Source organism: Budorcas taxicolor, chromosome 13 (assembly GCF_023091745.1).
Source record: "Budorcas taxicolor isolate Tak-1 chromosome 13, Takin1.1, whole genome shotgun sequence".
Taxonomy (NCBI): domain Eukaryota; kingdom Metazoa; phylum Chordata; class Mammalia; order Artiodactyla; family Bovidae; genus Budorcas; species Budorcas taxicolor.
Window position 1 is genome coordinate 29,767,315 of NC_068922.1, and position 287,048 is coordinate 30,054,362.

Here is a 287,048-nt window from a genome sequence, read left to right on the forward strand (position 1 = left end):
GTTTTGTTGCTAATTCATGACCCACTCTTGTGACCCCATGGACTGTCGCCTGCCAGGCTCCTCTGTCCATGGAATTCTCCAGGCAAGAATATTGCAGTGAGTTGCCATTTCCTTCTCCAGGGGATCTTCCCTACCCAGGGATCAGATTTGTGTCTTATCACTGTATATTCAGTGCCTAAACAATGCTTTGCTTATGGTAGCTACTCAATGCCTATTTGTTAATGAATGAGTGAATGAATTCACCAACAGTGGCTTAGCAAAAAGGACTCTGAAGAATGAAGAAATCCTGAACAGATAGTGTAGAGTTAGATCACCTTGAGATTGCCAAAGATAATTCAGTTTGGACTTCAGGATAGATAAAATATCCCCCTCTCTGCAAAGATGTCCATGTTCAAATCCGTGGAAGCTATGAATATACCATGTTACATGCCAATGGATAATAAGGTTTCAGATGAAACTAAGGATGCTAATTAAGTGATTTTTTTAAAAACAGTAATTACAGTTTAACTTTAATCTTCATTTCCTTGTTCATTGGCCATGGGATAACGAAATCGCTGTTTTAAACAGTCAGATTCTAAGTAAGGAGATAATCCTGGGTTTTCTGAATGGGCCCAAGTGTAATCACAAGTGTCCTTTAAAGTGACAAAGGGAGGTAGAAGAGGAGGTCAGAGTCAGAGAGATTTGAATATGCTGTGCTGCTGACTTTGAAGATGAAGAAAGGGGCCATGGTTCAAGGGGCACAGGCCACCTCCAGCAGTTGGAACATACAGGGTAACAGGTTTTCCTGTGGAGCTTCTAGAGGAATACAACCCTTCTAACACTGATTTTAACCCAGTGAGACCCCTTTCAGACTTCTGACCTGCAGAACTTGGAGATGTCTTCCTTTATATTGGATATGAGCATGTGATTCAGATCTGGCCAACTAGACCATTGTATTTGTCTGGTCATCATTATTAGTGAAGGGTGGGACTTACCTGAGTCGATTAAAAGGAAAAGACTTTTTCTGGGACCTTTGGGAGAGAGGCTTATGGGCTTGAACCCTAAAGATGTGGGGAGCCATCTTATCACCATGGAGAGCCAGAAACTGAAGGCAACATGAGGAGCTCAGAGCCAAGAAAGGGAGACAGATTGGATATACAGGTCAAGCTGCTCCTAACTTTTTCCATGACATGAGCCAAGAAATATTTTTTGCATAAGCCAGAATTGGGTTCTGGCTTTAAATTTGGTTTTCCAATTCTGTTAGTGAGTTTTTAGTAAAGAGGCAGAGCAAAGTGAGAGAAACAAATTCAGTCTTTTATAGTTTTTATATATACTTACATATATTCTCATCATAGAGTGTATGTTCAGCCAGTCCCAACCAGTCCCTTTTTCATTTTTATAAAGATCTGAGCTTTTTTGTTGTTGTTGTTCAGTTGCTAAGTTACATCTGACTCTTTGTGACCCCATGGACCACAGCGTGCCAGGCTCCCCTGTCCTTCACAATCTCCCAGAGTTTGCTCAGATGTATGTACACTGAATTGGTGATGCTATTTAACCATCTCATCCTCTGCTGTCCCCTTCTCATTTTGCCTTAAATCTTTCCCAGCATTAGGGCCTTTTCCATGGGTTAGCTCTTTGCATCAGGTGGCCAAAGTATTGGAGTTTCAGTTTCACCATCGGTCCTTCCAATGAATACTCAAGGTTGATTTCCTTTAGAATTGATTGGTTTGACTTAAGGCACCCCTTTTCCAAGCACCTCTGATTGTAGCTCTTTGTAGACAGGCAGTCAGCCTGAATCTGTGTGACCCTTAGTGTCAAGATTGTATCAGGAAGGCAGGACTATAGAGATGTTGGGATATTTGTTACAACTTTGCTGTAACAAATCTTTCATCTTTGTGTGTTCCTCATGATCCTATTGATTAGCATAATTAAACTCTTCATTATTTGAAAACATTAGCTAATAAACACTTTAAATATTACCAGGAGGTCATTTTTAAAGTGCAATACTTTTTAAAAAATGATTTGTCTTCACTAAGTAATTTTGCTTGGTTTTCTTATGGTTCATCCATATTTAACTAACATATTTCTTAAAAACTTGTGAACATGATCTTATACATTGTTGTTCAGTCACTAAGTCATATCCAACTCTGCAAGCCGTTGGTGTTTGAAAGGGCCCTGCTGCTAAAGACCAGCTGCTTGTTACTGCAGGATGTAGACACAGTTGCTGATCTTCTAGCTTTTCAAGAGGCCATAAATCTTGATATTTTTGTGCAGCTCCAAAACTTTGCATATAGAAATCAGATTACGATGTAAAAAAATACTTTATGGGCTGAATCAATCCCCAACAAGAGAAGTCAAGTCCATAGGCTACACTGTGTCTCCCAGACCACAAGCTTGTCCTTCCAGAATACACTGATTCGTCTCCTGCATCAAGAGATAGCATCGGCTTCAGTTTGATCATCAATCCAATTGTGTTCACTGTGCTGGTATTTCATTTTCACATGCTTTGGGATATTATTAACCCTGACATGGCCAATAAGTACGAAGATTATGACACTGTTAAAAACATTGCTGCTGCTACTGCTAAGTCGCTTCAGTCGTTTCCGACTCTGTGACCCCATAAATGGCAGCCCACCAGGCTCTGCCATCCCTGGGATTCTCCAGGCAAGAACACTGGAGTGGGTTGCCATTTCCTTCTCCAATGCATGAAAGTGAAAAGTGAAAGTGAAATCGCTCAGTTGGGTCCGACTCTTACAAACCCCGTGGACTGCAGCCTACCAGGCTCCTCCATCCATGGGGTTTTCCAGGCAAGAGTACTGGAGTGGGATATTGCCAAAACACTAGTAATTGCTGAAACTCTGGGTAATCACTGTTGTTGTTGTTCAGTCCCTAGGTTGTGTCCAACTCTTTGTGACTCCATGGACTACAGCATGCCAGGCTTCCCTGTCCCTCACCATCTCCCAGAATTCTTCCAAATTCATGTCCATTAAATCAGTGATGTCATCCAACCATTTCGTCCTCTGCCACCCTCTTCTCCTTTTGCCTTCAATCTTTCCCAGCACCAGTCTCTTCCAATGAGTCAGCTCTTCACATCTGGTGGCCAAAGCATAGGAGTTTCAGCTTCAGCTTTAGTCCTTTCAGTGAATATTCAGAGTTTGTTTTCCTTAGGATTGACTGGTTTGATCTCCTTGCCATTCAAGGGACTCTCAAGAATCTTCTCTAGCACCACAATTCAAAAGCATCAGTTATTCAGCATTCAGCCTTCTTTATGGTCCAACTTTCACATCTGTACGTGACTACTGGAAAAACCATAGATTTGACGATACGGACCTTTGTCGGCAAAGTGATGTCTTTGATTTTTAATACACTGTCTAGGTTTGTCATATCCTTCCTTCCAAGAAATAAGCATCTTCTAAATTCACGGGTGCAGTCACCATCTACAGTGATTTTGGAGCCCAAGAAGAGAAAAGTCTGTCACTGCTTCCACTTTTCCCCCATTTATTTGCCATGAAGTGATGAGACCAGATGCCATGATCTTGGTTTTTTAAATGTTGAGTTTTAAGCCAGCTTTGTCACTCTCCTCCTTCACCTTCATCAAGAGGCTCTTTAGTTCCTCTTCACTTTCTGCCAGTGGAGTGGTATCATCTGCATATCAGAGATTGTTGGTATTTCCCTGGCAGCCTTAATTCCAGCTTGTATCTCATCCAGCCTCGTATTTCACATGATGTACTCTGGATACAAGTTAAATAAACAGGGTGACAATATACAGCCTTGTCATACTTCTTTTCTGATTTTGAACCAGTCAGTTGTTCAATGTAAGGTTCTAACTGTTGCTTTTTGACCTGCATATACATTTCTCAGGAGATGGGTAATATGGTCTGGTATTCCCATGTCTTTAAGAATTTCCCACAATTTGTTGTGATCCACACAGTCAAACACTTTTGAGTAGTCAATGAAACAGAAGTAGATGTTTTGCTGGAATTCCCATGCTTTTGCTATGATCCAGTGAATGTTGGCAGTTTGATCTCTGGTTCCTCTGCCTTTTCTAAACCCAGGTTGTACATCTGGAAGTTCTTGATTCAAGTACTCCTGAAGCCTAACTTGAAGGATTTTGAGCATAACCTTACTAACAAGGGAAGTGAGTGCAATTGTCTGGTATTTTGAACATTCTTTAGCACGGATAATTGTTAGTCAAATCCATTTCACCTACCTCCAGTAATCAAGGTCGTTTAAGATTCCCGTGTCCTCCAAGCAGCATGTAGCCTATACAGTAAGGCGTTTGCCTGAGGTGTTGTCTAGAAACTTGGAGTCAGCTGCGTATCATTGGAGCTGAGCTGGTTAATACTGATTGGGACCGCTAACCCTCCACCTGGGCCTGTGTGAGCATCATTTTGTTCTCAGAGGGCTGAAAACTCCACCCTCAAATCATGCTAAGCACCACCATTTTTAAGATTCAAGTATAGCTGGTTTACAGTGTTGCGTTGATTTCTGCTGTGCAACAAAGCGATTCAGTCATATGCATACGCATTCTTTTCATATTCTTTTCCATTATGGTTTGTCACAGGGTATAGAATATAGTTCCCTGTGCCATTTAGTAGGATTTTGTTGTTTATCCATCCTGTATATAATAGTTTGCATTTACTAATTGCAAACTCCAGTTTTGAACGTGCAGAGACCTGTAGCTTAGTTACACCTCCACAGAACCATGATGATGACCACACCTTCTCCCAGTCACTTTTCCCCACATTTCCCACACCTCAGACTTCTCTGCTGCCTTATCCGAAGGATACCCTGAACCTCTGGTCTTCAGGGAGGTAGACCTAAGACCTGTTTTTTCTTGACTGCCTAATGAACAAACCCTCAGTGCAAACCTTAGCATCTCAGCATTTTGCTCACTGCACATCTAGCTGAATGAACCTGGTCCGGTAGTGCTTTTTTTTCTTTAATTTTTAAAATTAATTAATTTATTTTAATTGGAAGATAATTATTTTACAGAGTGAAGTCAGAAAGACAAATATTGTGTATGAATGCATATAAATGGCATTTAGAAAGATGGTACCAACAATCCTACGTGCAGGGCAGCAAAGGAGACGCAGATGTAAAGAACAGACTTTTGGACTCGGGGAGAAGGTGAGGGTGAAATGATTTGAGACAATAGCATTGAAACATATACATTACCGCATGTAAAGTAGATGACCAGTGTGAGTTCAACATATGAAGCAGAACACCCAAAGCTGGTAATGTTGTGATGGGAGGATATTAGAGAAAAGACAACACAAGGAAATGGGGAGAAAAGAACAAAAATCGCACCTATGTTGTGGATGAATTATTTGGGAGTAAATATGGTTCTGAAGGAGTAAGACTCCTAAAATGTGAAAAGTCTATGATATACAACCTTCAACATTAGCAAAATAAAAAAATAGATAAAATAGGAAAATTTTGAGTGTTGGCTGTAGGATTCAACCTACAAAATAGATATCTATTAACCTAAAACTTTCCAGGAGAAAGCTAGCAATTTGTTGAACTTAAAGATTATACATTTAGTCCGTTTGTTTTCCTCTAAGCAACCTGGGAAGTAAATTGGATAGTAGATCATGTTTTAGCCCAGTTAAGATACTGTTTTATACTCAAGTTGAAACTTTTCCATTTCAAAATGACTTTACGTGCCAGAATAATTCTTCATCATTAATCAAACAGTGCAGGTAGACAGATAAGAGAGAAAGAGAAGGGATGACAAATCCTCTGATGATTCCAGCAAAGGTTTGGCTATTTGAGGAGCGTTAATGCTGGCCACACTCACAGCCATGAGCCACCATCCCTGGATGACCTCAGCTTGGATTATCAGGCTGCTGGTCCCTGAAGTTATTAAAGCAAGAGGAGCACAGGCATCAAAGAGGAACAGACAAAAAGACCAGATGTTTTTGAACCATTTAAAAAAGGCACACCACAAAATCTTATCAGAAGCTCTAATAGTGTCCAATAGTTAACTGCTGTGCAACATTTAGTGTCTCCAAGATCTTCCAATTTTAGTTAACAGCATCTTCCTGGTCAATAAATTTAGGGCAAAAAGTTTTAAGAGCATGAATCAGCCATTGAATTTCCTCTCTGAAAACACCCAGGATTCTTCCTTTCCAAATAAAACCCACACCATCCGAAAACCCACGCATTTTCAAACAGCACAATGGCTGCATGATGGAAGCGGCTATGTTACATAGTCCCAGCTGCTTCTCCAGCCACGGAACTTAACTCTCTCCAGATGTAACCCTTCACTCCTTCTCCCTCCTCATAATTTTTGTCTCGACTAAAACACAACTAAAACAGAGGTTTTTTTTTTTCCCTCATGTGACCTCAGAAGCAGGAGACACTGAATTTCAGCTGCAGGGATAGCACACTTGTTGAGTGTAGTTTCTCTTCTGCTCCTTGGAGAGATACATAAGGGGAAGAAAGTATTATGATGGAAAAAGAAGACTTGCAGTCCTCAAAAACACAAGATCAAAAAAACTTGCAATAACTTTTATCACAGGAAAGTCTTGGTCAAAACAAAACACAAGATGTCATTGTGTCTCTTTGTGGAACGTATCTTATAAATAGACATGTTTCTTTGACTGGAGGAGGGTCTGAAGTCCAAAGAAGGAGTTTCTTTTACAGTTAACCGAGCAACTTCAGTCTTGTAATACTGTCGTTATAGTAACAGTTCTGAAAGAAAGGGCCTCTGAAGATGACAACATTTTAAAGAATGGAAAAGGTTACTTTTATGCTGAAGGTGAAAGTGAAAGTTGCTTAGTCATGTCCGACTCTTTGCGACCCTGTTGTCTATACAGTCTTTGGAATTCTCTAGGCCAGAATCGGAGAAGGCAATGGCACCCCACTCCAGTACTCTTGTCTGGAAAATCCCATGGATGGAGGAGCCTGGTAGGCTGCAGTCCATGGGATCGCGAAGAGTTGGACACGACTGAGTGACTTCACTTTCACTTTTCATTTTCATGCGTTGGAGAAGGAAATGGCAACCCACTCCAGTGTTCTCGCCTGGAGAATCCCAGGGACGGGGGAGCCTGGTGGGCTGCCGTCTATGGGGTCGCACAGAGCCGGACACGACTGAAGCGACTTAGCAGTAGCAGCAGGCCAGAATACTGGAGTGGGTAGCTTTTCCCTTCTCCAGCAGATCTTCCCAAGCCAGGGATCAAACCCAGTCTCCCACATTGCAGATGGATTCTTTACCAGCTGAGCCACAAGGGAAGCCTAAGAATACTGGAGTGGGTAGCCTATCCCTTCTCCAGTGGATCTTCCTGACCCAGGAATTGAACGGGGGTCTCCTGCATTGCAGGTGGATTCTTTACCAGCTGAGCCACAAGGGAAGCACAAGTATATTGGAGTGGGTAGCCTATCCCTTCTCCAGTGGATCTTCCTGACCCAGGAATTGAACCGGGGTCTCCTGCATTGCAGGTGGATTCTTTACCAACTGAGCTATCAGGGAACCCCACTTTTATGCTAGCTTCCTTGTTTATAGTCCTATTCATATATATTCCTGATACTTGCCCATACAAATTTCCAAAAAAAAATGCTCAATACATTTATGTGTGTACGTGTACATTCGCGCATGCTCAGTTGCTTCAGTTGTGTCTGACTTTTTGCGACCTTATGGACCGTAGCCTGCCAGTCTCCTCTGTCCATTGGATTCTCTGGGCAAGAATACTGGAAAGGGTTGCCATGCCCTCCTCCAGGGGATCTTCCCCACCCAGGGATTGAACCTGCATTTCCTGCAGCTCCTGCATTGAGGAATGATTCTTTTACCACTGAGCCGCTGGGGAAGCCTGTGTGTGTGTGTGCATGTGTGTATATATATGTGATACTTCGTTATACTTAAGTCATATTGTGTAGCCCGAGGGGTATTTTTCCCTCTTCTGCCTGGAACCCTTCTCTAGTATATATGTATATTATAGAGAATTATCCTAGGATTTTCTCCAGATCTGGCACATAACTGGCAGTGGGGGGCGGGGGGCGGGTGGGGAATGAAGAGAATCTCTTCCCTGCTCTGCCTCCAGGTGACTGTGGCCCCTCCTATCCCAGGGGATTCCTGGCCAGGCCCCCTCCGTGGGACACTGCTCCTTTCTCACAAGCTGTAGTGGGGTTGGGTGTCAGGGCATGTCCCGCCTCTCTTTTTTGGCCCTGCACCTTCATCCTCCAGGGGAACTGCATAGAATTGAGGCTGAGAGTGGACTCTGGTTTCCTGCAAGCTTGTCCTGCTCTCAGATGAGCTACTTACATTATTATATATATTACTGACTTGGCCAAAAATTTTGTTTGAGTCTTAACATCTCATGGAAAAATACTGGTCAACCCAGTATTTCTCGTGAATCTACAGGTTGGCAGGAGATAAGTTGATTCACACTGGACTTGGGTGGGTCATCTCTCCCCTCCTCCTGGGATGGGGAGGTTAACTCTGGCATGTCTTTCTCATGGGAATGGCTGAGTTAATGGAAAGCAAATCTTATTATGCATGGGGTATTTTTCAGGCCTCTGCTATCTGCCTATCTGGTAACATCCCAGGGCCCAAGGCATGGGATGGTGAACTCAGAATCACACATAGAGAAGGATAGGGGGCCTTAAAGCTATGTGTCAAAGAGCACAGGTAGAAGGCAGAGTGAAGAACTGGGACCATTTGTGCAGTCTGTCCTTGAAGGGCAGGTTAAGTGGATTAAGACAAGTTCCTCATAGGGATTCCTGTTTCCTTCCTCACTCCCTCGTCCTCAGTTCTATCCCAACACAAAGCTTCCCTGTTCTAATCTCCATGTTGCCAGTCTCAGCTACCTCACTGGAACCTTTGACCTCCCCACGGTGCCCATCCTGCTCCAGAGCACATTTCTCAAGTCTGAGCATCCACACTGGAAGAATGCACCTCAGGAGGGTGTGAGGTACCTTCTGGGTCTCCACGTGTGGTTCCCTTCCATGTTGTCTACCAGCATTCATTGTAGACTCTCCTCTGTACACACACACACACACACACACACATCCCTTCCTATTCCTAAGGATAGATAGACAGTGTGATCCAAACACTCAAGGAGAAAGTAAAATACCTTCTATATCTATTTCTTCTGCAAGAGATGTGGATTTGATCCTTGAATCGGGAAGGTCCCCTGGAGGAGGGAATGGCAACCCACTCCAGTATTCTTGCCTGGAGAATCCCATGGACAGAGGGGCCTGGTGGGCTACAGTCCATGGAGCCGCAAGAGTTGGTCATGACAGCACCTAAACCATCACCACCACCAGTCCTTCATTAGCTCTAGTTTCCAAAAGTAAAAACAAAATATCAGATTAGTCTCCCAAGTAGTAAGATTGGTAGACAGCTATTGTTTGAAGCCTTGGGAGAATATTATATGAGGTCACAGTCTTCTGAAATAAAACCAAAAAATTGGATCTGGAAACTTAAGTGTCATTTAGGTTTCTAACCAATAGCTTTTTGGTGTGAAGAGAACTATTTAAGATACACTGTTCTCAAACTCTAAAATCCCTTAGACTTTGCAAGTTAGCTTCAATCTTGGCAAATGACCTAAAGAATGAGTTTCTCTGTCAACTTATTCTAATAATTAAAATCAGTTAGTCACTCATTAAAACTAGTCTCTAGTCATTAAAACTAGTCACTCAGTTGTGTCTGACTCTTTGCGACCCCATGGACTGCAGCACATCAGGCCTCCCTGACCGTCACCAACTCCTGGAGCTTGCTCAAACTCATGGCCATCAGGTCAGTGGTGCCATCGCCATCTCATCCTCTGTTGTCAAACAGCCTGTATATAACTGTAGGGGTTGAAAAATGTTGAGAATATTTCATCACATGCATGAATATAAATAGAATTCAGAAAGTAAAAGGGGACAAAAGTTCTGTGGTTCTGATTCCTGTCTCTCTGTAAACTAGATGAATGATTCTGCTTTGTACTTTTATACTAAAGCCCTCATATTTTAAATTTTCTGGCTCTGGGAGAATCTGAAAGGGATCATCAAGCTTATGGAAAACTATTTTAACCTCATTTTCTTAAATGGTTCCTTCTCTACATTCAACATGGAATAGAGTAGCTACTTTCAACTTCTTGAAAATGGCAGGTTGTACAGTCCTGGCCTCTAGAATCAGGCAGACCTTGGTTTGAATGTCAGTTCTGCCATCAGCTATGGTGTAAACCGTCAAACCACTTACTCTGTTGACCTCAATTCATCTATAAAATAGGGATAATCCTTGAATCTGCTCTCATACAGTGGTTGTGAGGATTAAATGAAAACTGCATGTAAAGCACTTAGCTGAGGACTAACACAGTGAATGCTTTCATACATTTCATTTTTATTATGATTATTTGTATTATTCCATCCTCAACCCCTTCTACTTCGTCTTCCTCATAATAATCCTTCAGATAGTTAGAGTCAGGTGATATGCACCCTCCAGACATTGTCTTCTCCAAGTTTAACAACCCCAGGTCCCTCAACCATTCCTCACACAGAAAGCTGGAGGCACCTATTCTTGTGGATTTTCTTTCAGTAATGAAATACAGACAGTGCAGCTGATGCCTGGAGGTTGTCAGCTTGGATAAACTCCTGAAGCTGAATGGGGTGAAAGGCCACCGGCCAAAAGGAAATATTCAATGTCCTCCATCCTGATCAGAAGTCATCCCACTTGTCAACGGGTGGGATTCCTGGATAAGGACTGGGAAAGAAGATGGTGGAAAGAGCAGAAATGGTGGAGAGGAAGAAAGAGAAAAGGCTGGCTTCCTGGGCTAAATCTCCCTATTGGCCAAGCCTGTGAGACCAATGTCCACTGTGAACGCATCATCCATCTGTGCACTGAGGGGCTTTCTTTTGGGGGGTAAACTCCTTCCTACCAGCAAGTGTGTGGTCCAGGGTAGGCTAGTCATCCTTGTTTTGTTTTCTTGGTTCTGTCTTCCATTATGATAGCTGTTTTCTTAGCTCTGGGTCATTGCAGATCTAAGCCACACTTTCCCTGTGCTGAGCAGTAGGGATGGGGAGCAAACCTTACAGCCCCGAGATAAGGACTTCCTTCAGCTCCCCACTTACTCAGTGACCAGTGGCCTTTAATTTCCAACTGGTGAGGAATCTCCTCTCTCATATCACAAAATGCACATTTATCCATAGAATCCATGAGAATAAGATGGTTATTTCAAGGGAGAAGAAAACAGAATGAGAGTGTGAGTGCTGGTAGAAAGAAATGGAAGAGTAGAGCAGATAAGTGAATTACATAAAAACGCAGTTGTTGGACTTCCCTGAAGGTCCAGTAGTTAAGAGTCCACCTGCCAATCCAGGGGATGTGGGTTCAATCTCTGGTTCAGGATTGAACCTCCAGCAACTAGACCCATGGGTCACAACTACGGAACCTGTGCTCTAAAGCCCATGCTCCACAACAAGAGTAGCCATCATAGTTAGAAGTTAGAAACCATCATAGTTAGAAGTCCATGCACTGCAGCTAGAGAGTAGCCCCCACTTGCTGCAACTAGAGAAAGCTCATGCATAACAATGAAGACTCGGTGCAGCCAAAAATAAACAAATATATAAAATTTTTAAAAATGGAGTTGTCTTCATCTTCTAGTATGTGTGTGAAGGCAGTAAGTGAGGGAAAGACATCCAAATATTTATGATTTTATTATATACTCAGCAATACCAGTACATTACCTGAGTGAGGAGAAATCAAAAGACTGATAGAAAGATACTTTCTTTAAATTCCTCAGGCTTTCCCTTAATTCAGATGTGCTTCGTCCTCTTGGGTTCACTTGTCAAACTGTTCTATGCAACAGAAACTTTTGAAGGAGGATGTGATTGTATCCTCCTTTGAAGACATGATGAGGTTCTAACTTGACTCAGAATGTGACCGGATTGGAGATAGGGTCTTTAAACAGAGGTGAGCAAGTTAAATGAGGTCATTAGGTTGGACCCTAATCCAATATGCCTGATGTCCTTATAAGAAGGGGATACATGCACAGCAGGGAAAGGAGAGGGTGGGACAAACTGAGAAAGTCGCACTGACGTATATACACTACCATGTGTAAACAGATAGCTGGTGGGAAGCTGCTGTGTAGCGCGGGCAGATCAGCTCGGTGCTCTGTGATGACCTGGAGGGGTGAGATGTGGGGGCAGTGGGGAGTGGTGAGAGGGAGGCAGGCTCAACAGGGAGGGATCTATATCTATATAGGTATATAGATAGATAGGTACATATAGATATCTATCTATCTATATGTGTATATACACTTAAGGCTGATTCACGTTGTTGTACAGAAGAAACCAACCCAACATTGTAAAGCAATTATCCTCCAATTTAAAATAAATAAAATAAAAATATATGCATAAAAAAGAATGCTGACTCAGTAGTTATGCTGTGTGGGCTTATGTGCCCCGAGACATGTGGGATCTTAGTTCTCTGACCAGGGATTGAACCTGCATCCCCTGCATTGGAAGGTGACTTCTTAACCACTGAACCACCAGAGAAGTCCCTAAACTCATTTTGGAGCTAAGTAAAACCCAAAGGCTGCCTTCCTAGTGATGCTTAGATAGGGAAAATAAAACAAATTTTTATGAAGAAGAAAACAAAGCATATCAGACTGGTACAGAATAATTGCCCTTATGATGTCTGCATTCTAGCTGGGGGAATATAAAGTGTAATAGTGTTCACTATTCTCAAGAAGCATAAAAATCAGTTTTTTCATTAGAACAAAACATGAAAACAAGAAAAAAGTGGAGGGACACATGGACACAGATGCAGAGGGAAGATGACGCGAGACAGGCAGGGAGGGAGAAGGAATACCAGATGAGGAGGGAGGAGTGGAGTGATGCCTTCACAATGCAAGGAGTGCTTGAAATTAGCAGAAGCTACAGGAGAGGCATGAAAGCAATCTCTTCCCTGTCCCCTTAGGAGGGAGCGTGGCCCTGCTACAGCCTGGCTTGGACTTCTGACCTGGAGAACTCTGTGACAACAAATTTCTATTGCTTTTAACCCACCCAATGTATGGCACTTTATAATGGCAGCCCTAGGAAACTAAGAGGAGACATATATATATTCAAAAATTAAAAATTCTTATAGAAATAAAAGGGCTTCCAGGTGGCTCAGTGGGGAAGATATCCTGGAGGAGGGTATAGCAATCCACTTCACTATTCTTGCTGGGAAAATCCCATGGACAGAAGAGCTTGGTGGGCTGAGCCAAGAGTCAGACATGACTGACTAAAGTGACTATGCACATAGAAATAAAAATTGTTAAACTTGCTCATATCCTAAAGTTGACTCAGTGAATGAAAGCTGTAATCTAAAAACTGAAAACCAGGAAGGCCCATTGTTACTGCTTAAGAAAACATCTGGCCTAAAAGTTGGACAGCAGGACAACCTGCTGAAGACTTGGTGGTTCCTGCAAAATAGTACATGGTCGCATTGAGCAGCAGCACGGAGATATTGAGAACATTCCTATTGTGTCATGTGGTGGCACATACAGAAGTTAAAGTCAAGACTTTTTAGTGTCAAGAGGCACTAGTATCAGGTTACATTTTCATGTGGATTTTGGCCAACAACCCTAAATAACAGAGAACTTATAAACAATTCCAAAAGGCAGAGTGTCAGGCAGATGGTATTTGTGGGGTGCACTGAAGGGGAGAGCTTAACATGACAATCAGAATTGTGCCACATGTACTCTGGCCATTCTCAACTTGCCATTGACTTAAGCATCACTAGGAGGGCAGCCTTTGGATTTTACTTAGCTCCAAAATGAGTTAGGGACTTCTCTGGTGGTTCAATGGTTAAGAAGTTGCCTTCCAATGCAGGGGGTGCAGGTTCAATCCCTGGTCAGGGAACTAAGATCCCGCATGTCTTGGGGCATATAAGCCCACACATCACAACTACTGAGTCAGCATACCACAGAAAAGACCCAGAACAGCCAAAAAAAAAAAAAGTCCAGAATTTGTTTAAAAAATGTTTAAAAGCAATCAACCTTTTAGTGTCAACAGAGTTGTGAAGGAGAAAACCTGCTATACATGCAGAAAAGAACATTAGATTCTAGAGAGGTGCTGTCTTGGCATTCATGGATAGCAACAGAAGGTTTCCATGTTTGGGCTCTTCCTGAGGTCACCAGGATGCTGTGTCTAATAGAAGTAATCTAGGAGGAGGGTGCAACTTTCACAGAGGAAGTGTGCAACTCCAGAGGGACTTCTACTTTGTCTCAGAATTCTGGAAGGAGCGATCTTGATCTTGTTTTGCTCACTCTAGGTACCCAAACATCAACTCAACCTTTAGAAAGTATTGATGCAGCTCAGTGTCTACATATAAAATGCTATCAACAGAATTTGGTGCAAAGACTGAGCTCTAGCTGCATACATCCAATTACAAAGCACTTATGGCATCCGGTCCCATCACTCCATGGGAAATAGATGGGAAACAGTGGAAACACTGTCAGACTTTATTTCTTTGGGCTCCAAAATCACTGCCGATGGTGATTGCAGCCATGAAATTAAAAGACACTTACTCCTTGGAAGAAAAGTTATGACCAACCTAGATAGCATATTCAAAAGCAGAGACATTACTTTGCCGACTAAGGTCCGTCTAGTCAAGGCTATGGTTTTTCCAGTGGTCATGTATGGATGTGAGAGTTGGACTGTGAAGAAGGCTGAGTGCTGAAGAATTGATGCTTTTGAACTGTGGTGTTGGAGAAGACTCTTGAGAGTCCCTTGGACTGCAAGGAGATTCAGTCCATTCTGAAGATCAGCCCTGGGATTTCTTTGGAAGGAATGATGCTAAAGCTGAAACTCCAGTACTTTGGCCACCTGAGGTGAAGAGTTGACTCATTGGAAAAGACTGTGATGCTGGGAGGGATTGGGGGCAGGAGGAGAAGGGGACGACAGAGGATGAGATGGCTGGATGGCATCACTGACTCGATGGACGCGAGTCTGAGTGAACTCTGGGAGTTGGTGGTGGACAGGGAGGCCTGGCGTGCTGTGATTCATGGGGTCGCCAAGAGTCGGACACGACTGAGCAACTGAACTGAACTGAACTGAACTGACTACTCTATAAGACATTGTAAGAGTTCTTTTATTTACCGACTATGAGCATGCACAGGCTGTAACGGGTGGGCTCGCCCATGATAGGCCATTCTGAGTGTGCGCCAGGAGGTCTTGCACCTCTCAGATAGTTTCTACTAGGAAGATGCATTGATCTTCAGCACCAATGTTCCTAAATCTTAGATTTGGTTTTGTATCTTCTTACCTTGGACACATAAGTGCCTCTGGACCATCCTGAGCTTTTTGATATGTGTAGGCTTTAAAGTGTGAGTAATATATAGTGTGAAGTGAAGGGTTCATCTTACTTCTTGTTTTCAGTGATAAGGAAAGCATCCAGGCACTGGGATTTTTTTCACTGGGATTCATGAATACCAACCAGAGAAGTGGCAAGTATTTAAATATACAACCAATAAATTGGTCTATATTGAATATTCAATAATATTAGAAATCAAAATTAAGTGTATACATTAAATGTACTGAATTCAACAGGACAAGAAGGTTGGATGGCATCATTAACTCAATGGATATAAGTTTGAGCAAACTTCAGGAGATAGTGAAGGACAGGGAAGCCTGATGTGCTGCAGTCCATGGAGTTGCAAAGAGTTGGACATGACTGAGTGACTGTGATCAACAATAACCAGTGAAACACAAATTAAAGTAATATTTGAAAATCATTACCAAAATTTTTAGGATACTGACGGAGTTGTGAAGGAAATGGTGTATTTAATGCAAATGTATCTAGTTCTCTTAAGAAACAATATATTATCAAGAAGTACAAAAATATTCATCTACTTTAACCAAACTACCTCACTCTTGTGAAGTCCACTTATTGAAATAACCAAAAAGAGCCTCATGTATGAAAGTATTCATGCTATTCTTAATAAATGAATTTATGAAGAAATATTTCCAATAAGAAGTATTGTTAGATAAATGATGATCTGCTAATTGGATAAAACATTGGGTAACTATTATAACAATATTATATGAACACTATAAATAGGATATAAAAAGGTGTGTACCTCCAGGCTTTGTAATAGGAGCAAAGATTACAAAAGTACATATCACATGATTATTACTGTGCACATATATTCATTCGTTCACTTTAGAATGGTTTTTGAGCACTGACTATGTAACAGATGGTGGGGCTTAATGTAGGGAACACAAAGGTGAAAAGATATTCCTGCTTGCACAGAGGATTGGCCCAGCTGGAAAATAGTCATGAGAACAACTGGAAAAGTGTAGTAATTCACAAAATGCCATTGGAAACTAGGAGCAGCTTTTGAATTGGTCAATGACCCAAAGGAAGGCCTCATTAAAACGTGAAGTTTTCATATGGACACAATTGGGAAGACAATGTAGGGACTTTCCTGGTGGTCCAGTGGTTAAGAATTTTCCTTGCAATGCAGGGGGACTTGGGTTTGATCCCTGGTTGGGGAACTAAGATCCCACATGCCACAGAACAACTAAGTCCGTGTGTTGCAACTATTGAGCCTACATGTTCCAGATTACATGCCACACCTAGAGAGTCCTGACTGCTGTGACAAAGATCCTGCATGCTGCAGCTAAGACGCAACATAGCCAAACAAGTGAATAAATATTTTAAAAAGGAAAGGAAATGCAAAGGAAAAAATACCAATTATATGAAAGTGTAGGTATCAGAAATGACTCACATTTTTAAACATATGTATTGAGATTTAATTCCCATAAAACTCATCCGTTTAATGCATACAGTCCAGTCCTTCTTAGTGTATTCACGCAAACATCACCACAATCTAAATTTAGAACATGTTCATTATTCCAAAGAAGTGTTGTGTCCTTGCTCTTTCAAATTTCTTTCAATGTTAAATGTTTTGGTGGTAAAGAATCAAAGTGTGAAGATGCAAAGCTTTGACACCTGCCATCATGGAAAAATTTTACATTGCTTGCAAAAAAACCCACAAATATGTCATCAGGTCTTTAGTTTTTAATTTTATTAGTGACAAGGTAAATAGGTACATGAAAATCTTCACAGATTCTACACATATATTTAAATAAAACAAGAAAAGGGTTGAGTTCAAAGAAGTGGGGTTTCAGTGGGCAATTGGTCCATGTTGTTTATTTACTGTATAAAAATCTCCAAGTTTATAAAACTTGATTTGTCCATTTTTTCCCATGTTTTGAAAATCAGCTGCAAGTATTTCAAAAGATATATCTGAAATATATAGATAGATTCTAAGAGAAGCAACAGCATATTATAAATGATGAAAGTGATTGGCTTTATATGATGAGAAGCAGATTTGCTCAGTGCATTTTTAGAATATTTTCCACATGGAGGGACACTCAAGGACTGAGGTGTGGAGGGTTCACCTGACCTCAGTGTGCATTGATGGCCCTCTTCAAACTGCCTATAGATAGCAGTGCCTGTCCTTCTAGACGGGGATCACTTTGGGCTGAGACTGTGAGGATGCTGTAGTTTGCCTTTGAAGTGCTCACACCTTGCTCTGTTCTGGATCCCAGCCTTGCTCCTGGCATCTCGCGCTTCCTCCAGGTGTCTGTCTGTATGACCTGACTTTGACTGTCCCAGCCCTGAGTTCCGAGTTCCATTTTGAAGGTTAGCTTGAAAGACAACAGGTGTGTTTTCTCAGGGCTCTTTTGTGACCCCAAATCTTGAGGAGCTATTCTCTCTTGGCCAAAAGTCAGGCATGATGACAGGAGTTGGGGTGTCACTTTGGAGGCAGAGAGCCCTCCTTCCACTCATCTCAGAGATAGCCACTGCCTATAGAACAACTTCCACCCAGACAACGACCACCTAAGACCCCCCAAGGCTGACATGAGACCCTCAAACTCTTTGAAACATGTGCAGTTCTCACCCCCAAGTCAGCCACACACGCTGGGAGCCAGACTTCAGTTCCTGACAGCCTTGAAACTGCTACCATGACAGGATTTAATTCATGAGCAGGCAGAGTATGAACCGTTCAGTGTATTCACCCATGTGCCTTTGATTTGGTTTCCAAAGAAATTCTGCAGCTGGAGCCAGATGGCTGGTCTCCAGGTTAAGGCATGACCAAAAATGTAGTGTCTGTGAGTTTGGCTCATCTTTCGAATCAAGTGTGATTGTTGAAATTGGGACATAAATTTTTCAGCTGCTTAGAAAACTGAAGGATTGGGGTCTACTGGTTTTATCATACTTAATATTCAGGATATTAATTTAAAAAATAACTAATGCCAGTGTAAACATGCTTTTTGGTACATAGGTCTATAAAATATTGCACATAAATATAAAATTTGTTCAGCACTTCTTCATAATAATTTTTCATTATTATAAAAAGGATACAGAGTTGTGCAGACTATATAAATTTGGCTGGTCTATTTTACTTAAAACGATACTGTTACATATGATTATGGATTATTTACAAGAGTTTTAAACATCAAGTTTCTGTGATGGTTAAATTCAAGATGATGGGAAAATAGCTTAAGTAAAAATTATTTTCCAAAGTCACGAACTATAACGATTAGCAGGAAAAATGAAAAGTAAAGTTGGAACAGGCAGTTCTAAATAAAATCCATAGGAATCTGTTTTCTAGGTTCATCACACATATGCCTAACTTTATGCTTCTTCTTATTTATGTTTAACGTGTCTTTTCTGTGAATGTAAGTTTGACGTATAGTAAAAAAGGTATTTAATCCCAAATTAAAATATTGCTATTCCCTCATAGATATTAAAAATAATATGCCTGCCCAAATTATTAAATTGCTTTTTTGTGAATGGACTCTAGAAATTTTACCATTATTTTTAAGTACCACTCAGGGTTGAGAGTCCCTTGAAATTTGTATATTGCTAATTAAGTTAATGGAAAGATGATTTTTTTTTTTTTTTGGTAAAAGTAGATATCAATGCAACTTTTTGCAAGGCTAAATTAAGCAGATGTGAGTCCCTGAAAGCATGAATAAAAGTAATTTCAGGTAGAAGTCATGAAAGTGAAACAGTCTTCTAATAACAATTCACTTTTCCTTAACCCTATCTAAATCCTAAGTCCTGTTAAGTTATGTATTCTGCACAAAACAGACATCTCAGAGGGAAATTTGGTGAGTGATTTCAAAAACCAGTGAACCAAATCTTTAATTTCCAGATCCTCTAGAGTGTCAGCCTAGAGTCATGGAAAATAAATAAATAAATCGTTATCCTCGCTCACAAAGATGATCTCTGCCATTTCCAAGGCCCTTTCACAGTCCCAGCAGCATAGGCTGGTCTCCCTGAGCTGCAACGTCACTAGAAATGTGTCTTTTCCAGAGGGAGGTGTCAAATATTCCATTGTATACAGTAGTGTTGGAAGGTTTGGTCCGAGTTCACCTTCTAAAGTCCATCCTAACTCAGACACTGCATTTTCGAGACTTCAGAAGGATTTACCTGGAAAGTAATCTCACATTCCCATACCCATTTCAAAGTGTCGGCCAAATACACAAGGACTCAAGCCAAAGATATCTTCCACGGCTGCCCAGCGTTTCTGCAGTGTTGAGGAGGCTTCCTTTCCCCACAGGATCACCAGGACCCGTGGAAACTTCTCCAGAGTACAGTATAGATGAGGTGATGACATGGCCCTCCCATGTCTAAGGACACTGGCAGGTGCAGGACAACCTGGGTTGAACCCTCATGATCCTTCTTTGCTTTGAACTGGAGTAGTATTGAAGTTATTTTTGTCTTTGGCTTTCCTATTCATGCCTCAGGGGTTTTCTCATTGGTCAGCTGTTCCCGGTCATTCATATCATCCTGGGGTGGTCTTGCTCGGTCAAAGAATCCGCACTAGGGAAGACAGAAATGGGCCAGCCAGTCAGGTCATCCTGAGAATTCATGAAACCCCTCATTCTAAGAGTGTTCTCTTTGTCAGGACTTCCCTAGTGGTCCAGTGGTAAGACTTCACCTTCCAGTGCAGGGGGTGCAGGTTTGATCCCTGGTCGGGGAGCTGAGATTCCACATGCCTCACGGCCAAAAAAACCAAAACATAAAACAGAGGCAACATTGTAACAAATTCAATAAAGATTTTTTAAATGGTCCACATAAAATATCTTAAAAAAAAAAAACACTTTCCCCCTTTTATATGTTGTCTAAGGAATCTGGTGCTCTGAGACTATAATCTGCTCAATTCTCCAAATTAGGAGGTGAGAGCAGTGTGTTGTTTACCTGCAGAGAGGAATTCATTGCCTATGCAGAGTGTCCACATTCTTCCTTCCCTGCCTGTGGTGGTGGGAGAATGTTCTTTCTCTTTGAAAGATTTTTTGTTTTTTTTTGATGTAGACCATTTTTTAAAGTCTTTTCTGAATTTATTACGATATTGTTTCTGTCTTATATTTTGGTTTTCTGTCTTCAAGGTATGTGAGATCTTAGCTCCCCGATCAGTGTTCCAGGCTGCACCCCCTGCATTGAAAGGGGAAATCTTAACCACTAGACCACCAGGGAAGTCCCAAGAATGTTCATTGTGTATAAACCACTTATAGACCTTGTATATTTTTCTGGGCTTACAGCAACCTGGCCCAAGGATTTTTTCTCTGCTTTTTTCTGCATGTTTCTGGAGCCGGCAGCAATGTGAATTCCTGACCAGGGGAAGCAGATTCCTGAAGCATACTATGGGCTACGTAAAGATGGACTAAAGGAGGAGGTGGAGAGATGCTTGTCTCTCTCTCTGCACTTGGTGGAATATCTAGTACACGGAGGACAATTAGATGGGTCTTTTATTTCCATCTCAACAGCTTCATGAGCTGTCTCAACTTTCCAGAGATCAATCAGCAACTCGGGGAAGAGGTGATTCTTGAATCTTCACTCTCCTGAGTTTCAAATGAGGATTTGGTTTTGGAGAGTACAACTTTCCCTAGAAACCTAAAATCTTAATTCTTACTGTTTCTTAGGTTGGAAGCCCAATTCATTAGCTTTCACTTATAGCCATTGAGTCATCTTTCTCTCGTAGGACTAGTGCATTACTCTATCAGTTGCTGCATGCCATCGCACCATTTATGGATATAAAGTTACTATGAGTAACAGGCTAACACAGAAGTCTATTGCTAAAGATGGACTATGCGTTAGACCTGTGTGGGCTCAGGATGGCACAAAACTGCTGATGAAGATCAGAAAAGCCATTACTTAACTCAGTTTGTTTTCCTTAACTCAGGTTTTCTCAGTTTGTTAAGCATGTCTCATTTTGTTTAAAAATAAAAATACATTATGATTTTGGAGAATGACAACAATAGTACTAAACTAAGATGTACACTTCGGGAGTTGGTGATGGACAGGGAGGCCTGGTGTGCTGCAGTCCATGGGGTCGCAAAGAGTCAGACAGGACTGAGTGACTGAACTGAACTGAACTGAAGATGTGTCTGGATTAATTGCTCTTATGACCATGTCACTGTGACATTGTTTCCATTTTGGAATGTAAAGCTCTGTGAAACTTGGCAGTCCTATTGGTTTGGGGACCAGAAATTAATTCCCATTGCAGACTTTCAGCAGAAACTTAAGCAAAACACATGAAAGAGGAAGTTAAGGCTTCTTAATGGAGATGGACTAGTTGGAAAGATAAAAAAAAAACAAGTCCAAGAATATTAGAACATGCATAATCTATGTGGTGTCATTGAAAGCCCACATATCAACTAATTACTATATTAATTGCATCTGTGTAGTGCTTACAAAACTCTCAAGTATTGCTGATAGAATTGTGTCAACAAAAAGCTTAAGATCCTGATTAATTAAACAAGAAAGAGAAGTCTTCATCATAACATGATCACTCTAAGCATATTGGAAAGAAGATCATAGGTCTTTGTTAATAAATTCTAACTCTATATTTATTTATAAGAAATTGCAAGATAAAAGCAGCATTAAACACCCTCAATCTTCTTAAATGTCAGTTACACAAGCATATTAAGTTTGCCAAAGCAAACAAGATCCAGCTTTCCCTTCAGGTCCCTGTGTTGGAAATTCCCAGATCATGCCTCTAGCTTTGGCTCTTTGAAATCCAAGGTATATCCTTTTAAATCCTCCCAGTGGCCTCTCTACTCAAAAAGGAAAAGAAAGCAAATACACTTACCTTCCATAAAGCCAAGGTTAAAATGGCCAGAACCAATAATCCAAGAAGTATTGCTAGTATTATTACCCATAATGGAATTGAGAAGGAAACATTTGGGGTGGCCCAAATAACCGATGTTTTAATCTGGAATGGAAAATAAAAGAAATGAGTTCAAATTTAAAAACTATTCAGTGAAATAAAGCAGTTAAGTTCAGTTCAGTCGCTCAGTCATGTTTGATTCTTTGCGAGTCCATGAACCGCAGCATGCCAGGCCTCCCTGTCCATCACCAACTCTCAGAGTCCACCCAAACCCATGTCCATTGAGTCAGTGATGCCATCCAACCATCTCATCCTCTGTTGTCCCCTTCTCCTCCTGCCCTCAATCTTTCCCAGCATCAGGGTCTTTTCAAATGAGTCAGCTCTTCACATCAGGTAGCCAAAGTATTGGAGTTTCAGCTAGTATAGTAAATACTAGTATATATATATAATATAGCATAATAAAAAATAAAGCAGTAACTACCAATATAACATTGGGGGCAGTGGGTACTTCTGAAAGGATCCATACATTAGCTGGTCACCCTGGGGGAAGATTTGAGAGTTTACAGCACTTGAACTTGGAATCTTAACCATTAACACATTCTCAGGCTTCTCAAGTTGGATGTAAGTCCAACTACAGACACTTGGTGGGTGTTTGGTTTACACCAACCCAGAAAGCCTAGAATAGAATTGAGGTGGAGCACAAAGCAACAGGGTGGAAAGGAATGACCTTGAATTGGGATGAACCTTTTTATGGCAAAGTAAACCCAACAAAAAGCCAAGTCCGTCCACACATTTCTCCACAGAACTGAGCTCACCTCACTGAGAAGTGAACTTGCAAACAACCTACTGGACATGCAGGTGGGTAGACATCACCTAAGTCCCGATTTTACAGATGAGAAAATTGAGTCTCAGGGGGCTAAGTGATCCACAGATCTAATCAGTGTCACCACCTCTTTAGCCCTAGGCTCTGTCTCTGTGTCCTATCAAGGAAGAGACCATTGTTGCTCTACTAATACAGTCATGTAAGACTAACCATCTCCCATTTCATGAAAGTAACTGTAGTCATTGACGCGAGCATTAATTGTCTCAGTGTGCTGAGGCTGCTTTCGGTCTTAAATCCCATTTTCAGTTGCTGTTGGACCTCACTGAATGCCCCACTGTTGCAAGGAAACTTGGAGGAGAAAAGAGACCTTTCCAGCAGGACTGCACGCTCTGTATGTGTGAACCACCCCTGCCTCCCATGTAGGCAGGAGAAGCTCTCCTATCACTTGCAGGCATAGCCTCTGGAAACATCCAAACAAAAAAAAAAAAACAAAACAAGCAGAGACCCAGCCCTGCCGCTCACCCCCTCTGTCAAAGAAAAGAGATAGAAAAATATTCTTGAATCTAGAATGTTATTCACCAAAGCAGGATTATTTGGTTTTAGAGAGAAGTAAGCATCACCCTTACTTCTGGGGGTTTCCCAGTGGCTCAGTGGGTAAAGAATCTGCCTTTAATGCATTAGATGCAGGAGATGCTGGTTCAGTCCCTGTGTTGGGAAGATCTCTGGAGGAGGGCATGGCAACTCACTCCAATATTCTTGCCTGGGAAATCCCATGGACAGAGGAGCCTGACGGGCTATAGTCCATAGGGCTGCAAAGAGTCAGACATGACTGAAGAGATTGAGCATGCACACACACAAGCATCACCTCGGTTAAGCTGGTCCACATGTTCCTTGTTTTAACTGTGCTGGTTGAAAGAATCCTGAGCCCCTCCTGACTCCCATACAGAAACTCTGGGCCACGCTTCTCTAACCCACCAGGAGTTGAGGGTGAACTCAGGGTGGGTTGGTGGCTCTGGTGTTCCCATGGCTGGAAACCTTGGTGTTTTCATAGCCTGTGCCCTAGTGCTGGGTCCTTCCTCTGCTCACATCTTTCCTTCTGCCTTCTTAACTAGATCTGAGCATCCTGCATGTGCTGTTCCTAACCGGCTAAGGTTTTTATAACTCCTTCATTTTGGTCCACGTCCCCTGTGCAGCAGACATCCTGATGACTTAATTCACTTGATCCTCCAGCCCCAAATATCACTTACATCCAGGTTACACAATGACGTTGATGATAGTGAAGCTGTTAGTGATTCCGCGTGGTCAGGAATGCCAGGGACCTGACCAAAGCTTTCAGTGAGAGAAAGGCCGGTGTAACCTACTTGCCCTTTTACCTTCCTCCTTGCTTCCCTTGCTGGCACTGCCCTTATTCGTCCAGCATATAGAAGAGAAGTGCAACATTCCATGACCACGATGGGGTCACACTCTCTGTACTTGCCACAGTTTAAAAACAGAACACACGGTACATGCTCTGATGAAATGCACTGGAAAGACTCAAAGCATAATTATGCCAGTTGGATTCTGCCACCCAAGTAATTCCCTCTGAAGTGATCCTCTGCACAATATGGCCACATGAGTCAGTGGAGGACGAAATCACTTCTGGATCATTTCTCTTCATATCTCTCTCCCTTGGTGAATTACACTGGATAACGTGTGAAATCAGTGCTCAATCCTGCATCTTATGGTGCTCACAGAAAGAGCATGAAGTGATCATTTTAAATGACCCAAGGGACTTCCTTGGTGGTCCAGTGGCTAGGACTTTGTGCTCCCAGTGTAAGGGGCCTGGGTTTGATTTCTGGTCAGGGAACTAGCTCCCTTATGCTGCAACTAAGAGCTCTTATGATTCAACAAAGGCTTGGCACAGCCAAATAAATAAAAATAAAATGACCCTAATATTACTGGAAGCAGACCAGTACAGTTTTAATAATGAGAATTTCAGAATTTTGGAACTGTCAAGGGTAGTAGTGGTCGCGCACTCATAAGCCAGATACAATGACCTAGAAAAGAGAAAATCTGAAGCCACGGGCAATTCTGAGGTTTCTTGTAACTGTTTCTTCCCCTGAAGCTCTAAGTTCACTGAAGAAACAACGTAGTTTGGGTCTGTATTTTGTGCATGTGTTAGAGACAACCAAAATTGACTAATATATAATTTAGGAAGACAGACAACAATACTTTTCCATGTTCCCTCTTCTAGTTGACCTAATTAATATCTGAAGGTACCTCCCTATGTTTTATTATAACATAGGAAACAGTTCTAGTTTTGTAAGCTTAAAAAAGCTAAACTAAAGGAGTTGAAATAAGGGCCATAGACCATAGACTGTTCAAATTGTTGGTTTAATAAAAAGAAATGGAAGAACAGCTACTGAGTTTTTCCTGGGTTTTTTTGCCACTTGGATATTACAGTTTTTTTTTTCCAAACAGGGACAGTTTTATATCTTCATTTCCAATTTGTGTGTCTTTTAAATCTTTTTAAAAAATGGGAATATATCTACCTAAAGAAACTAAAGACCTATATATAGAAAACTATAAAACACTGATGAAAGAAATCAAAGAGGACAGTAATAGATGGAGAAATATACCATGTTCATGGATCAGAAGAATCAATATAGTGAAAATGAGTATACTACCCAAAGCAATCTCCAAAGCAATCTACAGATTCAATGCAATCCCTATCAAGCTACCAGCAGTATTTTTCACAGAACTAGAACAAATAATTTCAAGATTTGTATGGAAATACAAAAAACCTTGAATAGCCAAAGCAATCTTGACAAAGAAGAATGGAACTGGAGGAATAAACTTGCCTGACTTCAGGCTCTACTACAAAGCCACAGTCATCAAGATAGTATGGTACTGACACAAAGACAGAAATATAGATCAATGAAACAAAATAGAAAGCCCTGAGATAAATCCACACACATATGGACACCTTATCTTTGACAAAGGAGGCAAGAATATACAATGGAGTAAAGACAATCTCTTTAACAAGTGGTGCTGGGAAAACTAGTCAACCACTTGTAAAAGAATGAAACTAGATCACTTTCTAACACCATACACAAAAATAAGCTCAAAATGGATTAAAGATCTAAACATAAGACCAGAAACTATAAAACTCCTAGAGGAGAACAGAGGCAAAACACTCTCCAACATAAATCACAGCAGGATCCTCTATGACCCACCTCCCAGAATACTGGAAATAAAAGCAAAAATAAACAAATAGGATCTAATTAAAATTAAGAGCTTCTGCACAACAAAGGAAAATATAAGCAAGGTGAAAAGACAGCCTTCTGAATGGGAGAAAATAATAGCAAATGAAGCAACTGAGAAACAACTAATCTCAAAAATATACAAGCAACTTATGCAGCTCAATTCCAGAAAAATAAATGACCCAATCAAAAAATGGACCAAAGAACTAAACAGACATTTCTCCGAAGAAGACATACAGATGGCTAACAAACACATGAAAAGATGCTCAATGTCACTCATTATTAGAGAAATGCAAATCAAGACCACAATGAGGTACCATTTCACACCAGTCAGAATGGCTGCGATCCAAAAGTCTGCAAGCAATAAATGCTGGAGAGGGAGTGGAGAAAAGGGAACCCTCTTACACTGTTGGTGGGAATGCAAACTAGTCCAGCCACTATGGAGAACAGTGTGTAGATTCCTTAAAAAATTGCAAATAGAATTGCCTTATGACCCACCAGCAATCCCACTGCTGGACATACACACTGAGGAAACCAGAATAGAAAGAGACACATGTGCCCCAATGTTCACTGCAGCACTGTTTACAATAGCCAGGACATGGAAACAACCTAGATGTCCATCAGCAGATGAATGGATAAGAAAGCTGTGGTATATATACACAATGGAGTGTTACTCAGCTATTAAAAAGAATACATTTGAATCAGTTCTAATGAGATGGATGAAACTGGAGCTGATTATACAGAGTGAAGTAAGCCAGAAAGAAAAACACCAATACAGTATACTAACACATATATATGGGATTTACAAAGATGGTAATGATGACCCTGTATGCAAGACAGCAAAAGAGACACAGATGTGTAGAGCAGACTTTTGGACTCTGAGGGAGAGGGAGAGGGTGGGATGATTTGGGAGAATGGCATTGAAACATGTATACTATCATGTAAGAAACGAATCACCAGTCTATGTTCGATGCAGGATGCAGGATGCTTGGGGCTGGTGCATGGGGATGATCCGGAGGGATGATGTGGGGTGGGAGGTGGGAGGGGGGTTCATGTTTGGGAGCTCATGTACACCCGTGGTGGATTCATGTCCATGTATGCCAAAACCAATACAGTATTGTAAAGTAAAATAAAGTAAAAATAAAAATTTAAATTTAAAAAATTTTAAAAAATTAAAAAAAAAAAAGCCCACTTCTTAATAAATGGATTGTAGGGGACAACTGATTTTTGGATATACGAACTGGGTGGAGAGTGGTACTGCAGGTTTTGATGTATCATCTATGAAACTGGTCCATCTGTAGAAACAAGCAGTAGAAGTCACTCATAAAGATCTAATAATGATATCTGAAGGATTTTTCACAGCAGTGATGGAAAAGTACCAATAAAACATGAAACTGGACAGGATATGCTTATTAGGGTCTCTAGAAGCAGAAAACAGCTTTATCAGGTATAATTACAAAACCTACTGGCTTTTTGTCTGCATTCAGTTCCAAAGATTCTGACAAAAGTCTTTAAACAGTCTCAGAGTAGATAGATGATCACTGCTATCCTCATCCATTCCAAAATCTGAAATTTTCATCACCAAAACTGTTGTCAGTTTGCTCCTGGCAACATTATTTTTATTTGAAAAATGCCATTTCGCATCCTTTCTGTGAGCACTTTCAATGGAAGGATTAAGCATGTCATATATATTCACTGCCTGTAACTAAGAGGAAGGGACTTCAGTTTTAGAGGAAGACAAGCTCAGTGACTTTGCTCCCTCACCTGCATCCCACTCTCCTAACCTGCTGCCTTTAAGGTGACTACATGGCACAGAGGCTGCCCGATCTTCTTGATCTTAACTGGGGCTCCTCTGTCCATGGAGTTCTCCAGGCAAGAATACTGGAGTGGGTTGTCATTCTCTTCTCCAGGGGAATCTTCCCCACCAAGGGACTGAACCTGGGTTTCCTGCATTGCAGGCAGATTCTTTACCATGTGAACCACCAGGGAAGCCCCTAAACCAGGGAAGCTGCAGAGAACTTCTGTTGCCCCTGGTGGCTTCCAGGTTTTTCACTACATAGTTGAGAAGCCGCTAGACTAGGGACAGTAAAAATACAAACAACAATGGTGCCCTGAAGCATTTCTTCAGATTTCCAGGCCTAAGGAGCTAGATGGCTGTTGCTAGAAAAGGGTGGATGTATCACATCATTGCAAGAGTCATCCAGGTCTTGAAAAGAGAGGTCTTTCTGAGAACACATTGGTTAGGAAGTCAGGAGACATGTTCAGGTCTGTAAATGGAAACGGGGCATTTCCTCTGCAAGTGGAAACAGATAAAGCCAAGCTTTTCCTGAAACTCAGTACTCTGTATAGACAAGAAACTTGAACCCTACAAGCAGGTTTAAGAGAACAGACTTAATTGATCACTTTTATAAGGCCAATGTTTATTTGAATTTGTTTTAGTCCTGTAGAAACCGTAGGATGGTTTAGGGGAAGCTTGGCCAAGAGATAACATGTTGAAAAATACCCAAACTCTGTTATTTCTAATGTTTATATTTGTCTGGCAGCTCATTTTGACAAACCCACAAGCAGCTTATCTATTGGATAATAAATATGAGAAAAACAGGTCTTAATTTATACAGTTTCTAATTACTAAACATTGAGTTGTAAGAAATTTTCATTCATTTCAAATAAGATTTATTAAACATCCATATTCTCTGAAGTTCTATAGGTATTACCAACAGCTCCAAAAGGGAACCTTCTATGACTCTGCTATAGATCAGTGTTATCCAACAGAAATATAAGGCAAGTGACACACATCATTTAAAGTTTTGACATAGTCAAATTAAAAAGAGTAAAAAGAAACATGGGGCATAAATTTTAACAATATATTTTATTTAACACTAAACATCAAAATTATTATTCAAAGTATAACTGATATAAAAATATTATTCCTCTTTTCTTTTTACTAAGTCTCCAAAGTCCAGTGTTTATTTTACACTTGTAGCAAGTGACAACCATGAGATTTTCAATGATTAAAGTGAAATGTTGTCTTACCCAAAAAATAAAACTGCATTAAAGAAAAAAAATACCTTATACTGCTATAGTTTTAAGTTTACATTTAAGTAAGTTAAAATGAAGTAAAACAACTTCAGTTCTTCAGTCACTCCACCCACATCTCAGGTCCTCACCATCCATGGTAATGTGGCGAGTGGGTACCATATTGAATTGCACAGCTTGACAACTTTTGTATAATTTCACACAGTAGTGTGATAAGCCAAATTACCCAAGACCCTCTTTATTCATTCATCAAGAAGGTGGTCCCAAGGCCAATAATGAGGTGTATTTAAGACTAAAGCTTTACTTTAAGAACTTGGGTTTTGGCTACATATTTCAACTGCTTTAAGAAAGGTTCATATTGAGCAACTTAAGTACTTAAAACATAGGGAGAAAAATTCAATTACATGCAAACTAATCAACAAAATGTTTTTCATTTTTTAATGTACCAAGAACCTGTAGCTATTTTTAAAAATAGTATTAACTTTTAACACTCCACTTATATAACTATCTGTAATTTTAGGAAGTAGGGTGCATGAATCATAAGCAGTTCAGATGTTCTTAAAGTGATGTTAAGTAGGGAACATTTAATCTTACCTTCATGTCGTAAATCTTGTTCTTTATTATGGTGGAAAGACCATAAATAAATCTTTAATATGCCTACATTTTATCACTGACATTTATGATATGTTTTTGTATATTTTGAAAAAATACCAAGGTAGAAGAAAAAACTCCCTCGGATTTGCAATGGTAATTAATGTTGACATCTGTATTTATGCATCTCAAAATCTTGTGTAAACATACTTCAGTGGGGTCACGAGAATGTTTTATATGAATGTACCAAGACACTCTACCGACAGTGCCATTTAGAATAAAATAATAACATGAAGCGGACCAGCTGAACATACATTTTAACAAAATTCAAACAGCCCTTATGAGATAAGAAGTTCCTGTGATAGGTTTGAACGCCAGATAATTGTTTAATATCACAGTTCCATTTTAAGATCCTAAAGTTTTGCTAACAATTCAAAAAAGTCAAACGGACTCCAAATTTGCATGTGATTTCTTAATTAAGGATTACTGAAATATTTTATAATAACTGTCTTTGTTGAACTATGGTGTTGGAGAAGACTCTTGAGAGTACCTTGGACTGGAAAGAGATCAAACTGGTCAATCCTGAAGGAAATCAGTCCTGAACTGGAAGGACTGATGCTGAAGCTCCAATACTTCGGCCACCTGATGAGAAGAACTGACTCATTGGAAAAGACCCTGACGCTGGGAAAGATTGAAGGCAGGAGGAGAAGGGGATGATAGAGGATGAGATGGTTGGATGGCATCACTAACTCGATGGACATGAGTTTGAGCAAGCTCCGGGAATTGGTGATGGACAGGGAAGCCTGGCGTGCTGCAGTCCATGGGGTCACAAAGAGTCAGACATGACTGAGTCACTGAACTGAACTGAACTTCGAGTTACATGAGACAGTCAGAAGCTCTTCTAGATGTAAATTATGGAATTTGGCTTTAGTCACATAATACAAACACCAAAGTTTATGAATAGGCAAAAAAAGTGTTCCAAAAACTGAATAATTTTTTCTGCTGTAATGATACTGCATTTAGGCATAGCCCCTCTCATCATGCAACCTTTCCCTTGCTTCTGAACATGAAAAGTGTCACGTGGCATGGAGAGTTCATTTGTTACAAACCCAGACACTATTCAAGTAGCAGCTGGGGATTACTATTTTTTTCAATATGGAAAACTTATCTAGGGCTCAAGAAATGGCTGCGTTATGACCACGCTGAGAAGGAAGCACAAGCAGACTCCTCATCACCTACAAGGAACTAGGAAAACAAGCAAATATTCTTGTCTTATTACCAAGGAAGGAACCGAGACCCTTTCCCCAATGGCAGACTGCGGACTGGAGCTCTGAAGATCCTCCAACACCTCATCCAACTGATTCTGCTATCTAGAAGTACTTCTCTCCTGCTGGGTCCATTTCAAGATAAGGATGAGAACTCACTCTAAAACACATCTGCTGGTTCCAAGCACAGTCCTCTCAAACCAAGCCTGTAGGGCATAGCTGACTACCTACTGGCCACATCTCCTTCAGGCAGTTAGAGACTCGGAGACCTAAAAGGTTTTCCCATAACCTCTCCACAAATGATGCAGTAAATCATCTACATCAGATAACAAGACTTTTTCAAAGCTGCAGGAACAAGGGTGGTGGGGAGGAGGCAAGCCTGTATCTCATCATCCTGTGAATCTTTTGAGATGAGCTGAGAACAGCAGGCTAGCACCTGTGGCCAGGACAGAAAGACACAATCCTGTGGATGCAACCAACTATCACATATGTTTCTGTTATGGAGCATGTGCTCAGATAAAACAAAGGACCCACATTTATCTCCCTTGGAGTTACAAGCCTTTGAACCTCCTTGGATGAATATTCTATATTAAAAATCCAAAGCCTCTGTCTTCTAGGTTGAACATAAATTCAGACTCTGGCAGACATCTCGTGAGAGAAAGAGGCGTGCTAAGCGGAGAAAGATGTGTAGTGCTTGCTTTAAACACCACCAAAGTCTACTGAGATATTTTGAATCTATGGGTGCTTCTAATTGGGCTTATTGAACTTTGCCAGAGAGGGCAGGACATTTTGGGAAGGTTACTGTTATCAACACCTAAGACTTATCTCGTTTTAGGTAAAATACTGAAGCTTTTTGTATATAATGTAAATACTCTTCTTAACAATGCTTTCAGGTAAATGTGGTTAAGGGCATCAGCAAGGTACACAGAGTGATCTCCTGAAGGTTTCCACTTAGAGCCAAATGGAGCCAGGGTGAAGCCTGCAATGAACCTGTTCTGGAATCTGCGGATTTTCTTTTACACTGCTTGCCTGGGTCAGAGGTGCCCAATGCCAGTTTCACTGCAGAAGCATCACTTGTAGAGCCTCTAAAGCACAGTGCCAGGGGCCCATGCCAGACTCACTCAATCCTGATATTTTGGATAGGGTCTTAACGTGTATGGAGCTTCTTAGATGGCTCAGTTGTAAAGAATACACTTGTCAATGCAGGAGACGTAAGAGACTCGGGTTCAATCCCTGGGATGGGAAGATCCTCTGGAGGAGGAAATGGCAATCCACCTCCATATTCTTGCTGGGAAATCCCATGGACAGAGGAGCCTGGCGGGCTAGTGTCCGAGGGGTTGCAAAGAGTTGGATACAATTTAGCAACTGAGCACACAGCATGTATAAACCTTTAAAGTCATATGAATGGTGATTCTTTGCATGCTCAGGGTTGGAAATCACTAATCAATGGATGAATTTCAATTACTAAAAGTAGATTAGGCTGGAAAGAGTAATAGCTCCATTTTAAGACCTAGGCTGATGAGAAATTATGAGAGTGGTGACCTCTACACGATGCAAAGCAACCCTCCTCAAAGATGACAGTGTACCTGCTACCCTGATGATTCTGCCTCAGCAGGTCTGGGGTGAGGTCTGTTTCTGAATTTTGAACAATTTCTGAGGTGTTACTGATGCTGCTGGTCTGAAAAAACATATTTTGAGTGACAAAGACCTGGGGACCAGAATCCAAGTCGAGGTTGTAAATATCTATGAAGAGACCAAGAGATGAAGGTTGAAATCTCAGTATTTGAATCCTGACCTAGAGTTCTGGCTGTGGTCATATTCACTGTAAAGGCGGCATTTCGGTGATGGGGCCTGTTCATCCCCTGTTACTCACCCTCCTCTCTGCTCTGCATGGCCTTGCCAGGTTGCTGAGGATGCCAGCAGTTGTGCTGTGACAGATATCTGGGTATCAGTAATGTTCCTTAGTGACTCAGTGGTACAGAATCTGCCTGCCAATGCAGGAGACATGGGTTCAATCCCTGGGTCTGGAAGATCTGCTGGAGAAGGAAATGGCAACCACTCCAGTATAATCCCTGGATAGAGGAGCCTGGCAGGCTACAGTCCATGGGGTCTCAAGAGTCAGACATGACCTTGTGATTGATTTAACGTTTAATAGCTTCAATTCAGATGATGCTCCTGGTGTACTTTTCTTCCAGGTAATACTGGTCTTTGCTGTGTGGGTATGGGTGTGTGTGTGTGTGCATGTGTTAGTCACTCAGTCATGTCCAACTCTTGCAACTCCTGGTCTGTGGCCCGCCAGGCTGCTCTGTCCCCATGGATTTTTCCAGGCAAGAATACTGGAACGGATAGCCATTCCCTTTTCCAGGGGATCTTCCCAACCCAGGGAATGAACCCAGGTCTCCCTCAATGTAGGTAAATTCTTTACAGTCTCAGCCACCAGGGAAGCCTGGTCTTTGTTTAGAAAGGAGAAATCACTGTCCATACAGCTGGTCTGTGGCAACTGTCCCTAAAGAAGACAGTCTTCTCTTCTCACCTTACTCACCAGGCTGTCTTTAAAATTAACAATAAGTATGATTTCATTATGATCATAATTAGTATCTGAACTTCTTTCAAACAAAAGAGACTAATTAAAAAATGGTATTAGTCCTGCCCTGTGATTTTTTTTTTTTTAGTGGGGTGGAGTAGAAATTTACATTGAATGTTTAAAAATATGATCAAAGGACACTGAAGAATTTCCAGATTGAAATAAGAAAACAGTAGTCTTAAGAGGGAAAGTTTTCTCAAGTCAATGTAATAGGCACTTGACCTAACACAAGCAAAACAGGGTTTTACAAAATAATTTCAGTGAAATTATCTGTACCTATATATTTTAAGATACTTACTGCTATGTTGCCTTCTGGGAGTTTTGCTGGCTGATCTTTATAAGGCATCTTCTTAACTTCAAAGGACACCAGGGATGCAAGAGAATAGGGATCATTTTTCCTCTGAAATTAAAAATATTTGTTTAAAATATATTCCATGTAAAACTTTTAAGTTATATTGGCAGTCATCCAGTTGTTTTCAGTGTTTTCCATTTCCAAAGAAAAATTTCCTCCTTCTTTCTTCCTTTTCTCTCTCTTACTTTTTTTGCTATCCATCTATCCGTTCATGATCCATTCACTTATTTATCCATCCATCCATCTGTTCATCATCCATTCATCATTCATCCATCCATCCAGTTATCTATCCATTATCCACTATCTATCCATCATTCATTCATCCATTCATTAATCATCCATCCCTCCATCATCATCCATCTATTATCCATCATCCATTCATCCATCACCCATCCATTATCTGTCTAGACATCCATCCAACTGTCCATCCAATCATTCATCTTATTTCTAAAGATAATCTATCTCATTACCAAAAGACTTGGCACAATTAAAATAAAACAGAAAATCAGACATCCTTAAAGGAGTAAGCACAAGTGCTCTTACTGAAAAACATAGTGGGGAGACATCGTGAGTACAAATTCTTGTTGTCTAATAGAACAAAATATTTTAGGAGAGAGACTGCTGCTAAGTTACAAAGAAATTAATCATATTACCTCTTATAGACAACAAAGGTCCATCTAGTCAAAGCTATGGTTTTTCCAGTAGTCATGTATGGATGTGAGAGTTGGACTATAAAGAAAGCTGAGCACCGAAGAACTGATGCTTTTGAACTGTGGTGCTGGAGAAGACTCTTGAGAGTCCCTTGGACTGCAAGAAGATGCAACCAGTCCCTCCTAAAGGAGATCAGTCCTGGATATTCACTGGAAGGACTGATGCTGAAACTCTAGTACTTTGGCCACCTGATGTAAAGAACTGACTCACTGGAAAAGACCCTGATGCTGGGAAAGATTGGAGGCAGGAGGAGAAGTGGACGACAGAGGATGAGATGAGATGGTTGGACGGCATCACTAACTTGATGGACGTGAGTTTGAGCAAGCTCCAAGAGTTGGAGATAGACAGGGAAGCCTGGCATGCTGCAGTCCATGGGGTCACAAAGAGTCAGACATGACTGAGCAACTGAACTGAACTGAACTTCCTCTTATACAGAAGGCTCAGAGTAGGAGTAAGTTTGGTTAAGGAACTGTCCTATGCATTGTAGAATGTTTAGCAGCATCCCTGGCAGCTACCCACTAGATGCCAGTAGCACGCCTCACACAGTTGTTACAATCAAAAATGTCTCAATTAACTGCCAAGGTCTTCTGGGGAGCAAAATTCCCCTAGTTAAGAACCACTGACCTAGAGCTGTATGGTGTTTTTGACAGAACATTTCAGCAAGTTCTTTTGTTTAATCGGTTCTCATTAACTGTTGATTAAGGTCAATGCCGAAGAATGATCAAACTACCGCACAATTGCACTCATCTCACACGCTAGCAAAGTAATGCTCAAAATTCTCCAAGCCAGGCTTCAACAGTACGTGAACCGTGAACTTCCAGATGTTCAAGCTGGTTTTAGAAAAGGCAGAGAAACCAGAGATCAAATTGTCAACATCCATTGGCTCATCGAAAAAACAAGAGAGTTCCAGAAAAACATCTACTTCTGCTTTATTGACTATGCCAAAGCCTTTGACTGTGTGGATCACCATGAACTGTGGAAAATTCTGAAAGAGATGGGAATACCAGACCAGCTGACTTGCCTCCTGAGAAATCTGTATGCAGGTCAAGAAGCAACAGTTAGAACTGGACATGGAACAACAGACTGGTTTCAAATTGGGAAAGAAGTACATCAAGGCTGTATATTGTCACCCTGCTTATTTAACTTATATGCAGAGTGCATCATGAGAAATGCTGGATTGGATGAAGCACAAGCTGGAATCAAGATGCTGGGAGAAATATCAATAACCTCAGACATGCAGATGAGACCACTCTTATGGCAGAAAGCAAAGAAGAACTAAAGAGCCTCTTGTTGAAAGTGAAAGAGGAGTGCGAAAAAGCTGGCTTAGAGCTCAACATTCAGAAAACTAAGATCATGGCATCTGGCCGCATCACTTCATGGCAAATAGATGGGGAAACAGTGAAAACAGTGAGAGACTTTATTTTGGGGGGCTCCAAAATCAGTGCAGATGGTGACTGCAGCCATGAAATTAAAAGATGCTTGCTTCTTGGAAGAAAGTGAAAGTGAAAGTGAAGTCCTGTCCAACTCTTTGCCACCCCATGGACTGTAGCCTTCCAGGCTCCTCTGTCCATGGGATTTTCCAGGCAATAGTATTGGAGTGGGTTGCCATTTCCTTCGAAGAAAAGCTATGGTCAAATAGACAGCATATTAAAAAGCAGAGACATTACTTTGCCAACAAAGGTCTGTCTAGTCAAAGCTATGCTTTTTCCAGTAGTCGGGTATGGATATGAGAGTTGGACTGGAAAGAAAGCTGAGCACTAAAGAATTGATGCTTTTGAACTGTGGTGTTGGAGAAGACTCTCAAGAGTCCCTTGGACAGCAAGGAGATCAAACCAGTCCAGCCTAAAGGAAATCAGTCCTGAATATTCATTGGAAGGCCTGATGCTGGAGCTGAATCTCCAGTACTTTGGCCACCTGATGTGAAGAACTGACTCATTCGAAAAGACCTGGATGCTGGGAAAGATTGAAGGTGGGAGGAGAAGGGGACGACAGAGGATGAGATGGTTGGATGGCATCACCAACTCAATGGACCTGAGTTTGAGTAAACTCCAAGAGTTGGTGATGGACAGGAAGGCCTGGTGGGCTGCAGTCCATGGGGTCGCAAAGAGTCAGACATGACTGAGCGGTTGAACTAACTGAAGGTCAAAGGAGAGTATGTAAGAGTAAATCAAGGAAAACCACTCTGAGAACTTAAGCTTCTGTGATTTTCCTCCGCTTAGCTTGAGACAGTGATGCGATCTAACCAGTGGTGGGATGCAGCTGGCTCACAGTGGCTCTTGTGAACACAACACTAAAACTTGAAGACCTTTGAGTACCCATTGTTAAAGAGAGCCATTATTGAGACAAATTATAGATACATGTAAATGTAAGTAAATTATATTTCTAAAAAGATAATAAACACTCAAACCTCAGTTCTGAGTAATAATTTTATTGCATTTTATGCTCTTGATGGTCTTCCCAGGTGGCTCTAGTGCAGGAGACACAAGAGATGCAGGTTCAATCCCTGAGCCAGGAAGATCCCTGGAAAACGCCATGACAACCCACTCCAGTATTTTTGCCTGGAGAATCCCATGGACAGAGGAGCCTGGAGGACTACAATCCGTGGGGTTGCACAGAGTCGGACGCCACTGAACAACTTAGCACACATGCACACACATGCACACACATGCCCTTGGTAGTATTTAGCTCTGCTGCATCTGTAGGGAAATCACTGTAGGATGCTGTGCTGCTCTGCGTCTCTGGCCAACTCTGTCCTCTGTGACATCATGTTGCAGCTTGAAGTTGACCATAGTGGGGATAGTTACATCACAGGAATCAGCAAGTGCTATGTATCAAAGTTTTACTAATATTTTCACCATCTAGAATCCAATGTTGGGTTTCTTGAGGCCAATTCGTTAGGTTGTATTGTAATAAGTTACATATTTTTACAAGGTATTTTTGCCCCTGTGGTTGACTTTTTCCTCCCTTCAATAAACCCCATTTCTTCTATGTGATAGCAACAAGCTCAGTTAAGTTCAGTTCATTTCAGTCACTCAGTTGTGTCCGACTCTTTGCGACCCCATGAATCACAGCACACCAGGCCTCCCTGTCCATCACCAACTCCCAGAGTTCACTCAGACTCATGTCCATCGAGTCAGTGATGCCATCCAGCCATCTCATCCTCTGTCGTCCCCTTTTCCTCCTGCCTCCAGTCCCTCCCAGCATCAGAGTCTTTTCCAATGAGTCAACTCTTTGCATGAGGTGGCCAAAGTTTTGGAGTTTCAGCTTTAGCATCATTCCTTCCAAAGAAATCCCAGGGCTGATCTCCTTCAGAATGGACTGGTTGGATCTCCTTGCAGTCCAAGGGACTCTCAAGAGTCTTCTCCAACACCCCAGTTCAAAAGCATCAATTCTTCGGCGCTCAGCCTTCTTCACACTCCAACTCTCACATCCATACATGACCACTGGAAAAACCATAGCCTTGACTAGACGGACCTTAGTCGGCAAAGTAATGTCTCTGCTTTTGAATATACTATCTAGGTTGGTCATAACCTTTCTTCCAAGGAGTAAGTGTCTTTTAATTTCATGCCTGCAGTCAGCATCTGCAGTGATTTTGGAGCCCAAAAACAACAAGTTAGAACAAAACTTCTATGTATACTTAAAGTCACTATATCTTTGGCCTTTTTGTTTTCTTTTCCTATCCTGACATTCGAGGGTAAGGAACTTTGTTCATTTGGAAAAATTCTTTTTTGATTGCTATTTTTTCTATGTTCTCTTGTCTCCTGGCATTTCCACTTTAACTGAAAGCTGGACTTTTGTTTGTGTGAGAAGTGTTTTTTAAAATTTAAAAATGCTCGCTCATAAAATCTTGTGGATACTTGGTGTTTTAAATCTACTTTTGTTACTATCCTGGCTGGTAAACACAGAAGAAACATGACAAACGCCAGTAATGAGATTCTGTGCACAAGAGTTATAATCACACACTCCAGTGTGAATCCAGGCTCCCAAATCTTCAAAGAGTAAATTTTCTTTTGTCTCCAAATTACATATTAAAAAACACTGATAGAAAATAATCCCTTGTTCTTGAAGTAATATCTTTGGGAAACAAATCATGGGAGAACTTATCTCTGAATCAACTCTAGATGGAAAGTTTTTCTCCAACATGATTCTGCATTTATGAACATGGAAATTTCTTAATGAATAACAAATGTACTTATTAACAAAACAGAAATAGAGTCACACATGTAGAACAAACATAGTTGTCAGGAAGTAAAGGGGTATTGTTGCCATTGCTGTTTAGTTGCTAAGTTTTAACAACAAATGTAAATGGGTGGGCAAGGGATAAATTGGAAGACTGGGAGTGACATACACACATTACTATATATAAAATAGATAACTAATAAGGACAAGGAACACTACTCCATACTCTGTAATGACCGATATGGGGAAAGAATCTGAAAAAGAGTAAATATATGTGTTTGTATAACTGATTCACTTTGCTGTGCAGTAGAAACTAGCACATTATTACACATCGGCTACCTCCAATAGAAATTTAAAAAGAGAGGTGGGATTTGAAGTCTAGAATGTGGTGAAACATGTTTCTCTGTGGCGGTCTTCTCTCCTCCCTTTACCTTCTTTGCTCTTGACCAGCCTGACTCCTCCTCACATTTCCACTCATCACCACCATTTCTGATGGCTCACAAGCCACTTGGCTTTGTGCTTTGCTGAACCTCAGAAACATCTGGGGTCGGGCCTAGAGATTGTGATTCAGTATGTCTGGAATGAGACTATAGATGCCCTATATTGTTTGGAATTTCCACACTGTTGTTTAACTTTTATCTTTCTTGATTACTTTCTCTCCACCAAGATTATAGAAAACTCGAAGGCATAGAGCATGGAATATGAAGCTTACACCTTCCATAGCACCTAGAACAGCGTGCCCAGGAGGGTTTCATCAATCCTTCTTGACTGACAGTGTGAACGGATGGTGAACAAACACATCCAATAGTTGGGTTATTCAGTGGTTATCCCATATCCACCAATTTGACTATTGCTGTTGCTGTTCAGTCAGTAAGTCATGTCTGACTCTGCGATCCATGGACTGCAGCACACCAGGCTTCCCTGTCCTTCACTATCTCTTGGAGTTTGCTTAAACTTATGTCCTTTGAGTTGACGATGCTATTGAACTATCTCATCCTCTGTTGCCAGATTCTCCTCTTGCCTTCAATCTTTCCCAGCATCAGGGTCTTTTCCAATGAGTCAGCTCTTCACATCAGTGGCCAAAGTATTGGAGCGTCAGCATCAGTCCTTCCAATGAATATTCAGGGTGAATTTCCTTTAAGAATGATTGGTTTGATCTCCTTGCTGTCCAAGGGACTCTTGAGAGTCTTCTCCAGCATTACAATTCAAAAGCATTAATTCTTAGTGCTCAGCCTTTTTTATGCCCCAACTCTTATATCCATACACAACTACTGGAAAAACTATAGCTTTGACTATAAGGACCTTTGCTGGCAAAGTGATGTCTCTGCTTTTAATATGCTGTCTAGGTTTGTCATAACTTTTCTTTCAAGGAGCAAGCATCTTTTAATTTCCTGGCTGCAGTCACCATCCACAGTGATTCTGAAGCCCAAGAAAATAAAATCTGTCACCCATTTGATAGCACCTTATAAAAAGTTTAATTCTTTCAATTATTGAGTTGGACCTCCGCTCCTATCGATGAGATTAGGAAATTCAGGAAGTTGTAAGAGAAGGCTGTAACATAAGATGAAGGCTGTTGTTCATGACAAGGGGCTGTGGACATGCTTTCACCTCTGCTACCTAATTCACTGATGCAAAAGGGCACCATCTGGGACCTGAACAGACTTAGTGGTAGGCAACAGCCTGTAAACAATGCAATTCATTGTTCTTTATTTTAAATATTCTCCAAATGCAGCATTTCTTCCAGTTTCAGTAGAAAAAAATTTTTCTCATTTTTCCAAGATGCTCTGGAGCCCTTGGGAAATGTGAAACATGAGTTATTATGCTGTGATTGGTGGGATTGGCACCAAAGGTACAGAAGTCCTCTGTCTGCAAGTCAAAAACCTGGCACAGGTAAGTATTTAATTTATGAAAAACATGAGCAGAGTCCTTTTATTGATTTCATGTTCAAAGTTGAATGCTTTCAGCCATGATCTTTACATAACAATGATGTTATTCTTACATTAAAAATTTGTCTCTTCTTTTTTTGTGGCAATCTACTCCTGTAAGAGCCATCATTGCCATATTGTAGCCAAGTTTGGATTGAAAAAGCAGCTGGTTAATACCCATTGACAATATGTTGAACTTTTAACCTGCCCCAGGTAGCTACTATACCTTAAAGAATGCCCTATCCTTCTGTCATTGCCATGACATTAATTTTTTTTATTTATTTTTATCTATGTATTTATTTGGCTGCACTGGGTCTTAGTTGTGGTATGTGGGATCTTTTTTTTTTTTTTTTGCTTAGGCATGAGAACTCTTAGCTGCATCATGTGTGATCTAATTCCTCGACCAGGGATCGAATCCAGGCCTCCTGCGTTAGGAGTGAGGAGTCTTAGCCACTGGGCCATCAGGGAATTCCCTGCCACATCATTTAAATTGTGGTTTGCAGCCCACCAGCTGCCTCAGTTATGTACTAGTGCAAAATGATTGGCTTATGGCCATGGTACTAGTAAAAAATACAGAGTTGGGAACAAAGAGAATGGGGAGTGAGGCTTTTGAGTTGAGTTGAATGGAGAGTGAGGGTGGCCAGGACCATCAAGAATTTCCCCCACTCCCACCTTCCCTGCTGCTTAATTCCTTCTCAAGAATTATTTTTAACCACACATTCATTTTATAAAGCCTTTGTTTAAATACTCAATATCTCCCAGAAACAAAGCCGTGTGGGACAACAAAATCTAAATAATTACTGGTCAAACTTTAAGCTCTTAAAGAGGTCTCTCTTTCAAGTAACAATCACAGCACAGGGCATCATTTAGAACTGAAGAAAAAATTTTTCTGACCAGTATGCATGTTTATTCTTGGGCTTCCCTGGTGGCTCAGATAGTAAAGAATCTGTCTGTAATGTGGGAGACCTGGGTTCAATCCCTGGGTTCGGAAGATCCCCTGAAGAAGGGAATGGCAACCCACTCCAGTATTTTTGCCTGAAGAATCCCCATGGACAGAGGAGCCTGGTGGGCTACAGTCCGTGGGGTCGCAAAGAGATGGACATGACTGAGTGACTAAGCACGTGCATGTTTCAGTTCAGTTCAGTCGCTCAGTCATGTCCGACTCTTTGCGACCCCGTGAATCACAGCACGCCAGGCCTTCCTGTCCATCACCAACTCCCGGAGTTCACTCAGACTCATGTCCATCGAGTCAGTGATGCCATCCAGCCATCCCATCCTTGGTCGTCCCCTTCTCCTCCTGCCCCCAATCCCTCCCAGCATCAGAGTCTTTTCCAATGAGTCAACTCTTCGCATGAGGTGGCCAAAGTACTGGAGTTTCAGCTTCAACATCATTCCCTCCAAAGAAATCCCAGGGCTGATCTCCTTCAGAATGGACTGGTTGGATCTCCTTGCAGTCCAAGGGACTCTCAGGAGTCTTGGGCAAACTAAAAATAATGCAGCAAATCATATCAGCTAAGAATTGTCAACTTTCTCCCTGGGGTTAAGTGAAGTGAAGTCACTCAGTCGTGTCCGACTCTTTGCGATCCCATGGACACCAGGCTCCTCCGTCCATGGGATTTTCTAGGCAAGAGTACTGGAGTGGGTTGCCTTTTCCTTCTCCAGGGAACTTCCCGACCCAGGGATCGAACCCAGGTCTCCTGAATTGTAGTCAGATGCTTTACCGTCTGAACCACCAGGGAACTGTGGCACTAAATAGCATGGTGGTGGTGGTGGTTGAATCACTAAGTCGTGTTCGACTCTTGCAACCTCATGGACTGTAGCCCACCAGGCTCCTCTGTCCATGGGATTCTCCAGGCAAGAATACTGGAGTGGGTTGCCATGCCCTTCTCCAGGGGATCTTCCCAACCCAGGAATCGAACCCGGGTCTCCTGCATTGCAGGCAATTTCTTAACTGACTGAGCTATGAGGAAAGCTGTATGAGGGAACCCCTGGGTTAGGAGGGCAGAAAATGTTTGCCTTCTCCTGGGTGGTGGGATAAGACTGTTAGACTTCCACGACCTAGTATGTTCTTTGACCAGCAGGTGGGGGGCAGTTTGCAGTAATGCTCTCCTCTTAGCCATCAGCCTCTGAGACTGGAGTAAGCAAAAGCTGTGGAAGTACAGAAGTCTGGGCTCCAGCTGTAAGAAGACATGAAGTGACTTGTGTCAGGCTTTCCAGGATCTTTGGAAGTGTTAACTTTGATCTGGCAACACCTCAGAATGTCCCTGAAGGTTGTTCTGGTCTGACTCTACTTGGGCTAAATAGTTATTGTTTAGAAAATCCCTCAGTTGCTATTGATTTCTTCCACATCCACTGGGTCTTCAACAGGTAGATAAAGATGCAGTTTTCTTTTCTTTTTTAACTTCTATATATGGTGGAAGTACTTTGTATACAAATTTTTTATCATTTATTTTTGGCTGCGCTGGTTCTTTGTTGCTGTCTGTGGGCTTTCGCCAGTTGTGGTGAGCAAGGTCTCCTCTTTCTCTGCGGTATTAGGCTTCTCATTGCAGTGGCTTCAGTGGCTTCCCTTGTTGTACAGCACAGACTCTAGGGCATTCAGGGTTCAGTAGTTGTGGTGCATAGGCTTAGTGGCCCTACAGCATGTGGGATCTTCCTGGACCAGGGATCAAACCCATGTCCACTGTATGGGCAGGTGCATTCATAACCACTGAACCATCAGGGAAGTCCTTAAATTTTTTTCAAAGATTTATTTTATTGAAGTATAGTTGAGTTACAATTTTGAGTTAATTTCTGCTATACAGCAAAGTGATTCAGTTATATTATATATGTTCTTTTTTCATACTCTTTTCCATTATGGTTTGTCACAGGATATTGAATATAGTTCCCTGTGCTACACAGTAGGACCTTGATGTTTATTCATCCTATATATACTAGTTTGCATCTGCTAACCCCAAACTCCCAGTCTATCCCTCCCCCACCTCCTACTCCCCGCTGGCAACCACCAGGATGTTCTCTGTGTCTGTGAGTCTGTTTCTGTTTTGTACATAAGTTCATTTGTGTCATATTTCAGATTCCACATGTAAGGGACATATGGTATTTGTCTTCCTTAGAGAGGCAATTTTCACTCCATAGGTCTTCTACTGGAATAGTGTGTCATGCCCAGAACTGATGGATGTCATCTAGGATAGTCATTCCCCCCTTGACCACAGGGTCGGAATGATTTTAGTCCTGCTTTATTAAAGAGTTATGCTTCTTCATTTCAGTAGGATGTGATGCTCAAAGTAATCCTAGGGATAGACAGTTATCATTCACATTGTGTGGGCTTGGGAATTCAGTAACACCCATGTTTCCCAACTCTAAAGTAAAAGTAACAGCCAAAAGGCAGAATGGCAATGAGCAAATTGTTCGCATCCCAGTGGTACCTGAAGCAGTGCTTGGCACATAGTTGGAAGTCGGCACTTCATAAATATTTGTTGAGTAAATGAATAAATAATGGCTTAACAACAACAGCAGAAAGACACAGTACACTGGTCTTTTCTTTAGGTCACTTGTTCAAAGCTGGAGATGATTTTGCCTCCAGGGGACATTGGCAATGTCTGGAGACATTTTTTGTTGTCACAACTGGGCTGAAGGTTTTTACTGGAATGTAGAGGGCAGGGGCCTGGGATGCTGATAAACATCCTGCATTGCCCAGGACCACACCTCACAACAAAAAATTATCTGAATCAGAATATTGATAGTGCTGAGTTTGAGTTTGAATAATCCTGCCTTGGGTTTGTTTTTTTTTTTAAAAGGTTTCATAAAAACATTTTTAAAAATACCTTTAATTTTCTTCCTGTTTATTATAGAAAAAGTTATATAAGATTTGTAAGACTATAGAAATATTCTGAATCATAGAAAACATAAGAATCTGGAGCTACAAAATTCTGTATTTTTAACTAGATTCAAAAGGATTTACCACTGGATTTTTCTATGGTACAATGAGCCAAATGAATTTTTGAGTAGTTAAAATAGGGGCAAGATTGCATAGATTTGGTAGGGGTTTTAATTTAGCCCTGCCTCCCCACCCCGCAGATCTTCCCCAGACAACAAGGTCACAACACGGTATCATTTAAATAAATAGCTCCTTCCACAGGGAAAAGATTAATCTGCTTAGTGTAAAAGAGATTTTAAACCTTAAAAATTCACATAATCAATCAGTCATCTCTAGAAGTGTGGGATGCTATAGTCCAGACAAGCCAAAGCAGTGAGAAGTCTGAAAATCAATGTCCCTGACACTGTACTGAGAAGCTCATCTTGCTGAAGCCCAGGATGTGGTATCACCAGACAAGAAAGAGTTAGGACAAGAAAGACTTAGGACTGAAGACTTTCCCCTTCTAAGTTGATTATATTTTAATTTTTCTGGGCATATGGCTTGAATTATGTAATTATACTCAGCATCATTTCATTAACTACTATCTAGGGAACTACTAGACAGTGGTGAGTTAAATAGATCTGTTTAAATCTAAGTCACCATCTGAAGGACTCAGGGACTCAGGATATAAACTATATTCACCCAACATACCACACATGCACACACACACAATGGTATCGTTTAGCCATAAAAAAGAAAGAAATCTTGCCTTTTGCAACACCAAGAATGGACCCTGAGAACATTATGCTAAGTGAGATAAGTCAGACAAAAAAAATAGGGTATGATCCCACTTATGTGTGGAATCTAAAAAAAAGCCAAACTTATAGAAATAGAGAACAGTGGTTATCAGGGTCTGTGGGTCAGGGAAATGGAGAGATGATGTTTAAGGTACAAACTTGCAATTAGTGCATGGATTAGTCCTGGAGATCTAATGCGCAACATAGAAATTCTAGTCAACAACATTGTAGAACAGACCAAAGCTGTTGAGAGATTAGATCATAAAAGTTCTCAACATACACACACACAAGGTAATTATGTGAGGGGACAGAAGTATTAGCTAACCTTACTGTGATAAACATTTCACAATATATAGGATCAAATCATCATGTTGTGTACCTTAAGCTTACATAGTTCACATGTCAATAAGATCTCAATAAATCTGGAAAAGTATCAACTTCATGTAGTGGGAAAGATGACCAGCTGTCCTTGGCTCAATTCCTCCACAGAAATTTATTTTAAATTTTTTAAAAATTAAAGAAGTAAATTTAAAAAAATTTTTTTAAATTAATCTAAAAATTAAAAAATAAAAAATTTAATGGAAAAAATTTGAAAATTAAAACATTGAAAAATCCTTTTAAAAAACACTTCCCTCTGAGCTTTTGAGAAGAGGTTTCCTGTGAGTGGCACGTCAGTGCTTCAGGGTCTTCTTACCTGGAGAAATGTCTTGGCCCATAGCCGTGACCTGACTTTCAGGACGGCGCTTTCTCCTCCTCCTAGTTGTCCCACTGCACAGGAGATTTGTAGGCACTCAATGTTTGTACAATTCTGCAAAAAACAACAGCAGTGGTGGTGAATCAGTATCTTTAAATCTCGGTAGAGAATCAACACTAGACTCAGTTTATTTACATTCTGTTTCCTCAGAAGTCGTTGCTTAATCCATGAACTTTAAATAAAGAACAAATGCATTGAAACGATTAAGAAAAAACACAGTTTGGTAGGCAAGACATATCCACATTGGTGGTACTGTAGAGCTAAAATGGATCATAAAATACAATGTGAAATTTAAGCTCTGTTTTAAGGACTTCAAAACAATCTTTCCACAACAGCAACTGAACTGCTCCATTTCATTTTCTCAGAACTCAGGAAGATATTACTTATAGACAGTCACAGCCCCTGACCCTGAACTAAGCAAATCCTGAAACAGCTTCAGAGGAAGGTCCATGAGTCCGTATTATCTCAGAGACCCAGTGATATTAACCCATTGACAAGTATTTGTTCCATAACATTCTTCTGGCTAAATTACTTTCTAGTTATAAAGCAGAATCTTCTGCAAGTTCCAGCCATTAAACTGGTATTTATTTTTAATAATTTTTATTGGAGTATAGTTGACTTACAATGTTGTGTTAGTTTCTGCTGTACATTAAAGTGAATGGGGAATTGGTTCTTCTGTATAAGTTGTGTGCATGTTCGGAAGAGTGGAGAGAAGGGTGTTTGGGAGTGGGGTGGGCAGATGGAAAGGAGGTAAAGAAAGGTGGTAAAGAATCGTCCTATTTGTGCTAAGAAGTTTCCATTTGATTCAGAAGGTCCTGAGGAAGCCTCTGAAGCATTTTAAGCAATGGGTCTGATCATGTGTGTATTTCAGAAGAGAGGTGGTAGGTGAGGAAGAATAGAAGGAGGAGGGTGGGATGCAGGGAGGTTGATAAAGGCCAAATAAGAGATGATGGGACCCTGATACAATGGGAATGGAGAGAAGATGAATTTTAGAGAAGTTTAGGAAGTAGAATAGATCCATGGTAGCCAACTTAAAATTGGCACAGGGGAGAGAGAGAAATGGGAGAGCTCTTTGGGCTTGGTGATAGAGTGAATAGGTAACTGGCGTTACTGAGATTGGGAATTCTAATGGTGGGGGGCGGGGGCATTCATGGAGACAGAGAGTTGTGCACATGTTGGGTCTGGTGTGTTGATCAGACAACCAGAAAGATGACACAGTTTAAAGCAGCGGTCCCCAACCTTTTTGGTACCTGGGACCAGTTTCATGGAAGACAGCTTTTCCATGGATGAGGGGGTGTGTGTGTGTGTAGTGACGGTTTCCAGACGATTCAAGCACATTGCATTTATTGTGCACTTTATTTCTATTATTATTACATCAGCTCCACCTCAGATCATCAGGAATTAGATCCTGGAGTTGGGGATCCCTGGTCTAGGGTATAGGCAGGCTGGGGGCTGAGATGGCAGGAGGCACTTAGGCATGACTGGACTTAGGGTCAGGTAAGAATTTCTCTGAAAGAGCAGACTCAATGGGAGAGAAGAGGAGGGGCTGAGGATGGAATCCTGAGGTAAAGGAACATCTGGGGATGGGAAGAAAGGTCTGTGCAAAAGGCTAAGAAGGGGCAGTCCAAAAAGTAGGAAGAGAACCAGGGGAGAATGTTTTGGGGATGGCAAGGGATATGATGATTTCAAGAAGTGATCAAGAGTATCACACTTGAGGAGGGTTAGAAAGATAAGGTTTCTGTAAGCTGAGTTACAAAAGGGAGAATAGAGCTTAGGCAGATGCGATGATAACTATTACACAAAACCAGCAGGGGCCAAGATGAGAAAGGCTAGGATGTTCTCAGGCAGAGGAGAGATTATAGCTCTGTGTTAACAGATACAAATTTTTTCCTATGCAAATTGGAAATTATGATCCCAATACAGGATGCTGGCATTCTGCACTTTCAAATTCCTAATCAGAAATGGGATTCAGTAAGTTGTTTTTAACTAAACAAAAACTGTAGGAGGTCTTATTTAGCTTTTGATTTCAGAATAAACTTTGCATAATCACTCCCTATCCAGAACTGCTTTGACTTGAGGACATGGGGAGGTGGATGATTTGCAATTGTTGAACCAATAAGAGAGAAAGGGAATAAAACATGAGTTTCAGATATGGAAATCAAAGATTATCTTGCTCTCATCTGTAAGTAATAATTTTCTATGATGTTCAGAAGTTAAAAACCGTCTTGAAATAAAAATCTTTAGTGAGAAAAAATAGGAGGGAAAAATCTGACCCTACAGATTTTGACTTTACTGAGATTGGGTAAAGGCTCTTTACTGAGATTGGTCAAAATCTGACCCAACAGAAATGCATATAATTTTCAAATGAATTTTAGTTTATCTCTGTTGCCTTGGTGTACTTGTGAAAAATATGCTAAAGTGGAAAATGTAAAATATATTCAAATCTCAATTTTCTAAATTGTTGATCCTCATAGTTTGGGACATTGGTTTGCCAGAGGGCTTTCTTACTGCTACTGAATATGAGAATTCTATAGCTGTCAATCCTTGTTTTCTTGCTTTAAAGAGGAATTATTTATTAAAATTTAAATTGAGTTATAATTAATATATATAGTTGGGCTTCCCTGGTGGCTCAGAGAGTAAAGAATCTGCCTGCAATGTAGGAGACCTGGGCTTGATCCCTGGGTCAGGAAGATACCTTGGAGAAAGGAATGGCTACCCACTCTAGTATTCTTGCCTGGAGAATTCCATGGACAGAGGAACCTGGTGGGCTACAGTGCATGGGGTCACAAAGAATGGGGCATGACTGAGCAACTAACACAATTGATACATACCATTATTACTTCCAGGTATACAATGTCTTGATTTGATATTTGTATGTATTATGAAATGAGCACCACAGTCAGTCTAGTTAACATCCATCACCACGCATAGTTACAAAATTTTTTCTTATGATGAGAGCTTTTAAGATCTACACTCTTAGCAACTTTCAAATATGCAATGTGGTATTGTTAATTGTAGTCACCATGCTGTGTGTTATACCCTCATAACTTAAATCACTGTTTTCTGTTCTTTCATTCTTCCTGGAAGCTTTTTGAAAATAATCATACCATACTAATTCCATTATTTTAATCTAAACTGAATAGCATATAGATTCCCTACTCTTATATTTTGAAAAACATCACAGTGCCATAAAGATTTACAGAAACTTGAGTTGTATCTGCCAGCTGCTATAGTTTTTTGCCCTGTAACTTCAGGTACTTCTTTTTTATTTTTATTTTTATTTTATTTTATTCTTTACTTTTAAAATCTTTAATTCTTACATGTGTTCCCAAACATGAACCCCCTTCCCACCGCCCTCCCCATAACATCTCTGTGGGTCATCCCCATGCACCAGCCCCAAGCATGCTGTATCCTGCGTCAGACATAGACTGGTACTTCTTTTATAATGATGTTCCTCTCTTCATTTAACTGATTACATCAGACTCACTCCTTGCACTTTTGTGTCAATGGACATGAAACAAAAAGGCTTCATGTTTGAAACCTTTTATGTGGTTGGGATAAAATAAATGAATATGAAAGTATGTCCAAGACACACATTTTAACTAATTAAATGTTTATTGTCTTTTCAGTGGGATCTGGGGGAGAAAATAAGGCAAATATAAGTGTTCAGTCTGTTACCCTGACTTGAAAAATTCTGTTTTATACTGTTCTTTTTCTATATATTTGGTTACTTTTTGCCCTACCCATCCCTATGTGTCTCAACTTCTGAAGTGTTAGATTATGTAGGTTTTATCATCATTTGTTGCAGTGATCAAAGATACTTGGGGCAGCACCCTCATTATCTGTCAGGCCTGGCATATATTTTTAAAAACACATACATTTAGGTCCCTGGTGGTCCAGTGGTTAAGATTCTACTTCTATTGCAGAGGGCATGGGTTCAATCTCTCATTTGTGAACTAAGATCCCACATGCTGTATGGCATAGGCAAAAAATTTTTTTTAATTAAAAATAAAAATTTAAAAACACATGTATCAAACAAAACAAAACAATATTTTAACCCTTTTAAAGCATACAGCTGGGCTTCCCAGGTGGCACTAGTCGTAAAGAACTCGCCTGCCAATGCAGGAGACGTAAGAAACACAGGTGCAGTCCCTGCGTCGGGAAGATCCCCTGGAGGAGGGCACGGCAACCCACTTCAGCATTCTTGTCTGGAGAATCCCACAGACAGAGCAGCTTAGTGGGCTACAGTCCATGGGGTCAAAAAGAGTCAGACACAACTGAAGCATGCACGCACGCAAGCATACAGCTAATGGCATTAATATTCACAGTAGGCTGAGTGGGCAACTGAATCGAAAATGCTGAGCATGGAATTCCCTGGTAGTACAGTGGTAAGAATCTGCCTGCCAGTGCAGAGGACACTGGTTTGACCCCTGGTCCAGGAAGATTCCATATGCTGCAAAGCACCTAGGCCCATGTGCTGCAACAAGAGAAGTCACAGCTATGAGAAGCTCATGTACCACAACCATGAGTAGCCCCTGTTTGCCACAAATGGAGAAAGCCCAAGCAGCAGCAAAGACTCAGGGCAGCCAAAAATAAATAATTTTTTTTTAAAGAAAGTGCTGTGTCATGAATGCCATCCACAGTTTTACAAAGGGCTGACTAAGCTCAGGATAGATCCACCTCAGACCCCAATGCTTTGGGCCCAGAACATTTGCAAACACCATTCTTGACTCCTCCAGTGGAGCAGAGGACTATGAGATCCAGGGATGGGGTGAGACACTTCAAGACCCACTGCATGGGCAGTGTTTCTCCAGGCTCACTCCAACTCTCACCAGCTCAGTATCTGGGGACCAGATGATGACTGAATCTTTGTCTTCTTGAAAGGTATGAAAGGTCATGTTTTATGTTTCCATTATTAATTCTCCCATGTAGCCTCCAGGGCAGGTTCAGAAGAGTGAAAAAATTATATTCCAAAAAAAAAGAGTCTCTTTTGCATCTGAAATACATACTGCCAAAAAAATTGGTCATATCTGAGTTTGGGAGGTGACTGAAAAATGGTACTTAAAGTTGAAAATTGAAACCTCCTGCCTTTGGGAATTCTGTCTGGTCCAACCTCCTCTCTCAGATCTCCACGCTCTGAGACAACTCACCAGGATCTTTGCGGGGCTCTGTCTGTGAGGCTCCAATTGAGGCACGTCTCTCCTCCTGACCAGATGAGGGATGGTGGAGTTTCGCAAAAATGCACTCAGCTCAGGGGTGTCCTCCCGGGGGGCAGCCGGCTGCACAGAGAGCCAGAGACATTACACCAGGTACAAGAACACTTGTTAAACACTTGTTACCTTTTTCATTAGCCTTGAGCACCAGGTGATTTCTTTTATTGACTATGATTCACCTAAGAATTCAGACACATTCTCATTAATCAGCAGCATCCCCATCAGCAAGATGAACTACACTGGGCTTCCCTGGTAGTCCAGGAAATAGCAACTCACTCCAGTAATCTTGCCTGGAAAATCCCATGGATGGAGGAGCCCGGCAGGCTACAGTCCACGGGGCCGCAAAGAGTCGGACATGACTTAGCAACTTTTCTTTCTTTCCCTGGCAGTCCAGTGGTTAAGACTCTGTGCTTCCACTGCAGGGGGCGAAGGTTCGATCCCTGGTCAAGGAACTAAGATCCCACATGCCACGTGGCAGCCAAAACAAAACAAACAAAAGATGAACTACACTGGCGAGAAACAAGCCTCAACATTGTCCAGTAATAGGAATTCCTAAATCCTGGGGAATGCACTGCTGGAACATTTATCTTACAAGGATAAAATTTTAAGTGGGAGTTATTTCCCTGTAAGGACAGAGAGAATGTGGAAGTGACTTTCTAAGTGTGAGCCAGCAGTTTCTCACTACTTTCCTCTTGCAGTCTGTCAGGGAACTGAGGAGCATTCTGTATGGTGAGATGGATTCTGAGGTGGCAGAAAAGAGAGGTGCTGATGGTGGGAAAACAGCTGGATGTGGTCAAGGACCGACTTGGGCATGTCTGAGCCCCACACCCTGTAACTGTAAGACGTGCTCCCTCAGGAGAGAACCATATTCGGTTTTTTGAAATTAATTTTTCTTGGAGTATAGTTGCTTTACAATGTTGTATTAATTTCTACCGCACAGCAAAGTGAATGAACTATATGTATGTATGTATGTGTACATATATATACATATACACACACAGCCCTTTTTAAGATTTCCTTCCCATTTAGGTCACCACAGACCATTGAGTAGAGTTCCCTATGCTATACAGTAGGTTCTCATTAGTTATCTATTTTATGTGTTAGTTCCTCAGTCATGTCCAGCTCTGTGCAACCCCATGGCTGAAGCCCAGCAGGCTCTTCTGTCCATGGGACTGTCCAGGCAAGCATGCTGGAGTGGGTTGCCATTCCCTTCTCACATATTATCAATAGCGTATGGGCTTCCCAGGTGGCTCAGTGGTAAAGAATCCACCTACTAAGCAGGAGATGCAGGTTTGATCCCTGGGTCGGGAAGATCCCCTGGAGAAGGAAATGGAAAACCACTCCAGTGTTCTTGTCTGGGAAATTCCATAGACAGAGGAGCCTGTCTGAGATACAGTCCACTGGGTCACAAAGAGGTGGACTGGACTTAGCAACTGAGCATGTGCATGATCAATAGTGTCTATATGTCAATCCCAATCTCCCAGTTCTTCCTACCCTTCTTCCCCCTCTGATGAACCATATTCTAATGAAAATGACTCTTCTGTAACACCCCATGTGTACACTGTGTTGTAATGGAGCTTGTTTTCAGCCCTGAGTTTGTTTGGCAAGTGGTCTAGACCTTACGATGTTATCTCAGGCTCCATCCCAGTCATATCTGCTCACCAAAGAAACATTTTGAGAATCCCAATAAATCACAAATACTATCCCATTAAAATATTTTATTTTACACTGACTGAGTATAAAGCCTGAATTTTTGGCTTCCTGCTACCCCTCCCCACAAGCACATCTTTTGCTACCTGGTCTCTTTTTGTAGTCACAGAAGCAATCCTAGTATGCTCATCTCTGTGGGAAGAAAACAAGCTACACTGCAGCTGAAATGATAGTGCTCAATGCAGCCTAAGAACCTAGAAAAATCTCCTGGATAAACAGAAAGAGAGAGTTCAGGCTTCTTAGTAAGACTGCTCAGCCATGTGTGTGCTGACCTCCACCTGTGCTCCAGTGTCCTTTCTCACCAAGGGCCCAGAGCATCCTGCCTCCCAGCAAGTAGAACCATGTCCCACTCCTGCCCTGCAGCAGGCTGATTCCCTGAGGCTGTTTGATATTCCAGGTGATGGCTGTGTTCTCCATCAGCACCTGTCAAGCTGCACAGTCATTGCCTGCCAACTGATCTGAGTTGCCCCATGAGGAAAATGTCAAATGAAGAGCATAGAATAATACATCTCAGCAAACATAAAAAAAGAAACCAAAACTCCAGACCAACCAACCAACCAAACAATAACAAAAAACCAGAGAGGAAGACTGGCAGGGAAAAGTTGGGGTGGGGGGCGGATATCAGATGTAGGAGACAACCCAGGAGAAGTGTGATTCTATAGAAACCTAAGTAAAAGAAAGTTGCCAAAATAAGTGACGATTCCTTCTTTGCTATTCCTCCCAAGGAGAGGTGGACTCTAATCACCGCCCCCCACCCCACCCTTAATTCTTGGTTGGTCTCAGGGACTTTCTTGACTGAAAGAGTGTAGCAGAACAGAAAAACAAATAAAAATATGTGACTAAGAATGGAAAGCCTGCAGAGGAATAAAGAAAGGTTAGGACTAAAAGGATTCATTGAATCTGTCACCTAAGAAATTATGGAATATGATCCAGCAACTCCACTTCTGGGTAGTTACCTGAAGAAAACAAAAATGCTAACTAGAAAAGCTATCTGCATTCACATTCACTGCAGCATTATATCCAATTGCCAAACCTGGAAGTAACCTCTGTGTCCACAGATGAATGGACAAAGAGAGTGTGGTATACATATACAATGATATACAATGCAGCATTATTCACTCATAAAAAAGGAGGAAACTCTGCCATTTGTGACAAAATGGGTGGACCTTGAGGGCATTATGCTAACTGAAATAAATCAGAGATAGACCTTATGATCTTACATACATGTGAAATCTTAAACTAACAAACAACCACCCCCCGCCCCCAAATCTATGAAACAAACATATCTATACAGAGAATGGGAGAAGGAAATGGCAACCTACTCCAGTATTTTCGCCTGGAGAATCCCGGGGATGGAGGAGTCTGTGGGCTGCCGTCTATGGGGTTGCACATAGTCGGACACAGCTGAAGCGACTTAGCAGCAGCAGCAGCAGCAGCATATAGAGACTAGATTGGTGGTTGCAAATTGGTGGGTACAAATTTCAGTTATAAAATAAGTAAGTTCTGCGGATTATAGATGGAGAGTACAGGTAATAATACTGTATTGTATATTTGAAACTTGCTAACTGTGGAAAATTCTGAAAGAGATGGGAATACCAGACCACCCAACTTGCCTCTTGAGAAATCTGTATGCAGGTCAGGAAGCAACAGTTAGAACTGGACATGGAACAACAGACTGGTTCCAAATAGGAAAAGGAGTACGTCAAGGCTGTATATTGTCACCCTGCTTATTTAACTTCTATGCAGAGTACATCATGAGAAACGCTGGACTGGAAGAAGCACAAGCTGGACTCAAGATTGCCGGGAGAAATATCAATAACCTCAGATATGCAGATGACACCACCCTTATGGCAGAAAGTGAAGAGGAGCTAAAAAGCCTCTTGATGAAAGTGAAAGAGGAGAGTGAAAAAGTTGGCGTAAAGCTCAACATTCAGAAAATGAAGATCATGGCATCCGGTCCCATCACTCCATGGGAAATAGATGGGGAAACAGTGGAAACAGTGTCAGACTTTATTTTTTGGGCTCTAAAATCACCACAGATGGTGACTGCAGCCATGAAATTAAAAGACGCTTACTCCTTGGAAGGAAAGTTATGACCAACCTAGACAGCATATTCAAAAGCAGAGACATTACTTTGCCGACTAAAGTCTGTCTAGTCAAGGCTATGGTTTTTCCTGTGCTCATGTATGGATGTGACAGTTGGACTGTGAAGTAAGGCTGAGCACCGAAGAATTGATGCTTTTGAACTGTAGTGTTGGAGAAGACTCTTGAAAGTCCCTTGGACTGCAAGGAGATCCAACCAGTCCATTCTGAAGGAGATCAAACCTGGGATTTCTCTGGAGGGAATGATGCTAAAGCTGAAACTCCAGTACTTTGGGCACCTCATGCGAAGAGTTGACTCATTGGAAAAGACTCTGATGCTGGGAGGGATTGGGGGCAGGAGGAGAAGGGGACGACCAAGGATGGGATGGCTGGATGGCATCACGGACTCGATGGACATGAGTCTGAGTGAACTCCGGGAGATGGTGATGGACAGGGAGGCCTGGCATGCTGCGATTCATGGGGTCGCAAAGAGTCGGACACGATTGAGCGACTGAACTGAACTGAACTGAACTGAAGAGAGTGGATCTAAAAGTTCTCATTCCAAGGAAAAAGAAATTTGTAACAATGTAAAGTGATGGATGTTAACTAGACATTGTGATCATTTTGCAATATATCTAGATATTGACTACATTGTACATCTGAATCCAATAAAATGTTACATGTCAATTAAGTCTCAACTAAAGAACAATAATAACAAGTTATGGAGGCCCTCTCCTGAGCAGAAGATTGGAAGAGATGGAAACTGAATCACAAAACTAAAGAATGAATTGATTTAGAGAAATGGATAATTATTTCAAGAAGTATGAAATTAAATCTCAGTCTTCTTCTCATATGAACTAATGCCTAATGGTGAAGAGATGAGATACATCTTCATCCCCCGCCCCCCAAATATGAAAGCAACAAAACAAAGCATGAATATTCTTAGTAGCTGCTTGTAAGGAGACAAAAGATAGTAGCAAAACTTCATGGGCATATAGGGGAGAAGGCAATGGCACCCCACTCCAGTCCTCTTGCCTGGAAAATCCCATGGATGGAGGAGCCTGGTAGGCTGCAGTCCATGGGGTCACAAAGAGTCGGACATGACTGAGCGACTTCACTTTTGCTTTTCACTTTCATGCCTTGGAGAAGGAAATGGCAACCCACTCCAGTGTTCTTGCCTGGAGAATACCAGGGACGGGGGAGCCTGGTGGGCTGCCATCTATGGGGTCGCACAGAGTCAGACATGACTGAAGTGACTTAGCAGCAGCAGAGGATACTGGTGAAAACAGTTATGACCATTATAGAAAAGATTATTGACAGCTTTTTAAAATGAGGGAGAGCTACACAATAATTTAGAAAGATACATGATCTTATGATCTACAAGATCAAGATACCATGATCTTATATGCAGATTACAAAATCGCATATAAGATTTTAAAAAATGAATGTTTACTTACATTGTGTATCAAACATAGGACTATTTAGAATAGCCGTCTAATTGTTACCACCAGTGGTGGAGTTTAAATGATATTAAAGAAGTTTTGCTAATTACTTTTTAGGTATGACAGTGGTATTATGGATTTCTAAAGAGTGTCCTTAATTATTGGCAACGTACAACAAAATGTTTATGGGTGAAACAAAAACATAAACTAACACATAAATAGAATATAGAACAGTAAATGGGCAACGACATTACTAGAAATCAAATATTTTCTTCTTTGTGTTTTTGCATCTTGCCTGACACATTCCTTTGATGGAAATTTAGTATCTCTCAATATGAAAACCAAGAAGATTATAATAAGAGTAAAAGAGAAATAAGGAAGTAGGGATAGCAATACAGCTTGGCTAACAAATGGAGGGAAAAACAATCCATTCTTGGAAGAGGATACAGAGGCAAGTTACTGCTTCTAGTTTGTTTTGCAGACAGGAAATTTCAGTAACTTTAACTTGCTTTGAGGAAGGAATGAGTAGAGAGGAAGAGGTTGCAGATACTGGAAACGGGGAATACTTTAGACAGCAAAGTTAAACTCGGAATTGGGAGGACTCTCCTCTGGAAGTGCTGGAGAGGAGCTAAGGATGAGGGAGAGATGATTAGAAGCTGGCGGGGATGGGAAATAGGTCATTTGAAGACTGTTTTGCTTTAAGGTCACTGGCTAATGGTAGTGATGCTTGAGAGATGGGATAGGAGGTACAGGGAATGTCGTGAAGGTTTGGAGAAGCCGATGAGGAGAATGAGAGGGAGAGGCCATCAGCTGGCCGAGGAGACTCTGCAGATGCCTCTGCCCAGTGAGCACCAGGCATCATCCATCTGTAACATGTCCACAGGCCAAGTGGTCAAGAAGCCAGACTCTGGGATCCAGCAGGAGGGAGATGGTCAGGCCAGGGACTTGGAAAGCACAGAGGACAAGGGAGGTGATGTAAGGGAGCTCATAAAAGGATGTTGTAACCAACTCACAGATTCCAGGCTTGGCAGGAAAGAAAGTACGGCCAAAGGCAGTCTTGAGAGTGGGGTGGGTTAACTGACTCAGAGGAAGTTTTTGTATCAAGGAAGAAAAGGACTAGTGGAGGAAGGAAGTGAGAAAAATAGAAAAATAGGAGACTGATTTATTAGAGTCTTGGATGCTGAACTGAATATTTCAGAGGTAAGGACGTAGAGGAGATGTTCAAAGCACTGGGCTAATGGGATGCATGGGAGTGAGCGTGAGGGTCAGCCATATGGACTTTGCAATATTTCAGGACAATGGCAGGTGGGTGATGCATTAGCTCAGGGATACTCAGTGATAGAGAATCTGGTAGAGAAGTCTTTGCAGGGTTCTCCAAATTCCAGGATCTAATGCCTGATGGTCTGAGGTGGAACTGGTGTCATAATAATAGAAATAGAGTCCACAATAAATGTAATATGCTTGAATTATCCCCAAATCATCAGCCCATACCCTAGTCTGTGGAAGAATTATCTTCCACTAAACTGGACTCTGTTGCCAAAAAGGTTGGGGACCGCTGCTTTATAGTGTAAGATTAAAACTTGAGCTTAGACAGAAAATTCAGAATTGTGGAAATCTTTAAGATTCCCTTATATGTTTTCCATCATATGCTCAGGTGTTTGTGTGTGTATGTGTGGTGTGTGCTATGTGTGTAGTTTTTGAGATTTAGCATGTGCAATTTCTTCTTTTTATAGGTCACTGGAAGGTACGTTAACCCTGTAGGTAACCAAAGTATAGAGCAGAGATGCTGAGAAGAACTAGTGAATTTTTTTTTTCTTTAAATTCTCAAGGTATCGCCTATTTTGGGGCTTCCCTGGTGGCTCAGACAATAAAGAATCTGTCTGCAATGCAGGAGACCTGGGTTTGATCCGTGGGTCGGGAAAGATACCCTAGAGAAGGGAATGGCAACCCACTTCAGTGGGAATTCTCCTTGCCTGGAGAATTCCATGGACTAGAGGAGCCTGGTGGGCTACAGTCCATGGGGTCGCAGAGTTGGACACAACTGAGCAACTAACACTTTCAGTCTACTATTGTTGTTAGTGGTAGTAGCAGCAGCGGTACTTGTAGTATAACAGCTATAGTAAAACAACAGCCCAAAGAGAAGAAAACCCTTCAACTTCCTCTGTGTTTATACTGGATGCAGCTTGTGTTCAGAAAAAGTTAGGACACATCCTATTGTGGTGCTCCCTGGTGTACCATTACTCACAAATATTTCTAAGTGGTTTCTCCATAAAACCCAGGACTTGCTCTGAGATACGGAATGAATGTATCACACCACAGGGGTTGATGAAATGTATTTCTTCCTCTTAGTGACAGTGTTTTACAAATAGAGCAACACTGCTCTCAAGTACCATCATCAAAGTCCAATGGCTCGCAACCCAGTTTTCTCAAATGGCATTCCAGAAATTATTTCAAAAGACAAAACAAAAATGCAACCCCCAAAACAAGGTAGAAGTTATCCAAGAAATGTAAACAACAGTTAAAGGCTATTTTCCAGATGAACTTTTTTAGCCTGTTTCACCATGGATCACAAATCTACAGGTCAAGTTTTTCCTTAAGCTGAAATCCTTCGGGCTGAGGGAGGCTGGCCTCTTAGCACCCAGGTTACGCAGACTTTCAAGTTCAGGGTAATGTTTGCTATGTGCTATGGGAAGCTAGTGGTAAACACTAACATATTTCTTCAGAACAAACATGAAAATCACTTCTTTCTGTAATAAGGAAACAATTGTTAGTAAATAGGGTTCTCTCCCCAGCTGTTAGTCAGATTCTGACCCCAACAGGAGTTTTCTATTTTCATAAATCATCACAAACTCTTCACTCTGGTATAGGTTTAAATTTATGGATTAAAGGGATACTGTGTGGCTGGAACATGCAATATAGTTGGAAATGCATCTCTGGAAGAAAAGAGTTGGGTGACATTAGATAAAAGCTCCGTGAATCCAAATAAACACAGCACATAGTATTTTTTCAGCCTGTTTGTCATTTGTCTTTGGATTTCAGGTATTTCTCATCCATAAAAGGCAGTTGCCTTTCCCTCATGTGACTCTGTGTCTGTAATTAAATCGACACAGAGATGAGTCCAGGGGGTCGGTCCACCATGTCATTTTCTTTAAGACGTAAATGTTCAGGATTTGCTGGGAGAGAATAAAAGCCACAATTGTCTTTTAACCTCCTGAACAGTACAGCAAAGCAGAGCTGAAAGAAGCAATTCACTCTCTTGGTGATTTTGAAGCTTAGCTGCTGGACATGTATTTAAAAAATTTTGAAATATAGATGAGAATTTGGAAACCATCTTAAAGAGACGATAAGGCAAAGAGAAACAGACCCCAGAAAGTATATTGTCTTTGGTGGCTGAAAAATGGTAATGTTGTAAGTAAGACTACTACAGGTAGTGTTTTAGGTAAAAGGTGGATGAAATTCCTGTATCAGAGGGAACAGGAGAGTGAGAGAAAGAGAGAGAAAGAATGAAAGGAGGGAGGGAGGAGGAAAGAAAGAAAAACGAAGGAGGAAGGCGAAAGGGGGAGAGAGTTTGGTCTGAGAGCTGCTGACCTAGGAAGTAACAAGTATCCCGCATTCTGATCAACAAGCTGCAGTAAGTACTGTAAACGGAGGCAGTGATGAGGAAGAAAATTCTCTTAAGGATAAGACAAAACGATGCAAGTCTGCCAAGCCACTGTCTGCGGCCCGCTGATTTAAAAAAGAACAATTTGCCGGGCTATACTCCCTGACGAACAGTTTCTCTGTTTCTGCTTTCCATGTCTGCGCTATCTGGTTGTAATTTGGACTTCCTGTGGGAACAGTCTTGTTCAAGAGATCAGTTCGCAGTTGTAACTTTCTGGTTTCCAGAGCTCCGAGGACAGTTCTTTACACCTTGGCTTTTTCTCTTGCTGTCGGTTATCCTAGCCTAGTCCCTGTCAGATTACTTTCACCTCAGGATTTCCCTCTCCTGAACTTAGCCCCAGAAGATTCAATAGATCTTAACACAGGCTGGATCTGACTACCTCGTGTGTCTCCCTCCTCGGGCTACACTCTTACAATCTGTAGCCCTGTCTCCCAGCATCTCATACTTGGCTGTTACTGATGAAATCTTGCCAATTAAAAAAAAAAAAATAGGCCTTGTCTCTTTGTGCAACTTTGGTTCCTTAATCATGTTTGCTTACTTAGCTTCATTGTACTGAGAGATTGTAGCCTATCTGAAGGACCTTACTGACCCCAGGAGAGAGTCCACCAAAATAAGAAATTTGGTAGTTTGAAATCATTACTTTACTGCCTTTGGAATATTTTAAAAATACTTTATCCAACTCCAAAATTCTATTCCAAGAAGGATCTGGAACAAATTAGATTTAATGGATTGGTCTGAGTGTTGCAGACAGTTTGTTTCAAAATGCTTTAAATGGCAGAATATGGGGAAATCACCACATTCAAATCCTGTGTCCCTGCCCTGGACCATGAAGCCTGGAGGCAGAACCTTTATGGATGCTTCCGCCCGAAGCAGGCAGAACCTGCTTCTGCCCCTGGGATTATAGAAGACCGATAAATAGAGTGGCGCCATCATGGGAGGAACAGAAAACCAAAGACTGCAACCTTTTCATTGGGAGGCAGGAGTAAGAGCAGGGGTGACAGTGACCCCCCAAGTGCCACACTTCACGCTTGCTTGAGCTGTGCACCACCAGGGGTTGTGCACCTCGCTCAAGCTTTTCCTGAACTGCATCATCTCCCCGGGGCATCCATCCACCCCTGTACTCACATGTTTGAACAGGGTCACAGAGAAGACTGGGTGAATCCCCACGAAGCCTAATATAAAGCAAGTACTGATACTTTATAAAAACTTCACTGACTTCTGCTTGTATCCTCCATCTCCCCCAGCCCTAACTTAGTTGTTGATGGTCTGTATTTGGGCAACAAATGAGGTGTTGTGCCCAGTGTCTCCTGAGACAGTCACAGGTCTTAGGAGAACATGAATAGTGTGGTGGCTTTTCAGCATGGTCAGTGTCTTGTTCATCAAACCCTGTGGACATTCAGGTCACTGATGGGATAACCAGACAGTAATACTTCCTGTTAGAACTGAATCCCGTCAGGCCTATTCAGACTTAGAGGCTTATGTGAGCACAGTGGCATTTGGAATGCATATTCAATTTATAGACAGGTTGTATTTCAGAAGATTTTCGGCTAGAAATTTGGCACTTCAAATACCTTTCTCTTTGGAAATTGCGCCAGCCTACAGGAAAACCTAGTTCATCCACAATATGGCTTTGATGCATACAACTAAGTATTTGCAATAAAAAATAAAGCTGGGGAGGTTACTCCAGGAGTAATTTTTTTAAATAGAAAAAAAAATGATTGTGTTAATCACATTAAATTCTGATAGATTTAATGAGAGTAAGCCTTATGGAGATTCTGCAGAGGACATCTGGGGAATTTCAAAAGTTTTAGAGTTGGTGGCACTGATTCCTTAAAGTGAATGGCCTAGAAAATGTTTCAAAGGAAATCTGATGGTTTCTAATTCATAAGCCAATTTCCTTAGAACATGTGAGAGTTGGAGTCAGTGAAGGAGGGAAATGAATAAAAATGAGATATTTATATATTATACAGGAGGAGAAGCTGACTAAAAAATTGTATGTGAACACAAGAGAAAGAGATTTTTCTGAAGGGAAATCAACTGACTGTCTGGAGAGGAAAATGATGGGGAACTTTGGAAATCCTCTGGAGGAAACTTCAAAAAGTAGACAGTTCTTCTCTGACAGGTCCATGGTTGGGACATTTTGGTGGCTCATCCAGTGGAGACTGGAGCATTCTCAGAAAAGACTTGCAGATGCAGAGGTTTCAAGAGGCACTCACTTCCTATGGCTCTACTTATAAAGGAATCGTAGAACCATATAGTATGGAAATTTACCTTAGTCCACTCAGTAGGGAAGATTTAATGTGCACGTGTGTGCTCAGTTGCTCAGTTATATCCTACTCTTTTCAACGCTATGGACTAGCCCATCGGGCTCCTCTGTCCGTGGGATTTCCCAGGCAAGAATACTGGAGTGCATTGCCATTTCCTCCTCCAGAGGATCTTCCAGACCCAGGGATCCAACCTGCGTCTCCTGTATTGCAGGCAGATGCTTTACCACTGAGCCACCTGGGAAGCCACAAGATATAATGCTATGATTTAATTTTGCCTATACAAATATATTTCTGCCTCCCTTTTCATTATTACAGATCTACCATCTCTCTACTTCTCAGTTAAAGAGCTAAGTTAAAAAAACTAGCTAGTTTAAGATAAAACTATCAGTACTCCAATTAAAAATACCCTTCAAATTAGCTTTGTTGCAAGAATCTGAAATTGATATTAGACTTAAAAATTTGCCCAGCCTATTCTTTTGATGGTAACAAATATAATAAATAATTTGCTAATTTCCAATTTACATTTAAGTCAGCAAGTAGACTGTTTAGATTTGCATTACCCAGAAAGAAATTTCCAAGTAAATTTATAGTAACTTCACCAAGAAATTATTTACTATCTTAAAAGGAAAGTAATTTTCAAATACTCTCAATTGTTTATAGCTATTCATGTAAAAAATATGGTCATTATCAAGTTTTAAAATCTATTTATTGATAAAAGGTCATTTAGACTCTTTGGGTCATGCTTGTTAAATATAGGTAAAAGTACTTTGAGATCTGAAAGTAGTACTATTTCAAGTTTTCCATGAATTCAGAATTTCAAAAACTCATGACTTGTTATAATTAGTTATTTTATCATGGTCTTACTTTCTATTGTAATCAAATCTTATTTTTTAATGATATGGTTTTTATAAAAATATATATTTATTTATTTGGCTGAGCTAGATCTTAGTTACTGCACATGGGATCTTTAATTGTGGCATTAGAATTTTTCGTTGCACACGCAGGATCCAGTTTCTCAGTCAGGGATCGAACCTGGGCCCCCTGCTTTGGGAGAACAGTCTCAGCCACTGGACCACCAGAAAAGTATCTCTAAACAACTCGTGTATTATGTTTCTATAGAAAAAGTTTTATAAAATGAGCATAACTAAGCTGCATTTTGCACTAGCCTTGGAAAGATTTTTAATTAAAATCTATACTTTAAGGAATAACCGGGTAGCAGGGAATGTAGGTAATAGGGATATACTCCCACCCAGCTTGCACCAACCTGTCAAAGTTTAAGGCTAGTTACTATTGGTAAAGTTCCAGCCAGTGTAAATGATCATTAAATTGCAACAAAGAAAAAATAACTCACAACCAACACAATTCAGTTCAGTTGTCCAGTCATGTCTGACTCTTTGTGACCCCATGGACTGCAGCACTCCAGGCTTCCCTGTCCATCACCAACTCCCAAAGCCTGCTCAAACTCATATCCATTGCGTTGGTGATGCAATCCAACCATCTCATCTTCTGTCATCCCCTTCTCCTCCCGCCTTCAATCTTTCCCACCATCAGGGTCTTTTCCTATGAGTCGGTTCTTCGCATCAGGTGGCCAAAGGATTGGAGTTTCAGCTTCAGCATCAGTCCTTCCAATGAACACCCAGGACTGATCTCCTTCAGAATGGACTGGTTGGATCTCCTTGCAGTCCAAGGGACTCTCAAGAGTCTTCTCCAGCACCACAGTTGAAAGGCATCAATTCTTCTGCACTCAGCTTTGTTTATAGCCCAACTCTCACATCCATAAATGACTACTGGAAAAACCATAGCTTTGATTAGATGGACCTTTGTTGGTAAAGCAATGTCTCTGCTTTTTAATATGCTGTCTGTTTGATCATAGCTTTTCTTCCAAGGAGCAAGCGTCTTTTTATTTCATGGCTGCAGTCACCATCTGTAGTGATTTTGGAACCCCCCAAAATAAAGTCTCTCACTGTTTCCATCTTCCCTGTCTATTTGCCATGAAGTGATGGGACCAGATGCCATGATTTTAGTTTTCTGAATGTTGAGTGTTAAGCCAACTTTTTCACTCCCCTTTCACTTTCATCAAGCGGCTCTTTAGTTCTTCTTGGCTTTCTGCCATAAGGGTGGTGTCATCTGCGTATCTGAGGTTATTGATATTTCTCCCAGCATCTTGATTCCAGCTTGTGCTTCATCCAGCCTGGCATTTCTCATGATATACTCTGCATATAAGTTAAATAAGCAGGGTGACAATATACAGCCTTGATGTACTCCTTTCCCGATTTGGAATCAGTCTGTTTTCCATGTCCGGTTCTAACTGTTGCTTCCTGACCTGCATACAGATTTCTCAAGAGGCAAGTCAGGTGGTCTGGTATTGCCATCTCTTTCAGAATTTTCCACAGTTGTTGTGATCCACCAGTCAAAGGCTTTGGCATAGTCAATAAAGCAGAAGTAGGTGTTTTTCTGGAACTCTCTTGTTTTTTCAATGATCCAATGGATGCTGGCAATTTGATCTCTGGTTCCTCTGCCTTTTCTAAATTCAGCTTGAACATCTGGAAGTTCACAGTTCACATACTGTTGAAGCCTGGCTTGCAGAATTTTGAGAATTACTTTGCTAGTGTGTGAGATGAGGGCAATTGTGCGGTAGTTTGAACATTCTTTGGCATTGCTTTCTTTGGGATTGGAATGAAAACTGACCTTTTCCAGTCCTGTAGCCACTCCTGAGTTTTCCAGATTTGTTGGCATATTGAATGCAGCACTTTCACAGCATCATCTTTTAGGATTTGAAATAGCTCCACTGGAATTTCATCACCTCCACTAACTTTTTTTGTAGTGACGTTTCCTAAGGCCCACTTGACTTTGCATTCCAGGATGTCTGGCTCTTGGTGAGTGATCACACCATCATGGTTATCTGGGTCATGATGATCTTTTTTGTATAGTTCTTCTGTGTATTCTTGCCACCTCTTCTTAATATCTTCTGCTTTTGTTCAGTTCAGTTCAGTCGCTCAGTCGTGTCCGACTCTTTGCGACCCCATGAATCGCAGCACGCCAGGCCTCCCTGTCCATCACCAACTACCAGAGTTCACTCAGACTCACGTCCATCGAGTTGGTGATGCCATCCAGCCATCTCATCCTCTGTCGTCCCCTTCTCCTCCTGCCCCTAATCCCTCCCAGCATCAGAGTCTTTTCCAATGAGTCAACTCTTCACATGAGGTGGCCAAAGTATTGGAGTTTCAGCTTCTGCATCAGTCCTTCCAAAGAGCACCCAGGGCTGATCTCCTTTAGAATGGACTGGTTGGATCTCCTTGCAGTCCAAGGGACTCTCAAGAGTCTTCTCCAACACCACACTTCAAAAGCATCAATTCTTTGGCGCTCAGCTTTCTTCACCGTCCAACTTTCACATCCATACATGACCACTGGAAAAACCATAGCCTTGACTAGATGGACCTTCGCTGACAAAGTAATGTCTCTGCTTTTGAATATGCTATTTAGGTTGGTCATAACTTTCCTTCCAAGGAGTAAGTGTCTTTTCATTTCATGGCTGCAATCACCATCTGCAGTGATTTTGGAGCCCAGAAAAATAAAGTCTGACACTGTTTCCACAGTTTCCCCATCTATTTCCCATGAAGTGATGGGACCAGATGCCATGATCTTCGTTTTCTGAATGTTGAGCTTTAAGCCAACTTTTTCACTCTCCTCTTTCACTTTCATCAAGAGGCTTTTTAGTTCCTCTTCAAGGAAATGGCAATCCACTCCAGCACTCTTGCCTCGAAAATCCCATGGATGGAGGAGCGTGGTAGGCTACCGTCCATGGGGTCGCAAAGAGTCGGACACGACTGAGCGACTTCACTCCCTCAGTTTCTTAGGTATCTCTAATTTTCTTGAAGAGATCTCTAGTCTTTCCCATTCTATTGTTTTCCTTTTCTTTGCATTATCAGTGAGGAAGGCTTTCTTATCTCTCCTTGCTATTCTTTGGAACTCTGCATTCAAATGGGTATATCTCTCCTTTTCTCCTTGGCTTTAGCTTCTCTTCTTTCTCAGCTGTTTGTAAGGCCTCCTCAGACAGCCATTTTGCCTTTTTTGCATTTCTTCCCTTGGGGACGGTCTTAACCACTGTCTCCTGTAGTGTCACAAACCTCCATCCAAAGTTCTTCAGGCACTCTGTCTATCAGATCTAACCCCTTGAATCTATTTCTCACTTCCACTGTATAACTGTAAGGGATTTGATTTACGGCATAACTGAATGGTCTAGTGGTTTTCCCTACTTTTTTCAATTTAAGTCTGAATTTGGCAATAAGAGTTCATGATCTGAGCCACAGTCAGCTCCTGGTCTTGTTTTTGCTGACTGTATAGAGCTTCTCCATCTTTGGCTGCAAAGAATATAATCAGTCTGATTTCAATATTGACCATCTGGTGATGTCCATGTGTAGAGTCTTCTCTTGTGTTGTTGGAAAAGGGTGTTTGCTATGACCAGTGAGTTCTCCTGGCAAAACTCTGTTAGCCTTTTACCTGCTTTGTTTTGTACTTCAAGGTCAAATTTGCCTGTTATTCCAGGTAGCTCTTGACTTCCTGCTTTTGCATTCCAGTCCCTTATAATGAAGAGGACATCTTTTTTCGGTGTTAGTTCTAGAAGGTCTTGTAGGTCTTCATAGAACCATTCAACTTCAACTTCTTCAGCATTACTGGTTGGGTAATAGACTTGGATTACTCTGAATTTGAATGGTTTTTCTTGGAAACGAACTGACATTATTCTGTCATTTTTGAGACTGCATCCAAGTACTGCATTTTGTACTCTTTTGTTGACTATGAGGACTACTCCATTTCTTCTAAGGGATTCTTGCCACAGTAGTAGATATAATGGTCATCTGAGTTAAATTCACCCATTCCAGTCCATTTTAATTCACTGATTCCTAAAATGTTCACTCTTGCCATCTCCTATGTGACCACTTCCAATTTGCCTGGACCTAACATTTCAGGTTCCTATTGCTCTTTACAACATCAGACTTTACTTCCATCACCCATCTAATCCACAACTGGGTATTGTTTTTGCTTTGGCTCCATCTCTTCATTCTTTCTGGAGTTATTTCTCCACTGATCTCCAGTAGCATGTTGGGCACCTACCGACCTGGGGAGTTCATCTTTCAGTGTCATACCTTTTTGCCTTTTCATACTGTTCATGGGGTTCTCAAGATAAGAATACTGAAGCTGTTTGCCATTCTTTCTCCAGTGGACCACATTTTGTCAGAATTCTCCACCATGACCCATCCATCTTGGGTGGCCCTACACGGCATGGCTCATAGTTTCATTGAGCTAGGCAATGCTGTGGTCCATGTGATCAGTTTGGTAAGTTTTCTGTGGTTGCGGTTTTTATTCTGTCTGCCCTCTGATGGATAAGGATCAGAGGTTTATGGACGCTTCCTGATAGGAGAGACTGACTGAGAGGGAAACTGGGTCTTGTTCTGATGGGCAGGGCCATGTTCAGTAAATCTTTAATCCAATTTTCTGTTGATCAGCAAGGCTTTGTTTCTTCCCTGTTGCTTGACCTGAGGCCAAACCATGGTGGAGATAATGAAGATAATGGCAACCTCCTGGAAATGGCAACCCACTCCAGTATTCTTGCCTGGAGAATCCCATGGGTGGAGGAGCCTGTTGGGCCACAGTCCATGGGGTCGCAAAGAGTCAGACATGACTGAACGACTTCACACTCCCACCCTCGCACCCAGGCACTGCTGCAGTCAGTGCCTTAGACCCTGAAGCACGCCCTTGCTGACCCACACCTCTGCCAGAGACTCCTGGACACTCATGCCCATGCCTGGGCCAGTTTCTTGTGGGGTATTAAACAAGTTACATAATATATACAAACGTATATAAATAGTATCAGACACAAACAAAGCAGGACACTCAAAGGGAGTTAGAAAACATCTGCATAACCACTTGCTCCAAGAAGCTAAGGACTAAAATGGGGTCTAAGGTAGCTGAGAACAGGAGATGCTGCTGCTGCTAAGTCACTTCAATCATGTCCGACTCTGTGCGACCCCATAGACGGCAGCCCACCAGGCTCCCCCGTCCCTGGGATTCTCCAGACAACAACACTGGAGTGGGTTGCCATTTCCTTTTCCAGAACAGGAGATGTGAGCATTTTAATTACTTGGGTGTTATCCATTAACATTTGAAGATACTATTTTATAATAAGCTACTGTCCTTGAGGATGTTAAATTATCTCAGTGAAGAGTGAAGAGAGAGGAAGTGGGGCAGGGGTGAAGGATGCCAAGGAGGATGTATTTTAAATCATTTTGTGGAAGACAAGTGGCCTTATTATTTCCCCCAAAAGAAGGAAGACGTCTTGATGCCCCATAAATCCATGAATACTGGACCTCCTTTTAGTCTTCCTCTTTCTGAATAGAAGGCATGTTGGCTTGAAGAAAAAATCCTTTCATAGCGTCAGTGCCCCAATGCCACTGGCTGAGAACAGAGGCGGACCTGCACCCAGGATGGCTGAATTAGCATTTCCCCAAGTCTGCCTCTGCCTGCTTGATTATGGAGATACTCTGTCCCTGCCAGTACTGAGAGTGTTGACTCTTCAATGGAGTCTTCTTTTGAGGACAACATCACATTAACAAGAATTTTTTTTTTCATTCAAATGTGACATTTTCAAGGGCTTACACTCATTAATTTCTTTTCTTTCCAGAAGGACCCCAAAGCCAAATTTGGGTCTTAATCTGGACAGAATCAGCTCTGTGGAACCTTGAGTTTCTGATTAAAGAGTGACTCACAAGGTGATTGAGTGGGGGTCTGCTGGGAGGCAGACTCTCAGACCCCACCCCAGACAGACCCCGTGTTTTATTTATAGAGACCTCCAGGTGATTCCAATATGCTCACAGTTTAAGAAGCCCTGCCCTAGACACCTCTGAAAGCTGGGGTCCTGAAAACTCCAGGCTGGGGGTTCTCAAGGGCATTGAGATGGCCTTTGGCAAATAATCACATTTTACCACTTGCTATTGGAAACATCTGGAAAACCCCGTTTTGGCCAAGATTCTTATGCCTTTTGGCAATATACCAAAAAGGACTTTAAAACAGCATTTTAGACACATTCTCCGAAACATGACAAGGAGTCGATTTCTGATTTGGGTTGGGTTGTACTGCTAGTCAAACCATATGTAAAAGTTACTGCACTGAAAGAGGCTAAATGAATGACAGGTTGCCATGAGCTATAAAACCAGGAGAAACTGATGTTTTCTAGGGGTGATATTTTAAGTTAGGTCTGGCTTTTCTTATTTTATTTTTAATGTTTTCTTGGCCACATAGCTTGTGGGATCTTAGTTCCCCAACTAGCGATTGAACCCACATCCCCTGTATTGGAAGCATGGAGTCTTAACCACTGGATCACCAGGGAAGTCCCAGGTCTGGCATTTTAACTGTAAAACTAAAAACAAAGATCTGATCAATTTTCACTGAAGTCACTAAATTATTTCACTTTTTTTTTTTTTAATTAGCCACTGTTATTTTCTCCTTACTATGCAAAATAAACAAAGTTGCTGATTAGAGCAGACTCCTTACCTTTATATCTTGTGGGTTGATACCAGGATTTGTTTGACATCGCAGAGGTCCCAGAGTTTGAATATGAAAAATGTAGAGGAGAAATTCATCCCGGGCAGAGAAGGGCCAGCCCACCTCCAGTAGGGTGTCGCTGATGGTGCTTGGTCCAATATTGTGTAGCTACAAGCAGGGAACATGTCACGGAACGGTCAGCACAAGGCAGCAAGTTGAAATCAAACTCCATAAACTCAGAACCCATTCTAAAAAAGTATGGATTTGGCTTTAAGTCATCTGCACTAGGACTGTGACAATAGGAAGAGTCTCTTAAGCAAGAGGAATCCTGGAAGCAAGATGGGCTGATGCTTAGAGAAGACAATTCAGTCTGTGGAGCTCTCAGTGCAGAATTCCTTTGCAAAGGCCTCCTTCACCATGTCTGATAACTGTGCCATTTCCCTTACGTTTATGTTAATCTAATCACAGCGAGAGAAACTTCACTTTAATTATCTGCTTTATAAACTTGGTTATTCTTTCCTTACATTGAAATTGGCCTCTTTCCTGACTACTGACTTGTCGATTGTAACCATATGCGACGCACTTTCCCTTACCCCCTGGAAAAATGGCTATCCATCAAATACCAGAGATGGCCCAGGCTCACCACAGTTCACTTCAAGTGCGCATTTCAAAGCTGAGCTCCTTCTGTTTTAATCAGTGAATCTCAAGGAAAGAAAGGCCACGTTGCATAAAGAGATGAAGTCTTTGAACACAAGAATCCTGTACTTGCGAGACACAAAACAGCCTGGGAACACCACTAAGTGGATTTAAATTTACTGTGGTTTTGAAAATTCACTTCAAAGTTAGCTGGGACCTTTTACCCTTTTCTTTTTTCACAGTTCTGACAATTATAATGATCCATAAAATAATTTATAATTGGTTTTGCTTATTAGGTGGCTCATTTCATTCACATTATCAAAGCAACATGCCATCCATTGATAAAAGTATATTTTGAGACATGAAACTAGCCTGTAAGCAATGTTCAGTGATTGCTTTTGGCACTACTGGGTATTACCCTTAAATTTTATGATCCATTGTTGCTCAGATTAGAAGCAGGGTTGCCCTGAGAATGATTGCGTTTGAATGTTTGCAAACTTTAAAGTTTCACCATTCTAAGGAGAGACTAGTACACACAAGGCTTAATAAATTACTTGACAGATTTTTTTTTCCCAGTGAGGTTCTTGATCAGAATGGCCTTGGGACTGTATTATCCTTTTGTTATCAGGAGAGCTTAAGCCAAAGCCTTGATCCAGCTTTGGACAGGGTGTCTGATTCTGGACCACAGGCTGGGCAGATGGGAGGCTTTCATGTTGACACTACGCAGGAGTTGATGCTTCTTTCTCATCTATGTAAACATCTCATCAGCTCTGAATTGGCTTTAACTATTATTCTTAGAGAATGCTACTCAAGTCCTTTGTAGCTTAAGATGAACGATATAGCCAGAATTATTAGGTCAGCGGCATGCATGACACAAGAAAGAGATTGGCGGCATTAACCAAGAAAGAACCTCAAATAGAAAATGGCTCGGAACATTGTTTTGCTGGCCCCGTGAAGATGAGCAGGAATAACTTCTCCACTGGCAGCATGTACTGGGTTGGCCAAAGTGTTCATTTGGGTTTTTCACACGAACGTTTTGGCCAGCCCAACACTTTATTAAGAAAAAAAAGAACTACTAAACTAACCATTTACTATATCTTGGTTTCTAACTGTAAAAAAAAAAAATTTTAATGTTTCGGATAATGTGTCAACCTAGCTCCTCTCTATGAACACTTTAACACCTGAAGTGGAAACAGATCAACAGGTCTTTATCACAAGCTGCTGGTTTGCTTCTGAAAAATAAATGGACTATTTCAAATCTCAGAATAACATACATATCTGATTGAGGTTAGTCGAATGAACAGTAAAATTATTCTTATCTGTCAAACCTCCACCCATGCTATACACCCATTTGGGGACTATAAAATAGCAGATAGTCCATATGGCTTTGTCTAGTACCTTCCGGTTGGTGACTTTTAATTTAAAAGGTGGATGGGTTTTAAAAATAGGTGTAGGAAGAAATGAACTAAAGTCTAGGGAGTGTGTCATTTCTAGACTTAGGCTGTCCAAACAGCAAAAGAGAGGAAATAAAGAACCTGGGCCACCTGATGCTAAGAGCTGACTCATGGGAAAAGACTGGAATACTAGAAAGACTCAGGGCAGGAGGAGAAGGGGGCGACAGAGGAGGAGATGATTGGATGGCATCATTGACTTGATGGACATGAGTTTGAGCAAACTCTGGGAGATAGTAAAGGACAGGGAAGCCTGGCGTGCTGCAGTCCATGGGGTCACAAAGAGTTGAACACGACTGAGCAACTGAACAACAACAAAAAGAACAGGAACAGGAACAAGATAAAATGCTTCTCACTGTATAATGGCTCTTGCCAGTAAAAAGCCAGTGGTTATTTAGTAGAACACCCTCCCACCACCCACTGCAACATGAGAGCAAAACAGCACAAATCTAGGCTGGATCTTGGATTGGTATCTTTTAAAACACTGTGAAAAGTTTATTAGCAAAGAGCATAAGAACAAACCCTGAACACAGCTTCAACAGAGACAATGATTACCTCATAAATATGTTCCACCAGTGGTCCAACTCCCTCCTCCTTGTGAGGCTCCTCTTCTGGTTCCCAGTTCTGAATGGGCAGGACAATCTGCGGAGGGTGGGACACTCTGAAACATGGAACGTGATGTCAGTCGCTGGTGCTGGCACGTTTAAACAATGTCTTACTTGTGTGGAGTACATTAACAGCAGCAGCAAAGAGTGACTGCCAATTTATTTGAACAGACATCATCCACAAGGAAAAAGTATTGAAAGTGTTTGTTTAGCAGAATCACTAAAGGAGTAGGTAAGGGTCTGAGTGAGAGTGTTAGTCACTCAGTCGTGTCCGACTCTGTGTGACCCCATGGACTGTAGCCCACCAAGACCCTCTGTCCATGGGCTTCTCCAGGCAAGAATATCTGGAGTGGGTTGCCATTCCCTTCTCCAGGGGATCTTCCCAACCCAGGGATCAAACCCCAGTCTCCTGCATTGCTGGCAGATTCTTAACTGTCTGAGCCACCAGGGAAGCCTTCAAGGGTCTGAAACATCTCTTAATTAACTGGTCTGGAACTCAGATCGACTTATTTTATAGCATCTCCTCTCTTAAGCACTAGGGGGCAGAGCAGAGCACATTCCTGAACCGAGATGGATAATATCACATATACATAAACACACATCTATCCATATATCCTGTGTAAGTATAAGTGTGTGTATACACGATCTATAATCCATGCTTTAAGTCATATCAATAAATGGGACATTTCTGTGGATAAAAAAATCTAGAATTCTGTGCGCTTTGTGAAATGTCCAGTTGTAACAAAATACTGTTTCTACCTCAGAGTAGGAAAGTGGCCACTTGTATATTTCTCCTTCTTAGATTTCTTTAGCTTTCCATGAATGCAGCCATACCTCTTATAAGGCCAGGCCCAGAGCCAACATAAAGCCTGATCAAGTTCTAGAGTTATTTTATATATTACTGAAGCATGAGACAGACAGAGAAGGAGAGTTAAGTGGTGGAATCGTGTAAGTAGCATATTAGCCAGGCTATTCTGTCCATGGGATTCTCCAGGCAAGAATACTAGAGAGGGTTGCCTGCCCTCCTCCAGGGGATTTTCCTGACCCAGAGATTGAACCCATGTCTCTTACGTCTGCTACGTCTGCAGGCGGGTTCTTTACTACAAGTGCCACCTGGGAAGCCCTATTAATCGGATATACAGGTAGTTTTCCCTGCAGTTTACACCTAGAAAGTGAGCACTGTAGGAATGAAATACAGCACGTGGCGTTATTCCATAGCAAAAGCTGACTGTAAACCAAACTGTTATTGTTTTATAATCTTAAAAATGATAATTCCCCCCAAACAATGCTTTCTAGCAGTTTTTAGGTAAAAGGTATCTTTCAAAGAATTCTTAGACCTTCAGCTAACTTCAATAGAAAATATCTCTTTTGGCAATTGAAGTCTTAAATGCCCTTCTAAGAATACCCAGTAATTAGCACAGCCTTTAGTAACTTCAAACGTTATCTTTTCTCTTCTTTGGGTAATATATTTCTAAAGCAGAAAGCAAAATATATTGGGTTAAATTCTGACTGCAGGGCAAATAGTTTAATTTCTATTTGTCTCCATTTCTTTATCTGGAAAATTATGATAAAACTCTGGGCTCTGTACCACAAATGATTGGAAAATATGTCAACTGCTTGTTGGTCAAAGTCAATTATCCTGCATTGTCTTCTAGGGGTTGGTGGGACAAGTATATTTTTTAAGTTGACTACCCACAAAAATTTTTCTAAACTGTAAAGCCCTTTGCATTCACCCTTCACATACCACTATTAAATAAAAAGTGCAGAGCACAGCCTCCTGGGCTGATGCCTTAATATTTTATACTTATAGATCAGATTGTATTATGCCACACTCCCCTTTCTGACTGGATTTGATTAAACCAAGTGTCAATTGCATAGGAGACTCAGTGAGGAGAAGAGGAGAGAAGATGGCAGGATGCTTTCATCAAAGGACTGCCCAGAGAGCTTGGGCTCCCATTCCCAAGGGATCTTGACAACCTCACCACCCACATTTTCACTCAGCTCTCAGTTTAGCAACAGTTGATTCTAAAAGATCTACATCCATTGTGAGGTTCTTGGGAAACTTTTTATTTATTTTGGCATCAAGAAAAAAGAATATGGAATAGAAGCTGAGCCCATTTTCTCTGAAAAGTTTTGTTCCTGTGTTCATCAATCCTATAGGACTGGTCATAAATTTCCTTGGACCAGAGTCATAAATATAGACCTTGACAGGTACTGTGAAGACAGTGTGCTCAAATCCCCTCAATGAAAGAAGAACTGATGTCCAGAAAAGTAGGGAGTTGGTTGCAGGTGAAGACGAGAGCTCAGATTCACTAAGCACTATTCACTGTATTTCCAATATACTGTACACTACAGGGGCCATTAAGTGGCAGTGGTTTTAGTAAATACAACTTAAAGAAACTTCCTGGTCCATTTGTGTAGCAAAATCAAATAGAAATATATAAAGAAATATACAATCTATCACAGGGCATGGGAAAAATTAAAAAACTATGTCTCACAAAAATCAAGTTATCTACATTCAAAGACCCTTTCAAATCTAGGGAAACCAAGGACAAAGAATAGCTCCCTAAAGATTCCCAACTAAATACATGAAACATTGTTTATTGTTTTCAAAGTTGTTAAGAAGGTAGCAAGTGAGGGAGAAAAAAAAGAGAATATGAGCAATTACCTAGCCTAGGATGTACAGCCAGTACAGTGATCGAACAGCCCTTCCTGAATGGTCCTCACATTCTGAGAGTGTTATTCCACGGAGACCCCTTGGTAATAAGACTGTGGTACTCAGCGGTAACACTGGACATGAGGAGGGGATGTAAGAGGAGGTAAGGAATTCTACCTTTGATAAGTTAAAGTCTGTATGTTATCAGGGAGTTCAGATCTGATGATTTGGTAGTAAGCCCTATTTTCATAATCCCATTTCCCACCCCCATTAGTCCCAAATAACAAAGATTATCCTTTATTGTATGGAACAGCCCTATGTAGACCACGGTTACTCATGATTGCAGTCTCTCTTAACATAAACCCACTCAATCCTGATTAATATGTCAGCGATACAATTTTTCTTTTAAGAATTTTTTAAAATCTAAGTATAGTTGATTCACAATATTGTGTCAGTTTCTGGTGTACAGGATAGTGATTCAGTTATACATATATGTGTGTATGTATATATATTGCCCCCTTCATGGATATCACAGCCTTGGCATGGCAAACGGGCTTGTGTAACTCCAAGAAGCTATAAGGCATGCTGTGCAGGGCTACTGAAGATGGATGGCTCATAGTGAACAGCTCTGACAAAACGTGGTTCACTGGAGGAGGGAATGGCAAATCACTCCAGTATTCTTGTTGGAGAACCCCATGGAAGGGATGAAATGACAAAAAGATATGATGCTGAAAGATGAGCCCCCTAGATCAGAAGGTGTCCAGTACGCTACTAGGGAAGAGTGGAGGGCAATTACTAATAGCTCCAGAAAGAACCAAGAGCCTGGGGCTAAAGCAGAAATGCCTCTCAGTTGCAGATGTGTCTGGTGGTGAAAGTAAAGTGCAATGCTGTAAAGAACAATATTGCATAGGAACCTGGAATATTAGGTCCATGAATCAAAGTAAATTGGACACAGTCAAGCAGAAGATTGAACACTGACATCTTATGAATCGGTGAACTAAAATGGACAGGAATGGGTGAATTTAATTCAGATGACCACTATATCTACTACTGTGGCAAAGAGAATGGGAAAAATTGGAAGAAGTGACAGATTGTATTTTCTTGTGCTCCAAAATCACTGTGGATGGTGACTGCAGCCATGAAATTAAAAGATGCGTGCTTTTTAACTGTGGTGCTGCAGAAGACTCTTGAGAATTCCTTAGACTACAAGATCAAACCAGTCACTTCTAAAGGAAATCAACCCTGAGTATTCATTGGGAGGACTGATGCTAAAGCTGAAGCTCCAGTACTTTGGCCACATGATGTGAAGAGCTGACTCACTGGAAAAGACCCTGATGCTGGGATAGTTTGAAGGCAAAAGAAGAAGGGAGTGGCAGAGGATGAGATGGTTAGATAGCATCACTGACTCAATGGACATGAATCTGAGCAAACTTCAGGAGATATTGGAGGACGGAGGGGCCTGGCGAGCTACAGTTCATAGGGTCACAAAGAGTCAGACATGACTTAGCAACTGAACAATAGCAACATATATATTGTAATATACATGTTTTTCATATTTTTCCATCATAGCTTATTGCAGGATATTGAACATAATCTCCTGTGCTATACACTAGGACCTTGTTGTTTATCAAGGACATGATTGAATTACTCTTCATGAGCTTAATACTGTGCATGTTGGTCTTATAGCCAGTTTACTTCTCTGTAGTTGTATGCTGAATTAATCCTTTGTACCAACAAATGACATGTAAATCTGCTTAAAGACAGTGTTGACATTATCTGGCTTTGAAACAAATGGGACAATTCTCAATACATTTTTTTTTTCCATTTGAAGAAATAAATCCATTTGAGTTTATTCTTCAAATTATAAAAATGACAGTAAAATTAAAAAAAATTGATAATTAAAATACATTGGAATAAACACCATTGGCCAAAAAGAAAATTAGATTTTCCTAAAGACTGAACATGAGATTTTCAACACATTAGCTGTTTGCTCTTTGAAAAATTAAACACTGGAACAAATATTATTGCCAACTATTTGGAGGAAAGAGCTTTACTTAGAAAAATGGTTTCAGAAAACTTTAACACTATCTTAGAAAACAAACTGTGGTCAATTGTTGGATATTAATCTAGCAATGAAATAACTGCATACACATGAGAAACCAAATTTTAATTACCTGTTTTGATCATTGCTAAAGCAAATAGAAAGTTTACTTCCTTTTTTAATTAGAAACCCTGGAGTCATAAATGATGGCAGAAATATAATTAAAAATATTAATCTCTTTAAATGGATATGTGAGAATAAAAAAGTGAAGTCACTCAGTTGTGTCCAACTCTTTGTGACTCCTTGGACAGTAGCCTATCAGGCTCCTCTGTCCATAGGATTTTCCAGGCAAGTGTACTGGAGTGGGTTGCCATTTCCTTCTCCAGGGATTGAACCTGGGTCTTCCACGTTGCAGGCGGACACTTTACCATCTGAGCCACCAGGGATATCCAGTTAAATGAAGCACTTAGCTTACTTGGACTAAAATGAATTTTGGAATTAAGAAACAGTTTAAATTTATTTTTGGTTAGCAAAACAAAGATAAGCTAAGCTTAAAGAGATAAAATTTCATATATACTAGCTGTAAAAAGATATAAAAATAAGATGGTAAAAATAATGCTTGTGCTTTTTGTCTCTAATTTTTTTATATAGTGTTTATCTCATCAAGAGAGGGACAGCAGAATTAAATTAGAAATGCACAAAAATGAAACATCTAGATTAGTTCCAAATATCTCTAAATCAAACAAGTCACTTCCCATGAGTCATCTCATGAGTTAAAAAAGAAATTACAAAGAAAACTGATAAACATTTTGAGCTGAGTTATAATGAACATTCAACATATCAAAATTTTGCTATGCTGCTAATAGTTTTAGAGAAAAATTTATAGCACTAAATGCTTATGCAAGAAAAACTTGAAGAAAGTGTTTAATTTTACATAGAGGAACTAGAAAAAGAAGAGAAAATCCAACTTAAAATGAACAGAATGAAAAAAATAATCACAAAAGTAGAAACCAATGGAACAGAAAACAAAAACAAAAGCAAAATAAATGAATAAAAAGGAAAGAAAGAAAAATCAATGCAACAAAAAAAAAACCTAGTTCTTTGAAAAGATCACCAAACACTAGTGAGACTGGTAAGAGAAAAATATAGGGAATAGAGGTTACAAATTGCCAATATCAGAAATAATGAAGGGACACTGTTAGAGGTCCTACAGACACTTAAAGGACAATGAGAGGAAATTATGTCAGAATGTGTAACAACTTAGATGAATGAAAGACAAATTTCTTGAAATACTACCAAAATTCACTAAAGTAGAAATAGATAATATGAATAGCCTTATATCTAAGGATGAAATGGAATTGTTAAAAAACCTTTCTACAGAAACAAATCTTCTCCTGAAAAAAAAAAAAAAAAAAAGCCCAAAACTCCAGTCTCAGATTATTTCACTGGTGAATCTTCCTATATATTTAAGTTAGAAATAATGCCAAGTCTACACACAGTTTTTCAGAAAAAAGAAAAGATGAGTGAATACTTCCATCTCATTTTAAGGAGCTAGCATCCTCCTAACACCAAAATCAGAACAAAAATTGGATGAAAAGAAAACAACAGATCAATATTTCCCATGAACATGTATGCAAACGTCACTATCAAAATTTTAGCAAGTTAAATCCCACAATATATAAAAAAGAGAATCATCACGTTTAAGTGTGCTTCTTGCTCAGAGTGCAGTTTTGGTTTAAAATTCAGAAACAAAAATTAATCAAGTCACCACTTGAGTGGGCAAAAAGGGAGAAATCATTTAACTTATCCTGCTTCTGCAGACAAGAATAACAGAAGCCCCGTGTTTGGTACTTCCCCAGACTTCCTCTTCATAGACACAGAAAACACATTTGACAAAACGGAATACACATTCATGTCAGAAACTGTTAAGACAACGAGGAAGAAGGGAACATTCTCAACCTAATAAAGGCATCTATAAAAACTCTGCAGCTAACATCAGACCTAATGGTAAAAGACTGAATATTTTCTCCTTAAGATCAAATCAGGGTCTCTCAACAAGGCACAGGTTTACATTTTACTTTTACCCCTTCTACTAGTTTTGCACTGGCAGTCTCTACTGGCAGTAAGAGAAGAAGAAGAAAGAAAAGGCGTAACTACATAGCAAACTAAAGAACCTCTTGAAGGTGAAAGAGGAGAGTGTAAAGGCTGGCTTAAAACCCAACATTCAAAAAATGAAGTTCATGGCACCTGGTCCTATCACTTCATGGCAAATAGATGGGGAAACAGCGGAAAAACAATGGAAACAGTGACAGACTTTATTTTCTTGGGCTCCAAAATCACTGTGGATGGTGGGTGCAGCCAGGAAATTAAAAGATGCTTGCTCCTTGAAAGAAAAGCTATGACAAACATAGACAGTGTATTAAAAAGCAGAGACAAGAGACATCAGTTTGCTGACAAAGGTCCATAGAGTCAAAGCTATGGTTTTTCCAGTGGTCATGTATGGATGTGAGAGTTGGACCATAAAGAAGGATGAGCACCGAAGAATTAATGCTTTTGAACTGTGGTGTTGGAGAAGACTCTTGAGAGTCCCTTAGACTGCAAGGAGGTCAAACCAGTCAATCCTAAAGGAAATCAGTTCTGAATATTCATTGAAGCGACTGATACTGAAGCTGAAGCGCCAATACTTTGGCCACATGATGTGAAGAGCTGACTAATTGGAAAAGACCCTGATGCTGGGAAAGATTGAAGGCAGGAGGAGCAGTGGATGACAGAGGATGAGATGGTTGGATGGCATCACCGACTCAATGGACGTGACTTTGAGCAAGCTCTGGGAGATGGTGAAGGAAAGGGAAGCCTGGCATGCTGCCGTCTGTGGGGTTGCAGAGTCAGACAAGACTGAAAGACTGCACTGAACAGAACATAGCAAATGGTTTAACCTTGCCACAAAGAGGTCTGGTCTTTGCCCTCAACTTCTGAGAGATAAGCTCTCAAAATTTTATGCCTGAGAGAAGGAATATCTTTGCGTTTGGCGGGAGCATGGGGGGCGGGGGGCGGGGGTGGGGGTGGAGAGGTCACACTGGGTAGTCTAAAGATAATTTTCGGAGTTGCTCACATCAGGAAGACCAACAGAGTAATTCATGATGGGAGGCTCGATCACATCATCTCAGTCATCCTGGACACTGAGATCAATTAAGTATGCATAACCAATTAATATAGCATGTATAATCCACACTACTATGCATAAATAGAAAACTAAGGAGAATCTACTATGTAGCACAGGGCACTCAATCTACTCAGTGCTCTGTGATGACCTAAATGGGAAGGAAATTCCAAAAGGAGGAAATAAATGTATACGTATGGCTGATTCACTTTGCTTCACAGCAGAAACTGACACAACAGTGCAAAGCAATTATGAAGTGAAGTAAAGTGAAGTGAAGTCGCTCAGTCGTGTCCGACTCTTTGTGACCCCATAGACTGTAGCCCGCCAGGCTTCTCTGTCCATGGAATTCTCTAGGCAAGAATACTGGAGTGGGTTGGCATTTCCTTCTCCAGGGGATCTTCCTGACCCAGGGATCGAATCCGGGTCTCCCGCATTGCGGGCAGACGCTTTAACCTCTGAGTCATCAGGGAAGCTACAAATAAATAAATATAAATATTTACCAAAAAATTTAACTGGTCAGTCAGTCAGTCATGCCTATCTTATGGAGCACTGTCCTCCAAAAAACCCACAACTGAACACAGGCCTGAGTGAGTTTCTCTGGTTACAGCATACTGTTACACATCAATACCAGGAAAGTAACCCATCCTGCCTCTGCAGACGAGAATAATATAAGCCCTGTGTTTGGTACTTCCCCCGACTTCAACTATGCACTTTTGGCCCCTGGCTGATTGTAATCTGCATCTTCTCCCTGTGATAAACTGTTCCCATGAGTATAATAGCTGTCAGAGTGTGGTGCGTCCTTCTAAGTGAATTATTGAACCTGTGGGTGGATGGGAACCACCCAAATCTGCAGTTCATGTCAGAGGCAAGGGTGATCTCTGCTCTCTAATTTTGTATCTGGTTAAACTTTTGAACATACAGATTAGAAAAGAAGAAATAAAATTGTCTTTATTTGCAGGTCATATGATAATTCTGTAGAAAATCCTAGGAAATCGTCAAACAAAACGCTTCTAAATTGTTTAGTGAGTTCACCAAGATCTCAGAATACACTACTGCATTTCAAGATGTGTTGTCTATGTATACACATAGCTCCATGAGACAGAACAGGAGGTACACTCTCAGGTGGACAACAGATTGTTTAACAAAGAAAGTGAAAGTCGCTCAGTAATGTCTGACTCTGTGATCCTATGGACTGTGGCCTGCCAGGCTCCTCTGTCCATGGGATTCTCCAGGCCAGAATATTCTCCAGGGGATCTTCCCAACTCAGGGATCAAACCCAGATCTTCCACACTGCAGGCAGATTCTTTACTGTCTGAGTCACCAGGGAAGTCCAAGAGTACTGGAGTGGGTAGCCTAGCCCTTCTCCAGCGGATCTTCCTGACCAAGGAATTAAAAAGGGGTCTGCCTGCAATGCATGCAGATTCTTTACCAGCTGAGCTACCAGGGAAGCTTTTGTTCAACAAAGGTACCAAGTAATTCAATGGGGGAAAGGATAGTCTTGAACAAATGGCACGACAAGTGGATATTCGCATGCAAAAATGAACCTTAGCCCTAACCTCACTCCAGATATAAAAATTAGCTTAGAAGGAATCATAGACCAAAATGTAAAACTATGAAACTTGTAGAAGAAAACAGGAGAAAATCTTGTGACTTTGGATAAAGCACAGATTTACACAGGACACAAAGACCACAAACTGTAAAATGTTTAAAAGTTGGATTTCATCAAAATGTAAAATGTTTGCTCTTTGAACATGACTGTTAGAAAGTGACAAGCCAGACCATGAACTGGGAGAGAGTATTTGTAGGGCACTGCTCTGATAAGTGATTTTGTATCCATGATGTGTAAGGAACTTTTACAACTTGACAGTAGGAGAGAAAGCTCAGTAATAAATGGGTAAATGGGTGAAAATTTTAAAAGACACTTTACAAAACAAGGGAGATATGGATGGCAAATAACCAGTGAAAAGATGCTCAGTATCATTAGTCATAAGAAAATATTAATTAAAGCCTCAGTGAGATACTTCTCACTGACACACCAAAATGGCTAAAAACAAATAAACCAATCTCAAACACACTCTGGCAGCCATACAGACCAGCTAGAACTTCTGTGCTTTGCTGGTGGGAATGCAAAATAGAAATGGTACAGCCACTTTGAAAAACAGTTCAGTAGTTTCTATAAAGCTAAACACACACTTGCCATATGAGTCAGTACCGCCATTTGTGAAAACAAGTGTCCCAAGACCCATATGTGAATGCCTATGGCAGACTTAGTATTAATAGCCCCAAACAGGAAACAACCCAAATGTTCACCAACTGGTGAATGGATGAGCAATGTAAGGGAAGTCCAGATAGTGGAAGACCTCTCAGAGAAAGAACTGCAAAATATTGTTTTTCTTTAAAAAAAAAAAAAAATCACCCAAAATATTGATACTTGTAAGAACATGGAATATTTTTTCAAATGCATTATGCTAAGTGAAAGAAGTCAGTCTCAAAAGGTTACATTCTATATGAGTATATTTATATGACTTTCTAGAAACAGAGTCACAGAAAATAGATCAAGGTTGTCAGAGCCTGGGAGTGGGGGAAGGATTGCCAAAAAAGTACATGAAGATACTATTTGGGGTTTTGGAACTGTTTTATAGTGAATGCTCTTGTGGTGCCATAACTCTTCAAACTAGATACCTAAAAAAAGGGTGAGTTTTACTTTATATAATGTATATTTCAATAAACTCGACTTAAAAAATATCACAAACCCCATAGACTGTAAAAAGACATTTGCAGTATGTGTAACTAATAAAGAAATAGTGTCTCAACTCTAGAATATGAAAGAACACCTATGAACTAATAAAAAGTCAAGTCTCTTAATAGAAATAGGTCACAGAAATTGCCTGATAGGAAGAATAAAAGTTAACAAACATTAAAAAGCAAGCAAACATAAAAAAGCTGCTTAATCTCATTTAGAAATCAAGGAATAGCCAGTTAAACCTTCAATTGAATACTATTTCCTATCTATCAGATTGGCTCAAAATGTGAAACTAGGTCACTCTGAAAGCTAGTTAATGAGGAGCAATGGAAATGTCAATCCACTTCTTTCAGGGCTATAATCTGGTAGAACTACTTAGGAAAACAATTTGGTATTCTCAGTAAAGTTAAATAGTATGTACTCTCTGATGCTGAAATTCCACCTCTAAACATATACCTTTCTGACATTCTGCCATGAGTGTACTTGAAGATACATATAAAGTAGATAACTAATGAAAACCTACTATACAGCATGGGGGGAAAAAAGAAAGGTTCAAGCTGTTTGTAGGGAATGTTTTAAGTTAACCTTAAAATGCATTCCAACATACAGTAGGTGCAGACAAATACTTTTTGATTCCACTTACACAAGGTACCTGGAGTAGTCAAATTCATAGAGTTGCAGGGTGCACTGATGGATGCCAGGGGCCAGGATTGGGAGGGATGAGGTGAGGGGATGAGGAATGGGGATTTACTGTTTAATGGGGACAGAGTTTCAGCTTAGGAAAGTGAAAATTTTAGGAGGTGGATGATGGTGAGAGTTGTACAACAATGTGAATGTACTTAGTGTCCCTGAGCTGTACAGTTAAATATGGTTAAAATAATATGTTTTATATTATGTGATTTTTCCACAAAAAAAATTAAAAACATTTGTAAAAAAGCAAAAATACAACCCCCAAAGTAGACTAGATACATAAGTTAAATTACAGCTTTATAATAGCTTTATAATGCTATATTCTTCTGCAATTAAAATGAATGAACTAGAGGCACGTGCATTAAAGTGAGCAAATGTCAAAAACATTCACTTGCATGAAAAGAAATCACAGAAGCACACACAAAATTTGTGCAGACAAGGTTCAAAAACTTCTCTCTCATAGGCTGTAGATCACCATTATTTTAGAAACATGTAGCTGGACATAAGCTGCCTGTATTTACACTCCAGCTGCTCACTTTCTAGCTGTGTAACCTTCAACTCCTTATACCAAAATTTCCTCAGTTGCACAGTGAGAGTTCTAGTACATATTAAGAGATGCTAACATGCTAGGGTAGCATGTGAAAGGATTCACAAATGAAGGCATTTTTATCACTCCCTAAGGGTCGGACACGACTGAAGCGACTTAGCAGCAGCAGCAGCAACCCACTAGGCAGAACCTCAGTGGTGCCGGGATGGCATACAGGAACCCCCACCCCTACCATGCTGCCATTGAACATCTGGGGCAGCAGGAAAAGAAGGCACAACGACAGTGCCTTTGAGTGCAAAAATCTACAGTTTGCGTCATGGAGGAGTGTGAACTCCTAGGTCTCAGGACCTATGAAAAAGGAAGGGGAACTGAGATTTCTGGAGCCCCGGGGACAGTTCAGCCTAAAATACCAGTTGACATTTGTAGCTAAGTCCTTGATGGTTCTGATAAAACAAGAATTAGAATAAAATCAATCAAGTCCACACTTGGTACAAGATAAGAACTACATGTAGTCCATTTCCGATTTCTTTTCCCCCCAGGCACAGATTTCCCAGATGGTATTTATTCCAAGCCTTTTGCTTGACCACTTTCTTCCTGTTTCTCAACTGATTGCTTATTGGCAACTTCTTCAAAGAGTGGGGCAGGAGGAAAAAGACACGAAGTGTGGAGCCCATCAACCCTCACATCTAAGACTTAGCCATTTCTTAAACTCAAGATGTGGTATGGTGATGCTGAATTTTCATTATGCCAAAATAACTACTGGAAAAGTGAGACTTTCAGGCAATCACATTGCCTATTTTATTTGGCTTCTTATCACTAGCTTTTATAGTTTGAATACTGAACTATCAGTTTGTGGAGTACGGGGGTAAAGTGATCTCAGGGTTGACTCCACTTTCCAGTGGAAAGCTAATGATGGGTTGAAAAGAATGAAACTTTATAACCAAAGGGAATTGTCATCTCTAATATATTAGGAAAATTCCATATTGTTTTTACTAGTATTTTATCATAACTCATATACAGAGAGCTATTATTAAAATATAATTACTATAATATCTTGTTTATTACTTACCCTCTTATTTCTACTTGAGCTACAGCAGTGATGTTGATTTGCAGGCTCACAAAATTGCTGTCTGGGTTGTCCTTGTTGGAACTAAAATACAGAGACAAATGATTTAAATATATTTTCTCAGATGTGTTAACTACATGATCATAAAAAACCTTTTATATATCGAAGGAGCGCCATGTTTTACCAATATGATCATTTGGAAAACAAAGGCATATCCATTTTACAAAATCATAACCATTTGTAAATGGAAACACTAAGATCCTCTATGATCAAAAGTAATAACTTTAGATTTATCTAAATTTTTTAGATTTAGTTTAGTCAAGGCTATGGTTTTTCCAGTGGTTATGTACGGATGTGAGAGTTGGACCGTGAAGAAAGCTGAGCACCGAAGAATTGATGCTTTTGAAGTGTGGTGTTGGAGAAGACTCTTGAGAGTCCCTTGGACTGCAAGGAGATCCAATCAGTCCATTCTAAAGGAGATCAGTCCTGGGTGTTCTTTGGAAGAAATGATGCTAAAGCTGAAACTCTAGTACTTTGGGCACCTCATGCGAAGAGTTGACTCATTGGAAAAGACTCTGATGCTGGGAGGGATTGGGGGCAAAAGGAGAAGGGAATGACAGAGGATGAGATGGCAGGATGGCATCACTGACTCGATGGACGTGAGTTTGAGTGAACTCCGGGAGATGGTGATGGACAGGGAGGCCTGGCATGCTGCGATTCATGGGGTCACAGAGAGTTGGACACGACTGAGTGACTGAACTGAACTGAACTGAATAACTTTAGAAAGTCATAACTTTCAAAGATGAGACACCTTATCCGAAAACATAACAGATTTCTAGAGAAGCCAACACTTCTTCCTTTCAACGACTAAGCCCAAAAGGCAGTGAGCTGAGTTCATTGTCCAGCTTCTATGAAGAACACATTCCTTAACTTCTTTGTGTACCAAGTTCATTGTCCATCAAATGGGAAAGGACAGCACAGTCAACTCCTGATTTTCCATGCTAATGAAAGGAGACCTGGCATGAATAAGCCAAGAGCAGCACATAATGGGAAAAGCATTTCTATTTGGCTCTGGAATGCATCATCCCATACATTGTTTTGGCAGCAAATTTATCTTCCTTATGGTTTATTTTTTGTGTAATATTAAAATAAGTGAACTTTACTGCACACTCACTGGCTACCTAAGATGAGAGGTGAGGAGTGAATTAGAAGCATGGCTGATGGTGTGAAGAAGCAAGACCCAAGGAAGCTGGGCAGTTAGGAGACAAAATAGATGTTCACCAAGTACATCAAGACACTCAAGATAGAAGATCCATGTTTAATAATAGTTCTTTGAACAGTGGCAAAATTATTTTTAAGTTTTCTGTTTCTTTCTCTCAAGCAAATATAAATAGATATAAAATTTAACTTAAAAAATGCATGTGTTAAACAACCATTACTGTAAAGAAACTATGTGGTCTCTTAAAAGGCTGGACCAGTAGGTGGGCTTTTGATGCAGCTGCCATTTGTGTTCATTGTCTTCCTGGGCTGTCACTGAAGTCACCCTAATACCCCAAAAAGTCATGCAGCTCTTAGCAAACAGCAAACCAGGATGTGACACCACTGCTAACAGGTCATGTTTATATTCAGGTCTCATTAAGAAGAGAAAGTTTCCCCTTCTTTCATCATCAAATCTCACGCAGATGCAATGAACAAGCTCTCATACTGACGATGGTAATGGGGCATGTCCTGACTAGCTTTTGAAGCTTTCCAAATGTGGGAGCAGGAAAAGATATGATAAAGTCTGCTTTCAAAGCAGGAGGAGACAGGATTGTTCCCACAACGCTTTTGAAAAGTCCTGTTCGATTGTATACACTGATAAGGCAACTTAAATGGCAAACACACATAAAAGATATAAACAGGCAAATGTCAGGCTCATTTCCTGCAAATGGGTATCACTGCTAAGCTTGTGACAAGGCTAGAGGGACTTGTTCACCAAAGTTTGAACCCCAATTTCCAGGCCACTTTATTATTATCACATCTGGGGAGGATCAGCCACCTAAAAAGGTGTGTTTTTTTTTTTTTTTTCCTTAAGGCAGGATTCTGACTTACCACTAAGAAGTCATTAAGTAATTCCACTTGTTAGAGACTGCGGTTCCAACTGCATTACAGGGAATGTTGCTGTTTGGAAGCTTAAATCTGATTGTTCCACATTTTAACCCAGACCTTGTTTCTAGGCGACTACTGCTTTACAACAGTAGAAATTAGAATTATGATAAAAAAAGTTTCACTTAAGTTACCCTATAATTCTATTTCATTTTGCTTCCAAGTAGTTTAATGAAAACAATTTTCATGGCAGCATCCAAAAAATATAAATAGATGTCAAGTATTAAATTGTCTTGGGACAGGAGTCTAATACGGGGTTTACAGAAGCTGTTTTGAAAAGTTGCAATAGCAGTGGTGGAATCAGAGGCTGGACCTGGATGGCTAATTTAAATCATCCTCCACACACATGCCTGCTGGCACCAGCGGTGGCGTCAGCAACCAGCAGGGTCAGCAAATCTCCTGGTAAGAAAGACGCCAGGCCGGATGTATAACTTAGAGGCATCTTTCACCTCTTTCCTGGAAGGAATGAACCCTCCCTCACTAACACCACTGCTCCATTCAAACAAGCAATTCATCATTGGCCTGGATGTTCAACTATTTATACCTTCGGTGCTAGTTCTTCCCAAGGAATGATGAATTTCCTCTCCATGACTATAGCCTATGTCAGGAACCAAGGATAAACATGTCTTTCACTTATTACTTTGATGCTATTTTCTTCTTCCTTATTGTTTCCTAATTCTATTTGCTAACATTCCCTCTATGCATTCTGTTGGCAAAACAATACAATGTTCATTTTACCATTACCAGGATCACCTTCAAGGAAGGTCATAAAGATCTGTTTGCCTGTGGGAATCACAAACTGAGACCTGCTCTAAACAGGGAGGAAGATGTTTACATGTCACACAGAGCCGGGGCATGGAGAGACCAGTTAATGCAAACATTTGGTGACACAAAATATTTAAAGTTTATTAATTTACACAGCCCTCTTCTCTTTGGGGTTCTATTTGTGGAAAGAGGTATTAAGTGTGGGTACCTGTGGTCAATATGGTCAAAAACTTGAGTTCAGACTTCAGAGCACTTGGTTTAATTTATTTTTGGTTTAAGCTGAATACAAACCATCCATTAAACACTTATTTATGTTGTTGGAGTCCGCCAGCAAAGCATGCAGATAAATGCTCATCACTCACATACTAGCGTATTTAAGTATTAAAAGTATTCTCAAATACTTTTATTTCTATAACATATGTTTTTGGAATTCGATGGCTACTAAAAGCTCTTGCCTCTCTAGTTATTTCTGCATTTTCAGAATAATGTTAAAATAATCATGAGTTTCTATAGCATATAAGGATGGAATATAATCATGGACTGTTCTTTTAGATGAAGAGGGATGTTTAAAATGTGACCATTTCTATTTTCCATCAAATTCAGCACTTCCTCACTGAATTCTTCATTTAAAAATATTTGTATTTATTTGGCTGCAATGAGTTTTAGTTGCAGCACTCAGAATCTTCAAGCTTAGCTGCATCATGTGGGATCTAGTTCCCTGACCAGGGACTGAACCTGGGGCCCCCTGCACTGAGAGCAAGGAATTTTAGCCACTGGACCACCAGGGAAGTCCCTGAATTCATTATTTGAATGGTTATCTATAGGACAATTTGGGGGAAGGCATTAACAGTATTATTCAGTGTTCTTTGTTCCTTGATTGAACTACTAGTTACATCCATTCTATTATTCGAAACTGCAATCAAAAGTGAGAAGCAAACATCAGGAATTTGCTTTGCATCTTTATACCAGGTGTTAAATGCTGCGACTTTTATAAGTTAGGAATCTTTTGTGGAGTGATACGAAGCTTCATGCTACTGTAGAATCAGTGTCACAGACAATGATGGTGAGAAACATATTATTGCCCGAAGTGATGGTAGTCCTTCCTCATGCAATTCTTTACCTTTTCCTTTTTTTTCCCCTGAAAACTTAGACATATAAACCAGAGGTTTAACAAATAAGAATATTTAGAACCACCTGAACCTTTCGAAAAATATACATCTATGTAGATACAAAGAAGTGATTTTACTCTCACTCCACAGCCTGCAGAATGGATCTCTTCTTCAAAAGCAAGAAAAAATAAATAAATAAAAAGGAAAAGAAAGAAAGAACCGGTTTAATAGAAACAAAGGAAAATGGCCTGTGAACATATGGGTTCTAATTTTAGAAGACCTGTTATGGTGAAGGAGCATTCATTTCACCATGGACCTCATTAATACTAAACACTGACAATAATTTATGCATATAAAGGTCTCACCTTCTGATTTGAAGATCGAAGTTAATGCTCATGTTTGTTTTCTGGAGACGTGGAACTGTAAATCGGAGGCCCAGAGAAGACTAAAAAAAAATCACAAGACATTAAGTTTATTACATGAAAGGAACCTTACATACAGCTTAAAAATCTTTTTATGTCACCCCTGTGAATCCCCATCCTAGGCTGCTGCTGCTTCTACGCTGGGGGAGCTGAGACTTCAGGGCCCAGGCCATGCAGTGCTGTGCTGTGCTTAGTCGCTCTATCATGTCTGACTCATTGTCTCATGGACTGTAGTCTGCCAGGCTCCTCTGTCCATGGGATTCTCCAGGGAAGAATACTGGAGTGGGTTGCCATGCCCTCCTCCAGGGGATCTTCCCAACCCAGGGATTGAACCAAGGTCTCCCACATTGCAGGCAGATTCTTTACCACCTGAGCCACCAGGGAAGTCCAAGAATACTGGAGCAGGTAGTCTATCCTTCTCCAGGGGATCTTCCCCCACCCCAGGAATTGAACGGGGATCTCCTGCATTGCAGGCAGATTCTTTACCAGCTGAGCTACCAGGAAAGTCCCTCCAGGGCATGGAAGTGCCTATACACTGTCCTTTTTTCATTTAGCCTCTTATCTCTCTTTTCCTGCCACCTTCTTTACCTGCTAAATTAAAACAACCTAAATATATGAGAGGAGATTGATTTAGAATACTGTGGTGATTCCGTTTGATGGAAATTCATGTCATTGTTGAATGTATAACGGTGACGCCTATGCAATGTAGAAAATGCTTCTAACGTAATGACGATCAATAAAGAAAAAAAGTTACACACTTGTATGTACCATGTGTTTTAGCTACAGTTTTAAAAGGCTGCCAGTGGAAAAATTAATGTATGGGAGTGAGGATGTCTTGTTAGAAAATAACCAGGATAATATGTTACAGTTAAAGTTGTAAGTGTATGGATTATATTTTCCACCTTTCTTTTCCAAAGTTTTAAAACTGTCCTTATTGTTTTTACAGTTTGAAAACAGATTTTTAAAAACCTGAAGAAAAATGAATCCAATGATAATATAAAAAGAAAGTAAAAAATAAAAGCTAAGACATATATTACTTACTCTCCCATGCACTTCTAAGTGCAAAGTCTAAGTCTGTAAGCCTTACATGCAAAGTCTCACAAAGTCACAGCAACCACACTACAAAATAGGTACCTTGATCGTTGACATTTTACTGTCCATAGCCATCCGAGGATTCAGGAGATTAAGTGTCTTGTTCCAGGTGTAGAGCAAATGAACTCTAGAGTTGGAACTGAAATCACTACAAGCCAACTCAAGAACCTGAAACTCACAGCCACTACACTGTGAGAATCAAACCAGCAATAAAAACTCATGTCGTCATAAACCAGTAATAATATGAGCTAATTAATCATCATTTTTATCACAAATCATCAAGATTTCATCAGCCTGTACTGAATGAGCTGCAAGTCAGGTATGCCCTGGTGTGTTAGTCACTCAGTCATGTCCAATTCTTTGCAACCCCATGGACCATAGCCCGCCAGGCTCCTCTGTCCATGGGATTCTGAAGGTAAAAACACTGGAGTGGGTTGCCATTCCCTTCTCCAGGGAATCTTCCTGATCCAGGGATCAAACCTGGGTCTCCTGCCTTGCAGGCAGATTCTTTACCCTCTGAGCCACCAGGGAAGTTCTAACTGCCCAGGGGCTTTACATCACATCACTGATTGCTCAAAATATTCCTACAATAGGTATTCACCCACTTCAATTTGACTTGCCCAAGGGATCACTGCTTGTCACTGAAGAAACTGGGACTTAAACCGAGGTGTGCCTAATTATTAAACCTATGGATCCTTATGCCCCAACCGGGAAGAATTCCTTTAAAATTCCAGATGTGCAATTTTCTATCAGACCTCTAGGACTTTGCACATATTCTTCCCTCTTCTTTAGAAACTTTTAAAGTCTTTGCCTGTGCTTCCTACTTGGAGAACTCCTACTAATGCTTCAAAGTTTAGGACGCGAGATCGCCCTGCAGCATATCCTCCAATCTTCCAGGCCAAGTCAGGCAGAAACATTCTCTTTATTCTTTGTCTCCTTCTTTGGTACTTTCCCAGGACTCAACCTATGGTACTGAAAATTTTTAAGTTTCTTTTTAAAAATTATTTATTTGGTTGCACTGCTTCACTGTGGCATGAGGGATCATTTGTTGAGGCATGTGGACTCTTAGCTGTGGCATATAGAATCTAGCTCCCTGACCAGGGATCAAATCCGGGTCCCCTGCATTGGGAGCGTGGAATCTTAGCCACTGGACCACCAGGGAAGTCCTCAAATTGTAGGTTTCTTATCAAGTGGGGATTATACATTTTTTCTTGATATTATCAGACTGTAGTTTAATACAAGGCATATAGAAGGGGTGTAATTAAAAATAGTTGACAGAATGGTGAAAATGTGTGCTTCTGTTTGCACACTTCCAGTGGTGGGTGCTTACTATATTGTGGTGAGGCCTGTTCGATGTTGGTCTTTTATTATATATACAACACAAGATGAAGATACAATGAAAATGTGACAATTTCATACTGATAAGAGACACATATCATCTTAACTAGAACCAAAAGTCATATCTCTGGGCATTGATTCTAAAGAGTCTTTTTTGAGCTACTATTTTTTTTTTTTAATTCTATTTGAGAAGCTTTGAGAATTTTTACAAATCTTATTGGTATATAAATATTTTTATATTATTAAAGCTAATATATGAAAATGATCAGGTTACAAATCAGAGGTGAAACTTCTAAATACAACCTTGAATGTTCTGTTAAAAAGTCACTTGAAAACTATTTTCTAAAAAATCCTGGGACTGGAATAATTAATCCTAGCGGTTTGTGACGCTTTTTAATATTTAGGACTGCTTTTACATTTGGAATTTTATTAAAACCCATTGCGAGTATTCTTTTAGAAGTACAAGATGAAGAAGTAAATAAATCAAAGTGTTTTATAACAAAAGAGAACGCAATAAAATTTGATGTGTTTAAGGGCATTCAAGGGTGAGATAAGAAAGCTATTAGGTTTCCCCTACTATAGACCTCAGAGATAAACGAATACAAACAATTTACTTCCTTGACTTCTAAAGATTATTTGCTGGTAAAATGGATTGACGTCTTTTCACGAAAACACATTTGTGGCTAAGACCACACTGCCATTTTTACCCTCCACTTTGAACAGCACTGGTGTCCAGTTTTTGTTCTAAGACTATCCTTAGTTATTGATGAACTTATATGATCTCTGGTCTGGATTTAATACTTTTAATACTAAAAAAGGAATGAGTGCTCGGTCACCTATAGAAGCTAATACCATTAATACCATGTCAACTCATTTCTCTCTGACCTTAGGTAGACCTTTTCCTATCAAATTGGGCGGTTAGATTTTTCTTGAAAACTAGCCAAAGGATTTATAAGCTTCTAGATAAAAGGATTCTAATGAAAGCTGTTCCACTATCTCAGCTTAGACATCCCATTCTATCTTTCATGGCTTGCTTGAAATATCTCATCTGTTATTCATTAATTTTTATCCAATTTTTGTAGGCCCACTAGAATGCAGGCTTTCTGTTGAGACCTGGTTCGAATCTGGGTTCTGTTCCTCATTACATGCAACTTTGGGTAATTCATTTGATTTCTCTAAGTCTCCGTTTCCTCATCTGTAATATGGGAGAAACACCTGACTCATAGGATTGCCAGTTGTTGTAAAAATTAAATGAGATAACACATGCACAAACCACCCAGTGAAGGGTTTATAACAGAGGGCAATCAATACATGTTAGCTAATAAAAACCTATTATAAATGTTTATCTTTCATTTAAATATTTACTTTTTTTGACTCAAGAAGTGAATTTATTAGACTACAGCTTGGCATATCTTTTAAATACCCAAGATCAATGGAAGGATAATCAATTTAAAATGTGAGAAAGTAAACATATTATTCTAGCACAGTATCCTAGAGTATAAACTGGGAATAAGTATTACTTGATAGAAAGTTTCAAACACTCAACTAAATGTGAGAAACACTGGGATAGAAGGTTTCCTTACTGCAGAACTTCTCAGCACTTTAAAATGCAGGCACCTAAAGGTCCCAGCAGAGAAGGCAATGGCAACCCACTCCAGTAATCTTGTCTGGAAAATCCCATGGGCAGAGAAGCCTGGTAGGCTGCAGTCCATGGGGTCGCTAAGAGTCGGACATGGCTGAGTGACTTCACTTTCACTTTTCACTTTCATGCATTGGAGAAGGAAATGGCAACCCACTCCAGTCTTCTTGCCTGGAGAATCCCAGGGATGGGGGAGCCTGGTGGGCTGCCGTCTATGGGGTTGCACAGAGTCGGACACGACTGAAGCAACAGCAGCAGCAGCAGCAGAAGGTCCCAGAGAGGATATGATTCTTAGCAGTGACTACAGGACTCCCTTTAAAAGGCTCATCTCAAAGGAATAACACTCTCTGGAAAATACTTTGGGAAGCTGTTTTTAATGCAAACCTACACACTTACACATTTCCAGAAAAAGTTTTTTCCAAACAAGTCATTTCATTATCAATGATTCATAAACATCTATTTTAAAACAGAGAAATACATATGTTTAACTTGTAACACTTAATTACGTAGCATTTGTAGATTTCAGTTTTTTCTCCCTTGATTTATGACTCCATAAAATAATGACTTTCACTATGATATTTATTACAAGAAGTTACTCTGTATATACTTAAACTACAATGGCATAAAATGAATTTATTGCCCACAAGTAATCCTGAATGGGAAGTTCCTAAATCTGGAAACAAAGGGAAGAAAAAGGACTCCTTATTTTTTTATAAGCCTGTTACAGATCATGGTTAACCCTTTCTTTATTTTTGCTACAATTCTCTGTATTATTCTTCATCAAGTAAGGTGCATGGAAAATATGGACCTGGTAAAGTCGCTTTAAAACCTGGATTATAGTCATATTTTAACGTGAAAATACTGTGAATATATTCACATGGGAGGTATATCTAAAATAAAAGTTTAATCATCATTGCTAAAATTATTAATTCTGTTATTTCTTAAACCTTTTCAATCATAGTTCTTGGACTCAAAGGAAAAAAACTGTAGTGAAATTCAAAGAAAGAATATTAAAAAAAAGTCTGCAGTGAAAAAAAAATAGCCTTTAGAAATTTGTTGAGACTGAAGCTATGTGAGAATGACATCAAAAGAGAAGGCATGTGAAAGCATTCATCATTTTGTGTATTTAAGCTCAGTTTATCCGGTTGGCACCAGTTATGATGCAAAATCCCACCACCCTGAGAATTTCCTGACAAATTGGTTTTAGTTGCCAGGTGCTAAGTTGCTGAGTGCTAATTGGTGGTGGGGGAGGGGGGTGGCTTTCCACTAGTTCTCTTTACAATTCAATTAGACAGAAATCAGTTAAGGGCATCTGGTTTTTTCTTACATTTGTTCCAGCCACCATAGGGTTCCCAAGGTCACACACCACCATTCGGGTGACATTGTCCATCTTGTACTCACAACTCAGTGGGCGCAATGCCTGCAACAAGGAAGAACACCAGTGCGGAGTCAGGGGGCAGAATAAACGACATCCTGTCACGAAAGTAATGGGGCAGCCGGGAAGCTTCTCTTGATTTCAAACACCTGTGTGAATGCCTGAGCCCAAAGATTCATGTGTGACCATCAACTTGGAAGAGAAGTGTGTGAGAAAAGACCAAAGTTTAATTTTAAGAAGTAATGTGCTGGATGGGTAAACACCTTTTCTGTTTCATTGAGGAAGAAAACACTGTGCAGAATATTTATATGCACACTTTTGAAATGATTTGCACTACTGTTTAATGTGGGGCATGAATATTACAGATAATTAAACACGACTAAGCCAATTCTTGCAAGAATGAATGACAGCAAGATATATAGGTTATCATATGACCCAATGACCATTTGCAAGAGAATTGCTTTGAACACACATTTCTCCCTACATTGGTTCCATGTTGAGATTACACACCCAATCTTAGTTCAGTCTTATAAATACTTAAGATGACAAGAGAGCACATTTATGTTTACCCCCTGCTTTTCATCTTCTTTTGTGCCCCACATCCTATTCTGATTAGAATATATATAAAGTCAAGTTCAAAGAGATGCTTAGAATTATGTGCTGGAGAAGGTCTGAAGGTTACACTCAATGGAGGAGTTTTATCATTGGACTCCTGTCCTCTACTCACAGCTCTTCTTGTGTCTTCAGGCTACTCCCATTTGTCTGGAAGTCCACAGCTGGATCTACACCCAGAGCTGCTTTCCATCTTTCAAAACCTAATGTCTCTATGGCCCTGCTCTGGCTTTGAGCAGCTAGACATGTTCATCCATTCTTTCACTCTAACTTGTTAAGTGCCACTGATATATTACCTGTCAGCCTCACTGCCAAAGATAAGCTTGCAAAATGAGGACTTTGACAAAGGACCGCATGAGAGGACCGTGGAAAAGGGATCCAAATATGAGGACCTCTTATCCATCTGTCAGCCCTACTGAAATTTCATTTAAGAAAGTCATGTGAATTTTCAAGTAGAAGTTTCAGAAACCATCCCCTTTCCCTTCTTCCCACTTCATTGAGAAAAACCAAGAATCAAAACAAAGAAAAGGCAAACAAATCTCAGACATCTAAGTCAAGATTTCTGTGGGTAAATCATACACTTTAAGAAAATTAAGAGGGCAGGGGGTTTTGTATCTGTTCTATTCCCAGAGGCTAGAACAATGTCCAGCACAAAGCAGTAGATGGTGTCTGGAGATACAGAGCACAAGTAGCTCATAATCTCTCCTACGAGGAGCCTGAAATAAAATAGACAAACACATGTTGTTGTTGTTCAGTTGCTAAGGGTCCGACTCTGTGACCCTATGGACTGTGGCCTGCCAGGATCCTCTGTCCATGGGATTCTACAGACAAGCATAATGGAGTGGGTTGTCATTTACTTTTTCAGGGGATCTTCCCAACAAGGGATCGAACTTGTGTCTCCTACATTGGCAGATGGATTCTTTACCGCTGTGTGCCAGGAAAGCCCCATGGACAAGCACATACTTAAGTATAAAACCCTTTTGCTGCCACCAGCCATTGAAAGGTCTGGTCCAATTCATGAGAAAGAAGCAAAATTTCTGATGTCCAGAGGAAGCATTTAATATCTGCTCTTTCCAAATAACCTGAGCAACGTTAGTATCCTAAGTAAGAAATGTATTTTTTAAAAGTTGGTAATATTTTTGCTTCTCAAATTTAGCTTTCGCATCTATTCAAGTTCTGAAGGATCCAAAAGTAACCCTAATTGTAAGAGATTTTTTTTGTTGGAATTACTCAATCCCGAAAACAGGAGGGAAAAAAAAAGAACCCAGCAAAAGCTTTCCAAAATACCCATGTGTCCCTTGAACATAATTCAAGGATTTGGTTTCTATAGTAAATATTTTTATCTTATCTGAAGGTTGAGAGTTATATGTACATTTTCCCCAACTGTCTAGAAATAGCTTTTTCACATCAATCAAAGATCTTTCTTCCTCCCCAGAGTCCCACCCTTTTTCTTTTTTTAACCTTTATTTCCTCTCTCTGAGTGGGAGAAACAATGATTGTTTTTCTAGATATTTCTAGACTATTTTCCTCAGCTGTTCCTGAGACTATCTTGTTCTCATCCATTTATAGCTCTTAGATCATTATTCATTCACGGAAAATATTTACTGTGTACCTGTCACTAACCAGGCACTGATGAAAAAACAACAACAAAACAAAACCTTGTCCTCCTTAAACTTCCTATTACAGAAAGAAGTATAATAAAGAATCACAAGCAATCGTAGCAAGCAATGGAGACATAGTTTGTTAAGTTTCATGATAGAGAAATTCACAGTGACGGAGGAGCACACGCACATAGAAATGAGCCACCAGAACTTACTTACAAGACAGAGAGAGACTCACCGACTTGGAGAACACGCTTATGGTTGCCGGAGGAAAGAAGAGGGGAAAGATAGTTGGGGGGGTGGGGGGGGGGTTGGGATAGACATGTACACACTGCTACATTTAAAATGGATAACCACCAAGGACCTACTGTATAGCACACAGAACTCTGCTCAATGTCGTGTGGCAACCTGGATGGGAAGGGAGTTTGGGGGAAAATACATACAAGGGTTTCCCTGGTGGCTCAGCTGGTGAAGAATCCACCTGCAATGCGGGAGACCTGGGTTCAATCCCTGGGTTGGGAAGATCCCCTGGAGAAGGGAAAAGCTACCCACTCCAGTATTGTGGCCTGGAGAATTCCATGGACTGTATAGTCCATGGGGGTCGCAAAGAGTCAGACATGACTGAGTGACTTTCACTTTCACTTTCAGATATATGTATATGTATGGCCGGGTCCCTTCATGTTCACCTGAAACTATCACAATATTGTTTGCTAATCAGCTATACTCCAATGCAAAATAAAAAGATATTTAAAAAAAAGAAAAAGAAGCAGTCAAAGAGGACACCCTGGAGGAAGAGACGTCTAAGTTCCTGGGGGGCAGGGGGGGCTGCAGAGACAGGGCAGCTCAGAGGTTAAGAGGACGGGCCTGACCTGACAGCTCAGGTGTAAATCTTGGTTCTGCTACATAATAGCTGCGTGACTTCGGGCATGTTTCTGTTTCTTCTTATCTATGATAGCCTTGCTGTGTCTCTATCAGGCTGCTAGGAGGATTAAGTAAGTTGAATACTTGCAAGAGCTCAGAGCAGAGCACAGCTCACAGCAATTGCTCCATCACTATTAGACTGAGGCCTGACGGGTGAGTGGTAAGAAGTAAGCTGGGAAAAGGGGACAGAGAGTGGAGTTACTGAGGGGGCAGGACATGTGAGCCCTCTGTGCTGGGAGGGTTCATGGGTAATACAGAAACTGAAAAGGAATTCCATCCCTCTAGGATTAGGGTGTGGGTAAAGGAAGGACCCAAACACCTGTGATGCGGCTGAGATGAGCGTGCAAGTGTGCTCAGCCACTCAGCTGTATCCGACTCTTTGCAACCCCATGGACTGTAGCTCTCCAGGCTCTTCTGTCCATGGGATTTTACAGGCAAGAATACTGGAGTGGGTTGCCTTTACCTCCTCCAGGGATCTTCCTGACCCAGGGATCAAACCCACGTCTCCTGTGTCTTCTGCACTGGCAGGCAGGTTCTTTACCACTGAGCCACCTGAGAAGCCCAAGAGGAGATCAGCAGGGGTGTAATTAAGGGCCTCATAAGTCATCTTAGGGATTTGCTCTTTATCCTACAAGCAATGGGGAGCTAGGAAGGGTTTTGTGTGTGTGTGTGTGTTTTTTAATTGGAGTCTAGTTGCTTTACAACGTTGTGTTAGCTTCTCCTGTACACCATGCGAATTAGCTATATGTATACATATACCCCCTCCCTAATGGACCTCCCTCCCCCACCCCTCCGGCCGACCCTCTGGGTCACCACAGAGCACCGAGCTGAGCACCCACCAGCTGTCTTACACATGGCAGTGTATGTGTATCAGTGCCGCTCTCCCAATTTGTCCCACACTCGCCTTTCCTCCTGTGTCCACAAGTCCAGTCCCCACGTCTATGCCTCTATTCCTGCCCTGCAAATAGCTTCATCTGTACCATTTTTCTAGATTCCACATATATGCTTTGATTTGCATTTTAGAAAGGCGGCTTCCTGTGTAGGGAAGAGGCTGGGAGATGGGGAGATGACAGGAGACTGTTGTAGTCATCTCAGAAGAAGACTGAGTCCGTCTGGAGAAAGGCAGTGAGATGGAGAGAGGATTTAAGTTTTAGAAACTGAGTGGAGACTAGTGGAGTTCCCTGAGACAGGCTATGGAGAGGAGTGTGGAAAGATGAAGTCCAGTTCTTTTTGTATGTGTGTGTGTGTGTGTGTGTGTGTGTGGATAAACAAGATTTGTTCTCACGATGCAATATTCCTCAGCAATATACAGGAATAACTACTGATGACTAATACATACTAGGACATACATGAACCTCAAAAACATTGTACTAAGCGAAAGCTAGACGCAAATGACTGTTTATGGTATGGCCCCATTAATATGAAGTGTACAGAAAACGCACATTTACACAGATGGGAGTAAATCAGTGGCTGCCTTGGCTGGATTTAGGGGTGGTGAGGGACTGCAAATAAGCACATGGCAACTTTTTGAGATGATGGAAATGTTCTAAATCTGTATTGCTGTGATAGTTGCATCCCTCTACAAATCTACTAAAATAACTGAATTGTGTGTGTATTGAACTTATGTAATTACAATGGGTAGATTTTACAGGATACACATTGAACCTCAGTGAGGCTGTTAAAGAAAAAGATCATAGGTTTAGGGACCAGAGTATTGGGATGATTTAGAAACATTTTATTATTGGAGCCAGGGGGAAATTGAGGTAGGTTAAAATCTGATGGCTATATTCAACTATATACCTGTGATGAACTGAATAATGGGCCCAAGAAATCCAGTTCTGGACACACTGAGTGTGAAGTGGGTGGCGACAGAAGAATGAAGTGTATATGGGGTCCCTGGAATAGACAGGTTCATAGAGGCAGAATGTGGAATGCTGGGTCCCAGAGGCCGGGGAAGGGGGTAAGAGGGAGCCCAGGTTTCCTGGGTACAGAGTTTCTGTTTGGGATGATGAAAATGTTCTGGAGCTGGTCAGTAGTGATACAGCAATGGCATTATACTTCATGTCACTGAACTGTACACTTCAAAAGGGTTAAAATGGTAACTTTTATGTGACATATATTTTACCACAATAATAAAAAGATAACGCACATAGGCTTTTATTTCTGGAAACATTTAGAAGAAAGGTCACTGTAAAAAAGCATAAAGGCTGACTCCATTAAGGTCTTTAGAGCAGGAGATGACCAACATCTACATTTTTGAAAAGATGCATGCTTTCCACTGTATATATGTACCACACCTTCTTTATCCATTCCTCTGTCATGGACATCGAGGTTGCTTCCAGGTCCTGGCTATTGTAAACAGTGCTGCAATGAACACCAGGATGCTCCGTCTTTTGTAATTATGGTTTTCTCAGGATATATGCCCAGTGGTGGGACTGCTGGGTCGTATGGTAGCTCCGTTTTTAACTTTTTAGTTTTTTATCCCTATTTTTAGTCTTTTTAGTTAGGATTGATATATATACTCTACCATGTGTAAAATAGGTAGCTATTGGGAATCTGCTGTACAGCACACAGAGCTCAGTTCAGTATTCTATGAAGACCCAGAGGGGTGGGATGGGGTGGTGGGAGGGAGGTCCAAGAGGAAGGGGATATATATACGCATATAGCTGATTCACTTTGTTGTATAGAAGAAAGTAACACAACATTGTAAAGCAATTATGCTCAAATAAAAAAAAATGATTTTAATCAAAGAACAACAAAACCAACAATCAGATAATCCCTCATATTTTTCCTCTTGAGAGAAAATTGCTTTAAAAAAGCCCTAAACTTGAACTGAGTATAAAGAAAAAGGGACACAAACCTCAAACTGCTTAAAAACAAAGAAGGAATTAGAATGTGGCTTAGTCATGTCAAATTCAAATTCTGCCCAAGGGAAACTGATGGAGGAAAACAGTTAAGGACTCATTGGAGAGTATGGATAATGTCTGTTGTAATGTCTAAAGCCCTAAAGATAGAAACGATAAATGTTTCCTATGTTTTCCATGCAACAAAGTGGATAGTAAACTGGATGTTTTGCTAAAAGAAGAATATTTTGAATAGATGCTTTGTGTAACTAAGTCAGGAGTGGAGTGACAGAAAGGGCATTGAAATAAAAACAGAAGAGCCCTGGAACAGCTTTTAAAATAACATACTTGAGCTTCATTGTTTGTTTGTTTATGTATTATTTGCTTGTAAGTGTTCCTAGATGATATGTTCCCTGGAAACAACAGAAATTTGTGATGACTTTAGGACTGTCAAATATACTTGATTATTGTTCTTCTGGGTTTATTTACTGAAAAGATAATTTAACTAAAACATCAATCATGAGACTAGAGGTGTGCATAGAGAATTTTGTATTCCTCACATTTGTAAATGTCTTTCAAATACCCACATCACAACAGTTGTTAGCATTTCTTTAAAGGAATTATATTTCATTAGATGATATAACCATTAGAATGTGCATATTTCCAAGATGGTGCAGTTTTTGGAAAGTAGCAGAATTTTAATAAACATCAGTTAAAAGAACCATACCCATCAACAAGAATTTAAATAATACTCATTGTGCAGACTTCCATGAAAACTGCAGGCAAGACTATGCAAGTATGAAACTTGGCCTCTGCCCTTAAATGTGTGTCTGTATATCTCCGAAACCAAAGGACTGTCTCTGTTATCCTTTGGTGTATTTATAATGATTTTCTATCAGAACCCAAAGATATTCTGCATGGGAAGATACATATTCTGATAAGGAAAGGGAAGCTATAAAGAGCATCAGGGTCAGTTTAACAAACAGAGGCACTTCAGGATTGGCAAATGACTAAAGCTTGGCTTTTTCTTGGTCCTGTTCCTGAAAAGGTAGACTAACAAGAAAGGAAAAAAATGAATGCATTTCGTTTCCAGTGCCTGTCTAGGCTCTTTTCAGTGCCAAGCTGGGATTGGCAGGACCTTCCTCCAAAAGCAGTAATGAAAATCAGACCTCCTGGGACCTGCTTGAAGCATAAAGGAGCTCAAAGTCGAGGCCAGAAAACAGCTGGGGTTGGTGGGAGTCAGCTTGGGGGTCATCAGTGTGATGGTGATGGATCACATTGATGGGCTGCTTCTTTCAGGCAGTGGTCTTCCTCATTTCAGCGCCCAATCTTTGGTCACTTTATCTTTGCACTGGGGCCAAGAAAGATATGAATACTTACTTAAGACCATCACCTTTCCTGGGCCATTGCTATTGTGCTTAACAAAATGGGGTGCCATCTTGTTTCCTTTTATTAATGAAGAAACTCTGAGCTAAGATGACTTAACATGGATTTGATTTCAAAATACACCTAGCTCTTTCCTCCTTCAGATCACCTCCTGGCATTACCTTATTGCTGCGTTCAATCCCAACATAATCGGCCGCTTCCGGAATGCTCACAAAGAGCTCAGCTTCGTAGGCACCTTCCCCTTCATTTCTCGCACTGATTATGAGCATAAGGTGGTTTTCATCTCCAATGATGACCTGATGCTTATCTCTAAAAATAAAGTTTAAAAAGAATCATTAGGTATGATATATCTCTGGATGCGTGGATATTTTATTTAAGGACTTAGAGGAAGATGAGAACATGCAAGACTGAGAAAAAATAAGATTCATTGTCGTGAGGGGGTGATCAGAAGAATTAAAACTGTCTGGATGGGAAGGGTACGAAAACACCCCAGGGTAAACGTTTAACCACCAGTTCTCCAAACTAGTGGTTACTGGTGGAGGGGGGAGGGGCAATATTGAGGCCAGGGAGTGGGAGGCACACACTACTGGCTGTTAAGTTAGGCTCAAGGATTGTATTGTACCATGTAGGGTATATAGCCTGTAGTTTGTAATAAGTATAAGTGGAAAGTAACCTTTAAAACCTATATAATAAATAAATAAACAACCAGTTCTCAAAAAAAAAAAAAAAATTAAACAAAACTACGACCTACAGCATTTGCTAATTCCAGTGGTATAAATCCTCCCGTTGTGATCAATTTTCAGCTACCCACATACTTAACAGTCTACCAGCAAAAACTGAACACTTTAAAATTCAGTTCACAAGCCAGAAGGAGGGAGCTTCAGCCCATCCATGAAAACCTCCCATAGGAGGAAGACAGACAGCAGGAAGAGAAGGAGAGAGGTGATTTAGAAAGTACGAGGAGGAGGCGTGGGCAACACAAAGGGGAACCTAAGGCAAGAAAAAGGCAGACAAAAGAAGATCTCAAACAACTACTGGAAGATTGGGGGGTATTTTGAAGAAATTTAATTCCCTCCAAACTTCTAATCGAATCAGCATTTGGAAAAGCCCACTTTTGACCCTTAATCAAAGATATTGGTTTGGACACTCACTAAATTATGAAATTTGGAAAAGGTCCCCATGAGCGGTTACCAAAGAGATTCCACACTGGCAGTGAGATAGTTCCTGGGGTGGGTCTGGGTTGAAGGAGGTGGGGAGGAGCACATTTTTACTGGGTGCTCTTTGATTCCTATTGGATTTTGTGACATCTTCAGCTTTACTTCATCGAGTGCCATTAACATTTTTTTCCTCCAGCAAATCAAAACTGTTTTTTGTTTTGACCGTCTTAAAGATGCCTCTAAGTCACAGGGTGCTGCAGAAATGGGTTCAGTAAAGATGTGGATGGAACCGGCTTGTCTGAATCCTTTGTCCACAAGACAGAGGCAAAGAAAGTTTCTTCCTATGCTTTTTCTGCCATAGGATATTTTACCCCTTAGACCTATTGATTTCCTTAATACAGTGCAGTCAGAACCAGTGCTGGACTGCTGTATCTCCATCACAAGCCACAGAGAAGTCCTTTGATTCTTTTTTTTTTTTTTTAATGAAATAGCTTATTATTTATTCTTTAGACTATTCCAATAGTACATTTCTTAGATATGAATGTTTTATTTAAACTTTTTGATATAGAGATTTTTCATGGTATTGTAACAAAAAAAGATAAGATTCCATCTGATGACAAGTTGATATCTGTGACAAGCTAGTTTGCATACGTACCCTGGGCATGGCTAAATAAGGTGAAAATTAAATAAGACTTTACAAAGGGTATAGTATTATAATGCCAGAATTCAGAAAGTACTGCCTTGTGTATTCTAATTGCCATTCCTTTTTAATTATTAGAAAGTATAACATTTAATTTAAATTTAATAAATTAAGATATTTTTAATAAATTTAATAAAATTTATTTAAATTTAATAAATTAAGATTTTTTACTGCAAGAAATAATCACATAATCTGTTATGTGCCCCTTGAATTCGTCTATGTACCCCCAGAATGCTTCTAAGTGAAAATGTAGTTTCTATTTCTTTGCTATTTAGTTCCCAAGTCATATCCAACTCTTTGTGATCCTGTGGACTGTGGCCCACCTGGTTCCTCTGTTTGTGGGATTTCCCAGGCAAGAATACTAGAGTGGGTTTCCATTTCCTTCTCCAGGGGCTCTTTCTGACCCAGGGATCTAACCCACATCTCCTGCATTGCCAGGCGGATTGTTTATCACTGAGCCACCAGGGAAGCCATAAAGTTTTAACTAAATACTTTAAGAAGTCTTAAATAATGAGTTATATGAACCAACTGGGGAAAACGCTAGAATTTTTGATAGTAAAGGTTTATTCAGAATTGAAACAATTTCACTTTGTTATTTCAAAACATACTTTTATGTATGTGACATAAAAAAAACTTTTTATTTTAAGTCAATTATTGATTCACATGCACTTATAAGAAATAACACTGAGATCCCATGTGCCCTTTCCTCAGTTGCCCCCAAAGGTAACATCTTGAAAACTATAATGAATCCTATTAACAGCATAGGGCCATTTTTTTAAAAATGCATTTATTTACTATTTACTTGGCTGTATTGGATTGAGTGGTAGACAGCAGGATTCTTCACTGCCACACAGGGACGTTCTCATTGTGGTGCCCGGGTTTAGTTGCTCCACAGCATATGGGATCTTTGTTTCCCCACCGGGGATTGAACCCATGTTCCCTGCACGGCAAGGTGGATTCTTTACTACTGGACCACCAGGGAAGTTCCAGGACACTGCCCTTTGATTCTTACTTGATTTTGTGACATCTTCAGCTTTACTTCATTAAGTGACATTAACATCTTTTTCCCAGTAAATCAAAATTGCTTTTGTTTTGACCTGCCAATGTAGGGAGGGCCTCCCTGGTAGCTCAGATGGTAAAGACTCTGCCTATAATGCAGGAGACCCAGGTTCAATCCCTGGCTCAGGAAGATCCCCTGGAGAAGGAAATGTCTACCCACTCCAGTATTCTTGCCTGGAGAATTCCATGGACAGAGGAGCTTGGCAGGCTACAGCCCATAAGGTCACAGAGGTGGACATGACTGAGTGACTAACAACACGTTCCCTGCATTGCCAGGGTGGACTCTTTACCACTAGACCACCAGGGAAGTCCCAGGACACTGCCCTTTGATTCCTATTTGATTTGTGACATTTTCAGCTTTACTTCATTAAGTGACATTAACATCTTTTTCCAGTAAATCAAAATTACTTTTGTTTTGACCATTTTAAAGATGCCTCTGAGTCATGGGGAGCTGCAAAAACAGGTTCAGCAAAGGTGTTGATGGAACCAGCCTGTCTGAATCCTTTGCCCACAAGACGGAGGCAGATACATACAACCGGAACCACCCAGAGATGAGTTAACTTCGAAAAAAAACATTTCCCCCTACTTTTGCTGAAAGATGAAACAGCTCAGGCAATGTCTTAGGTTGTGTCACTTGACACCAATGACAAAGATACTGACCCAAACCACAGGCTAGCCCAAAGGGTAGCTGAGCTCAAGAATTTCAGGCAGCACATTTTGGGTAGTAGTTGGAAGTGTATACTTTCTCCAGGGAAGCTTTAAATAAACACCTGTATTCCATTAGATAAAATGGACAAGTTTATTTATTTAAACTTACGGTCTAGCTGACAGTTTCAAGTCAGGAATGCACATGTTATCTTCTCCACAGTCGACCAGGATGTGAGCCTGAGTTGTGCAAACACATATCAGAAAGAATCTGAGAAAACCCACATCCCATCCTTTTTCTTGAAATTTATGAATGATCCCACAAGTTAAACCAAAGCTTTCCTTGCACTCTGCTTGAGTCCATTCAGCTAGAAACTCTGTTTGGCAGTGACCGTCCCATATAGGTTAGTTTACTTAAGAGCCCGATTGCAATTCAATCTGAAATGTCTGTAAAGAATGCTACTCTGGCAGTGTTTTGAGGATTACAGGCTGTATTGCTTCTATTACAGTCACATTTTGAACAAATTAAATCTTGGTTGCACGAGGGGAAGGGCTTCCGAAAACATAGGGATGCAGTATTTCAAGAAACGTGTTCGGAAAATCTCCCAAATGTTACAAGTGTGTGTGCAGGAATGAAAACAAAATAGAATGGATTTTGTCTTAAGGTCATGGGAGCAGTGCCCAGGGCCTGATTGAGATTATACCATCCAAGATGGTCCAGGACCTACCTGTTTGGTAACAACGTTATCCCTGTAATAGTTCAATATTGGTTTCACCTCTAAATCTTCTTGAAAAGTGGATTCATCCAAACTGTAATTCAAACTAATGTTGATTGGAGATAATTTGTCTCGGAATTCAGTCTCATCCTAGAGAAAATAATCACAGACTCAAGAAAGGCTCTGTAAAATGGCTGCAAGATGTTAGCTGGTGAAAGGCAGGCAACATTTGATTTCGCTCAATGCGAGTGAATGATGAAGTAATTACCACCCCAGCAGGCTTAGGCACATGCTGATGGATGGAGCACAGAAGAGCCAGCTTCATGAATCTATGTTCAGAAATGGAATCATTTAGAACTGTGCCTTTGATGAAGTGTATGCTTCCAGTGGCAATCTTTAGGTTCTCCAGATCTTCAACAACTCACAGGAAAGGGTCAAATCACATAGTTAAAAGCTTATGTTCATGCTCATGTCTGACTCTTTGTGACCCCATCAACTGTAGCCCACCAAGCTCCTCTGCTCATGGGATTTCCCAGGCAGGCACAAATACTGGAGTGGGTTGCCATTTCCTTCTCCAGGGCGTCTTCCCAACCCAGGGATGGAACCTGCACTGTAGGCAGACTCTTTACCACTGAACCACCACAGAAGCTCTATATGTAAAAAATAGATGCATAGTAAAAGTCGCTGAGAGTTGCATGAACTGGGATTTTTATTTTGATGAGGTCAGCAGGATTTATAAGCCCTCTTGTGCTCAGAGGAAGAAAAACCTCTCGATTCTCTTCCTTTCTCATTATTTCTTTAAAGTTCTCATTTGTATGAATTTCAAAGCACCTTCAGCACATCTGAAGTTCCCTTAAAAAAGAACCAGAACTTTCCTGGGAGTGAGGGGGTAGCTCCAGCAATAAGGTCTGGGCACACAGAAGCTCCCAAACTGTGCAGTGGGCATGCCAGCCTTCAGATGCATGCCAGCATCAGTCGTAATGAGACACAAGGGTCGTGCTGGCTTTTCATTCCAGAATGTGTTTTTAAAAATTAACTTTTATTGGAGTATAGTTGTTTTACAATGTTGTGTTAGTTTTTGCTGTACAGCAAAGTGAATCAACCATACATATACATAGACCCCTTCTTTTTGGATATCCTTCTCATTTAGGTCACCAAGAAGCACCGAGTAGGGCTCCCTGAGCTATACAGTAGGTTCTCAATAGTCATCTACTTTATTTGTAAACTCTGCTTTCTGTGGGTTTTCTGTTGTTATGTCCCCTCAAAGAGAAGACCAACTGAAAAGAGTCTTTACCACCTTACCATTGGTAAGAAGATGAAATAACTGTATCATACACATTTTGGCTTTTTAATGAAGGCTTAGGAATTATTGTAAAAATACATTGCCTTACAATCTAAATGTCCATCGACAGAGGAATGGATAAAGAAGTGGATAAATGTGGTACATTTATACAATGAAATATTACTTGGCCATTAAAAAGAATGAAATAATGCCATCTGCAACAACATGGATGGACCTAGAGGTTGTCAAACTGAGTGAAGTTAAGTCAGGAGAAACATTGTGTGACATCTCTTGTAGGTGGAATCTAAAAAGAAATGATACAAATGAACTTACTCACAAAACAGAAAGAGACTTGCCGACTTAGAGGAGGACCTAATAGTTGCCTGTACACACTGCTATATTTAAAAATGGATAACCAACAAGGACCTACTGTATAGCATAAGGAACTCTGCTCAATGTTATGTGGAAGCCTGGATGGCAGGAGAGTTTGGGAGAGAATGGATACATGTATAGGTATGCCTAAGTCCCTTTGCTGTTCACCTGAGAACATCACAACTTTGTTATACTCCAATACAAAATAAAAAGTCTTTTATAAAAGAATACATTGCTTTAAAAATATAATTATAACTTACTTTCAATAAAGCCTTTGACTGCCTCACCCTTTTCCTGAGTTGGCTCAGAGGTGCACCTTGATAAAATCTGGCCAAACATCCTCATGCAGGATAAAAGTTCAAATAAATTGTGTCTGACTTTCATGTTTTAGGGAGGGGGAGGAAGAAATGAAAACCACCTGAGTTAGTATTAAGACTAAGAGTATATTCAAAACAAGAAGCAGCTTAGCAGAAATTAATGCAACATTATAAATCAACTATAATAAAAATTAAAAGGAAAAACAAAAAGCAGCAGCTTAGGAAGTAACAGCAATACATTATTAGGTTGACTGAAGTCAGGCTCAACATAGGAGTGTGTGGCCCTCAAGTTTCCTCCGATCAAGTGAAAATAGGTGGGGGTCTATGAGAACCGCTGCTGCTTAGTCATTTCAGTCATGTCCAACTCCGTGTGACCCTATGGACTGCAGCCTGCCCGGTTCCTCTGTCCGTGGGATTCTCTAGGCAAGGGTACTAGCATGGGTTGCCATGTCCTCCTCCAGGGGATCTTCTCTACCCAGGGATTGAACCCAGGTCTCCTGCATTGCAGGCAGATTCTTTACCATTGAGCCACCAGAGAAGCCCATGAGACCACTGTGATGGTTTCAATGGAGAAAAATGACTGGAGTTTTGATTTGAATGTGAGAGGCCAAAAAGGTTTGATTCTGGAACACTTACTCGAAGGTAAATGACAAAATCCTGGCACTGGAGGGATTTCTGCCCTTTTATCACGAGAGGGAAGACGAGATGTGACTGATGGTTATCAAGGAAGAGCGTACGTTTAATGGCTCCTTTTTGTTTCAGGGTGTCTAACTGCACCTCAGCGGTCAGGCCTAAAGAACAGAAAGACGTAAAGCAAATATAATCTGGAAAGGAAAAGTATTCAGTGAATGCAATGCTTTATCAGAGAGAATTCCTATTTCAACTTGCTTATTCAGGAAACATTTCTGCCATAGTTGGGGTCAAAAACAATACATGAGCTGTGTAGATTTGATAAAACACTCCCCAAACTTAAAAACTTGTTTTATGATGGTTTTACACAGTCATTTTCCCCCATAATTGTATCTGTTTTTACAGACAATACCAATTATTCAAGGAATATTTAAGTAGAAGTTCCCATATATATAATAGAAATTTTTGTGTGAATAAAGAGCTCTTTGAGAAGCTGTGAAGTGCTTGTGCTTAGTTGCTCGTCATATCTGACTCTTTGTGACCCCATGGACTGTAGCCTGCAGGCTCCTTTGTCCATGGGATTTTCCAGGTAAGAATACTGGAGTGGGTTGCAATTTCCTCCTCTAGGGGATCTTCCTGACCCAGGAATCAAACCTGTACCTCCTGCATCGCAGGTGAATTCTTTACCCACTGAGCCATCGGGGAAGTCCACTTACTTAAAGTGAATTTTCTTAATATGGTAGAGGAATAGAAAATGAGAATGTGCTCACCTATTGTGTTTGCAATGTTCTGGCCTGCCACAGATGCACACACTTTTAAAGAAAAGCTAGAGAAAATAATAGTTAATAGTTTTCTGGTTAATAAACTTTTCAGTCTGAAGCAGCAATCTTTCTTTTCCCCACCCCAGATAAACAAATATGTTCTTTTTCCTCTATACTTCTCTTAGTACACACACAATTAAACAAACAAATATGAACATTTTTATTATTTATTGATTGATATATATACATATATATATCTCACAAGTCTAATACAATTAAGAAAGGTGATATTATTGCTTAGGAAGGTAATACTTGGAAGTATTACTAGAGGTCAACCAATTTAAACAGTGGATTCATTAATCAATTACTTGCTATCTTTATTCAAGAAATATATATCAGTATCTTCCATGTGCCAGGAAGTAAAGAATTGGGCAGAATAGTAAGGGGGCAGCTTAGTGATACAACCTGGAGGTGACCCCAGTTTGAGGAATCTGAAGGAATCTGGCATGTTTGGTGCATTAGAGCATGACCAGGAAGCTGAAGAAAGTGAGGCTTGGTCTATCAGTAGAGAACAGTACTTTGAAAATCACATTAAAGAATCTGGATTAAGAGGTGCAAACTTGTAGGTAAAAAATAAGCTACAAGGACATATTGTACAATATGGGAAACATAGCCACTGTTTTATAATAACTATAAATGGAGTATAACCTTTAAAAATTGTGAATCACTATACTGTATACCTGTAATTTATATAACATTATACATCCACTACACTTCAATTAAAAAAAAAAAAGGATTTAGACTTAATTCTGAGAGGCGTGGAGCATCACAGTACAATGAACCAGAATCCACTTTCCTTGGAAGCAGGTGGGGACTCAGCAGTTACTTGCCAGGGCTGGGATATAATTTGAGACAGAGATACCAGAAGAGGAAGGGAAAAGAAAGAAAATGGGGAGAGGAGAATGGCTGTCTCAGGCTCTGTAGGCACAATAATACTGTGTGTAAGGACAATAAAGAGAGGATGGAGGGAACTTCCCTGGGGATCCAGTGGTTAAGGCTCTGTACTCCCAGTGCAGGGGGCCTCAGTTCAATCCCTGGTCGGGGAATTAAGATCCCGCATGCTGCCTGGCATGGCCAAAAAAGAGAGAAGATAGATATGCAAGAGAGATCTTTATAGTTTTTCCTTGAATGTGCCTTAAACCCAATCCAAGGAGGGGCCGGCTGTGGCTTGTAGGACAGCCTGCACTTGGATCTGGCCATGGAGGGAAAGAGGACTGGCTAGTGGTTTCTGTCTGCCTCTTGCTTGTGCTAAACTCCCTATGGAAAAATGTCAAGCTCTAAAAGCCGGCATTCACGAGGAGGCTTTCTCACAATTCTAAGGAAGTGAAAATACAAGAAAATACTTAAGTATGATTTAATGACAGCCTTAATATTGTTTATTAGTAAATACTATAGTATGATTGGAACATTTCTACAGAATCCAAAAGAAGTAAATAATCCCTCGTTGTGCTTTAATTATGTGTCAGCTTCCTGTGTCAAACATAATGAAGACGTGTCGCATCTGGGATTCATCGAGCTCCTGTGACCTCAGTCAATGTCTCCCTTCAGGGTAAATAATTTGCCACATACCATTAAGCCAAACGTTTCCCGAGACGTCTCTGCTATTTCAAGTGTTTGTACCACTTCCCCAGAGAAATCACAAATTCCAGCCCACTTCTACTTCAGTTGGAATTACTCAAGAAAGACGAATAGTGAATCACATCTTTAAATTTTGTAGCAGGTCTGGCTTTCAAAGCTGGAATTCTTTTCTGTGTCTGACTTTATTTGGAAGTACTTGGTTACGTGTTAAAATTGTCCATTGGCTTTTTTTTTTCTGTTTGTCCTTACACCAAACAGACAAAAACTCATTAGCTTGTATAAGATAAATTTGTATTTGTAATAAAATGATCTATATGTAGACTGAAATAATTTTACATATAGTATTTTAACACAAGTAAGAAACCGAAAATTTTTTGCAAAATAAAGTTATGAATGGGAATGTTATCTCCTCTTCGGGAGAAGAATTTGATTGAGAAATGATGATATCAGTTGAAGGGTTACTTTTGATTTACGAATTATGCGTGTGTGCGTGTGTATGTGCTTAGTCGCATCCAACTCTTTTGTGACCCCATGGACTAGAGCCTACTAAGTTCCTCTGTCCATGGGATTTACCAGGCAAGAGTGCTAGAGCGGGTTGCCATTTCCTTCTCCAGGGAATTTTCCCAACCCAGGGACTGAACCTGCATCTCTGTGTCTCCTACATTACACTAGTGCCACTTGGGATCCATCAGTGTTACTCTAAACTTAGTTCCCCCTCTCTGTTACCTTTATATCATTAAGTGGACAATTTTAGCTTTTTTCATACTGAATTATTGATAACAGCAGTCCAACCTATATATTTTGTTTACAGATGTTTTTAAGCCAAAAAAAAAAAAGAGTTGCCAAATTATAACTGTGACAGCACTCTGTTCTGATGGAAAAAGAAAACCTCACTGAAATATTCATTCTGAATTTAGAAAAATACTTCTCTTCTATATAAACACACACATGTACCTCATGTGTATATTGTTTTTTGGCCACACAGTATGTGGGATCTTAGTTTCCCGAACAGGGATCGAACTTGCATCCCCTGCAGTGGAAATGTGTATAGTCTTAACTGCTGGACTGCCAGGAAGTCCCCACCATATATATATATTTTTTACTTTACTTTACAATACTGTATTGGTTTTGCCATACATCAACATGAGTCCACCACAGGTGTACACGTGTTCCCAATCCTGAACCCCCCTCCCACCTCCCTCCCGATACCATCCCTCTAGGTCATCCCAGTACACCAGCCCCAAGCATCCTGTATCGTGCATTGAACCTAGACTGGCGATTCGTTTCTTATATGATATACATGCTTCAATGACATTCTCCCAAATCATCCCACCCTCTCCCTCTCCCACAGAGTCCAAAAGACTGTTCTATACATTTGTGTCTCTTTTGCTGTCTCACATACAGGGTTATCATTACCATCTTTCTAAATTCCATATATATGTGTTAGTATACTGTATTGGTGTTTTTCTTTCTGGCTTACTTCACTCTGTATAATCAGCTCCAATTTTATCCACCTCATGAGAACTGATTCAAATGTATTCTTTTTAATGGCTGAGTAATACTCCATTGTGTATATGTACCATGGCTTTCTTATCCATTCATCTGCTGATGGACATCTAGGTTGCTTCCATGTCCTGGCTATTATAAACCGTGCTGCGATGAATATTGAGGTACATGTGTCTCTTTCAATTCTGGTTTCCTTGGTGTGTATGCCCAGCAGTGGGATTGCTGGGTCATAAGGCAGTTCTATTTCCAGTTTTTTAAGGAATCTCCACACTGTTCTCCATAGTGGCTGGACTAGTTTGCATTCCCATCATGTAAGAGTGTAAGAGGGTTCCCTTTTCTCCACACCCTCTCCAACATTTATTGCTTGTAGACTTTTGGATCGCAGCCATTCTGACTGGTGTGAAATGGTACCTCACTGTGGTTTTGATTTGCATTTCTCTGATAATGAGTGATGTTGAGCATCTTTTCATGTGTTTGTTAGCCATCTGTATGTCTTCTTTGGAGGAATGTCTGTTTAGGTCTTTGGCCCATTTTTTCATTGGGTCATTTATTTTTCTGGAATTGAGCTGCAGGAGTTGCTTGTATATTTTTGAGATTAGTTGTTTGTCAGTTGCTTCATTTGCTATTATTTTCTCCCATTCTGAGAGCTCTCTTTTCACCTTGCTTATAGTTTCCTTTGTCGTGCAGAAGCTTTTAATTTTAATTAGATCCAATTTGTTTATTTTTGCTTTTATTTCTAGTATTCTGAGAGGTGGATCATAGAGGACTCTGCTGTGATTTATGTTGGAGAGTGTTTTGCCTATGTTCTCCTCTAGGAGTTTTATAGTTTCTGGTCTTATGTTTAGATCTTTAATTCATTTTGAGTATGGTGTTAGAAAGTGTTCTAGTTTCATTCTTTTACAAGTGGTTGACCAGTTTTCCCAGCACCACTTGTTAAAGAGATTGTCTTTAATCCATTGTATATTCTTGCCTCCTTTGTTGAAGATAAGGTGTCCATAGGTGTGTGGATTTATCTCTGGGCTTTCTATTTTGTTCCATTGATCTATATTTCTGTCTTTGTGCCAGTACCATACTGTCTTAATGACTGTGGCTTTGTAGTAGAGCCTGAAGTCAGGCAGGTTGATTCCTCCAGTTTCATTCTTCTTTGTCAAGATTGCTTTGGCTATTTGAGGTTTTTTGTATTTCCATACAAATTGTGAAATTATTTGTTCTAGCTCTGTGAAAAATACTGCTGGTAGCTTGATAGGGGTTGCATTGAATCTGTAGATTGCTTTGGGTATTTTCACTATTTTCATTTTCACTATATTGATTCTTCCAATCCATGAACATGGTATATTTCTCCATCTATTAGTGTCCTCTTTGATTTCTCTCACCAGTGTTTTATAGTTTTCTATATATAGGTCTTTAGTTTCTTTAGGTAGATATATTCCTAAGTATTTTATTCTTTTCATTGCAATGGTGAATGGAATTGTTTCCTTAATTTCCTTTTCTACTTTCTCATTGTTAGTGTATAGGAATGCAAGGGATTTCTGTGCATTGATTTTATATCCTGCTACTTTACTATATTCATTGATTAGCTCTAGTAATTTTCTGCCCACCATATGTTTTATGAAACAGATTATTAAGTACACTTACAGGTCTTCATCTAATTACAATAAACACTTGAGTTGTCAGGGAAAGCTGTGAATGATTATTAAATTATAATTAAAATTTTAAACTGTTGGGCTATACTTCTGGTGCATCAGAAAGCAGGACAGTATATCACAAATCCTCTAATATTAGTCCTAACCTGACGCACTAATTATTCTGTGAAGTAATGGTGTTCATAGCCATCCATGTATGGAGGAGGAGGAATGAAATAAATGTGAAACGGGACTTAAAAATACAAAGCACTTCAGTTTTCAATCGAGCTGATTCAATACTCTTTCAACGATAATAGATTTTACATAAAGAAAAATAATAGATTTTACATAAAGATTTTATGTAAAATTTTATGTAAAAATAATAGATTTTACATTTTTACATAAAATAATAATAGATTTTACATAAAGTTACATGTAACTGAAAAGTTTTTCTCAAATTTGAAAAGGGCACAGTTTATGAACTTCTACATTTGTAAAATATTTTTTATTAATTTTAATTTTTCTCACTCAATAACAATTATATGAATATGTATAGGCTGGCTTTATTTTGTTTTCTAGTTTAGAAATGCAAGTAGCAGAAACTTTATAAATCTACATAGCTGTTTGAAAGGTACAGAAATTCACATTGAGGGAAATGGAGAACTATTTCCCAGTTAGAGGTTGACTTTCATAGGTACAATATAAAATTATATCAAATACAGACAAAAACTACAGAAAAGATAATCAACAAATACCTTTCAATCATTTTGGAAATACTGAACTAAATTCCTATAATAAATCTGAAGAAGTATTTGAGAAACTCATTTGAGACTGAACCTGCTGTTAATTTCGCATCTTCTAACACTCTGAGTCACCCATTCAAAATTTTTTCATGTGAAAATGAAACATCTTCCAGAAAATGGATGCAACAGAATCAAATAAGTAACTGTTATTTGCCCACATAACAAATTGCATTTTATCTAAGTAATCTGATTTAATGCAACAACAGTTCATGAAAAAATAATTCTCGTTGAAAAGTAATATTCTTTCCACAAGACCAAACAGATCCTATGATCCATTGAAAACACCAAAACTTAAAAAAAAAAAATTCAAAAACCAAAAAGTCCCTAGAAAAGATAATCTAGTTCATAGGAAGATTTTACACCAGAGTGTGCCCTACACAAATACTTTAAAGAACTCAGTCTAGAAGTCCATTCAGTCATGAACGTGCAAACGGAGGACGTGGGGCACATGCTCAAGTAGCACTCATTCTTCCTTTCATGTTCATTTCATCCAGGATTCAGAGAGATGCTGGCTTTTTCACATATTTTCTCAGATCAGGCTTTCATTATAATATTTTATGGTTTCATACGCTTTTAAAATGTGCCCAGGGCATTTCCCAGTTACTTTCAGAAGCTGGTTAAAGGGAAGACAGTCCTCCCCAAACTGAGAGGTCCCAGCAAAGGAATTCTTCATGGTCCTCCACACTCCTTATCCTCCACCCTTAAAGGCTCTGATTCCAGTATGAAGCCCTGTCCAGAGGCCATGAGCAACATGTTGAAACTGGCTGGGAATACATTCTATAACAGTGGTCCCCAACCTTTTTGGCACAAGGGATTGATTTCATGGAAGATAGTTTTTCCACGGAGCAGGGGTTGGGGGAGATGGTTTTGGGATGATTCAAGTGCTTTATGTTTACTGTGAACTTTACTTCTAATCTAATGCTGATGCTAGTTTGACAGGAGGTACCGGTCCACAGTCTGGAGGTTGGGGACTGTTCTAAGGGTCTAGACTGATGTGTTCTGCATTCTGACCTTCTCAGGAACTGACCATATCATCTGAGTTATGCCATATCTTCTAGAAAATGGGGGCAAATCTCAAACACTCCAAATATTTGTTGATTTTTCAGAGTGTGTGTGTGTGCTCAGTCGTGTCTGACTCTTTGCGACTCTGTACACTATAAACCACCAGGTTCCTCTGTCCATGGGATTCTCCAGGCAAGAATACTGGAGTGGGTTGCCATTTCCTCCTAAAGGGGATCTTCCCAACCCGAGGATTGAGCTCTCCAACCCAGAGATTGGGGCTTCCCTTGTAGCTCAATCAGTAAAGAATCTGTCTACAATGCAGGAGACCCACGTTCGACTCCTGGGTTGGGAAGATCCCCTGGAGGAGGAAACAGCAACCCACTCCAGTATTCTTGCCTGGAGAATCCCACGGACAGAGGAGCCTGGCAGGCTACAGTCCATGGGGTCATAAGAGTCAGAAACAACTTTGTGACTAAACCACCACCACCCAGGGATTGAGATGTCTCTGGCATCTCCTCCATTGCAAGTGGGAAGCCCTGGATGTTGCACAGAACTTTTAGAAGTGGGTCTGTTGCCCCAGACTAGTGACTGTGTGAGAACTGTGGAGCAGTCGGAGATGATTACTGCATCCTACCCTGTGCAGACGGTAGGGGGTGAGCAACTATTGGAATCTATAGCGAGGAGAGTCTTACGTGATACCTGTATTTTAGAGACCAAAAAGTCACGATCCTTGGGACAGGGAGTAGTTTTTTTTTTTTTATTTTAATTTCTTGATCTCAGTTTGGACAGTGGGTTTGGCTGCGTTCCAGTTTTGTTCTAATGTCAGAGGATGAGTCAGGGTGATGATATGGTTGAATTGTGTGGAGATGTTACCAATGGGATACCCCTGTGGGTGTCTGCCTTCAAAGCAGAAGGGTATGTTATAGCCTCCGTTAAATTGGTTATAAAATGCCCAGGTTGTGGGTTTGATAAGTTGCCAGGAATGAGTTCTATATGTTCTTTTAAAATCTGGAGAAACAAGGATCCTATATAGTTCGGCCCAAAAGTTGTGGTTCTGGGGTCAAGCTGGGCAATTGCATAGGCTGAGACACTGGGCCAAGCTGTGTCTATATCAGAGAATATTACCCTAAAGCACTACCCAATAGGACAGACTTCTGACCCTGGAGGACCTACATACCGAGAAGCAAACTGGCAGTTTCTTGAGCTGTGTTACACTCAAGTTCTATTTCTTGGTCCTTTCAGGTGACTGGCCAGATCAACAGGAAAATTCTCAGATGTCTAAGCTGTGTTCTCCTACAGTACAGGCTAAGGAACCATAATTTTACTGCTGCTTCTGATGATGAGATCATGGCCCCCCAAATATACAGGAGGACACAAAAATCTCTATAACATTTACCTTCCATCTCATTGTACACATGAGGTTATAAAACTTACATCTGTCTTCAGCACAGAAAGTGAGTAATCTGACCCAATTTGACCCACTATTAAAAAAAATAGACAATACATATGTCTGGAAAGTGTCTATAAGCATATGCAAATACAAGCATCAAGATTTTTCTTATTATATTTTCAATTTGTTTAAAGTTGATTTTCGTATGCCAAGATTCTAAAAGAACTCCAAGATTTGCTTGGGTGAGAATTTTCTCAGGTTAGTTTTGTTTCTCATCTCATGTGGTGCCTATAGATGGAGACCACCCTTCACATAAGTCGACAGCGAAAGATCAGCATTGTGTCAGTTACTTTTTTTTAAATAGACTAACTCCTGGCTACTCAGATGTGGTGCTCAGACCGGCAGCATCAGCACCACTTTGGAGCATCTTCAGAAACATAGTCTCAGGTCCCACCCCAGATTTATGGCCCCCGAAGTGCAGGTTCACAAGATTCCCAGGTGATCTGAGTTCACTCAAGAGGGCAAGAAGCACTGTAGAAACTCACCAGGCTACAGGTGCCATTGATTCTGGAATCAGGCAGGTTTTGTTTTCCAGATTGATGATCACCGGCTGCAGGATAAGTTGGGCCCCCACTGTCACAACTGGCCTCGCTCTGCAGGGAGAAGATGCACGGCTTTAACCAGTCCCACAAGCAGCAGGCAGAAGCCACTGCCAGCATTCCCAGCCCCAGTGCCAAGAGTTCCCCTCACTGCATGAACAGGTGGCCTCAGGACTCAACCGGCTACGTTCAGACACCTCTGGTTGCTCATGAATATTATGGAGCTGTGAGACTGTGGAGCAAAGCCGCATTCACGGACCTGCTCTGTCTATGGGGTGCTCACAGTACTTTGGTGACATGGCTATGAAATACTTCCCTGGGATCTGCTAGTCTATCCACATTCACATCTGAATATGAAGAAATACATCATCCTACAGTCACTTGCATCACATCTGTAAGTACTTGAATTTTTATTTCATTTATTTGGAGGTGCCAGGTCTTAGTTGTGCCATGTGAGATCTAGTTCCCTGACCAGGGATTGAACTTGGGTTCCCTGAGTTGGTAGTGTGGAGTCTTAGCCACTGGACCACCCAGGAAGTCCCTGGATAGGGACTTTTAAGTGTCTTTTGCTTTGTTATTTTTTTACTTTTTTTAAAAAAAATTTACTTACTTTTAAGTGAAGGATAATGGCTTTACAATATTGTGTTGGTTTCTGCCATACATCAACATGAATCAAGCCATAGGTATATACGTGTATCCTCCCTCTTGAACCTCCTTTCAACCTCCCACCCCATCTCACCCCTCTAGGTTGTCACAGAGCACCAGTTTGAGCTCCTTGACTCATAAGTCAGATAAAAACAAATATCATATATAAACACACATATATGGACTCTAGAAAGATGGTACTGATGAACCTATTTGCAGGGTAGCAACGGAGACGCAGACATAGAGAATACACTTGTGGACACAGCGGGAAGGAGAAGGTGGGACAAATGGAGAGAGTAATATGCAAACATACACACTACCATATGTAAAATAGATAGCCAGTGGGGATTTTTAAATGTTGATTGGCAATTTTCTAGCCAAGCTTTGCAGATTGACCTAAACCCATGAGGGTGGGTGGACTCATTCTGTGCTTCATACAGAGCAGTGGTTCTCAAATCCTGATTGCACAACAGAAGCAGCCAACAGCTTTAAAACAGAAACCAGACCCAGGCTCACCACAGATCGATTGAATCAGAACCCCCGGGGGTCAAGGCCCGGCACTGGAATGTCAAACACACCCTCCAGGTGATTCTGTTGTGCAGCCAAGCTGGAGGAGAGGGGCTAATACAGAGTAAACTCAATTCCAACCACCCAGGTGAGGATAAACCAGACAAGAAAGTAAATCACTGGGAAAGAGAACGGGGCAAATTTTTAAAGCTTGGTGCCAAGACAGGAGAGCTGGGAGCCAGATCTCCAGATGACAATGTGAGATGATGCTATGCTGCTTAAGTTTTCCTCTGACAGGTAGGAGGGCTGGGCCATGGGGCAAGGTGTTTGGGGCACTGGTTTAAAGGATTTCATGATTACCATAATGGTGCCTAGTGGGAATTTTCCTAAACTCCTTTATGCTATCTGTACACTGTTAGGTGATTTTTATTTTCAATATTGTATGAGCTCCAGTCCTTTGAAAAGCAGGTTAGACAGGATTAGACACACAAGACATTTATTAAGGTAAATACCTATGAAGGAAAAAGGGGAGAGAGGAGGCTAGGAGTCAAGAGTGTGATGTAGGTCTGATCCCTGGGAATGAACAAGCAAAGAAAAGGCAACCTGGGAAAGAAGCTCCAGCTGGGGCACTTGGGGAGGAGGGTCTTAAGCCAAAGTTGCCTGTTTGTGGAGCTCCAGGTGGGCCTACGTTTGTATCCCTATTGTGTCCAGTAATTGACTGGGAGCCTTTTATGGGAAACAGGGCCTTGTTGCAAATGTAGATTCAGAGCATAGTGGCTGGCCCACGAGTCAGTTGCACTCCATCAGCAGCTCCAAGTGCCTCTTGCCTGGAGAATCCCATGGACGGAGGAGCGTGGTAGGCTGCAGTCCATGAGGTCGCTAACAGCTGGACACTACCGAGCGACTTCACTTTCACTTTCAGTTTCACACATTGGAGAAGGAAATGGCAACCCACTCCAGTGTTCTTGCCTGGAGACTCCCGGGGACGGGGGAGCCTCCAAGTGGTGCTGCTTCATGGCCACAAACACAGCCCCAATCCTTCCTGTATTTTGAGCATTCCAATCACCTGATTCTCTACTCCCTGAAATGGAGAGTGGTTGGTATACATCAGCCCTCTGTGGATGTCTTACTACTGATGGACATAATCCTACCTCCTTGAGGAAACCAACTTTAGAATCCCTCGGGGAGTTGACCTAGGTTTTTGCTAGGTCATGTGCCCAGAACACCTGGGTCAGCTCTCTGCCTTTCGATACACACTAACCTGGTGTCTCACATTCCTGTAACACTTTTCTAAACAAGAAAACAATCTCAATTTTCGATCACTGCCTACTGGTTACTTATTATTCTGTGTACTTTACATGTAGAGTCTCAATCCTTTTAACAAAATAACTTTATAATGCAAGTATTATGCCCATTTGACATATGAAAAAAAAAAATCTGAGGCTCAGAAAGTTATAGAAACTGGCCCAAGATTACAAATGGGTGAGTGTCTGGAATGGCCAGTTTTTTCTTTTTTCTTTTTTTTTTTTTTAAGCAACACAAATTTATTGACACCCAGGGATCAGGAGAAGCATGTTTTATCTGAAAGCTCGAAGGAAGGATTCATTCAGGGGTCTCTCCTAGCTTCTGAAAGTTCTTCACTTGTGGCAGCCTAACTCCAATCTTCACATGGTCTTCTCCTTGTATGTATGTCTGTCTCTTCACAGCGCATTCTTTTTATTAGAAAAATAGTCAAATTGGATTAGAGGTGCGATGGCTAAGTATTTTAAAATCCAGATCTGTCACATTTGAATTGTTCAATGCTTGCTTTTGGAGACTACCAATTCTTGGATAGTATTTCTATTCCCTAATTTAGTGTCCACACTTGATTACAGAGGCCAAGATACATAATACCATTCCCCCACCCCACCTTCCTTATCTATAAGCACATTTTAATGCATTTCGAAAGCAAAGAGAAGTATTTCAATGGAGGGCCATCTAAAAAGTGTGTCATTTTGTAAGTTCCGCTAAGATTCATATCTTATTTAACATTATGTTAGTAGAGGCTGGAAGTTTGGTCATGAGATATGAGAACAAAAACAGAAAGGTTGAAAGACAGGGAAAAATACTGAGGGGAAAATATTCCTGCAAACTTTAAAAAGAGCATCTAAATGTTCTCCAAAATAAATAATTGGGATATACTCTTTAAGGCAAAACTAAAAACAAAGAGGAAATGCATCTGAAACAACTAGAAGAATGTGTCCACCAATGAAGAAATAAAGAAAATGTGGTATACATATTCAACAGAATACTAGTCAGCCACAAAAGGAAATCTTGCCTTTTGTAAAAACACAGAAGGACCTTGAGAGTATTATGCTTAGTGAAAAATTCAGAAAAAGACAAATATCATAGGATCTCACTTACATGTACAATCTAAAAGCAAAAATCAAAATCACAAGATGAGCATACAGATACAGGGAACAGATTGGTGGTTGCCAGAGATGGCAGTGAGAGGGGGTAAGAAATGGGTGAAAGTGGTCACAAGTACAAACGTCTAGTAATAAGTAAGTCTTGGGGATTTATTATTTATAAGATAAGTCATATAGCATGGTGTTTATAGTTAATAATACCATGTTATTATTATATATACAGTATATTGAAAAGTTGCTAAGAGGGTAGATCTTACAATTTCTTATCACAGGACAAAAAAAGTTGTAACTATGTGGTGATGGATGTAATTAATGAGACTTATCATGGTAATCATTTTGCAATATATACAAATATTGAATGTCATACACCTGAAGTTAATATGTTATAATAAAAAAAAGAACATTTGCAGACCATCAACCACATACCTGTAAACTGCTACTTTTCCTGTTCCAAATGCACCCACAATTAAATCTAAAAAAAAAAAACAAACACAAAATAGAAGCACAAATTTTACAGAATTGATCAAAACTCATAATTAATTATAAATAGCACAGAGAGCAACCTGACATGCTGATTGCAGAATGAGAGTCATACAAACAAGAACAGCAAATCACGGCTTTCTTAAGGCATTTTGGAAAAAATATAGGAACTTCACTGTAACTCAATATGACACATAAATCAATAGATCTTCAACCCTACTGGACTCAGGAAGGCCAGCCTTCTGGAAATGCTTTAGATACTCGTCATAATGCCATATCCTCCAGACCCAAGGCACACACCTTACATCATAAGGGAAGAAGCGCCTGTGTCTCTATTTCTGATTTGTAAATAAGATCATAGTGATGACCTGAATGGGAAGGAAGTCCAAAAGGGAAGGGATATTGTGTATGTATGTCTGATTCATTTTGCTATACAGTAGAAACTAACTTAAGATTGTAAAGCAACTATACTCCAATGAAAAACTAATTTAGAAAGAAAAAAGGACTTCCCTGGTGGTCCAGTGGCTAAGACTCTGAACTCCCAATGCATGTGGCCTGGGTTCAATCTCTGGTCTGGGAACTAGATCCCACATGCTGCAACTAAATAAATAAATAGAAAAAAGGGGGAGGGAAGCATATGCTAAGTGCTTACTATGTACCAGGCTCATCACACATACTGTTTTATCATCCCCCTATCAGCAACAGTCCTATAAGGCAAGTGTTTTACCAGTGAAGTAGAGCATTTTGGCTGCCATCTTACCTCAGCCTTTTGCTCTTATAAATATGTGGGTGGCGAGTATGGTTTTGGCAGAGTGACTGGTAGTATATGAAATAACTGACATATCATTATAACAGTCTCTCCTTATTAATGGTTTTGCTTCTTTGGTTTCAGTTACCTGTGGTCAACCACAGTCTGAAAATATTAAGTGGAAAATTCCAGAAATAAACAACTCATCATCAAACTTTGAAACTGCACGCTGTTCTGAGCAGCGTGATGAAATCTCACGCCATCCTGCCTGGGATGTGAATGACCTCTTGGTCCTGCATGTCCTATCTGTAGTCGCTTAGTAGCCAACTTGGTGTCTCAGTGCTTCTTCAAGTGACACTTATTTTACTTAATAATGGCACTAAACTGCGAGAGGAGTGATGCTAGGGACTTCCTTAGGGTTCCAGTGGTTAATACTCCACGCTTCCAGTGCAGGGAGTATGGGTTCAATCCCTGGTCAGGGGAACTAATATCCTGCATGCTGCAGGGCATGACCAAAAAAAATTAAAAAGGAGTGATGCTAGCAATTAAAATGTGCTAAAGAGAAGCCCTAAGTGATTCCTCTAAGTGAAAAGGTGAACATTCTCCACTTAGTAAGAAACAAAATCCTACGCTAAAGCTGCTAAAATCTACAGTAAGAACAAATCTTATATATGTGAAACTGTGAAGAAGGAAAAAAACACTCATGCTAGTTTTGTGGTCACACCACAGGCTGCAAAAGTTAAGAAGTAGGTGAGAAGTAATTAGCTAAGACTGAAAAAACATTGAATTTGTACAATAAGATGTTTTGAGTGAGAGAGACCAGATTCACCTAACTTTTATTATAGTATATAGTTATAATTGTTCTACTGTATTCTTAGTTATTATTGTTAATCTCTGTACCTAATTAATAAATTCATCTTTATGTATAGGGAAAAAACATAGTATCTAGAGGGTTCAGTACTCTCTGAGGTTTCAGGCATCCACTGAGAGTTCTGGAAATGCCCCCATGGATAAGCAGGGAAACTATAATAATATTAAATAACAACAACAATGCTAATAATCAACAAAACATATTGAACACTTATTCTAGGCCAGGAATCCTTTTAACGAATTTACTTTAACTGATTCCTAGCAAGTTGAAGGAGAAGGCAATGACACCCCACTCTAGTACTCTTGCCTGGAAAATCCCACGGATGGAGGAGCCTGGTAGGCTGCAGTCCATGGGGTCGCTAAGAGTCAGACATGACTGAGCGACTTCACTTTCACTTTGTACTTTCATGCATTGGAGAAGGAAATGGCAACCCACTCCAGTGTTCTTGCCTGGAGAATCCCAGGGGCGGGGGAGCCTGGTGGGCTGCTGTGTATGGGGTCACACAGTCAGACACGACTGAAGTGACTTAGCAGCAGCAGCAAGTTAAAAAGTCTTTATTAAAAAAAAAAAAAGTCTTTATTATTAGCACAATTTTGCAGGAAAGGAATTTGCTTTTTATTTATTTTGTTGCAGTAGAGTTGCTTTACCATGTCGTGTCAGTTTCTGCTGTACAACAAAGTGAATCAACTGTATGTACACATATATCCCCTTTTTGGATTCCCTTCCCATTTAAATCAGCACAGAGTATTGAGTAGAATGCCATGTGCTATACAGTAGGTTCTTACTAGTTTTCTATTTTATACATAGGGTATATACATATCAATCCCAATCTTCCAATCCACTCCTCCCCCCTACATTCCCTGCTTGCTATCCATATGTTTGTTCTCTACCTCTAGGTTTTGGCAGAAGAGGAATTTGAGGCTTAGGGAGGAGGCTTACATATAAATTCACTGATGAGTCGCAAACAGTCAGACATGACTGAGATAATTTCACTTTCACACACATTCAGAAGAGGTGAAGCTGGGTTACAGCAGGACGGGGCAACAGAGAAGTCTTAGACTCTTTGAGGAGTAATGTTCACAACAATCTCAGTGATTGGCTAATACACAGGCAGAACTCTCCATTTTTCTTAATCTCATGTATGATGCTTATTTTTTCTCAGGAGGTGCAACAAAGCACAAATGAAAATGATCATGGTTATATCTGCAAAGTAAAATTTAGATGCAGAGACGGGAAAATTGGATTGGCAGAATTAACAGCCACAGAAGAAAACTTACAGTAGCTGAAACCATAATTGGTTAATTCCAGTAGAACTGAGGTGAAAATGAAAAGAAAAAAAGATGGGGAAACTTTTTTGGCCATGCCATATGGAAAACCAATCAAGGAATTAAATTGTTTTAATGGAGTTTGTACAGGAAAATGATTTGTAGCCACATGCCCTTGGCATTCACCTTTCCAGACAAAGGAACTGGTCAGACTGCAAGCAACTATGATTCTTCTCTAGGGGCTTCTCTTGGCTGGGCCAGGGCATTACCCTCAGCCCATGATGGATGGGGACTGGATGGATAGTTAGGTCCACGAGCTAGCAAGGCTTCTTTCTTAGGGTGACTCTAAGGCATGTGCTTCCTGTCTCCAGACTTCCCCAGTGAGACAAAGCCCTAGTTGCCCACCCAGTCAGGGTCGTGATAATAATCTTTCCTTTTCACATCTCTCTTCCCTACTTCCTTAGCAATGATTTCTGGGGGTTAGTCCTCAAATAAACTACTTATTTTCTAATATTTAATGTCTGCTCTTAAAGAACCCAACCAAAGACAATAATTCTTGTGAAAAATGTTTGTTTTGTTTTTTTTTAAAATAGACTCATATCTTCAGGATTAAAATCAGTCAAAATATCTCTGGTTACATGGAAGAAATGTAAGTGTCCATCAACAGATGAATGGGTAAAGAAGATGGATACACAGACACACACACAGGACTATTAGCTGGTCATTAAAAAAATGAAATATTGCCATTTGCAGCAACATGGATGGACAAGTTGATTATACTGAGTGAAGTCAGAGAAAGATAAATATTATATGATCTTACTGATATCTAAAAAATTATACACATGAATTTATATACAAAACAGAAATAGGCTTACAGACATAGGAAAGAAACATCTTATTATCAAAGGGGAAAGGAAAGGGGGAGGAATAAATTAGTAGTGTGGGATTAACCGATATACATCATTATACATAAAATAGACAAGAATATACTGTATAGCACAGGGAACCATATTAAACATTTTTAAATGAACTATAAAGGAAAATAATCAGAACATATATATATCCATATAACTGAGTCACTAGGCTGTATAGCTGAAACTAACACAATATTGTAAATCAACTATACTTCAATTTAAAAAGTTGAAAGTTTCTTGTTATATAGACGCAGCATCGGATTCAGATGATAGACTGGACTATCAGGACTGGACTCCAAAGATCCATGGTTTAAAAGATGTGCATGCTAATATTCAAAAGCAGAGACATTACTTTGCTGACTAAGGTCTGTCTAGTCAAGGCTATGGTTTTTCCAGTAGTCATGTATGGATGTGAGAGTTGGACTGTGAAGAAGGCTGAGCACCGAAGAATTGATGCTTTTGAACTGTGGTATTGGAGAAGACTCTTGAGAGTCCCTTGGACTGCAAGAAGATCCAACCAGTCCATTCTGAAGGAGATCAGCCCTGGGATTTCTTTGGAAGGAGTGATACTAAAGCTGAAACTCCAGTACTTTGGCCACCTCATGTGAAGAGTTGACTTATTGGAAAAGACTTTGATGTTGGGAGGGATTGGGGGCAGGAGGAGAAGGGGACGACAGAGGATGAGATGGCTGGATGGCATCACTGACTCGATGGACATGAATCTGAGTGAACTCCGGGAGTTGGTGATGGACAGGGAGACCTGGCGTGCTGCGATTCATGGGGTCACAAAGAGTTGGACGCGACTGAGCGACTGAACTGAACTGAGCTGATGCTAATGTTTAATTGGAGAAGGAAATAGCAACCCACTCTAGAGAAGGCAATGGCACCCCACTCTAGTACTCTTGCCTGGAAAATCCCATGGATGGAGGAGCCTGGTAGGCTGCAGTCCATGGGATCGTGAAGAGTCGGACCCGACTGAGCGACTTCACTTTCACTTTTCACTTTCATGCATTGAAGGAAATGGCAACCCACTCCAGTGTTCTTGTCTGGAGAATCTCAGGAACGGGGGAGCCTGGTGGGCTGCCATCTATGGGGTCGCACAGAGTTGGATACAACTGAAGCGACTTAGCAGCAGTAGCAGCAACCAGTATTCTAACCTGGAGAATTCTATGGATAGAGGAACCTGGCAGGCTGTCGTTCATGGGATCTCAAATGGTCGGACAAGATTGAGTGACTAAATAACAACAACGTTCAACAAGTCAAATGAAGGTCATCTAGTAGGGGTCCCCAACCTCCAGGACCTAATGCCTGATGATCTGAGGTGGAGCTGATGTAATAATCATAATAGAAATAAAGTATACAATGAATATAACGCCCCTGAATCATCCCCAAGTCATCCCTGCCCCCACTCATGGTATGTGGAAAAAGTTTCCTCCATGAAACCAGTCCCTGGTGCCAGAAAGGTTGGGAACTACTGAAAAGAGCTCCGTGTGTGAGATTAAGGAAGACAGTAAGTCAAGGGCTACAACTTGAGTACCTATGACTCATGGAATAAAACACTCTTTTCCAAGGGTTCAAATCTATAAAGTCAGCAAGCAAAGTTTCTAAGTCTACTAGTTTTGAAAACATATCAGAATTTCACCATTTTCAATGATTTTCACCTTTTTTTCTGTTGACATTCGTCTCTCCCTGCACAACAGTGCATTTTTGCTATGTCAGAGGAAAAAGAGCTACTGATTTGAAGAAACAGGGACTCTGTTCTTCCTGTGTAATCTGAACTCCAATATTTAGACAAGTGTAGTACAGGTGGCACTCGGTCTGATCTGCGTCTATTGACACAACATCAGACAGGAAAGTTCCATTACGAAAACTGATTCCAAGGGATCATGCACTTTGTTTTTGTCTCTAAATAAGGTGAAATGTTTATATCTTGAGATTGGACACTTAATAAATAACAGACAAATTGTAAGCATTGACTCTTTGGAAATGACCAAGAAAAAAGACTATAAGCTCTTCCAGGGCAGGAATCTTTCTTTGGGTTTGCATATCACAAAGATTTTATGGAATGGTAGGGGCTGAAATAAAGGAAGAAAGAAAGAATCTTTGCATCCATAGCACCAGGCATAGTGTCAGAAACAGGGCAGGGACTTTATCCTCCTATGAAATGGGAGGAAAAGTAATCATGAGATAATATCCTGAAAAAGAGAGAGATGAAGGAAATGGAACAATTATTAAGACAGGCTAATGTCAACTATAATTCTGCTGAATTTTTGCATGTGCACTTGAAAGTGTTGGGAGACACACACACACACACACACACTTCAGAGCTTGCATCGTGATCAGATTGTCACTATAGAGGAGAAACTGAGAGTCACACTCCTGACCATTAGGGGCAGGAGTGCTTTTTCTTTGGAACTTTGATTCCTAGGCCTCAGGGTGGGAATTTTCCTACTCAGGAAAACTCAAGTAACTGGCAAAACAGGCCATGATTTTTTTTTTTTTTTTTTTTTTTCATGAGAATGTGGCCACAGTTATTCAGAGGCTGAGAAAACAGTTATCTACCACTAAAGTATGCTTGTCTTCTGAGACACCACCTTGGTATTGTGCCTGCTGGAAAAGGCCAGAAGCATCTGTGCTCAGGGTCTTAAAATTATCAGATTTCTCTAGGGGAGGAGAATGGATCTGCTCATTTGTGTTTCTAACTAATCTGTCTTTCCAAAATATGTGACTTGTTTTGATAAGTATTATGTCATTTCCAAATATACATATGATATTATAGATATGTTCCAAATATATATACACACCTATATTTATGTGTTTATGGATGCATCTATATATGTATATACATACTTGTTTATATATGTGTGAATATATAAATATATATATAGACACCCAATTAAAAATTTTTTTTCCCATAATTCTGTCATGCTTAGGAATTTCTTCCTTCCCTTCAGGATTTTTACTGGTTTTTTTTTAAAACTTTTTATTTAGTGGTGTATAGTTGATTTAGTGTTGTGTTAGTTTCAAATGTACAGCAGTGATTCAATTATACATATACCTATTCATTCTTTTTTTAGAGTTTTTTCTCACCTAAGTTATCACAAAATGTTGAGTAGAGTTCCCTGTGCTATACAGTAGGCGTTTGATGGTTACCTACCTTATATATAGTGGTGTGTATATGTTAATCCCAAGGAATTTCAGTGATAACCTGATGACAAATTTTGGTGCTAGTGTTTGCATAATCCAGTAACTGATTATGCAATTAATAACTGGGTCATAACTCAGTGGACTTTTTCCCCTCACTTTGAGACAACAGGTCTTATACCTTTATCTAGTGTTTATCTATTTTCCTTTCTTATTGAAACTTCTTAAAAGCATATTCTGAAAACAAACAAAAACCTTTTCCTTTCTTTTTGCAAAGACATTTAGCTTTTTATTCCCCCTTGAAGAAACACTTGGCAACTAAAATTGGTTCTTTCCCCTTAATCAAAAACGGTTCTAAAAATGCTAGAGTCCTTTTTTATCACCTCACACTGCCGGAGAAACATAGTTTATTTTCCTTTTGGTTTTTGATGGAACCAAGTACTTTTAAGGATAAAAGAAGGAGACATTAGCATGAAGGCAGGATCAGTTGGCAAGAAAAAATAACCCTAAAAAATGTGAAGTCATAGGAGACATATTACACCTCTATTTTGTATTTTATTTCTCCAAAATTGTTGTTTTTAAACAAGAAAGCAGTAAAGAGCCAAGTCTTTAAAGTGGTGCTGGGACTATAGGGTCTGATTTCATTAATCTCCAAAGGAAATTTTAGAATTAGAAGACGATCAATAGGAAAACATCAATGTTGTTTTGAGTGTGGATTTGAAGTCTGAGCCCAGGTGCGCAGCAGGCAGAAAGAGAGAATGGAAACTTCTGAGATGGGGGACAGAGGGAAGGGGAAGATAACAGGAAGAGTGTGGACAGGATTAGATGAGAAAATCTCCCAGAGGCGTTACATGGAGGGACAACTCCCCGGTCCCCAGAGCATCATCAGTTGTGAGCCACCTTCTCTGCTACTTTCTTTCTTCCTACTTCTAACTCTCCCATCTTCCTAAGAAATATACACATTCTGAAATCTCTTGCTCAAAATGCCACCAAACACCTCCTTTAAAATCTTGGCGTTAAAAGACATTTATTATTTCAGAATAATTCTGGATAGTGAGAACTGCCATAAAGAGCTTCCAAATGAATGAGAAACATGGGAACGAAAAACTAGGAGTTGTATGAAAAGTTCCCTTTCAAAGGGAAGGCCCCATGCCTAAACACAACCCCCCCAAATGTAGAAATCACCAAGGAATTTTAAAATTGAAATGTTAAAAAATTCAAGTTCTAAAGGTAAGTGAAAGAAATAGTGGTAGATGTTTACAATGAAGCCCCCTGATCAGATGGGAATATTTGTCAATGCTCTCAAGAATGTCGGGCACCTATGAAAAAATAAATTTTAATTATTATTAATAACCCTATTTTATGACAGACTCATATATATTAATAATAAAACCATGAGTGTATGTGTTAGTAGCTCAGTCGTGTCCTACTCTTTGCAGCCCCACAGACTACAGCCTACAAGGTGCCTCTGTCCATGGATTTCTCCAGGCAAGAATACTAGAGTGTGTTGCCATTCCCTTCTCCAGGGGATCTTCTCAACCCAGGGACTGAACCTGGTCTCCTGCATGGCAGGCAGATTGTTTACCATCTGAGCCATCAGGGAGGCCAATAAAACTATAAATAGTCCAATCAGTCAGTTCAGTTCTGTCGCTCAGTCGCTCAGTCCTGTCTAACTCTTTGCGACCCCATGAATCCCAGCACGCCAGGCCTCCCTGTCCATCACCAGCTCCTGGAGTTCACCCAAACTCATGTGCATCGAGTCGGTGATGCCATCCAGCCATCTCATTCTCTGTTGTGCCCTTCTCCTCCTGCCCTCAATCCCTCCCAGCATCAGAGTCTTTTCCAATGAGTCAACTCTTCGCATGAGGTGGCCAAAGTACTGGAGTTTCAGCCTCAGCATCAGTCCTTCCAATGATCACCCAGGACTGGTCTCCTTTAGGGTGGACTGGTTGGATCTCCTTGCAGTCCAAGGAACTCACAAGAGTCTTCTCTAGCACCACAGTTCAAAAGCATCAATTCTTCGGCACTCAACTTTCTTCACAGTCCCACTCTCACATCCATACATGACCACTGGAAAAACCATAGCCTTGACTAGACAGACCTTTGTTGGCAAAGTAATGTCTCTGCTTTTTAATATGCTATCTAGGTTGGTCATAACTTTCCTTCCAAGGAGTAAGCGTCTTTTAATTTCAATAAAAGGTAATAAATAGGCAATTCACATAAAAATAAATAGCTATGACCAATAAATACAGGAAAAGATGTTCAACCTCATTTGTCATCAAAGAATTTCAAATGGAAGAAACAATGAGATATCATTTTTTACTTTTGAAGTTTGAAAAGTTTAGTATTAGGCACAATAGAAGAGGATCAGAAACACATGTATCCTCTGTTGGAGGGAATATAAATTGGCAGAGTTTTCTTAGAAGGTGCTATGTCAGTTGTGGCTCAGATGGCAAAGAATCTGCCTGCAATGCAAGAGACCTGGGTTCAATCCCTGGGTCAGGAAGATCCCCTGGAGAAGGGAATGGCTACCCATTCCAGTATTCTTGCCTGGATAATCCCATGGACATTGGAGCCTGGTGGGCTATAGTCCATGGGGTCACAAAGAATCAGATACAACTGAGTGATTAACACTATCTATCTGTAACAATGCAAATGTTTGACCCAGAATTTACATCTCTATGAATTTATCCTGAGGATAAACTGGACAATGTGCAGAGACATATCAAATAAAAGCTAACTTTCTAAACACTTTAATTATATGCATTTCTTTGTTATGACAATCCTGTGAGGTAGATACCATAATTATCCTCATTTTAAAATAGGGAAAATAAAAAATAAAAATAAAAAAATAAAATAGGGAAAATAAGGTTCAGAAAAGCTAAAGAAAGTAAGTGGCTGGGCCAAGTTTTAAAGAGGCAGTCTGGCTGTTACCTATTTTCATCCCAGTGCTTCCCAGGAACATAGCTACAGGCTACTTTTCTCTCTTTAAAAAAATCTTAAAATTCAGATGTTTTTACATAAAGTAAATGTCAGCCTTGAAAAGTAGTCTAATATGTGGAATCTTAAAAAACAAAAAGGGGGGGTACAAATGAAACATCTACAAAACAGAAATAAGAGTTAAGATGTAGAAAGCAAACTTGTTTTTTGTTACCAGGGTAAGGGAGGAGTGGGCATAAATTGGGAGATTGAGATTGACATATACACACCACTTTATAGAGATAATTACCAAGAAACTGCTATATAGCCCAGGGAACTCGACTCAATACTCTGCAATGGCCTGTGTGTGTGTACGACTCTTTGCGACCCATGAACTGTAATAGTGGGTTATTGGCCCACTAGGCTCCTCTGTCCATGGAATTCTCCAGGAAAGGATACTGGAGTGGGTAAGCCATTCCATTCTTCAGGGAATCTTTCTGACCCAGGGATCGAACCCGGGTCTTCCCTATGAGAGGGAGGCATGAGAAAAGAATCTTTAAAAAAGGCATATATATATATATATGTATAACTGAATCATTTTGCTGGACACCTGAAACTAATACAACATTGTAAATCAACTATACTCCATAAAATTAAGAAAATATATACTACTCTTAGAGCTTTTATAAATTAATCTGGTCATGAACTACCAACACAACAAAGATATAGAACAACTCTATCATCCCCAAATGTTCCCCTGCACATTGCTGTCAAGCCTGCCCCCACTCCCTGCTTAGCCTCTTGATCCTCTATTCTGCTTTCCAGAATGTTGCATAGATGGAGGTATACAGCAAGTAGCCCTTTTTCACCTTATATGGCCTTTTATTTTAATTTTTTAAAATTTATTTTATGGAAGTATAACTTACAATGTTATATTAATTTCTACTGTACAGCAAAGTGATTCTTATGTGTATGTGTATATATACACACACACACACTCTTCTTCATATTCTTTTTCACTATGGTTTCTTACAGGTTATTGAATATAATTCAGGTGCTATACAGTAGGACCTTGTTATTTATTCATTATCTATACAATAGTTTACATCTGTTAATCCAAAACTCCCAATTCACCCCTCCCCAACCTTCCCCCTGACCTTGACAACTAGAAGTCTGTCTGTGTGTCTGTGAGTCTATTTCTGTTTTATAGATAAGTCCATTTGTGTCAGATTTTAGAGTCTACATGTAAGTGATATCATATGGTATTTGCCTTTCTGACTTCACTAAGTATCATAATCTCTAGGTCCATTCATGTTGCTGCCAATAGCATTATTTCATTCTTTTTATGGCTGAATAATATTCCAGTGTGTGCGTGTACACAGACACACACAAATACCACATTTTCACTACCCATTCATGGACATTTAGGTTGCTTTCATGTCTTAGCTACTGTAAAAAGTGCTACAGTGAACATAAGGGAGAATGTATCTTTTTGAATTATAGTTTTGTCTGGGTGTATGCCCAGGGGTGGGACTGCTGGATCATATGGCAACTCTATTTTTAGCTTTTTGAGTTTTCCACAGTGGCTGTACCAATAGTTGTAGCCTTTTGGAACTGGCTTCTTTCACTGAGCTTAGTTCACTTGAGATTCATCCACGATCTTGCATGTGTCAGTAATTCATTCATTTTTATTGCTGAGCTGTATTTCACTCGCTCATGGTTTGTTTATCCATCCCTGGCTAAGGAAAATTTGCATTGTTTCCAATTTTTGGAAAGTCACTATAAACATTTGTGTACAGGCTTTTGTACCTATAGGCTGATTTTGACTTGTAAACTGTCTCTTGTTGAATCTCTATAATGTCTTTAAAGTCCTCTTTTAAATGCAGTGTTCAATTTCAAGTGAAAAATTTCTGAATACAGGGTAAAAATTTAGGAATTGTAAATTCCAGTTCATTTTGCCACTGGCTTCCTATTGACTTTGGACAAGTTGCTCTTGATTGCTCAAAGTCTGGAGAAGTCTTCAAGGTTCTCCGGACAAGAGAGCCAAGAGCTCAGTAGAATTTGTTGAGGGTCACGTGAGACCACTTTCTCAGCTCTGATATACAATCCAGGACTGTCTTTTGTCTCTTGAGTCAGCTGGGCTTCTGCACGGTTTGTGTCTCATCTCGCTTCCTTTATGGAACAGTGTTTGGCTTTCTCCCTGGTTCAACCAGACTTGTACATCCCACTGGCCCACCTCTAAGACTCAGCTCCCTGAGCTCATCATCGATAGACTTCTGGCTCCTGTCTTGGCATTGCTGATGCTCATAGCCCACAGCATCTCCTCCAGACACTCCTCATCACTGTTAAGCCCCTTCCTGCAGCATTTTAAAGATGAATGAGGGTTGTTAAGTATAGATGTCTACCTGGACCCACCCAGGATCTGCTCACTTTCATACAAGGATGATTTTAAGAGAATTGATGGGATTAAAGATAATGTGTAAAATGATGGGCTTAATGTGTAAAATGATGGGTGGAAACATGGCCATGTTGACTCTTAAAAATTGGCTTATGAGTTTGGCACTGGAAAAACAGCCCATGTCTGTGGGAAGCAGGCATTTAGATAAGTCTCCTTGAGTTTGACAAATGTGTTCATCTAAAAATAGACAGTTTTTTTTTTCTTGCTTTTTTATTGCAACATGCAAAACATTACTGAGAGGAGGGTTATGAGTAGAGGAAGAAATGTTTGAAAAAAAATGCATAATTTTATCCCAGAAAGTAATAATCCTAACAATCTGTCTGAAATGCTTCCAAATGAACTCTGAAGGAAAACATTTATGAGCTGGACTGTGGTATTAGGTTGCAACATTCTAATTTACTGAGAGTTTATTTTCTTTTTTAAAAAAATCCCACAAAAATAAAAGTGAACTATCAAATGTTGAGTCTGCCTTACGAAAATCGTTTTCTACATGTTATTAGCATCCTGTGGCTATAAGCATTGCCCTTTCTCCACCACTGATTGATGCTTTGCTAGTTGTGGTCCATGTCACTGGATCAAAGGCATTTCACTTTATCCTGTTGTGGTCACGCTTATAATATACGTACTGTCCAGTCAGTCGCTAAAACCGTTTTGGAGAAAAGTTTGTTTCTTTAGGACCATTCTCATTTATAAGTGGCTGCTTATTGGGAATGATTTCACAGTCTCCAAAAGAGTCTGGTATTGATGTTGAAAACTCAGCCTCTGAACACCGGTGCTGATTTGAATCTTGGAGACAGAGTTTTGGGTGAAGTAGAAAAGAATAATTTTATTGCTCTGCCAGACAAAGGGGGACACAGGGACTCATGCCATTCAAAACTGTGTCCCAACCGGGCAGGGGAGGAGGGGCAGGGGGGTGGGATGGTTCAAGGGTGGGGTTGCTGATAAGAATGCAGGTGTGTGCAGGACCTGCATTCCTTTAATCCGGCCTCAGGTGGTCTCCTGAGGAGCTTCTCTGGTTCTAGAGATTATCAAACTGTGACCTTCTCTAAAATTAAGAATGCTTCATGAATTAACACTTTCTAAATGTTGGGAGTTTTAGTTCTGTTGAAGACCTCAAAGATATTGCTGTGTATATCCCTTGAGGTGGAATGAGGACCCTGCCCCAAGGCTGCGCTATTGTTTCTGCCCCAAGGCTGCTCCTCCCTTGTCTCTGGATCCCCTCCCTTCCCTGATCAACAACTGTTTGAACCTGCCCTTTGGAACTCAGGGTAGGTTGTGGAGGGTGAAGCCTATTCCCTACAAACGAGAAACAGGGGGACAAAGAAACGCTTTCATGTCCAGGAGCCCCAGGAGGTCCTGCTGGTTTCACTGTCCTGTTAAGACACTACTCTCATATCCATCCTGACAGAGAAAATCCTATGATTAAAAACAGTGTGGGACTTTAAAAGCCTGCTAAATGTTATGAACTGAATTGTATCTCCCCAGCCCCCAAAGTTTGACATTGAAGTCTTAATCTCTAGTACCTTAGAATGTGACTCTATTTAGAGAAAAGGTCCATCTAGTCAAGGCTATGGTTTTTCCAGTGGTCATGTATGGATGTGAGAGTTGGACTGTGAAGAAAGCTGAGTGCCAAAGAATTGATGCTTTTGAACTGTGGTGTTGGAGAAGACTCTTGAGAGTCCCTTGCACTGCAAGGAGATCCAACCAGTCCATTCTAAAGGAGATCAGTCCTGGGTGTTCTTTGGAAGGAATGATGCTAAAGCTGAAACTCCAGTACTCATTGGAAAAGACTGATGCTGGGAGGGATTGGGGGCAAGAGGAAAAGGGGACGACAGAGGATGAGATGGCTGGATAGCATCACCGACTCGATGGACGTGAGTCTGAGTGAACTCCGGGAGATGGTGATGGACAGGGAGGCCTGGTGTGCTGTGATTCATGGGGTCGCAGAGAGTCGGACACGACTGAGCAACTGAACTGAACCAAACTGAACTGTCTTTAAAGAGGTGAGTTAAAGTGAGGTCATTCGAGTGGACCCTCATTTCATCTGGCTGCTGTCCTGTAAGAAGAGGAAAGTTGGACACAGATACACACAGAGAAATGTCAACCCGCAGACACAAAAACAAAATGCTGTCTACAAACCAAAGAAAGAGGCCTCAGGAGAAACCACTCCTGCCCACATCTCAAACTTGGACTGGTAGCCTCCAGAAACTCAAGGAAATACATTTTTGTTGTTTGAGCCACCCAATGTATGGCACTTTGTTACGGCAGCCTAAGAAAACTGATACACTAAGATACAAATGTATAGAGTTGCCAGAGAGGGAGGAGAGGAAGAAAAGATACGTATAACGGTTCCCTCTACTGAACACCCTCATTCAGCAACTTGTGATTGAACTCTCAGCGTGAGCCAAGTCCTGTCCCAGCTGCCAAGGATTCAGCAGTGAGCAAACTGACACATTTTCTGCCCTTCGAGTACTGATAGTCTATCAGTCAACTCTCCACCGGGGCTTGTTAAAGATGCGGGCCAGCACTCGCTGGATCCGAGGCCCTGGGTGCAACCTACTCTCCTCCCCCACCCCACCCCCACCCCCATCATTTATATTTGGATGGGAACAAGGATGTTAGATCCTTCTCCACTGCCCATTTGAGAAGAGGAAATAGTGTCAGCTTCTGCAGCTGATGTAGAGGAGCTGTTAAGGATAGAAAGAGAAGAAAGCTGGAGATGAGAGGGGCTGATCACCCCTCAAATGAGCTCCACCTAATCACAGTTTAGCCAAAGTGCTGGCCGGGCCCCACGCATTCTGTTGCACACTCAAGCTGTCATGAAACTCTGTTAAGGTTGATAGTTTTTAGGAAAGTGGCTATTACTAGTGTCACCCCAGAAAACTGTGAGCAAAAAATAAAATATGATGGCCATATACAGAAAGAAGAGTGTGAGGAGCTTCTCTGGTTCTAGAGATTAGAAGGGAAGCCCCTTGCAGCCTGGAAATTGCAGGGCTTGCAGACTGGAAATACTAGAGAGGATTTTGCTGCTGTGTTAGTTATCTTGGAAATCACTGGCCCTCCTCTCATAGGAAGGAAGCTCTAGGAATGTTACCTGAGTCATTGCCTTAAGGCACAGGGCTAGGTCTGGTGCAAAGCATTAGAGCATCTGAATCTCGGCATTAGAGCTTCTTCCGGGTCCCTCTCACCTCTCTTTAGTGGGTGAGGTTAAGAAATAACGTATATTGACTGTGTAGAGTTCTTTATGGTTTGCAAGTTGTCTTCACAACAATCTTGAGCCATAGGGCATTGCTCTGATGACCCTCCTTTTAAGGCTAGAGAAGCTAAGTTCAGAGATATAAATGTTACATGCAGGGTTACAGAGCTGAAAATGATGGGTGAAGAAATGAGAATATGGGCCCCCTGACTCCCATATATTATTGGTGCTATTTCTATCAAGCTGGCTACTGGTTCTCTTGGTCTAGAAATCTGGCACTGAAATGCTCAGGACTTATGGAATTAAGGTCAAGGGTTCTGCTTGCCAAGAATAAGTGCACCATCTTGAGTGGCACCTCCCATAATCGTAGGAGAAGAAGCCCAAGTTTATTTAAAGGATCATCACCATCTTGACTTCCATATCTATTTTTTAAATTTTATTGAAGTATAGCTGATTAACAATATTGCATTAATTTCTGTTGTTTGGCTGCTAAGTCATGTCAGACTCCTTTGCCACCCCATGGATTGTAGCCCGCCAGGCTCCTCTGTTCATGGGATTTCCCAGGCAAGAATACTGGAGTGGGTTGCTATTTCCTTCTCCAGGGGATCTTCCCAACTAAGGGACTGAACCCATGTCTCTTGCATTGGCAGGTGGATTCTTTATCACTGAGCCACCTGGGAAGCCCAAGGAAGTGATTTAGCTAAACAGATATAAACATTCTTTTTTCGTATTCTTTCTATTATGGTTTAATCACAGGATACTGAATGTAGTTCCCTCTGTTGTACACTAAACCGCCTGTTGTTTATCCATCCTATATATAATAGTTCGCATCTGCTAATCCCAAACTCCCAGTCCATCCTTCCCCCATCCCTCTCCCCCTTGGCAACCACAACTCCATTCTCTATCTCTGTGAGTCTGTTTCTGTTTCATAGATAACTTCATTTGTGTCATATTTTAGATTCCAGATATAAGTGATATCATATGGTAATTGTCTTTCTGTCCACATCTATTCTTATTTTACACAAGAATAAGATAGCTCACTGGACTTAGAGTTATAAGATAGTTGCCAGGTAAAGAGATGAGGGAAGAGTTTATATGTCAATGTATATGGCTATGAGGAAACGGGTTTATTCATTCATTTATTCACATATTCATTCATTCATTGAACAAACATTTACTAGCTGCCTCCAGTGCCAGCCACGCTTGGGGTACTAGGCTTCCATAACAAGAAAAGTTAAATCCAGGGCTTGCCCTCAACTAATAAAGGGGACAGTCTCAAGGGGCAAAAGAGGCATTTATCAAAAGACCACAAAAAATGTGTCATTTCAATCTGCTGCTGCTGCTGCTAAGTCACTTCAGTCATATCCAACTCTGTGTGACCCCATAGACGGCAGCCCACCAAGCCTCCCCCATCCCTGGGATTCTCCAGGCAAGAACATGGAGTGGGTTTCCATTTCCTTCTCCAATGCATGAAAGTGAAAAGTGAAAGTGAAGTCGCTCAGTTGTGTCTGACCCTCAGCAACCCCATGGACTGCAGCCTACCAGGCTCCTCCATTCATGGGATTTTCCAGGCAGGAGTACTGGAGTCATTTCAATCTGAGAGAAGTGTTTTTAGAGGAAGGACAAGAGTCAGGAGAGGGTTTCCGAGAAAGTGACATTTGAACTGGGTTCCTAAGTGGGAAGTGAACTCCCGGGAAGATATCCAGGATGTGCAAAGATAGAAGGGATGCTTCAGTGAATGACACTAAACTACAGTTTTTAAATCATATATTCATAAATTTAAAAATGACTTATGTGAAGAACAGACACTGGAAAGTCAGAAATAAGGAGAGATTCTAACTACAGGAGAACTCACTCCCACTCACCCCACCCCTCTTAAAAAAAGGAGCCATGGCTGGCCACAGAGTTTTTATTAACTAAACACTTACGACAAAGATCAAGGATACATGATATCCTGCCTTATTAATGGTGCCTTGGGTTTCAGAAAGAAGCCAGCTCCTACAATTGAATGCTTGGAAAGTAGTCAGTTGGGATTTAAACTGTCCAGCTTTTGGTTTCTGGTCTAGCATGTAAAAAGCTTGGAAGTCACCGCTAAATCTGAGCAAGTAAAATGCTGAACAAACTGAAAAATCAACAACTCTTCTTAGATCCATAAGAGCAGTGAGGTCACAGGGCACAGTGCTGCCTCCACATTGGAGAGACTCTCAGGCAAATGCAGAGAGACACAACTTCTCAGAGCAGCAGCCTCCATGGGAACCAGAGCAGGGGGCAGGGAAACCCAGACTGTATTGGTGAAGTGCAGGCAACTCAGGGTGGACAACACTGAGAATTAAACCCTCCAGAGGTCCAGTCACTAAGGGGTGGAGGCAGGGCCATGTTTGAGTTTTTTTCTCCAGTATCTCCACAGTGAACATCAGAAAACAGTTTCCTCCTGCCTCTGGCAGAGGGGAGGAGAGAAGAAACCAATTAGAAATATACCGGAGCACTCTATTCTCCCTAAAAAGGTCTGCCCGGAGAAGGTAGTCAACCAGAGATAACTGGGGTATTATCAGAGTCTAACCTGGAGGAAGGGAAATACCCAACTTCAGCCCACTTTAGCCATCCTGTCTCAACTCAGAAGCATATGTGAAGCTCACAGTCTAGAAGAATGGGCTCATTAAAAGACTGAGAGCTCAGACAGCTCGTGGGAATCTGATGTATAGTGCAGGGAGCTCAGCTCAGCACTCTGTGCTGACCTAGAGTGGCTGGATAAGGGCTCGGTGGGAGGGAGGTCCAAGAGGGCTGTTCAGTTCAGTCACTCAGTCGTGTTCGACTCTTTGCGACCCCATGAACCACAGCACACCAGGCCTCTCTGTCCATCACCAACTCTCAGAGTTTACCCAAACTCATGTCCATTGAGTCGGTGATGCCATCCAACCATCTCATCTTCTGTCATCCCCTGCTCCTCCTGCCTTCAATCTTTCCTAGCATCAGGGTCTTTTCAAATGAATCAGCTCTTCACATCAGGTGGCCAAAGTACTAGAGTTCCAGCTTCAATATCAGTCCTTCCAGTGAACACCCAGGACTGATCTCCTATAGGATGGACTGGTTGGATCTCCTTGCAGTCCAAGGGACTCTCAAGAGTCTTATCCAACACCACAGTTCAAAAGCATCAATACTTCTGTATTCAGCTTTAATTAGAGTCCAACTCTCACATCCATATGTGACTACTGGAAAAACCATAACCTTGACTAGACGAGCCTTTGCTGACAAAATGATGTCTCTGCTTTTTAATATGCTGTCTAGGTTAGTCATAATTTTCCTTCCAAGGAGTAAGCATCTTTTAATTTCATGGCTGCAATCACCATCTGCAGTGATTTTGGAGCCCCCCAAAATAAAGTCAGCCACTGTTTCCCTATCTATTTGCCATGAAGTGATGGGACCGGATGCCATGATCTTTGTTTTCTGAATGTTGAGCTTTAAGCCAAGTTTTTGACTCTCCTCTTTTACTTTCATCAAGAGGCTTTTTAGTTCCTCTTCACTTTCTGCCATAAGGGTGGTGTCATCTGCATATCTGAGGTTATTGACATTTCTCCCAGCAATCTTGAGTCCAGCTTGTGCTTCTTTCAGCCCAATGTTTCTCATGATGTACTCTGCATATAAGTTAAATAAGCAGGGTGACAATATACAGCCTTGATGTACTCCTTTTCCTATTTGGAACCAGTCTGTTGTTCCATGTCCAGTTCTAACTGTTGCTTCCTGACCTGCATATAGGTTTCTCAAGAGGCAGGTCAGGTGGTCTGGTATTCCCATCTCTTTCAGAATTTTCCACAGTTTCTTGTGATCCACACAGTCAAAGGCTTTGGCATAGTCAATAAAGCAGAAATAGATGTTTTTCTGGAACTCTCTTGCTTTTTTGGTGGTTCAGTAGATGTTGGGAAGAGGGATGAGATGTATGTGTATATACGTATAGCTGATTCACTTCATTGTGCAGCAGAACCTAGCACAGCATTTTAAAACAATTATACCCCAATAAAAAAAAAATAATAAAGTATTATAACATCTACAAATTATTTTGAAAAACTTTAGTTAAAAATGATACAGGAAAAAAGAATGAGATCTAATCACATAAAACATCACCTGCCCCAACTCCCGGCCAAAACCTACCACCATATTAGTATAGGTCTATTTACAGCAGTTCCTTTTACCCAGTACATCATGCCTGGCTATCAGAGGAATTACAGAACATACTAAAAAGCAATATTAAAAAAGCCATGGCTTTTGCATCTCTGTATTAGCAGATGGATTCTTTACCTCTGAGCCACCACACAATCAGAAAATATTCTATTATCATATTTAAAATGAAAACTAGTAGCTGTTCTCAACATTAGCTGAATAATATTAACATTGCCAAAATACCTGTTGTTGACAAATGCAAAAATGCTAACTTACAAGATACAGGTTGAAAAATAAAAATGTAAGTTGTTGATTTCAAGTTAATATTCATGGTTTGAAATTTAGTATAATGTATGGGAATATGGCAATCTATAGCATTCAGTGCATTACAAGTCTTATCTTGACACCCTAAGCCATAAGAACACCTAGTATCCAGACCTTGGTTTCTAGATACCGTTCTTCAATACAAAAGAACTAGAGCTCTTTGAAGAATGGTTGATTCCAGGGAAAATGAAAAATGAGCTTGCAGTATCTTATGTTATCAGAAAGTAAGGAAGATGCTCATAAAAGAATGGGAAATGGTGAAGAACACAGGAACCAACTGGATGGAATTACTAATGGCCAAATATAGGACAATTCAAGCAACAAAAATAAATACAGTAATGGATTATAGCCCATGAAATAAAATATACACAAGTTAACACAGATATTTTAAAAATGGAATAAACAAAAGAAATCTTTTTATTATATTAGAATTTCAATTAATAAGTGTAGAAGGTATGATGGAAACAGAAAATCACAATGCAATAATAGTAATGGTTGTAGGCAAGCATCAGCAATGAATGCTAAGATTAGTGGGCAAATGTACGATGAAAAATAGGATATTTGCATAGTCTCATGGTATTTCTCCAAAAGTAATTATTATGCAAAGGGAAAAACAGTAACTGTACAGTGGGAAACCTGGTTGATAGACATCACTGCAAACAAGTGGTCAGAGTGCAAAAGGACAACAGACATCGTGTGCCTTCTGCTGGGATACACTGGGAAGGGCATCACATTTTTGTGGTATTCTTTCCAAAAATGGGCTTCCCAGGTGGTTCAGTGGTGAAGAATCCACCTGCCAATGCAGGAAATGTAAGAGACGTGGGTTTGATCCCTAGGTCAGGAAGATCCCCTGGAGGAGGAAATGGCAGCCCACTCCAGTATTCTCACAGAAAATTCCATGGACAGAGGCACCTGGCAGGCTACAGTCCATGGAGTTGCAAAGAGTCGGATATGACTGAGCATGCGCATGCATCACACACACACACACACACACACACACACACACACACACACACACACATGCACATTTGCTAAAAATACAGAACCTCAATCTAATGAGCAAACATCAAGCAAACTTAAATTCAAGGACATTCTTCAAAATGTCTAGTCATACTTTTCAAAAGTGTCAACTATAGTTAGATGTGTGTTAAGTCACTTCAGTTATGTCCAATTCTTTGTGACCCCATGGACCGTAACCCGCCAGGCTTCTCGATGTCTGGCTCTAGGTGATCACATCTTGATAGTTATACAAGATGCTAATATGAAGGGAAGCTGAGTGAAGGACTCTACTATTTTTTCAACTTGTCTGCTAGTCAAAAATTATTTTTAAGAAAAAGTTAAGGAAAAATCTTGTATGATTTTATTAAATGATTTTTTCAAAGATGGGTCCTTAATAATCTACTCAATATTACAGCGAAATCTGGAAGTCAGTAAGTCTAGCCCTCGGATTACAGAATCAGATTTTAGAGTTTAAAAAGACCCTTGGATAAGCATTCCACATCACTTTCAGGTGTGGAGAGTAAGACCCAGAGGCACTGAGTTACTAAAGTCTTTTTTCTAGAACTCGTCTTTCATCTGTCTATTCAGTTTTATGTCTACACTGCTGGATTGAAATCCAAGTACTTTCACTTGATTTAATTAATTAAATTTAATCTAAATTTATAAGCTATTTTACAAGAAATATAATATTCTAATATCTAATATAGTTATAATGAAATTATGCAAATCTTGCTCAAGAAGAACACAATGTTTTGCTTTTCATAAAACCTTGAGTAGCACTTTGAGAAGTAAAAATAAACTTTGTAAGATTGAATTTAGTTCAAACTACAAATCAATTTCAAGGAGCTCAGGGTTTGATTAAAATTCATTATTCCCTTTGGTTAAAGCCATCCTTTCATTTCTTCTTGCATGTAAGTTTGCTTGGGTGTTTGCTCACATTCTCACACACACACACACACACACACACACAGCATTCGTTAAAATATGAAATATGATAGGTCATTTTATGTCATTTGGTATAATTGTCTGAGATGGCTCCATGATATAATCATGTGTATTAGGGGCCAGAGCAAGACAATGATAGTCTTGGCACTCAGCCCATGTTTACCTTCAGTTTTTATTGCCGGTAAGATTTCTATTTCTCAACAAAACCTTTTCCACCCTACAGAGTCTGGACTATGCATCTACCAGATGGCCTTGTTATACAATCAAGTTTAATGGGATTAGACCAGATCACTGAATTTTAGAGATTCTTCACTACCACAGCTATCTTCTCTGAAATGCTATCACTCAAATAATGTATACAAGATACTCCTCTGGTCAACTTGAGTTTTAAAAAGCACCAACATAGATACCTGAACAAATTTGCATTTTCTTTTTCCAAAAAGAGAATTTGGGCACCAGAAATGAAAGTACTTAGGACTATTATTTATGTATGTATGCGATAACAATATTTATTGGAAGACGTCTTAAAAAATACTGTGTGGTTAGGCAAGATGTTAGGAAGATTATTCCAAATATTTCTAGAGTAGAACTTCTATGTCTCTTTAGCTGAATCTCTCCAGGCTGATCTATTATACTCTACTTTTCTCAGGTGCACTGGATCAAAATTCCAGGGTCATCTTTTTATAAATATATTTTTAAAAAATATATTTATTTATTTGGCTGTGCTGGCTCTTACTTGTGTCGTGTGGGATCTTTAGTTGCAGCACGTAAACTCAGCTGCTGCATGTGGGCTCTAGTTCCCCGACCAGGACGCCTGCTTTGGGAGCACATCCTTAGCCACTGGACCAGCAGGGAAGTCCCCAGAGTCATCTTTAACATCACTGCTTATTCACCCTCACCGCCTCTATGTTCCATCAGAGCCAGTCTTTATTGAGTCTTGCCCATTTTCTTTACACGATTCCCTCAGTTCCTTCCTTTTGGTTGCCGTTATCATCACCCCAGTTCAACCCCAATAGATATTGACAATGCTGGATATATAAGAGAGGTGGGTTCAATCCCTGTGCTGGGAAGATCCCTTGGACGAGGACATGGCAACCCACTCCAGTATTTTTGTCTGGAGAATTCCATGGACAGAAGAGCCTGGCAGGCTACAGTCCATAGGGTCGCAAAGAGCTAGACACAACAGCAGCAACTTAGCATGCATGCACATGGCCAGTTAACAATGTTATAATAGTCTAGGTGGTCAGCAGAGTGACTCGGCCATACATATATATGTATCCATTCTCCTACAAACTCCCCTCCCATCCAGTCTGCCGTAACAGGAATTTGATATATGGTTCTCAACTTGGCAGAGTCCCAGTAACTATGTTCTTGTTCTCATATTCCTGTTTGTCAGGGGCAGGGGAAGCAAATGAAGTAGTGCAAGTTAAGACTGGGGACCATGGACATTGAACAAGCAAAATAAACCGTGGGCATTGAACAAGCAAAAGAAAATAATATCAGCTAATGTGTGTAAAAAAAAGACTACCTCCAGGGGAGTGGGATGAATTGGGAGATTGGGACTGATATTTATCCACTACTGATACTATTAACACATATAAGACAGATTACTAACGAGAAGCTGTATGGCACAGGGAACCCTATTCAGTGCTCTGTGGTGACCTAAATGGGAAGGAAACCCCAAAAAAGGAGGGATGTATGTACACGTATGACTGATTCACTTTGCTGTACAGCAGAAACTAACACAACATTGTAAAGCAACTGTACTCCTGTAAAAATTAATTAAAAAGAATATATCCAAAATATTGCATTGTTTTAAAGATATGATTGAAAGCTACTGTTTATTAAACTATGCTCTATATAATCTCATAGTAATTTAAACTTCATTTAATATTACATCAGTTCATTTCAGTCCCTTAGTCGTGTCTGACTCTTTGCAACCCCATGGATGCCAGCCCTCCCTGTCCATCACCAACTGCCAGAGTTTACCCAAACTCATGTCCATTGAGTCGGTGATGCCATCCAACCATCTCATCCTCTGTCATCCCCTTCTCCTGCCCTCAATCTTTCCCAGCATCAGGGTCTTTTCAAATGAATCAGCTCTTCACATCAGGTGGCCAAAGTATTGGAGTTTCAGCTTCAGCATCAGTCCTTCCAATGAACAGTCAGGACTGATCTCCTATAGGATGGACTGGTTGGAGCTTCTTGAAGTCTAAGGGACTCTCAAGAGTCTTCTTAACACCACAGTTCAAAAGCATCAATTCTTCTGCACTCAGCTTTCTTTATAGTCCAATTCTCACATCCATACATAACTACTGGAAAAACCACAGCCTTGACTAGACGGACCTTTCTTGGCAAAGTAATGTCTCTGCTTTTTAATATGCTGTCTAGGTTGGTCATAATTTCCTTCCAAGGAGTAAGAGTCTTTTAATTTCATGGCTGCAATTACCATCTGCAGTGATTTTGGTGCCCCCCAAATAAAGTCAGCCACTGTTTCCACTGTTTCCCCAACCTATTTGCCATAGATGATCTCATTTCATCCTTATACCAAATACTACTATTTGAGTTTACAGATAAGGAAATTCAAGTTCAGAGAGGGTAAGGAATTGTCTTATTCTTATATAGCTAGAAGATAGCAGAACCAAGTTTCAAACCTATACTGTCCATCTCTAGAATCCTAGAATGCAGTATTTCAGTGTCTTATGTGGTCCATGTCTGGAAGTACAGTAGCTTTGATTATGTTAGTCAGACGAGTCATCATTCCTACTCTAAGCCATTTTACAACATTTTATGAAATTCCTCTCCCAACCTAGAAAGTGAGAGCACATACAGCCCAGTGAAGTTGGTATTATTGGCCCCATAATACCAGATAAGGAGGCTTCCTAGGTGGCACAGTGGTAAAGAATTTGCCTGCAATGCAGAAGAAGTGGGTTCTATCCCTTGGTCAAGAAGATCCCGTGGAGAAGGAAATGGCAACCTGCTCCAGTATTCTTGCCTGGGAAATCCCAGGGACAGAGGAGCCTGGTGGGCTACTATAGTCCAAGGGGACACAAAGAGTCAGACTCAGCTGAGAGACTGAGCAAATGGAAGCTCAGAGAAATCAATCAACTTTCCATTATCACACAGTTTATCAGTGACACACGGCAATCTGAACCCAGACAGTCCGATTTCCCTTCCCCTTCACAGCCATTTTGCCAATTTTAACATGGTTGTGTTGATATTGGTTTGATGTTTTCCCAAAGGGAGTAGTGTCATCCAACTTTACCCCATGCACTCTCCTGCTATATGTGTATACACACACACACACACACACACACACACACACACACACACACACATACGTATATACACATATAAGTGGGAAGGTGAAACTGAAAGTCACTCAGTCACGTTTGACTCTTTGCAACCCCATGGACTGTAGCCTGCCAGGCTCCTCTGTCCATGGGATTTTCCAGACAAGAATACTGGAGTGGGTAACTGTTCCCTTCTCCAGGGGATCTTCCCAACCCAGAGACTGAAGCCAGGTATACAGAGGAGAGAGATTCAGAAATAATATTCCAAGGAATATGAACTATATTTATCTTAATATATGAACTATATTTATCTATGCAGTGGCTGGCATGGTTTGGGCTCTTAATTATCAGGAGTAACACTGACTGTAATTGTAATAATGTTAGCAACATAACTGGGCCATGCCTGATTGTTGCCAGCATTCTTTTTTTCCCTAAGACAAGAAGACTAAGTGTCTGGTCCTGCCCAAACACAGAATATCTATAACTTGCAGACAGATGTCACTGAAACCACCTTTGCATGTCTATGGTTTTGATTATTTCAAGGTACTAAGTGATCTGATTTTTAATCAGTCTGGGGGATGAAATAGCCATGTGAGTGGGTGAGTGAGTGAAAGTCGCTCAGTCGTGTCTGAGTCTTTTGTGACCCCATGGATTGTACAATTCCATGGAATTCTCCAGGCCAGAGTACTGGAGTGGGTAGCCTTTTCCTTCTCCAGGGGATTTTCCCAACCCAGGGATTGAACTCAGATTTCCCATATTGAAGGTGGATTCTTTACCAGCTGAGCCACAACGGAAGCCAAAGAATACTGGAGTGGGTAGCTTATCCTTTCTCCAGCGGATCTTCCTGACCCAGGAATCAAACTGGGGTCTTCTGCATTGCAGGTGGATTCTTACCAGCTGAGCCACCACTTAGTTATGATTAACTGTCTGTCTTTCCTTGCACAGTACCCCTCCCCCAAATCTGCAGAGCACAGTGTCTAGCCCACAGTAAATACGAGTACATATTTTCTAAATGAAGGACAGAATTTCTCACTTATTTTCCATTTAGACCTTGAACTAAAGGGACAAATACAAAAATTTTGATGAGCAGTTTAAAAATAATTTTTATTCCTTCATTTTAAAATATTTTTTTTCTTTTAAAGCACTTTCCTTTCTTGACACAACACTGATATCTTGGGGGTATTCTGTTTTACTTTATTGGGGAGTCATAATGGTTACCTATTTTGATGCTTGCACAATCCCCAAGTCAACTCTGACTTTCTTTGGAAAACGTCACCATTTGCCTCAGAGTCTATGAGATTTCCTTCCCCAGGACTTGGGACTGAGGTAAATTACAGACAGTCTCTGCGGGTTAGCACAACTACAACATGCAAATTCTGGCACCAAAGCACCACTTGGTGCTCACAGAAATACAGTATGCTGGAGAGCAGAACAGATGCGCAGAGAGGGAGACCGGAGAAAGTCCTGACAGGCTTGGATCCCAATCAGCCCCTTCCAACGTCTGGGCAGAATCCTTGTCCTTAGGTTCCCTTGAGTTATTTCTGTAGCCTTAATATAAACAGCTCGTTTTATGGCTTAAGGCAGGTTAAGTGGGTCAGTTCCTAACAAATGTGACCATATATTTTAAATGAAAAGTAGTGAGACATTGTTTTAAATGCACAGATTACTTCCAGGAAATGTTGACCGTTGCAAGAAATAGTTTCGGTGGGATTTCCTTAATATCCTCAGATGTTTATCCTTTCTCCAGCGGATCTTCCTGACCCAGGAATCAAACTGGGGTCTTCTGCATTGCAGGTGGATTCTTACCAGCTGAGCCACCACTTAGTTATGATTAACTGTCTGTCTTTCCTTGCACAGTACCCCTCCCCCAAATCTGCAGAGCACAGCGTCTAGCCCACAGTAAATACGAGTACATATTTTCTGAATGACCACAGATGCCTCTGGCATCACCACTCAGAGGCGATCCACAGAAAAGAGGCTCAGGTTGGTTTGACGGCCGAGTGAAGAGTAAATAAAATGCTGGAGCTCAGCTAGTAGGTTAGGGTTAGGATTCACATCCCTCTATTGTGAGCATGGGAAAAAGGCACTCCTGAGCAGCATTTCTCAAAGTACAGTCCTGGGTAAAAGCACAAATCCCTGAACCCCATTCCAGACCCAGGAAGTCAAGACATCTGAACGGTGCAATGCATTCAGCTGCAGAATCCCATGGCTAGAGGAACCCGGCAAGCTGTGGCCCAGGGGGTCACAAAGAGTTGGGCACGATGAAGGCAACAGCACGCACGCTTGTAACAGGCACAACAGGTAACTGGTGTCATACTGTTTCAGAATCTGCTACTCGGGATGTGGTGTGAAGACCAGCAGTGTCACCAGTGAGGGTGTCACCAGGGAACGTGCTGAAAATGAGGAGTCTCTCTCACCCACTTGACCTACTGAATCAGGATCTGCATTTGAACAAGATGCCCAGGTGATCCAAATGTTCATTAAAGTGGGGGAATCTTGCTTAAGATCATTAGTTCCCTGCCTGGTTGTACACTAGAAAGACCCAGGTCACTTAAACACATGATCGTGGTCTGAGTTCCACTCCCTGGAGACTCTGAATTAACTGCTCTACAGGGTGACCTGAGTATAAGGACTTTTAAAATTTCCCCAGAGGATCCTAATGTGTAGCCAAGATTGAGAACCACTGTTTAGCAGGTACGAGGAGATACACCCTAGGAGAAGAAATTCAATTTGTCAAATGGATTTTGAAGCTCATAGAAGGGACAATGATCTGAAGACAGATTTCTTTTGATGTGAAGGAGCAAGACCCCAGAGGGAAAGAAAACTGCATTTCTTTATAATTTCCCGAAAAGACTGACTGGTTTGGAAAATCACAAGACAGATCATGGAGAGGGAGAACACAGAGTTTGCAAAGTGAACTACAGAGTCTAGGAAGCATGCCACCCAGTAACCTTTTGGGGGAAAAGAGGGTTTTTGCTACAATACTTCTCAAGCAAAACCCAAGAAGATTGCAGCCCTCTTAGGTGCTGGAGTAACAGATGCTTGGGTGGAAAATTAGCAATGGCCAAAGGAAGAATAAGCTTAAAGGCGATTTCTGAGACCTGAAGACCCTGACCTATGAGTCCCAGTGGTGGCACAGAAGCACCTGCTGAGGGGGAACCAGAAGAGGCCAAAATAGGACAAGGAGGAACCAGGACACATGGAACTTTTGAGCAGCAGCCACTGCGCAAACCACTGGATTAATTACTGAAGCTTGAGCAACATGTCAAACACTGAGAGACTGGGCCATTCTTCAGCCAGAGGCCAACAACTGCAGGCTATGTCCTCGGTCCAGGAACCCCTTTCTCCATCCCGGGACAAAAGGCTCCCCACCTTTGGTGTTCCATTCCTTGGCTGAGTTGCTGCAGAGGGAGGAAAGAGAGAGTCTTGAATCCAAACACATATTTACCCAAGGGATATTAAGTCTGAATCTAGATGTGACTGCAAGATTGAGGTTTTCCAATACCATAGTGGGAATGGAGGCTTGAGGATTAAAGGGCATTCGCTTATAGAAAAATGAGGAAAGTTCCATGTTTGATTCCTGAAATATGCCTGCAAATTTCCAATCTGCTGCACTAGCTAATAGGATCTAGTCACCTGCCTATAAGGCAGTTTTCCTCTCATTAGGTCCCTGGGGACGTGGTGTTAAGACAAAAAGGCTTCTTTGAATGGCATTCATTTTGTGAGAGGATGTTTGCAAGAGGATGAGGATGAAGGAAAATGTTACAAGATAATGAAGCATAAGCAAGCCATCTATAGCTGAGAGAGAACTGGGGCCAGAACTCGGGTCTACTAACTGAGATGTACCGATGAACTCTGAAACCCTCAAGACTATCTTAAGGTTAAGAATCCACCTAAGCAGCATCCTGTCTTAGTACAGGATATTTGCTTATAGACAGATGGATACACTGCATTAATATCATTAATCACTGTGAAGTGAATCAGTCTCAGTGGACAAAGTTACTGACCAGTAAATGGCCTCAAATGACCATTTGCTGATTGTTAAGAAGGGATGAAAAAAAGATGCAATTAAGAGATGACATAGTTTGGGAAGAAATCACATAGGGAATCTAATTTGGGGATTATTTAAAATAAAGTATTTATGAGACTCCCCTCCCCCAAAGAAAACCTAACCATCATTGATTAGACTAGTATAGTAAAACCTAAGAAAGTAAATTTCACTAGATGCTCTTGAAATTGCCTCAGCTAGAACACATTCATATACAATATAATTCTACATCTGCTATGAGCCCACTACAATGTTTATGTTAGTGCCATGAAACATTTCTGGCAAATTTATAAGAATTTGTTGTAGTATCCTTTCTGCCCAATCCAGAGGGGAGAAGAAAGTAGAAGGATTAAAATTAGTAATGTATATTTCAGCAACCAGTTTCTTGGAATGTTGCCCCAAGCCAGAAAAAAGCTCTACATATGGAAAATACTCAATGAGGACAGAAGTGATGGAAAGAGATAAGGTCTCAATAAATGGTCAAAACTGTCAGTAAACTATTAATGATCTCTAAGTATTTGTTGAAACCATCTTGAAATAACCAACACAAAAGGGAAAGTTCAGTTCAGTTCAGTTCAGTCGCTCAGTCATGTCCGACTCTTTGCAACTCCATGAATCGCAGCACGCCAGGCCTCCCTGTCCATCACCAACTCCTGGAGTTCACTCAGACTTACATCCATCGAGTCGGTGATGCCATCCAGCCATCTCATCCTCTGTCGCCCCCTTCTCCTCCTGCCCCCAATCCTTCCCATCATCAGAGTCTTTTCCAATGAGTCAACTCTTCGCATGAGGTGGCCAAAGTACTGGAGTTTCAGCTTTAGCATCATCATTCCTTCCAAAGAACACCCAGGGCTGATCTCCTTTAGAATGGACTGGTTGGATCTCCTTGCAGTCCAAGGGACTCTCAAGAGTCTTCTCCAACACCACAGTTCAAAAGCATCAGTTCTTTGGCGCAGAACTGAACCACAAAACCAAGAAGTCTAATGTTCTCTGCTAATAACCCTGATTACTGAAACCATCCTTTAAGACAAATCCGTACTCTCTGACAGCATGCATAAAACATGAGTTATCTTGCTGTGCTACATGGATTCTTGATGAATCCTCACAATGAATTAGGCAATCAAGAATTGTTTACCATCTGTATAAAGAACCAGTTTCTTTTGCTTTGCTTTAAAACAATCTATCTTTGGACAACCCCCCATGGGTGGAAAATATTTATGCTCCCAAACCATGAGTTTTAGGATAGAAATGTTGAGGTTCATAAGTCAATTCATAGGAACTATGAGCTCAACAGGGAATTATAGGGTTAAAATAAATCACTCTAAAAAGAACTCTAACGTAAGCTGTCTTGGTAGATGGAGACCAGATTACTTTGGGGTTTCAAATAAAAATTTTTGCTACAAAGTTGAAAAGTTTTATGTGCAATGAAGGTTTTTTTAAAGCCAACTTGCTTTCTTAACATCATCTCTTGACAGGAAAAGGAGTGTTTGTTTTGTCTGTCTTCAGACTCTCCTGAACGTTGCTCTAGAATCGTACCCAAAGAACCTGTGCCATGGGCAAGCTCAGGCTGCACAAGAGAGCTGCTTAAACATACTATGTGGTCCAGAGAATGGTCCTTTCTAGGAAGCAGACTTTCTCATGCAAAAAGGAAGAAAAACTTACCTGGGTAATCATTCTTGTCTATGTCTGAATCTCCTCTTAAAGTAAAGCCGAATCCAGAAGGGACAGCCTGGGAGGCCCATACTCCTTGCAGAATCTGGGAAGGCTTGGTGTTTAAGCCATTCTTGTTCCCGTTGTAAATGAGCACTTTGCCTCTTTGATCCTTGCCTGCAAAGGGTGCACCAATGGCAACGTCTGCAGACAGAGACACATCATTTCTCATTAAAGAAGAATGTTAGAGAATTAAGTTCAAACAGCAACAATCCAAAGGGCTTCTTCTGTTTTCCAGAAAAATGTGTAGGACTACAGCAAGAGGAAATTATCCATTGCCTTTCATCCATCCAAAAAATATTTACCAAGTGCCTACTATGTGTTGGGTACAGTGGATTCAATGGTGAACCAGACACTGATTTTTAAAAGTTTATATTCTAGTGCAGGGAATAGACAGTTTGAACAAAGAAATAATCAGGGGGGGACTTCCCTGCCCTTCCAGTGGTTAAGACTCTGTGCTTCCAGTGTATGGGGCACGGGTTCAATCCCTGTTTGGGAAACTAAGATCCCATTTGCTGTGCAGCATGGTTGAAAGCACACATACACACACAAACACACACACACACACACACACACACACACACACAAAGAATCAAGGAAAGATTGAAAAGTGACGATCTTAAAAATACTGATGTGATGGAGAGTGACTGGATTCTTATTTTAGATGAAGTGTTCAGACAAGGTGTCTGTAAGGTCGACCTAGAAACAGAAGTCTGGGGACAAGATGAAACGAACCATGTGGAATCAGAAGGAAAAGCAGTCCAAGAAGAAGGGAAGACTGTATAAAGGCCCAGGGATGCAAGGAGCTTGGCCCTCCTGAAGAGCAGCCAGAGGGTGGTCTACGTGGAAACTTCGTAAGGGATGGGGAAGAGTTGGGTCAGAGCACTGGGCTGGATGGACCAGTTGAGGAACATTTGCAGGGTACTTAAGAGTTTCTTGTTAAAAGAAATAAACATATTTTTTCACAAAGATTATATTCTTGAATGATGACATCATCCCATGATGTAGGCAAGATTCATTTCATAGTCAAGGCCTCTGAGAAACTGGGAAAGAGCCCTATTGACTGTCTCCAACTAAACTTAGCACTAAATGAAAATGACCTTCTGTGTTCAACAGGATTGTTCTAAACAATGCACCTAACTAACTGAAAATCCTATTGTGTTCAACAGGATTGTTCCAAACACTGCATCTAACTACTTAGGTTTACATGAAAGAGAGCACCAATAACACAATAACAGAACAATTCTGTGCCATGGGCATCACTGTGTGTCCTCATTTTGTCATTCGTCTGTTTATTTTTGTTCCTAAGTAAGTCTGATAAGGCTAAATAAATTGTAAATTGATTTTTACTATATAACAAGGATCATAAATCCACTTTCACTTAACAGGTAAGGATAAACTCTCAAAAAACTCAGCCTGTTGCAGAAAATAAATATATTCTCAAATGGTAGTTGGAAAGGGGTACTTTTCTCATATCCTCTGAGTCCATGAGTTGACATCTGTCCCCTGGTTTCATCCCATTTTGGCATCATTTTAAAGATACCAAAGCTCAGAGAGGCAGAACCCCTTTTAGGTCATTATGAATGTCTCTCTTAGCTCTTAAAAGTATCGTTAAAGGTTTAAGAGAAAAGACAAAAGAGAAGATAATGAAAAAGATGATTCCACCAATAATTTAGCATTATTTATTTCATGTGGTGTTCAGGAATAGGGCAGTTTTTGAAAGCAACAAATCAGTTGAAGATGAACTTGTCTTCTTTTAAAAAAAAGTTCCCTGGAACCATGAGTTTTTAATATGCCTTTATGTTTTATGGTGCTTTAAAAGTTACCATACATTGCTGAGACATGTTTTTCAAAGAAATCATAAAAGTACATGACCATGTGCCAAAGGTATTAATGAATACTTTGATTTGATGAGAATACTCCCTAAGCTCTTTTGTTGGAGCAAAACCCTGTTACTCCCTTGAATGTCAAGAAACCCATTATGCCTTGGTCCTTAATTTAAAGGTCCTGAAAATGTATGCAAAGTTTTGTGTGAGCTGTCATGTTTTACTGAGGAGAGGGTACTTAGAAGGCATTCTAAGTTTGATCCCTGGGGCAGGCTCCTTTGTCCATGGAATTTTCCAGGCCAGAATACTGGATTGGGTTGCCATCTCCCCTCCAGAGGATCTTCCTGACACAGGGATCAAACCCACATCTCTTGCATCTCCTGCATTGGCAGGTGGATTCTTTACCACTGTGCCATCTGGGAAGCCCCAACATCTATATTAGCCCAAACTAAATAAAGCTTAAATTACCTTGGAATTTTAGATAATTTATTAAAGACCAATCATAAGAACTGTTTCACATACAGCACCGTGAAATCTGTTGCTTACTTCATGTAACAGTAACATGATCTTATGGCGCATAAGTAATTCCCATGCAGTGGTGTAAATTACCATTGTATCCATCTTGGTTCAGGTCTCCTAAATGTGCCACAGCACTGCCGAATCTCCCGAAAACCTCGGTGCCTGCAAGCACCTGCGGGTCTCTGAAGACGAGGGCGCTCTCTTGCAGATACAGATAAACTTGCCCTACCTCTCTGGGGCTGCTCTCAAATTCACGTTCCATAAAGAGAGGTGCCCCAATCAGTATGTCATCCATCCTGCAGGGAACAGAGAGTGAGAACAGCACAGACATGAGCTGCTTTTGGGTAGACTTCTAATCAACGAGATGGGGACATTTCCACTGGTTTATTTCCTTTTCCAGGAGACATTTTACAGTCATCATTTTTCTTTCATTGCTTTGTTATGTCTTCAGAATAGAATGCCGTAAGAAAATAAGAGTTGCTGAATTATCACACTGAACCTTTCAAACTATGTTAAAAATGACTACTTTAAGAAAACCACAGATATTTCACTCTTTTCAGCTTCTTAGCCTATTTCCAGGAAACGTACTTACACAAGTAAAACATATCAGAAAGACGTAACTAGGTTTTTGAAAACATGGATGAGAATTTGTCCACAATTTATTTAATTGTACATTTATATTATGAAGTTTTCTTGCAGTGATAGGGTTTAAAATAAAGCCTATCCTCCTCTTTTCTTTTGGCACTTCATTTAAATAAAACAGGCCGGAGAAGGTTCTCATACTGGCTAGAAAGGCAGAAAACAAAATTTTCCTCCCAAATGTAGATTTAGGCTTTTTCTTTGTGAAAGTAGATATTATCACAGAAAACTAGGAGATAATTTTTCAGACTGATTACGTTTCAAGAAAGAAATAGCAATTGATTGCTGCTGGTGGTGGTTGTTTAGTTTCTCAGTCGTGTCTGACTCTTGTAACCCTGTGGAGTATAGCCTGGCAGGCTTCTCTGTCCATGGGATTTCCCAGGCAAGAATAGTGGAGTGGGTTGCCATTTTCCTTTTCCAGGGGATCTTCCCAGTGGGTTGCCATTTCCCTTTGCCAGGGATCGAACCTGTATCTCCTACACTGCAGGTGGATTCTTTACCAACTAAGCCACTAGGTAAAATATTTTCTTAAAAATATTCCAAATGCATTTGCTCACTGCTTCCATAGTCTGGGCCAAGAGGGAGGTAGGGATTGGGGTTGTTCCATGCCTCAGGATTTTCCTTGGAGGAAAATCTTTATTTTCTTATTTATTTATTTTTAAAATTTCTGTTATTATTATTGCCGGGATGAAGAGGTAGTTGTTAAACACCTAATTGTGTGTGCTGCAGCCTTGTAGTTCAAAGACATCTAAATCCCCTGGTTCTCTAGTGCAGAGATTGATGGGGACCATTTTCCCGTTCTCCAAAGAAGGAACAAAGCCATACAATTGGTCCCTGAGGACAGAGACATGGCAGGGGACTGGTACATTGCCTCACTGTGTTTCTCACCACCAACACTGGGGAGTTCTAGAAATGCAAAATTATTCGACCTGTCATTGTGAAAGATTAGCACATCCATGTGATCTTTGGATTCTTGGAGGATTATGACACCATTGATTTATTTTCATAGAGATACAGTTCCCTAGATATTTAAGTGTAAGTCGTCTAAAATGTTCTAAACGCCAAAAAGGAGAAAGACATTTGTTCTCAATTTATAATTGTGTTCTCATAAAGCTGAGAGACAATAACTGTCTTGGATTCAATTGGTTCAATGTGCCTTGTAGAATATTTTGCACTTAGTGTCAATATTATTTTATGTTAGCAATAATACTACTTAACTGTCACAGTATATATTATTGTTTAGGCTGGTGTTTTAAAATCTTGATTTACAACTCATTAGTGAATTGTGAAATCAATTTAATGGTCTTGACAAGCAATTTTGAAAAATGAAATAGAATAGAAAATATGAGTGAATGCATTGCACATAATAGAGTAAATAGTGTTCCATGAAACCTTTTGTTTCAGTTGTGTGTGTATTCTAGGTTGCAATGTCAAATGTATTTCTAATTATGAACCCACAGGCCAAAAAGCCACTGAAAAACTATTGCAGTAGGCCATGCATGCTATTAGCCTATTTCAAAATTTATTTTTCAAATCCTTTTTTTGAATAGACTCAATTCAAGTTTAAAGTTTAACAATATTTAGTAGTAAGGATGCTTTTCACTGAACTTCTGAAAAAGCAGTTGTATAACAGCTGGGTACTATTCTAAAAATATATAATATACATATAATATTACTTAATCTCAAAAAGAACAATGATGAAGAAATACTATTTATGATGAGGTTTTCACTAAAACCCACCTTCTCTGCTTGGGTCATGTTGGAGGTTTGGATGAGATCTAAGGTATGAAAGTAGGATATATACACTCAACTTCAGCTTATCTGAATTGTCTAATATTTGAGCATAGTTTTCTTTCAGTTTCTATGTATTTATTTGTGTCTCTTTTTTATGTCTAAAAAAGTATTATGTCCACTCTAATAATATAATGTAAGGCACAGGTTCTCATCCTTTCATGTGTTGTTAGAGACAAAACATTATAAATATTTTTTCTGAAGAGAAAAGCATAAATATACTGAGAGAGGTGGGGGATGAGGGAACCCATCAACGAGAATATTCATTATGAAGAATCTGAATTTAAGTTTTCTACAGCCAAGTAGTATTTAATATGTTGATTTAACTTTAACCCATAAAATTTTCCATTTCTTCTTCTTTCTCAACAGTTCTTAGTGTATGCTAATACCCAAGACTGATTTTCAGAATGTAGTTATTTATTAAGAGAAGGCAGGTTAGGAGGCTTTATATTAGAATTGATATCAATATAATTATTTTATGACAGGCAAAAACTAATATGGCTTATCAATTATATTACAGAAATCAATTTAATCTGCAGCTTCTTTATACTTTAATTTTCTAGATTTTCTACTTAATCACATCATAACGATTTCTCCTCTATGACAGAATCCACTTAGACTAAATCTGACCAAAACAGAGTTACTCAAAGCTGCTTCCTTTCAAATAAATTTTCTCTAAAGTGCTCTCAAGTTAACCAACTGCTAAGAATCTCTAAATTTAGTTCCTTTGAGATCTGCTGAGGCTAGAACAATCCAATGGATTAAATTGTATTTCTGTGAATTTCTGAAATAGTATAAATACTAAAAGGGTCAAAAAGCCATAAGAAAATAAAAAACAGATCTGCTTAAGTTCAAGAGGAAAATACTATCTCCCTTTGTTGTTAAGTTTGTCCAGAAATTCCTAACAGAGTTTACACAGAAAGACTTCATTGCTCTGGCTGTTTTAAGATAACTAAACTGAAATTAATTTCAGCAGCTTGTGAATATTTTCAAAACAGTCCCAGGCTTGACCCTATCAATGACCAGTCAGCATGCACACAGCTGTTTAGTCTAAATTTTTGAAGCCCACTTCTGATACCTGGGTGTTTCTTTAAATAAAGATACTGGGGAAATCCTCACCAGTTTATTAATTTGGTTACATTAGTTAATGACACCACCTTTTTTCCCCAGTGGTGGGTTTTGAAGCATTTGTAGGGACTTTGCTTTTGTTGCATAGTAGAGAGATAGGATGACGTGTTTACTAGGTGATCTCACATACACCAGTACTTAATTATCCCTCAGATGGAGAAAGGAAAGTCTGCTTCAATCCCACAGAACCTGGGTCCTAACTTCTGAACCGTGAATGATCAATTAGCTTGGTGATGTTCTTAACCCTAGTCTGAGTCACTGCACAACATTCACTTGGGTCCAGGACTTGAAAGATTTGGGAAAACTAGAGATCGGGTAAAGAATAAGAATTAAATTTCAATTCTAGTATTGAACTCTGCTAAATAATGTTCACTTATCATTCCTTAATCACTGATAAATGCTGGGAAAGCTAGAAAGGGTTTTGTGAATTTAAAAAATTGTAGGAATTATAGATTCTCTAAAATTATTTATGAGTTAAACTAATGACAGTGAAATACAGCAACCTAGTATGCCTAGTTTTAATATAATCCAACAAACTGATTTTTCTTATAGGCCATGACAATAAAAACCATTGATAACCGATTTTTTTTTAGCATCATTAAGGACAATATAAAAGTTCTTTGGGTGAAAATAACTGAAATTATGATTTTATATTTTTGTAAAGTAGAAGTCTGAATTTCTTTATAAAAATAATGGAAACTAATAAAATGCACATTTAATAAACAGATTCTCATCAAAGCCAAAACAGAGTAAAGACTTAAACAAAGGTTTAAGTGCTAGAACAGAGCCGGTGTTAAAAGGATGCTCAACAGATATATGTTGAATGAAAGAATAATAAAAAGATATTTTCCAAAAGATACAAAAGTTACCAAACTTATCTCCAATCATACGCCATCACGTAACAAATAAAGTTCATTTCTAGCTATATTGAGGTCATAGCTAATGTCTATCAATGATGTATCTAAAGTGCTTAACCCAGATCTGGGAACACAGATAAGATTTTTCAGAGCTGTGCTTCTTATGAAAATGTAAGCTCCATGAAAGCAGAGCCCTATTCTTCCTTATTCATCGCTACATTCTGAGCACCCAAGAACTATGTCTGGTATATAGTAGGTGCTCCAACAATACATGTTGGATGGGTAATCAGTTCATCTCAGTTTATTGGTTTTCTTATTTAATCATTTGTTCAATCTGTCAGGTGCTTTTAGTGGATCAGAGAGATGCTTAATAATAAGTTTCTTTGAAGTAATGACTTAAACACAACCATAATTTATCATGCTGTTTGATCCAAGTTCAATTGTAATTTTCTGCCATAATCTGAAAAAATAACATTATTATTTTACCTTCTGCATGGATGTCTCTAGTATGCAATAACAGGAGAAACTATTTATATGCAAATATTTTATGAATAAATCATGTGCTAAAAAGAGAGATGAGCAAATTCCTCAGTGGCTATGGATTTCAAATGGCCAAGGACTATTCAATTCATGAAATTAAAGATAAAACTAAGTAAAATAGTGTTTTCTTAGAAGTGCAGATGTGGCAAAGACATTAAAAAGGATGATAGAGAGTTCTTCAGTAGTTATATCCTCTTGCCCTGAACTAAAAAACAAAACAAAACAAAACAAGAGAGCCTCTATTTTGTTGAGGAAATATAGAAGGATGTATTTCATGAATAAAAAAGTATAACATCTTTAAGGATGACTATAATATTCAGTGAGTGAGGAAGTTCTTATAAACTTACCCGTCATTGTTAACATCTGATACTGCAACTGTATATCCAAAATAAGATGCCATCTGCAAAGAAAAACCATAAATAACATATTTTGTGTTCAAAAAGTCATCTCTCAATTTTCCCTGAAAGATTAGCCACATTGCAGCACATTTTTTGCATTTAAATTCATAGACCCTTAGACATGGACAGAGTCTTAGAGTCATTTAGTTTAACCCCTGACCTAACGCATAATGAATGCTCCTCACAACAGCCCAGACATCTGCTCGGACAACCTCTGGAGATGTTCAACAATCAATCCATTCAATTTTCAGATACAACTTTTAGAACACTTTTTGCTAAAACTGGTCCTTCTATAATATCTAGTCCTCAATCCTCCTGCCTAGTTCTGCAATCTTGAACATCACAGAATAAATCTAATTCCATTTCCATATGAAATCTCACATGAAAATGATTGCAGCCCACCATCTTGCTTACAGATATGTGATACTAAAGAAAAGATGACCCCTCATGAGCACACTGACAGAGGTTAAGAAGGACAGACACTCTGCTTTGGTCTCTTTGTACCACTGAAGCATAAAAAGGTTTTCATTTGTGGCTAAACCATGTCTCAGTATCAATTCAAACTGAGTTTATCATCTGTTAAGGTTTCTAAGTCATTTGTGAGTGTGACCAGTATACCTAATCTCTCCACGTTCTAGCTCTTATATTTTTGTTTTTCAACCTACGCTTTCAAGATTTATAATCTTTTCAGATTTGGCCGATAGTTTTTGCCTGCCAGGGTTTTTCATTCCCACATCTGCCGTCCAACACCTTAGCTTATGTGGCCTCTGATCACCTCCAAATCTAACCAGCCTATAGTCTACTGTAAAGTGTGCTCCATGGAAGGCAGAGATCTTGGCCTGTGTTGTTCATTCTTGTTTCTGCACTGTCTGACCAGGTGTAACTCAGGGTAGGTGCCAGATACTCTTTGCAAAAGAAATAAATAGATGAGTTAACAAGTATAACACAATAATTTAATTCTGCCACCTCTTTTCTCTATTCCAAACATATACAGTTGTTATAGGAGGTGGGGCCTTCGGGAGTAATTAGGTCATGAGGGTGGAGCCTTCATGAATGGGATGAGTGTCCATAGAAAAGGAACCCCACAGAGCTGCCTTGTCCCTTCCTCCATGTGAGGACACAGTGAGAAGTTGGCTGTGAACCAGGAAGCAGGCTCTCACCAGACAAAATCTGACTACCCTTTGATCTTAGACTTCTCAAACTCTAGAACCATGAGAAATAAATGTTTGTTGCTTTAGCCGTCCAGTCTACAGTATGTTTATGGACTAAGCCCCAGGGACCAGGTGCAAAATTCTCTTTGTTGAGGAAATGAATGCCTCCTTTGACTGTGTCATGCAGTAATTCAGTTCTTCCACATCTTTTCTTTATTCCGCACACATGTAGTGAAATTCTTATTCCTGTGTGGCACTGTAACCTCACTCAGAGGAATTTCATCATTTATGTATTAAATTCTGAGGTTCAAGATTGAAGAACTAGGTGGTATTGAGGATGAAAAGTTACAGAAAGGCTGAATTTAACAATGTTTAAGGAGTTTTTAATGATAAAAATGTAAAACAAAAAGACAACAGAGAAGTCTTGCCATATTTTCATACACCATTATCACCACTTGAAAATAGTTGTTCAAAATGTATAAATTCACCCAACTGCACAATCATCACAGCCTTATATCTCTGTATTTACCACAAGAGTCTCATGAGAGACATTGTTAAATGCTTTGTTGAAAACTGCACAGTCATGGATAGACTAAAGCCCCAATTGGGGCAGAAATGTCAAAAATGCTCTGTATTGTTAACAAAAAACTATCAAAATTGCTTGACAAATATATGATTCCAAATTTCTGTGTCTAGCTAAGAGCTGAGCATTTCAGGATCTTAAACCTGGATGCTTCTGGGATCCAGCAGGCCAAGACAGTCACTTGGCCAGATTCAAATGCGAGGCTTCTAGAAGCTCCAGAACCTGGGTTGGTGGTTAGGAGAGAAAGTTGGTGGCCTAGAGAGACTAATTCAGTTCAGAATTGCCTCCCTAACACAACAGGGCCACATTCATCCTTTAAAAAAAATGTGACAAATTTCAACAGGTCATAAGACCCAGGAAAACCCAGAGTGGAGAATGAAGTGTGACCCCAGGTCATCAGGATACCAGCAGCCTGCTTTCAGAGAATTTACCCATTGATAAGACCCTAGCCAGTGACAGTGGGTAAGGGGCAAAAATCTAGTCCTTGGGAGGAAGGGACCAGAATCAGACACTTTGTCATCTTCCATATATTTTGGGGTTGGTGAGGGTTCCATTTACTATGAGGGCAGGAGGAGAGTCCAGACCCATTGATTCCGACCAATATGTGGAACCCAGAAGAAGCTTTTGTCTTCTCAGAGGGAAGGCGGGTACCCAGAACTAATCACCAGGCAGATTACATACAGGACTGCAACATAATAGGACTGATATCAGATTTCAGCCATTAGTGGCTTTTTGGAAAATTAATTAGGGTATAGCTGTTTTACAATATTGTGTTAGTCTCTGTTGTATAATGAGGTAAATCAGCTATATGTATACATATGTCCCCTCCCTCTTGGACCACCCTCCTACTCCATGCCCCATCTTATCCATTTAGGTCCCCACAAAACTCTGCGTGCTATATAGCAGCTTCCCACTAGCTTTTAGGAAGCATATTCTGCCTTTACATCACCTAGCAGTATCTGGAATCATCATGGGCACATACTTGTTTATTAATTAACTGTTATCTCCTCAACTGCCTCCCCTGTAGTGCTGCGTTAGAGTTGGGATCTTGTCTGATACATGGTTACACTCCTACTGCTTAGAAGAGTTTCTAGAACATAGTAAGTACTAGGTAAATATTTATTTTATGAATGAATAATATGAATATTATAATAGTGCAGAGTGACATTCACTATTTGACATGAAAATATCTTTACCTGTTCACCAGTGAAATTCTGAATAAAGGTCATATCTGTAGAGTTAATGATTGAAACCTGAAATCAGAGAAATTAGATAGGTTATTTCATTTGGCATAGAACTAGAGAACTTTTTTAAATGTATAACTTAAATCATTTATAAATGTTTGTGGAAAGTCATAAATGGTTAGCTCTATATGTTAAAAAAAAAAAAGTAAGCCTATAGAATGATCTTAAAAAAAAATCAATTGAACTTTTAATTTATGGTTTCTGGAATCCTTTCTGACAGAATGCACAGTCACTAATTGGATGTAAAAAAATGATATTTGAATTCAAGAATGCTGAGAGCAACTAATTTGATGGTCAGTTAATCTAATCAAAAATTTAGTCTAAATTTCATTTCTGTACATATGCTATTATGGGACATTGATGATTATGGCTTCTTGCAAAAAAAAAAAAAAAAAGAAATTTGAAAGTGTTATACATATAGCAAAAATATTCCTTTTCAATTCTATCCAGCCAGCCTAAAATCTATAGTTATTACAGGCTGACCAGACTTTTAAAAAGTATTTTAAATGCTTTTCTTTTCATAAGATCTACTTATGTTCTTTTCCTATTTTTATGGCAACTAGTGTAATGGGTGTGAATAGTAGCTCTCCAAAATTCATATCTTTCCAGAACTTCAGAAGATGAGCTTATGGGTCTTGGTAGATGAAATAAGTAAAGTTAAGGATCTTGAAATGAAATCATAGTGGATTTAGGGTGGGCCCTGTGTCCAATGGCAACCCACTCCAGTACTCTCGCCTGGAAAATCCCATGGACGGAGGAGCCTGGTGAGCTGCAGTCCATGGGGTCACTGAGAGTCGGACACAACTGAGCGACTTCACTTTCACTTTTCACTTTCATGCATTGGAGAAGGAAATGGCAACCCACTCCAGTGTCTTGCCTGGAGAATCCCAGGGACTGGGGAGCCTGGTGGGCTGCCGTCTATGGGGTCGCACAGAGTCGGACATGACTGAAGCGACTTAGCAGCTGTGTCCAATGACAGGTGTCCTTATAAAAAGAGGAGAGGACACACAGACATAGATGAAGGAAGATCACAAGGAGACCAGGGCAGAGATGGGGGTGAAGCTGCCACACGCCAAGGGAAGGCAGAGCCACTTGAAGCTGGAAGAGGCAGGAAGAGTCCTCTCCCTTGTGTGTGGGAGGGAGCATGACCTTGCCATCACACCTTGATTTCAGATTTCCAACCTCCTAAATTAAAAGACGCTTACTCCTTGGAAGAAAAGTTATGAGCAATCTAGATAGCATATTCAAAAGCAGAGAGATTACTCTGCCGACTAAGGTCCGTCTAGTTAAGGCTATGGTTTTTCCAGTAGTCATGTATGGATGTGAGAGTTGGACTGTGAAGAAGGCTAAGCGCCAAAGAATTGATGCTTTTGAACTGTGGTGTTGGAGAAGACTCTTGAGAGTCCCTTGGACTGTGAGGAGATCCAACCAGTCCATTCTGAAGGAGATCAACCCTGGGTTTTCTTTGGAAGGAATGATGCTAAAGCTGAAACTCCAGTACTTTGGCCATCTCATGCGAAGAGTTGACTCATTGGAAAAGACTTTGATGCTGGGAGGGATTGGGGGCAGGAGGCGAAGGGGATGACTGAGGATGAGATGGCTGGATGGCATCACTGACTCGATGGATGCGAGTCTGAGTGAACTCCGGGAGATGGTGATGGACAGGGAGGCCTGGCGTGCTGTGATTCATGGGGTCACAAAGAGTTGGACACGACTGAGCGACCAAACCGAACTGGGAGAGAACAAATTTATGTTGTTATCAGCCACCCAATTTGGGGTCATTTCTTATTACAGCCCTTGAAAACTAATACACTAGTGACATAACAATCAACCTTATTGTGTTTACTGTGTGAGGCATATTAAAATGATGCTTATGTCAACAATGGGATCCTCTGCAATTACTCCCAAATTATGCACGAGGACAGGGCTAACTTCACGGGTATGTGACCTCTGCAGTCAGGCAGGGCCCTACACTCAGATGAGCCCTATCCTTTGGATAGCTCAGCTGTCACTGTCCTGAAATCCTTAAGAATTTCAGACAAGGGGCCAGGCATTTTCACTTCACACTGGGTCCCACAGATGATGGAATTGATCCTATACATGGGTCAGAAAAGAATCTAGCCTCCCTTTTCATAAGCAAACAAGTGTGGATCTTTAAGGGCAGTTTGAAAGATTTCAAAGATTTAAATCTTTAACATGATTTTTAAAAAATGATTCTTTGCACATATGCAAAATATCCTATAACACATTCTTAGTACTCACATATCCAAAATTCTGTGCGCCTCTTGGAACTCCAGCAACCAATTCTGTGATGAAAAGTCATTTAGAAGGTAAATTACACAGTCTACTTTAAAGCTATTCAACAAATCAGCTAAAGCTGGTACTTTTTAAATAAGTAATTATCAGGGATCACGTGGACAGCCGTAAGTTTGAAGTTACAGTTTCGCATTGGATTTTGCCTTTGCTACAGAAAAAGAAAACAGGACTCAAAGTAGTACTTTGAGAATCACCTGTCTCCACCAGAGCCTCCATGCGTTTCAGCCTCTAGGACATAACCCTGCCTTCTCAGATCTGTGTGTGATTTGTCAATTAAACCTCTCACTCTAGTTTCTCCAGCTTTCACTGTCTTCTGAACTAGTCTCCTGTGCTAGTGCACAAAATAACATCTCCTGTCCCACTAAGGGACAGTGTTCAAGCAATTTCAGTTACCTAAGGAAAAACCACATATAATAAATGATTGAGCCTGGCCACCCTGGAACAGAATTCTAGGGCATCCTCATAGCCAAGAGTATGCAAAGAAGGAAGCTTTGATAATAGAGATAGAAGCAGCAACTCTGGTGGAAAGGGGACCAAATGTTCCAATGCACAATGATATGGCTCTAGATTCTGAAAGCAATGGTTTTAGTCCTTGGGTCTTCCTAAAACCCAGGATCAATCCTTGAACCTAACTTTTTCCAGTCACCTGCAAAAGACAGGAGTTGGAACTCATTGATTATCAAAGATCTTTCCAGTTCTCAGTTCTGTAAATCTAAACTATCCTTTGATTCATTTGGGGTTAAAATGTTAGTTTAATTTAAAGGAAGGGAGCCTGGAAAAAAAAGTCCCCTTCCATTCAAATTTCCCTTTCCTCAAACCTGCTCCTAAATGTATAGCACAAATTCTAGCATTAATTCTACCCCATATACTAAACTCCAGCAGAGTTGGGCATTCATGCTCTTGGAGTGTTAATAATCAGAGAAGATTCATTTGGGTTTAGATGCTGGACTTTTAAGTAGTATCAGTAAATTCAGTCATTCAATCAACATTGACAAGCAATCATAGGCTACAGCAGGGAATGAAGACAAAATACTCTCATAAAGTTTATACTTGAGCTGAAAGAGGCAGTTAATTTGAAAAGGAGAGTCCATTAATGTCGTGTTGGAAGGGGATGAGTGTAGAGTAGAAGAACTAAGCAGGTAAAATGGTACTGGGGATGTTCAAATTGGGAGGAAGAAGGAATTATGATTTACCTGGTGGCTGGGGAGGTCTTGGCAAGAAGATGACAGGTTAGTGAAAACTGAAGAAAGTGAGGGAGTAAATATTATGGAGATCTGTGAGATATACGTTCTAATCAGAAGGAACATCACGTGCAAAGGTCCTGAGGTAGACGTGTGTCTGGAGAATTCAAAGAACAGCAAGGAGGGCAGGATGGCTGGGGTGAGGAGTAAAGGGTAAGGAGATGAGGCTAAAGTAAATGGGCTCTCATGAACAGAGTCTCTTAGGTCATTGTGAAGACTCAGGATTTACACTGAATGAATTGGGGAATCATTCAGCCAAGAAGTAACACAATGTGACTTCTGTTCCTAAAGGACCAGTTGCCTACTGGATCTAGACTACAGGAGGGCAAAGATGAGAGCAGGGAGACCAGTTAGGAAGCTACTGCAAACGTGCTGATGGAGACCTGAGAGTGGTAGCTGTGGAGGAAGTAAGAGTCAGATTCTGGCTGTCTTTTGAGTTTAGTTAGCAGAATTGGCTCATGGATTGGATAAGGGTAGGGAGTGGGGGAAAGAGCACAATCCAAGGCTGACTTGCAAGGTATTCTGCCTGAGCAGCTTGGCAGATGGCATTGTCACTTACTGAGATGGAGCTGATGGAAGGGAGAGCACGTGTAAATGGAATGATCAGGAGTTCAGGTATAAGCACTTTAAGTTTGCAAAAGCCATTCAAATAGCGATGTTGAGTTTTGCATAGAGACTCTAGGTCTTACACTACATTCCAGCTTCACGGGTACAAGTATAGATACATGTATGGATATTTACTATGGGCACCTAAAGACACCATGGTCAGAGAAGATGGAGTTGACTTATTTCAGGATCGGACTTGTCAAATAATAAAAATGAAGGGGTATTATGCCATCTGAGATACATGGCAACCACTGCTTCTCACATCCCATAAACATTCAGAATTTCGTTAAAAAAACAGAAATGTATTGTGAAGTAATTTTTCTTCAATAAAAAATAAATAAGTTTGGGGAAAAAAATAGAAATCAACCATCATACTAGCAACTTTGGAGCTTGCAGCCTGATATGGCTACAATGCTATAAGATTATTCAAATGTAATATTGATTAAAAGTTTCAGAATCATTTAAAAATCACATTCCTAAAAGAGCTTTTTCAGATCACTCTACTTTTCCCGTGTTTTATAGATGGCTTGAATTCAACCATGTCTCTCACCTTGCTGAGAGTCCCCAGTAAATTCCCCAGCAGCAACTGAATATCCTGTTTTAAAGAAAAGAGACAAGAGAATCAGATGTTTGATGCCTTTACAAATAATCCATAATCTAGAAACATGAAAGAACTATCATAGCACTACTTGGTGCAGAAATCCTGACAAATACTGTAATATAAAAGTCTAGAATTCTATAAAGAGGAAAACTAATCAAGCCAAGATGTACACATGTACACTAAATCTTAGAAGTATAATAGATCTGCGCCTTCTGAGTGTGGCTACATGATTGGATTTTTGAGGTCCCTTTTAGAAGCAGGAATGCTCCTTTGCCCATCTTTACATGGGAATTGTGGTGTTTGCATTTCAAGAGCTGCTGATTCATCATAATCAGATATCATTACTCTAAAAGGCTAACTCTTACGCTCAGGTTTTGCTATTTCTGATCACCAACACGGCCTACTTCTTATACCTTTGCTGACCTAAGAAAAATGCACAATGTGAGAGTTGCAAATTAAGTTTTATTGGGGGCAAAATGAGGACTATAGCTCAGGAGACAGCATTTCAGATAGCTCTAAGCAACTGCTCCAGAGAGCTAGGAAGGAAGGTAAGTATATATGTGATTTTGGTGAAGGGGGAGTATATGCATTCAAGCACATAATTTTTCACTGAAAGTTTCTGCTAGTCAAAAGGAGCAGTCATCACCATGAAGGAATTTCATGCTTTTCTAGATATGAGGAGATACAGGAACTGGGGCTCATAAAATCATCTCCTGAGAATATCTAATTATCTGAAGACTTGTTCTGCCAGTTTTCCCAGAGTATAGAGTGCCTCATTTCTGCTCTCCACCCTGAACTCCTTTCAGGGGGGTGTTGAAGGTCAGCAACTGCAGCAGCACATGGTTTAAGCCTTGCAGAGGTAGATGACAAGTGCCCATAGCAGGTGTCAATTTGTACTCGAACCTTCGATGATAATTCCCCACGAATTTTACTTGGCTCTAAAATGAGGTAAGGTGATAAAAGAACTACACTTTTTTAAAGTTCATTAAGGAATCAAAATGCCAATACAATACCAAAGAGACAATAGTGATGAAATGGCATTGTGTGGCTGCACATTTTGAGAACATTTCAGCAACTGGAAAGTTTTTTGTTCTTTCTAGAAACTGGAAAAGACTAGCATCATTTTGTCCAGGCAGCACAGGGCATCCTCACTGATACACAATATCTACAATTGGCAAAATATTTTATGTGCAATAGACTGTCAGGGAGCCTATAAAATAGCTATCAAACTATGTCGATTATATATAACAGCTGAATCAGAAGACAAGAAAGTTAAGAGTCCACGTCAAGCTATTAAGTAAATTTCCGTAAGGTGCCATATATTATCAGATAAGTGAGGGATAAAATTTGCCTCAACATTTCATATACTTTTCTTTTGAGAAATCACAAATATCTCAAGCAATGCATCTCACCAAGGTAACTGTCATCGTAGGAAGCTGGAGCCACTTCTGTCTGCTTTTCTCCAGCCAATTTCCTTAGGATATCCTTGAATGAGTAGTTTGCAATGATATCTGCAATACTGGCTGTGATCACCTGACCTGTGGTCAAACAGATTAATAGGTTAACTGAATGAATGCGTGAGTCAGGCCCTCCCCATGCAGACACAAGGCATTTGAACAACATTCATGCTCTTGAAAATGATCATGAGGTTGCTTTGCATTTTTGACAGTGAATTTCCCTGCCTTGACTAGAATTGCAAGGTAAAGTCACTAACAGTTGCTTAGAGCTTTCCACGCTGACAGAAGAACCAAAGATGAACTATATAATTTTTTTTATATAACATGTTTTTTCTGTTTTCTTCTTGGAGTATAATTGCTTTCAATGTTGTGTTAGTTTCTGCTGTACAATGAAGTGAATCAGCTATGTGCATACAAATATCCCCTCCCCTCTAGGACCTCCTTCCCACCCCACCCCCGCCATCCCACCCCTCTAGGTCATCACAGCACTGAGCTGAGCTTCTTGTGCTACCCAGCAGCTTCCCACTAGCTATCTGTTTTACACATGGCAGTGTATGTATGTCAATCCTAATCTCCTGATTCGTTTCACCTCCCCCTTCTTTCTATCAAAATATAGTTGATTTACAATACTATGTTAGTTACAGGCATGCAGCATAGTGATTCAATATTTCAGAGATCAGTACAAGATAATGGGTGTAATTCCCTGTGCTATCCAGTATATCCTTGCTACTTATTTTTTTTCACATATAGTAGTCTGCATCTGTTAATCCTGTACCCTTTAATTGTATCTGTTTTCTCCTGCCTTTACATACTCCTTCCACATCCAAATAATAAACATATCTAAGAGTGAAGACACCTGTAGGCAAAATTTACTTGACTTAATTTTTATTCTCGACTATTCTGGCTATAGGAAACACCCTCTAGCTTTGAGATCATCTAGCCAAAATATATCTTGTTACAGATGGGGAAACTATGACCTAAAGTAGGGGTCTCTGAGCCCGAGGTAAGAGGCAGGATATCAAGTGAAGCTTTATCTGTATTGATAGCTGCTCTCCATAGCTCACATTACCAGCTGAGCTCTGCCTCCCGTCAGATCAGTGGCGGCATCAGATTCTCATAAGAGTGTGAACTCTATTGTACTTGAATCATCCTGAAACCATCCCCCACCCCCAGTCTGTGGAAAAATTATCTTCTATGAAACCGGTCCTTGGCGTAAAAAATGTTGGGGACCTCTGGAAAGAGTTTGAATACATTCCCTAAGGTCATGGGGTTTTGCTGTTGGAATATTCTGCATTACAAACAAGGTCCTTTTTGGGCTTCTAGTAATAATTTTTGTGTTCTCTCAGAGTACAGATGTATTAGCTCTAAATCACTTACTAAGTTAATAGATTGTAAAACATATCAACTTAAGCTAAAGGAAGAAATTACATAATCTCTAAGTCATTCACACTTTATGCTAAAATATATGCACAAAACATAAAAGTAAGACAATGGAAAGCAGCGAGGCCCAGTAAATGCAGAGTTTTAGCAAAAAGAGAATCCATGGCTGCCAACATTGATATGATAAGAACACTGGCTAATCTCCCCAAATAAAGTCACTATCAGAAGTCTTGAAACATGATTGTATTGAGATAGACATGAATCAAAAGGACGGCAAGCAATGTTCCACTAAAACTTTTATGCATTCCCATATGTATTATGGACATCTAAGGAAAAAGTGTGATCTCATGTTCTTTGGGAGAAAACTGGAGGACTGCTTTCAAGAGACTAACACTGAATATTAAATTTAAAGCCAAATTATTTCTTGGGAATTCACCCATTCCCACAGTTTTTCTGTTTGAAGTTCCAAAAGAATAAAACTGTTAAACCAGGCCATAACTATCTCCAAGTGGCCGTGACTGAAATGACTGCTCTTATATTAAGATGATTGTATTTACACATGCGTTTCTGAACAATGTCTGTACAATGTGCCAATTTTCTGTGGGTAAAAGTTGAATACCCTCTCCCTCTTTCCATGAACACACTGTCTTTGCTTATTTCCTTTAGTTGCTTCTATAGATATAATCTTAGGACTGAGTAAAAATTTAAAGTATCTGTCTCAGACAAATCCCTCTGCCCTTGATAGGGCTGATTTTCAGTCTATCATTGGTATAATACCCTTTTTTCAACGTAAAGAAAGAATTATGTGAAATTAATCAAGTGATTTAGAACAAAATCTTTTGAAACACACACGTTTTATTCAACCACTACACAAACTATATTACTTTCCAGTTTACAAAACAATGTTTAAAGGCTTCAAAGGTTAATTCTTTGATGTTCATATCTGTATACTTACGAATTAAGCTAAACAGTACAGTAATTTCATGTAAAATTTTACCATAAATCGATCTCACCTGTATCTTTCACATTGGCCTTTTAAACACGATCAGGTGTCTTCCATTAAAAACAAAAACCACTTCACTCAACTATTCATCTCTCTCATATTCTACTCTATCTTTATGCTAAACTTGACAGCCAAATTGTCTGTATTCTCTGTAATCTCTCTTTAGGCATCCCATTCACATTCCATTCACATTCCTGGCTTTAGTTATCACCAGTATGCTAGTTATTATTTCAGCCTAGATATCGTCTCTGAGTTTACGCTCACATATCTAAATACTTATATGAAAAGTCCTGGACATCTCAGACATGTTCATATTCAACATAACCAAAAGCAAACTCATCATCTGCCTTCCCCAGGCCCCTCCCACCCCATCGTCTTTCGTCTTCCAGTGTTCTCCATCTCAGGGACTAGGATTCACCTACACCTATTCAGTTACAAAAGACCGAAACATATTCGTGGGACTTTTCTGGTGGTCCAGTGGTTAGGACTTGGTGCTTTCACTGCAGAGCACAGGTTGTATTTCATCTGTCAGCCAGCATTCAGAGGACAGGACACCCCTGCATGGGACCACCCCAGAGAAGCCTTCTATGCTCTCACAGCCCTGTCTTGACATACCTTTCCTTGCTAGTATCATGCCTGGAGTTTCTCAAGCATTAGGCTGGCCAAAAAGTTCCAGCTGGTAACCTCTGCCAGTTCCTACTCATTACTGTATCCTCAGCATCCAGCACAAAGTCTGGCATGGCCTCAATATGCATTTATTGAATAAAGGAATGTAGTTGTCACAGTATCGTAAAGTATCATTTATATCACAGAGTATCAACGCAAACTGAAATGATGCTTCCTTCACTGAAGAAACTAACAATTTGGAGATAAAATTAACATAATAAAAAGTCAGCACTTGATGTTACTTCTGTTTCATCTCCTTGTTAGAAACAACCGAGGGGATTTCTTCTCTGCTAACAGGACATACCTTGCCAGTAAAAACTTCCAGGGCCTCCAACTATAAGGTCTCCATTCTACAAAACAGAAACAGCAATAACAATTGAAAAACTGAGATTTTTTTTTTAAGCAAGTCATTTTATTTTAATTTTTTTACTTTACAATACTGTATTGGTTTTGCCATACATTGACATGAATCCGCCACAGGTGTACATGAGTTCCCAATCCTGAACCCCCCTCCCACCTCCCTCCCCATATCGTCTCTCTGGGTCATCCCAGTGCACCAGCCCCAAGCATCCTGTATCCTGTATCGAACCTAGACTGGCGATTCGTTTCTTACATGATAGTATACATGTTTCAATGCCATTCTCTCAAATCATCTCACCCTCTCCCTCTCCCACAGAGTCCAAAAGTCTGTTCTATACATCTGTGTCTCTTTTGCTGTCTCGCATACAGGGTTATCATTACCATCTTTCTAAATTCCATATATATGTGTTAGTATACTGTATTGGTGTTTGGGTGAGAAATCACTGTTCATAAGCATTGCCCAAAAAATTTGCATACATAAAGTAATTTTTAAAAGAGGCCCTTATATCTGAGTCATGCAAGTCATTTTCTTTCCTTTTATAGCTTTGTTATTTATGTGTTATCACATTAAATAATTTTAATTAGATTCAATTAGGTAAGTAAAATTTTCTCCCCTGAGAATATATATATTCAGGCTTTTGGCACTGCCTCAGATAAGCAAAGGGCTTTCCTGGTGCCTCAGATGGTAAAAAATCTTCCTGCAATGTGGAAGACCTGGGTACAATTCCTGGGTTGGAAAGATCCCGTGGGGAAGGAAATGACAACCCACTCCAATATTCTTGCCTGGAGAATTCCACGGACAGAGGAGTCTGGCAGGCTACAGTCCATGGGGTTACAAAAGAGTCAGATACCACTGAAGCAACTAACACTTTCAGGTAAGCAAAAGATCTACATGTTTCATGATGCACAGTTCTGCAGACATGGTCTTTCGAGACTATAGCAATGAAAAGAAAATTTGGTTCCTGTTTATTTCAAGGTCACAGTTATGCCTATCTTTTCCTACACATCTGCAAACCCATCCTTTCCCAAGAGAGACTGTGAAAACTCCAGATAAAAATTTTCTGTTTTCCTTATCACCCCACCTTCCATATCCTGCATCCTTAACTTTCAGTGAGGAAAAACACACAAGACAAAGAAAGTAAGATTTTAGATGTTGAGATTTAGATGTTTATATGTCAAAACCATGGCATCTTTGCTTCCTATATTCTTACTAGATATCTCTGTTTTTAATTTTGTGAAAGGATATGTGAATTTCAACAGTAATGTGAAATCTAATCATCCAATTACAGCTGAGATAAAAATTATAGATTCTTGTGATCTTTTTAGAAACATATTTCTTTACTAAGTTTTTGCGATTTTCATTTAAAAAGACTGTTGTTTTTCAACCTGTGTATTTTTCTATTAACAGATTATCACATGCAGAGATTTTTACAAACAAAAAAATTTAAATTGCCAAAACAGGTTAGGTATATACCTAAATGTTCTCTTGATGGTGGCAGTTATTAGGGGGTAGATAGAAATGGGAATGAGAGGCAGGGGGTAAAAAAAAAATCAAACAGGTAAAATAAATTTTAGAAGCTATAAGACCAAAAGAATTTACCTTATAAAAATCCAGACTAAATCCTGCTTGGCAGTAACCCTGGCCTTCAGGATCAGCATTGCCTGGAATGATCAAAAGATACAAATATATAATGCTATCATTGCCAAGATATACTTTTAATAATTAAATTTTAATATATTTTATATTTTTAATAACACAGATACTCTCTTGTTTTCCCTATAGACTTCTAAATTTAAAATGATCAGTGTGTGTTCTATTACTTATTTTAAAAATTTATTCTAAGTAATTTCTTAAAGAGTTCAATCTGTTTTCTTATCCCAAATGACACTGTCATTTTATACTAAGATCAATAGGAATAATGTTCCTCGAAGTTACGATACTAGGTTTTACAACTCATGTTTATTTGAAGAAATAATATGTCCATCTCTCAGTTATGTTCCAAGTTTCGCAAATGGCAGTAATGTGTTTCCAGGGCACCCACGTGTTCTGACTGAAGCAATGCTACAAGAAAAAGAGAGCTAAACTGGCTCACGTGTGTGGAGCCAGTGTCTGCTGGGAGCACCTATGAGAGTTTTAATTTTCATGATCTCTCATACAAAATTAACTTCAAATTATTCTATTATCATTAGGTAAATTTGGACATTGCATTTCTGATCACAAGGCATCTCACAGGGACACTAGTGTTCACAAAAGAGAACACTCTCTAGCAATGGCTTATTTTATACTCTCTGCAATGCAATTCACTAAGTGAATGTCCAATTGGATTTTATTACACAGCTTTTTAAACCATAAGCCCGTCAACATGTGGATTCCCAGCATATTAGAATCCTGGGACATCAGAATGAAGAATGTACTACTTGTCAATTGCACTTTAAAAGACCATCTACAGTTTCTCAAGCACTTAAATTAAAACCAAAATACAGTTCAGTGGAAGGAATCTCAGTTATTATACTGTTAGATTTAAACATGAAAATAATTACCCCTTTCTTATCAAGGATACTCCTGAATGGAAACTAAAATAAGAGGGCAGGAAAGGAAATGCATATCATCACAGGAAGAATTTATAGGCTGGACATGTGCTTGTTGCCGACGATTTCTGAAATGGATCTGGCCTTTGCAGCTTTTCCTAGAATGTCTTCTGTTTTTTCTTTTCTTTGGTTAGTTCTTAGCTAATTTTAGCACTGTCATCAGCCATTCTTTCCAGATGCTCCCTTTATATTTTAAAATACTTTTTACCTCATATACTCTATTGTGCTTTTTGTGTGTGTGATCTGTTTTTAATTCAAATGTTAATTGATGTTTTGTGGGCTCTTTTAGGCTAAGTTCTATTTTTCTAGCTTTGCTAAGGTATATTTAATATACAAAAATGCACATCTTAATGTGTACATTTTGATGAGTTTAGACATATGCCTGATAGCACGATACCATGACCACTATCAAGGGAATAAACATATTCATTACCTCCAAAAGTTTCCTGTGCACCTCCTGCAAAACAGCTATTGCTTTTTTGTTTGTTTTTTCTGGTGAAAACAGTTAGCAGATCTATCCTCATAACAGATGTTTACTGCACAGTACCTTACAATATATTTTATTTTATAACTATATTTCTGGTTCATAATTCTGAATGTTGCAGAGTTCGTTAAAGTCTCATCTGTATAACCTCAAATGTCCAGGTACCATTCTTCTAGAAGTCTATGTGTGTAAATATTTGTATGTACTCAGAAATATAGATGAATACATGATATATGATTATGTAAATACACATGTGTAATCTTGACTATATTTAAGAAATAAATTTTAATGCAAAAACCTTTTTAGAAATTCTTTTGAAAATCAACTCTGATTTTTTCAGTATTGTAAATTATTCAGAAAGGAAGAAACAGGACCATTCTTTGAAATCACTTTGCTTCAAAACAGGAAACTAAAAAAATTGAATAATTTTTCACAAAATTTGTTAAGAAAATAGCTAACTTCAAACGCTGAAGTGGTGATTATGATAGAAATGGGAGGTTATTTCCTTTGTAAAGTAAGTTTTTCTCTTAGAATTATAGTTTATGAGAGCTGAAGGAATCTTTCTTCCCAGAACTTCAGAGCTTCTGTGAACTTTACAATTATGTCCCAGAGTAAACTCAGGAATTCAGGGAATGATGCTCTCATGTGTTTGCTTTCCAAGGAGATTGGAAGGGTGTCTGTCAACTATTGCCACCTGAATTATGAATGACCATAAAGTGACAGGCATGTCATTAGCATGAATGAGCAGACTACCACCCAAAACGCTCAAAGTGTCAGTAGCGGGGCTCTGTGGTGTGAAATGAACAAGAGCGGCTTCTTAGAATCCTCTTTTGAGAGTAATATTTCTGTTGTGTGATACTGACCACACGCTCATGAACAAGCTGCTTTGTGTTAATGAACTGTGAACTCCTCAGAGAACACAGGAAGTGGGCTCCTTGGGTGCCTTTGAGAAGGAAGTACGCCCAGTAAGAGAGAGATTAGGAGGATGTGAACACTGGAGTTGTGTGCTAGAGAGGGAAGAATTCCTGACCATTTGTTTGGTTACTCTTCAATTCAACATAAACTTCACCACTACTTTTGTCAAGCTATCATTTGATTTAGGAACATAAGTGCTAAATAAATTGGCAACATAATGTACCCATGTAATTCAAAATGCAAGCATACTATAATTTAAATTTTTAGATAATAATTCAAACTCCCCCTGAAACTCTTATCCCACAAGTTTAGATGCCTTGTGCAGTATTTTAATCTGAGCTCTCCCATTACATGGGCAGTCAGATAAAAGGCAGAACAAGAAGCAGTAACAAGTTTTCTAAACAGTCATCCCTGATGGTGGTTGGAATAAGATATATCATCGAGGCAGGAGGCATGCAAAGGGTGGACTTGTCATTTCAGCCATAATAGTTTACTGCTATGGGAGGTATTTTTAGTAGATCATGAGAAATATGATATGGATAGGTGTAAAAATCGATGAAACAAGTTCAGGTTTGAATCTAAGCTCTATCATTAATTGTATGAATAAATTCAGAAATTATTTATTGCTCTACCTGACTTTCATTATAAGCATAATAATACAGTAAGTCCCCTACATCCAACAAGTTCATTTCTCAGTGTTGGTAAGCCCAATTTGTTTATAAGATGTAAATCCAACAAAGACAGCCTAGATACTGAACTAAGACAATCAGCTATATAACACTGCACTGTCATAGGTTTATAAAACTTTTCACGCAAATAACACGTTAAAAAAAAAAAAGACAAAAAATCAAACATTTTTAATCTAACAGTACCGTAGTACCAGCTACATCATCACTGCTTTTACACTTGCTTCCAGACATCCTGGGCTTGAAATAAAGGTACTGTACTACTGTACTGTACTGTTCAGTAAAGTACACAAAAGCACAGCCACTTGTAGAGCATGCATGCATGGGGCAAAGTATGCCAGACATGTGAACTAACTTACGTGACTGCAGATGCGAACCCACATTCACATTTTAGGAAGTTTGCAACTTGAAGGTTCATATGTAGGGGACTTACTACAATGACCTCTTATTGAACCCAGGGGCACAACACCTTGAGCGGAACGTGACACGAAATATCCCTCTTAATGACTGTTGCCTGTGCTTGGAAAGCCCCTGCTTTCCTGCTGTAATAACTGCTAAGAGAAGCCCTTCCCCCCGTCCTGTTCAAATAGGCTCCTCTCCCCACCCAGGCATGTCACTCCCTACTCTCTTGCTTTGCTATATTTTTTCTGTAGCAGTTTTCACTACCTGACGTTTTATTAGAAACATTTATTTTAAAAATTTTTTGTTGAGATATAATTGGTTTAACATTTTATTAGTCCAAAGTGTACAACAACAATAATATGGATATACTGTGAAATGATTACTATGGTATATGCAGTTAACATCCACCACCACATAATGACAGTTTTATAAAGCTCTCATAGCAACTTTCAACTGTACAATATGGGATCACTAACTATAGTTACATCCCCAGGATATATCTTGTAACTGGAAGTTTGTGCTTTTTGACCACCTTCACCCATTTAGCCCACACCCCTACCTTATCAACTACCAAGCTGTCCTCTTTTTTTGTGAGTTTGTGTTTTTTTTTTTAAGATTCTGCATATGATATCATACAGAATGTTTTTCTTTCTCTATCTGACTTATTTCACTTAGTGTAATGCCCATGCATGTTGTCATCAATGGCAAGATTTTATCATTATTTTTTATGGCTGAATAATATTCCATTGTGTATATATCTATACCCCATTTCTATTCCACATTTCCTTTATCCACTCATCTACTGATGGACACTTTGGTGGTTTCCATGTCTTGGCTATTGTAAATAATGCTGCAATGGACATGTGGGCAGATACCCTTCCAAGACAGTGATTTCATTTCTTTTGGATAAAGACCTAGAAGTTGAGTTGCTGGACCTGAACTGTCTTATTTACACATATGCTGTCTCTCTTCTGGACTAGAATATGTTTTTTGAAGGCACAGATTTGCTTTCTCTTGTTCTCTGCTTTATTCCCTTAACAATAGACTAATTAGTACTCATCACTGAGACCACCGACATCGAATTTATTACCTATGGATATCATTGAGCCTATTACCTATGAGCAACACCTCTTTTAAAGCCATTCAAAGTAAAATTCTGAGTTGACTGATTATTCAGTTCAGCTGACACTTGCCAAGATGTGAGAAAGTGCCTGGTTTATTTCAGTATTTTAAAACAGGAAGTTATAATCTTCTTACCAAAATCCTCACCACAAGCTCCCAGAATTAACTATTTCATTCCCAGCCCTTTTGATTTCTACATTTTAGAGGCCTCTTTAAGAACCTTCTAATACCCCTGATCCATTCTTTACTTCACTGTTTGATCTCTGATATCAATTTGCTCATTATCTGGCCTAAATTAATCTTGAAATTTAAAAATAGTCACATGAAATAGGTAAACTTTACTTATAGTTTTGGGAATCTAATTTAGGTTGAGTTTTTTAAAATCAATATCCTGAAATCAGTCATCAGAATGTTCTTTTCAATGGCATTTCTTTCTCTAACATGGTCTTGTGAATTCTTAAGAATAAGAATAAAAATCCATTGGTTTCTTACTGATAAACCCCAATGCTCTACATGACAGAAAAGTGGAAGAATTCACAAAAGGACTCTGAGTAGATCCATGAATCCAGAGTGCTGTCCCAAGGTCCTTGTGTGATATTCCCAAAGGAAAGGGTTGAACAGTGGTGCTCCAAAGATGGCACTTACAGGCTTGCTTTAAAGGATACTTCACCAGAAGATTCCCAGAACTGCCAGATGAGACATGGACTCCAAATGTACAGAATATTTTGAAAAATGGGATTAAACACATAAAGAAGGAAGGTATATCATGCTGACAACCTGAGTACACAGATGCCAAAGAACACAACAGCCAGTGAGAACCAGGCCGGATGGAGACCTGTTCAGGTGCCTCTAGGTACAACCATGCTAACTAACACCTTTCCTGCAATTAACAAGTGGACAGTTAGCATTTTTCAAATGCAGAGTGAGTTTTGAGTAAAGTCGGAGAGCTTAAGGCCTAAAATAAGGAGCCAATCAATTTGACCGCAGAATTCTTCTAAAATACAGAAGAGGATCAGCAGAATTCCATGTCCTGGTTCCCATGTCACAGCTAGGCCTCCTGTGAGACTGTCAGTCTTTTACGTCATTGCTTTTTTCCTTAGCAATGGTGTTTGGGGATCACCTGCAAGGGCTACTGCAGAAAAACTAGTGAGCTAAGTTCAGTTTCAAGAATAAAAATAACTTACTGTTCCGACAAGGAGAGTACTCAGCATATGCACTGAAATTCTGAATTGCTACATAGCAAGTGCCAACTGGGTCCTTTTCTGGTGCTGGTTTAAGAGTCCTCCAGTGATATAATGGAGCACAAGCCTGTGAAACATCAAAGACAATAAATATTTTTTTTTTATGTAGATTCCACATACTATGCTTTGATTTGGCTTGTTGAATGGACCTAAATCTGTAACAAACAATACTAAATTATTAGATGACTTAATTGGCCTCCAGTATGCTAATCAGTACCTTGGTAGTCAGAATTAATTAAACTTCCTAAGTCAATTTCTCAAAATTAATACACCATAGAATTGGAACAAATTAAACATATACAAAAGAATGAGATTTTGTCCCACAGGATATTAAATCAAATAAAAGTAGCCTGACAAAAGTAAATATTTACAAAAGGTAAAGAACTCATATTTTCTTTTTCTTTCTTTACATTGGACCTGCATAAAAGCAAATGACCATTTAAACAGCGAATGAATTAGTGCAATGTCTTAAAATAAGAACTAGTTCCTTTCTTTGTCTAATTATTACTTGAAGAAAACTCTTTTCAAATCACAAGATGATGACGAGTTTATAAACCTCTGTTTTGTGGATTCCCCTGCTTTCTCAGTGAGGGTGTATCTGATGATTTTTTTTTAAACAATGACTTACATTTGGACTGATACCCCCTTATCACAATGGGCTTATTTTTCATTTAATGATTTTTATTCACGACAAAACAAAAATTGAATAATGGTAAGAAAAATATAATTCTCGAGTGAAATCCTCTGGTTGCTTCTTCAGAAGCTTGGATTATAACAACAGCATGCTACTTGGAAAGATTATCAGATATAAAAGATGATACATGAAATCTTCTTTAAGCAGAGAACACTGCTAGGAACGAGAGAAGCAATAAAAACACGTGCACCTTTTTGACTTCTGTTTCGCTAGCTTGAATCCTACATAAGTGTGTTCTTTTCTGAATATTCAAGCACTCACTTCTAAGGGTACAGAAATACATATTTTTCTAGACTATGGAACCACTAGCTTCTCTCCAAATTTGATGACATCACACTTGAAACAATGCCGGAAAATGGAAAGCAGATCCCAATTTTAAAGTCTTTTCACAATTCCAAACACATCCTTGGTAATCAGTCTAATGTGTAACGACTTCTAGTAAAGATTAGTTTACAAAGTAGCACCCTTCTTACTTGAGAATATAAATCATCTTTGCTCAAAAACTTAAGTTTGGGTTTGTTTTTTTTTTGTCTCCTTCTAGATTGTAATGTCTTGGCCAATACTGAAAAACTCTGACTCATCTAAGTTTCTTAACTTAGGGCCCTATTAGTGATCTGAGAAGGTATATGGTTAAGACATTTAACATAATGTGGAATGCTAAGGAGTTTGAACAGGGAAAGCACTACCTATGTGACTCAGTATAAGCCAATTCGCCTCACTTTCCACATCACCATAGAATATTTCAGTGCCATGAAGATTCTTTCCAGTGCTTGCCTGCTTTCTGTCCTAAAAAGTTATCTTTTTTATACCAGCTCAGTTTCACACAGATGTGAAGCACAATGATATGACAATATTTGGGCTTTGACCCAGACTTAACATGTACACATATGATTCCTGAATATTCAAAACTATACTTCTGTTCATAGCAATTTGATGTTCTAATAATTGTCACATAGGGTAGAATTTAATTCTTTATTAAAACTGAAAAGGGACTTTATAGTATTCTATTTCCTATCTCATAATTTCAAAATTGCAAGCATGCCCTCAAATTAAACATTTTTATTATGAACACGGTGTGTCATTTATATTTTCAATGATTCTGAAGACTTCTACAAATATTGAATAAATGCACAATAGTGTTACAGATAAATTTTGAAGACTTAAAATCAATATGGTATCCAAAGATTTTTTTTTTAACCCTGAGCAGTTATAGATGGAATCAGCTTTTCAATAGTTATTCACATACATTGTAAGGCACTAAAGGATTAAAGAGGTTGCTTTTTTTTTTTTTTAACCAATTCTGGAATTTGAGAACTATATTAAAGCAAATAACAATTCTACAGAGATACTGTAAATGCTGTATTTGTAACTAAAGAGGGTCATCTATATTTGATACCTGTTTTATGTCAAATAAAGCAAAGCATTTCCTTTTAGATACTTATTAAATCATAATTCAAAGAGCTTTAAACAAATTCTAAAAGCCAAAGTTACTGCTTTATTTTGTAAGTAAATTAGAGCCAACAGTAAAAAAATTCCCCCCCAAAATATATTTTCAGATCAGCTTAATATCATTTTTCCTCAATAAATTAGACATGTATTATCACTTGGAACTACAGAGAAGAGAATCATAAAGTCACATCTTTTTAAAGCCAAAGATCTCTATCTGGGAGTGAGAAATCTTTAAAAATTATCAGTGAACTCAGAGAACCATGCAATCAGTAGTTATATATTTTTATATATTTATTTAAATAGGATAATTATAATATTGTGATGGTTTTTGACATACATGAGTATGGTACTGGCACAAAAACAGAAACATAGATCAATGAAACAAAATAGAAAGCCTGGAGATAAATCCACACACCTATAAGGTGTTCACCTTATCTTTGACAAAGAGGCAAAGATATACAATGGAGAAAGGACAGTCTCTCCAACAAGTGGTGCTGGGAAAACTTGTCAACTATGTGTAATAGAATGAAATTAGAACAACTTTCTAACAGCAGATACAAAATAAGCTCAAAATGAATTTAAAGACCTAAACATAAGACCAGAAACGATAAAACTCTTAGAGGAAAACATAAGCAGAACACTCTGTGACATAAATCACAGTAGGATCCTCTATGGTTGCCGTATTTTTGAAGAAAACTTTCTGATAGTTCTAAAGAGGATCAATGATACCACAGGAGATTAACTTTAAAACAATCCTAATAGTAATACTATTTTTCAGGTCAAATTTCTATCAGCCTTTTAAGTCAATCTTAAGCAATAAAATATTTACCTTTTTAGGATTTAGCTTTTATTTTTCTATTTTCCTTATTAGTTTTTGAAATATTTGAAAAGATCTACCCAATTTTCTGGAAAACCAGCCTTATTTCCCATTGCTTTAAAGACTAAAATAGATTCTTTAATTTTAAGCACTAATATTTTTGGTAATGCTGATAATCTTATCTTTGAAAATCTGATCTGTTCCTACATGAATGGATTTTTGTACACACGAGTTTTAAAACATTTCAGTGTACATATTACTCCATAGCAGCCCCAACAACACACAGCTGATACTCACCACCACTTTTCCTTTGTGAGCTCTCACTGTTGCTCCAAACCACTGATTCGATTTAAACTCTATAGGTTCCTTGGTTCCATTAACTCTTATCTTTCTGTTGTCTGGCAAGGAGGACACATAGATCGTTAATCATTTGTAAAACTTGGCAGCCAATTAAAATACGTGATAATGAATCTGTCCATTAAAAAACAATTTCCATACACATGAGGGGGCAGTTATTTGATTAAGTCTAAGCTAGACCTTCCACTTAGAAAAATACCAGTCAAATGGAAATACATATTTAAACATGACAGTTCCTACCTTAAAGCATTTTTTTTAATGACTTACATTTTCAAGGATAAGGGTACTGCAAACTTGATGTAGACTCTGACAGTCTGGAATCTACACTTTGGTCATTGATTTGTATCAGATGGAAGACCAAACATTCATAACTACTCTGAGGGGTGGTCCTAAGATGGCAGAGGAATAGGACGGGGAGACCACTTTCTCCCCCACAAATTCATCAAAAGAACATTTAAACGCTGAGTAAATTTCATAACTACTCTGGGGAATTCCAAATCTTTTCTGAAAGTAAAACTACCTGGAATCCCCTTGGTCCAGGAAGCACAGCTTTCTAGGCATGGCTTAGCTGGAAACTTGAAGGATTCCAGGTTCCTGGTTTTTAACTGAGTAACATATGTCTATGCAGCCACAGAAAAAATACCTCAGCACAGCTTTATCCACACTTGGCAGATGTCAGCACGAGGGGACCATCTGAGTAAAAACTCAAACCCAACTATGATACACTTCAGGTCGTAATAAAAAGCAATATCTTTTCTTTTACTCCTGTTGCCAATCGACGTATTTCCCACGTGGTTCTAACCACATGGTTCTAACTGAACTTCCTCAGTAATGGTTAATGAATTTCAAAAAGACATTTATACTAAAGCATCTTATTAGTATGTGTTCTCTTTGGTATGCATTTTGCTTTTCCCTCCTTGACTCTATAATGAATGCATTACAAATGAACTTTTAACTTCTATTAAGTGAGGCCAAAGTATAAATGTAATTAAAATTCCGTTGAGTTTACATGTGATTACACACTTTTCAAAGAAAGAAACTATATATATATATTTAGTCAATCAAAAAATGACACTTTGATACGTCAGAAGAAAATTGTGAATTTCCTTCTTTAAAATATTATGCTTTAGACGTTTCTGAACTTTTAAAATATAAAAAGCAAGTTCTGGAAATCCTCACCTAAAATGCACACAACAGGCAAAGAACTGGAGCATCTTACAGATTAGAGCATAACATTGAAAACATAAACATTTCTGGGACTTCCGTAGTGGTCCAGTGGTTAAGAATCCTCCTTGTAATGTAGGAGATGCAGGTTTGATCTCTGGTCAGAGAACTAAGATCCCACGTGCCATGGAGGAAACAAGCCTGCGTGCCGCAACTACTGAACCTGTGTGTCTGAACACTGAACAACTAGAGAATCTGTGCACCTCAACAAATGATCCCGCATGTCACAATGATGATCCAATGCAACCAATAAATATTACAAAAAGAAAATACAAACATTTCTATTTGTGTCTAGGCAAGAAAGATCATCCCTGGAGAAGGGAATGGCTAACCACTCCAGTATTCTTGCCTGGAGAATTCCATGGACAGAGGAAGCCTAGTGGGCTAATAGTCCATGGGGTTGCAAAGTTGGACACAACTGAGTGACTTTCACTGTCAGACCATTTTTCTAGATTCCACATATATGTATTAGTATTGGATACTTGTTCTTCTCTTTCTCATACCTTGATCTGCAGGCAGTGACCTTTCTGACCTTCCCAGCCCCAGTCTTTCCAATGATCCAACATATACTTCTCAGTCTGCATGAAATTCTTTCCTGGCTATAATACTCTGTGCTTAGTCATTCAGTCATGTCTGACTCTTTGTGACCCCGTGGACTGCAGCCCACCAGGCTCCTCTGTCTGCGGAATTCTCCAGGCAAGTATACTAGAGAGGGTTGCCATGTCCTCCTCCAGGGGATCTTCCCAATCCAGGGATTGAACCCAGATCTCCTGCATTGTGGGCAGATTCTTTACCATTTTAACTATCAGGGAAGCCCAAAGTGGTTTCTATTTGCTGACCAAACTCCTGTGACATGAGGCAATGCATTTCAGATAGGACCACACATCCCTCTGAAGCAGAAGGATGGCATAGGTTACCTGAAGTGCATTGTCAACTCCAGAGAACTCTTGGAAGGGCCAGTGGGAGATGGTGGAGCCATTAGTTACCAAAGCAATTCTCTCCTTGGTATATCCCAAACTAAGCCAAAAGCTAGAGGAAAGTTTTATAGTGACTGCATGTGATCTACAGCTTCTGAAGTGCCAGGAGGGGCGAATTCGCATTTAGAAGCAAACCCTATTCTTGCCAGAGATGCTCACAGTGCTCAAACAAACCTTGTGCACACCAGGACCCAGGGACCCCACAGAGACTGAGACAGAACTCTTTGAGCACCTCCTGTGGAGGTACGCATCGGCAGTGGTCTGCCACAGGGACAGGGGCTCTGGGTGTGGATATGGCATAAGTCCTCTTGGAGGAGGTCGCCATTAACCCCACCATAAGAGCTGCCAGAACTTACACAGGATGGGAAATTGATTCTTGGAGGGCACAACAGAACCTTGTGCACCAGGACTCAGGAGAAAGGAACGGTGACCCACAGGAGACTTGCCTGTGGGTGTCTGGGGGTCTCCAGAAAAGGCCTGGGTTGGTGGTGGCCTGCTGCAGGGTTGGGGCACAGACTGTAGCACTACATGTACGGAATCTTTTGAGAGCGGTCATCATTATCTCTATTACCTCCACTATAGTTTGGCCCCAGGTAAAGAGCAGGGATGGAACACAGCTCCACCCATCAACAGAAAATTGGATTAAAGATTTACTGAGCATGGCCCTGCCCATCAGAACAAGACCCAGTATCCCCCTCAGTCAGTCTATCCCATCAGGAAGCTTTCATAAGCCTCTTATCCTTCTCCATCAGAGGGCAGACAGAATGAAAACCACAATCACAGAAAACTAACCAATCTAATCACATGGACCACAGCCTTGTCTAACTCAGTGAAACTAAGAGCCATGCCGTGTGGGGCCACCCAAGACAGACAGGTCATGGTGGAGAGTTCCGACAAAATGTGGTCCACTGGAGAAGGGAATGGCAAACCACTGCAGTATTCCTGCCTTGAGAGCCCCATGAACAATATGAAAAGGCAAAAAGATAGGACACTGAAAGACGCCCAATATGCTACTGGAGATCAGTGGAGAAATAACTCCAGAAAGAATGAAGAGACGGAGTCAAAGCAAAAACAACACCCAGTTGTGGATATGACTGGTGATAGAAGCAAGGTCCGATGCTATAAAGAGCAATATCACATAGGAACTTGGAATGTTAGGTCCATGAATCAAGGTAAATTGGAAGTGATCAAACAGGAGATGGCAAGAGTGAATATCGACATTTTAGGAATCAGTGAACTAAACTAGACTGGAATGGGTGAATTTAACTCAGATGACCATTATATCTACTACTACAGGCAGGAATCCCTTAGAAGAAATGGAGTAGCCATCATAGTCAACAAGAGAGTCCGAAATGCAGTACTTGGATGCAGTCTCAAAAACAACAGAATGATTTCTCTTCATTTCCAAGGCAAACCATTCAATATCACAATAACACAAGTCTATGCTCCGGCCAGTAATGCTGAAAAAGCTGAAGTTGAATGATTCTATGAAGACCTATAAGACCTTCTACAATTAACACCCCCCAAAAATGTCCTTTTCACTATAGGGGACTGGAATGTAAAAGTAGGAAGTCAAGAAACACCTGGAGTAACAGGCAAATTTGGCCTTGGAGTACAGAATGAAGCAGGACAAAGGCTAAAAAAGTTCTGCCAAGAGAATGCACTAGTCATAGCAAACACCCTCTGCCAACAACATAAGAGAAGACTCTACACATGGACATCACCAGATGGTCAACACCAAATCAAGTTAATTATATTCTTTGCAGCCAAAGATGGAGAAGCTCTATCCAGTCAGCAAAAACAAGACCGGAAGCTGACTGTGGCTCAGATCATGAACTCCTTATTACCAAATTCAGACTTAAACTCAAGAAAGTAGGGAAAACCACTAGACCATTCAGGTATGACCTAAACCAAACCCCTAACGATTATACAGTGGAAGTGAGAAATAGATTTAAGAGACTAGATCTGATAGACAGATTGCCTGGTGAACAGTGGTTCGTGACATTGTACAGGAGACAGGGAGCAAGATTATCCCCGAGAAAAAGAAATGCAAAAAAGCAAAATGGCTGTCTGAGGAGGCCTTGCAAATAGCTGTGAAAAGAAGAGAAGCCAAAGGCACAGGAGAAAAGGAAAGATATACCCATTTGAATGCAGAGATCCAAAGAATAGCAAGGAGAGATAAGAAAGCCTTCCTCAGCGATCAGTGCAAAGAAATAGAGGAAAACAATAGAATGGGAAAGACTAGAGATCTCTTCAAGAAAATTAGAGATACCAAGGGAACATTTCATGCAAAGATGGGCTCGATAAAGGACAGAAATGGTGCGAACCTAACAGAAGCAGAAGATATTAAGAGATGGCAAGAATACACAGAAGAACTGTACAAAAAAGATCTTCACAACTCAGATAATCACGATGGTGTGATCACTTTAGAGCCAGACATTCTGGAATGTGAAGTCAAGTGGGCCTTAGCAAGCATCACTACAGACAAAGCTAGTGGAGGTGAAAGAATTCCAGTAGAGCTATTTCAAAGCCTGAAAGATGATGCTGTGAAAGTGCTGCACTCAATATGCCAGCAAATTTGGAAAATTCAGCAGTGGCCACAGGACTGGAAAAGGTCAGTTTTCATTCCAATCCCTCAGAAAGACAATGCCAATGAATGCTCAAACTACCGCACAATTGCACTCATCTCACATGCTAGCAAAGTAATGCTCAAAATTCTCCAAGCTAGGCTTCAACAATACGTGAACTGTGAACTTCCAGATGTTTAAGCTGGTTTTAGAAAAGGCAGAGGAACCAGAGATCAAATTGTCAACATCCGTTGGATCATCAAAAAAGCAAGAGAGTTCCAGAAAAACATCTATTTCTGCTTTATTGACTATGCCAAAGCCTTTGACTGTGTGGATCACAATAAACTGTGGAAAATCCTGAAAGAGATGGGAATACCAGACCACCTGACCTTCCTCCTGAGAAATCTGTATGCAGGTCAGAAAGCAACAGTTAGAACTGGACATGGAAAAACAGATTGGTTCCAAATAGGAAAAGGAGTATGTCAAGGCTGTATATTGTCACCCTGCTTATTTAACTTATATGCAGAGTACATCATGAGAAACGCTGGACTGGAAGAAACACAAGCTGGAATCAAGATTGCCGGGAGAAATATGAATAACCTCAGATATGCAGATGACACCACCCTTATGGCAGAAAGTGAAGAGGAACTAAAAAGCCTGTTGATGAAAGTGAAAGAGGAGAGTGAAAAAGTTGGCTTAAAGCTCAACATTCAGAAAACAAAGATCATGGCATCCGGTCCCATCCCTTCATGGGAAATAGATGGGGAACCAGTGGCAGCCTTTATTTTTAGGGGCTCCAAAATCACTGCAGATGGTGACTGCAGCTATGAAATAAAAAGACACTCACTGCCTGGAAGAAAAGTTATGATCAACCTAGACAGCATATTAAAAAGCAGAAACATTACTTTGCCAACAAAGGTCCATCTAGTCAAGTCTATGGTTTTTCCAGTAGTCATGTATGGATGTGAGAGTTGGACCATAAAGAAAGCTGAGCACCGAAGAATTGATGCTTTTGAACTGTGGTGTTGGAGAAGACTCTTGAGAGTCCCTTGGACTGCAAGGCGATACAACCAGTTCATCCTAAAGGAAATTAGTCCTGAATGTTCATTGGAAGGACTGATGTTAAAGTTGAAACTCTAATACTCTGGCCACCTGATACAAAGAACTGACTCATTTGAAAAGACCTTGATGCTGGGACAGATTGAAGGTAAGAGGAGAAGAGGATGACAGAGGATGAGATGGTTGGATGGCATCACCTTCTCAAAGGACAATTATTAAAATATATATTGGGAGTTTGGGATTCACATGAACACACTGCTGCTGTTACTGCTGCTGCTGCTGCTGCTGCTAAGTCGCTTCAGTCGTGTCCGACTCTGTGCGACCCCATAGATGGCAGCCCACCAGGCTCCCCAGACCCTGGGATTCTCCAGGCAAGAACACTGGAGTGGGTTGCCATTTCCTTCTTCAATGCATGAAAGTGAAAAGTGAAAGTGAAGTCGCTCAGTCGTGCCCGACTCTTAGCGACCCCATGGACTGCAGCCCACCAGCCTCCTCCATCCATGGGATTTTCTAGGCAAGAGTACTGGAGTGGGTTGCCATTGCCTTCTCCGATGAACACACTACTATATTTAAAACAGATAACCAACAAGGACCTACTCCATAGCACAGGAAACTGCTCAAAGTAAATAAATGAAAATCCAGATGATTTTTTTTAAAGGAAGAATCAATAGATTTCATATGTAAAAGAGTCCCCAAATCAATAAGAGAAAAAGACTAAATTTCAATCGAAAATAGGTCTTAGGACCTAAACAGCTATTGTAGGGAAGAAGAAATCAGATACTTCATAAATTCATGGAGCGATCCTGAATCTCAAATTAAAGCCATCACAAAAAGAAATTCCCATTATCTATAAAATAAGACTACTGTTCAACTATTAAAACATGTATTGGGAGTTTGGGATTGACATGAACACATTGCTATATTTAAAACAGATAATCAACAAGGACCTACTCCATAGCACAGGAAACTGCTCAATATTCTGTAGAAGAATTTGAAAAAGAATAGACACAGGTATATGTACAACTGAATCATCTGGATTTTCATTTATTTACTTTGTTAATGGTCTTCTGTCACTTCAGGTCAGTTCAGTTGCTCAGTCGTGTTCAACTCTTTGTGACCCCATGGACTGTAGCACGCTAGGCCTCCCCGTCCATCACCAACTCCTGGAGTTTACTCAAACTCATGTCCATTGATGAATAACAACATTGATAACTGAAACTAACACAACACTGTAAAATTAACTCTACTTCAATCTAAAATTAAATATATATATATATGACAGATTTAGATGCATTAATATCAAATATTGTCTATAAAATATATTTTCGTGTTTAGCTTTTCTGAGCCTTTAAAGAAAAAGTACAGGAAGATACAAGGTCTTATGTAACAAACACTTGTATTCCCACCAGGTAGAACTGAAAACTAAAGTTTTTTCACAGTTACAGACATCACAATACCCTTTGACATCTATCTCCAGTTCTACTCCCCTCCCCCTCCTTCTCCAGAGGTAGCCATCATCATGAATGTGATGTGTATACTCCCAAACACTTAAAAAACAATGTCCAAGTAAAACACAGGACAGAGGTCTGCAGATATCCTCCATAAAGGATGGAGGATCAGCACTTCAGGCTTTGTACTCTCTATGGTCTGTCAGAACTACTCACCTCTGCCTCTGTAGTAAAAGCAGCCACAGATAATAGTTTTTAAATTTATTTATTTTTAATTGCAGGATAATTGCTTTACAGTATTGCACTGGTTTCTATCAAACATCAACGTGAATCAGCCATAGGTTTACCCATGTCCCCTCCCACTTGAACATCCCTCCCACCTCCCTCCCCATCCCACCCATATAGGTGACAATTTGTTTTTTAAAAAATTGATATGTTATTTAAAAAATGGATACGTATTTTTAAAAATGAGCTTGGCTGTGTTCCAGTAAAACTTGACTTAGGGACAAAGAAAGGTGAATTCCATGTAATTTTCAGGTGTCATCTACATATTACTCTAAAAAAATTTTCCCCCAATCATTACAAAATGTAGAAACTATCCTTCACTTACAGATAGACACAAGCAGGTGGTGGATCAGATTTTGTTGTAGTGTGTCAACAATTTACTATCGACAAACTATTCTTTTGTGTTCTTTTGAACAGAAAAAGGTAGTATTATACTATCTGTATAGAAGAGTGTATAATTGTGTTTAACATTCAATTTTATGTTTTGGGGAGATAGTCCACGTTTTGATGATTAGATAACAGGGCCAACTCATTCTTTTAAATTCCTGTGCAGTATTGTATTCCATTGAATAGCCTTCTGCATTTTATTTATCCATTCCATTTGCGTATGAACATTAGGTGTTTCAGTTTTTCTACTATAACAAACAGGTGCCCTGCCAGTCCTTACACCAATCTTCTGCATATGGAGAAGAGTTTCTCTCACACCAGACTAGAAATAACGTTGCCAGGTCATAGACAATCATCATATCTGTTTATCAGCTATGGCAATCGACCTCCAAAGTACCCAATTTCCATGCCCACTAGCAAGGAATGAGAGAGGGACTGTCAACTCTTGCCACTGCAGGACTTTAGTCAGCCTGGAGGACTATGGACTGGTCTTTCATTTTTTCTGTTTTCATTTGCATTTCCCCGATTATCAGCAGAGTTGATCATCTTTTTATGCTTATGGACCATATACTTTTTCCTTCTCCAAATTGCTAGTTCATATCCTTTCCTCATTTCCTGGTTTAATTTTAGTCTCATTGATTGGAAGAATTCAACATATATTCTGAGTACTGATTTTTTCCCCACATATATGTTGCTAGTATCTTCTCAATCTTTGCTAGTGTTTCAACTTTGTTTCTGTGGATTGTTGTCCACCCAGAATTTGTTTTTATATAGGATGTGGCATGGGTGTCTTATTTTCAGTTTGAAAGGCCTGTTGTCTCAGCACCACTAACTGAAAAATCCATCTTTTTTTCCCCTGAATTGTTGTCATAGCACCTCTGCGATGGTACCTCTTGACATAGCTGGGGGGGTCCAGCATGACCTGGCCCCCCACCCGTCTGTCCAACCTCATCTCCTCCCATTTTCCTAGGTTAGACACACCGCCTTTCCTAAACATGTCCAGGCTTTTCGGTCTCCTCATGGCATATGACTGTCTCCTCACTCCCACTGCCTGAAATATTCTTCCCGCTGTTTTCTGCAAGGCTGCTTCCCTCCTGTCACTCAGGTTTTAGCTCAAATGCCACTTCCTTTGAGACTCGCTCCCTAAGCAGCTAGCTCATCCCACCCTAAGTCATTCTCTCCTGTTACCCTTTAGACTTTTCTTCATAGCACTTACCATTCATTGAGATGGTTTTATTTATTAGTTTGCCTGTTTACTGGCTATCCATTCCCTTCCAGATATACAAGAATCCCATGAACAGAGATGTCTTCTGCTTCACCTCTGTACTCTCCACTTCTAAAACAGTGCCTAACACGTAGTGGTACCTCCCTGCTTATTGAATGAATTACCAAACTTCCATCTATTCATTCAGAAGCTTGTATAGTATATTGATCAGTATAATCCTTTAAATTCAAAATGTTCTGTGTGTGGGTGTGTAAATGTATAGACACAGAACTGTTCCTGATGGTTTTCTTGAAGGCAGGGAGTGTACATGTTTTATTGACTTTTTATATTTCAATTGTGTATATTTCTGTACTATTTGAGTTGTTACAGTGAACATTGTTACATCTTTGATCTAAAAAAAAAAACCTAAAGATAAAAACCTAGAGATTTGGGGACTTCCTGGTGGTCAAGCTTCCAATGCAGGTGGGGTGCAGGTTTGATCCTTGGTCTAGGAACTAAGATCCTGCCTAGGAACTAAGATCCTGCATGCTGTGCCATGTGGCAAAAAAAAAGAAGAAAAAACAATCAGATCTGTAGGCTAATCTGAGTGATGGGTGGTGGCAATCAAGTAGATTTGGTTTGTCTGACATTTCTGGGCTTTGAAGCTGTCTCTCTAAATTGATAGCTTTGGTCTCTGGGCAATCAAGGTACAACCCAGTGGGTGGCTCTTTTTTCATGAGTATTAATTTCTGAGCAGGAGTGAGGGAGTGTAGGTATGGTGCACACATGGGCCACTAGCAGATTTTTCTAATCTTCTCCTTGAGTAGAATGGGGGGAATTACACAAAGTGAGGATAGATCACCAGTAGAGAGAGAACTGAAACCAACACAGGTGCAACCAAACTCTGTGGCAGATGGAGGACTTTTGAAAACTATTCTAAAGTCCTCAGCCTTGTCCCAGAAAAACAGATAAGTTTCCCTGTAACTTCCAGTCATCACCTTCCGTGTTTCACACTAGGGATTTTCTTCAAGCTGTTTCAGGAGCTGTCCAGGCATTTTTAATCAGGAAAAGGGGAAAGGAAGTCTTTAACTGTTTGTTTGTAATCTTTCCCTTGATCAGCATATGCTATAAATGTTTCATTTAAATTATACTATCAGAGAACAAGGAATAGACCTATGTAAAATTCAAAATGAAATATTGGTAACCAGAGAACTCTGTGTCTACAAAAAACAAAGAAAAGAAAAGAATCTGGATCAATTTTTGTGTCCGGGAAAATGAAACTTTCAAATGAATGCTTCCTTATATCCCAAAACCGCAATTAAAAACCTTGAAAGAATACCTCTTCAGCCTTTATACTCTTGATCATCTTATTGTGAATTTTCAAGTCTTTAGGGGAATACCACACTAATTCATTTTATCATTTAATATTAAAAAATATGTTATTCTTCTCCCCACCAGTTGTATTGAGATATAATTGACATGCAGCATTATATAGGGCTTCCTTGTATTAGGGCTTGCCTGGTAGCTCAGATGGTAAAAGAATCTGCCTGCAATGCAGGAGACGAGGTTCAATCCCTGGGTTGGGAAGATCTCTGAAGAAGGAAATGTCTACCCACTCCAGTATTCTTGCCTGGAGAATCCCATGGACAGAGGAGCCTGGTGGGCTACAGTCCACGGGGTTGCAAAGAGTCATATACAACTGAGCGACTCATACACACACACTGTCTAAGGTGTATGGCGTAACATTTTGGCTTACATGCAACATGGCATGATCACCACAATCCATTATCTCATATAGACATACACACACAGAGAAATTATTTTCCTGATGAGAGCTCTTGGGATTGACTCTCTTAACAACTTTCATCCATGCCATATAGAAGTGTTAACTATAGTCAACATGGTACACATCACATCCCTGCTGCTGCTGCTGCTAAGTCGCTTCAGTCGTGTCTGACTCTGTGCGACCCCACAGACAGCAGCCCACCAGGCTCCCCCATCCCTGGGATTCTCCAGGCAAGAATACTGGAGTGGGTTGCTATTTCCTTCTCCAATGCATGAAAGGAAAAGTGAAAGGGAAGTTGCTCAGTCATGTCTGACTCTTAGCGACCCCATGGACTGCAGCCTACCAGGCTCCTCCGTCCATGGGATTTTCCAGGCGAGAGTACTGGAGTGGGTTGCCATTGCCTTAGTACTTACTTATTTCATAATTGGAAATCTATACCTTATGACCCACTTCTCCTATTCGTCCTGCCCCCCATCTCCCACCTCTGGTACAACAAGTTTGATCTCTTTTTCTGTGAGATTTTTTTCTTAAGATTCCACATATAAGAGCGATCATATAGTATTTGTCTTTCTCTGAAGGACTGATGCTAAAGCTGAAACTCCAATACTTTGGCCACCTCATGCGAAGAGTTGACTCACTGGAAAAGACCCTGTTGCTGGGAGGGATTGGGGGCAGGAGGAGAAGGGGACAACAGAGGATGAGATGGCTGAATGGCATCACCAACTCGATGCACATGAGTTTGGGTGAACTCTGAGAGTTGGTGATGGACAGGGAGGCCTGGTGTGCTTCAGTTCATGAGGTCACAAAGAGTCGGACACAACTGAGTGACTGAACTAAACTGAACTGATTTGACTTATTTAATTTCATTTAGCATCATGCCCTCAAGATTCATCCATGTTGACACAAATGGCAGGGGATCTCTCCTTTGTAACGGCTGAGTAATACTCCAGTGTGAATATATATATATATATATATATATATATATACACACACACATACACACAGGGCTCCTCTGGTGGCTCAGTGGTAAAGAATCTGCCTGCTGATGCAGAAGATGTGGGTTCCAACCCTGAGTCAGGAAGATACCCTGGAGAAGGAAATGGCAACCCACTCTAGTATTCTTGCCTGGAAAATCCCATGGACAGAGGAGCCTGGCAGGCTACATTCCATAGGGTTGCAAAATAGCTGGACATGACTTAGCAACTATACAAGAACAACAACAATGTGTGTGTATGTGTGTGTGTTACACATTCATCTACTGATGGACAGAAATAAGTTATTCCAATGAAACATTCTATATAACTGAGTTTTATTACTTGTATCATATATGTATACTACATACAAATGTATGCGTGTACACACGTACAAATACACACACATGTTTTCCTGCCTTTACCTCTTAGATCAGATCTAAATATCCCACCCTCCACAATGTAGATCCCAGACCCTGCATCTGATCTTCAGATAGCCTGCCATTCAGAGAGCTCCTTCCCTGTCCCTACTGAGTCTCACTCCCAGACTTTATTCATGAAGCTGCTCTTGCAAAATTCTATTCCTCCTTATTTGCCAAATAACCCAAATTGCTTCCTTAAAAACATGCTTTAAAATGTAGGCCCATGCATGACAAATAGTCACCCACACAGGGGTAAGAAAGTGGAGAATATATAGGACAAAATGTAGTAGAGAAATGCTTGTGACTTTAAAAAAAAGTGGAATGGAATAGAATACAATAGAATGTAGGGCCAAAAATTCTTTTCAAACTGAAATTCTTTGAGATTACTGTTTTTTAAAAATTCAAACAATATAAAGTAAGAAAACTTGCATAAAGAAATGTATAAAGTAGTAACTGAAAGGTCATTGGCATTCCTCCTCCGTGGATACACTTGCTGTTGTTTTCTAAACCCATCCAGCCATTTAGAACTTAAGAGACTTCCAGCTCACTCCTCTAGTCTAACACATTTCTGGAAATCATGAAGCTTTTATTTTATTTTTTCATATCACTATTTAAATGTTTGGTTCCTTACATAACTAAGTAATGAATAAAGTTAAATGGTTGAAAGTATGCTTTTAGAATTCTAATAATAACATTCATAAATATGGCTTTGGGATAGCAATAGTAAAGGTATTACAATCTTGCTGTTATACAGTTTACCCGATCATGATGAGAATAGAAATGTTTTGCTACAATTATTTCCACATCTATATTGTCTTCCAGAGAATAAAGATCACATTTCCAACTTCTTGTTTTTAATAACCAATAGGGCCTAGCCACTGTTCTTCAGACATTTGTTTCTACATCATACAGAATCATTTGAAATGTTTTTCATATGTAATTTGACTCAGGCCATATGTAAGGTTTGCTCTAGAAATACCTTCGGACTTCTGTTGGTATGACAAAAGGAATTTCTGGGATGGATGTTCTGCTCATTTACATAATACAGTTAAAGACGATATCAAGAAATGAAAGAAATAAATTCCAAATAAATTCTGATTGTAAATAGAACTACCAGGCAGTCCCTGGTTGCTCAATTCATTCAGCCATTTGGCTATTACTATTTAACTTTTCTCCTTATCCCCAGCCTTCTCTGTCTGCCTGCTCACTCTCAGTTGATAATTTTGCTTCTTATGTCACTGAGAAAATAGAAGAAATGAAAAAGGATCACTTTCTTCTTTCTATTACCAAACCCGCCAGCCTACTCTCACTCTGCCTTCTCTGCTCACTGAGGATGGACCACCTTTATGCTCCTCCAAAGCCAGTGCCTCCATCCGTGTAAAGTCCCACTCATCGCTTTTCATCTACTTAGGAATCTGTTTTGCACATCCCTCTCCTCCTTTAACCAGCATCATTGTTTCCCACTCGATGGAAGAACTCCTCTGAGATCACAAACACGATCTCATGTCTCCTTGATGATTTCATTTCTGGAGTCCCATTTGGGGCAGAACTCCTTGGGAAAAAAATGACTCTATAGACTGGCTATCTCCTGCCGGTCTTCTCTCATCCTCTCCCAACACACACGGCTGCAATTGCTTTTGTCAGCTGTCAATTACTTTCTATTATCAAATCAGATGTTCACAGTTTACTCCAACTGACATGAATTTCTCTTTTTTTTGGCTGTGCTGGGTCTTCATTGTTGCGCAGGCTTTTCTCCAGTTGCGATGAGCAGGGGCTACTCTCTAGCTGCAGTGCACAGCCTTCTCATTGTGGTGGCTTCTCTTGTTGCGGCTCCTGGGCTCTAGAGCACAGGCTCAGTAGTTGTGGCACACAGGCTTAGCTGCTCTGAGTCATGGGGGATCTAGTTCCTGGACCAGGGATCAAACTCATGTCTCCTGAATTGGCAGGCAGATTCTTAACCATTGGTCCGCAGCAAAGTCCTCAGATTAATTTCTTCCCTGGCTTCTGGACTTCTTTTGCCTAACCAGCAGCTTCTTCTTAGCATTGTTTACACAGCCTCCTCAACACTGATTATTCTTTAAATGTCAGGGATTCTAGGACTTCCCTGGTAGTCCAGTAAAGTGGGGTCCAGTCTCCCCACAAGCCACAGCTACCCACGTGCTGCAACTGCTGAAGTCTACATGCTTAAAGGTTGTGCTCTGCAACAAAAGAAATCACTGCAATGAGAAGCCTGCACACCACAATGAAGAGTAGCCCACACTTGTTGTAACTGGAGAAAGCCTGTGCATAGCAATGAAGACCCAGTGCAACCAAAAACAATAAATAAATTTAGAAAAAAAATTAAGATAAAAAAGTGACCTTTCCCATCCTCTCCCTTTCTCTCTTCTCTTTGCTTCAATTTGTTTCCCCTCACTTCTCTTCATTCATATCAGCTCCATCAGTCATGGCCTTAAATATCACCTACGACTTCCACATTTAAATTTCCAAGCCTCTTGCCTGAACTTTAGGTTTATTTATCCAGCCTCCTATGTGATATCACTCTGATGTCTAATAAACCTCTCCAGTTTCTCCTACCTGGACTCAACTGGATACTTTCTCTGAGATTTGCTCCATCCCCTGTTCCTTGTCTCAGTCCCATTCCTCCAGTTACTCAGATCAAATTTTTCTCTCTCTTCTGTACCCTTCATCGGATCCATAAAGAGAATTCTACCAACTGCACTTTCAAATCAGTCCCCAGTCCACCCATTTCTCACCCCTAACTGCTATCACTCAACCCAAACCACACTTTCCTCTCACCAGTCCATGGGAATGTCTCCTCCCTCACCCCCTTGCTTCTGCTGTGGTTGCCTACACTCTACTAAACTGATGCTTTTAAAAACATAATCAAATTCTGTTACTTGCCTACTCAAAACCACATTTGACTGCCCATCACTCTTAGAATAAAATCCAAAGTCCTACTGACTTTTAAGGTGCTAAATAGTCTTGCTTCATCTTCTATTTTTCTTTTCCTGACTTACTTCTCTTTAACCCAGTGAGTCTTCTCCATTTCCCAAGAACACTCTTCTCTCTCAGATTTAACACTGACTGTCCTACAATGTAGAACTTCCCCCCTTCCACTACATGGTTCTTCCTTCACTTAATTTAGGCCTCTGTTCAAATATGACCTTTTCAGTGAAACTTTCTCTGACCACCTTTAGTAAGCAAAATAATAGCCCTCAAGATGTCTACATGTTTTTGCTTTTTTTTTTTTTTTTTTAATTTGGCTGCTCTGAGTCCTAGCTGTGACATGCAGGATCTTTTAGTTGAAGCATGTGAACTCTTAGTTACAACATATGGGATCCAATTCTCCTGAGGGATAGAACCTGGGGTCCTTGAGTTGGGAGTGCAGAGTCTCAGTCACTGGACCACCAGGGAAGTTCAGATGTCTGGATCTTAATACACCGAACCTGAGACTATGTTAGGCTGCACGACAAAAGACAATTAAGTTTGTGAATGGAATTAACGTTGCTAACCAGTTGACTTAAAATAGGGAGATGATCCTGGATTATCTGCAGGGTCCAAAGTAACAACAAAGATATTTTAAGGTGAAAGAAGGAGGTAGAAAAAAAGAACCAGAGGCAGAGCAGATTAAGAAGGACTCAAGCTGACAGTGCTGGCTTTGAAAATGGAAGAGGGCCATGAACCAAGATATGTGAGCAGCTGCTGGAAGCTGAAGAAAGCAAGAAAACAGATCCTCCCCCAGAGCTTCCAGAAGGAGCACAGCTCTGCCAGCACCTTGATTTTAGCCCACTGAGACCTTATATTATAGACTTGGCCTCCAGAACTGTGTGATAATCAACTTGTGTTGTTCAAAGCCACAAAGTATGTGGTAAGTTGTTATAGCAGCAACAGGAAAATACCCCAGTGAATCAGAAAAAAAGTGCATGTGTGTGTATACACACACACACACACACACACACCCCACTCTCTGTTCCCTTTGGCCTTAACATACTTTTGTCAACTTGTCACTGGCTATTCATCGTAAATTGCATAAGGGTAAGTTCATGGCCATACAAGCAGGGTCAAGGACCACAACTGCTTGTAGAGAGTTCTTAACATTTCTCTTGTTGCTGAAATTTGGTTTTACTGCTAAATCTAAGTTTACTGGCTTCCCTGGTGGTTCAGCCTGCCAATGCAGGAGACTCAGGTTTGATCCCTAGGTTGGGAAGGTTCCCTACAGAAGAAAATGATAACCCACTCCAATATTCTTGCCTGGGAAATCCCATGGACAGAGGAGCCTGACAGGCTACAGTCCATGTAGTCAGTCACAAAACAGTTGGACACGACTTAGCAATTAAAACGACAACAAATCCAAGCTTTAATTTCAACTCTGCTGTTTCTTAAGAGAACATAGTTGACCCTTGGGCAGCTCTGGGGATTGGTTCTGGGACCCACCATGGATACCAAAACCTCAGATGTTCTCCTTTCCAGATGCCCTGATGGAGGCAGATAGTCTGCTTGCCATAATGAGGTTCTGCATCTGCAGACGCAACCATCTGAGGATCCTGTAATAATGTGTGTTAGGTGCTCAGGCATGTTTGACTCTTTGCGACGCCATGGATTGTAATTCACCGGGCTCCTCTGTCCAGGGAATTCTCCAGGCCAGAATACTGGAATGAGTAGCCATTCCCTTTTCCAGAGGATCTTCCCAACTCAGGGATCAAACCCAGGTCTCCCACATTGCAGGTAGACTCTTTACCATCTGAGCCACCAGGGAAGCCCCGTAATAATGTGGTATTTACTTAAAGAAAAGTCCTCCTAAGTGGAAGTGTTGCTCAGGCACTAAGTCGTGTCCTAAGTGGACTGGCATAGACCAAATCTCTGTTGTTCAAGGGTCAACTGCATTGTATAAGTAGAAATGAATTGAAGTAAACCAAAGGGTGCTTTGAGGGAAAAAGACATTCTGATTTAATATGTCACCCAAAGAGCCTGACTTAAAGGATGAAGGGTATTCAGTCTCCCTAGTCAGGATCTGTGCCAGAGACCGGACACCAGGTGGAAGAAGTTGAGAATTTATTGTCAGTATGCATTTCACCCATTATCTTTGCATCTATTGATAGGAACACCTTTGTTTCTTTGCCATGTGTCTTGTCTGCTCCTTACCACAAACGTAAGGATTAGAACTGTAGCCCCAAAGAACTATTTTATTTCAGAGCCTCAAAAAATATGCCCTACAGAGTATGTCCATTAGAAATAGAAGAATATTAGGATTTCCTCGGTGGTTCAGTGCTTAAGACCCTATGCTTCCACTGCAGGGGGCATGGGTTTCACCCCTGGTTGGAGAAGTTCTGCAGGCTGTCAGGTGCAGCCAAAAAAAAAAGAGAAAAAAAAAAAAATCAACTTTAGGGAGTTCTCTGGCAATCCAGTAGGTTCAGTCCCTGGTCAGGGAACTAAGACACTGCCAGCAGCATGCCAAAAAAGAAAAGTAGAAGAAAACTGTTTTAATAACATTTGCAAAGATTAAATTCTATAGCATTTCATTTCTAGTATTCTTTTAAAAATTGTGTATAAACAGCTTTGACAGGTGTGCATAAACACACCAATCTAACACAAAGATAATCAAATATTCCAATAATTAGATATTCAAATAAGATGGCATGGCCAACTTCCTAGGGAGTAGTCTGGCCACCAAACATGAGGAGAAGCAGTAAATGTCAATTCCACGTGGAAGCTTTAATAGACGAGGTGCAATTTGCCATAAGTCTTCCCAGTTAGAGTGACCTTGAAAGCACGTGTCAATCAGGAATCTCCATCGGCCCAGGTCTTTGGGTCACTTGTATAGAGGCTCCTCTCCAGCTCATATTAACCAGACAGTGCGAACAAGCAATAAACCTTGGCTGATTTACACCAAGAGATCCGGAGTTATTTGATACTAGAGTAATCCCTGGGCATTCTTTAGCTTAAGAGATGTGAGGAGAAATAATGACTATCAAAAAAAATATTCTACCCTACGAATCCAATGGGTTTCTTTAGTTCACAAATTCTCAGTGCCTTTTCTAGGAGAATACATATTGTGAGTCACAAAGATGTGCTGGTTAATTTTATGTGTCAACCTCACTGGATCATGAGGTGTCTGGGGACTTGACTAAACCTTATTTCTGGATGTGTCTGTGAGGGTGTTTCTGGAAGACTCAGGAAGACAGTTTGCCCCCTTTTATTCTAAAAGTCTCGGGACTTCTCTGGTGGTCCAGAAGTTAAGACTTCATGTTCCCAAAGCAGGGAGCCCAGGTTCAATCCCTGGTCAGGGAACTAGACCCCACATATAGCAGCTAAGAGTTTGCATGCCTCAACTAAGACCCCACATGCCACAACTAAAACTCAGTACAGCCAAATAGATAAATAATAAATAAATAAATAAATAAATAAATAAAGTCTCTAGAAACTGTCAGACTGCCAAGCTTATGTTTGGTGTCAGACCACCAAGCTTAGGTTTCTATTGATGTAGAATCTAGAATAGAAAAAGGTGATAAATAGCGTCTTCTTATTTTTACAGACACAATTGGCATTGAAAACATCCTTGATCATCAGTATTTTGAAACATAAGCAGTTATATGTAAATAAGTACATTTATAAACTACTCTACCATGTATACCCAAGAGAAAAGAGGAAACCATTAAGACTGCTTTCAGTCAACACAAAACCTGAGTTGTGGTCTCCCACTGTTAATCTTCATAATACTTAAGTGAACTCAATAATTTCGCTTAGAAATCGTTGCATGTTTTGTTTTATTATTATTTTTCCTGATCATAAATGAATATCTGCTCATGGTTTTTAAAAATAAGTAATCAATGCACTAGAAAAAGAAGAAAGGAACAGTTTTAATTATATTTCCCAATAGCCTCTCATTGCCCTCCTCCTCTTGTGCTCTTCCACAGGCTGTAGACACAATTTTGAAATTTTTTTCACTTAACATTAAAACAAAAGCATTTCCCCATTTTAATCTTGATTCTCAGTGGGCTTCATTTTTAAGGTTCTATAATACCCAATTGTGTGATTTATAGCATCATTTATGGGATATATATCCACATTTAGGATGTTTGAAAATGTTATTTTTTAGTGTTATGCCCCTTCTTTTTTTTAGGATTTTAGGATTTGCAGCAACTTTAGAATTAATTTCTGAAACACATATTCCATCGGGAATTGTAGGAAGAGAGAAACCAGAAAAATATCAGAAAATCATTGCTGGAAAATAAAATGCTCTGGGTGGTTACGAGAGAGGAACCAGGACACAGGCTCAGAGTGAGTAGGGACATGGGTGTATGTAATATATGCTTGAGAGGTAAGCTTTGCCATGATATACTGTAGAAGCCATGTAGCAAGAGGCAGGGGTGGATTGTGACAGAGAAATGTGGGCAAATCATGGGGAATGACAATAGACTAGAAATGGAGCCATAACTTGGGCAGGCTGGACGCAGAGTTAGCTCTGACCTGCTCCAGCTGGAGTGAGATGATGTGAGTAATGTGGACCGTGTAGGGCTCTCAGAGAAACCTATTCCTGTTGCAATGGAGTGTGTCCTTTCCTCTCATTTCGACCTGTCCTGAAATCAGGGCTGATTGATATAGACAATTTTGCAATATCACACACAGATCTGTGTCCATATGTCAAACACCAGAGCTTAAGAATAAAATTGATGTAATGTGAATAAGTTAATGCCCTGCAGTGCAGTTACATGAATTTTGGTCACTACAATAATGTGTCTGAAGTGAGAGCTCCTTAGTTCAGTGATGATCAATGGGAGACCCCAGGCCTGAATTTCAGCAACAACATGAGAATTACCAAATATGATGCTTCGTTGTAAAGATTTATTCTGATTCAGCATGTTTCCACTCACATGGGTGTGTTGCCACACACATTCTGGTCATAGTATTCTTTTTTTAAAGAATGGTAAAGAGGGTCCTACATAAGGAGCTGACATACTGTTTTCCCCTGTTTGGGGGCAGTAAGGCGACTTACTTAGCCTTCCAGGGATGTGTCTTTATACTTTCAGCTATTATCACATCAGACCTTCCTGTAGTCTAACAGTTTATATTCATATGATCATAGCAATGGCCATACAACCTGCTTTATTTTTTATTTTTTTATTTTTATTTTTTTTGGTGTTTCATATCATTGTTTTATCTTTTTTCTTCTTTTTCAGTTTCTTTTTCTTTTTTTTATTTTTTAATTTTTAATTTTTAATTTTTTTCATTTTTTTAAATTTTAAAATCTTTAATTCTTACATGTGTTCCCAAACATGAACCCCCCTCCCACCTCCCTCCCCATAACATCTCTGTGGGTCATCCCCATGCACCAGCCCCAAGCATGCTGTATCTCTCTAGCATACTCCATAATGTTTTCTTTCTCTCTTTTTGGTTTTATTTACATGCAATAAAATTCATTCTTAGAGATGTACAGTTCAGTGACTTTTTTCTTTTAACAGTCTTGTTTCTTTGTCTTCATTTATTTATTTCTGGTTGCGCTGGGTCTTCATTGCTATATGTGGGCTTTCTCTAGTTGTCTCCAGCAAGGACTACTCTTCGTTGTCAGGGCTTCTCCACGTGGTGGCTCCTCTTCTTACAGCACACAGGCTCTAGAGTGCAGACTTGGTAGTGGTGGCACACAGGCTTAGCTTCCCTGAGGCATGTGGGATCTCCCCAGACCAGGGATTAACCCATGTCCTCTGCACTGGCAGATGGATTCTTAACCACTGGACCACCAGCAAAGTTCCCAGTTCAACAACTTTTGATACATATAGTTATGGATCACTATCCCAATCAAGACATAGGAAGTTCCATTAGCTCCCCAAATTCCTTCAATCTTCCCCTTTGGAGACCACCCCTCCTCTCGCTTCTAATGCCTGGCAACTGTGTCTATGTGTGCGTGCTCAGTCACTCAGTTGTGTCTGACTCTTTTCAACCCTATGGACTGTAGCCTTCCAGGCTTCTCTGTTCATGGGATTCTCCAGGCAAGAATACTGGAGTGGGTTGCCATATCCTCCTCCAGGGAACCCTCCTGACACAGGAATCGAACCAATGTCTCCCGCATCTCATGCACTGTAGGTGGATGAGCCACCGGGGAAGCCCAACTTTCTGCAAAGACTGGTTTTTGTAAGCTATGCTTTACTTTTACTAAAACAATTAAAAGGGTAAGTGATCACTTTCACCAGTATTTGTGGACCTAGAAGAGTTTCTCAACTTGCAGACCTTTGGGTTCAAATCTCAGAGATCCAGGAGCTTTCTGCAGGGCTGGGGTTAAGCCCTGTTCCTTTTCAACTAGTCTGAGAGTTGCCTGGCTGAGGTCCCTAACAGAGCAACACCAGTGTTTAAAGTATTCAATACCTATCTGTGCATCACAATTTGCTTATCTACCTCAAATCCCCATATAATTTAACCCAGAATCAAAACTACTTTTAATCTATTTCAGTGTTTCATTATACAGGTACACCTTGATTGATACACTAATATGTTTTCTGAAGATGTATTTAAACTGAATTTTGAAAATGAAATATTTTTAAAGGGAGCACTTTTAATAAGATCTATAATTAGTCTTTCCTCTCTCTTTCTCAAACATCCATGCTTGTGTTTCTGGATGGTGGACTTCAGGGCACTGCTGAGCTCAGCTTGTCAGGAATGTTGGCAACTCTTTCCATCAACACAACTCACAGATACAATACTCTGCACACAACAGGTAAAGTTTGAATGCTCACATCTCAACCAGCTGGCTTCAATGTGCCAGTTTGTTTTTCTTGCTTTCAGAACAATTTCAAGACAATTTCCTACATTTCTCCCAGAATGCTACAGCTGCTGCATGGATTCTTCCTGCCAAGAGCCTGGAAGCCTCTTCCATCACACACACTTCCAGCTTCTTGAAAGAATTTTGCAGATTAAGCAACAGGCGCCTAATGCTCATTCTACTCAACTAGCCATAGAGCAGATCTGTTTCCCATTTCTGGTTGGAGTTTCAAGGACTTCCTTTTTTCTAATTGCTTCCTCCGGGGCTGTGTATTGTAGGGACCACTGCCTCCTCCCAGCTCATATCAGGACTTGACAGCTATTGCATTTTGTCACATGAAAGTCTGAGTCAACTGGGAGAAGCTGAGGGATGCTGGTTGCATCTGTCAGGTCAGCCCATCAGTTTGAGAGCCATCAAGAATGCTTCTAGAGTAAGTAAGCCTTCCAGCTTAATTACCCCTGATGACTCAGTAAAAGAAGTACTTGGCAGAGTAAGCTTTCTGCCCTAAAGAGTGTATGTGTGTGGGCATGTGTGCATATATGTATGTGTATGTGTGTATGCATGTTCATGTATGTGTATGTATGTGTATGTATATATAAGTATACAAGTAGTAAAACACTAACTGGCAATTATTAATTCTCAAAGGTGCAGGTTATCACTGAGCTTTCACCTCTTTTTTTCCACTTTCAATTGAATTCACCAGAGTCCAGATTTCTGCTGTCTGAATTCTATCACATTTCTGTTATTTCCTCTGTCATTTACTGGAGGGAGCTGTGCCCTCCATTTGCCTCTGCTTTGATACTGAACAAAAACTGATTTCTTTCTGAGGAAGTTAGAAAAGCAAGGCTTATGTGACCAATATGTTTCCCAACCCTCACAAGAGGAAAAGGGCACACCCAATACTATCAAAATACAACCCTGTACCCATCACAGCACCAGATGCTTTAAGCTGCTTCTTATTGTGGCTCCCTCGGCACAAAACAGACTCCTGCCTGCCCCCTCCAACAAAGGCTTCCGGTCTCCAAGCTACAACACAATTCCGACAAAAATCTTAGCTTCCTAGAGCTTTGAAATATCCTAACCAAACTGTCTTCCATTTTAAGCTTTATATATATATATATATATATATATATATATATATTAAGGTCAGGCAAATTCTGGTAGTCTTTCTCAGATGACTCCCAAATCTCAATGGTACCTCCCACTTCCTCTTGTTTCTTCTTTAAGTGGGTCTCTAATTGGGAGCGTTCCCAGCTGTATTACTAATGCTGTGATGATGATCATTCATTAGCTCATGCTATTATCTTTCTCCTCAAACTGTTTCATTTGAGTATTTAAAACAATCAAATATTTGTGTTCTACGCTTTTGTTACCATTGTTGCAATTTGCCTTCTTATCACTGCAAAGATGGAGTATCTGTTTCATTCATCCCTCTTCTAGCTGGGGAGCTGTGATTCAGGGCTTTTTCTGTAATCCACACATGGGTTTGGAAAATGTAGGAAGTAGAAAAACAATGAACCTTGGAATAGATTTAGAAAGGAAAGGCATGAATTTGGCAGATGCGATGTTTTACATTTAAGACGTGGGGCACAGTTTAGGACCAAAAAGGAAAGAAGTCAATTTGGGGGTGGGGGAATTTTATTCTAGTGAAGTAAGGGGGAAAGACAGAAGGGAGAAGAGAGAAGGGGATTTTTGGAGCCACTTGATTTTGCACAGAGCAGGAAAATTATCTACTCTTTGCACTTTGCACCTCCCCCACCACCATATGCTTCCCGAAAGTTTCCTTTTTCCATACTTGAAAGGACCACAGATTTTAATAGTATTCATGCATTTGAAGTGTTAGGCAATTCCCAGCTTCCTCTGTTTTTGCATTTATGATGAGAAGTAATTTTTTTTTTAAATCCCAGTTACAGGATAAAGTACAAATAAAATCAATGACTATTTAATGAAAAAAATTTCAAACTCAAAGGCAGGCTTTACAAAAAAACAGGCAGTTGACCTTAAATAAACTGAAGTTCAAGATCACAACCAGATTCAGGGACTAAATTATAGGCCAGTCTCCTCCAGTGTCTAGGCTGAGAGAGTTTAGTAGGTTACCACAGCAAATATTAATTTGTAGACACCCCAGGGGCCTGAACAAGTTGAAGCTACATCATTAAAAGGTCAAATTCATTCAGAATGTCTTGAATTCAGATGTAATAGTAAAAGCAGACAGGGTGGAAGACAGAGACAGTCAGGATTTTCTGTACAAAGGAATATTTGCAATGTGATATTCATTGATGCCTGACACATCATTCGCTATTACGTGCATGTCAATTTGTGGGTGTCCAGCACTTGGAGCTACTACTTTGTCAAGCAGAGGAATTTTCTTCCTCTGGCAGGGGGAGGGGATTGGTGCACGCTGGACGTGCACGCTGCTGCTCATGGCCAGAGAGTAAGACAGGAGACAGTGGATGGGGACTCTGAGGGGACGTATATTGCACAAGCCATCATTCCCACCCTGACAATGGCTACCTCTATGACCTCTGGCTTCCATAACCCTGTACCCAAACCATTTCACCTTTCAGATCTTCTCTGGAAGATCATTTTAACTGGAACGTGTGAAGCTAACTTCGGGTGGGAAAGTGGGGGAAGGGGGAGGAAGATGAGCAGTGCCTCAGTTCCACAGGATCTGACCTTGAATTTGCAGCCTGTTAGGACCATGGCATCCCACTCTAGTACTCCTGCCTGGAAAATCCCATGGATGGAGGAGCCTGGAAGGCTACAGTCCATGGGGTCGCTGAGGGTCGGACACGACTGAGTGACTTTACTTTCACTTTTCACTTTCATGCATTGGAGAAGGAAAAGGCAACCCACTCCAGTGTTCTTGCCTGGAGAATCCCAGGGACAGGGGAGCCTGGTGGGCTGCTGTGTATGGGGTCACACAGAGTCAGACACGACTGAAGTGACTTAGCAGTAGCAGGACCAGTCCTGCATCTACTGTTTACCATTGTGTGACCTTGGATGTATCTTTTAACACCTTTGATGTCTGCCTCCTTACTCATGAAACAGGATTTACATGGTTGTTTCATTGTATGGGTTAGAAATAGTGTGGATAAGTGACGGGTACATAGTAGGTGATGAATAAATGCAATGCACCTGGTAAAGCTGACTGCAACACCCAGAGTCAGAATGCCTATTTCTGCCTTCTATCTTTGGTTCCAAGATCATATTCTGCCCACAAAACTGACACTCGGACTAGAAATAGCTCTATGGGCTCCTGCTGTCCCTCCCTTTCACAGTTTTGCAGCAAATGGCATTCACTGGCAGTTCCACCGTTTTAGGGTTCATGGATAAAGTCACTGGTAGAAATGATGTGTAGTGTACTGGCTCCCACTCAGTAGCAAACCCCTGAGCCACAATCCTCTGATTCCTCTTCCCCTACTCATTCTCAGGCCATTCCCAGGAGCAGCCAAGGTTCCTGGGCCCACAGTACCCTCTGATGGCTAACACAAGGAACTTCCTTTTCTCTATCATTCTTAATCTTCTCTCTTGGAAACTCCCATAGGCTTTCACAGGTCACTGCTTTGTGCATTCCATCACAGACCATTCATTTCTTACTAATGTTGTTTGGCCTCCTCTGCCTTGCTATTTTTTTTTTTTTCTAATTTCTTGCTCAAATATTTCAGAAACACTTATCTACCTCCTTGTTTCTTTCCCTCACTTTGTTCCATTAACAAATTCTCAAATTGCAGCGATTATGGTTGTGAATATAAGATAGTAGGATGCATGCATCTCTCAAGAAAAAAAAAAACAAACCTCCATCCATTTAGAAGTAAAATAAGACATAACACAGAACCAACAACATTACTCTCAAAAGCCCTTTGAGATGTTCAGATGTCTTGCTGAGAACCTGCCCAGAAGATGCCATCTACCCCCTGTCTTTCTCCAAGGAATGCTGATCTTTTCTCAACATTCTTACTGTTTTCCTATTGATTTAATTGCCAGAATCGTACTAGGTTGTCCCCTATTCTTTCATTGCAAATACAATTCAGCTAGAGTAAGGGTTAAGTGCATTCCTGTGGGTTATTCTGGAAATCAAAGCACAATCTTTCAACATTAGTTTTCTATGGGAAACTGAATTCGAAGATCCAAACAGTTACTTTAGAATGAACTTTTGGTAAATGTTACCTACTGTCGTAACATCAGAACTTTGGGGATGGGAGTGGTCAGTTTTTAAAAATTCATACTCATGTCTGTATACTCTGGTTTTCATCTGTTCATCTGTGACATCTGGGATTAATATTTAGGTCTTCAGGTGTGACTTACCTGAACAGACATTGATTCTTCCTTTATCAAAGGAAAAATGTACTAACCAGATCCTGATTTGATATGTTGACATGTTATGGGAATATTCTAGAAGGTTATTAAATTCATGTCCATGACTATAGATTGATTCTTGGTAAAAACACATCATATGTCTCCAAATGCTAACACTAAGTTTAAATTCAAATAATGCCAAAAATTTATGTTTTTATTTATCAAGGCTTACACTTAAAATACTTTAAAAATAAAATTTTTGATATGGATTAGTAGAATACCATTAATTTTATGCTTAATTTTTCTGAGTCAGGAAATTTATTTTAAAATTAAGCTAGAAGTCAGTATTTAGAAGCATCTGAAGTCCTGATTCAGCCACTAACTGAAAGATTGCTTTCACAAATTAATATCAAGTGGTTTAATTTTTCCAGTTTCTAATAAACTTTAAAGTAAAAGCTTGTGAAAATTGGTATGAAATAACTGAATTATTTAATTAAATGGTAAAAGAGCTACTGTGACCATATATAGGCACATATGAAAAACATAATTTTAAAGTGCATTTATAAAATATCTCCTAATTTGGTCATATTTCAAGGTAATACTTGCATAGGACTTTTCTCTGTGACATTATTTCCGCATTCTTAGAGTAGAAATTATTTTCTCCTTTAAAATAAAAAATGCAAATCAGTTAAAGTAACAGGTATCCATCCAACTTCATCAAAATTCTGTGAAAACTGACATTCTACATAAATTCTAAATATATACTAATATAACAATAATGAAGAATGATGTCATAAAATAGTTCCACGGTGCAAAAGGTACCTTAATTGATTGTTCATCAAGGAACATTGAGTTGACATGTTCACATTTTTCTGAAAAGAGATGTTTGCTTTCCAATAACGTATACCTTTTGAATTCATAAAGTTTTGGAGGTACAAATTAAAACATTCAGTGTTAATGTTTTTGAAAGCATTAAGTTTAGATTATTTTCTCAAGACCCAAGGAGAAAACACCAGAGGAAACATAACCAGCCTGAATTGTTTAAAATGTATTTTCCCTTTAATTAAATAAGAAACATCTGTCTAGGGATTTTGGAAATGAATGTAATCCATCCACACTCTGCCTGTACTAGTTTGCATCCAGTGTCCAATATTTTGAAAGAAAATGCTTTCTTTCTGTAAAGAATTAAATAGCAACATGGAGTGATTGTCTGGGTCTGCAGCAGCTGACTCTTGCCTCCCGAGTTTGGGCACTGGAAATTCTAAGGCTATGTCTTTTTCCAGATTTGTTCTTGGGAAACAACCAAATTCTCTCCATAATCAAGATTAGGGAGTAACATCTGTGTTCTCCAAACCATCCACTCACCCAGAACACCCTTATCTCAGAATAGTAAGGAAACTGAAGTGACCAGGATGCATTCAAATACCCAAGCTCAAAATACTGTTCCCTCTCTGGGGTGCACTTAACATCTTCCTCCCCTTCACTAGGGCTTTAAAAAGCTGATTTCTCTCCGAATCTGCACCGCCCACAACACCGACCCATCAGACAGGCCAAATTCTACAAAGAAAGTGGGGACTTGACTCCCAGAGGGCTCTGGCACTTTGAAACCAGAACCAACAGTTGAGAATGACAAATATCACTTACTGGTGTTGTCAAATGGTATCTGCCTGCACTGCGCAGACCCCTCGGCGGGCCAAGGACAGTAGTAGACTGCTCCCCCTTCCACGATGTCTGGCTGGCTGGTGTTGGCTTTGGGCGCCCCCACCAAGACACTCGCCCTGAGAAGAGGTTGGACAAAATCACTCCTTGGAATCGGAAACGTACTTATGACAGACTGTCAAACTAGATTTCCTCTTGGAAAACTACGGGCGTCTGAAACCTGGTTTGGAAGAGGGCGCAAATATTCCTAATTCTTCTCTAGGTGGAGCTATGTATACAGTGAGTTGAGAGATTGCGGGGGGCCGGGGGGGGGGGGGGGTGGTAGTGAGAATTAGCAAAGGACAGAGCCCAGCCGCTTATAGCAGACAGCACTTGAGCCCAGACGCTTGTTACAGGCTATGGATAAACTGACCGTGTTGTGGTCCTTGTTTTAACCGGCCTGAGTCTGTTTGGTCCTGTGTTTCCCCTTCGTACGATGCTCCAGTCTTTGTCCCTGGAGCTTCCCAGGACTTTCGGATCCGAAGCAAGTGACATGTCCCTGGTTCAAAGTTCACAAGGACATCCAGCATAGAAGGGGAGGGTAGAGGCTGGTGGCGGGGAACCGGACGGGACCCCAAGTGGGCAGCGGGATTGACGCTTGGGATCGCCTGCCAGCAGGCTGCCGGGACAGGCCTGGGTCCCCCGGCAGAGGGGCAGGGACCCCCACCTGGGGCGACTTACGTGCGAGCGGCAGGTATGTGGAAGTCCACCGCGTAGCCGAAGTAACTGCCTTCGGGTCCGCTGTACACCGTGAGCTTGTCCACGTCCAAGTTGAACGCCTGCGAGGCGGGGGACCACAGCATCCCCAGAGCGGCCGAGAAGCAGCAGAGGGGCGCGAGCGGCGGTGCCCGGCTGACCCGGGGACCGCGGCGGGGCCGGGCAGACATCGCCCTCCGGCCGGGTGGTGCTCACCGGGCAGTGCGAGCCGAGGACCCCGGCTGGGAAACGGCGGGCGTGGCGGCGGGCGGTCCGGGAGCCCCGGTCCCGGGTCGATGCGCGCGACGCGTCCGCGGTGACAGCCCCGGGCGCTCCTCCGCGTGTCCCCTGCGGTCTGCTGGCCGCCGGATCCCGCGGCTGGGGGCTGGCGGAGGGGATGCGAGCCCTCCTCTGGCGGCTGGAGGGGGCCCCGGTGCGCTCGGGGCGCCTCCTAGTGGCCGGCCCGCGCACTGCGGGCCGGAGCCGGTAACTCACCGACAGTCCTCGCCCCCGCGGGCGGCCGGCGCCAGGCGCCTGTTTCAGTGGGTTGGCTTTCTACTGCAGTTGCATCTTAAGAACTATCTGAGCCTCCCGCTTGCCAATTCAAGCCATTGGCTTTGGAAGCAATCCCCCCCGCCCCAAAAGCCGCTCCACCCGCCTCTGCTCAGGGTAGGGCGAGGGTTTGCTCTGGTTTCTCCCAAATGGAAGGATGTGAAAGCGTACCCCACCACGAGGGAAGAGGCCAGACAAAGCCGAGATCTTGGCATTACCTCTGCAGCCTAAAGATCCGAATAAAAGTTTAAATCCAACAATCCTCTCCTCCCCCACCTCCACTTCCCTGCAGAGGTAACTAATAAAGCAATCCTGGAGATTTTATTTAGGTCTTTCTCAGAGACACGTGGAGCAGGTTACATGCCTTGGTCTTAAATTTCTGTGACCTTGTGTAATTGTGGTGAGGACTAGCAAAACTGGGAATGCTGGAATTTACAGTTTACCCACAGCAGGCGTAGGGGGGTGTAGGTTGCAATCTTGGAATCTGCAGGAGTTCAAACGTCAGTTCCAATCCATGAGTGTTATTGATTTCTTTCTGTGTCTTCTGCTTGGGAGAGGGAGTGAAAGATGAGTTGGGGAAAAGGCAAAAGAGAAGCGTAGTACCAGAAGCCTTTTCGTAACGTGCAGTCTTCCAGGGAAACAGAATTAACCGGGAAAGAGAGCAATTAAGCGTTAAACAGGATGCCGCTGGCTTTAAATGAAAATGAAGACTAGAGAGGAGAGAGGGGAATAGGGTCCACAGTATTTTAAGGAGATTCGTTGGTAATTTAAGCAGAAATTTGAATAGGAGGCAAGGCTTTGGACATTGTGGGCGGAGTGTGAGGCAAAGTATTAAGGACACAGAGGCTGAGATGATAGGGTTGTGCAAGGGATTTGAATAACAATGTGGTTTGGGGAGGAGTGGAAGGAAGGGATGGACCTCCTAAGAAAGGATCTTAATAACAAGAACAATTATTGAGGCAAAGGTAGTGGGTTCTACAGGGATTCTGGAAGTTTAGTGGAGGATGTGTGTGTTGGGGCAGGAGGTCAATTGTCAGAAGGAAGAGAAAGCCAAGTGGCTGTTGCCCAAAACACCCAGAGTGATGAGGGCTCCGACATGATAAACAGATGGAAGGGAAATGAAGCCCACAATGTTAATTAACAGGAAAAGGGCCCACAGACTGATGGCAGAATGAAAGTGAAGGATAACCCAAGGTGAGTCTACAGGTATCAATTTAGAAGAGGAGAATCACAGACAGTAACAATGGGGCAAGGAGAACAGAATGGGAGGAATATAGTAAGTTAGGTTCTGGACCTGTTGAATCTGTTACTAGTGTGGGATCCCCAAGAAGCTGGAGCCATAAACTGTGATTCAGAGCAGTGATCTAGTCTAATGGAGCACATGTGGGAGTCCACCCACAGAAAATCTGTGCTCCCGTTGAAAAGCTAGACTTTTTCTTACATCAGAACACACTTGGTAGACTGATTTAAATTTTATATTTTCCTCTTTGCCTGTCTCATCCCTGTAAAAATGCTAAAAATTAATAAGCTATCAGAAGATTACCTAGCAAATCATCACATCTGGATTATTTCCTAACTGAATAGTCCTTTCCCAGACAAGGACTTAAGAGCAGAGGGTAGAAAACTTTTTTCTCAGTCCAAAAGTCCATTTGTGTTGGATACAAAGTCTGCTACTCTGGCTCAGGTTACTATTGGTAATAGACGTGATGTTCCCTAGAGTAAATTTCAATGACTAATTCACATGCAATATATACATGGGCAGAAAAAGAGCTGTGGGAGACAATGAGGCTGGGAAATAGCCCCAACTCCATCATTTCCTATGACTGCATGCTGAAATTTGCAAATTCATCATATTGCAGGCAAGATTTAGGTTGAAGCAAAGGTACTGGAACACCTTAATGGAAGAATGGAACTCCTGAAAAGGTAGAAAGTAACAGCATAATCTTAGACATGCACTTGGTCCACATACCAACTTACTGGACAGAAGTTCAGTTAAGTTCAATTACTCAGTTGTATCTAACTCTGTGACCCCATGGACTATAGCACACCAGGCTTCCCTGTCTATCACCAACCCCCTGAGCTTACTCAAGTTCATGTCCACTGAGTCGGTGATGCCATCCAACCATCTCATCCTCTGTCATCCCCTTCTCCTCCTGCCCTTCAATCTTTCCCAGCATTAGGGTCTTTTCCAATGGGTCACTTTTTCACATCAGGTGGCCAAAGTATTGGAGCTTCAGCATCAGTCCTTCCAATGAATATTCAGGACTGATTTCCTTTAGGATTGACTGGTTGGATCTCCTTGCAGCCCAAGGGACTCTCAAGAGTCTTCTCCAATATCACCTTTAAAAAGCATCAATTTGTATAAATCAGCATATGACCAGGGTATCCCCTTTTGTTACTCTCTTGATTTTTGATATTTCCAGCATGTTCCTGATCTTTTAATTCAAGATATGGGTAGGTCAGGGAAGAAAATTCTACTTATTGCCACATCAGTTCAGTCACTCAGTCATGTCCGACTCTTTGCCACCCCATTGACGGCAGCACGCCAGGCTTCCCTGTACATCACCAACTCCAGAGCTTACTCAAACTCATATCCATCTAGTCGGTGATGCCATCCAACCATCTCATCCTCTGTCATCCCATCTCCTCCTACCTTCAATCTTTCCCAGCATCAGGGTCTTTTCCAATGAGTCAGCTCTTCACATCAGGTGGCCAAAGTATTGGAGTTTCAGCTTCAACATCAGTCCTTCCAATGAATATTCAGGACTGATTTCCTTTAGGATTGACTGGTTGGATTTCCTTGCAGTCCAAGAGACTCTCGAGAGTCTTCTCCAATACCACAGCTCAAAAGCATCAGTTCTTCTGCGCTCAGCTTTCTTTATAGTCCAACACTCATATCCGTAAATGACTACTGGAAAAACCATAGCTTTGACTAGATGGACCTTTGTTGGCAGAGTAATATCCGGCAATCTTGATTCCAGCTTGTGCTTCATCCGGCCTGGCATTTCGTATGATGTACTCTGCATATAAGTTAAATAAGCAGGGTGAAGATACACAGCCTCATTATATTGCCAGTGCAGCCAATTATATTATATTATATTGCCACATATTTGGATTCATATACTTGTTCCTTTCTTCTGAAACACTTGTTATTGATTTATACAACAAGCCTACATTTTATACAGTGTCACTTTCCACTGTACAGATGAGGGCCTTAAGGTTCAGAGAGCTACAAGCATATACAAATTTTAAGAGCAAGTAAGTGGTGCTATTTTTGAAAAATAAGTTTTATTTATTTATTTTTGGCTGTGCTGGGGCTTCATTGCTGTGCCAGCTTTTCTCTCATTGCAGCAAGCGGGGTATACTCTCTGGTTGTGGTTCATGGGCTTCTCATTGCAGAGCATGGGCCCTAGGGCAGGTGGCTGCTGCTGCTGCTAAGTCGCTTCAGTCGTGTCCAACTCTGTGCGACCCCATAGATGGCAGCACACCAGGCTCCTCCATCCCTGGGATTCTCTGGGCAAGAACACTGGACTGGGTTGCCATTTCCTTCCCCAGTGCATGAAAGTGAAAAGTGAAAGTGAAGTCGCTCAGTTGTGTCTGACTCTTGGCGACCCCATGGACTGCAGCCTACCAGGCTCCTCCATCCATGGGATTTCCCAGGCAAGAGTACTGGAGTGGGGTGCCATTGCCTTCTCCGAGGGCAGGTGGACCTCTGTAGCTATCTACTCCCCAGCTCCAGAGCACAGTCTCAATAGTTTTGGTGCAGGGGCTTAGATGCTGTGCAGCATGCGGGATTTTCTTGGACCAGGAATTGAACCCACATCTCCTGCATCAGCCGGTGGATTCTTTACCACTGAGCCAGCAGGGAAGCCCCACTGGTGTGATTTGAACCTAGGACTCTCAGACGCTAAAACCAGTTCCTCAGGCTATTCGGTCTATAGGCATATTTTTGTAAATTACAGCAAAAATGAGAAGTCATTTTTCTGAAGTATTAAGCTCTTCTGGTCTGGCCCTTCGGGTAGGCTTCGAGTCATGATAGCAGCTGTGTACTTTTATAAGAGGTCACAGCAAAGGGTTTGGCTGTTGTTCACTCACTCAGTCCTATCTGACTCTTTGTGACCCCATGGACTGCAGCGCACAAGATTCCCCGTCCTTCACTATCTCCCAGAGTTTGCTCAAACTCACATCCATTGAATCTGTGATTGCATCCAACCATTTCATTTTCTGTCGTCCCCTTCTCCTCCTGCCTTCAGTCTTTCCCAGCATCAGGGTCTTTTCCAATGAGTTGGCTCTTTGAATCAGGTTGGCCAAAGTATTGGAGCTTCAGCCTCAGCATCAGTGTTTACAATGAATATTCAGGGTTGATATCCTTTAGGATGGACTGGTTTTATCTTCTTAGTGTCCAAGGGACTCTCAAGAGTCTTCTCCAACACCACAGTTCAAAAAACATCAATCCTTTGGCGCTCAGCCTTCTTTATGGTCCAACTCTCACATTTGTATATGACTACTGGAAAAACCATAGCTTTGACGATATGGACTTTGTTGGCAAAGTGATGTCTCTGCTTTTTAATATGCTGTCTAGGTTTATCATAGCTTTTCTTCAAAGAAGCGTCTTTTAATTTCATGGCTGCAATCACCATCTATTGTGATTTTGGAACTCAAGAAAATAGTCTGTCACTGTTTCCGTTTGGTATTCAGAGAGTGAAGGAAAAGCTCTTTGACCTCCCCTGGGAGACCAAAAACCTGGGAGAAGAGTAAAATCTCACAAGAAGCTGGAAAAAAAAAACACACCTGTAATAATTGCAGGGACAGAATAGGTCTGAATCGGAGTCTCATACATTTCACTATTCTGACCCATGGGAACCATGCCAATCAGTAAAACCTGGGATAGTGTCAGAGAAACACATGGACAATGACAGGTCTTACGCTGAATGAGAAGTTTGACATTTTAAAGGTCTTCTAGCACTGATTTATTTGTCAGAAAAGCAAGTCTGGTAATTGTTTATCATGCATGTGAGTGCGTGTGTATGTTTAATGCTGAGAAAGGTATACATAGTTGTTTCCCTAAACAGAAAAGAAAAGAACCCAAAGGTCAAAGATGGAACAGATTTGGCCCAAACTTTCCAAAAATAAATAAGTAAAGAGTACCACAGGAAAAAAATATGCTCTCTGGGTTGTAGCCATGTACAAAATGTTTAAAAATAGAGATGCTGTAACATTTAACCATTAGTGCATACTTCTTAACAGAAGATCAAATATATTTGTTACTTAATAACCAATTACCGTTCCCCACTATGTTTAAATCTATTTCCTTACATGATAAAATGTGATCCTTGCTGATTGGTGTGGTTCCCATGTGATCCTGGGACTTCCTTGGTGGTCCAGCAGTTTAAGTCGTGATGCTTCCACTGCAGAGGGCATGGGCTCCGTTCCTGGTTGGGGAACCTTATGCTGTGTGGCATGACTAAAGAAATAGCACCCCCCTCCCCCCCCCAAATAAAAGATCTTGCCTCCAAATCAAGGACCAAGAGAGTCCATACCTGATTATTTCATTAATACACCACAATTTCAATATGTTATTTAAACCATTTACAAAATAAGCCCAGGTAAAAATAATACGCTTTTGAAGATTCCATCAGCTTTAAAAATGAAGCACGTAATGCAGGATAGTTTTTCAATCTCTTCTTGTATTTGTGGTAATTGAGGTGATCTCAAAGTTTTTTTTTTTTTTTTTTTTTTTTTGTCCACTGGACTCAGTGTTTCTGCAATATTAGAAACTACCTATTAGTATAAACTGGTCAATTAAACTTTCATTGGGCAAACATCTCTTAAATCTGTCAAGTGTCTCTCCTAGCATAAGCTTATGTCTGCAAATTTCCTATTTCTGGTCCCTGGAGGGTGAATCTCATTATAGTAAAATCTTTTTTTTTTTCTTTTTGATAATTTTGTTTGTAATTCTCTTTTATGATTTCCCTTCATGATTTTATTAGCCACTTTTAAGTTAAAAGTGCTGCAGCCCATGGCCCCTGTGTTGGCAGCTGTTCAAGCATAGTCAACAGTTGGTTTAGCTGAAGGAAAATTCCCACTAGTCAAAACCAGACTCCGACTCAATCTCTTTTTAGAATGAGCCTTTTAAATACAACTCTGCTTTAAACAAAAATAAAAATAAATAAAAACAGTTCTTCCTCTAAAAAAGGAAGGTAAACGAGGCCAATGATGCTCTTCCAGAGCCCTGACATCTGGGGATAAATCTTCCTGAGAGCCAAAGACCCCGGGCAGTTGAGTTTATATGAAGGATCTTGATTTACAGATTTTAATTAGGGCCAGTTCACTCCAGAATCTTGAAAAACCTACACACATCTGATGGGTTGGCCATAGTGACTAAGGCAAACTTCCAGGGGAAAAATTCACAACATCTTAGTTGTAAATTTGGAATCTGGCAATGGGGAAGTCCAGTTTCCCAAGAGCTTATGTTTCAGTCCAGTGCCAAATGAATATATTAAATTGGCTTTATTATTATTATTAAATTTCAGTGAGGTGTTGGGCTGCAGGGCCTCACTACTCTGGTCCCAGGTAAAGAGAGTCACTTAAGATGAGAAGTGAGCATTCTCCTCACTTGTGTCTTCGGTCATTCAGGTGTCTGAAAGTAAATACCATAGGCTGGATGGCTTATTAAAAGCAGAAATTTGTTCCTCTCACTTCTGAAGACCAGAAGTTCAAGATCAAGATGGCAGCGCAGTTGAGTTCTCCCAAGAGGCCTCTCCAGGTTGCAGACTGCCACCTTCTTATTGTATTCAAGTATGGCAGAAAGGGGTTGAGAGGGTTCTCTGGGGTTCCTTTGATAGGCACTGATTCCATCATGGGGCTCTGCTCTCATGACCTCCCAAAGGTCCCACCTCCTAACACTATCACACTGGAGGTTAGGATTCCAACAGGTGAATTTGGAGGTGGGGTGGAGTGCTGGACACAAATCTTCACCTCATTGCATCAGGACTTGAAAGGAGAGGCTTTTGTGAACATGGTGCTACAGGTACCTCCGTGGACCAAGGACAAGAATAATAGTTGTGGGCGTCAGGGGCAGACAGCAGCTGTGGCCTCCTGATACCCTTCATTCAGCCCTTGCAGGAGGACAAAGGACTTCAAAGATCTCCTACAAACAGGTGGGGACGTCATGAACGAGTCCTCCACCTATGGGAGGAGGTGAAGGCTAGAGCATCTGATTGGCGATCTGAACGTGATTTAAACCCTAGACTAGACTGCTATGTTTATTCCAAGGTTGGAAGATGTCGTGAGGGTGTCTAGGACTGCCCTCTAGTGTCTATGATCCTATTAAAGTGTGTGGGATTTTCTTGTGAGAAAATGATTTAGTCTCAAACAATTTAGATGAACATTTCATTACAAAGTTCCCAAATCTGAGTTGGTCTCTCCTACATTTATCACCATCTTTATTTCCCTGTGGTATTTTCCAAATCAGGTGAAAGGGAAAAAGAAGAAAAGAGCCACAGAGGATGGAAGGAAAGGGAAGAAGGAAGAAGGGAGGAAGGGAAGGAAGGGAAGGAATTTGCTCATAGAAACTATATTTCATATTTTCCCAGCTAACTGCAAAATCCGAATCAGATTTCAATATCACTCATGCAAGGACTATATTCTACTCAATTTCATCGGCCCTACCTGTTATTTGCTTATTTCTTATTTTTATCCCATCAACAGATATGAGTACCAACTGTGTCTTATATACAGTGCCAGCCCTGGAGATATAATTGTGAATTTAAGAGATATAGTCCTTCCCTTCCTGGAGCTTATGTTCTAGTGAGGAGATGCCAACCTGATGAGAATATAATTAACTAGAACAGTGCCAGGAGCAGAACTAATACGGTGTGGTTAGAGAAGAATGGGTGTAGGGAAGCTTTTAGGAGATCATTTTCCTTCAAATAAGAACACAGCCACATGACCCACCAAAGAATAATGGACTATTCATTATGCAACTTTTTAAAACAGATGTGGTTGCTATACTGCTCACCCAGATCTGGAGAACAAGGGACCTTATGGTTTGGTGTCCGTCAGGGTCCCTGACTTAGAAAAGTTCAATCTTAGCAGATTGTAACTAAGATATGGAATCAAGTTAAGACTTTTAGTGCCCATGTAAAACAAGCTTCCCGTAGTATCTGTGCATTTTGTCATCTGTGTAACTTACATAAGGAAGCTTCCTGCTTAGCCTGACAGCAAGTCATCCGTGCCCATGGCCTTGACCACTGTAAGTCTCTCTGTGCAGCAGTGCCCTAGTCTGTTTCCAGGGCTATCAGTCTTTGAGAGAACAATCTGAAGGTCGGAAGTGAATTTCTTGTCTTCTGCTTAGATTGCTTGAAACATGACTAATTGACTAAAGTTGACTGTTCTGGCTTTTATTGTTTCGACTTATTAAAAAATGTGTCCTTTTCCCAAAGCCCTCTGGGCACATGCACAAAAAAATAGAAATATGACAAGTTAAATTAAAACCAGCAGATGAAAGCTAAAACACTCTCATAAAGTTAAAAAGAAAGATGCCAAGCAGCATTTCTGGAAGGAGAAAACTAAACCAAACAGATTAAGCTTAGCCATTTTTCTACTGGTTTGCAAGGAGGACTTGTTCAAAATAGATGTTAGAGTGATTTCCTGTGAAATCCTTGAAAAACTTGTGCCACTACATATTTTCATATCAAATCCTGTAAATAATGGTAATCCCAGGGAGAGAAAGGCTCTAAAATTTAGTGCTTTTTATAGTGATATTAAGATTGCTGTTTAGCCCTTAGTTACAGTGTGGCCTCACTCAGTTGCATCTCATTCTTGGGAGAAGAGAGATTAGCTTTAAACACAGTTAACATTTCTCTCTTGAACTCTAATTATTGCTGTAAGCTCAGTCATACTGTGATTCTGTTTAGAAACCAGTGCTGCTAATACATGTAGAAACAGTAGGTATTAAGAATATGAATTCTGGAGCCAGATATCTGGTCCATAGCTCAGCTTTGCCATTTACGTGTCTGTGAGCAAGTTACTTAACCATCTCTGTGCCTAGGTTTCCCCAGCTGTAAAATGAAGATACAAATAGTAAATCATATAGATTTGTGAGAACTAAATGGGTTAATGGACCATAAAGAAGGCTGAGTGCTGAAGAACTGATGCTTTTGAACTATAGTGCTGGAGAAGACTCTTGAGAGTCCCTTGGACAGCCAGGAGAGAAAACCAGTCCATCTTAGAGGAAAGCAATTCTGAATATTCATTGGAAGCACTGATGCTGAAGCTGAAGTGCCAATACTTTGGCCACCTGATGCAAAGAACTAACTCATTGTAAAGGACCCCGACACTGGGAAAGATTGAGGGCAAGAGGAGAAGGAAGTGACAGACAGATGGTTGGATGGCATCTGATCCAATGGACGTGAGTCTGAGGAAACTCTGGGAGATCCTGAGGGACAGGAAAGCCTGGGATGCTGCAGTTCATGGGGTTGCAAAGAGTTGGACACAACTTAGTGACTGAAGAACAACAATAGTTTGAGATACAGGAGAGAATCTTTATAAATAAATCAACTGATTCTTGCATTGGATTTTGCATGTGGAGAAAAATATTGTGCAAAGCAATTATCTCTTGCTCAGAAGTCCAAATTGCAGACATAATAGGTGGCCTATTTATAATAAGGGATTATTAGTATTTATTGGTCATGAGCTTTATGTTTTGCTTTGCCCTTTATGTACATAATCTCTTTTAACATATTATTATTATTTAATGATTTTGGTCCCATGGTTTGTGGGATCTCAGTTCCCTGATAAGGGATTGAACCCAGGCCAAGGCAGTGAAAGCCTGGAATCCTAGGCACGAGGGAACTCCCTTACCATATTTTTAAATATTCCATTTTAAAAATAAGGAAACCTAGGGACTTCCCTGGTGGTCAGTGGCTAAGACTCCACATTCCCAATGCAGGGTGCCTGGTTCAATCCCTGATCAGGGAATTAGATCCCACATGCTATAGCTAACAATCCCATATGCCTCAACTAAGACCTAGCTCAGCCAAATAAATAAATACATATTTAAGAAAGTAAATAAAAATAAGGAAATTTGATGGGGTTAAGTAACTTGCAAGAATTTACTTACAGGAGGTATGTGGTGAAAATAGGGTAAATCATAGGATGTCTGATTCCTCAGAACTTACTTTTTCTATCAATCTATTTCTCTTTTCTAGGTTTGGGACAAGACACTATATCAGATTATTTGAAAAGTCAATACAAGGAAGCACTGAAAGAAGTGAGAGGGCCCAAAGGCAACAATACCCAGTAGCAACAAGCAAACCCAGGTACCAGATGTGGGTTTCTAATTCCATTCTCCAATAGAAGGAACTAGAGCCTTTGGAGAAACAGCTAATCCTGGGAGCAGGTAATAGACAAGATTAACCTGGGATATCTTGTAACAAGAAAATAAGGAACTACTCAAAAACCAAACTGATGGAGTTTATCAAGGGGAGGCAAGAATCAACTGAAAGAGCTCCCAAAGGCTACTTGAAAAGCAAAATAAGTAATATAGTATTGGATTATAAGTCGAGGTGTAAAGTAAATCATTATGAGCCCTGAGGTATGAGGCCTGAATTGTGTCCCCCCTACCCAAAGAAAAGCTAATCCCCAATGACACTATATTTGGAAATAGGGCCTTTAAGGAAGTAAATAAGCCTAAATAAGATCATAAGGATGGGGCCCTATTCCAAAAGGACTAGTGCCCTTTTAAGAGGAGGAGATACCAGAAATCTTTCTCCCTCAGAACGTGCACCATGAGCATGCAGTGAGAAGGTAGCCATCTGCAAACCAAGGAGAGAGGTCTCATTAGGAACCAACCCTACTGATCTTAGACTTCCAGCGATCAGGATGGTGAGAAAATGAATTTCCATTTTTTAAGCTGCCAGTCACTGTTATGGCAGTGCTAGTAGACTAATACAAGTCCATACCAATATAAGTGATTGGGCAAACAAATGGAAAGAAGAGACAAATACCTATACGTTAGAAACTTAAAAAAAAACTTATGTGCACACTGTCCCCTTGAGGAGGTAGAACATAGCTCTCCATACTGGGTTTGATGACTTTCTTCCAAAGGTATAGTATGGAAAGGGCGTAACAGTACAGAAGACTGACATCATCAATGGTAAGTCAAGCTGATAACGTATCCTTAATATGATCTGGTAAGAAGGGCACTTGTCTTCCTCCTCCAAACTAAAATCCCTGTCAAATCAAAAGAAAAACATCAGACAAACCCAAACTGAGGGACAGTTTACAAAATACCTGACCAGATTTCTCCAAAGTGTCAAGGCCAACCAAATGAAGGAAAGTCTAAAAGTGTCACAGTTTAATGGATCCTAAGCAGATTTGATGACTAAATGTGCTGTAGCACTCTGGATGGAATCTTGTAGCAGACAAAGGACTAGGTAAAAATTGAAGACATCTGAATAAGGTATGGGCTTCAGTTAATAACTGTCAGTATTGGTTCATTGGTCCTGACAAATGTATCAAACTCATGTTTGATCGTAGCCGGGGACACTAGGCACAGGATATATATGGCAACTGCTTAGATATCTGTGTATTTTGGTAAGCTTTCTGTAAATATAAAACTATTCTAAATGAAAAGTCTATTTAAAGGAATTCCCTGGTGGTCCAGTGGCTAAGACTCTGTGCTCCCAAAGCAGGGGGCCCAGGTTTAATCCCTGGTCAGGCAACTAGATCCCACATGCCACAACTAAGACTTGGCATAGCCAAATAAATCTTTCTAAAAGTCTATTTTAAACAAACATGCAAAACGGTGTTTTTGTTATATCTTCCACATGACTTCTGTCTTATATTGTTTCTCTGAATATTCCAAAGTGAGTATTCACTTATCTTGGGAACAGAGTTTAGCTTAGTTTTGTTTCTTCTCACAAAAAGGACTCATTTTTGCAGTCAGTATCCTGCCACATCTTGACAGGAGTCCAGGAGATGAGGCAGGGGAGGACCAGTATAAGACTGAGCATGTTTATCTGTATGAGTAAGTAATTCCTACAGGTATATTTTAAAGATGCATGTGAGTCTCCATATTTGAAACATCTTCACAGTTTTATTCCTCCTCTTCCAATTTTTTTTCTGTTTATGTAGATGACCTCTGAAAATCCCAGAAAACAATATTTGCTTTTAGATGGTTGGGATTGAATCCTCTATTGTCTTTTTTTCCTTTGAATCCTCTTGTTCTTTTTTTTCCCACAGAGAAACTCCCAGATTTTTCATTTTATTTTAAGATTATGTTACTGAACCAGATGATCCAGTTTCGCCTTTTACTTCTCAGGCTCAAAAAAAAAAAAAAAAAAAAAGAAAAGCCTGTGCTGTGGGATTTAGCTAACACTTCACTCTCTTCTCTTCCAGACCCTGTCAGCTGCACTGTTCCAGAGTGGATCGACAGCTCCAAACCCCATTCCTCCTGGATTTTTGTGCTGGCCGCCAACCAAGAACTGGCTCCAGCTGTGCTGGCCCCTAATATCTTTAACTCTTTCCTCTTCTTTATTCTGGTGTTGAGAGTTAGAGCAAAGGAGATTCATTTGCAAGTATTTACTGAGCACCAGTCACTGAGGACAGCAGTAAATAAGGCAGGTGAGGTCCCTGCCCACAGAAGCCACATTCTGAAGGATGGAGAGCATCATGGCACACTCATTACTGCTAGGAGAGTTACTTGAATGGATGTTTTCATTAGTCCTGATGATGGAGACGCTAATTGTTATTCTCATTTATGAGACATAGACGCCAAACGACTTACCCAACATCAGGCAGCTAGTTAGTGATGGTGATACAATTTTTTTTTTACTGATCTTATTCGTTTATTTCTTTTTGGCTGTGCTGGGTCTTCGCTGCTGCACGAGGTTTTCTCTAGCGGCAGAGTCGGGGGCTTCTCATTGCAGTGGCTTCTCTTGCCGTGGAGCATGGGCTCTAGGTTGCACAGGCTTAGGTAGTTGTGGCTCCTGGGCTCTAGCGCACAGGCTCAGTTGCCCTTGGGCATGTAAGATCGTCCAGGACCAAGGATCGAATCTGTGTCTCCTGCTTTGGCAGGCAGACTCTCCACCACTGAGCCACCAGGGTAGTCCCTGGAGATACAACTTAACTCAAAGGTCTCAGATTCCAGAACACTTGGATTCCTAACCATGATAATATTGATAAAATTGTTCTTTTGCGTAGACACTGTCTGATTTCTGTCTTGCTCTTTCTACTCTTAAAAAATATGCTGCTTCTAAAAAATATCTGTAATGTTTAATGACAATTATAAAAAGAAAAAGCGGCTTTTTTCTTTTTAATAAGAAAATGGTGCCGTTCGCAGTCAGTAGTTGCTTTTGTAGCATGCGCTGCCTCTGTTTCCTAGTTCTGTAGTGAACCTCCCCCGACCCCACCCCACCCTCCGCCCTTCTGGGGAGTATTCAGATGTTTCAGGTGGGATGAACCCGGCAGGAATTCCACAGATAGATTGGCATAATTTAACAGCCCCCTTGCCTCTTTCTGGCCACATGATAGGTTGGGGAGGAGCTCGTACCTCGGGCATAAGCCAATCAGTGCCTATCATTCTAATAGCTGACGTGATTGGTTTATAGAACCATAGACGCGACGTGAGACGCTTGCCTTCTCCTCCAGGGTAGGAAGGAGGTGGTACCTAACTCCAGTCTCTGTTGGCCCCCATTCTGGAGGAGGAACTGAAAGCTCGGATTCATGGAGCTCAAGTTCTGACCGCACCGTGTCTGACGTCGTCCTCACTCATTGACATTTCAGGTGAGTGACCCCTAAAGACTCTTTCATGTTGAAGTCACTTTGACTTGGAGGTTCTTTTTGTTTCATTCAAAAACATGCTATCCGACACAAATAATTGCTTATATTAGGCATATAAACCTAAATATGTAAGTAGATTTAAAAAAAAAAACCTTCATAAGAAACTAAAAAAAACAAAGCCCCCACTGAATTATCCAGAGGACTTCCAATGTCCAGAGAACATTTGCAGACAAATTTGAATCTCTGACTTCAGTGAAAAAAAAAAAAAAAAAAAGTAAAATACACCTAGACTGTGGTAGATTCGTTTTTTTTTACACGTGAAGGTAATCAAGACTGTGGTTAATAACTTGGGCCCAGATGTACCATATGCTCAGTTAATTGGCCCCCACTCAGCTGGGTTCACATTGTAGTGCACAATTGTCTTGGATTTTGTTGCTAAAAACACGCCTGTTTTTGCCAAACAACACTGTTCTGGAGATTTGCCACCCAAACACAGAAAGCTTGCTATGATGAAGATCTGTGCCATTGGTGAGACCAGAAAACACCACTACATTGTAAAAATGCGAGAGGCAACACGTCAGCTTGTGTGTCTTCAATTAATGACGCATTAGACGGATTTCAAACAGCGGCTTCGTTCTCATTAACTAGCCGCTGAGCGTGGAGATGCTAGCCGTGCATTAGGACATGAACGTGCACGGGAAGTTGCCTTCTGGCTGACTGGGTGCCCGCCCTTCCAAGGACATTCTCTCTCTGTCCAACTTAATGTTCCGCGGAGGTTTCAGCCTCTGAGGACACAAGGCCAAAGCTAATCAGGAATCAGTTGTTGCGTAGCAAGGCTCGACTTTGACCACATTGGGGAGATGGCAATCTGGAGAGATGGCAGTTGTCTCTAAGCTGAGACAAAGCACAATGTTTTCAGCTTCCCTGTTAGGTTGGTTGGCCCAGGAGGGCCCTGTAGGAAAACACAGTGAATATGGCAGCTCTCCAGTCTGCTCTTAAAATGTTGAGAAAATAGAGGTCTGGCTGGCAGTGAAAAAGCAGATGGTTAGAAGCTCGTACCTTCCTGATTTAGTTACTGATTTTTGGCTGTGCGGGGTCTTCACTGCTGTGTGTGCCTGTGTCTAGTTGCGGCAAGCGGGCACTGCTCTCTAGCTGTGGTGCGCTGGCTTTTCGTTGTGGTGGCTTCTCTTTGTTGTGGACCATGGGCTCCAGGGCAACTCAGGCTTCAGTAGATGCAGTTCCCAGACCCTGGGCCACAGGCTTAATATTTCTAGCACACAGGCTTCGTTGCTCCATGGCGTGTGGGATCTTCCCGGCACCCGGGATTGAACCCATGTCCCTGCTTTGACAGGTGAATTCTTCACCAGTGAGTCACCAGGGAAGCCCTTATCTTCTTTTTTTAAAATTAATTTTTATTGGAGTATAGTTGATATTACAGGCTTCCTTTCCCACTGGTGGTTCAGTGGTAAATAATCCACCTTCAGTCCAGGAGATGCAGAAGACACAGGTTCAGTCCCAGGGTCAGGAAGATCCCCTGGAGGAGGAAATGGCAACCCACTCCATTACTCTCATGGGGATAATCCTAAAACAGAGGAGCCTGGTGGGCTATAGTCCATGGGGTCACAAAGAGTCAGACATGACTGAGCACTGGTTGATTTACAGCATTGCATTTGTTTCTGCTGTATGGCCAAGTGAATCAGCTGTACGTATACATGCATCCACTCTCTTTTAGATTCTATTCCCATATCGGTCATCATAGAGCATTGAATAGAGTATCCTGTCAGCAATGAAAACTTACTGCTAAGATTTCTTTGTGATCAGTAACATTTCTTGTACAGGTTTTGATAAAATATTTGAAAGGCTTAAGTGCACGTCCAGAGTGTGAATTCCTTTTACCTTCCATTTTTAATTCTAAACTTTAAAAGATGTTAACGTCTGTATCTGACAGTTGGGCTGTGGATAGGCGTAAATCATGTATTTATTCCCATAGGAATAAAATATTCCTGGATCTCTGCCCTGTTCTATTAAAACTAAAGAGGGTGAAACTTATGTCAAGTTCAAGTGTGGCTTCCTCTGCAAGCAATGCCTAAGCTCTGAACACATGGTGCTACCAAAGCCAGTGTTTATGGGTTGTGTGGAACTTGGAACGTGTTCTTTCATAGGAACAAATGGAATTAGCGAAAGGCCAGCCCACCTGGTGTGCTCATAATGGCCTCATAAGGGAACCATTTATTACAAAACCCAACCATGCTGTTAACAGTGCTTCTGGCGGAAAACGGTTCAGACCACACTCGGGTTGTTATTCTTCTGTTTGGCTGTGGTAGGTTTGGGATCTTCTTTGGCTATTTCTTAGGACACAGTTGTGTGGAGAAGGTTGTTGATGGGTGGGAATAGACAAGGGCTCACTGATGGCTCAGTGGTAAAGAATCCGCCTGTCAATGCAGGCTTGATCCCTGGGTTGGGAAGATCCCTGGGAGAATGAAACGGCTACCCACTCCAGTATTCTTGCCTGGGAAATCCCATGGACAGAGGAACCTGGTGGGCTACAGTCCATGGGGTCGCAAAGAGTCAGACATGACTGAGCGACTATCACTGTTTTTCACTTTCAAGTATGCAAGCCAGTAGGATTGAGGGACTGTGAACAAGGTGGGTAGAGAACCAGGGGATGAGAATTCCAGATCCTCCTAAGCCTTAGGGTCTCTGCTTATGATTTGTCTCCTTAAAAAAAAAAAAAAAAACACCATTGAGAATAACAAGGATTCAGATTTTCCTAAGGTCGCCTCATAGACAAAGGAGATGATGGGGCATTAATTCAATTTAGAGAATTGGGGTTTCCTGGAATCTCAGGAATTGATATAAGCCTGGGCTCTTCTGACACGGTTGTTACTGACCAGGATTTTTGCCTCCTTGATCAATAGAAAAGACCAGACAAAAAATTCAGGCAAGGCTTGATTGGGGTCCCTGCTGCAGCAGTGGGGGAGGAAGAAGAAAAAACAAATTCCTTTGCCCACTCCCCAAGGAGAGGTGAGCTGATTCCTTCCATGGGGTGAGGGTAGCAGCACGTCCAGAGGTCGGGCTGGAGGGGTGATTTCGGTGATTTGCCCACCCCTTTGGTGCTATTGTGTGCAGAGGGCATGCGCAGTCTAGCAGTTGGGTTTTTTTGTTGTTGTTGTCTCTGTGTATCTTTTGTCCAGAATTTGCCCCAGCTGTGCATACACATAGTTATTTTTAGTCCCTTATGGTTTCTTAGCATTTTGTTGCTTGAGGAGATGTTTGTCCAGGTACAAGCACTGCAGCACAGCAGTGAAGGATCCCAGGTCCCAGGCCTTTCTCAAAATGAACTGTGGAACTCTGACTTTGAAGACCTCATCAGATTTTTGTGTATTGGGATCTTCTGCCATTATGGCCATCAGAAAGAAAAGTCAAAATTGAGTAGATGTCAAACATTTCCTCAACATGAACATCACTACTGTAACCAGGACCTCATTGTAATTTCATCTTCTTGTTCAAGGCCAAACAAAATTCAGCTGCTTACTGAAATGTGAGCAGAGGTAAAATTTTCTTTATTGTTTGTGAATTTTAGTTTAGTTCAATTTTTATTTCAGGAAAGTGAAAGTGAAGTTGCTCAGTCATGTCTGACTCTTTGTGACCCCATGGACTGTAGCCTACCAGGCTCCTCAGTCCATGGAATTTTCCAGGCAAGAGTACTGGAGTGGGTTGCCATTTCCTTCTCCAGGGGATCTTCCCAACCCAGGAATCGAACCTGGGTCTCCCGCACTGCGGGCAGACACTTTACCATCTGAGCCACCAGGGAAGCACTTATTCCTTATTTTAGGAAGTATGCATTAATTTTTGCATGGAAAACACAGCTATACACCTTTGAAGTACTGGATCTTTGCAAACAAAAATCATCTACAATGAAGTAAAATATATAAGCATTTTTCTTGGGAGAAAGGTCCATACCTTTCATGAGCTTCTTGAAGTATTCATGCACCTCAATAGTTGAGATTCATTGCCCTACAAGAATGAAAATACAGTCATTAATAATGGGTCCACTTTATAGTTATAATGGGATGAGTGGGTTCTGAGAGGAGCTGGAGATTTTTTGGCAGCATTCAGTGTGATGACTTTAAGGCTTACTCATTTGAAAGTAGTAAATCCCTCCATTCCTATTATAAGATGATAATATATTTGTGGATTTTTGTTGTTGTTCAGTTGCTCAGTCATGTCCAGCTCTTTTCAAACCCATGGACTGCAGCACGCCAGGCTTCCCTGTCCTTCACCATCTCCCAGAGCTTGCTCAAACTCATGTCCATTGAGTCAGTGATGCCATCCAACCATATTGTCCTCTGTCGCCCCTTCTCCTCCTGCCTTTAATCTTTCCCGGCATCAGGGTCTTTTCCAATGAGTTGGCTCTTTTCCTCAGGTGGCCAAAGTATTGGAGCTTCAGCTTCAGCACTTCCAGTAAATATTCAAGGTTGATTTCCTTTAAGTTTGAATTTTTACTTAAAAAATTTATTTTATTCAAGTATTGATTTACAGTATTGTGTTCATTTCTGCTGCACAGAGAAGTGATTCAGTGAGATATATATATATATATACACACATTCTTTTTCATATTCTTTTCCACATGGTTTATCACAGAATATTGAATATAGTTCCCTGTGCTCTATTGTAAGACCTTGTCGTTTACCTGTGGGGTTTTAATCTGTGACTTGGTTTATGAAAGGGAAATAATGTTTGTAATATATATTTGTATATAACATGATATTTTAGATATTTAAAGATTATATATATAATTATACATATCGGTTATCTGAGCAGATAATAATCCCTGATTATTATTATTTCTTGCTATAACACTTGGTTATCGTTAAGGAAAAAGCGTAGCTTTCCGCCATCTTTCCATATTGCCATCATGGTGCGTAGGAAGGTCTGGCTGATGCTCTCAAGAGTATCAACAGTGCCGACAAGAGAGGCAAACCCCAGGTTCATTAGGCTGTCCTGTCATCATCTGGTTTCTAATTATGATGGTGAAGCATGGTTGCATTGGCGAGTTTGAAATCACTGATGATCACAGAGTTGGGAAAATTGTTGGGAACCTTACAGGCAGGTGAAGCAAGTGTGGAGTGATCAGCCCCAGATTTGATGTGCACTCAGAGATCTAGAAAAAGGGCAGAATGACCTGCTCCTGTCGTATTGGTCTGGTTTCATTGTACAGACAGCCTCAGCTTGCATCATGCACCATGAAGAAGCAAGACAGAAACACACAGGAGGGAAAATCCTGTGATTCTTTTGCTAAGGATGTAAAACATCTGTGCAAATAAAGTGCCTCAACAGGCAAAAAGAAAAAGTATAATGTGTAAGCTCTTTAAAACTGGGAACTCTACCTTCCATGTTCTTTGAAGCTCTGTAAGACCTAACCTCTTGCTCTATATCCTTTCATATAAATCAGAATCTATTCAACATCCTGGTAGTATAAGTACTTATTCATGGCCTGGTTACCTATCTTTACATGTTTGTTTTTTTTTAATGAGAAGTGTACATAAAGTACTTTTTCACATCCCAAACTATGAGAATTGCCTCAAGACAAAGTCCTTGTGGAATTGTTTGAGTTGTGAGATGCATTAGCTTATTTATTTTGCCATGTGGGTTGTGGGATCTTTGTTTGCCAAGTAGAGATCAAACCTGGGCCCTCAGCAGTGAAAATTCAGAGTCCTAACCACTGGACTGCCAGGGAACCACTGGCACCTACTTAATGTTCTAGTTATTCTCCTTGGGTGTTGCTCTATTTGTCAATATCCTGTTGTCGTTCAGTCACTAAGTTGTGTGACCAACTCGTGTGACCCCATGGACTGCAGCATGGCAGGCTTCCCTGTTCTTCCCTAAATCCTGGAGTTTGTGCAAACTCATGTCCATTGTGTTGGTGATGCTATCGAACCATTTCATCCTCTGCTGCCCCCTTCCCCTTTTGCCTTTAATCTTTCCCAGCATCATGGTCTTTTCCAATGAGTCTGCTCTTTGCCTCACGTGACCAAAGAATTGGAGCTTCAACTTCAGCATCAGTCCTTCCAATGATTATTCAGGGTTTATTTCCTTTAGGATTGACTGGTTTGATCTCCTTCCAGTCCAAGGGAATCTCAAGAGTCTTCTCCAGCACCACAGTTCAAAAGCATCAATTCTTAGGTGCTCAGCTTTCTTTATAGTCCAACTCTCATACCCATACATGACTACTGGGAAAAACCATAGCTTTGACTAGACAGACCTTTATTGGCAAAGTGATGTCTCAGCTCTTTTAGTACACTGTCTACGTTTGTCATAGGTTTTCTTCCAAGGAGCAAGCATCTTTTAATTACATGTCTTCAGTCACCATCCACAGTGACTACTGGGAAAAACCATACATGACTACTGGGAAAAACCATAGCTTTGACTAGACAGACCTTTATTGGCAAAGTGATGTCTCAGCTCTTTTAGTACACTGTCTACGTTTGTCATAGGTTTTCTTCCAAGGAGCAAGCATCTTTTAATTACATGTCTTCAGTCACCATCCACAGTGACTACTGGGAAAAACCATACATGACTACTGGGAAAAACCATAGCTTTGACTAGACAGACCTTTATTGGCAAAGTGATGTCTCAGCTCTTTTAGTACACTGTCTACGTTTGTCATAGGTTTTCTTCCAAGGAGCAAGCATCTTTTAATTACATGTCTTCAGTCACCATCCACAGTGATTTTGGAGCCTAAAAATAATGTCTGTCACTGTTTCCATTTTCCCCCCATCTGTTTGCCATGAAGTGATGGGACTGGATACCATGATCTTTGTTTTTTGAATATTGAGCTTCGAGCCAGCTTTTTCACTTTCCTCTTTCACCTTCATCAAGAGGCTCTTTAGTTCCTCTTTGCCTTCTGCCATTGGAGTGATATCATCTGCATATCTGAGGTTGCTGGTATTTCTCCTGGCAGTTTTGATTCCAGCTTGTGTTTCATCAAGTCCAGAATTTTGCATGATGTACTCTGCACATAGAGCTTCCCTGGTGGCTCAGCTGATAAAGAATCCTCCTGCAATGTGGGAGACCTGGTTTTGATCCCTGGGTTGGGAAGATCCCATGGAGAAAGGAACTGCTACCCACTCCAGTATTCTGGCCTGGAGAATTCCATGGAGTATAGTCCATGGGATCGCAAAGAATCAAACATGACTGAGTGACTTTCACACTTTTTACTCTGTATATAAGTTAAATTAAGTAAGGTGACGATATACAGCCTTGACGTATTCCTTTCCCAATTTTGAACCAGTCCATTGTTCTAACTTTTGCTTCTTGACCTGCATACAGATTTCTCAGGAGGCAGGTAAGATGGCCTGGTATTCCCATCTCTTTAAGAATTGTCCACAGCTTTTTGTGATCCACACAGTCAAAGGCTTTAGCATATCCATTTTGAACTGTGGTGTTGGAGAAGACTCTTGAGAGTCCCTTGGACTGCAAGGAGATCCAACCAGTCCATTCTGAAGGAGATCAGCCCTGGGATTTCTTTGGAAGGAATGATGCTAAAGCTGAAGCTCCAGTACTTTGGCCACCTCATGTGAAGAGTTGACTCATTGGAAAAGACTCTGATGCTGGGAGGGATTGGAGGCAGGAGGAGAAGGGGATGACAGAGGATGAGATAGCTGGATGGCATCACTGACTCGATGGACGTGAGTCTGAGTGAACTCCAGGAGTTGGTGATGGACAGGGAGGCCTGGCGTGCTGAGATTCATGGAGTCGCAAAGAGTCGGACACGACTGAGCAACTGAACTGAACTGATCCATAAAGTAGAAGTAGATTTTTTTGGAATTTCCTTGCTTTTTCTGTGATCCAATGGATGTTGGCAATTTGATCTCTGGTTCCTCTGGCCTTTCTAAATCCAACTTGCATATCTGAAAGTTATTGGTTCATGTACTGCTGAGGCCTAGTTGGAAGGATTTTGAACATTACCCTGCTATCATGTGAAATAAGCACAGCTGTATGGTAGTTTGAACACTCTTTGGCATCGTTGTTCTTTGGGGGCAGGGCTTCCAAAGCAGTAAAGTAGCACAGCAGTAAAGAATATGCCTGCCAATGCAGGAGATGAAAGAGACGTGGGTTTGATCACTAGGTCAGGAGGGAAGGGCAACCCACTCCAGTACTCTTACCTGGAGAATTCCATGGACAGGGGAGCCTGGTGGGCTACATTCCATGGGGTCACAAAGAGTTGGACATGACTGAGTAGCTGACACTTTCACTTCTTTGGGGTTGGAATAAACACTGACCTTTCCAGTCCTGTGGCCACTACCGAATTTTCTAAATTTGCTGAAATATTGAGTGCAATACTTTGACAGCATCATCTTTTAGGATTTGAAATAGCTTGGAATTGCATCACTTCCACTAGCTTTGTTTGTAGTAATGCTTCCTAAGGCCCACTTGACTTCACACTCCAGGATGTCTAACTCTAGGTGAGTGACCATACCATTGTGGTTATCTAGGTCATTAAGACCTTTTTTGTACAGTTCTTCTGTGTATTCTTGCCACCTCTTCTTGATCTCTTCTGCTTTTGTTAGGTCCTTACCATTTCTGTCCTTTATCATACCCATCCTTACATATCCTTGTCAATATCCTGTTAATCCTTTTAATTCTTTCTGATATTCCCTTGTAATCAGCTTTGTGCACTTTACCAACTTTCTGTTATCACAGGCTTCCTGAAATTCCCCCATGCTCCAGTCTCCTTACTGGGCAAGAAAACTTTGAAAATATAAGCATTTGATGGTCATCATCTGAGCATCGACTCTGTAAATGTCAAGCAGTGGGGTAGGTTTGGGGATAAGATGCAGTCTCTGCCACCAACGAGTTAAAAATCCAGACAGATTAAACAGCTTGGTAGAATCCTCTAGGATGCTGTCTCTCTGCTAGGAAGGAAAAGGGTTGTTGTGAATGAATAATTTAGGTGTCACTACCCTGCCAAATTTTAACTATCACATGTGCCCCCAAGTGTTGTATAGGTGCTAAGTAAATATGCCATTCCCCAGTCTCATTTTACACAGGGCCAATTCGACAGGCAGAGACAGTGGCCATTTTATAAATGAATTCATTTCAAAAATTATCACTCTGAGATCATTCCAATTTTCCTACGAAAAAAAGCCCACTCCTTTTTGACCACTGTGATGATATGTGTTCATGCTTACAAAAAGATTGCTTTGGACTTGATTTAATTAGCAATCAGTCAGTCTACAAAAGTTTCCTGAGCAGAGGTTATGTGCCAGATTCTGGGGACATCACAGAGAACAAAACCAAGACCCTGGTCTCGGGGGTCTGCAGCCTGCTAGGGAGCGAGATGGGCGATCTGTTATATTGTCCTTGAACTCACTGCTCTTAGGCTTGGTCTGATTTACTTCACGTCATGTAAGTTCTTTAGATCACTGGTTGGGTTCGCTCAGTGCAAGCAAACTTGGAACTCAGAACTTCCAAATCAGCAGGGTATGACAAGACCCCTCATGGTGGCTCACTCTGCAGCAGTGACAGTGGGTTCTCTGCTCTCCTGTTGGTTTTACTGGCTTTGTGCGTGCATGCTAAGTTGCTTCAGTCGTGTCTGACTCTTTGCAACTCCATGGACTGTAGCCTGCCAGACTCCTCTGTCCATGGGATTCTCCAGGCAAGAATACTGGAGTGGGTTGCCATTAGCTCCTCAAGGGGATCTTCCTGACCCAGAGATTGAACCCGCATCTCTTATGTCTCCTGCATTGGCGGGCAGATTCTTTACCACTAGCACCACCTGGGAAGCCTATTTCTGGCTTTGGGTGGGTCACTTTTCAGTAGAGAGACAGTGGTAACCTTAACTGCCCTGAATTGAGACACAATAGTCTTCTACCAAAATCTTCTACAGGATAGACTCTCCTATTCATGTGTAGTCCTGTGAAACTCATAAAGGTGGACATGATCCACAATGTTACTTTTAAGAGTTTTTCCAGAGAGATTTTAATTTGATTTCTGGGAAAACAAATGGTAAACAAAAGCCTGGGATACAGCCCTCAAAGCACTGAAAAGCCAATATTCCAGCAGAGTGGGGTTTGAAGTATGTGAGAGTCCACTCTTGGCCTCACCCTAATAGAGATGATGCTTTGCTCCAACTCATTAAGATGACGCATCTCTCCATCCTTATTCAGAACCCTGTGCTAATGTGTGCTAGAAATAAGGACTCTATTCAGATGGCAGTGTTAGTCTCTCTTATTCTTTCTAACACTGTGACTTTCAGAGAGAATGACTCCCATTCTGGCCAGGTGGTGTGCTAAGGATTTGGGGTCTATCTATACCTATTTATTTTAGCCACCACCCTCCAACCTGGGGAAGGACACCCCTGCTACTGACCACTTGTTCCTGATACTCTCTGATGCTTGAGGAGCGATGGTCTTCTAGATTGATTAGGGTACCCATTTGGCACTGTGATGGTTCATTTTATGTGTCCATTTAGCTGGACTGTAGTGTCCAGATACTTGGTCAAACATTAACCTGGGTGTGTCTGTGAGGGTGTTTATGCATGAAATTAACATTTAAATGGGTGGACTTTGAGTAAAATAGATTGCCCTCCCTCATGTGCGTGGGCCTTATCTAATCAGACGAAGGCCTGAATAGAATGAAACATCGACTACCCCCATGTAAGAGAGATTTCTGCCAGCAGACAGCTTTTGGACTTCAACTGCAACACTGATTTTTTCTTGAGTCTCCAGCCTGTGAGCCCACCCTTCAGATTTTGGTCTTGCTAACCTCCATAATGGGAAATAGATGGGGAAACAGTGGAAACAGTGTCAGACTTTATTTTTTGGGCTCCAGAATCACTGCAGATGGTGACTGCAGCCATGAAATTAAAAGACGCTTACTCCTTGGAAGAAAAGTTATGACCAACCTAGATAGTACATTCAAAAGCAGAGACATTACTTTGCCGACTAAGGTCCGTCTAGTCAAGGCTATGGTTTTTCCAGTGGTCATGTGTGGATGTGAGAGTTGGAGTGTGAAGAAGGCTGAGCGCCGAAGAATTAATGCTTTTGAACTGTGGTGTTGGAGAAGACTCTTGAGAGTCCCTTGGACTGCAAGGAGATCCAACCAGTCCATTCTGAAGGAGATCAACCCTGGGATTTCTTTGGAAGGAATGATGCTAAAGCTGAAGCTCCAGTACTTCAGATACCTCATGTGAAGAGTTGACTCATTGGAAAAGACTGTGATGCTGGGAGGGATTGGGGGCAGGAGGAGAAGGGGACAACCGAGGATGAGATGGCTGGATGGCATCATGGACTCGATGGACGTGAGTCTGAGTGAACTCCGGGAGATGGTGATGAGCAAGGAGGCCTGGCGTGCTGCGATTCATGGGGTCGCAAAGAGTCGGACATGACTGAGCGACTGAACTGAACTGAGCTGAACCTCCATAACTGTGTGAGCCAGTTCCTTAAAATACATCTCTTTCCGTCTCACTATGCTGCTCTCTCTCCCCTGTGTACACACACATGCAGTGTACCCTAGTGGTTCTGTTCTCTAGGGAACTCCGATATACTTAGTCAACAGGTATTTGGGCTACCAAGTGTCCTCACAGGGAATCTTTTAGCCCCAAAACTTTGTGATGAGATAACTCTCAGTGATGGCTTATGTATCATGGCCCCTCCCTGAAATGAAGAGGCGGTCATGGAATTTGGAGGGTGCAAAAGAAAAAAAAGAATATGGATAAAGGATTGTTCTACACAGCCACCTAGGGAGGCTGAGCCCATGTCCTCTGCCTGTATAATGGCAGTACTCCAGCTGACCCCTGATCCCATTCAAAACATTAAATGTGATCCAACTTTTTGAGTGGCCTTATATCTGTCATGACATTACATTATGCTTTCAACTCATGGACAAGTCCATGGATTGATTGACGGAGTTGGTTAGAATCTGAACCATTGGAACCTGTTCTTGTCTTGATCAAATTGAGCAGTCAACATTAGGAACTTTGAAATGAAATGTGACCTACTGAGAAAGAAGGATTTGGTGGCAACAATAAATTGTCAATGAGCTATTCTACCCAAGCTCACAAGGAGGATGTTTTCATGGGTGGGGATGTAGGTGGCTGGCAAAGGTTAATAATCTCCTTGTACCCTGGGTGCTGAGATTACATTTTCTCCTTGTCTTTCCTATGGGGATATTCTTCAGAAGAAGGTGATTCTCAGCTAATCCTCCCTGCAGTCATCTCCCTTGTCAAAGAGCTTTGCCTTCTTACAACTGTTCTGCTTCTCCTCCTTCCCCTCTCCTCCCATTATTATTAGAGTTGAGCTTTGTTTCCACTGTTGGTTCTTGTTCTGATGGCAAGTGTGTACAAGCCATGGACTGACTTACTCAGTCAAATCCATTCAGAAGAGCAGTGATTCAAATCGTGTTGGTACCACCTTATTTAACTTAGGGAATTAAATACTTAGGGATAAGAGATGTATCTGGCTAGCTCAAGGTGACCAAAGGAAGGTTCTTTCTGATTAACAATACATTTCAAAAAATTATTGATACCTAACTTTAACCATGTCCACTGTAACTTTCTCTTCTCTTCCAAGAAAGATAATTGAAATAATATTCTTGGGGAAACGCTTGAGCACAGACTAAAATGTATTATTCTTTCCCTGGTACCACCTAAAGGGAGATAATCTCAAACAACATTAAATATTGGGTTGGCCAAAAAGTTCGTTTGGGTTCTTCTGTAACGTGTCATGGAATAAGCCAAATGAGCTTTTTGGCTAACTCAATACTTGCCTTCTAGCCACATGGTGAAGGTATATTTATCTACTCACCACTGGCTCAACAGCTGTCACCCTTTTTGTTAAGATCTTCTGCTACCACATTTGACCATGGATTCCTGGCCCCATATATCTCCATAGTTTAGCTGACTGCATAATACCAGAATTCAGTCCTCATTTTGTACCCTAATTTTGTAGAGCACTGTTCAAGACTAGTAGTTCTCCTCCCAAGCTATGCTTGAGAATCACTTGTGGAGTTTGAAAATGCATGTGTGCCAAGGCTCTACCCCTGAATATTCTGATTCAGTAGGTCAAGGATGGGTCCCATTCATCTGTAGTGTTAATATCCCAGGTGATTCTGTGGTCAGACCAAACAGCTGACTGTCCTAGACCTTCTGGTTCCATCTGCTCACTCTACACAGACCATCAGCCACGTGGATTGCATCAGTTAATGCACAAGTGAGAACTCCAGAGTAGCACCTCTTGCTGAAAAAGACATGGGCTGTTTGTATTCACAACAGAATTCAGTTGTAATGACTCACCATGGCTCACTGGCCAGAATCCTCCCTTTGGTATCCATCAGTGTTCCACTTCTGCTGGTCCTTTGTCATCCCTGGCACTGCTGTTACCATAACAGCTGGTCAGTATTAAGGAAGCTGTCAGCATATACATATAAGGAGTTTTAGAACTAATGCTAGGCTTTGGGGGAAGGAGCTGGGGGGATTTGTGAGTCTGGGCTGGCCTCCAGACACAATGTAATTCTGCTTGAGCCAGCTGCTAGAAGACCGCAACTTCTGGGTCTCCAGGGTAACAGGAGATGCTGTCTTCAAGGTTTTCAGACCTCCGTGCGTTCTGTTAATGTTCATCTAGATCACTAAGACCCAGACTCCCTTCTCCACTTCAGATCCCTGAGTGTGTGCTGGAAGAGGTTCTGAGTATCCAATGGCACTAAAATCAATCAGAGACATAGGCATGGGAACTCCTCTTTCACCTTAGACATGTTCTAGGATGCATTAGGGCTGACCCTGGGTATAGTGCACCCCTCTTTCTTGATGGGAAAGGGTCTTACCTGGTGGGAGGTGATGTTTACATTCAGTGAACCCTTTGATGACTCAGCCCACTAAAACCTGTAGGTGCAGTTCTTTTTAATAAAAGCTACTGCAGTGTTGTCTTTGACACAGGGAATATTCCTAAACTCTGTGCCTATCCTCTGGTTTCACTTATCCTGGCTTCTTTGCATTCTAGCCAGTGGTCACCCTCCTACCTATATTTTCTCTCCATCTCTTCTCTTTCTCTACTTCTAGCCTCTTTGGATGGAATTTCTGATTGGATGTTCTACAGCAGGGGTCCCTAACCTCCAGATCCAATGCCTAATGATCTGTGGTGGAGCTGATGTAATAATAATAGAAGTAAAGTGCATGAAACATATAATGCACTAGAATCATCCCCAAACCATTCCCCGACCCCCTCTGTGGGAAAAATGTCTTCCATGAAACTAGCCTCTGATGCCCAAAAGGTTGGGAACTGAGATTCTACAGGATTCTGATATAAATTCCTCTCAATGGCCACCCACTCCAGTAATTCTGGCCTCGAGAATCCTCGAGTGGAGGAGTCTGGTGGGCTGCTGTCCATAGGGTCGCACAGAGTTGAACACGACTGAGGCGACTTAGCATGTATGCATGCATGGAGAAGGAAATGGCAACTCACTCCAGTATTCTTGCTTGGAGAATCCCAGGGACAGAGGAGCCTGGTGGGCCGCCATCTATGGGGTTGCAGAGTCGGACACAACTTAAGCGACTTAGTGTGCATGCGTGCAAAGGTGCTAGTTCTTGGGTCTCTAGAGGTCAATGACCTTCTCCCCAACACCCTCTCCATGTTTGAAGGATGGAGCATCACAACTCATGCTCAACACCTAAACTTCCATTTTTGGGTGTAGGTAAAGGGGCTACACCCAAAATGTCCTGTAAGACTTAGTAAGAAAATTATTACAACTTCCTGCATGTGAACACCCAGTCCCAGTGGGATTTCTTCCTTTGGTTCCCATAGCAGCTACACCAGGACCAAGCTAGTGTTTAATTGCTTCATCATTATTTAACTCTTGACTTCCTGTTTCTTTCATCTTACTAGATGGTTAGCCCTTTGGGGTAAGAATAATGTGTTGTGTATACGCTGTGTCCCCATAGTATCTGGTATAGATTTTTACTTGGAATATGGGACCAAATTACATCAATATATTTAAGCACTAAGAAATATGCAGAGGGCTTCCCTGATGGCTCATTGGTAAAGAATTCACCTGCCAATGCAGGAGACATGGTTTCAGTCCCGGGTCTAGGAAGATCCCACGCACTGTGGAGCAGTGTGCCCACATGCTGCAACTACTGAGTCCATGTGCCGCAACTACTGAAGCCCGAGCACCTGGAGCCTGTGCTGCGCAACAAGGGAAGCCATAGCAAAGAGAAGCCTGCACGCTGCACCTAGAGAAGGCCCGCGTGCCCCAATGAAGACCCACTGCAGTCAAAATAAAGTTTTTTAAAAAGAAACATGCAGATATATATATATAACTAGTGCTATATATAGTGGTTGTTTAGTCACTCAGTTGTGTCCAGCTGTTTGCGACCCCATGGACTGTGGCCCACCAGGCTCCTTTGTCCTCTCTAGGATTTCCCAGGCAAAAATACTGGAGTAGGTTGCCATTCTCTTCTCCAGGGGATCTTCCTGACCCAGGGATTGAACCTGCATCTCCTTCCTTGGCAGGTGGCTGCTATATGCAGAAGGAGACATAAATGGGGTGGGCTCAGAGAAATATCTGTGATTTTAAATGAATTATACTAGTTGAATAATCACAGGCCTCTAGGGAAGAGTCCGTAAGAATCTAGCCAGCCCTTCTAGGAGGGGAGCAGGTATCTTACAAACCCAACAGAAGGATTTACTAAGAATGGCTGAACTCATGCTCAGAAATGAGAGCTGTATACAACTGAGTATGTGCTAAGTAGCTTCAGTTGTGTCCAACTCTTTGTGACCCAATGGACTGTAGCCACCAGGCTCCGATGTCCATGGGATTTCTCAGGCAAGAATACTGGAGTGGGTTGCCATTTCCTTTTCCAGGGAATCTCCCCAACTCAGGGATCCGACCTGCTTTTCTATATCTCCTGCGTTGGCATGTGAGATCTTTATCACTAGTGCCACCTGGGAAGCAGTGATATATTTTTCCAAATCTCTCCCTCAGAGCTATAAGGAACATCTAGTGGGTTAAGGTAACAAACTTTAGTTCCTCATTCATAACCCTGTGACAGCAGTCACGTAGGTGGGTTAAAGACTCTTGTGTAGGATCTTCTTTCTCCAGCAATTTGATCTTCACCTGCTATGCTGTGACTTTTTTTTTCTTTTTTTTGGCTTCCAAGTTCCTAAACACAGAAAATAATGAATCTAATGTCATTGCTCCCAATGTAGTCTCTAACTGGTGAATCTTCATGAATTGATTTTTTTTTTTTTTTAGAAAAGATTTTGCTTGTCTTCTTGGATTCTGCAAATGCTGGCTAGACCCATTAAACTGACATTACATCTCTCTTTCTTTTCTCTATGTGGATTAACCTCTTTAGGTTCTCCTTGTGGACTTTATTCTCTTTGGGCACTGTGGTTCTCTTTGTCCAACTGTCATACTCTGGGTTGTTTTAAACCGCTTTGGGGAGGGGGGCAGGGTAATCACTTTCTGCTTCGAGTCTGAGTTGCAAATGGGTTTCCGTCAGTGCCATTGTCGCTGTGTCTCAGAACCCAATAGCTCTGATGCATTGTCTCCACGCACTCCGGTTGGACTTGAAGACAGACCTGCGAGAGCTGTGGTTGATAGAGGATGAGACGGAGAGTGAGCTGTTGTTTGTAACTGGAGATGAAGGTGGTTTCATGATGGGGAAGGAATGCACGGTAGCCCTTTAATCCATAAACATAAATAACCCTCTAATCCATAAACAGCTTTGTAAAATCAAAACATGAACAGCCCTTTAAACCATAAACAGTTTTGTAAAATCAAAACAATGCATACAATTTAATAAATTTAATAAATGTAGAGCCAGCGGTCGATTCTGGGACAGGAGAGATTAAAAGAGCTTCCCGGGTGGTCCAGTGGTTAAGAATCTGCCTTGCGATTCAAAGGACACTGGTTTGATCCCTGGTCCAGGAAGATCCCACCTGCTGTGGAGCAACTAAGCCTGTGTCCCCCAACTACTGACCCTTGTGCTCGTAAACCACAACTGCTGAGCCCACGTGCTACAACTACTGAAGTCCACACCCTAGAGCCCGGGCTCTGCACAAGAGATGCCACAGCAATGAGAAGTCATGGACTGCAGCTAGAGAATAGCCCCTGCATGCCACAACTAGAGAGAAAACCCGAGTGCAGCAACAAAGACCCACTACAGTCAAATAAATAAAAATGCATTAAGGAAATTTAACTCTCATTTCTAGGCATGAGGTAAAATAGGGGGAGACAGAGGCAGGAAGGTTGCGGGGGAGCCCTTACAGGAGCCAGGCCTATGGCTGCTTAACTGTGGAGAAAGGAAATGGTTGCCACCAGGTACCAGGTTGGAATGGAGAGAAGCTATGTGTACCACGTGGTCCAAAAGAACACGAATGCTGCTGCCCATACTTAGAAACAGAGAGTGTGAAAGTGGGCTCTTCATGGGTTAATGAGCTACCTTTGTGACAGCCCTTTAAACAAGAGGTCAACATGCCCATTAGCTCACAGTTTCCTCAATCTTGAGTTCGCCTGAGCCCCAGCACTTTGCTTTGGGTGCAGACTTTATAGGCTGAGTGTTGCCATGCTGCTTTCCTCTAGACTTGCTCCCAGCCATTCATAGAGCTCCGCTTGCTGTCAGCCTGTGTGTATCTTCAAGGACTCGGGTGACTTCATTTCTGTTGCAGTTCTGTGAAGACACAGAGTTGCATGTTCTTGAAGGGGTATTCCATATATATCTGGTGGAGCTCCTCTAAAAAGTATAATAGTAGACAGAAAGTAAGTTTTTCATGAATTCATCAGAAAGTCTGCCTGGTGGCCTTCTTTTTCAGTTTGTGTGTGGAGGGTACTGGGGTAAGGGGAGGGAGTGAGAAGGAATGGGAGATGCATTTGGAGCGACAGAGAGGAGTAATTTCTGGTCCGGCTTAGCTTTTGTTTTTGTTTTGTTTTGAAGAGCAGGAAAGCCCACAGCTCAATTTGGTTTTGATTAACTGCAATTGCTGAAAAGAGGCCCTTTGTCTTGGGCAAAGAGATCCTTTGTCTTGAGGAGTTGATACACAGCAGTAATGTAATTCCAGGTATGTGATTTGGGCTCCCTAATGAAGGCCAGCAGTGATAAGTGCAGACAATTCTCCGAAGAGGGGGCTGAGGCAGTTAAGTATAAGGGCCTGATTCAAAATGGTGCTAGATTCCAAAGATGAGATTTCAAATGTATCTGGAATTATGGCTCAGTGGATTTAAGTAATGTAGGTGAGCTGTTTAAATCAGAGAGCCTGGGTTCCTGAATAGGGCCGAGTTACTGGGTTAGGTCTGTTTCCATGAGGTCCTGGCAGCAGGGGTGTGTGTGTGTGTCTCTGTCTATGTGTGCCTGTATTTTGAGTTTCGTTCTAGGAAGCAGTTAGGGCATCAGAGGCTGTCTTGAGTGCTTCCACTGTTGCAAAATTTTTTTTTTTTTTCTTTTAACAACTCAGACATTATAGTTCTTATGTGGAAGTATTCAAAAATACAATAACTGGAGAGACTTGAGTTGAGCCATTAACAGCTTGCTGGCACTAAATAAGGATATGCAAGACAATCCCATTGATACTGGGGAAACTTTGTGTGGGTTGTGAAACCTTTTCTGGTCACAATAAGAGGTTGCCCCATGGTTTGTCATGCTCTACCATGTCTGTATTCCATGCAACTCACAGCCCCCAAGTACTAAAAGAATAATGCAAATATCCTATTGTTTTTTTCCCCCTCCTCAAAGTTCTGGGACCTATCTCCTCCACCAAAAAATAAAAAGAGAGACAATTCCAAGTATGTATTAAAATTAGGAACAGTTCCAATTTTAAGGAAATTAAATAAAAATAACCCCCCTCAACTTAAGAATTTAAAAAATCCATCCTTATAATATCAAGTTCATCATGTGATCATAATTTTAATAACTAACGGATAAAGCTTTAACATAGAAGTCAGTCTTTGAAATGATGATATCACAAATGTCAGTGCGTTCAATGCGATAGAAAAGTGAAGAATCTCCAATTTTTACCGACAGCTCTAAGAGCATTGCATGCTAATATAACTGTAACGTGCCTTGAATTGAAACATTTATATTGTATTTTCCATGCTAATTGTCAAGACATGAAAGTACAGAAAACACACACAGGGAACACTCCTTTAGTTCTGGCAAATTGATAGCATGTCATGCCTTGGAGCTGGAAGATTTTTCCATATTATAAGCACTGCTCATATTTGACCCAGTCTATATTTTGGAAATTATTCCATAGCTATGAATAGTTCTAGAGGCTATATTCCATTTTTAAAATGTCAAATTAGAATAAATGTGGTTTTTTCCTTAGGATAAAACATTTATGAAAAAATTAGAATGTACAACTAAGCATAACAAAGAGAAGAAAAACTATTTATAAAACTTCCTCCCCAGAAATGAGTCCTTTTGAAATCTTTGTGCATATTCTTCCATCCCCTTTTTTCTATATGCCTGTAGTAGGGTGACCAGCTGTCCCAGTTGGGTTGAGGCATTTCTTAGGGCTTTCAGTTTTCAAAATGATCAGTTTTAGGTCAAATGGGAGATGCCTTGGTTGTGTAAATGCATTTGTGCATGTGCATGTGTGTGTGCACATACAAACACAAATATCAGTTCAGTTCAGTCGCTCCGTCGTGTCCGACTCTTTGCAACCCCATGAATCGCAGCACGCCAGGCCTCCCTGTCCGTCACCAACTCCCGGAGTTCACTCAGACTCATGTCCATCGAGTCGGTGATGCCATCCAGCCATCTCATCCTCTGTTGCCCCCTTCTCCTCCTGCCCCTAATCCCTCCCAGCATCAGAGTCTTTTCCAATGAGTCAGCTCTTCGCATGAGGTGGCCAAAGTACTGGAGTTTCAGCTTTAGCATCACTCCTTCCAAAGAACACCCAGGACTGATCTCCTTCAGAATGGAACGGTTGGATCTCCTTGCAGTCCAAGGGACTCTCAAGAGTCTTCTCCAACACCACAGTTCAAAAGTATCAATTCGTCGGCCCTCAGCTTTCTTCACAGTCCAACTCTCACATCCATACATGACCATTGGAAAAACCATAGCCTTGACTAGACGGACCTTTGTTGGCAAAGTAGTGTCTCTGCTTTTGAATATGCTATCTAGGTTGGTCATAACTTTCCTTCCAAAGAGTAAGCGTCACACCATACACATGCATTAATAAAAAAAATCATTTTCATTAGGAACTTCAAGTGTTGGACCAGCCGTGAATTCTATACATGCATTATCATGATTCCCAGTTATTCATGAGGGCGACTAAAGCTTAGAGAGGCATTTTCCTGTTGTATCCTGAGCCTGTTTTCTCATTGGGGCAGGGTGGTGGTCAGCCACGTATGTGTATTTTCCCCTAGTTTGTCATTTCCTTTTTACACTTAGTTAAGGTTGTCTACACAGAAATTGTAAAATTTTATGGCAGTGCTGTTTTTTCCCCACTTTAGGTAATGTTTAGAAAATCTCTTTCCATCCCAAGGCCATATAAAGTCACTTAGAACTTTTACTAATACTCTTAAAATACTAATACTCTCTCTTCTAGTTTTCTACTGAGATATATTTGATATATAATGTTGCATAAGTCCATGGTATGAAATATAATGATTTGACATATGTATGTATCGAAAAATGATTACCGCAAGTTTAGTTATCATCGAGGCATCATGTCACAGGGTTATAATTTTTTAATGAGAGCTTTTAGGATTATTCTTCTAGCAACTTTCAAATATGCAATACACTGTTATTAACTGTAGTAACTATACTATACATTACATCCCAAGACTTGTTCTCTGATAATTGTTAAGTTTGCATCTTTTCACCACTTTCTGCCATTTTACTTCACCTTCTGCCTCAGGTAAGCACCAGTCTGTTCTCTGTATCTATGAGTTCAGTTTGTGTTTTTAGATACCACATGTGAATGAAATAACACAGTATTTGTTTTTTTCTGGCTGACATATTTCACTTAGCATAATGCCCTGAAGGTTCATCCATGTTGTCACAAAAGGCAAGATTTCCCTTTTTTCTGGCTGAATAATATTTATTTATATATATACATATATATGTATTTCACATTTTCTGTATCTGTTTATACATCCATGGACCCTTGAGATGTTCTATGTCTTGGCTATTGTGAATAACAATGAACATGCAGACACAGATAACCTTTTGGAGGTAGTGATTTAGTTTCTTTTGGATAAATACCCAGAAGTGGAATTGTTGGATCACATCAGTTCAGTTCAGTCAGTTCAGTCGCTCAGTCGTGTCCAACTCTGCAACCCCATGAATCACAGCACGCCAGGCCTCCCTGTCCATCACCATCTCCCGGAGTTCACTCAGACTCACATCTATTGAGTCGGTGAGGCTATCACATAGTAGCTGTATTTTTAATTTTTTGAGGAATCTCCATACTGTTTTCCATAGTGGCTGCACCAGTTAACATTCCCACTAACAGTGCACAAGGGTTCACTTTTCTCTGTAGTTTGGCCAACATTTGTTCCCTCTTGTCATTTTGATAATAACCGTTCTAATAGGTGTGGGTGGTATCTCATTGTGGTTTTGACTTGTATTTCCGTAATGATTATTGATGTTGAGAACCTTTTCACATATCTATTGGCCATCTGTATGTCATCTTCTTCAGAAAAATGTCTGTTCAGATCCTCTGCCTATAGCTTAATCAGATTGTTTAGTTTGGGTGTTTTTTTTTTTTTTTTTTTGGCTGTTGAGCTGTATGAGTTCTTTATATATTTTGGATATTAATCCCCATAGCCTTAGCAGACATTTTCTCCCAGTCCATAGGATGCCTTTTCATTTTGTTGACGATTTCCTTTGCTGTGCAGAAACTTGTAGTTTGATGTGGTTCCACTTGTTTATTTTTTATTTTTCTTTTGTTTTTGGTGTCAAATCCAAGAAAAATCATTGCGTAGGCCAATGTCAAGGAGCTTACTTCCTATGTTTCTTTCTAGGATTTTATGATTTCAGATCTTTTGTTAAGTCTTCAATCCATTTTGAGTGGATATTTGTGTGCAGTGTAAGATAGTGAGTGATCCAGTTTTATTCTTCTGCATGAGGCAGTCCAGTATTCCCGGTATAACTTATTGAAGAAACTCTTCTTTCTCCTCTTCTGTATTTTTGTTCCTTTGTTGTTAATTAATTGACTACATATGTATGGGTTTATGTCTGGGCCCTTTTCTCTGTTCCATTGATCTATGTGTCTGTTTTATATGCCAATACCATACTGTTTTTATTGCTGTAATAATATATATAATATATATTTATTATATATGATAAATAATTATATATAATCTGATACTATGTATAACAATGTAACTGATACAGTTGGAAATCAGGAGGCGTGGTACCTCCTGCTGTGTTCTTCTTGAGGTTACTTTGGCTATCAAAAGTCTTTGTGGTTCTATACAAATTTTAGGATCATTTGTTCTGTTTCTATTAAAAATCCCTTTGGAATTTTGATAAGAATTTCATTCAATCTGTAGATTGTTTTGGGTAGCATGGAAATTTTCACAGTTTAATCCTTCCAATCTATGAATATTTATTTGTGTCTTCTTTTTTCGGTGTTGTGTATTTTCCATGTACAGTTCTTTACCTCCTTTGTTAAATATATTTTTAGATATTTTATTATTTTTATGCAATTAAAATGGGATCTTTTTCCCCTTTAATTTCTTTCTGATAGTTTGTTAGTGTACCAAAACCCAACAGATTTTTGTAAATTGATTTTGTAATTGCAACTTTACTAAATTCTTCTATTAGTTCTAATAATTTTTTAGTGCAGTCTTTAGTCTTCTGTGCAAATAGAGAAGTTTTACTTCCTCCTTTTCAAGGTGAATGCCTTTTATTTCTTTTTCTCAGCTAATTATGTTACCAACTGGGGTTCTTGACCTCCTTAATCGATAGAAATTGACTAGAGGCCAGACAAGAAATTCAGGCAGGCCTTTACTGGGCTCCTGCTGCAGCAAAGGGAGCAGGAACAAACATCGGCTTCCCTTGCTTGCTGGCTCCCTGCGGGAGGGCAGTGAGCTGCTGATTTATATGGGCTGAGGGGAGGGGTGTGTCCAGGCATTGGGCCAGAGGCTGGTTTGCCCACTCCTTAGGTGGTATTGTGTGGATAGGGGCCTGTGCAGTATGCTGCTTTCGCTCCGGGCTCTTCAGAAGTGGCAGTTAGGTTTCTTGGTTTCTTTGTATGTTTTTTTTTCCGTCCAGAATTTGCCCTAACTATGCCTACACAGTTACTTTTAGTCCCATAGAGTTTCTCTTTATTTTGTTGCTCGAGGAGAGGTGTGCCCAGAGAAAGCACTGCAGCGAAAGGTCCTAGGCCTGTCTTCTTCTCCCCTTCTTAAAGGGCCGAAGGTCTCTTCTTCTGAAACTTCTTTCTGCTGGACAGGGGCCACAGGCCCTAGCCTTCCCTAGAGGTGCAGAAGTCCCTCACTGACTGTTCCAATGACCTGTCGGGATCTGGGCTATTCTCCACTGGATTGGGCTGAATTCCTTGAGCCATCAGGAGCCTCACTTCAAACTGTCGAAGCCTAAAAAACACAAACTTAACTAGAAGGTTAAACAAAACAAGGGCTGTAAAGGAGAATAACAACAATAGCCATTGAAGGGCCTAGCAAGGAAAGGAACCAGGTTAATTTGGGGCTTCCTTAACTGTTGACATCACAAGGAAAGTGGCATCACCCCTGCAAAAATTATGAAACTGTTCTGCCTAGGTGTATATTTCTTTAACATCAACTTTTACCTGTCGTGTCGCCTTGATCCAAGTGCAGCAGGAAGGATTAGTTATTGCACAAACTCTACCTTGTTCTGCCAAAAGGTACTCAAGGGCCAGATGATTGTCAAGCACCATATCAGCCAAGGAAATGAGAGACGTCCCAAGTCCCATTAGAGCTTCAGATAGGAGCCCACCCACTAGGTCATTTTACTTATGTGGATGGTGCCTGTCTTCTGAACAGGTATCACGTCTTCCACTGGCTCACAGGTGTATTGTTCTTCTGTTGTAACCTGCAGGGCTTCTGGAGGTAAAAGCTTTTAGTCTGGACAAATGTACCCAACTTGATATCCCTTGCCACTTGACAGCAGTGGGAATGGTTGAGGTTACATTATAGGGGCCTTCCATTTTGGCGATGGCTGATCTTCAGGAGACCCCTCTCTCCAGGTTTTAAGAAGTTGGTCCCCAAGGGTTTATTTCCAAAGGAACGGCCCCTTTCTCTGTATTTTCAGTGGACTCTGGCAATGCCTTGTGGGCATGGTCCTGGATTACTTTCTGAACTTGTCCTGTTGTTGTTCAGCTGCCAAGTCGTGTTTTCCTCTTTGTGACCCCATGGACTGCAGCCTGCCAGGCCACCCTATCCCTCACCATCTCCTAGAGCTTGCCCAAGTTCATGTCCATTGAGTCAGTGATGCCATCCAACCATCTCATCATCTGTCGCCCTCTTCTCCTGCCCAACACAATCTTTCCCAGCATCAGGGTCTTTTCCAATGAGTGGGTTCTTCGCAGCACATGGCCAAAGTATTGGAGCTTCAGGTTCAGCATCAGTCCTTCCAATGAATATTCAGGGTTGATTTCCTTTAGGATTGCCTGGTTTGATCTCCTTGCTGTCCAAGGGACTACCAAGAGTCTTCTTTAGCACTGATTTGAAAGCATCAATTCTTTGGTGCTTAGCCTTCTTTATGGTCCAGCTCTCACATCTGCACATGATTACTGGAAAGACCATAACCTTGACTTATGAGCCTTTGTTGGCAAAGGGATGTCTTTGCTTTTTAATACACTGTCTAGGTTTGTCATAGCTTTCCTTCCAAGAAACAATCGTCTTCGGATTTCATGGCTGCAGTCACCACCCGTAGTGATTTTAGAGCCCAAGAAGAGGAAATCTGTCACTGCTTCTATGTTTTACCCTCCTATTTGCCATGAAGTGATGGGGCCCAGATGCCATGATCTTACTTTTTTAATATTGAATTTTAAGCCAACTTTTCCACTCTCTTCTTTCATCCTCATCAAGAGGCTCTTTAGTTCCTTTTCACTTTCTGCTATTAGATTGGTATCATCTGCATATCTGAGGTTATTTATATTTCTCCTGACAACCTTGATTCCAGCTTGTAACTCATCCGGCCCAGTATTTTGCATGATGTGCTCTGCATGTACGTTAAATAAACAGGGTGACAATATACAGCCTTGTGGTACTCCTTTCTCAATTTTGAGCCAGTCCATTGTTCCACGTCCAGTTCTAACTGTTGCTTCTTGACCCACATACAGGTTTCTCAGGAGATAGGTAAGATGGTCTGATATTCTCATCACTTTATGGGTTTTCCATAGTTTGCTTTGATCCATACAGTCAAAGGTTTTAGCATGGTCTGTGAAGCAGAAGTAGATGTTTTTCTGGACTTCCTTTGCTTTCTCAATAATCCAGTGAATGTTGGCAGTTTGGTTCCTCTGCCTTCTCTAAACCCAGCTTGTACTCCTGGAAGTTCTCAATTCAGGTACTGCTGAAGCCTAACTTGAAAGATTTTGAGCATAACCTTACTAGCTTGAGAAGTGAGAGCAGTTGTCTGGGAGTTTGAACTTTCTTTAGTACTGCCCTTCTTGGGAACTGGGATAAAGGTTGACTTTTTCTAGTCCTGTGGCCACTGCTGGGTTTCCCAAGTTTGCTGACAGATTGAGTGCAACACTTTAACAGCAACATCTTTTAGGATTTTAACTAGCTCTGCTGAAATTCCATCACTGCCATTAGCTTTATTGGCAGCAGTGCTTCTGAAGGCCCACTTGACTTTACAATCCAGGATGTCTGGCTCTAGGTGAATGACAATACCATTGTGGTTATCATGGTCATTAAGAGCTTTTTTGTACAGTTCTTCCGTGTATTATTGCCACCTCTTCTTGATCTCTTCTGCTTCTATTAGGTATTTATAATTTTTGTCCTTTATTGTGCCCATCTTTGCATGAAATGTTCCTTTGATATCTCCAGTTTTCTTGAAGAAATATCTAGTCTTTCCCCTTCTGTTGTTTTCTTCTATTTCTTTGCATTGTTCATTGAAGAAGGTCTTATCTCTTCTTGCTATTCTCTGGAACCCGGCAGTCAGTTGAATATACCTTTCCCTTCTCTTTCCTCAGCTATTTGTAAAGCCTCGTCGGACAACCACTTTGCCTTCTTGCATTTCTTTTTCTTTGGGATGGTTTTGCTCAGTGCCTCCTATACAATATTATGAACCTCTGTCCACAGTTCTTCAGGCATTCTGTTTACCAGATCTAATCCCTTGAATCTATTCATCACCTCCCCTGTATAATCATAGGAGACTTGATTTAGGTTACCTGACTGGCCTGGTGGTTTCCCTGGCTTTCCTTAGTTTAAGCCTGCATTTTGCTATAAGGAGCTGATAATCTGAGTCAGAGACAGCACCAGGTCTTGTTTTTGCTGTCTGTATAGAACTTCTCCATCTTCGGTTGCAAAGGATGCAGTCATCTGATTTTGGTATTGACCATCTGGTGATGTCCATGTGCAGAGTCATCTCTTGTGTTGTTGGGAAAGGGTGTTCCTAGATTAATAACATCTCTCAGGCTCTGGCTCACATCCTCATCTGGTAGAATATCAGTAAGAAAAAGCCGCCCATAGGTCACTTCAAATGGGCTAAGCCTCAGACCACTCCTGGGGGCTACACAGACCCTGAAGAGTGCAGTAGGAAGCAAGTTTGTCAAGGGTTTGTGAGTTTCTTAGTAGAGCTTTTGCTAAGGTTTTCCTTAAAGTATGGTTCATTTTCTCTGCCTTCACTGAAGACTGGGGGTGCCACAGGGTGTGTAGCTTGGAGTGTATCCCTAGGGCTGTTGTGAGCCCCAGTGTGATTTGGGGTATAAAAGAGGGCCCGCTGTCACTCTGCAAGGACTTTGGAAGTCCGATCCAAGGAATTATTTCTTTTAAAAGGGACTTACAGGGGCTTCCCTGGTGGTCCAGTGGTTAAGATTTTGCCTTCCAATGCAGGGGATCCAGGTTCAATCCCTGGTTGAGGAACTAAGATCCCACGTGCCTTGTGATCAAAAAACCAAAACAAAACAGAAGCAGTATTGTATCAAATTCAATAAAGACTTTAAAACATTGGTCCACATTAAAAAAATATGAAAAAAAGAAAACCAGGGGGTACTTACAGACGTCCATAACCTTTTCAGGTCAGGTGGGGAAGACCTCACCCCATCCTATGAGAATATCGACAAACATGAGCAGATATTAATACATCCTGATCATGAGGGGATTTGAGTGAAATCTAGCTGCCAATATTTCTCTGGTTATGGCCCTTCGCATTGAACTGACCTGAGTAATGAAGGAGGGATTAGATGGATCTGTGGGTTATCACAGAGCTTCCCAGGTGGCTCCGTTGTAAAGAATCTGCCTGCCAATGTAAGAGAGGTGGGAGATGTGGGTTTGGTCTTGAGTTGGGAAGATCCCCTGGAGGAGGGCATGGCAACCCATTCTAGTATTCTTGCGTGGAAAATTCCATGAACAGAGGAGCCTGGCAGGTTCAGTCCTTGGGGTTCACAAAGAGTTGGACATGACTGAGTATGCATGCACGCACACATGGGTTATTATGGGTCCATAAATCAAGGGCACGTGTTACTTGTTTTACTGTTCTTTTAAGCCCTTTCCCTGAAAACTCCTTTTGTGTTAAGTCCCATAGTACATCCCTCCCAAAGTGGGTGGGATGTAAGCTCTCAGTGAGTTTCCATCGTTGGGTCTCAGGAGCTAGAACCTTGTCCTCCTCCTTATACCAGCCTGTGCTTCCTTTCTCAGAGCCCCATTTCTCAGCATGATTGTGTTCCTGTGGGGAGCAGTGGGGGAGGCTGGGGAGTGCGGGGGCGGCCCGTCCCTAGAGCCGTAACTTGTTCAGGTTCCTGCAGTCAGCTGCCTGTTTTGCAGTTTGATCAACTGTGCCATGCGCTTGGCTCACGAAGGATCCACCCCTCTGGCGGCCCCCACAGTGGATTACTGCTGCCCGGGTCAGGAGCTGCACTGCTTCTAAAAGAGCCAGGACCAAATCTTGATGTTTTATGGCAGAATTTCTAGCGGTTAACATTTCTCTCTCCAAATGGCAGCATGAGCATGTAACACATGAAACCCACATTTACAGTTAGTAAAAATATTTAATTTCTTCTCCTTCCCTAACTACAAAACTGCTGTGAATGCAGTCAGTTCAGCCTTATGGACTGATGTCCAGGCTGTCAGGGCCTCGGTTTCTATGACTTCGTCTAGACCAACTATGGCATACCCTGCCTTTTGGGTCCCATTTCTACAAAACTGCTTTGATCAGTAAACCAACTGACCTCAAGGCTCATCTAGAAGATCAGACCTGCTGGACTGAGTTTATTCTAGGCTCTCTACACACTGATTCTCTAAGTCTCCTCTCTCGACTCCTAGAAGCAGAGTTGCTGGGTTCCAGGTTTGGCACACCTTTAAGGTAATTTCAGGGGCATCCATTAGGAGGGCCTGATATCTTGTTACCCTTCCTCCAGTCAACCAGTGATGTCCAGCACAGATTGTACCTGATGAGGGGTTAACACATCTAAGTGTTGCCCCGGGGGAGCTGGGAAGCCTCACTAACCACCAAGACTGTGGCTGCTATGCCCGCAGGCAGCTTGGCCAACTCAGGGCAACTAAGTTTGGTTGTTTTGAAAAGTAAGCCACTGGTCTCTAATCAGGTCCCAACTTTGTGTCAGAACTCCTACTGCTATCCCTGACCTCTCATGAACATAGAGGGTAAAGGGCTTGTCCAAATTTGGAAGCCCCAGGGCTGGTGTCTACTCAGCTCAGGCTTTAGAGTCTCAAAATCCCCCTACCCCCCACAAGCTAGTGGGTCTTATTCTATTGAAGGAGTTCCTTTTCTCCTCCCTTTAGAGCCTCATGTAGGCTTTTGGCTCTAAGGCCATAATTTGGAATCCAGAAGGACAGGACCCAGGCTTGCCTGGTGGCTCCAACGGTAAAGAATCTGCTTGAAATGCAGGAAGCCCGGGTTTGATTCCTGGATCGGGAAGATCCCCTGGAGAAGGGAATGGCAAATAACTCCAGTATTCTTGCCTGGAAAATTTCACGCACAGAGGAGCTTGGTGGTCTACAATCCATGCGGTCACAAAGAGTCGGACACAACTGACCACTTTCACTCGCTAGGACAGAACCCAGCCATCCTGAGAAAGCCTCAGAGTTGCCGCCTTGTGGTTGGAGCTGGTAATGCACTCATTGCTGTTTTCCGATCGGTGACCAGGGCTGGTGCCACATCCCGCCTTCCCAGGTGAAAACAAATCCTAAATATTGAACCCATTGCTGTGAGACCTAAGCCTTGGTTTTCCTAGACAATTTAGGACTCGACAGTATTTTAATACGAATCTTGTTTGGTTTCACTACTTATCACCGAATCATCAATATACTGGAACAGAGTTCCCTTCTCAAGGCTCAGTTCCCTCAGTTCTCATGTTCGTGCTTTTCCAAAAAGTGGGGGCCCTTCCAAAAACCCTGAGAAAGCACCATCCATGTATATTGGGTAGCCTCCAGGGTTTCAGGGTCCCTCCTTTCAAAGGTGGAAAGGTATTGAGGGTTTGGATGTAGGGGAATACAGAAAAATGCGTCTTTGAGTCCAAACAGAGAAACACTGGGTGCTCCCTGGCACTTGGGTGAGGAGGGTGTCAAGGGTTTGGCACCACTGGGTGAGTGGGGATGACGGCCTCATTCACTGCTCATAAGTCTTGCACAAACTGAAAAGTCCCTGTTAGGCTTCTGAACAGGGAGAGGCAGGTGTTGCAGGGGCACTGGCAGGGCCTAATGAATCGGGTTTTAGGACTTTGCTGAGTAGTGGTTGGATTCCCCTCAGGGCCTTAGGCTTTAAAGGATATTGTCTCTTCCAGGGGTATTTTCCCCAAGCTTTAACCTTATTATTTTTTTTTGCAAAAATAATTTTAGCTATTTCGTTTTGGCTGTGCTGAATCTCTGTTGCTGCTCAGGCTTTTCTCTAGTTGCGCCGAGCGGGGGCTACTGTCTAGCTGCAGTGCTCTCTGCTGTGGTTTCTCTTCTGGTGGAGCACGGGCTGTAGGGCGCGTGGGCTCAGCAGTTGTGGCGCACGGACTTAGTTGCTCTGCAGCACGTGGGATCTTCCCAGACCAGGGATCGGACCAGAGTCCCCTGCATTGGCAGGCAGATTCTTAACCACTGGACCTCCAGGGACGTTCTTGTCTCATTTTGATATCAGGGCAATACTGGCCTTATAAAACCATTTTGAAAGTGCTCCCTCCTCTTCTGTTTTTTTGTTTTTTGTTTTTTTTTAAAGAGTTTGAGAAGGATTGGTTAATTCTTAAATGTTTGATGAAATTCAGTGAAGTTGGTGGTCTTGTATTTTTGTTTGGTGGGAGATTATTGTTTACTGATTCGATCTTATTACTGGTGATCATTCTGTTGAGATTTTCTGTTTCTTTATTATTGTGTCTTGGTACCATGTATGTGTCTAGGAATCTTTCTTCTAGGTTGTCCAGTATGTTGGCATAGTTGTTCATAGTCTTTTTCTTTTTTTGTAGTTTTGTGGTATCCCTTTTAATGTTTCCTCCTTCCTTACTGATTTTGAGTCCTTTCTTTCTCTCGGTGAGTCTAGCTAAAGTCTTCCAGCTTTCTTCTCAAAAAGCCGACTCCTAATTTCATCCCCTCTGTTGCCTTTTCAGTGTCTCATTTCATGGATTAAAATCCGATCTCCTTATTTCCATCTTACTACAAAATTTAGGTTTAGTTTCATCTTTTTCTAGTTCCTTGAGGCATAAAGTTAGGATTTTTAAGATTTTTTCTTGTGTCTTAATGTGGGCATTTATCATTATTTATCTTAGAACTTATTTTGTTGTGTCCCGTTGAGTTTTGTATGTTGTATTTACATTTTCATTTGTCTTTCTTCTGGTAATTTATTTCTAGTTTCGTACCATTGTGGTCAGAAAAGATGCCTGACATAATTTCAGCCTTCAGTTTATTAAGATTTCTTTTATGGTCTGACATATGATTTATCCTGGGTTTTGTTCCATGTATACTTGAGAAGAATGTGCTCTGTTGCTTTTGGATGGAATATTGTATAAAATGTCCTTTAATTCCATCTGGTCTTACATGTAGTTCCAGCACAGTGTTTTCTAATTGATTTTTTGGTCTGGATGTTGTTGTTGAATATGGGGGTATTGAAGTCCGCAACTATTATTGTATTGCTGTCTATTTATCCCTTCAGGTTTGTTATTATTTGCTTTATGTATTTAGGTGTTCCTGTGTTGGTTGTATATAACAAAGCATATTATATGCTTTGGTCAAATTTGTTACCAAACTCAGGTTTGGCTGCTTGCCAATACAAGTATTAATTGGGAGTTTGCTTTATTCCAGAGACCAGCAACCTGGGGAGAAGGCAGACTCATATCCAAGAGCCTACTCCAAAGATTCTACTTGACCATGAAAATTCTAAAGGGAGAAAGGAGAAGTTAATCACAGTTAATCATTTGGAAAAGAGATCAGAGTCTTCATTATCTTCCCTTGTGTGCAGACTTTTTTTCTGATTGGATGATGGGGAGGTAATATGGCAGTGTTCTTCAAATTTTGTATTGTGTTTGAAGTTACCATCCTCCACCTGGGTGGGGATCTTAGTTCCTGCAGAAGAATTCAAAGATACTGAATTCATCTTGAGGAACTTTCCTGGTGGTCCAGTGGTTTAAGACTTCGCCTTCCAATGCAGAGGGTGCAGGTTGGATCCTTGGTCAGGGTGGTAAGATCCCACATGCCTCAAAGACCAAAAAACCAAAAGGTAAAACAGAAAGAATATTTGTAGCAAACTCAATAGAGACTTAAAAAATGGTCCACATCAAAAAAAATCCGAATTCATATTGAGTATGTATATTTTCCTTGAGAAGGAGCCACAACCCTACGCTACTGTTACTTGCTTGCCCTTCCTTTGTTTCTATATTCCCTGCATTTTCTGATTAGCCACTGTTTGAATCTGCCAAGGAGGCTAAATGAAGTCTCTTTCCTACAAACAAGAAATGGGGGACAGAAAGGACTTGTACAAACTGGGCACCACGGGGTCCTGCTCGGTTTCACATTGGCCCCTCTATCATTATATGATGACCTTTCTTATTATAGCTTGTGTTAAAATATAAGTACAGCAACCCCAGCTTGCTTTTGGTTTCTGTTTACATGAAATATGTTTTTCTATCCCTTCAGTTTCAGTCTGTGTGTGTCCTGAAAGGTGAAGTGAGTCTCTTATAGGCCATGTGTAGTTGAGGTTTTTATTATTATTATTGATTCAGCCATTCTGTTGCTTTCAATTGGTGAATTTAGTCTCAGTTCAGTTCAGTTGCTCAGTTGTGTCTGACTTACCCCATGGACTGCAGCATGCCAAGCTTCCCTGTCCATCACCAACTCCCAGAGCTTGTTCAAACTCATGTCCATTGAGTCAGTGATGGGAGCCAACCATCTCATCCTCTGTTATCCCCTTCTCCTCCTGCCTTCAGTCTTTCCCAGCATCAGGGTCTTTTCCAGTGAGTCAGCTCTTGATATCAAAGTGGCCAAAGTATTGGAGCTTCAGCTTCAGCATCAGTCCTTCCAGTGAATATTCAAGGTTGGTTTCCTTTAGGACTGACTGGTTTGATCTCTTGCTGTCCAAAGGACTCTCAAGAGTCTTCTCTTGTGGCCACTGCTGAGTTTTCTGATTTTGCTGGCATATTGAGTACAGCACTTCTAACAGCATCATCTTAGTAATTATTGATAGCTATGAACTTACTATTGCCATTTGGTAATTGTTCTTTCGCTGTTTTGGAAGTTCTCTGTTCCTTTCTTCTGTTACTCTTTTCTTTTGTGATTTAATGATTTCCCCTAATAGTACGCTTAGATTCCTCACTGTTTATCTGCTGTGTATTTATTATAGGTTTTTGCTTTGTGTTACGTGAAGCTTATACAAAATGTCTTATAGCAGCCTAGTTTAAGCTGCTGCTGCCTCACTTTAGTCGTGTCCGACTCTGTGCAACCCCCTAGATGGCAGCCCACCAGGGTCCGCCGTCCCTGGGATTCTCCAGGCAAGAACACTGGAGTGGGTTGCCATTTCCTTCTCCCAATGCATGAAAGTGAAAAGTAAAAGTGAAGTCACTCAGTCGTGTCTGACTCTTAGCGACCCCATGTACTGCAGCCCACCAGGCTCCTCCATCCATGGGATTTTCCAGGCAAGAGTACTGGAGTGGGGTGCCATTGCCTTATCTGTAGTTTAAGCTAATAATGACTTAAGTTAGAATGCATACTGAAGCTGTACATTTTGAAGTGCTCGTCCTTGTTTAGATGTCACAATTTTCATTTTTATCTTGTTATACTTTAGCAAATTATGTATTATATTTTAATACTTTTATCTTTTAAGCTTTGTGCTAGATTTATGTGTGATTTACCCACCATGATGACATTAGAATATTCTGAATTTATTTTTATCTTTACCACTGAAATTTATATCCTTTCATATGTTTTCCTGTTACTAATTAGCACCTTTTTTTTGGCTTAAAGAACCTGCTTTTAGTTTTAAAAACTTATTTTCGGCATGATCAGTCTAGTGGTCATGAACTTCTTCAGTTTTTCTTGTTTGGAAAACTCATTTTCTGTCCTTAAATTCTGAAGAAATGCTTTTCTGGGTAGAGTATTCTTGGTTGGCAATTTTTTGTCTTTCAGCACTTAGCATATATAGTGCTATTCTCTTCAACTTGCAAAGTTTCTTTAGAAAGATTTGCTGATGGTCTTGTGGGGATTCCGTTGTGCATAATGTTGTTTTTCTCTTGTTTCTTTAAAAACTTTCTCCTTGTCTTTAACGTTTACCACGTTAATTATAATGTGTCTCCATGTGTGTCTTGTTGAATTGATCTTTTTTGGAATGTTTTGGGCTTCTTAGATCTATATGCCTATCTCTTTCCCCAACTTGGGAAATTTTTAGCCATTATTTCTTCAAATAAGCTTTCTGCCCACCTTCTCCGTCTGTGACTCCTGTATCTGAGTATTGGTGCACTTACTTGTTCCATAATTCCCATAATCTATCTTTACACTTTCTGATTCTGTTTTTCTTTCTTTTTCTACTCCATTTGAGTGATTTCCACTGTCCTTTCTTTGAGTTTGTTAATGTTTCATTTTTCATTTTTTTCAAAAGTTGATTTTTTGGCCACACTAGGTCTTAGTTGCTTCATAAAGGATCTTCAGTCTTCTTTGCACTGTGCAGAATCTTTAGTTGAGGCATGCAGACTATTAATTGTAGCATGTGGGATCTAGTTCCCTGGCCAAGGATGAAACCCAGATCTCCTGCATTGGAATATGGAGTCTTAGCCACTTTCCACTTTTCTAAGCTCTTTCTCTTAGACCACCAGGGAAATCCCTGATCTTTGTTCTACTTCATCTTTTCTGCTCTTGACTCCCTCAATTAAAACTTTCAGCTTAATTATTATATTTTTTAGCATTATGATTTAGCATTATGATTTCTGTTCAATACTTTCTTATATTTTTCTACCTCTTTGTTGACATTTTCACTCTGTACATGCATTATTCTTCTGAGCTTGGTGAGCATCTTTTTGACCATTATTTTGAGCTCTTTATCAGGTGAGTCACTTATCTCTGTTTCATTAAGGTTTGTTTCTTGAATTCTTTTTCTTTTGTTTGGAACATATTCCTCTTGTTTCTTCATTTTCCTAGATTCTGTGTGGTTTTTGTGCATTAGATAAAAGTCACCGCTTCCAGTCTTAAGGGAGTGGTCTCCTGTAGCAGATCAACCTGCAGTGTGCAGGCTTCACATTACAGTGGCTTCTCTTGTTGCAAAGCATGGGCTCTAGGGCAAGTGAGCTTCAGTATTTGCAGCACGTGGGTTCAGTAGTTGTGACGCACAGGCTTGGTGACCCACAGCATGTAGAATCTTCTAGGAGCAGCGATTGAACCCATGTCCCCTGCGTTGGCAGGCAGATGCTTAACCACCAGGAATTCCAATATAAAATCCTTTGAAATATATTTTATTACAGGGGATGAGGGAGAGCTCAAACTAATTTTTTCTTAAATATATGTATATTGACATGCGATTGAATCAACCATCCTTTTCCCTTTGACTTGAAATACTATGTATTACACACACAGATGAGCTCATTTATGAATGTTCCATCCTGCTTTATTCGTCTCTCTGTGCCCGGGTGTGTATCACCCTGTGTTAGGTATTATAGTTCTCTTATGAGCACAGATGAGTAGAAGACATGTAAATGAAACCTAACCCTAATTTAGGAACCATGAGAGTAAGTTTGGACTATAAATAACAATTTAGCCATAAAAGATTTCTTCCAACTCCAATGTGGTTTGTTGTGTTCAGTGAGAGGAACACTGTGTATTTCAAAGTCATGTGTTGATATTTTGCAGTTCCCATAGAGACAGGCTGTGAAGTCCTACAGTAAGGTTTTACCTTGTAAAGTTCTTAATAGCTATAACAGACAACTTCTAGCCTGTTTTATTTATTTTATTCTAGCCTGTCTGTTTTATTGCTACACAGGTGTTCTTTCACATGGAGAATACTGAGATACTTTCACCTGTTTTTATTTTACTAGGTTCCATGTATTTTATGGCTAAACAAGGAACCTTGAGGGGATGGTGGGGACAGAACAACAATATCAAAACTATAGAAAAGAAATAGCTGCGATTGTAAGGGTATCACCCAGTCTGGAATTGTGGTCCCATTCTCCAGAGTCTCAATGGAGTAGTCCAAGGTTTCCTTTTTATCCTTAGTGATGATGTTAACAATAGTTAAAGATAAAAATATTAGTGGCATTGCTTAATTGCAGTGATAAATATTTTCCCTTGCTTACTGGTGCTGTAAGTTGCCTTGAGTGGGTTTTATCTGTTTGCTCAGTAAGTGTAATTTAAGCTATTTTACACTTGTTTAAAGCAAGGGGAAAAAAAGACAAGTGATTTCTCATTTTGCTATAATTGCTTGGTGGCAGCAAATTCCTGTCTTACCAAAAGCATACTTGGCCTGTTTGCAATTTGCTTTGGCTGTAGACTAATGATAAATGTCGTTTGAAAAGTTTATCAGGTTTTAATATACACAACCATTGTTTTGTGGTCATTTCTCTTTCAGTGTTCAAGTGAAAACATCCAAAAATATCACACTGAATGGCAAAGGTTTTCTACAGTTCAGGCTTTGATGAAGTTGATAATCAGTTCCATGCATTCTAACAACTTAATTTGGTCCTTAAATATTGTGTTAAGCAAATAAGCCTGAAAGTTTTTTTTTTTTAAATATCAAAGATATAAAACATATATCAGGTTGGTCAGTCAGTGCAGAATAATCAAAGGGACAGAACTTCTGTAGTTAATAAAATAGTGAAACATGGCATTTGTTCTAAAATTATGTGGCAGAACTCCACTAGGACATTGCTGTAGAATAAACACTTGTGTATCCCCCCTTGTAGTATCCTACAGAATCGTTCCACTGCCCTAAAAATCCTCTGTGCTCTGTTTGTCCCTTCCTCACTTCTACTGCCTGGTAACCACTTATCTATTTATTGTCTCTATAGCTTTATCTTTTCCAGAATGTCATATACTATGTAACTTTTCCAGACTAGCTTTTTACACTTAGCAGTATGCATTTAAGGATCGTCCAAGTCTTTTCATGGCTTGACAGCTCTTTTTAGTGCTGAGTAATGTTCCAGTGTCAGGATGTTCCATCAGTTCAGTTCAGTCGCTCAGTCGTGTCTGACTCTTTGCGACCCCATGAATCGCAGCACGCCAGGCCTCCCTGTCCATCACCATCTCCCGGAGTTCACTCAGACTCACGTCCATCGAGTCACTGGTGCTATCCAGCCATCTCATCCTCTGTCGTCCCCTTCTTCTCCTGCCCCCAATCCCTCCCAGCATCAAAGTCTTTTCCAATGAGTCAACTCTTTGCATGAGGTATCTGAAGTACTGGAGCTTCAGCTTTAGCATCATTCCTTCCAAAGAAATCCCAGGGTTGATCTCCTTCAGAATGGACTGATTGGATCTCTTTGCAGTCCAAGGGACTCTCAAGAGTCTTCTCCAACACCACAGTTCAAAAGCATCAGTTCTTCAGCGCTCAGCCTTCTTCACAGTCCAACTCTCACATCCATACATGACCACTGGAAAAACCATAGCCTTGACTAGACGGACCTTAGTCGGCAAAGTAATGTCTCTGCTTTTGAATATACTATCTAGGTTGGTCATAACTTTTCTTCCAAGGAGTAAGCATCTTTTACATTTCATGGCTGCAATGACCATCTGCACTGATTCTGGAGCCCAAAAAAATAAAGTCTGACATTGTGTCCATTGTTTCCCCATCTATTTCCCATGAAGTGATGGGACGGGATGCCATGATCTTTGTTTTCTAAATGTTGAGCTTTAAGCCAACTTTTTCACTCTCCTCTTTCATGGTATCTCATTATTTCATCTGATTCCATTTTCAATGATTGCTAAGAATTCCTCTTAAAAATAGATTGGCCCTTTCCACGCCATTATCCTCCTGCATCACTAAGGCCTTTGGAGCGTCATCTTAAATTAGACAAACTGACAAACAAGGTCATCACTAGTAGACAAAGTCACCCAGAGCCTGTGTTTATGCAGCTTCAGGCCACTCGGCTCTCTCCCTCTTGTGGCCATTTCTCTCTTGGAACTGGTCCCCTAACTGTTCATTCTACTAGTTTCTGGGGAAGTGGAATATCTTTTTGGTAGTTTTCGGTCATTTTTCGTCAATCATTGTTTAGCAGTTAGTTGTGATTCTGGTGTTTTCATGGGAAGAGGTAAGCTCAGGTCCTTCTATTTCACCATCCTTATCCCAAAGCCATCTGCTTAGTTTGTTTTCTCCCCCCTTTCTTTTTTTGGCTGCGCTGGGTCTTTGCAGCTGCATGCAGGCTTTCTTTGGTTGCGGTGAATGCAGCCTGCTCTCCAGTTGTGGCGCATGCGCTTCTCACGGTGGTGGTTTCTCTTGTGGGGTATGGCTCTGGGGTGCACGGGCTCAGTAGCTGTGGTGCACAGGCTTAGTTGACCACTGCTTGGGGGATCTTCCCAGACAAGGGATGGAACCTGTTCCCCTGTATTGGCAGATGGACTGTTAACTACAGGACCACCAGGGAATCCCTATCCTGCTAGTTTCTAAATAAGAGTGCCATGACTTCCCCTTCCCACTCTATGCTTCGTCTATTAGAATGTGTGAACAGTGCAACCATCATATATAGTCCAAGAAGTCTCAAACTCATGGCTCCAGTCCTAACCTTCCACCTAAATTCTAGCCCTGTGTTTCCAGGTACCTAGACAATGGTCCCATCCTAAATGTCTTACAATCCTTTCTTTTACTGTCTCTCAAAATCTGTGTCTCTCTCTCCTTCCTTTTCACTGTCTCTCCCTCTGGGCTCTGCAGGCGCTAGTCTTGCCAGGTTACTTTCTTTTCCTCACACCCCAGCTTGGATCCATTAGCACATCTTCATCAAAATATATCCACTGACAGGATATTAATATGTCTCAACTCTTCTCCTGCTGGAACTCTCATCTAGACCATTACCTCTTCCCTGGAGACCTGCAATAGCTTCCAAAAACTGGTCTCTCACCTCCACGTTCACTCCTTTTTTTTTTTAAATTGGAGTATTGTTGCCGTACATTGTTGTGTCAGTTGCTGCTGTGCAGCAAGGTGAAACAGCTGTGTGTATAAATATATCCCCTCCTTTTATACGTGCATGTGTGTGTGCTAAGTCACTTCAGTCGTGTCCGACTCTTTGCGACCCCATGGGTTGTAGCCCACCAGGCTCCTCTGTCCATGGGATTCTCCAGGCAAGAATACTGGAGTGGGTTGCCATGCCCTCCTCCAGGGGATCTTCCCCACCCAGTGGTCAAAGCCGTGTCTCTTGTCTCCTGCACTGGCAGGCAGGTTCTTTACCATCATCACCACCTGGGAAGCCCATTTTATACATAGTAGTGGATGTGTGCCAACCCCAGTCTTCCAATTCATCCCATCCTTTCTTCCCCCCTTGGCATTCATACGTTTGTTCTCTGCAACTGTGTCTCTGTTTCTGCTTGGCAAATAAGTTCATCATGTTTACTGCTTAATGATACATCCTCCATTGTGATCTTTTACCCCTTAGCTTTATTCAGGTATAATTGAAATATGTGTACAACATGTTGACTTTGTACACCTATGTATTGCAACACGAGTGATTTTTAAAAGCAGATCCTATCACTTTCTTACATAATATTCTTCAGGGATGCCCCATTGCTATCAGAATAAAATCGATCCTTCTCACCATTACTTAAAGCTCCTGTTTTATCTGACCTCTGCCTCCCTTCCTTAAACCAGTGTCTTACCTTGCCTCTCTTCATTTCCAACTTTCAAACATGCAAAGCTAGTTCCCACTCAGGGCCTTTGCACTTGCTGTTCCCTCTGCCTGCAATGCTTTCCCCCACTACTCCCTTTGCCAGCTCATCCTCACCCTTCAGGACTCAGATTCTCCCTGGCCTCCCGAGGTAGCGTGGTTCTCACCTCCCCTGACAGTCCCATCTACTCTCTCTCCCATTTCCTAGTTTTGTTTTCTTTGTGGCGTTCATAAATTATTACCCCAAATTATTTGCTTATACGTTTGCTGTCTGTCACTCTCCGGTAGAATGTGAGCTCCCCGAGGACAGGATCCTACTCCTCACCAGAGCCTGGAGCTTAGAGCAGTGTCTAATACATAGTGGGAGCTCAAAAAATATCTGTAGAATGAGAGGGACTTCGCTGGTGGTCCAGTGGTTGGGAGTCCACCTGCCATTGTGGGGACATGGGTTTGATCCCTGGTCTGGGAGGGTCCCACATGTCGTGGAGCAACTAAGCCCACATGTTGCAACTACTGCACCTGTTCTCTGCAACAAGAGAAGGCGCCGATGAGAGGCCCCCGCACACCGCAACTAGAGAGTAGGCCCCACTTGCCTCAATTAGAGGAAGACTGCACGCAGCAATGAAGACCCAGTGCAACCAAAAATAAATAAAAAGAGATATCTGTAGAGTAAATACAGCCCCTCACAGCCCCTCCCCTCTGCCAATAAGTCATCATCCTTTGTTTTTCCATCCAATTCTAAATTATTTTCCTCAAATTCCAGTGTTCTCAAACTCCTAAATCAATATTTGGAGTCATCTTTATTTGTTCCTCTGATTTTTCAGATTCCTTTTTCCCACCCATACTCATGGCCCACATCATGGATCTATTTTTCCTACTTTTGTCTTTCTATATTTTCCTAACGTTCTGGAGGGTGATGCCAGATGGATGTTTCTAAACACTTGTTTTCAAATTTTATGGCCAAATAGGGTACATTCCAGTCTGTATAACTGATGCTAAGTAGAAGCATCAAGAAGTGCATGTATTCGGGCAGTTAATCAACTGGGAGGTATTATGTATGTATTTTGCCATTGATACCAATATCCTTGAATTTCATCCAGAAACCAGCAATTTAAACTAGCAGGCGGTGTGTCCTTGGTAACCTGGTGTTATTTAATTCTGAAATAATAATTGCATACATTCACGCTGAGTGGTTTTCTAAATTGATTATTTTGGGCTCTGCTGGGTCTTTGTTGCTGTAAGTGGGCTTTCTCTAGTTGTGATGAGCGAGGGCTACTCTCTGCTTTGGTGTGTGGACTTCTCAATTTGGGGGCTTTTCTTGTTGCAGAGCACAAGCTCTAAGGTGCATAGGCTTTAGTAGTTGTGGCACTTGGGCTCAGTGGTTGTGGCGTGAAAGCTTAGTTGCCCTGCAGCATGGGAAGTTTTCCCAGACCAGGGATCGAACCCGTGTCTCCTGCAGTGGCAGGTGAATTCTTATCCACTGGACCACCAGGGAAGGCCCACCCTGAGTCTTTAAAGATGAAATTTAGAGGGTGAAATCTGGTTTCTCTGACTAACACTGTCCAGAGGGCTCATTACTTTAAATCTAATGGGCAGTTCCACAGATTGAGATGGAAATATTCTTGGACTTGGAGAATAACACATTGGGTATTACTAGTTTGCTGAAAATGCCCCTTTGACAATGCAGAGTTTCCTTTTTTCTGATTCTTTGCTTACCGTGTGAACTACCATGTGGTCTCCTGTTGACCCTTCCCACCACAAGGACCTGCTGCTGCCCCTGTGTGTGTGGCTCCAAGTTTTGATGCAGGCAGATTTCCCAAGAAAAATGAATTGGCATTATCACTTATAAACCACACTCTTGGAAAGTTGGTTTGTGTGAAGTGGACACCCAAATTAGTTCTCATTTAGCTACAGTGATAAATTTGAGAAGCTGGATGTTCAGCCTGCCTTTGGTCCAGTCACTCCCTGAGATATCCCCTTGGCTCCGCTCCGTGACCCATATTCCCCAGTGCTCACAGCCTGGTGTAGTTGCCTCCCTCATAGCTTCTGAGCTTGGCCATGTGTCTAACCTTGGCCAGTGGAACATCAGCAAATGAAACATGCATGGAGACTTGCTTGGCACTTACAGTTTGAAATGTGTCCTTCTGGAATATTCCTTTTCTTTTCTTTTTTTAAAGAGAATTTCTTTTTAATACATTTCTATTCCTGGCTGCACCAGATCTCAGTTGCGGCACTCAGGATCTCTCATTTTGGCGTGCGGGCACCTCTCTAGTTGTGGCACATGGGCTGTATAATTGTAGTGCATGGACTTGGTTGCCCTGTAGTATGTGGGATCTTAGTTCCCCAACCAGGGATTGAACCCATGTCCCTTGCGTTAGAAGACAGATTCTTAACCATTGGACTACTAGGGAAGTCCCAGAATGTTCCTTTTTAGAAACTGGCTACCATGCTGTGTAGAAGCCCAAGCAGCTGGAAGGTGAAGGCCACATGGCAAAGAACTGAGAGCCCTGAATGTAACCACAGCTAAACTCCCAGCCGTAAGCAGTGCCAGCTCTCAGCGCTGTGAGAAAGGCCATTTGGAAATTCGCACCATCCCAGTGTTCTAGCCCCAACACAAAATTTTCCCATCCCAAATACCTTCAGCATTTATACTGCATCCTACTTTCAATTGGATATACTCCTTGACCTACAAGAAACAGTAGCAGACATCATAACAAACATTTATGCAGCGTTTTCTGTGCACCATGGGCTTTCCTGGTGGCTCAGACAGTAAAGAATCTGCCTGCAATGAGGGAGACCAGAGTTCAATCACTGGGTCAGGAAGATCCCCTGGAGAAGGGAATGGTAACCCACTCCAGTATTCTTGCCTGGAGAATTCCAGGGACAGAGGAGCCTGGCGGGCTACAGTCTACGGGGTTGCAAAGAGTTGGACAAAACTGAGTGACTAACACTTTCACCTTCTTTCTCTAAGCACACTGGTTTACTTTTGTGTGATCTGGTTTACTATTGTGTGATCTCAATGTTGTGGTATTTTCTCCCCAATCACAGGTTTAAATCATAATTTGTTAATCTGTCTTTCCCATCCTATGACAAATTCTTGGCTAGAGTAATTCATTCAACAAATGCTTATTGAGTTCCCACTGTGTGTTAAACACTGGTGATACAGCAGTGAATAAAACAAGCGAAAATCTTTGCTCTCATGGAACTTACATTTTGGTGGAAAATATAATAAACCAGTATATCAGTTAGCTTAGGTAGTTTACATATAATGTGAACAGGGACTGAGTTAACAATAAATCCTCCACATGCAAACGAGTTCCATTCTGAGAGTGTGTTTGTAAGTCCAATTTGTTCCTAAGTCCAACAGTTAGCCTCGGTACCCAACTAACACATTCAGTTATAGTACTATACTGTAATAGGTTTATAACAGTTTCACACAAATAATACATAAAAAACAAAAATTTTAATCTTACAGTACAGAACCTTGAAAAGAATAGTACAGTACAACAGCTGGCACACGGGCTGGCATCAAGTGGACAGGCAGGAAGAGGTACTGACTGGAGGAGGGAGAGGAGATGGGAGATGGTAGAGCTGAAGGATCGTCAGCAAAGGAGACATAATATCACTTACACACTATAATATCGCTTACACCTTTATGTGATTTGACATGCGAACACTTGTTCACATCTTTGAAAGTTGGCATTTGAAGGTTTATATGTAGCGGATGTACTGTATATGGTCTCTATAGGTTGGCTGCTTCTCTCCTCCATTCCTCCTTCAAGATCAAGGAGAAATCCCTTTCTGGGACATGCTGATCTGTGGCAGAGGGAAATGAGAGATGGTGGAGCTATGCAATACTCCTTACAGCTTCTGCTCAGCAGTACCATGCATTACTGCCTCTCATGTTTTATTGACACATGAACAACCCTGACTGCAAATGATTGGGAACATACCCTACCACAACTAGCAAAATATGTTAGATGTAGTCAAGGGCTAAGTTGAAAAATATAAAATGGGGAGGTGACCCACTGGGGTCCTGGAAAAGGAAATACATTTTAATAGCATGGTCCAGGGTGACCTTGTTTAGAAAGTGACATTTGAGCAAAGATTTGAAGGGTAGAAGGGGGTGAGGTTTGGGTTTTCTGGGTAAAGGGAGTTTTAAGGAAAAGGAAAGCAAGTGCAAAGGCCCTGAGGCAGGGGCATGTGTGCTAACTTGAAGAGGAAATAAAAGAGGAAATAGGGGTGGTGTGGGTATAGATCATGTGTGGCTATATGGGCTGCTGTAAAAACTTCAGATTTGATTCTGAGAAGGGCGCCCACTGGAGAGTTGAACAGGATAGTGTCATGTATGGAATTGCATTTTAGTAGGATGTCTGCCAGCCCCATTAGAGACAGGCTGCAGTGGGGCAGGATTGGGAGTCAGGTTACGGTGGGGAGGCTTTCACAATAATCCAGGCAAAAGAGAGTGGTAGCTAGTACTAGAAAGTGTGGTGTACCAGGGTGATGGTGAGAAGTGGTTGAATTATGGACATATTTTGAAGGTAAAACAAAGAGGTTCCTTTGGTTTGATCCTGGTGTAGAGAGAAAGAAAGGGAATTAAGGATAACTTTTAAGATTCCTTACCTTTTAGCTCACTTACAGTTTTTTAAAAAAAATCTTTTTATTGTGGTAAAAATAACATAAAACATTTTGTTTATAACCACATTTAGCTGTGTTGTTCAGTGGCCCTAAGTACACTCACGTGATTGTGCAGCTCTCATCATCCATCCCCCCAATTTTTCACCTTCCTAAACTGAAAGTTTGTCTCCATTAAACACTAACTCCCCATCCCCCTTCCCCACCCCCTGCGCCCAGGCCCCTAACATCTACCAGTGTACTTTCTGATTCTATGAATTCGACTCTTCTTGGTACCTCACACGTCACTTACAGTTATTAAATCAATCCAGTTTCAACTTTTAATTTCAAACTCAGTGGCAATCTCATCTCCTTCTATTTCCTAACATCACTGGACCAGTATGGGCTTGAACTGGGGACTCAGACCTCTTGGATTGGAGGTAGGCAAAGTATTCAGAAAGATGCTGGAAAGTGCGGAGCAAGGAAGGAGCAGAGAGGGAGGATGTTATGAGAAAGTCGTGCAGTCCCCTCTGGGTAGATTGTCACCTGTTTCCTGGCTATCACTGAAAGTGAAAGTGTTAGTTGCTCAGTCGTGTCCAACTCTTTGGGACCCCATGGGCTGTAGCCCACCAGGCTCCTCGGTCCATGGGATTCTCCAGGCAAGAATACTGGGCTGGGTTGCCATGTCCTCCTCCAGGGGATCTTCCTGACCCAGAAATCGAACCCAGGTCTCCCGCATTATAGGCGGATTCTTTACCATCTGAGCCACCAGGGAAGTCCTGGCCATCACTAATGCCACTGATACCCTCATTTCAGTGGGTTCCCCCATGCTGCCCTCTCAAGGGGGCCTGTGGGCGAGTCTTTAGACTGTGCTGAGGAGCTCTCTTCTGTGCATGTATTTACCTGTGGAGGTAGTGAAGTATGAGACGCTGCAGTGCTGCTCTAGCTGGGCCACCTGGAGATAACTCGCGCACAACTACATCCCCTAGTGCTTCCAGCAAATAGAAGCGGTGGCTGTTCCGCCACCTCATCACCCCGTTCCAAGGCTCCTCTTCCTTGCTCAGAACAGCATATCGACACATCCCAGTGGCTGCTGTCTGGGAGGTGCCTCGTCTGGTCACTGTCTCAGTCAGATGTGTTTCTTCTGGTGCCTCACTTACTGGGTTTTAGGGAGGGGAGAGCCTTTCTCATCTACTCCCAAACTCGGTGTGAGGAGAGAATGCTATTTCACTATGAATGTTACCTTCTCACACAGATGGATGACCGAACCTCTCTGCTCCTTTTCTTTCCCTCCTCATTTTCTTTCTTTCTTTCTTTTTAAACGGGTATAAGATACAGAGAATAAACGTATGGACACCAAGAGGGAAAGCAGTAGGGTTGGAATGAATTGGGAGATTGAAAACTGATATACACTGTTGATACTGTGCATAAAATAAATAACTAATGGGAACCTATTGTACAGCACAGGGAACTCTGCTCAGTTCTCTGTGGTGATGTGAATGGGAAGGAAATCCAAAAAAGAGGAGTCATGTATACCTATAACTGATTCACTTTGATGTACAGGAGAAACTAACACCACATTGTAAAAAACTATACTCCAATAAAAATTAAAAAAAATAAAATTAAGATATAATTGACCTATGACATATTAGTTTCAGGTATGCATGAAATGATTCGGTATTTGTATATCTTGCAAAATGATTACCACAGTGTAAGTCTAGTTAATGTCCATTACCATACATGATAATAGTTTTTTTGGTGTTATGAGAACTTTTGAGATCTACTCTGTTAATGTTAATACTTTGAGATATGCAATATAATATTGTTAACTTTAGTCACCATGCTGTAAATACTTGCCATGACTTATGTATTTTATAGCTGGAAGTTTGTACCTTTAAAAAATTTTAAATTGAATACTTGATTTACAGTGTTGTATTAATTTCTCCTGTACAGTGAAGTGATTCAGTTATATGTATATATAAGTGTGCTGCTGCTAAGTTGCTTCCATCGTATGTGGCTCTGTGCGACCCCATAGATGTCAGCCTACCAGGCCCCCCTGTCCCTGGGATTCTCCAGGCAAGAACACTGGAGTGGGTTGCCATTTCCTTCTCCAATGCAGGAGAGTGAAAAGTGAAAGTGAAGTTGCTCAGTGTATCTGACTTTTAGCGACACCATGGACTGCAGCCTACCAGGCTCCTCCATCCATGGGATTTTCCAGGCAAGAGTACTGGAGTGGGGTGCCATTGCCTTCTCCTGTATATATAACTATATATATATATATATATATATACACACACACATTATTTTTTATTTTTATATATTCTTTTCCATTATGGTTTACCATAGGATATTGAATATAGCTCCTTGTGCTGTACAATAAGACCTTGTTGCTTATCCATTCTATATACAATAGCTTATATCACCCCAGCCTCCCACTCCATCCCTCCCTTAACCTTCTCCCGCTTGGCAGCCATCAGTCTGTTCTCTGTGTTCATAATCCTGTTTCTGTTTTGCATATAGGCTCATTTGTGACATATTTTAGATTCTACATATAAGTGAAATCATACTGTATTTGTCTTTCTGACTTCATGTTGTATGAGAATCTCTGATTGCATCCATGTTTCTGCAGATGGCATTCTTCTGTTCTTTCTTACGGGTGAGTAGTATTCCATTGTATTTATGTACCACATCTTGTTTATCCATTCATGAGTCAGTGGACATTTAGGCTTCTTCCATCTCTTGGCTATTGTGAATACTGCTGCTATGAACATAGGGGTGCATGGATCTTTTTGATTTATGGTCTTATCTGGATATATGCCCAGGAGTGGGATTCCTGGGCCAAATGGGAATTCTATTTTTAGTTTTCTGAGGCGCCTCTATACTGTTTTCCACACTGGCTGCACAGTTTATGTTTCCAACAACAGTGTGCGTGGGTTCCCCTTTCTCCACATTCATTATTTGTATACTTTTTAAGGGTGGCCATTCTGGCAGGTGTGAGGTGCTACCTCACTGTTGTTTTGATTTGTGTGTCTCTGATAAGTAGTGATGATGAGCATATAGTCACGTGCCTGTTGGCCATCTATGTATGTATCTTCTTTGGAGAAATGTCTATTTAAGCCTTCTGCCCTTTTTTTGATTGGGTGGTTTTTTTTCTGTTTTTGTTATATGAGCTATTCGTATTTTGAAAGTTAAGCCCTTGTCAGTCACATCATTTGCCCATATTTTTTCCCATTCTGTATGTTGTCTCTTCATTTGTTAAGACTGTTCCTTTTGGCCTTTTTACCCACTCTGCAACACTGGCCTGTGGTGACCATCAACCTGTGTGTTGCACCTGTGAGCTTGGGTTTTTTTACACTCACATATAAGTGAAATCATATGGTATTTGTATTTCTTGCTTGATTTATTGCAGTTAGCATGTCCTCAAGATCCAGCCACACTGTCACAATGGCAACATCTTCTTTTTTCATGGCTGAATAGTTTTCCCTTGTAAATGTATACCATATTTTCATTATTTATTGATGGACACTGAGTAGTTTCCACATCTTGGCTATTGTAATAATGTTATAGTGTGAACATAGGGATGCATATATCCTTTCATTTGGTGGTTTCATTTTCTTTGGATAAATACCAGAGAGGAATTGCTAACTCATATGGTACTGTAATTCTATCTTTAATTTTTTGAGGACAGTCCATACTATTTTCTACAATGGCTGCACCAATTTAGATTCCTCTTGACAGTACACGGGGCTTGCTCTTTTGTATGTGCTCACCTACACTTGCTATTGCTTGTCTTTTGGATGATAACCGTTTAAACAGCTGTGACGGGCTACTGCATTTGATTTCTGCCTCCCTGATGACTAGTGATCTTGAGCACTTTTTCATGTACTTGTTGGTCATCTGTATGTTTTCTTTGTAAAAATGTCTCTTCAAGTCTTCTGCCTTTTTTAAACAGTTTTATTTATTCTTTTATTTATTTTTGACTGTGCCGAATCTTTGTTGCTGTGCTCCAGCCTTCTCTAGTTGCATTGTTTGGCCTTCTCTTGTGGCGGCTTTTCTTATTGCAGATCATGGACTCTAGGCACATGGGCTTCAGTGGTTGAGACATAGAGGCTTAGTTGCTCCGAGGCATGTGACATGTGAAATCTTCCTGGTCCAGGGATCAAATCCATGTCCCCTGCATTGGCAGGTGAATTAACCACTGGACCACCTGGGAGGTCCCTCTTCTGCCTCTTTAAACAGATCAGGTTGTTTGGTCTTTTGCTGTTGAGTTGTATTTTGGATATTAACCTCTAATCAGATATGATTTGCACATATTTTCTCCTGTTCAATAAGTTGCTCTTTTTCATTGTGTTGGTTTCCTTTTCTGTACAGAAGATTTTAGTTTTATGTAATCCCACTTTTTGTTGTTGTTGCCTTTGCATTTGGTGCCAAGTCCAAAAAAAATCATTGCCAAGTCTGATGTCAAGATGCTTACTGCCTATGTTTTTTTCCAGGAGTTTTATGGTTTCAGGTCTTATGTGAAAATCTTTCACCTATTGTGGGTTAATTTTTGTGTATGGTATAAAATAGTGATCCAGTTTTGTTCTTTTGCATGTAGTGGTTCAGATTTCCCAATACCATTTATTAAAGAGACTGCTCTTTCCCCATTGTATCAATGTATTCTTGGCCTCTTTGCCATAATTAGTTGATCATATATATGTGAATTTGTTTCTGAGCTCTCTGTTCTGTGCCATTGATCTAAGTGTCTATTTTTATGCAAATACCATACTCTTTTGATTACTGTTGCTTTGTAATATAATTTAAAATCAGGAAGCAGCGAGCCTCCAGTTTTGTTCTTCTTTCTCAAGATTGCTTTAGTTATTTGAGGTCTTTCATTGTTCCATATGTCTTTGAGGATTGTTTCTTCTGTTGTGTCTGTAAATTTTTTGTGATTGGAATTTTGATTGGAATTACATTGAAGTGTAGATTACTTTGGGTAGTATGGACATTTTAATACTGTTAAGTCTTACAGTTTATGAGCCCAGAACATCTTTTCATTTATTTGCGTCTTAGATTTCTTTCATCAATGTCTTAAGGTTTTTAGGGTACCAGTCTTTCACCCTCTGGATTAGATTGGCTCCTGGGTATTTTATTATTTCTGATGTGACTGTAAATAGGATTGTTGTCTTAATTTCTCGTTCTATTATTAGTATATAGAAATGCAACATCATTTTGTATATTGATTTTTGTTTCCTGCAAATAGTGATAGTTTTACTACTTCCTTTAGAATTTGAATGCCTTTTATTTCTTGCATAATTGCTGTAACTAGAACTCACAGTACTGTGCTGAAGGAAAGCAGTGACAGTAGGCATCCTTGTCTTGGTCCTGATCTTAGAGAAAAAACCGTAATTTTCATTTGTTGAGTGAGATGTTAGTTGCAGGCTTGTCATATATGGCTTTTACTATGTTGACGATATATTTCCTCTATACTCACTTTCTTGAGACTTTCCATCAGGAAAAGATGTTGAATTTTGTCAGATCAATCAACTCCTTTCATATGTTTATTATACCCTAATACATAAACGGGCCTAACTATCTGATGGCCAGTCCCCCTGTCTTCCTTTCCTGTAGACGCTATGGAAAGTGACGTGAAGTCGCTCAGTTGTGTCCGACTCTTTGTGACCCCATGGACTATAGTCTACCAGGCTCCTCCATCCATGGAATTTTCCAGGCAAGAGTCCTGGAGTGGGTTGCCATCATGAAAAGCTGTCACCATGCGGACTAGACTCTTGTCTTTCCATATAAGAAGAATCATGTCTCCCTTCTGTAAGGATGTCATTTCTCCCCTCTAGATTTTTAGATTTCTCCTGTAATTGGTTTAGTAGACCATGATTCTCTCTTATAATCCCATGAACTCGTTTTATTTTCAACAGTATTTCAGATATGGACACATTACTGTCATGATTGTCTTGGTAAATACGATGCCATGAACAAAGATTAAGTCATAGGACCAATAATATTGCTTCTTGCAATTTCTTTCCTGCTGCTGCTACTGCTAAGTCACTTCAGTCACGTCTGACTCTGTATTACCCCATAGACAGCAGCTACCAGGCTCCCCCGTTCCTGGGATTCTCCAGGCAAGAACACTGGAGTGGGTTGCCATTTCCTTCTCCAGAACATGAAAGTGAAAAGTGAAAGTAAAGTCGCTCAGTCGTGCCCGACTCTTAGCGACCCCATGGACTGCAGCCTACCAGGCTCCTCCATCTATGGGATTTTCCAGGCAAAGTACTGGAGTGGGGTGCCATTGCCTTCTCCAGATTTCTTTCCTTCACCTGTATAAATCTCAAGGTTGCATATGTATATATATCCAGTTTCACTTTCCCTAGCCATCCTGACCAAAATTCCATATTTTGTTGTAAGTTTTCCAGGATTATAGGTCTTGAATCTGAGTCGTTGTCTTTATCACTTTCATCAAGTATTAGCTCTTATTTGGGTATATAGATTGAAATTTTGGTAGAAAATAATCTAAAAAGGTTTAACTTTTGAAATTCTGTCTGCAGGAGGTGGTGTGTCTGAGTTATTGTTAAAGTGAAGAAATGTCATTATTTGTTTGAACCCTCTTATCCTTTTTTAAAGATTTGTTTATTTTTGGCTGTACTGGGGCTTCATTGCTACACGTGGGCTTTCTCTACCTGCGGCGACTGGGGGCTGCTCTCTAGTTGCAGTGTGTGGGCTTCTCATTGAGTGGCAGGTGGCAAGGCTACCACATCTAGTTTGAGGTTGACTTTGGTTGGTCTCTAGTTCAAAGAACTCTTGTGGTGCCAGATGGCCTTACACTGGAAGGGGTGATAGTCTTACCTCTCTTTTCATTCATATAAGGATAGATCCTATATATCAAAACATCACATGGTACAGCTTAAATAGAAACAGTTTTTTAGTTTGTCAGTTATACCTCAAGAAACCTGGAGGAAAATATAAATAGATCTAATTTCCAGTTCTTTCTCTTTGGTTGGATAGGTTTTCTTGGTTTGGTATCCTTTTTTCCTGAGGGATGGATCCCATGTTCATTATGTTTATGCATGATTCCCTTTAATTTTACACATGATGGGCGTTCCCTGGTAGGCTAGTGGTTAGGATTCTGGGCTTTCACTACCATGGTCCCAGGTTCAATCCCTGTTCGTGGAACTAAGATCCTGCAAGCTGCATGGCACAGCTAAATAAATAAATAAATATCTTTATTCTTTTTTTTTAAAAAATAATAATTTCACACATGAAGATGTTAATATTATCTTTTGCTAGCATAGTGTTCATCATTATTTATTATCATTCTCTGAAAATGTTCTGTATACTTGATGTCAGCAGAATATGCTCTTTGCCTTTCTCTTCAATATGGCAAAAGAATTTCCACTCATGCATCAAGGCCTGTTTGCTCACTATGGCTGTGCAAGATGGTCATTTTTAGGCTTAGGATACAGTGTCGAGTATCAGTTTAATATTTGTTCCTGTGTTCAGGAACTTTGGCCACTGATGCAAAGAGCTGACTCATTTGAAAAGACCCTAATGCTGGGAAAGATTGAAGGTGGGAGGAGAAGGGGACAACAGAGATGAGATGGTTGGATGGCATCACTGACTCAATGGACACGAGTTTGAGTAAACTCCAGGAGTTGGTGATGGACAGGGAGGCCTGGCATGCTGCTGTCCATGGGGTCACAAAGAGTTGGAGATGACTGAGAGACTGAACTGAACTGATTAACAAAGTAGGTGGGTCACAAGCCCATTTCTACTGAAAACTGTTGCCCCTTCCCATAAAAAGTTGCTTTGGGAGCTGGAATATTTTAAGTGTAGTTATAGCTTTCTGTCTATTCCCAACAGATTTGTGCACTGTCTCCTTTAGAAAGTTAGTATTTTCGGTTGATCAGGATCCTGAATTGTTGGTTGGCAAGTGAGGTAGCTGATTATCAATTAAGAACAATTAGAATAACTATCATTGGAAATTCCTGGTGGTTCAGTGATTAGGACTTGACAATTTCACTGTTGGGGCCCAGGTTGAATCCCCTGTGGGGTAACTAAGATCCTAGAAGCCATGGGATATGGGGGATAAAAAAAAGAATACCCACTACTTATTTAAGCCATAAAATTTATTCATAATGTTTAGTACTCTTACAACACATTTCTTGGATGAAGAAACCAGTATGGAAACCAAGGAACTAATTCAATGATTTGTAGCTAGTGGGTGGTAGGACATTGGTCAAGGATCTACACTGCCTTCAGAAGCATCCATTATGTCAACTTCTGGCTCCAGCCTCTTGCAAGGAAATAATCTGTATTTTACTTGTTGTTGTTCAGTCTCTAAGTCATGTCCAACTCTTTGCAACCCCATGGACTGCAACACACCAGGCTTGTGTGTCCATCACCAGCTCCCAGAAATTGCTCAAACTCATGTCCATCAAGTCGGTGATGCTTTCCAACCATCTCATCCTCTGTCGTCCCCTTCACCTCCTGCTTTCAATCTTTCCCAGCATCAGGGTCTTTTTCAAAGAGTCAGCTCTTCACATGAGGTGGCCAAAATATTGGAGCTTCAGCATCAATCTTTCCAATGAATATTCGGACTGATCTCCTTTAGGATGGACTGGTTGGATCTCTTTGCAGTCCAAGGGACTCTTAAGAGTCTTCTCTAACACCACAGCTCAAAGGCATGAATTCTTTGGCACTCAACCTTCTTTATGGTCCAACTCTCACATCCATACATGACTACTGGAAAAAAATAACAGAGCTTTGACTAGCCGGACCTTTATCGGCAAAGTAACGTCTCTGCTTTCTTTTGGAATTTTGCTACATGAGAAAAACATGGTACTGAATTTCTTTTGTTGTTGTTCAGTTGCTAAGTCATGGCTAACTCTTAGCAACCCAATGGACTGCAGCACGCCAGGTTCCTCTCTCCTCCAGTATCTCCCAGCGTTTGCTCAAATTCATGTCAATTGAATTGGTAACGCTATCTAATCACTGACTTTCTAGGATTTGTAAAAGCAAGTAAATAAGAAGTGTAACAGAAAACAAATACAAGTATATGAGTATTAAGTGAAAAGAAACATTTTCTTCCAGAGCAGTGTGATTTTGACATGGCATATTTCCCTATTAAATTTTAACAAGATTATATGTGTGTTTATAGACAAAATGTTTTAATTTAATTCTATGAGACAGCTGGAAATTGCTCACATTTGCTTTTTTGCTCAAAATATTTGTTTGGAATTAGTCAATTGATTTAATATGTAACATCAGTTAGTGTGAATAAGGAAAAAAGTGCAGTTGACAGGGAAGAAAATATTGTTGTATAATGTGACCATTGTGTTGATAGAATGAGTTAGTGTTCTTTAGTAGAGATGTTTAGTGTTAACTCTGATTTGGAATATAGTGGGGAAAAAAACTGTACTGTCAATCTTACACTCAGATAAAAAACCTGCAGAGGGTAACAGGGTTTTTTTGCTCATGCTTAGAAAATTGTTAAGTCAAATACCCTGATATGATAAGTGTGTTCAATCCCTAAGTCAGTCCAATTTTTATGACCCCATGGACTGTAGTACATTGAGCTCCTCTGTCTTCCACTGTCTCCTGGGGTTTGCTCAGATTGGTGTTCATTGAGTTGGTGATATTATCTAAGTATCCCATCCTCTGCCCCTTTCTCCTTTTGCCTTCAGTCTTTCCTATCATCAGAGTCTTTTCCTATGATTCGGCTCTTCGCATCAGGTGGCCAAAGTATTGGAGCTTCAGAATCAGTCCTTGCAATGAATATTCAGGGTTGATTTCCTTTAGGATTGACTGGTTTGATCTCCTTGCAGTCCAGGCGATTCTCAAGAGTGTTCTCTAGCACCACAATTTGAAAGCGTCTGTTCTTTGGTGCTCAGCCTTCTTTCAGGTTCAACTCTCACATTTGTACATGACTACTGGAGAAAATGTAACTTTGACTATGCTATGCTGACCTTTGTTGCCAAAGTGATGTCTCAGCTCTTTTAATATGCTACAATATCAAAAACATCAGAATGAACTCTGTTCGTTTCCAAGGCAAACCATTCAATATCACAGTAACCCAAGTCTATGCCCCGATGAGTAATGCTGAAGAAACTGAAGTTGAACGGTTCTATGAAGACCTACAAGACCTTCTAGAACTAACACCCAAAAAAGATGTCCTTTTCATTATAGGGGACTGGAATGTAAAAGTAGGAAGTCAGGAAACACCTGGAGTAACAGGCAAATTTGGCCTTGGAGTACAGAATGAAGCAGGGCAAAGGCTAATAGAGCTTTGCCAAGAAAACACACTGGTCATAGCAAGCACCCATTTCTAACAACACAAGAGAAGACTCTACACATGGACATCACCAGATGGTCAATACCAAAATCAGATTGATTATATTTTTTGTAGCCAAAGATGGAGAAGCTCTATACAGCAAAAACAAGACCGGGAGCTGACTGTGGCTCAGATCATGAACTCCTTATTGCCAAATTCAGACTTAAATTGCAGTAATTAGGGTAAACCACTAGACCATTCAGATATGACCTAAATCAAATCCCTTATGATTATACAGTGGAAGTGAGAAATAGATTCACGGGATTAGATCTGATAGAGTGCCTGATGAACTATGGATGGAGGTTCGTGACATTGTACAGGGGACAGGGATCAAGACCATCCCCAAGAAAAGAAGTGCAAAAAAGCAAAACGGCTATCTGAGGAGGCCTTACAAATAGCTGTGAAAAGAAGAGAAGCCAAAAGCAAAGAAATCTGAATGCAGAGTTCCAAAGAATAGCAAGGAGAGATAAGAAAGCCTTCCTCAGTGATCAATGCAAAGAAATTGTTTTCCTCTGAAAAAAATAGAATGGGAAAGACTAGATCTCTAGAAAATTAGAGATACCAAGGAAACATTTCATGCAAAGATGGGCTCAATAAAAGGACAGAAATGGTATGGACTCAACAGAAGCAGAAGATATTAAGAAGAGATGGCAAGAATACACAGAACTGTACAAAAAAGATCTTCATGACCCAGATAATCACGATTGTATGATCATTCACCTAGGGCCAGACATCCTGGGATGTGAACTCAAGTGGGCCTTAGGAAACATCACTACGGTGATGATGGAATTCCAGTTGGGCTATTTCAAATCCTAAAAGATGATGCTGTGAAAGTGCTGCACTCAATATGCCAGCAAATTTAGAAAACTCAGCAGTGGCCACAGAACTGGAAAAGGTCAGTTTTCATTCCAATCCCAAAGAAAGGCAATGCCAAAGAATGCTCAAACTATGGCACAGTTGCACTCATCTCACACGCTAGTAAAGTAATCCTCAAAATTCTCCAAGCCATGCTTCAGCAGTATGTGAACCATGAACTTCCAGATGTTCAAGCTAGTTTTAGAAAAGGCAGAGGAACCAAAGATCAAATTGCCAACATCCGCTGGAACATCGAAAAAGCAAGAGAGTTCCAGAAAAACATCTATTTCTTTTATTGACTATGCCAAAGCCTTTGACTGTGTGGATCACTACAAACTATGGAAAATTCTGAAAGAGATGGGAATACCGGACCACCTGATCTGCCTCTTGAGAAATCTCCATACAGGTCAAGAAGCAACAGTTAGAACTGGACATGGAACAGACTGGTTCCAAATAGGGAAAGAAGTACATCAAGGCTGTATGTTGTCACCCTGCTTATTTAACTTATATGCAGAGTACATCATGAGAAATGCTGGGGTGGATGAAGCACATGCTGAAATCAAGGTTGCTAGGAGAAATATCAGTAACCTCAGATATGCAGATGACACCACCCTTATGGCAGAAAGCAAAGAAGAACTAAAGAGCCTCTTGATGAAAGTGAAAGAGGAGAGTGAAAAAGTTGGCTTAAAGCTTAGCTTTCAGAAAACTAATATCATGCCACCTGGTCCCATCACTTCACAGGAAATAGATGGGGAAACAGTGGAAACAGTGAGAGACTTTATTTTTTTGGGCTCCAAAATCACTGCAGATGGTGACTGCAGCCATGAAATTAAAAGATGCTTGCTCCTTGGAAGAAAAGTTATGACCAACCTAGATAGCATATTAAAAAGCAGAAACACTACTTTGCCAACAAAGGTCCGTCTAGTCAAAGCTATGGATTTTCCAGTAGTCATGTATGGATGTGAGAGTTGGACTATAAAGAAAGCTGAGCGCCGAAGAATTGATGCTTTTGAACTGTGGTGTTGGAGAAGACTCTTGAGAGTTCCTTGGACTGCAAGGAGATCCAACCAGTCCATCCTAAAGGAGATCAGTCCTGGGTGTTCAATGGAAGGACTGATGTTGAAGCTGAAACTCCAATACTTTGGCCACCTGATGCGAAGAGCTGACTCATTGAAAAAGACCCTGATGCTGGGAAAGATTGACGGCAGGAGGAGAGGGGGACATCAGAGCATGGGATGGTCAGATGGCATCACCGACTCAATGAACATGAGTTTGAGTCACCTCTAGGAGTGGTGATGGACAGGGAGTCCTGGCGTGTGGCAGTCCATGGGGTCACAGAGTCAGACACAACTGAGTGACTGAACTGACTCTACTGGGTTTGTCAAAGCTTTCCTTCTAAGGAGCAAGCATCTTTTAATTTTGTGGCTGCACTCACCCTCTGTAGTGATTTTGGAGCCCAAGAAAATAAAATCTGTCACTGTTTCCACTTGCCATGAAGTGATGGGACTGGACGCCATGACCATTGTTTTTTGAATGTTGAGTTTGAAGCCAGCTTTTTCACTCTCTTCTTTCACCCTCATCAAGAGGCTCTTTAGTTCCTCTTCACTTTCTGCCATTAGGGTGGTGTCATCTGCATATCTGAGGATGTTATTTCTTCCAGCAGTCTTGATTCCAGCTTGTGCTTATCCAGCCAAGCATTTCACATGATGTACTCTAATCATTTATAAGTTAAATAAGTAGGGTGACAATGTACAGCCTTGACATACTCCTTTCTCACTTTTAAACCAGTCAAATACCATGTTATGTTGAGTCATGTATTTTCTTCAATTAAATTAATAGTTATTTTTACATTTTCTGTAAAATCTGGAGGATTTTGTACCAGCTGAGCCACCAGGGAAACCCAAGAATACTGGAGTGGGTAGCCTATCTCTTCTTCAGCAGATCTTCCTGACCCAGGATTGAACCGGTGTCTCCTGCATTGGAGTAAAGAATCTGCTTGCAGTGTGGGACACCTGGGTTTGATCCTGGGTTCAGATGATCCCCTGGAGAAGAGAACGGCTACCCATGCCAGTATTCTCGCCTGAAGAATTCCACGGACCATATAGTCCTTGGGGTCGCAAAGAGTTGGACATAACTGAGCAACTTTCACTTAACTTCACTTCATAGCAGAGGAATTAAGATTCAAAATATTAAGTGGACTTTATGTCTAGGAGAGAGCTGATGCTTGCTCAATGAATAAATTTAAGTGATAGAGCCAGGTTTAAAACTAGATTTTATAAGCTTAAGTTCAGTTTTCTTCTTGCTTTATCGTTTATCTTCCTGGAAGGGGCTTGGGCAAACCTAGAAGAACAATTGTGTATTGTGCTATTTATTCAACAATTAATGTTTGCTTTTGAAAGAAGAGAATTATGGTGCTTTCACCAGCCTTTATTTAATAAAGGAAGTATGTGGTCTTCCCTGGTGGCTCAGACAGTAAAAATCTGCCTGCAATGCAGAAGACCTGGGTTTGATCCCTGGGTGAGGAAGATCCCCTCGAGAAGGGAATGGCAAGCCACTTCAGTGTTCTTGCCTACAGAATTCCATGGAAAGAGGAGCCTGGTGGGCTACAGTCCATGAGATTGCATAGAGTTGGACATGATTGAGTGCTATCATTTTTACTTTACAAAGGACATGTCTACCTTTTGCTTAGCCTATAATTTATACTTTCCTATCTTAAAATTCTGAGATAAAACTGGCACATAGCATTGAATTAACTTTAGGTATACTGATTCAATCTCCATGGTAGTAATGAATTTATTCAGATTTTCTCTTTCTTCATGATTCAGTCTTGATAGTTGTATATTTCTAGAAATTTCCATGTCTCCAAAGTTATACAATTTGTTCGCCTAAGATAGTTCATAGTAGAGAAGGCAATGGCACCCCACTCCAGTACTCTTGCCTGGAAAATCCCATGGACGGAGGAGCCTGGTGGGCTGCAGTCCATGGGGTCGCTAAGAGTCGGACACGACTGAGCGACTTTACTTTCACGGAGAAGGAAATGGCAACCCACTCCAGTATTCTTGCCTGGAGGATCCCAGGGATGGGGGAGCCCGGTGGGCTGCCGTCTCTGGGGTCGCACAGAGTTGGACACGACTGAAGTGACTTAGCAGCAGCAGCAGCAGCCTCTTATGAGTCTTTATTTCTCAGTGCAGTTGTTTCCTCCTCCATTTCTGATACTGAGTACTATTTTTTTCTTAGTCAAGTGTTGGCAATTTTCTGTATTTTTTCAAAAAACTAGCTCTTACATTTCAATGACCTTTTTTCTTTTAAGGCTGTTTTTTAAAAAAAATTTTAATTGGAGAATAATTGCTTTACAATGCTGTGTTGGTTTCTGGCATACAACATGAATCAGCCATAAGTATACATATGTCCCCTCCCTCTCACTCCCTACCCCATCCTACTCTATTTCATTTCTATTCTAATCTTTGTTATTTCCCTCCTTGTATGAACTTGAGATTCATTTCTTTTTTGTATCTTTAAGGAAAAAAGTTAGGTCATTTTTTTT

The 287,048-nt window shown here is 40.7% G+C and overlaps 1 protein-coding gene across 1 annotated transcript; it reads right to left on the reverse strand.

Annotated features, from left to right (window-relative positions):
• Positions 1 to 19,699: 19,699 nt before the first annotated feature.
• Positions 19,700 to 214,197, reverse strand: ITGA8 (integrin subunit alpha 8). The gene is made up of 30 exons (XM_052651025.1): positions 213,992 to 214,197; positions 213,257 to 213,390; positions 185,173 to 185,273; positions 181,859 to 181,982; positions 176,077 to 176,138; positions 174,421 to 174,466; positions 171,023 to 171,148; positions 169,560 to 169,604; positions 167,109 to 167,152; positions 164,799 to 164,855; positions 161,818 to 161,870; positions 156,606 to 156,811; positions 154,123 to 154,314; positions 123,128 to 123,173; positions 119,088 to 119,195; positions 110,591 to 110,646; positions 109,827 to 109,981; positions 107,232 to 107,369; positions 106,676 to 106,743; positions 103,104 to 103,251; positions 95,532 to 95,624; positions 90,079 to 90,158; positions 85,698 to 85,778; positions 72,742 to 72,847; positions 70,109 to 70,267; positions 51,336 to 51,464; positions 46,126 to 46,239; positions 33,913 to 34,014; positions 22,056 to 22,178; positions 19,700 to 19,786 (listed from the first exon to the last, which is right to left on the reverse strand). Exons 1-30 carry the CDS (start codon positions 214,195 to 214,197, stop codon positions 19,700 to 19,702), a joined length of 3,189 nt encoding a protein of 1,062 aa, XP_052506985.1.
• Positions 214,198 to 287,048: the final 72,851 nt, after the last annotated feature.

What these genes read in the sequence shown, in the direction of transcription:
- ITGA8 (XM_052651025.1), bottom strand. Translation starts at nt 214,197, where the DNA reads ATGTCTGCCCGGCCCCGCCGCGGTCCCCGGGTCAGCCGGGCACCGCCG. An exon ending in TCAACCCACAAGATATAAAG is followed by an intron (nt 51,465 to 70,108) that starts GTAAGGAGTCTG and finishes CTCTCTGTGCAG; the next exon opens with CCGGCTGCCCCCCGGGAGGA. An exon ending in TCCCAGAAGGCAACATAGCA is followed by an intron (nt 22,179 to 33,912) that starts GTAAGTATCTTA and finishes TTTCCATTCCAG; the next exon opens with ATTAAAACATCGGTTATTTG.